Source organism: Lingula anatina, chromosome 1 (assembly GCF_051362555.1).
Source record: "Lingula anatina isolate TDL-2025a chromosome 1, LinAna3.0, whole genome shotgun sequence".
Classification (NCBI taxonomy): domain Eukaryota; kingdom Metazoa; phylum Brachiopoda; class Lingulata; order Lingulida; family Lingulidae; genus Lingula; species Lingula anatina.
Window position 1 is genome coordinate 8,862,995 of NC_141767.1, and position 207,913 is coordinate 9,070,907.

At 35.1% G+C, this 207,913-nt stretch overlaps 15 protein-coding genes, 1 long non-coding RNA gene and 1 other non-coding gene across 62 annotated transcripts; 7 read left to right on the top strand and 10 right to left on the bottom strand.

Annotated features, from left to right (window-relative positions):
* Positions 1-2,898: 2,898 nt before the first annotated feature.
* LOC106179785 (glucose-6-phosphate exchanger SLC37A4) lies at positions 2,899-13,514 on the top strand. 5 transcript variants are annotated; one of them, XM_086998813.1, is made up of 11 exons: positions 2,899-3,061; positions 5,326-5,505; positions 5,839-5,976; positions 6,272-6,366; positions 7,088-7,223; positions 7,458-7,589; positions 7,874-8,035; positions 8,798-8,883; positions 10,294-10,407; positions 10,793-10,931; positions 11,868-13,514. In XM_086998813.1, the coding sequence occupies exons 2-11, from the start codon at positions 5,355-5,357 to the stop codon at positions 12,035-12,037; spliced, it is 1,323 nt and encodes a 440-aa protein (XP_086854939.1). In that variant the 5' UTR covers positions 2,899-3,061; positions 5,326-5,354; the 3' UTR covers positions 12,038-13,514. The 5 variants fall into 5 exon arrangements, with proteins under 5 accessions (XP_086854939.1, XP_086854938.1, XP_086854937.1 ...); XM_086998812.1 differs by lacking the exon at positions 2,899-3,061 and adding an exon at positions 3,915-4,054; XM_086998811.1 differs by lacking the exon at positions 2,899-3,061 and adding an exon at positions 3,960-4,075.
* Positions 13,515-22,677: 9,163 nt separating this feature from the next.
* On the bottom strand, positions 22,678-27,765 carry LOC106179779 (ETS homologous factor). 3 transcript variants are annotated; one of them, XM_013563536.3, is made up of 10 exons: positions 27,577-27,765; positions 27,141-27,188; positions 26,801-26,993; positions 26,104-26,349; positions 25,811-25,915; positions 25,426-25,545; positions 24,938-25,066; positions 24,594-24,789; positions 24,030-24,167; positions 22,678-23,498 (listed from the first exon to the last, which is right to left on the bottom strand). In XM_013563536.3, the coding sequence occupies exons 2-9, from the start codon at positions 27,165-27,167 to the stop codon at positions 24,059-24,061; spliced, it is 1,125 nt and encodes a 374-aa protein (XP_013418990.1). In that variant the 5' UTR covers positions 27,168-27,188; positions 27,577-27,765; the 3' UTR covers positions 22,678-23,498; positions 24,030-24,058. The 3 variants fall into 3 exon arrangements, with proteins under 3 accessions (XP_013418990.1, XP_013418987.1, XP_013418988.1); XM_013563533.3 differs by having other exon boundaries at positions 24,938-25,168; positions 27,577-27,764; XM_013563534.3 differs by lacking the exon at positions 24,030-24,167 and having other exon boundaries at positions 24,938-25,168; positions 27,577-27,764.
* A 5,946-nt stretch (positions 27,766-33,711) lies between these two features.
* On the top strand, positions 33,712-40,572 carry LOC106179783 (DNA methyltransferase 1-associated protein 1). 3 transcript variants are annotated; one of them, XM_013563545.2, is made up of 13 exons: positions 33,712-33,897; positions 34,392-34,513; positions 34,754-34,839; positions 35,033-35,153; positions 35,485-35,559; positions 36,009-36,227; positions 36,470-36,577; positions 37,838-38,026; positions 38,289-38,360; positions 38,723-38,795; positions 39,011-39,165; positions 39,509-39,682; positions 39,926-40,572. In XM_013563545.2, exons 2-13 carry the CDS (start codon positions 34,409-34,411, stop codon positions 39,992-39,994), a joined length of 1,446 nt encoding a protein of 481 aa, XP_013418999.2. In that variant the 5' UTR covers positions 33,712-33,897; positions 34,392-34,408; the 3' UTR covers positions 39,995-40,572. The 3 variants fall into 3 exon arrangements, with proteins under 3 accessions (XP_013418999.2, XP_013419000.2, XP_013418998.2); XM_013563546.2 differs by having other exon boundaries at positions 33,815-34,032; XM_013563544.3 differs by lacking the exon at positions 33,712-33,897 and adding an exon at positions 34,180-34,292.
* A 2,612-nt stretch (positions 40,573-43,184) lies between these two features.
* Positions 43,185-56,335, top strand: LOC106158006 (uncharacterized). Of its 2 annotated transcripts, none has more exons than XM_013533839.3 (10): positions 43,185-44,097; positions 47,654-47,811; positions 48,178-48,287; positions 51,579-51,668; positions 52,006-52,119; positions 52,322-52,468; positions 52,678-52,868; positions 53,153-53,259; positions 53,868-54,009; positions 54,383-56,335. In XM_013533839.3, the coding sequence occupies exons 1-10, from the start codon at positions 43,973-43,975 to the stop codon at positions 55,755-55,757; spliced, it is 2,559 nt and encodes an 852-aa protein (XP_013389293.3). In that variant the 5' UTR covers positions 43,185-43,972; the 3' UTR covers positions 55,758-56,335. The 2 variants fall into 2 exon arrangements, with proteins under 2 accessions (XP_013389293.3, XP_086852283.1); XM_086996157.1 differs by having other exon boundaries at positions 43,185-44,088.
* Trnac-gca (transfer RNA cysteine (anticodon GCA)) lies at positions 45,468-45,539 on the bottom strand. Its single transcript has one exon. It is a non-coding gene; the product is annotated as a tRNA-Cys (tRNA).
* LOC106158008 (AP-5 complex subunit sigma-1) lies at positions 49,395-50,685 on the bottom strand. Its single transcript, XM_013533841.3, has one exon. The coding sequence runs from the start codon at positions 50,572-50,574 to the stop codon at positions 49,978-49,980; it is 597 nt and encodes a 198-aa protein (XP_013389295.3). The 5' UTR covers positions 50,575-50,685; the 3' UTR covers positions 49,395-49,977.
* A 101-nt stretch (positions 56,336-56,436) lies between the features above and the next one.
* LOC106179777 (tetraspanin-33) lies at positions 56,437-68,634 on the bottom strand. Of its 2 annotated transcripts, XM_013563530.3 has the most exons (8): positions 68,279-68,634; positions 67,356-67,565; positions 61,531-61,704; positions 61,146-61,283; positions 60,392-60,445; positions 60,110-60,226; positions 59,130-59,213; positions 56,437-58,685 (listed from the first exon to the last, which is right to left on the bottom strand). In XM_013563530.3, the coding sequence occupies exons 1-7, from the start codon at positions 68,363-68,365 to the stop codon at positions 59,145-59,147; spliced, it is 849 nt and encodes a 282-aa protein (XP_013418984.1). In that variant the 5' UTR covers positions 68,366-68,634; the 3' UTR covers positions 56,437-58,685; positions 59,130-59,144. The 2 variants fall into 2 exon arrangements, with proteins under 2 accessions (XP_013418984.1, XP_013418985.1); XM_013563531.3 differs by lacking the exon at positions 59,130-59,213.
* A 27-nt stretch (positions 68,635-68,661) lies between these two features.
* On the top strand, positions 68,662-90,686 carry LOC106179775 (exportin-7). Of its 4 annotated transcripts, none has more exons than XM_086996129.1 (30): positions 68,662-68,721; positions 69,509-69,655; positions 70,277-70,370; positions 70,625-70,695; positions 70,942-71,037; positions 71,245-71,322; positions 71,972-71,995; positions 76,320-76,469; positions 76,744-76,870; positions 77,221-77,294; positions 77,548-77,667; positions 78,105-78,251; positions 81,791-81,963; positions 82,187-82,244; positions 82,574-82,706; positions 83,023-83,128; positions 83,544-83,679; positions 83,926-83,999; positions 84,250-84,394; positions 84,721-84,880; positions 85,057-85,127; positions 85,356-85,444; positions 85,745-85,852; positions 86,260-86,342; positions 86,572-86,786; positions 86,971-87,109; positions 87,491-87,651; positions 87,941-88,039; positions 88,427-88,554; positions 88,786-90,686. In XM_086996129.1, exons 1-30 carry the CDS (start codon positions 68,707-68,709, stop codon positions 88,880-88,882), a joined length of 3,318 nt encoding a protein of 1,105 aa, XP_086852255.1. In that variant the 5' UTR covers positions 68,662-68,706; the 3' UTR covers positions 88,883-90,686. The 4 variants fall into 4 exon arrangements, with proteins under 4 accessions (XP_086852255.1, XP_086852261.1, XP_086852267.1 ...); XM_086996135.1 differs by having other exon boundaries at positions 71,245-71,313; XM_086996141.1 differs by lacking the exon at positions 71,972-71,995.
* A 437-nt stretch (positions 90,687-91,123) lies between these two features.
* On the bottom strand, positions 91,124-102,327 carry LOC106179776 (failed axon connections homolog). Of its 3 annotated transcripts, none has more exons than XM_013563524.3 (6): positions 102,147-102,327; positions 100,905-101,034; positions 100,134-100,330; positions 92,784-92,983; positions 92,406-92,525; positions 91,124-92,098 (listed from the first exon to the last, which is right to left on the bottom strand). In XM_013563524.3, the coding sequence occupies exons 1-6, from the start codon at positions 102,251-102,253 to the stop codon at positions 91,971-91,973; spliced, it is 882 nt and encodes a 293-aa protein (XP_013418978.2). In that variant the 5' UTR covers positions 102,254-102,327; the 3' UTR covers positions 91,124-91,970. The 3 variants fall into 3 exon arrangements, with proteins under 3 accessions (XP_013418978.2, XP_013418981.2, XP_013418980.2); XM_013563527.2 differs by lacking the exons at positions 91,124-92,098; positions 92,406-92,525; positions 92,784-92,983 and adding exons at positions 93,891-95,390; positions 96,134-96,250; positions 97,131-97,333 and having other exon boundaries at positions 102,147-102,325; XM_013563526.2 differs by lacking the exons at positions 91,124-92,098; positions 92,406-92,525; positions 92,784-92,983 and adding exons at positions 93,891-95,390; positions 96,134-96,250; positions 98,846-99,054 and having other exon boundaries at positions 102,147-102,325.
* A 2,454-nt stretch (positions 102,328-104,781) lies between these two features.
* LOC106179770 (failed axon connections homolog) lies at positions 104,782-115,197 on the bottom strand. Of its 4 annotated transcripts, none has more exons than XM_086996403.1 (6): positions 115,178-115,197; positions 112,393-112,522; positions 111,672-111,868; positions 109,061-109,269; positions 107,588-107,704; positions 104,782-106,841 (listed from the first exon to the last, which is right to left on the bottom strand). In XM_086996403.1, the coding sequence occupies exons 2-6, from the start codon at positions 112,411-112,413 to the stop codon at positions 106,738-106,740; spliced, it is 648 nt and encodes a 215-aa protein (XP_086852529.1). In that variant the 5' UTR covers positions 112,414-112,522; positions 115,178-115,197; the 3' UTR covers positions 104,782-106,737. The 4 variants fall into 4 exon arrangements, with proteins under 4 accessions (XP_086852529.1, XP_086852510.1, XP_086852515.1 ...); XM_086996384.1 differs by lacking the exon at positions 115,178-115,197 and adding an exon at positions 114,875-115,035; XM_086996389.1 differs by lacking the exons at positions 109,061-109,269; positions 115,178-115,197 and adding exons at positions 110,735-110,940; positions 114,875-115,035.
* Positions 115,198-115,243: 46 nt separating this feature from the next.
* Positions 115,244-164,439, top strand: LOC106151864 (uncharacterized). 25 transcript variants are annotated; one of them, XM_086996272.1, is made up of 18 exons: positions 115,244-115,396; positions 131,270-131,350; positions 136,356-136,402; positions 145,312-145,374; positions 146,049-146,202; positions 147,076-147,138; positions 147,455-147,472; positions 148,186-148,200; positions 149,414-149,431; positions 150,560-150,739; positions 152,085-152,273; positions 156,918-157,184; positions 158,088-158,305; positions 158,649-158,709; positions 158,912-158,949; positions 159,589-159,714; positions 160,967-161,029; positions 161,273-164,439. In XM_086996272.1, the coding sequence occupies exons 1-18, from the start codon at positions 115,393-115,395 to the stop codon at positions 161,384-161,386; spliced, it is 1,719 nt and encodes a 572-aa protein (XP_086852398.1). In that variant the 5' UTR covers positions 115,244-115,392; the 3' UTR covers positions 161,387-164,439. The 25 variants fall into 25 exon arrangements, with proteins under 25 accessions (XP_086852398.1, XP_086852435.1, XP_086852453.1 ...); XM_086996260.1 differs by lacking the exon at positions 115,244-115,396 and adding an exon at positions 121,170-121,338; XM_086996285.1 differs by lacking the exon at positions 115,244-115,396 and adding an exon at positions 121,684-121,705.
* Positions 163,758-176,574, bottom strand: LOC106179780 (uncharacterized). Of its 2 annotated transcripts, none has more exons than XM_013563538.3 (16): positions 176,380-176,574; positions 171,342-172,310; positions 170,351-170,540; positions 169,991-170,085; positions 169,481-169,785; positions 169,157-169,203; positions 168,116-168,860; positions 167,628-167,830; positions 167,345-167,399; positions 167,111-167,171; positions 166,617-166,715; positions 166,262-166,411; positions 165,885-166,003; positions 165,502-165,660; positions 165,191-165,306; positions 163,758-165,029 (listed from the first exon to the last, which is right to left on the bottom strand). In XM_013563538.3, exons 2-16 carry the CDS (start codon positions 172,283-172,285, stop codon positions 164,970-164,972), a joined length of 3,348 nt encoding a protein of 1,115 aa, XP_013418992.3. In that variant the 5' UTR covers positions 172,286-172,310; positions 176,380-176,574; the 3' UTR covers positions 163,758-164,969. The 2 variants fall into 2 exon arrangements, with proteins under 2 accessions (XP_013418992.3, XP_013418991.3); XM_013563537.3 differs by having other exon boundaries at positions 171,342-172,313.
* Positions 176,575-176,582: 8 nt separating this feature from the next.
* LOC106151870 (peroxisomal acyl-coenzyme A oxidase 3) lies at positions 176,583-186,922 on the top strand. 2 transcript variants are annotated; one of them, XM_086996210.1, is made up of 15 exons: positions 176,584-176,931; positions 177,356-177,586; positions 177,932-178,006; positions 178,344-178,433; positions 178,688-178,920; positions 179,117-179,213; positions 179,590-179,775; positions 180,035-180,157; positions 180,574-180,694; positions 181,088-181,213; positions 183,701-183,811; positions 184,165-184,319; positions 184,714-184,849; positions 185,099-185,253; positions 185,590-186,922. In XM_086996210.1, exons 1-15 carry the CDS (start codon positions 176,773-176,775, stop codon positions 185,707-185,709), a joined length of 2,118 nt encoding a protein of 705 aa, XP_086852336.1. In that variant the 5' UTR covers positions 176,584-176,772; the 3' UTR covers positions 185,710-186,922. The 2 variants fall into 2 exon arrangements, with proteins under 2 accessions (XP_086852342.1, XP_086852336.1); XM_086996216.1 differs by lacking the exon at positions 177,932-178,006 and having other exon boundaries at positions 176,583-176,931.
* Positions 186,923-187,469: 547 nt separating this feature from the next.
* Positions 187,470-192,046, bottom strand: LOC106151862 (acetylcholine receptor subunit alpha-type acr-16). Of its 2 annotated transcripts, none has more exons than XM_013525286.2 (6): positions 191,790-192,046; positions 190,972-191,137; positions 189,406-189,515; positions 188,957-189,043; positions 188,460-188,707; positions 187,470-188,092 (listed from the first exon to the last, which is right to left on the bottom strand). In XM_013525286.2, the coding sequence occupies exons 1-6, from the start codon at positions 191,912-191,914 to the stop codon at positions 188,013-188,015; spliced, it is 816 nt and encodes a 271-aa protein (XP_013380740.2). In that variant the 5' UTR covers positions 191,915-192,046; the 3' UTR covers positions 187,470-188,012. The 2 variants fall into 2 exon arrangements, with proteins under 2 accessions (XP_013380740.2, XP_013380741.1); XM_013525287.2 differs by having other exon boundaries at positions 188,448-188,707; positions 191,790-192,045.
* A 3,498-nt stretch (positions 192,047-195,544) lies between these two features.
* Positions 195,545-202,633, bottom strand: LOC106151861 (neuronal acetylcholine receptor subunit alpha-7). Its single transcript, XM_013525285.2, has 6 exons — positions 202,472-202,633; positions 201,837-202,008; positions 201,313-201,422; positions 200,960-201,049; positions 197,445-197,674; positions 195,545-196,117 (listed from the first exon to the last, which is right to left on the bottom strand). Exons 1-6 carry the CDS (start codon positions 202,558-202,560, stop codon positions 196,029-196,031), a joined length of 780 nt encoding a protein of 259 aa, XP_013380739.2. The 5' UTR covers positions 202,561-202,633; the 3' UTR covers positions 195,545-196,028.
* Positions 198,092-199,650, top strand: LOC147763957 (uncharacterized). Its single transcript, XR_015332216.1, has 2 exons — positions 198,092-198,175; positions 199,090-199,650. It is a non-coding gene; the product is annotated as an uncharacterized LOC147763957 (long non-coding RNA).
* A 927-nt stretch (positions 202,634-203,560) lies between the features above and the next one.
* LOC106151867 (acetylcholine receptor subunit alpha-like 1) lies at positions 203,561-206,353 on the bottom strand. The gene is made up of 5 exons (XM_013525293.2): positions 206,188-206,353; positions 205,594-205,756; positions 205,178-205,287; positions 204,476-204,562; positions 203,561-204,205 (listed from the first exon to the last, which is right to left on the bottom strand). The coding sequence occupies exons 1-5, from the start codon at positions 206,253-206,255 to the stop codon at positions 203,929-203,931; spliced, it is 705 nt and encodes a 234-aa protein (XP_013380747.2). The 5' UTR covers positions 206,256-206,353; the 3' UTR covers positions 203,561-203,928.
* Between the last annotated feature and the right edge of the window lie 1,560 nt (positions 206,354-207,913).

Below are 207,913 nucleotides of genomic sequence, written 5' to 3' on the forward strand. Positions count from 1 at the left end.
TACAAACAGATATGGTAGGAGCTACCTGGTAGATTTTGTTAGCTGGGTAAGTGAATACTCCTCATGGCTTCATTCTGGATTGTCCCACAAAGACAATAATGCCGGAAATCTCATGAATTTTTACCTTTCAAAGTCCATATTGCACTAATTTCTTGGTGTAATCCTCAGAATACACTATTTTTTGAAGTTTTGTATGTATTAACTGTCTGGAGGATTTTAATTCTTTTATTTTCATGTTCAGTTTTTTGAAAGTATAAGTTTGTAACTAAACAAGTTGCCAAATGATCAAATGAAAACCAAAGTTTGGCGCCTATCAGTGCTTCTTTTTTAGTGCACAAAGTGTGAAGCCTCCAATGCAACTCTAGGATACAGCACGTATCAACACCTGCCCTCTGTTTGGGGTACAGGTATTTCTTTGCTCATAAATTTTCACTAAATTCTCGGTAGCCATTACTGCGAATGCACTAAAGCCAATTTTTTTAAAATAAGAAGCTTTTCTAATTTACTTTTGAAGCACAAGATAACATCATAACATTATCGAGTGCAAATGTGCCTTGCTTTTAGTACTTTACCAATGAAAAACACCAAATTGTGAGACCTGTATGTTTGATTAGCTGTCATTTTTGTTATATTTATGAGCATTTGATGAAGCGCCATGCACTGATCTAGCTGAAGAATCATAACCAACAGACAAAATTGGTACAGCCCAAGTTTTTTATATTTGCCTCTTTAAGGCTTAGTTATTCTGGTGTTTCTTTCACATTTTATGGATTTTGCACGATACTTTTTTTCTTAGAAAGGGGGAGTCACTCATGAGTGCCATATAAGAAGATTGCTAACTGGGAATTGATCTAAATGAGAATCCAGAGCAAAAAGTCAAAGTACTTATGTTGGTTTATCAAAAGAAGGACTGTTTTCAGTACATAATAAATGTATCATGCTTGATGGTTTTTTAAAAACTCTGTAGAATTGCTCCTGCACAGGTAGGAATATGCTGATTATACAGGTAGTTTGCAAAGCCCACATGCCTATTCACGAGTTATTACAATTCAATAGTTGTGGTCTGCTGACTTTTGGAGGCCATTTTGGAATTTTAAAACCTTAAGTGGCAAATACTGATACTTCATATATACAATGGTATTTTCTTACCGTTAAATGATATTTTTATGAAAGACTATACAAATAACTTTCACCTTGAAAGGGTATTTTGGGGGCAATATTGAAATTGGCTGCCATATTGGAATTTTCAGACATGCCCCTATATCCAACGTTGCTTAGAATCATGTTCTACATAACTGTGCCAATTGTTATGCTTGTAATTGTAAGTGCTTGATGATTTTACAAAACTGCTGCATATTTTGCGTAAGTAAACTGCTTATTTTACTTTTGGAGGCCATTTTGGAATTGTATACACCTGTAGAAGCGGATATTGATAATTCATTCATAGCATGATATTTTCCAGCTATAAAATGATATTTTAAACCATTTTGGGACTATATATTAAATTTTTTTATTTAAAAGAGTATTTGTGGCGGCCATATTGGATTTGGCGGCCATACTGGAATTTTCAGACATGCCCATATATCCAAAAAAGCTTAGAATTCCATTATCTACAACTGTGGCAAATTTCATGCTTGTAGGTAAAAAACGCACAATTCACCATTTTTTCTGCACCAATTTCTTGGACTATAGTATGCCAGTATTTTGATCCACTCTCCTCTAAATACCGTGATCATCACTTGCTTTTATGCTACATGTAAGTTGCGATGTTAGCACAGTTTATGTAACGACGCGTGTTTTAGGTGAACGTTATATAAACAGGGTAATTGGTCTTTAATATGGCCCATGTGCCTATTTCTCCATGGTGAAATGTCCTCACTGGAGACAAATTAATCGATTAAAGGAGTACATTGAGCTTTTGAAACCTATTGGGTATGTGTATAAACATACTGGTATGTCGTAACTATTAGTGATAATAAAGGGGCGAAAGGTGTGGTGCTCTAGGTACACTGGTGCTTTCTTCAAACCAAGCATCATGGTCGTTACTTGATATGGCAATGGGTCTGTGCGCTTTTTTTTCATCTTTTAAATGTTTTAAAATACATTTTGACATTTTGGAGGTTTTGTTGCCTATCTTTCACAGCAGTACTTATCATATCCCAAGCATGTTCTATCACACTGAGGTTTAACGAATATGAAAACTACACCATTGGTCGAAAAGGTTGACCTCCCACCATTTCCATGTGCTTTCATTTACAAATGATCACCACACAGGTGTGACTTGTTACAAACAGTGTTTTTTTATTCCAGATACCACATCAAACATTATTAATGGTACAGAAAATACAAAATATAGGTTAAGATATTATCCATATTTTATACCATTTGACGAGAGAGGCCTTGACGCCATTTTGCTACCACCCTGGATACTGTAATCAGGAACATGAAAGTGAAGAAAGTGAAGGAAGTGAAGAAATATAATAAAATTACAAAGAGGGGCATCTTGTTGGTCTTACATCCTGTTTCTTTGGGATAGAAATAAAGTCCCAATATCAATGCGTGCCGTCTCCTTCAGTTCCAACCCTCCACATATGCACGTGTGATTATCGGACATTTTGATATTAAAAGGTTGATCCTCATTGGGTCTGAAACTCCGGCCAACTAAAAAACGATCGTGTTTGAATTGAAAAAAGAAAAAAAAGGCATTTTGCGAGGCTGAATTGAGGATTTGGCGCTAGGCAAGTGGCCTCTCCTTAGCCTGGCTTAGTCTTTTCTGTACAAAGATATAAACATGTAGTTCTCACGCTCAGGGGTGTTATCAGATGCGGCAAATTATCATAATTGTTGTTTAGTTCCAGTAATCTTCGCCAGATTGTTTCGCCAGAAGAGTCTTAGATACCGGTAGCTCTTGTTATCAGTTCCCTGAATCTTGTCTTGTAGATCGGTTTTACCAGTAATGACAAACGTGAGCAATTCTTCGTCTAACCAATCTCTATGTAGATGACTTGTCTAACTAAGTGACAGATCATTCAAGTCATCGTACCGGACGTATAAGCACAAGGTAAGCTAATGTGCATTATTCAGGGCATTGTTTTTGTTTGAAGCTTCGTTTATAATGATTAAAAAAACATTGGGTTGTCAGTAGTGCTTTTTGAGGTGCGTCATTTCTTATTTGGGTAATAATGAAATCGTTTCTAGTTCCGTGATTAAACTAACAGAGTCAATAGATTTATGCACTTTACAGGGAAGATTATTTTCCTATTTTATTTGCTTGTCAAAATGCTTTTGCAACATTTTTTATGCGTAAGAAACACGGTATGACTAGGACATTTTGTTCAGAAAGTCGTGCTCAGGCTGTTCTAGGAGAGGTCTGACAGATTGTTGGATACATTGAAAAGTTCCTGGAATACATTGTCCTATGTTCGTGAAAGTAAATGAAAGTTATTCGTTTCCAAATGTCGAGTTGTTTAAATCGTATAAATAGTTCAGAAAATGTAACTTAGAATCATTGAAGATAACGCATAAAATAGCCGACAACCTGGGCCTCATGCCATATGTGGACTGAAGATTTCAGGGGCAGATCCAGGATTATTTGAAGGGGGGTCCGCGGATGCAGAGCGCCCCCCCCCCCCCACACACACACACACACACATCCCACCCTTGGTGGAGGGCCCGGTGAAGTGCCCCGAATTTTTTTTTGGTATTTTATAGACGAAGAGTGCCATTTGGTAGGCTACTGTTTAGAAGTATGATTCAGCTAGTCAAAATTCTAATTTCAAGAGGGGACCATTGGTGTGATTTTTTTCAGAAATCGATAGGGGGCATGACCCCCCTGACCCCCCCCCCCCCCCCCCCCCCCCCCCCTCTAAATACGCCACTGGATTTGATTGAACATGCAACCCTGTAAAGTACAACACATCTTCAACACTCTACCTACACAGACATACAAGTGGCGCCCCTGGTGTCGAATTTGGGTGAAGTGTTGGCATTAGAATGAATGGGTACCGTGATTTATGCAAGCTGTCCAACAGAAATACCGACTGATCTTGGCCCGGTAAGATGGTTTTATCAAGGGGTAAGGGAAGGATGGATAGCTAGCCCGTTGATGGTTTGTTTGGATGGTGGTTTGATTTCTTGGATGTGGCCTAAATAGGATATCATCATTATCAGGTTCAAGTGCTGTTACTAGTTATCGTGCAGGGTCTGCTACATGTAGGTCCGTACGTACACAGTACAGCAAGCAGATAATATTTTTATTGCTGTAATATTAGTAAGTACAGTCTAAAGATATACGGCCCAGTGCCACAAATAATTAAATTGCTTACATTGTAGTTGTGGTTTGCACAGCAAAACTTTCGTAGGGCCTATATAAGATAATAAATGTAAAAGTAAGGGGAGGGGATTAATTATGAAGGGGGCTGAGGAAGGACAATTTAGATGATTGATAAGATAGTGTTAATTATTACATCCCACTTGAAACTTCATTCTTAATTTAGGTGAAGTAAATACTGGCAGTCTCAGGTAAAAGATATACATACCATATATAATGCCATAGAATATGAGCAAGCTTGGACCTATTTAGGTCCAAGGAGCAAGTAAGAGATATACATACCATACATGATACCATAGAATATGATAAAAGATCAAACGGGCTTGTGAAAATGAACATTATAACATTCATTATCTTTTGGAGAGTATAAGTGCCCCCCCCCCCCTCCTCACACGCACCATATTTGACATGGCAGTTTATTAATTAGGCCACATGCCCCCCTCCCCCAACTTCACATGTATACCCTTTTCCCTCCTAGTGTAACACAGAGATGATATTTTTCCGAATAATGGTGGATTTCTGAATTTTTGGGAGTCTAAAATATTGGCCCACTAGCACTAATAGGTGGCCCCTAAGACCCCACAGCATACATGTATATTTTGACTTTTTCACTATATAAATGGCCGTCCTCATCCCTGGTATCCATAATAAATAGTAGAAGGAGTAAAATCCTTGATGGGCCACTGTTACATTTGTGATTGATGACATTTAGTCATATGGCTCATATCCTTTACATAGTTGCCATTGTTATCTGTGCCAATCCTTCTTCTACCACTTTGTGTTCTCTTCCTGGAATATACAGAATCCTGATCCTGGTAAGATGGGGGTGAATGCATGGGATGAATCTGTCCACATATTATGATTCTTATGTAGAAATGTGTATATAAAATATATCTTTGTATGTAACAGTGTGTTATGTCACAGTGGTTTAGTTGGACCTCTGTCTATTTGTTTGAATTGTCATCATTTGTGTAACTATATTTTTTATACATCAGCATATGCAGTGGATTCATCAACATTCAAGATGGCAACAGAAAGGTCCCTGTTAGGCTACCAGATCTCCAACTTTGTAAGCATGTACATAGGCTACGCCTTTTACATGATGAACAGAAAAGCTTTCAGTTTTGCACTGCCAGTAATGATAAAGCAAGAGGGACTATCCAAAAGTGATTTAGGTAATAATTAAATACTGCAGAATGATATAAGTTATTGAAGTAAGGAAGTAGAGGCTGCCTATTCAATCATATATTTAATACATATTATGATATTTTATTATTAATTATTATTAATTTTGATTAAAATGTTTATTAAAATGTATACCAGCATGTTGTTGATATTTACTTTATTTTATAATTTTGTTCTAGATCAGTTTGTCCCCAGACAGCACGTTATATTTTCTACTTTGAGTTACTTTCTATGATAACAAAATTTGTGTATACTAGTTACTACTTCTTTTAAATAGAAACTTATACTGATAATTTTTTATCTCTTTTTGTGCATAAATCCAGGTATGGTTCTAAGCAGTAATTATGTAGCCTACACAATTAGTAAGTTTCTGGCAGGTGTGCTGTCTGACAAAATTCCACCCAATATTCTGTTCTCTGTGGGTTTGTTCTTCTCAGGTGTGGCTGTCACCATATTTTCAGGTAAGACTTCAATTCTCTTCATGGTGTTATCTTTAATCATTGAATTATATGTTAGTTGTTTGTATTTTTATAATTTTAGTGAAGTACAAACCCTTTTGGGTTTCGTTATTTTGTATTGATCATTTTATTTGATAGAACATTTTCAGATAATGCAACTTTTGTTGCACAAATATCCACATATCCGATGTCCTTAAAAGTAGCATCTGTTATGAGATATTATTGCTTTTTTATGAGCCTTCTTTTGTGTAAAGCTATAGTAAAGAGATGCAAATTAATATTTTTTATTTATTTTCAGAGACATCACAAGTATGGCTGTTTGTTGTATTTTGGTTTATGAATGGCCTGTCTCAGGGCGCAGGATGGCCCTCTTGTGTAAAAGTACTTAAACATGTGAGTCTTTTATTAATTGTGTGGAATCCAATTTATTTAAAACACAGGTGGATTCTGGGGTACAGTCCAAGCAAAACTATTAATGCTGCTTTTGTTGCTGTGATTTGGACCAACAACAGATATTTTCTAATTATTGTCAGTTGTTCAGATAATAAAACCAAACCAACACTGCTTTGATGCTTTTAATATTTTAATGATTTAAAAAAAAACAGCTAAAGCTGTATCACATACTTCACCAAGCAAAATGTAATTGAAATTCAAATTGCTAATATTTCAAAGGAATTAAATTTGCAGTAAGTAAATTTATGTTTTTTCTGAACAATGTTTTGTAATGATCCATAGAATTGTAAATTAGAGATTTCTGAAAATAATTGACCTCATGTCCGAAAATGCAATTTTGTGATTATTATAACTAAATATGAAAAATCTTGAAATAATTCAAACGTAAGAAAGAGTGAAGTGTTTGAAAATTGAAACTAATTACAAGTAATAACTCAGTGTTATGTCGTGACTGTGATTGTGTCAGCGGTTTCAGTAACCCATGTTGTCACTGTACATGTTTAAATGGTTTCATTAACCCCTAGTGTCACTGTACATATTTCAGTGGTTTCATTAACCCATGTTGTCACTGTACATGTTTAAATGGTTTCATTAAACCCTAGTGTCACTGTACATGTTTCAGTGCTTCCATTAACCCATGTTGTCACTGTAAATGTTCCAGTGGTTCAGCCCAGCAACATTTGGCACATGGTGGGGAGTGCTGTCAACCTCCATGAATGCAGCTAACAGCTTAGGGCCTTTTATAGCCATGTTTATCATGCTCCATTATGACTGGAGGTTTTATATGAAACTACAAGGTACAGTGTACAGCACTTGATAAACATATATGTAATATGGCAACTGTTTAAATTGCTGTTTCTTTATGCACAATGATTATTTTGAATGATTATAATTTAAAATTTTAAAAATACTTTTGAAATAAATAATATATTGTGCCATTTTCATTTTACATAGCCAGATATTGGCATATCTGTTCAAATACCAGTATTTCCATCTTACAAGGCTATAATCATGTTTTTATTGAACTGCAGGTGTAACAACATGTATATTTGCCATGATTGTTTTCTTTGCCATCAAGAACTCCCCTAAATCAGTTGGGATAGACTATGATATACAGGGTGCTGCCTCAGAGAAGAAAGATGATGACAAAAAATCTAAAGGAGGTACAAAACATTAACTAAAAAAGCTTCAATAATTGTAAAAGACTTAGGTTTAGTTGTTAGCAACTACAAACACATTGCATAAAGGTTACAGAGCAGTTATCTATAAGATAAAATTATGAACATTTCTTTTAAAAATAGCAGATTCAGTTTACTATCAATGTATGTGTTGCTGTATCATTATACTGAACAAAATTTTTGAAATGTGAAAATTTGAATAATTTTAATAAGCACCACCTGAACTTTAAATACATATTGAAAGGCACATTTTGAATTCCATATTTCAGATTTTTTAGAAAATAGCACAGCCACATGGAGAGATCTCATAGCCAGTCCATTTCTCTGGGTTATCTCACTTCTAATATTGTTAATATTGGGGACCACTACAGCTGTGATAGACTGGGGTCAGTTATATCTCATACAAGACAGGGAACAGAGCAACTATGTAGGTGAGTGGAGAATGGCCTTTTCTACATGCCAATATGAAGAAAAGTGAGAGCTACTCATGTTATAGGCTGTACTAGTACACCTTCAACTTGTATTTCTGTATTACCCAGAATGTTTAAGCAAAATGGTCAAAATCAGCTCCCCCCCCCCCCCAAAAAAAAAAAATAAATAAATAAATAAATAAAAATAATGATAATGCTTTAAGTAGATTTATACTCGATGATCTCAGCTCAACTAAATGATGATCCTGTAAGGTTTGTTTTTGGTACCAGTGAACTCCTTAAGGTTTAGAGCCATGTTCAAAGATGGTCTAACTTAGAACTAGATCTAGACTAGCATGTGTCAAAAGACAACCAGTTAGCTCATACAACTACAACTAATTAGTGCATGTTAAAGTGACAACATTAGTACCACATGCCAGTCTGATCAGGGCTTTGGGTAGCGGCTAATGGCTCTCAGAAAAGCATTATCAAGTTGCAGAAGTGAGCATAAGTTTTGAAACATGACTAGTGTTAAGCCCCAAGTTGTATTCTTTAGCTGTGGAATACTGGGTACTTGTCACAACATTGTCCACCTCTGCTACACATTGAGGCCTTTCAGAATTCAGTAATAAATGGCCATATGCTTGTATTTTTAACTTATGAAAATCGTGGTGGTGAAATCTGAACTTATGTGGTCTGTTGTTAATGTCTTATAATTGTGGTGGAGTATCAGAATGTAATATTATAATAACTGAAAAATGTTATTTTTTTGCTTGTCTTTAGGCAGCACATTCATGAGTCTCTATGGAATAGGTGGTACAATTGGAAGTATTATACCAAGTTACATTGCTGATAGACTAGTGGCCAAGGTAAGACCCACCACCATTTTCCTTCAAATCCTTAAAAATCAATTGTTGTCAAGATATGCAGGGTTTTTGTTAATTTATTGAATAACTCAAGTAGGGTTTTATGTGGTAGTACTGATGATGTGATTCTTCAAAGAAAAATTATATGGGACACCTTTACAGCTTTGGTCATCAGTAAAATCTCTGTTTGATATGTCAGGGTGCACAACATACATTATCATGTCTTTCCATGACTCAAATATTATGGTAGGCCTTAACTCATGCTAAAACATATGGAGGGCAAACTTAGCCAAGTGGGATGTATGGGCGGCGGTTTATACAAAAATGCAAAACACGATTAGTCGTCGTCGTTATCAGATCAGAAGGCAAAATACGACTAGTAGTCGTCAAAACGCAACTAGTCATCAAAACGCAACTAGTCATCAAAACGCAACTAGTCATCATCAAAACGCAACTTGTCATCATCAAAACGCAACTAGTCATCATCAAAACGCAACTTGTCATCAAAACGCGATTTGACGCCAGATGGCGCCCATTGTACGAAAATCTAGGCCAAGTCACATGATCCACAGTGATCAAAATGGCGGACGTTATTGAAGCAGCATTATCATATTCCTCGCTCGAACTCGAGAATTATCTCGAGTTCGAGATATTATTATATATATAATATCATTATTAGATTGTACGCGTAGAGATAATTCTCGAAATAATGAATAATTAAATAATTTATTAAATAATTTGGACATGTTATAAATTAAAAAAAAAACAAAAACACACACTTGTGAAGCACTGCTTTATTGTTGTACTCATTTCACAAGTTCCAGATATTATTATATATATAATATCATTATTAGATTGTACGCGTAGAGATAATTCTCGAGTTCGAGCGAGGAATATGATAATGCTGCTTCAATAACGTCCGCCATTTTGATCACTGTGGATCATGTGACTTGGCCTAGATTTTCGTACAATGGGCGCCATCTGGCGTCAAATCGCGTTTTGATGACAAGTTGCGTTTTGATGATGACTAGTTGCGTTTTGATGATGACAAGTTGCGTTTTGATGATGACTAGTTGCGTTTTGATGACTAGTTGCGTTTTGACGACTACTAGTCGTATTTTGCCTTCTGATCTGATAACGACGACGACTAATCGTGTTTTCATTTCGACTGATCTGATAACGATGACGACTAATCGTGTTTTGCATTTTTGTATAAACCGCCGCCCATAGGGATGGCTCCAGCACTTGCCAAAGCAGAATTTGCACCAACACTGGCAAGTTGTTCAAAATTTCAGAATTTGTTTTGCACTTTGTAGTCTGCATTAAATTGTATGATCATTATACGTCAAAATTCATGATTTTATATAAATAAATGTATAGCCTGCAATTTTAGTGTACGAGTTATATTTTCAGCAAAGTCCTGGTTCTACCTTTAACCCTAGATTGACTGTGGTGCTGGCGCTGAGTGCTCTCACTGTTAATTTCTTACACCTGTTTACCTACTGTGTCACTCCAGAGAGTTCACAGGTAAGAATTAGTTCACCTTTGTTTGTATTTAATCTTAGAAATCAATGTTGTAAAAAATCTAAATCTTGCATAATTAAACAAATTTTGTAAATCTTACAAGTTTGCAAGTTTAGAAATTAAGTTATAGTACTTTAATCAGAGTGTCAGTGTACAATCTTATGTAGCAATAAATCTCTTTTCTTAAATGCAAGTTGCTGCTGAAAGATTATTAAAGAAAACAATAAGCCTTTGTACCTGTAAGTACCTGTATTGCATATTCTAACATCTGCTAAGAGGCACAAGACATAATATAAATTTATTATTAGGCAAAAGAAATAGTTTTTAGAATATTTCAAATAATATGATTTTTTATCAGGCTAAGATCTTTTTTTTTTAATCTTACCAGCTGTGGATCAGCGTGCTGGCCTTTGGCCTAGGGTTTGGACTGTACGGCAGTGTGGCCCTCCTGGGGGTGGTAGCTGTGGAGTGTGCCCCGCCCCACCTCAGCGGGACATCACATGCACTGTATGGGATTGGATCTAATGGTCAGTAGGCTTGATATGAACTCTTAACATGTATTGTATATAACAAACTCTTTAAAATGTTTTATTAAAAACTAAACCATTTGTTAAAACCAGAACCACTATCGGGCTTAAAAGTTTATTAAAACTACATAAAAGTTTACATAAAATTACATAACTACAGTAAACGTTAACTACTTCAACAAAGTACATCAACCCGTATGTTAATGATTTGCAACCCTTAGATACAGGTAGCAATATTACTAATTGCAGCTGTTCAAAATTCCCATTTACTAAGCGCAAATGTTCAAAAAAAACTAAGTTAACATTATGTACGCAAAATGTGTAATGCCAATGTAAGAGACGCCTTCCGCCCATATGAGGGACGGGAGGGTGGGAAAATCTTCGACGCTTATGCTTAAGCCGATTTTAATTGAAGCAAAATGGGCTCGAGCGCCCTTACACGCTGTCCAGCTTTAACGGCTGCCAGGCTCTAACTGCCAATTATTTTGAATGCGCCACGTGAGCTAGCTGACCAATCCCGAGCCCGCAGCCTAGGCGTCCCTCTAGTGGTGGTTTTAAATACCATTCCCAAAGGGAAAGGGTACTTAAAACCAGAACCACTATCGGGCTTAAAAGTTTATTAAAACTACATAAAAGTTTACATAAAATTACATAACTACAGTAAACGTTAACTACTTCAACAAAGTACATCAACCCGTATGTTAATGATTTGCAACCCTTAGATACAGGTAGCAATATTACTAATAAAATAGTGATGTTGAACAAATAGTGTTTTAACAATTTATGTATAACCTGTGTTAACTTTCTTTAGATTTATCTATTCGTTGATTCTGAAAACCCGATTTATAAAAAAAATATTTTGGAACCTCTCTGCTTGCTGTTCAACTTTCTCACATTCAATCATTGTGTTATAAGAGCTCTATATATCTTTTCCAGTTGGCTCTGTGCTTGCTGGCTTACCTCTTAGCTACGTGGCCAAGTATTACAACTGGTCAGGAGTATTTGTTGTGCTGGAGGCAGTTGGGATACTCACAGTGGCCATATTGGTGGCTTGTAGGTGGATGAGCCATGTCATAGCAGTAGACAAGAAAAAGAAGACGGACTGAGGGTGGTGGGTTGGTCTGAACTTGACAGGTATTTCTTTAAGTATTTTCCACATTTCTTCAGTGATGATGTTGATTTACCCCTTGTATTATGAAGCATTTAACCTTGATTTGCAAAGTCAAACCTTGTATATTTTAAGTCATTTTGAAACTGCAGGGAGTGTACTTTATTTTTTTATTTTTGAAATTAAAATAACATTTTTTGTTATAGTTTGAATGTCTGTCTTATTCATTTGCCAGCTAAGATAGGTCAGTTGATACTGAATTTGCTCTTGCAACCCCTTAAGTAAGAAAGGAAGGATTTCATTGCTTATCTGTGTCTAATAAAGATCAGATCTTTTAAACTATGATGACGGCTGTTAAATACCCTGTAAAATGGTGCTTATGTGTTTTTTAATTGCATTTGCTTATAACTTTGTTGAAATACATTTATATTTATTGACTTATGACTTTTGTTCATAATGTCCCATTTTGATGAAAAAAAACATAACAGTGACAAAAAAATTTGTATATTGTTTGAACACTGTTTTATATTAATTGGCTTATTTTTGAGATTTTTTATATTGTATGGTACTTTCATCCACATATTTGCTGTATGTATGGTTAATCATCAATTATGATCATTGCATTGTACATACATGTGAATGACCATATATTTGAGGCTTCCTTTCACTGTAACCTTGTATGTCAGGTCTGCCATTTTAGTTTAAAATATGCAGACAGTGATAAAATCACACTTTTTATATTTATGCAGGGTGATAGGCTCTTTCTACATCAAGCAGTACACTTAAGCAATACAATCTGTATCAGTACACCGTGAAAGGTCCTTACATGTAAATTATGCTGCTGTCAGGGGATTTCACTCCCTCTCACAAGTTCTCCACAAATGTGCTATCAGCTTTATAGTAAAGATAAATCATTGACCATGTCAAACTCAGAAGCTCAATTTCATGTGTTGTGTCATAATTTCCTAGGGTGTCAAGGTGTACCAGTACAGACTTCATTGATAAAGTGTACTGCTGGATGTGAAAAGGGCTTTACTGAGCATGTACGGTTATTGGTTACAAGAAATGAATGTATTATTATTATTATTATTATTTTAAGATTTTTAATTTTTGTGATTTGGATCACAGTTTTTTGTTCAAATGGAATGTAAGCACCAATTTTAAAGTCTTTAAGTCAGGTGAAGAAGATGAACTTATATTGCCAAGACATGAGCTTCCTTTCTTAGGACTGAGTATTTACAGGTTTTTGTTGGTTGAAACAACTTACTATAAGTTGAATCTCCATTATTTATTGAATGAGTTCTCTTCATTCTTATATGTAAATGTATTGCTACTTAGGTTTTTTCAGTGCAATTAACCGAAGATCTTCAATGTGCTAGGTGAGACATGAACACATTCTTCACTTCACTGTGTTATTTTCACATTGAAATCACAATGTCATATTGAATAGAGATAAAGAAATTTAAAAAAAATGATTACTCAAGTTTGTTTATGGCTTTCATTTTTAGATAAAATGAAATCATCAGTGGAGTACAATTACAGTGTTTAGGTAATTTACCATGCTGTCCTGTTCTTTATAAAACTTACCTGTCACACAAGGAAGAGATTCTTTTAAACCATTATTTGTAGTCATTTTATTTTACAAGCAGTCCTTGTTCATAAATCAAAACAATCACTTTAAGTAGTGAGCAAAAGAGGAAAGTGTTTAAATTTAAACTACCATGAAAATAATGGATGCTAATTTAAGGGTTCTGTATGGGGAAATGAGCTTAAAAACACATTTCTGGGCTTTAACTGACTAATTGATATTTAAATATTTTTCTTTTCTTGAATAAGCAGACATTTTTACATTTTAATCAGAAAATGCACCTTTTGTGAGATTTTTCTTATTCAACCATCACTACTGGTTACCGAGGCTCTTTTGTATAGGTGGTTGTAAAGATTGACAACAGTGGCAAACCTTCTTCTTAGTCACAATTGTCAGCTTATCCTTAGCTGTTGGGTGTGATATGAATAAAAGTTACAAAAAAGACCAAAACTTAAAAGTGCCATAAAAAATTTAATGTCATCCCAATGTTGGAAAAATGTATAAAATTACAGCACAAAAAAAGTGAATTATGTTTCAAAGGCCCCAAAAATGTTAAAAAACTAAAGAGTTGATTATATAGTAAAATAATATAATATGTAGATGACTATCTGTTATCTGAAGCTTCATTCAGATAAATGTTTACACAAAGTGATTAGGCAACACTTATGCTATAGCAATTAATTATTGATGATTCTGCTCCTCATCCATCATACTTACCACATTAACAGAGAACAAAAAAGAATTGTAAAACTAAATCTTGGTATGTGGGCTGGAACTTTTTGATAATGTTTTGAAATGCAACTCAGATAAGTTGCTAAAACGAGATTTGTTTCATACTTATCTCTTCTGTAGAATTCTTTTGTTTTGTTTTATATCAGCTTTGATTGTATGTGTTCTACTTTGAGATTTTTTTTTTTTGCTATTGATTAAACAGGTGTTACCTGGTTAAATAAATTATCTTTATCAATTTCTAAATTCAATTAATTTCTGTGGTCTGTGATTTAGTTCTCTTATTTCCATTCCATTGTGAAGAAAATGAAATAAGATCTAACAAACCAGCATTGATGTTGTTACCTCATCCTGGTACGATATGTTTACAGCTGATGGATCCTTTATTATAATCTGCAGTATTAACCCTCGATGCCATGCCAACAAATGTATCCTGTTCATTGTGATGTTAATCAAAAGGAAGTGGAGACTTATAAGATAGGAGCAGAAAATAGCATTTCCATGAAAAAAAAAAACACAAAGAATTCTGGCTATTTGCTTAAAGTTTTATTTATTTATTTTTCTTAGAAATATGAATGGCCATTACACAAATGTTCTTAGTTTTGAAATACATGTACCCCTAGTGCATAAATTGGTTGCTTTTCATTAAGTTAGATTAGAACAGATGGACAGGAGGGTTGTGCAGATAAAGTTTCAAGAACTTCAAAATATTTCAATGTACAAAGTTGCAATTTCTGTAGTTGTGTGCTTATTGCAGTTAGGTCAACCCTTCTTTGTCCAGCCTGACTTTGCAAGTACCAGTAGTCTGATATTATTCTTAGTAAGGTCAGTTTTGGCAGCAAAGCATTACATACCTCAAAATTGGGGGTAGGGGGGGGGAGGAAAAAATTGACTACACTTGCTCTCTGTGGTCTTTTTTTGCTTACACACACCCTTTACAAAGAATAATGGTTGACCTATTTCCAGGGCAAACGTGATGTGATGTTGATTCTAAACCAGGCATGTGTATGTGCACGTGTAAACCTGATTTTTGTTATAAAATGTCATTTCATCAATTGTGTTATTTCACATTAAAGATCATAGAAATTGTCAAGGAGGATAAAAATGATATATGATTTTAAGTGGTTTCCGTACTATTAAGTGGTGTGAATGTTTTGCTGAATGGATGTTTTGTTAATGCACTACAAAAACACTGCTCTATTTTCTGTTTCTATTTCTATTTTGATCTAAATCTGTCTTTGCAAACTGTTGGCTCTTGTATGCAGGAGGGTTGATATACCTTTTTTAGCCTCTTGTTAAAACTTTTGATTTCATTTTCATTTTTATGAAAGTGGTATATTACATTTTTTCCAGGCTTAATCAGGGGCTGACAGAAGCCATCTTCTGGTTCTTCCAGAGGATGGTCAGCATTTTTTAAGTTTGTATTGATGGGCATCAAATTTTTTCTTTTGGAAAATGGTCTGAAACGGAAGATGGATAAACAGAGATAATTTGGAAGACTGTCGGAAAATATCTCTGGATCCGTCCTCCCTTAATTGTTTCTTTTTAGATCATACTACGATTTGCCAATACCAAAATATCAGTAAATAATTCAGCAAATTACATAGCTTTATTCAGCCTGAAAAACATACATATTTTATGTATCCTCCATCTCAGATTATTGCAAATATTAATAGTCCCATTCATATTAAGAAAGCAGACAACAAAGAGCATTGATAATTCCAGATATGTCAGAACAAGGCCACCATATATGTATAACCCTACGTCATAATTACTTTAACAATGTAACAAGTTATTGCCTATATTATGGACTTAGAATGTCATGTATTAAGCACATGCAAGTCTTCTTTGGTAAAATACAATATACTACAGAATTGCAGACATGAACAAATAGGTTAGGGGATTACATTTCTAATATGTACTTTAAGTGACACATTAAATTTGCTCTTTGATAAAGAGAAACAGCCTCGAAACAAGGGGTTGTATCGAGACTCCTTGCTTGATATAAGTTAACACGCCATGCATTCAAGTTTTTTTTCCCTTGGGGCAAGTTTTGCATCTTTTATACTTTTCCTTTCTTGAAATTTGCACTTACATTGGTGCTTTATCCCCCCCCCCCCCCCCCCCCCACACACACACACACACAGACAGATATATTTGATAACCTTATTTTTATTGTCGATGTAATGTACTTTTGGTCTAAATGTTTTTTATGAGGGAGTTTTTTAAAGATGGTTACTGTGGTGCAAGTAGGGAATGCTAGATGAGTGTTTAAAAAAATTAAAGTATATATTGCAAACAGATTCATTTTGTTAAAAAAGTGGATAATATATTATTTGTTACTTGAAAGTTAAAACTTGGTGGAATTTCCTTTTACAGGGGGGTGGTTGGACATTTTCAGGATTATATATAGAATTAATAAGGAAGTTTTGTTGCTGGGGGTTTGTATTTCTCTCTTTTAGATTTGACCCCATAGTTATGTAAGCATCAGCACTTCCTGCATGTACATTCCACCAGTGATTCATAGCTGCATGATCTGAACACCATTATCGATGGGAATTCCCCACAACACTTTTACTTCACGTGGGTCCCTTTAAATAATATTATCTTTCTATTCTCCTGTCATCACTGGACATTGAATGGTTATTTGGACACATTATTGCTGGGGCAATTTCCTCCATGTTCAAAAATTCCACAACACTTATGATACTTGTTATCTTACAAAATGTCTGTAGCAAAATGTTCATTTATCATTTATAGTAGTAATAGTAGTAGTAGTAGTAGTGGTAGTAGAGGTAGTAGTAGTAGTAGTAGTAGTAGTAAAAGTAGTACATGTAGTAATAGTAGTAGTAAAACTTTTAAAAGTAAAAGCATGATAAAGATAACATTTGTCTTCCTCATGGCCCTCAACAAGAAAAAAATACTTGAAAATTAAAAGCAATGACAATTTTTTTCATAACCTTAGTCTTTACTTTTTGAGGAAATCTAAGTAGGCTTATATACATCTTCATTAATATGTCTTTTATGATCACCCCCAGAGTCTCATAAAGCTGTACTGCCCAGGGAGAAACCCACTGAGGTCCACTTGGGGACAAGTCTTACTCTGTATCTGAATTCATGAATGGCTATTGACTTTGGATATTTACACGCAACCCTTGTTAAAGAGAACAGAACCTCTGTTTGTGTTGTTTGTAAAAAGTAAGGTGAAACCAGGAAGATATATAATTTATAAACATTAATGTGTTCATGTACCTATGTAATAGCTTTGAACAAAAAAAGATTAATGTGAAGGGTTAAGGCGATTATCTTTTGAACTGCAGGTTTCAGTCTAAAATGTACACAGTGGTAGTGCTGAAGTTATAGTGTAAAAATATACCTATATTAGCAGAGTAAGTAACCTGATTAGATATGTTTGAGTATTGCAGGAAAAGAATTTTGGGGCTTTGTTTGTTCTGTTCTGTTTTCTCCTTTTTCTCTCTGTTTTCATGGTTAAAGTGGAATGTAGCACATTAATCCCCCCCCCCAAAAAAAAAAAAAAAAAAAGATGAGTGGGTTCAGAGAGAGAGTCAGAGTGAAGGTCAAGGTACCAGCCTCCACCCTTATATAAAAAATAATTATTATAATAATAATAAATAATGATAAATAAATTATAAGATATAGAATTGAAAAAATGGCCAAAAAGGTCGCTTATCCCCTAAGGTATCACCATCCCCTTTTTTTTCCTGCAAAATAATCCAACTCTTTGTTATATTTAGAGTTGAAGTATTTCTGATTTGCCATTTGAACTCTTTGGTGTGCAACTGTCTCTACCATTATGAAAAGCATATTTAACATGTTTCTAAAAATTATTTGTATGTTTTCCTAAAATATTACCAAATAGTCTTACGATACAAATTTTTACATGGTGTCTATTGTGGCATATTAGATAGTGCTCCTGAGTTAGATAGTTTGTGGTAGCTCAAAGCATACCAATATCTAAAAAAGCTTGCATGTTTTAATCTGGTGGTTACAGTTATTCCCAACAACCACAGAATAAAATAGGGGTACAATGAACATGAAAAGTCATATGTGACTAAGGGCAATTCATCGGATTGACACTTATTGTGTCTTCCATTTTACATTACCTGTCCTGCTAAATATCTGCCATTTTGGGTTTCATGGTTACTGTAGAATCAGATCATGTAACAAGAATATTAGTGGTTGAAAAGATTGTGCTGAACTTAAAAACCCCATAATATTGCAGATGTATAAGTATGGGTTCAGACAAGGTAAATTACAACCAGACTGAAATAGTTCTACTGTCTTCTTTTTCAAGTGTCAGGCCTGCTGTAGGCATTGATGATCATGGTCCTCCAGTTTACTCTATTTTCATTCACTTGGATGAGTATGGTGTTGATATGTTACAAAGGCATTAAGGCTGTCAATATACTAGTATGATTTTTTGTCTTCTTCTACTTTTTCTTCTTTCTATTTTCCCACAGAATATAAGGTTTTCAGTTGTTTCTTTTTTGATGGTATGACCCAGAGATTTTGTTTGTTTTATCCTGATTTTCATCAGTTAGCATTATAATTGTATTCCTGTAAGTTGTAATACTTCTCCGTTTGTTTTCTGTCTGTCCAGGATATTCTCAACTATCTTCCTAAGTACCACATTTCCGTAGCTTTCAGTTTCTTCTTAGTGTTACTGGAGATATTTCGGCATTCACTGCCAGTTCTACTGAAGTATAGATTAAACCTTTGTTCAAGGAATCAATTACATATAATATATTTTGAACATCCCACTAATTCCAATACTTCATTAATTTTTATTTTCAAGCTATACATGTACATCCAACACTTTGTTATATGGTGGGAGGGGGAAGGGCACGAAACTAAAACTAAAAAAAAAAGAAAAAAAATTGCTGTGCGACACAAGACAAGTTATAAAACAGTGATGTGGACATTTCATTTTGATGTATAGGGCACAGGGATGGAATAAAATGCTGGGTTTTGTCTTGCTTGTTTTTCCTTTTTTTTGTGGACTGAAGAGAAACTTGTCTGTGTTTGAATGATTATAATGATTATATAAACCATGCCTTTCACATATCATTATTTAAATTCACAAGATATTCAAACAATGTGCAACAACAAGTATGTATAAATTCATTAAATGCAGTACGTATTTGATTGATACAGTGGATATGGCTGGAGCTACCTTTTAAAATAATACGGACTATTTATTCGTTATATGAAGCAGAAAATTACACAATTGTATTACTAGGGGTACATGTGGGTCTGATAAAAAAACAGGACTTGGTTGCCTACTGTCCCAGCAATAGGCCCAGATTGGATTCTGCTTGCTAAAGGTTAAAGTCTACCCAGTGAAAAACCTGACAATTTCATACTATTTGAAGCTGAGCACCAACAAAAATATTTGCATGACCTGTGAACATGCGTGTCAGTTTTTTTAGACAGAATAAACATCTTGCTGCAAGTTTTTAATCCCAGCATAGGCACAGAACGAGTAGAACTGATGTGGCAGGGGTTGATGTCAGAAGGTGCCTTTAGGGGGTTTCAGTTAGTAAAGAAATGTGTGTGTGTGGGGGGGGGGGGGGGGGGGTATCACATTTGCCGTATGGTGGATTTATTGTTTTGTAACCAGACAGATATGATATCCAGATTACACTTTTAAAAGAATAAAACCCTGTTTTATAAACTGAGAAGCATTTTCAAATATCTTCATCATAATAAGGCTTAAAGTTATTTTGAATATCTTCTTCTAAATTTTTTAAAATTTTCATCAGAGAGCAAGGTTATAGTGTTGCTTTTACCTAAATGTGAAGAATTTTGGCTAAAAGCCGTTCTTTGTTTTCAAGTATTTTTTGCTTTTGTTTCTCTTCTCCCATTTTATTAGAAAACTGCAGTTTAAAAATATGCAACACAATTCTGAAAGGGTTTTTATTTTATTTTTGTCACAGACTACAAACTTGTGACAGTGTAATATGCAAATGTCATACATGTACCAGTAGATATATTTCATGGAAATGCATTTGTGAATTTTTAAATTGTTCTTTTGTTTGCCATTAGCTTTGCAAACGGGTAAACTACATATGTCACTGTCTGGCAGTTAAGTACCCAGTAAAGGAAGTCAGAAGTATACCAGGTAAATAGGCAAAATGTCAGTCTGTTTGCAATTTCATTGAAGTAATAAATGGCAGAAGGATAAGATAAAAACATGCAATTGTTCCTTGTATACTCCAAATTCCTAATATGTCACATATCATCTTTGCTACTATAATGAAAATACTTTAGGATAGCTTTGAAAACATTTTGATAAGATTGATCGACTTCACACAATCTGAAATGCCATGCTGCTCATCCGTTGACCTGCCCCCCTGGAGTTTATTTGAAGTTTGCTGAATGATACAATAGCAGTGTCATGGTCTGGTAAACCACACATTTTACTACAACTGATTAAACATATGTCTTTTTTTAGCTTTGTCATGTTGTGCCTTTCATCTCAGGTTATTCTTGTCAAATAAATATATAACCCTAAACCCAAACCTGTAACACTTAAGAATATTGTAAAATTGAGTTAATGAGAAAAATATTTCAATGAACATATATTTGAAGTAGCTCAAAGCCAACAGCTTTTTATGATAAAATAGTTGCCAGCCAAAATTAGATAAGATGTATCTATTGACACCCATTATCTAAAACATGAATACCTAATCTACATATTGTCAACAAAAGCATTGCAAGTATGGGGCTGGGTAAATTCAGGTGTCTTGTCTTCACATTCCTATCACTGAAGTGCCCTGTTCTATCTCTGTAACCAGTATAAAAATACATGACCTGCAATTGTTGTCTGAAGCATTCAACTTACTCCAGATGCCAAAAAAATGTGTCTATTTACGTAGTGTTAGTAGATCAAAAATAAAATGTTTAATAGGTATATACAGTACATGCATGCATGCACTTACACGTGTGACAAGCATTACGCGTTGTAAAATATATATATAGCATGCTGTGTTTGCATTAGTACAAAGAATTTAGACTTGTTTGTGATGTTGTATTGAACCAGCATTTTTTCATTCTTACTGAAGTCAAAAACACTATTGACTGCATGAGGAAGTTATTTCTGATTGGCTGATACTTATTCATTATTCTACACATGAAAGATGGATTGCCTTTTGGGGATTTTTGCACCATTTCCCATAATTCCATCAGGATAGGCATATAAATATATTTTTCTTTAGGCCTGATAAAGCTGTATGCTGAATGTTAATGTTCTTTTAGTGAATAAGCTGATGTGCCAAAAGCTTGGTATTAGTAATTTAGCTAGTCATGCTTACTTATTTGAACATTTGAGATATGAACATAATCTGCTGAGAAAGATGTATAAAATGTGCTGTAATAGTAAAGCATTATTAGAATTGGATAATGCAGTTGATTTCTTAATTTGCATGCATGAATAGGTGGTGATAAAATGTGTTTTTGGTGGTGACAATATTTGCTCTTATAGGTGTTAGATTGGTCGAGATCAAATTGTACAAAATCACCAATGTAGTACAAATTATGCATGTCAGCATGACATTTTCTTTAACTTTACAGATTAATACATCAGGTGAACATTTCTTTTATTAGCATGTTTTCTTGCATTCTTTAAAGAATTCATACAAAAACATGGCACATTGCCTGGGACATACTGACGGTAGAATAAAGGTCAATGAATCAATCAATCCAGGGCAGACCGTCATTCCATGATGGAGGAACCCCTCCCTGAGCCGTCTCTACAATAAAGGTCACTAGTAATGTTTAAAGGTGCAAAAAAGTCACAAGTGCGTAAGAAAAGTATGCATGCTCTCAACACAGACAAAGCACACTGCATCGAATATTTGTAGTTGTACATGTAATATTGTATGCTTATTAGCATAGGCTGGACCAATGTCAGCATTTTAATGGTCTTCGAGAAGTCTTGTGGTCTTGTGCAAACAATTGGGATAAGCCTGTAAAAATGCATAAAAGTGATAAAGAATCTTAAAGATTGTGCGAGACATAAAGATCAATGCACCAGGTCAGGTGTCAGGACAGAGTTGATAAAGATAAGAAGCAGTTATTCAAATTTAGAATGTAAATTGCAAAATAGTTGGGTTTATTTTGTGTTCAAACAAAGGTTTGATTGAGGTGAAACCTAATTTAAAATAAGGGATTTAACTGAAATGCTTTTTACAGCAAAGTTTAGTTTTTAGTTTTAAGAGAGTTGAGATCGACCTCCATCTTACTATGTGTACTTCAGTGGCTTAAGTTCAATATTTCATCTCCATAACAAACTAGAACAATTATTGTCAATGAAAACTTTTTTATTAAAATTCAAAATACTTATAAAAATATCTACAATTGTCTTTACAGTGAACACAAAAATGGACTGAAAACATTCAATTAATTATGTACAAGACAGTAACTTTGACGTGACAAGATGATAACTGAAATGGTAATGGAATAATGATAATAATTATCACAGCCATACCCACCACCTTGTTAATTTACAATACAATTATAGCTCACTGGGATTTCTTAAGGACAACATTAATGGTCAACAAAAAACATTAAAATTGACCATATGACGGCCATACAAACTGTAACCACCATGTTGTCATGGTGATTGTAACAGACTTGCAAACATGTGCAAAGTCCAACATCTGCTCCTTGTACAGGAGGGTGTTTGGTAGTACAAGTACACACTTATACAAAAATAAAAAAGACATTCCCATATATACATAAACTTTGTGCTCTATATGAAATTTTCAATTTCAGTCATAAAGGCAAAACAAAATGGAATGAGCCTTTGAATCTAATGTCTAAATGTGGTAACATTTCAAATGACCACATCATATCTTTAAAAAATATTTGATCACAAGCATTTGATCATAATACAGCCAAATAACAAATAACTTATGTACACTTGTATTAGGCTCCTTGCAGTCCAGCTGCTATATCTCATCCAGGAATATTTCACAAAGTAGTCTGTCTTTTAAGTCTTTCAATCTGCTCATTTGTCTCCTGTCTTTATGCTACCTGCCAGCCATGTGCATTTTTACCAAATTTGTAGACAAGACGACGACCATCAACTCGTTCCAAAATTCCACGCTTGTAGTAATACCTAGAAGAAATAGAAGAAAATATGGACATGAATGTAAGGCACAGATGATAAAGTATGATTAATATCACAGAGCACAGTCCACAGTAAGCAAAGCCAGGTTGGATTAGATGAGAGAGGAGGGGCAGCGGATATACTAAATAATATCAAGCTAAAAATAGTATAACTAAATAAAAAAATAAAATTATTATAACTTCCAAATCAATCTGTTTTTAAATGACTTAAAAAGGAACACCTCAACCTCTTTCTTCTATTATTATATTAAATATAAAAAAGGAATAATAATAATAATAATATTTTAATGCCAATCAGGCCACACCATGGAATAACTGTTATAAGGAGTTAGTAACTGACCATAGCTGCAATGAAGGGAAGGTTAAATATCTAATTTTGTGAAATAAACTATATCATGCTCACATGCAGCTAAGAATTAGTCAATACTAGTCACACGCCCTGTATTCAAGCCATGTTAGGGAGCAGTTAGTAGTAGACACTGTCATCAAGCCATATCTTGAAAATAAATTTGATATTAACCTAAGATTAAGCGCTGACCCCTGCCATCTCTAATCCTCCATCCAGCCAAAGGCCTTTGGCCCAAATTTGAAGCATAATTTCTTGGGGTACTTTCCATCTTTAGGAACCTCAGCAAAATACCCAGCTGATCGGGAAAACCTGCCAGGTTAGAAAAAAAATAACACCACCATCATATTTTGGCCATAACCAACTAGCAGAGCCCTCTGCCAGCCAAGGGACCACCTAGCTGAATTTTCTCCCTTAATGGTTGCATCTATGCCAAGAGAGAGACAACATTTACTGGGGAAAAATGCAGGTCATATTAACCAATTACCATACATGCCACATTACAACAACAAAAACAGTACTCCAATTACAACAAGCATCCCACTGCTACACCGATATATGTATAGTATATTCCATTACCCTGTTAACCACATTTACCATAACCATCTGTAACATTTCTCTACAAGTTGCTCCGAGCTTCGAAATTATAGGCACCACTTGCAGAGACTTTACAGTTTTTTCTCCCAAATAACCCATGCTCCATAAACCAAATTTCCAACACCTTTTATCAAAACTCACCTCATAGCTCTGCTCAACTTCTCATAAGTCATTCCTGGATTGTTTTTCTTGCGACCCCACATAGCAGCTACAGCTTCTGACTGAACAAAGCGGAAGACGCCATCTTTGCGGTCCTCCCACTTAATGAGTCTTGGGCAGTACATTGAGTTCTTAAGGATATCACGTATGAACTCCCAGAGATGATTTCCCTTTGCACCTGGAGTTAGAGAATTAAAATATAATAAATTCCATTATCAATACTTTTAAAAAAAGGAACATTTTTCAAAAAACTTTTTAATCTTCCAAAATTTTTGTTTAAGTTTGAATTTTTGGTATCTGTTCAGCATAGTGAAAAATCCACTTACTCTGGCCTGGTCTACGCCCCCTGTTCTGTGTTGGTGAGTACTCCCCATCTGATCCATCTTCGCTGGAAACACTTTGGCGAGGTTTCTTTGGTGGCCTTCCAGGGGGCCTGCGTGTGACTTTTCCACTGCCTGGTTGGGTGGGAGGCAAAATAGAAGTTATAGGTGGATACTGTTCAAAAACCTCTGGGTAACTTGTCTCCCCCCTTTGCAGAGACTCTGAGTCAGAGTAGTCTAAAAATAAATGAGACCAAAATGATTAACTATTTTGTTTTGATGTGAGATCTGGCTTGCCTACATCTAACCACAAGTTGAGGAAATAATGTGTACAACACTTCATTGATGCTGCTAAACAGGTCCTGTAAATCACCTAATTCATGTTCAAGTGAAATATTAGCATAATCCTCACCTTTTTTATTCATACATATTTGGCACATAAACAAATCATTATATTAACATACTCAACTTAAATGTCCACAAACTACACCTACCTGTGGTTGTGTTGTATCCTTCATCTTGGACCTCTGGGAACATATTAGGGTCAAAGTCATACTCCCTATCTCCAATAGTGTAAGTTCTCATTTGCTGCTCAAAGCTTGATAACATTGTACCTGTAAGACAATAAAAAAGATAAAGACCTGTGATATCAGAGTCTTAAGCCATACAACGTGCATGATAAGGCCTGACATAGCTAATGCACTAACTGTGACTCGGCACTCTGCCATTAACTGTCTGAGTCATTGATCATTATCCACTGATATATTCAGGTCTGACTGACTTGTCTTTTACTGTCTGTAATCTACTGCATGCTATAAGCTGTGCAATCAAGATCATCTTTTCTGTCCTCTGTTATTACAGTGACTGAATCAGACTTACCATCAAACTTTGGCTCATATTTTGTCTCATTTGTCTCCATCTGTTGCATTGGGAGTCCTGACAGCATGGGAGCTTCGTTGAAAAAATCTGGCTTGCTGAAGTTGGCTAAAAAAAATAAATAAATAAATATAGCATATTAATACATGTCCTTCTACTGAGGTATTTTTAAAATCTACTGTAACTTTGCAATAAATCCCAAATATTTAATAATTTAATCTTTTGTAATCTTTTGTAAACTCTAATAATCCTGAACAAAAATAAATACATAAAACAGAATAAAAAATGTTACCCACCTCCTCTTAGGAGTTCATGGAAAAGGTCAAAGAGCTTCATTCCATATTCTGGGACAAGTCTCTCAAAATCTACACTGCTGAGTTGGCACAACTTGGCCCCAGTCATATTCTGGAAAGCTTCTCCCCTGAACCTGCAGAAGTCAACCTCCAGCTTGCCAGCAACATAGTAGACCCAGTCCAGGACTTCAGACGATGTCCAGTTCTTTGGATGTTTTGTTATCCAACTTAGAAGATTGCTCTGCATCTCTGTTTTAGTAAAAAGAAAAAGGTTAATATAGGTTGAATAGTGTCAATGTTACAAATACTCAGATTTGATTTTTCTTTTACAATGACACATGTCATTAAAAAAAGTGTAAGTTTAGTCACTTATGCAATTTTTTTACCTCTGGTATATGCATACTTAAGATTCCTACCACCACCTTTGATTACTGTGTTGCAGTGAGCCATTACAATGATCAAGTGATTGATATAGGGACATGTAAGTCATTTCAATGGATTGAACTGAAAGTGAAAACGTGACTAATCTACACACTTCAGACACTTTCACTTACTGTCTTCAGTAAAACAATTAACATCACTGGTCAGTGAAAAATTATCATGTGGGCAGATTTGGAAAGTAAAAGTACAATAAAAAAACAGACCATTGTTCACTGAAATGCAAACAAAAACTGATTCAGTGGAGTGTACAATGTCTTACCTGTGCTGGGCAGGGACTTCTTTTGTGGTAAAATTTGATCGTTGTTCATGGGCTGCAAGCACTCGTAGCTCATTGATTCATCATCAAGGGACTCGAACTTCATTGGCTGAAGGGCTGGCTTGCTGCTTTGGTAGTCCATGTCATAAAATCCAAGATCTATGTTGTCACAAAAGATTGAACTGTCGTCGCACAACTAAAAAGGAAAACAAAAAGACATGAAATGAAAGTGAGTGTTGAAAATGAATAAATAAATTAAATTAAACTTAAGTTGCCTTGTATATATTGAAATTGCTTAAGTATAATATAAAGTAGGAGCAAAAAAGAGAAGACAGTCACTTACCGAATGTACAGGGCTTGTGTGAACCATATTGAATATCTTAGTCTTTGTCTGCAAAAATATACATAATTATGTTAATGACATGTTATTTGCAGAAATTATCTATGCATTCTCTTAAGATCTCACTTGTAGATCTTGGTATAGAATTCCAGACAAGATTATTAATTATAGGATTTTATTGTATATCTTATCTATCTTATCTAGATGTAAGTACCAACTTAAATTACAGTAGTTATGATTTGACAGAGGGAGTAGCCCACGTACAGTATCTTATAAATACATATCTACACCTGCAACCACGCGCGCAATATGATAATATGTTATTTGTGATGTTTCAATTGTACTTTGATACATAATGAAATATAATTGCAGCAATTTTCTTTTTCGCCGTATTTAAAGGCAATTGAATAGAATTAAAAATAAAAAGTCCATTATTTACCTTAAAGTAAGCAACTCGTAAATCTTGAATCGTTTGCTCGTACAATCCTTGGTGCCACTATTAACCCTTAAATCATTAAAAAGTTTTGGTAAGTTCTTAACACCACGTCTTACTCGTTCGCTTTTGAGTCATGAATGTAACTCTTCAGACCAGAAACCGATTATAAATTCCACGAAAACGAAACGTCATAAGAAATTGGAAGGGGATTCCCCTTTTCCTGCTTTTCTACCCTCTGATTGGCCAGAGCTCCACCAATCAGCGTGCTGTATATGCTGGATAATTGACAAAACATGCTCGTCGCCCACTGCGGCAAAGCCAAGTACTAAAAATAAATCGATTCTGCGTAAACAGCTCCATAGGTCATTCCTTATATGGCACATAGTGCTTAGTAGTACCTTCACTTTCACTGCACCGCTCTCAACAATAAGTGCTATACATTTGAGCGCATAAGGCCAAAAGAAAATGAAGAAGATAGTGTATGAAGATTTTGCGTGTTAAACTTACTTCACGTTTGTTATATGTTTGAAAATTAATTAAGTTTTCAAGAGTACAAATGGTGCTCGTACATTCAAAACGTTTTTTTATCCGTTATCAAATGCAAATGACAGTTTGTGAGTGCTGCATATTCATCTCTACTGGTCTCTAATGGGCCGTTTCCTGGTTAAAATTGAAAATTATTTCATGATCTTTCATTATAGTCCGTCTCTCACTGCCCCCCCCCCCCCTCTGCCCACATATCCCCCGTCTTTCGGTTTTTCCAAGTCTTCGCATACCTCTACAAACTGTACGCTGCTGTGGGGCACCCTCCCCATTCCGTTCCTCTATGGTCAGTGGTCACTGGTTTGAAAAGAAAATGACTAATTGTGATATCAAACCTGGATATACAGGGGCGGATCCGATATTATTTGAAGGGGGGGGGGGTCCGCAGATGCGAAGCCGACCCTCCCTCCCGGTCGCCCCACCCCCCACCCCCACCCCCGCCTCCCCCACATTGGCGTGGGGTTCGGGGCATCCAAAATTTTTGGTATTTTAGAGGGCGAACGGTGCCATTTGGTACGGTTTAGAATTAGCTCTATGATTCAGCTAGTCAAAATTCTCATTTCAAGAGGGGACCAGAAATCGAAAGGGGGGGGGGGGGTTAGGAACCCTCCGATCCCCCCTCTCAATCCGCCACTGATATATGTGTTACGTTTCACCTGAAAATGATAAGCAATAATATATGATTTTAAAGATAAATATAATGCATTGCCCGCCTTGATTGTTCATGTCACGCCCTGTTGGGATAAATTCGCCTTTGTGAATTATTTTATTGTTTTTAAAAGACGACAGAGAATGCAGCGCCGAACATTATGAACCACACATTATCTTCATCGTCAATGCTGCAGGATACTGTAAAGACGTAACGATCAATAATATCTCTGGAAAAAAGAGCACATGGAAATTACGGGCGATCATCTCTAGGGCATTAGGCCTACTGTATCTGAAAGTATGAAAAGGGGTAAAACAGGATTTTTGATTAAAGGCATAAAATATTGTCTATTCACAGGCGTACATGTAGAGGGAAGAAGGGGCGGTGTATGTGTGTGGTTGGGAGGGGGGTGTCATCCCCTTGTTTCTCCTTTCAACCACGTCAAGTCACGCACTTTGTAAAGCCAAATATTTCCTTAAAATATAAAATATAAACCCCAACACTTAAAGGGATAATAACTCGTATGAGGTCTATATTTCACAATAAAAACTCACAGAAATATAATATATTCTGTTTTACGACAAAAACAGCAGTTATAGCTATTATTCTGATATCTGAGCATGTCTTCAGACCACGTGACCTCCATTGATGGCTATACTCTGTTATAATCTCTTAAGAGATTTTAACAAAAAACAAACTTTTTAGAAAAAAACAGGGACTAACTTTGAATGTAAAAATGGATTCATTAACCATTGGTAAGTATAGGAAAATTGTTGTTTACTCCAGGAAAATTCATTTTTTGGCCAAAACGAAGAGTTATTATCCCTTTAAATTTCAGTTTCTGTGTCCTTATTTTTTGTATTTTTAACCCCAAAGTCCTGTATATCTGTTTCTTTTTAAAAAATACTATGAAGAAAACCACCGAAAACAATGGATTACGAGGTTGGTTTTTAAAAGGGAGACAGCTGATCAGGGGCAGTCCGTTTTAGGATGAGTGTCTAGATGGCAGCTTCACTAAACCTGACGATTTCAAAACATGTAGTTAACCCATAACCTAAGGTTGCGCAGGCCCTGCACGCAAATCTGTGATTAGCTTGCTCCCGGCGGAGTAATTGGGTGATGATCTTTTTAGATGACAAGTGACGTCATGTCATGATATAATGGTCGCCCAGCGGTCAATTTAAGTGTTGCTATAAGAGAATGGGGATGAAAAGGCCATGCCTGTCGTATTAATTTTTCTGACATAGGAAAATAAATGTTTAAGTATACGCCTATGGATTTTTGTAATTCTCTGTAAATCTTTTGGTCAATTATATAAGCGATCAATTTGGGAAATGAACATAATGGAGATTATGACAATTTCCTTCATGAGCTGGATGGTATCATGTTAATGGTCCAAACATGTCCAAGTAATTTAACGCCACAGTCCTTTTTCGGTTTTTCTTGTGATATATATGCCAATACGACTTGAATGTGAACTGAGTATAAATATATACTAGACGAATAAAATGATTCGTCCAAGAATACATGTACCAGACAATCGATTCGCATAAATGGGTATTTAACTAGTAAAATCGGCGTTAAGCGTTAGACATAATTATAAGTATTTGATGATTTCTTCTAAAAATATTTTTGGCTTATCTCTTATCAAAATATACTTATAAATGTTATCTTGGAGAGCTATTTATGGCGATATAAGGCAAATGGTGGTCACTGTCGATGAAGATAACCGTTTACCACCAGTGACTTTGTATTGCTAAACTTTGTACCCGATGTATTTGGGATTCTACTGTTAGTTTGTCTCCACTTCAACTACTACAACGCAAAAAAAACTTTTAAGGAGATTTGGTGGTTCAAAAGACGCTCTTTACTGATAGACCTAAGGGATGCTCATAAGGAGATTCTTGATGTTGTCATAGTCATAGCTCTTTTCAGTCTGTTTCTGCTATTTTGTCCGTTGTATGAAATAGCCATTCGGTGCATGTGTTCACAACTATTATTTATCCACAAGCTGGGTTTCCTCTCCTCGTCCGCCTGCCATTGGGTGACACAGGGACAGACGCGGCTCTCCCCGGTAATGTCGATTGAACGCCATTGTTTTTTTTCCTTTCAATTTACCATTCTCTCGTAATTTATACGTACATAACGTAACGAAATTTCCCCTCCTTTCTTGCTATCATAGATCTTACGTTGTCATGGTATGTTATTAGCATTTTATAAAATATCCTCTTTCGTTTTAAAATCATGTTTACATCCGTTCCCGCTTTCTGATTGTGAAAACATAACTGAAAGTTGTGCCAGAACAATGATGAATGGTCAACGTGTTTGCAAACTTGGCCCATTCCGGCCCACATAGGGTTCTAGATTCAAATAAGTATATTTTGTGCCTTTACAACTGACTTTATTGCTAATATCCTTTTAATTAATACCATGTTTCCCAGCTACCGAGAACACCACCTTTCCTTCAGATATGTAGTTGGTCAGCTTTTAGGGACCTTTCTCCAGACCTTTTCACCCTGATATCTTGGGTAAAACCCTTTGCGTATACGTTTATCTTTTGAGACACCGGCCTTGGTGAAATAAAACAGTATAGCGTGTAAATGATATACTGCGATTTTATTTAATTCCTGTCGTTATTTGTTTATTTATTATCTGCATTATGGTTGACTAGTGGGGTTTTAGGCTGTTTTATAAGATTCATTTAGCGATCAAGGTGACAGCCTAGCGTGGTTTCTGTTGTGACAGTGCAGAATCGAATAAATTCTGGTGGCTTGAGTCATTGCTTCCATTTCCTTCATGTTATGTAACAGCCAATGGTGTCACGCCTGTTGTGCGTCATTGTAGGAGTTTTCTGCCTGATGGCAATCAGCTTGTACCAAAACCTATACTTATTACTTATATAATGTTGGATGAATGACAGACATTTTTCTTTTGGTGTGTTTTAAGTGGTTGTGAGGCATATCCGCTGTGGGCATGATTGATCGGTAGCTTACTATATGTTTTTAAAAAAATTCTCTGAATTAGACGAGATCTACGTTGGTCACGTTTAACTTGATCTCAAAAAGTATAGGAAAAGAGTTTCTTTTGATAGTTGCTATCACATTTATGTAGCAGATGTAGACCTCCACACTGTATCATAATCGAGAGAATTACGTTGCAGTAACCGATTACCCAGTAACCTTATTGCGTTATTGTGCTATTTGCGTCATTGTGCTACCTCCGCTGTTGCTCCGTGACTCTATAGTGACTACCATTCAACCGACTGTGAGTGTTTCTAAATTAGCCAAGAAACTTTCCCGTATTGCGTTTCAATCTCGCCCGGTTATTCCAATATTGAATTTATCTGAAATACCTTAATTGATGTCAGGTTTCAGACAAAATAAAACTGGATATAAGTTTGATATTTTTACCATGCTGCCTTTCCTTTTCCAGGTTATTTCTTGCTATTTTATCACAATACCAAATTCATCCATGCAAATACCATTATTATCATTATTAACAATTCTATTTTATTTTAGTCATATCGACCATTTTTAGGGGCTGAGCTTTTATCTAATCTCTTAAAATTATTTTTAACAGCTAAAGTGCTTTGAGAGATTGGTCTCAGTGCGTTTCACGAACGGTTAGATTGCTAAATACTATATTAGATTTCATTAGATATGCACATCATCACTTCTGTCTAATGCTTCTTGAAAATCTACAAAATAGCCTTATTAATTATTTAGCATTCTTTTTGCGCTAACTGATTTTAATCACGATCAGTGTTGTTATGGCTGTTATTTTAAAACGACACTGTTTAAGACATACTGTACATATTGTTTGACGTTCTACATATATACTGCTGTCTTAACATACTATCTCTTCTTTAATTTGTTTCATTAGATTTTTAATATCCCTATGTTGTTTGACTATTCTGATTCATCTTTTGTGGATTTTTTAAAACTCTTACCCCTAAACCAATTGCTTATTTTATCTTTTCCAAATACGGTCAAATTATGATTTGGTTTTTCGATTACTTTTTTTTTTTTTTTTTTTTTTTTGCTTATGACTGTCTTTTTCTTCCTTATTGCAGATTCCATTCCTATTAAGTAAAGAGAAAAAAATACCTGGTCTGAATTGCCGTGCGGCTCTCACGCGTAATTAGTACCAGATGTGTAGACATTGTTAAATAAATAAGTGCAAGCGAACTAACGAGTATTAAATCTGTACAACTTCTCTCTCTCTCTCTCTCTCTCTCTCTCTCTCTCTCTCACACACACACACACACACACACACACACAAACACACGTCATTTTGGGGACCTCAAATTGTTCCTCTGGAAAAAAAAGTTGAAAAGAGTTCTGGATTTCTAAAATTTAGCAATACGCTATTAGTTTTAAATCAAAGGACCGTTTACATTTGAGATGCCCAAAAAAGTATAGACATTTAGTGAAAATTACACAAAAGGGAAAGCCTTGGGTAATGAACGGGAGTTTGTATTTTAGTAAAGGGAAAGTGTTTTCTTGAACTGTGAAGCCGTTCTGTTCCCAAGCATAGACCCAATCAATGTGAAGGCAGATGAAAAGGCAATGCTGCAGTGGATGCAGGTAGGCCTATATAGGCTATATCTAAATTGTGACATTTCCGTTCTCATATAAACAACTCATTTTATTTCATTCCATATTACTGTACTGCATTTGATATAGCATTTTGCTGGTGATTTTGTGGCTGTTTAACAGCAGTGATTGTTGAAGATTGTTGTTGAACGCGACATCGCTGCGCCATCTAAGCTATAAGCAACAGTGGGAACTACTGATATAGTTGTAGATCAAAATAATCTTTAAAGGTCTACTTTTGTTTAAACTAAAACTTATTAAAATTTAAGATAACAAGTCAGTTTGAAAACGACAAATATTTCGGCAAATAGGTGTATTAGGCCTACCCAAGAAATTCTTGGCCTACCGCATTCGACTAAAGTCGCAATCACGGAGTCGCATCTGGCACAATTCACAATTCTCTCCGCAGCAAATATTTGTCACAAATCAAATGGCCAATATTCCAGGCACCAAAATGGCGCTAGTAAAAATAGCGTGAATTAGTGGATTGGAATTTACATATACATTGTTATAATCGTACGTTCGGTTGTGCTTAAGGTAAGAGTAAGAGACATTTTACTGATGCAACGCATCACGATACTCCACAAGATATATCGGCTCTCTTTCATATGGCACTGGCACTGCCACTGAAGCACTACATGCATTTCTCCCACCAGTTCGACTGAATAACTGGTAATGCGAGTCTTTGCTGTTTGGTATCCGTATTTCGATATAGGCTAGCGTGACTACAAAATATATACGGTTATTACATGCAGTACTATACTGGTTTGAAACTTGAAAGATATAGTGTTCTAATTAAAAAAGTAAAGTTATAGATATGGTGGTCAGCCAGCAGCATACACTGTAGATGGGGCTCCGAAGTGTTTTGCTTACACCTCCCCTACTTAAGTCGCACATTGACGAAAAGCCCACCAGTTTTCATGAGATGAGTGGTAAGCAAGCCTATTCTAACTATTATTATTATTATGTTGTAGAACTTCACATTAAGTAAAGCAAACTAACAAAGACTTGGAACATTTTTTTAATAACAGGTTTGCATTGGCTAGTAATGGATGCCTCCAGCAATGATGTCCGTGAAATCATGGACCTGGATGGGTCGGAAAAGAATGAGGCCAGCATGGTGAAAGAGGCTTTAATGGGAGCAGACAAAAGGGTAAAACAGCCCCTTAGTCTCTCTGTCAGCAGCAGCTATAATGGATCATGAGCTTAGATATATCAAAGTTGAAATTACCATTACAGTAAACAAGTTCTTTGCAAAAAATAATATTAATAAATGATAATAACCTTTTAGGTGGATTGGGATAATTTGTGAATACCAGGAGGAATATTGCCACCAGACATAATCTTATGATAAATTTTAGTTTTTTGTTGTCTTACTTTTGTTTTTAAATAGAAGAAAATTAAGAAACCAGAATCTAGTTTCAAGAAGCCTGATGGGATGCATAGAGAATTGTGGGGTTTATTATGGACAGACAACAAGTAGGTTTATTACCCAATTATCAAATAAGGAAATAAATATGATATTATTTTCTGCATTGTTTTTGATGGGATCTGTGTTATAAAATGGTTAAATAATTGTCAGTTTTATGCAAGTTAAAAAGGCAGAAGCAATTTCTTTTCTTTTCTGTTTGAAATTTTGATTTTGTATTTTAAGCACTGATTATATTTTCAGGGATGCCCCTCCAATAATTCCTACAGATACAAACCAGGGCTACAAACAAATGAAAGCCAAGATAGGAAGAAGCAAAGTGAGGCCTTGGAAGTTCATGCCATTCACAAACCCTGCAAGAAAGGTAAAATCCATCAAATGACTTTTTTGATTATAAAAAATAAGAAGTGTACATTGAATTAAACTGTAACAATTTGATTAGTATTTATATATTTATAAACATTTTTTATCTAAAAGGATTAAAGTTTTACTCTAACGATGGTATGAAATTGAATGTATTTGTTTAGAACAAAGAAAACCATGAATGTCTTTGTGGACATACCTATCTGCCATGTTTATTTTGACCTTATTTATATTGATATATGCTATTATCCCATTGTGAACACAACGTATATTTTTTTCATTTTTGCCATCTTGAATTTTTTTGTTGTTCAGCAATCTGGTTTTTTTTGTAGGATGGAGCCATCTTCAACCACTGGAGAAGAGTTGCAGATGAGGGGAAAGACTATCCCTTTGCCAGGTTTAACAAGGTAATTTGCTGGCTTCTCACCACCTTAATATTTTAATCGGCAAATAAATGTCAAACTAAGATATTTTTTGTATATTTGTTTTTATTTTTCATTTATTTCTTTTCTACTTTAAAAGAAGGTTTAGTCAGACACGAGGTTTTTCTATGGTAACGCAAAATTCTGCATTTTTTAATTCAATTCTGATGGTTCCTGAGATTTGTCAAGATCTGCAATAAAATAGGTGTTGGGTCCCATGATGAATGTTCAGTTTTTATTTTTATTTTTTTTTTAACCTAGGCTCATGTCTTTACTAATTCTATATTCAATATTGAAGTAAATCTCACATTATATGATATTGTAATTTATTGTTGAAGCTCATTATAAATAGATCATATTAAAAATTTCTTACTTCTTACTTGTCTGACATTTCCCTGATAAAGAGTGTAGTGTTTGTATATCACAATCTTCAGACAGTGGACGTTCCAGTGTACACTGATATAGAATATCAGCAACATCTGCACGATGAGAACTGGTCCAGGCAGGAGACTGACCATTTGTTTGACCTGTGTAAGAGGTTCTCCCTCAGGTTTATTGTCGTCCATGACAGGTGGGACAGGGTGAAGTTTCCCAACAGGAGTGTGGAGGATCTGAAGGAGAGGTTCTATGGAATATGGAATACATTGACAAAGGTAGGTGACAGAATGATTGTTAACAAAATTTGATTTATAAAAAGAATAGATTTGTGTAGGGGTTAGCCTAATGACCCTTTACACTATAACAGTTCTAAACTGAATTTTATTTTAAAAAAATAAACTGGATTACAGTTTTAACTTGGAAACCCCTTGGTGGGTAGCAAATAGTCTGGAATAGTTTAACTTGGTGATAATTACCTTGTGAATTAACTGGCCATGAATTACACTTGATAATTCAGGTGAGGGCAGCACATGGCACAGAACCAAGAATCCGTATATTTGATGCTGATCATGAAAGGAAGAGAAAAGAGCAACTAATTAAGCTGTTCAACAGGGATCCTGAACAGGTAGGTGTGTGAGCCAGATATGTTGTTACATACTGTTTTTTATTCAGTGCTTGTGTGTAAGATTACATTATGTAATCTCAATCTCAAGTGGATGTAAAAAATCTCAAAGCTAAAAATAAACTTTTAAAAATTCTAATATTAAAGTGCTTTGATTGTTTTGTATTCCTTCAGTTAAAGTTTTTGTTAATTTTTGTAAAGTTGTCATAATTCAACTAGCTTTGCTTTTAAGAAATGTAATAACCCTACATTAGTTTCTCGTGTTGCACTCATAAATAGAGTCTTTTCCACGGTCACGTGACTTCCGCTAAATTATCCGTGGGAACGCGAGATTTTGCGGGATTTGAAGTTTCAGGGGGAAAGTGTGGAGTGTACACGACGGACGCCATATCGAGGAATGCTCATTTCAATCTGAATTTTCAAAGTTTCGTAACATGTTTACACCTGATTTTTTTCGAAAACATATTCATGGGAGCAGTTGGAATAGAAATTTAGCAGAAGTACTTGATGACTTTTCAATGAAAGAACTAAAAACGTACCTCATCGACAGCAAAGATAGGACATTCGGTACTTTTGTAGTATACCCCCCCACCCTGTAACTTCCTGAAACTTTCATTTTTCAAACATTTTTTTTACAGTGTCTTTTGCACCTATGTCAAAGCTGTTGAAATAAAATGTTTTTGTAATTACCTGTGGTCTTTTTTATTAGTTTTAATCACGTTTAATCCACCCCATTGAAATACAATGTGAAAATTTACAATGTAACCGCAGCTTGCTGCGTTTTCGTTGGCTAACTCTACCTTATTTTATGTGACCATAGGATTGATACATTGTATACTTGGATTTCCTCTGTGAAATTATTATGAGCTACTTGTTCACATAAAATTACCTTAGGGTTAGCCAACGAAAATGCGGCAAGTTATTGACTGCGAGTGTAAATTGAAGATTCTAACTTTGTATTTCAATGGGCTGGATTAAACGTGATTAACACTAATAAAAAGTCCACAGGTAATTACAAAAGCATTTTATTTCAACAGCTTTGACATGGATAAACAATAAAATGTAAAAAACTGTTTGAAAAGTGAAAGTTACAGAAAGTTACAGGGTGAGGGGGGGTATACTACAAAAGTACCGAAGGCCCCTTCTACTCTTTCCCCCTGAGAAACAGTCCCGCACAAAATGGCGCGAACTGCGCATGCTTACGACTTCGTGGAAAAGACTCTATTTTCATTAATAGCTAATTTGTTATTGTCAACCTTGTAGGTAAAAGAAGAGGAACAGTTACTTCAAGAATTAAAGAAGATAGAATTGAGAAAGAAGGAAAGAGAAAAGAAAACACAAGACCTACAGAAATTAATCACGGCTGCAGATAGCAATATGGAGAGCAGGAGAATGGAAAGAAAGACAACTAAGAAGAAAGTTCCTCCATCACAGAAGTCTAGAGATATAGGGGTGGGTAGAGGATACCTATGTATTGGTCATATTTTGATTTAAAAAGTCCCAATTGATGACTAAACATGTGCAATAGCTGAATGTGTCAAAATTTTGTCTATAGAAGTAATCCTTTTTTTATCTTGCAGATTATTTCTGTTTGATCACACAACTCACTAATATTTTGACCACTAGAACTAAAACTGTTGCAGCTGAATGGAAGCTGCCATAAATATGAACAAGTTCAGTGCACAGGTTGAAATGAAATATTAACTTACTTTAGGCTACCCCAGAAAGCACAGGCATCAAGTTCCCTGACAGCAAACAATCTGGAGTGTCTCTAAGAAGCCAGAGGGTAAGTTCACAGACTCTCCTCTGTAATTTAAATGGTTAAACAGACATGATTTTGTTTAGATTTAAATGGGAAATTTGACTTTTTAAAAAGTTTGTCTAGTTTCTGTGGCCACCTGATTGTATGGCCAAGCCATTTCTTCCTACTTTTTTCTTTCGGCCCAAAACTATGTCTGGTTAAGTCATCCCGTCTTTATTAGTGGCCTTGTTAAACGACCCAAAAGTGTTTCAGATTTTTCTGGCTATATTAGAGAGGCAAGTGGTTCCACAAAATTAATTAAAGGTGCTATGTACCATTTATTCAACTTGCCTACAAATGTAGAGCAAAGACATATACTTATTTATTGATTTATTGTGTAATTTCAGATGAAACTTCCAGCCACTGTTGGACAGAAGAAAACCAAAGCTATTGAACAGGTGTTGGATGAACTTGCAATTGGTAAGTGTCTAAGTGGGTTTTAAAAGCAGTGATAAATTACATGCTCAAGAAAATTGATTATTGTATGTATGTATGTATGTATGTATGAAGAAGTGCATGTTTGCATACTGAATATGTGGTTATAGTATAACATTTAGTGCTTGATAGACTATTTAGTGGATTAAGGATGTGGTTGACAACAGAAATAAAATAAGCTTGTGTGTTTATATTTTCAGACCTTAATCCCATTCCAACAGAAGAGATTGTACAGCATTTTAATGAACTGCGTCAGGACATTGTATTGTTATATGAGCTAAAACTTGCCCTGGCAAACTGTGAATATGAGCTTCAAACTCTAAGACATCGCTATGAGACTTTGGCTCCCGGGAAGGTAAGAGTAATATTAGATTATTTCTCTATTTGATGGGTTTGACAAGTGATTCAGCTATATATACTGTGTACTTGACATTAGCCCAGACATTCTTGATTCAAGACCGGTGTGTCATAAACATGTCTAAGATTCTCTTTCCCTTTATTTCCAGCTGGGGAATTTGTTAATTGAAACTTTTTATCTTCATCTGCTACTTGTTCCTCTATCCTCAAAACCCAGCAATCCTAGCAAGGCTCCTCTTTTACCAGATTACAGATGTGTTAGTTGAAACTTTTACACAAATGTGTTAGTTGAGGCTGTCATTCAAGTGTGTTAGTTGAGACTGATTCCATTGCTTCTCTAGGTACTTGATGTGGGGCCCTCTCCTGCCAGCACTCTGAGCACATCAATGGCAGATATAGCCACGGCTGAATCTAAACCAGACTCCCCTTCTAAAGCCAGGAAAATCTCAGAAACTATAGATGTTGTGGGACCTTCTGGTGCTGTGGGTGGGAGTTTAACTGAGGAATCATTTCATGTAAGTGTTAACTGTTGCCTCCTGCCTCACCTTTTTAGATCTTATCTTTGTAGGTAAAGAGGCACTTGAAGGTGTATGAAGTGTATCAAGTGCATAAAATTGATGTGATTTATGTGCTCTGGATGGAATGTTTCGCTTTAAGTCAGCCCAAGATACGGGGGCAGCTTTCAAAACATGCAATTAAATTTGAAAATTAATACTTTGCCATTGTTTTGCACTAATCTATCCTTACTACTCTTTCAGAGAAAAAGAAGACTGGCAGCTATTGAACAAAGCAACATACTGAAGAAAATTACCAAGCAGAAAGTGTGAACAAATCGTAAATGTTTTCCAGAAGTGTTCTTGACAAGTGCGTGAGGCGATTGTGATGGCAGAGTTGTAGCGACCCTGGTCTCTGTGTCTGTCTACTGGGTCATACTATCAAACTGTGTTGGTATAGCTTTAAATGACAAGGAGAATAGTTGGGTATCCAGTGAACGCCAGTTCGTACCAACTATTACATTGACCAATTATTGCAGTTATCGGAAGGTTGATAACAAAGTAAAATCAGGGAAGTGAATAATGACTGAGACACTCCATTAAAAAAAGGGTATGGCTTTACTGAAGTCGACATCTAAACTCGTATTCCATTTTTGAATGGCAAATCAAAGTGGTTGAATATACTTCAGATTGAGCTTGGTCTTAGTGACTGTAGGTGTGCCATTATCAGGTACCAGACAAGTACATGGGAAATAGTTCTTGGCAATGGACAAATGATACTGAAATTCCTAAAATTAGTCTTTAAGGGCAATTAATTAGCTTTGCAGATAATAATTTCAAGATCTTTTATTCAATCTTGTGCCCAAAGGGTGAGCATTAGACAGTTTCAATAAATATCAAACATAATAATTCAGGATTTTGTTTCATCTTTTAGTAGAGCATTTGGCATCATTATTATGCTCAATTTCCCTTTTCTGTATCATATGCCATTTTATTAAAAGTATACTAATACATATATGTCCATATACATTTTACCCAAATAAGTGAATTTTATTTGTAACCTGGGTAATGTTTGTTTTCGTGTCAAGTCAATATGAAAGTCAACAAAACTCAAAACGCCTGCTACCGTTATCTTTCTGTGGACCCCTTGTGAATCTTCCTTGATACACATTTGGACCCGTATGTGTGTTGGGCATTGGGTCAGATTAAATTTACTTGTTAACAAAAATCATGTGGCCTTGAAATGGAGTTGGAGATCTTTTTAGCGTTCATTTACAGCTGATAGGAATTGACTTTTTACACCATTTATGTTTTAAAACATTTCAAGTGAAAAGACGGGTTTTGTTAAATTTGCAACAATATATTACACGGGCATCATTACTGATTTTGGTCAAATTAATGCAAAGGGAAGACATCAAATTAAAAGTAATTGACTAATGTTTGCCCCAGAACGCAATCCATACTCATAGAAATAATTATTTAAAAGTTCGAACACTTAATGGACAGGGTAATTTAAAAATAGTTACAATTGTGCTAATTTTGTCTTCGACACTATTTTCATATCCAAACGTTTAAAAATATCTTGAACGAAAATAGATATCTTATCGTTCAAACGGTCCCTTTTGATCTCAGGGATTGATAGAAACTTTTTTGCTAACACCGAGATCTTCGCTATTTTTAGAGGCACTGCTTGTTAACTGCATGAAGCCATTGCACATACAAAAAGTTTTTCTGCAAAAATTACTGACCAAAATATAACATTCATGTATTAATCAATTTATTTCTATTGCCCAATATGGTGCTTTGAAGGGGAAGAAAAATACATTGGCGAATATAGAGTTAAGATTGGTATTACTTGGAACAATAGCATTGAAAAAAAGAGCAAAAATGAGAGTGATTGGTCAACTGATGGCGACCATGAAAGCCACGAAAGCTTTACCTTTCAATGGAGGTGGTAGCTAAATTTCAGTTTCAACGTGAATTTTGTAACACAACTTTTGACTGACGGCCTAAGAGTCAGATTTCTTTTCATGTCACCGTGAGCAGCTTGTACGCGTGTCACCATATGCCATGTATCTAGCATCTGGCCTATATCAACTGATTATGAAATTATATCCAAGCAAATTCTCATAAACCATGACATCAGTTTGAAAAACACAATGACTGCATGGAGTTCATTATTATATTACTTCTGGCACGATCCCGGTACCTTTTTTATATTTTTTGTTAGTCACCAAAATATTTTTAAAACATATTTTTACTTTTTTTAACGGTACCTTATATCTCTTACCTTGATTTTTTAAATTTGCATTTTGTATGTGGCTAAATATGCCGTTCACCGATTAGCAGAATTTGGGAGATTTTTTTTAAATGGCTTTTTTATTACATAACTTAGGAATATTTTACTCTCAATGCTACAATACGAATATTTTCATTTGCCAAGCTTCGTTACAATTGAAATAACCGAATGCTATTTTCAAACTTAAAATTGCCTTAGCTCAACTTCTTTCTGACTTAGTAGGTCGTTCCCTCGGTCTCAAAGTACCAAAAACGATCCTTTTAATTGTGCATATATTATGTTACACTCTTAATCTTACAGATGAATTTAAAGTATATAAATGGGTACGGTATATTATTTAAAGAATATGAGGGACTGATTGAAACCGTCTTCTGGGTCTTCCAGAAAACGGTCAGATTTTAAAGTTTACATTGACGGGTATCTATTTTTTTCTGTTGAAAATGGAGGATGGATCAACAAAGATAATTTGGATAACTGGCAGAAAATATCTCTGGATCCGCTCCTGAATATGACATATTTTGAGTCACCAAAAGGCCGGAGACCAACAGTAGCATGATGGTCAATTAAATGGCTACTGTTTCATTTGCTCTCAAAATATAAATTTTTCATGTACTCATTTTGATCGAACCTCCATCCTGTCTTGGTCTGTGCAAAAAGGGCATGGTTTTTCTTTACATATTTTGTCCAGTATATATATATATATATATATATATATATATATATATATATATATATATATATATGTTTAAAAATCTTATTTTTATACATTAAAATGTCTCTTGTATTCAACTTTCATCCAATTAAATATTAAAATAGACCCAAACTGACATAATACAGATTGCCGGAAAGCAGTCACATAAAAGGTTTAACATAAAGATAACGCAAAAGACAATACACCAAATTTATTTCTGACCAAAAAAACGTTTCATATTAAAAAGACAACATACATTCAAAACTGAAATGAAGTTAACCTCCAAATTCTCTCTCTCTCTCTCTCTCTCTTCCACTTCAGTCAAGATGTCTTTGTCATCTCCACATTGTCAGCATAACTTCTTTGACAGATGTTCTTATCTCTGCCTGTGAACAGTCTAGTGTGTATTCGCGATGTTTGCGCCTTCTATTTTGTTCCCGAGATTTAAGAGGCGGAGAATATTGACTGTTTGGCCAGTGATTATGACGGATGATCCGGCCCGATGTTCTCCAAATTTAGGTCACCAAATAAGGTACTGCAACATAAAAACAAACGAAAAAATATATAGTAACGCATCACATATTAGAAAAGAGACAATTTCTACGGCTAAAACAGTGGGTTAGTTTTTCAGGCTAATTTTAACAGGACGCTTACATGGTGCAACAAAAGTTTCCGCTTTTTAAAAACCGCGCATATTATGAAACATACGGTATTCTTTCATAGTCGGGCAGTACGGTGTGGTTCAATATTTGAATGGAGGACAATGACAGCTGAAGATACCCAATAAAGACGTTTACTGATATTCCAACTGGACGCAAAGGAAGGCGGAAACGAGGAGGAACTGCTGTGGTTCGAATCCGACAGCAAATGTTTAGAAGTTTCTTTTAAATGTCCAAGAAGCCATATTAAAATCTGAGAGAAATCAAACAAGAAAAGAGAGTTATTTTTGTGGACGGCTACAGTTAGACACAGTATTCGTCAAACATCTCAAATTATCGCGCAGACGTCAATTCTAAACAAAGTGGCCAACTTTAATCTGGTTGTGATCCGCCAGTTTACTCCAAAGGTACACACGGTCTACGCCAAATTGAATGTTTAGCCGTCAACACCTGTGGGTTCCTGTTTAGGACACATGAGCATATACGCATATTAGTTTATGAATGTTTGATACAAATTAGAAATCATTTCAAAGATTCTATTTTACGATCATATTCAACGCATTGTGTTATTTTAATGGTTTTGAAAAATGCGGCTTGGATTTCACGTAGACGACACGAAGACCTACTAAATTTATTTACTGCGCGAAAAAGAAACGAAAATAATGGCCAACCATCTCGCATCGAATGGTAGCCCTAGCAAAAAGAGCCCCGTACCTAAGCAAGAGGACGACACCGCAGCCGAAGATGACAGCAACTCTATCCCTAAGATTGACCCGAGGTATGTGTGGTAGGTAATGATATTTTACTATTTTGTTACTATTTTATCTCTCTGTTTTTTATTTTGTTTTACATAGGCCATAACTTACTTCAAAAAATTCAGTATAGCCTATTGTATGAGCAAATTATCATTTCCATTATTTCATATCTGAATAACAGCAGCCAAGAATTTCGAATGGATTTGGGTCTGCTTTTTAAGAACAAGCAAATGATACGTTTTCTGTTACTATATGAGGTTACTTTTTCTGTATCTGACTGTATTGATTCAAAACTTTTTAACCAAAAAGAATAGAGACATGTTTGGGTTTATTTTTTAGTTTGACCGCAGTTTGGGCATAGTTCATCAAAATATTTAAGTGAACCATTAAACAAACACGTATTTTGAGCCTCACCTGTTATTATAACAAAACAGCAAGAATAATATGTTAAAATACGTTGAGTGTAAACGATATAGACTAAGAATAGACAGCAACACAAAAATTTTACTCTATTCACAGACGATATTCAACAAAGCTTTAGAAAATACAGAAACTATCTTGAAAATAGGTATAAATGATCATGATAATTACTTTTTTTAAGGGGGAATAAAAAAATATGTTTTGACAATAAAGTACGATACTCTATCAGTTCCATCCCATGGACATAGAAATCGATTAAAAAATTAACCTAAAAGATTTAAAACCTAGATTGAAAAAATTTTAGATTGAAAAGAAACATATTATAGGAATGTAAACGCACTCGTAACACTTTGGAGGTCATTAAAAATAAACATGTTTACCGCAATTATTTGGAGTATTTCAGGCAAAAAAGTCCAAAATCATATTTCATTATATACATATACCTTACATCCCTTACTGTCTTGTTCACCACACGTTTCTTTTTCTTTTCTTTTTTTTCTTTCAAACAACAAATCAACTGAAATATTAATATAAAGACAAAATATATGTAGTTGATCAAAAACTAACACTATCGGCATTAAGAAATAGACACATTTTTTCTTTTTCTTTTCTTTTTCCAAAGTAAGTTGCCTTCTATAACTTTATAAGAACTTAAACTTTTATGTTGTCCTTTACTTGTTCAAAGTTATAATTTGATGACAACACAACACAACATATTCTCATACGACAGTTGCCAAAATGTATCTTATATACGTTTTTGACCTCTTTAGAGGCTTTGATGATTTTGGTGACTTCTAAAAATGGGAAATTGGGATTAAGTTGAAGCATGATGTGGTTAATTAATCGAAATACTTGCAGGTTAAATTGATTGGCTACTGCTACTTGTCTTACAAATTTTCGGCTAATGTGGAGTACACCTCACACCTCACCTGTTTGGTTTATCTAAAAAACTCGTCTTTGATTTCAATCGAAAAATAGTTTCAGGGGGCACCCGGATTTGAACCGGGGACCTCTCGATCTGCAGTCGAATGCTCTACCACTGAGCTATACCCCCACATGTTTCAATATATTTGTCAGTGTTACTATTATTGCTGTGCTTGAACATAGTTTGCATAGTAATTTATGTATCTGAATATAAATCACTATAGCTATAAACTGACTATAAATCACACGCGACTATAACACGGTTATGTGAAACCACTGCAACAAGAATAATTAGACTGCTGACGGCAATGTATTCGTCTGCCTACTGGTATTTTACAAATGAATATATATATAGAGAAAACTATATTATCTTCAATTTTTTAAAACTTGATTCAGTTTCATATAGATGTTGTTTGAGACGTGTTGATGTTTTTCTCTTTTGATATTATGGTATATTGGCATTTTGCGATGCTTTTTTAAAATTTCACGCTATTTTTATTCATTAACCCAGTGAGAGGCTCGAGGTGATGCTATAAACGGCAGGAGGTTTACAGTGAGATATTAAACGGAGCATGTTATTTTTAGTATGTTTTGACGAACTGTAAAAAGCAATTTTCTTACAACTAAGGTTTAATTGTCTTGTTTCTAAAAGATCTGTTAAAAATAAAATGCGTCGACTAATATGTTATGATATGCATCATGTCTAAATAGTGAAAGAAATATTTAGTTTTACATAAGTTTTAACTTTTTTATAAAAAAAATATTTAGCATGACAGGACTGTGCAAACGCATGGTTTCGGGCGCCACCGCTTCTCATGACGCTTGTGAATTCATCATTATTATCATCGTTTCTTTTTGCAAAACTTTTCTCGTTGTCTACGTTTGGGTTTTTAATTAATCATGCTTTCATATTTCTCTATCTCAAATTTTTCATTTCTTCGCTGTCTGATATTACCAGGAAAACAAAAAACCAGTTAAGTCCGACTAAAAGGTAACCATTTGCCTTAAAACATATTATGGACAGAACGTTCAAATTAAGTATGCATGTAAAGTGAAATTGATGATTCTACAATTGCTTTAAATGCAATAGGTAAGACAAAACTCTATATTATTTGTAATAATAGTTTTTTGTTACCTTATAAGGATATTCCTTTCCTGTCATATGAACGGCTGCACCTTCACCAATAAAGTATGTAAACTTTATTGTGTCCAAACAATGCTGGTTATGTTTAAATCCACTTATTTTCTTCTGGTGTCCGATCAGAAAGGTGCACGGAAATCCATGACGAAGATTTCGTCCACAAATTCCCAACTTCTTCAATCGTTTGACTCTCACGAACTGGCTACAATTGTATGTTTCAGATGACCATATAACTCCAAGAAGATCAAAACAACTTAATCTGCACGAAGTGTAAAGTTCCTCGTGGTATTATCTGTGTAGCGTGTTCGTGTATAGCTTATAAAGAGCGATTGTCCAACTTAAGCTTGGTACAAATCGCACGAGCCCGCACTTAGGGTGTGAATTGTTCAATTGTTTTAATACACGAACGAATCATTTCAAGCTCATAATCGTATTGTTAGATTTAGTCGCCATAAACTTCAGGTGGAAAAAAGTGCCGTGCGTGTAAATTGAATTGACTAACACATCCGTGAAGACAACACATGCTACACGATGAGGTTGAAGCGTGCAGGGTATTTAATGTGAATGACATAAACTGCTTAATTAAAAATAAATCATCCGCACGTATCGTTTTGGTTTGTTAAAAGAATTACACAAATACTAAATGTTTTTCAAACTTTACACGTTACAAAATGGCAATGAAAATAGACACTTTATTTCATATCACTATTTGTTATGTATACTGAAAATACTAAAGATGACAGTGTTTTGAATGCATTGATACCAGTTTGATTGGCAGTTTCCGTTCACATTACCATGGATATACGGATTTCATTCAACAACATCCCAAACAGAGCAGTTAATTTTGGTATTTCATTGTCAACTTTGGTATTTTATAAACATTTTCTTTCCGTTATCTCTCGATAAAAAATTACATGCGACAAATCATGCGAACATCAGATCATTTACTTTTATGTAAAATAAAATGAAAGAAGTAGAGTTTATACCTATGTAAATATATATTTTTCTAAAATGTGCACGTAATACACGTAGTTTTGTAACAAAAATCTGTAAGTATTTCGATTAATTAACCACATCAATTATTTGTCGTAATTTGTTTGTAGCTTTAAAAGTAAGCGATATCGTGATAAACTACGGACGGAAATCAAAGCACTGGAGTCACAGCTGCCGCTGGACAAGACTTCCCTGCACAGAAAGCTGGACAGCCAAACTGTCTTCCGTCTGGTCATCTCATGTTTCCGAATGAAAGCATTCTTCAAAGGTATGAAGGGTATTTTTTTCTGCGACAACGCACTACCTGCAAATTTGTCCACTGTTCAAAGTGCTTTTCCTGAATTATGGTCGTCTAACTTGAAAATCATAAGAAGGGAGCTATTCTTAAATCAAACACATGTTCATATTTCTTGGAGATTCTGATATAGAATATGTTGTACAAAACGGGTTATTTGTTAATTTCTAGTTTCAAAATTGATTTTGCAAACATTGATCAAACGATTACTTTTATTTAGATTTAAATAAATCTGTAAGTATGAAAGTTGTATTAAAAATGGTTATAACACTAAACATATTTTGTAACAGAAAGAAAGAAAAGCATGTAATGTTAAGCCAAGTCCTGTGCGTTTTTCAGCTGCAAGATTTGTAGACCGTGACCCAAATCCAACTGATAATTTGGAATCAAAGCCACCAGAAGAAGACACCATTATGCGTGATATCTTTGACGCGCAGTTCCTCAACCAGGTAGGTTTGGCGATATGAATTCTTGACCTCTTCGTCTAATCGAAATTTAATAACTTGCCAACAAACTTGTGACTGATAATAGGGTGTGATATGACGAAGGATTAGAGGATTGGTCCAAGGGCGAGGTGGCTGGAGGAAAGATTAACCAGTACAAATAAAAGAAGACCCATTCGACTGGAAAACAATAAAATGAGAAATCCTTTTGAATTTTTCTGCTTTAAGAGTGGTTGAAGAGGACGAGCATTCTAGATACTGATAATTCAGCAAACGTGAGAAGAGCTCTGACGAGTCATTTATATCAACTACACCAGACAAAAAAGTGACATTTATCTACAACCGATCTCTGATAAGATTCCAGAGGTTTTTAAAAGCACTTGAAGTAGCAGAGAACCCTTTCTCTCTCCATGGTCCCCCAAAAGCAAATTGATGTTCCAGATATCCTAGTAAGCGATGGAAATTGTTGAAGGTGTAAACCTCCAATCCTACAGATTAGATAATATTGTCCATTTAAACATCCGATCTACACAATCATACTTTTCTTCCATTAATAATCATTGTTATGACACTCCATTAAGCCGGGAGTTGATAAGAAGTAAAGATTTTAGCAAACAATAGACCAAACATTGTAGCCATGAAGTTGGGTAGCCTGGTAATGACATAGCTTTGGCCGATCCGCGGGAGAAAACTTAGTATGTCTATAGCAAGAAGTGGGCAGATTACTGCCTTCAGTTTTTGTTGTAAAATATGATACTTTTAAGCTACTGGATAAAGTTTTTGTAAATTTTTTAAATGCCATAAACAGGGATCAATTCTGAAGTGATTATTCAAAGTCGGTAAAGACAGATTGTCAATAAATGGGAAGGTTAAATTCTATTTTTTTAATACAAGATTCAATCAATCTGGATTATTCCAAATTACATGACTTCAGTAAACAATCATATACTTGCAAAGCAGACTACCTGACGTATTGATAAATTTGATCTACTCGTTTCCTTTTTTTCTTGATCAATTTCCTGTGCCCTAGCAACAGGAATTTATTTTTGTGGAATCACTATATTTGTTAACATCTGGCACTATAGGGCACATTTAGAAAAAGGTAAATATATCTTATAAAGTTGAGCCATTTTATTTGATAATCTTACCTACAACTGATGCATAAAGGAATGATATTTAGCTATTTTGGTATTTCAATAAGCCTCCTCTTTAGATAAGATCCACATTTCACATGCTGATTAATACCAATCAATATCAACCCTGGCATCAGAAAGCAAAGACAGTTATCTTAATGGAGTCCAAAGTATACAGAATATGTCTAGTTGTGATATTAATTCTATCTTGAAGTGATTTATAAATATTGATAAATGTAGTCATCTTAGCAGCTTATGGCAGATACAGATAAGGCTGGTTTATGGTGTCACAGATCAACTGAAAAAGTCTGCCTTTTTGCAATAATATGTAATATAGCACTCAACTTTATCAACACACTTCTACAACTGACAGTTGTACACCTTGTAAGTGGTGACACAACAGTTGGGAAAGTCATGCACCACTTAAAAAGAATATACTTATCAAATAGGTTATAATCTTAGCATAATGAAAATCAAACAGCGGCTTTGGAATGAACATTCATTTAAAAGATAAGATGAATGTAATTTCTGACAGAAATTGCACAATTAACACAAACAAGTTGTTAGCCCTTTGAAATTAATTCTAGGTCTTTCTCAAATTGTCTAACAAGTCTTCGGTTCATAAACAACAATTGTCCACTTGGTAAAAATATGTCTAAAACCACTGCAATTTTGTCTACTTTAGTCATTGCTTCAGTCGGCTGATTAAGTATCCTCAAGTGTTCCTGAAGGTATCTTATCAACAGCTTCAAGACATTTTCTGCCAGAGACCGATTTTCATTTTTCTCACAAATCATTGTGAAACCACAGTTTACAGCTGCCATCCAAACAACAATCTTTTCATTTTGAAACGGCTCGTCTACAGGAAGTCTGATGTATCCAAGTTCAAATTCAGGCAATGTTCCTTCATTATTCAGCTTAAGTAAGTCATCATCTAGTGTTTTCCCTGTGACAGCCCTTCGAAAGGCAAATTCAGACTGAACTAGTTGAGCAACCCTGTGCAAGTTTTGTTTACGTTCGGTCCGAAGATCACTTCCGTGTTTTACAGGATCGTTTTCTCTTTGGGTGTCAATTCTCTGTATTTCTTGTCCAAACGTGGAGGAATACATGATTCTGCAGGTTCCTGGTGATACAGTGTGTATGATAAATGCATAAACCATTCTTATATCACATTCAAAGTAAAGTTATTTTGAATAAAATTATTAACCCGGCGTACCCATGAAGGAAGAAACTAAATAGGTCAAAATGCCGGAAACGCTGTCTGAGCAAGCGCATTGTGTTTTGATAGGTTCCACCAATGACCTAGTTTTATATCAGCATGTGGGACACGTGGAAACAAAACGTGCTTCATCCTCTGTTTTGGTGAAAGAGCTACCACAGGAATGCTCTTAAATGACCACAACGAGTTGTCAACACAGTTTTTAAAACAAGCATTCCTCTCTACCAACAGTTTTTCATGACATATCTTGCATGGGGACAGATTTGCGAATTTACACCGTTGTTTACCTTTTTCTGATACAGGGTTGCCTTCATTCTTGACATGATGTTATTTTCAGCATCAGTGCCATCAGTTTGTCGTAACACGAAGACAGTACTACAGTGTATGTGATACATTTTAAGTCATCCTGTTTTTTTTTTTTTTTTTTTTTTTTTCTGGTGTAATACAATAGTACAGATTTTGAATCGTATTAATTTTGGTATATCAGAAAAAAAATTCAAACTGATCAGAAAAATATATTATTTATATCTTCTGCATGAAAGGTAATTGATTGCAATTCTTCAAAGTTTTAAAATATTCCTACAAGCAACAAAGATATGGAAGTTTTTAACTGCTATATTACACCCAAAGTGTCCTCACTTTTCAGTCAAAAACCGGTGATCACTGACCACTAACCAATGCATCAAATTAACTATACTTCCCATTGTTCAATTTTCATGTTTTTTTTTTCTTTGCAATAGATTACAAATTTCCTGAATTTTTAAATGGTATAAATTACACTTGCAGTGCTCAAAAGAGAGATTTGAAAGGGATGTCATACGTGACCTGTAATCATACTGGTCACAGTTTTGCCAGCACTGCGGCTGGACAGTGGCTATCGGGTGGCCCATGTGCATTGTGATATACCTACATTAATTTGTAATTTTTGATGTACCTTCATTTTAGCTTCTGGATGGGTTCCTACTTGTGGCAACCTCAGATGGCACCATTTTATATGTATCCCAAAATATTCTACAGAATTTAGGATTCAACCAGGTATTAAATCTCAAGTAAATGCTAACATATGATAAATAAGCTGTTTTGAATAATTGTTGCATAGTAGATTAAGAGCTAATACCAATGTGTAATTATTCAGGAAAAAATTAATAAAAGGAGAATACTATAATACATACAGTTTCTCAAAACATTTAATTTGGGAGTCGTTACTACTTCAATATTTCAGTTTGTAACAAGATGCCTTCATCAGGTTTAGCTGTTCATTAAAAAAGTTACGGTAACTTTGAGTGCATAACACAGCTGATGAATTTCTTTGCTGGTATGAGCAGTTTACAGTATGTTTGGCAATGTTTTCTTTTAAATTGTCCTCTTTTAGGTTGATCTGATGCATAGGTGTCTCTATGGAATTGTGCATCCAGATGATCACCATGAAGTCAAGATGGTTCTCGAACAAACTATAATTGACCCGAGATGCCAGCCACAAGAAAAGGTTATTCAATCAAATAGAAATGAAATTTATGTATTTTACCTGGCATATATATGATGATATTTGCATCCTAGTTAATTGTGGACATTTTTCTGTAGGCACTTTCTAGAAGTCAAAAGTCAGTATTATAAGATTGAATTAGGTTATTCTGAATATGTATTATTTGGAACACGGTTTTCTGTTGAAAGAATAAATGATTTTTCAGTCTAGCAACTACATCCAGCAAATGCAACATGAAGGAATAGAAAATATAAATAGAGTGCAGTACGACCATTCCCCACATATAACACCTAAAGCAGTTTCTTTTTTGTGCAGAATGAAATGCTTTAATGGAACTGCTACTGGATATTTGGTGAGTAGCTGTAAGGACTCTTTTAAAAAAAAAACATTAAGGATTTTGGTGTCACTTTGTTTAAATAGAAAAGAGAAATGGGGTAAGTTTAAATTATTGTGTTCATTTGGTTTAAATTTATATTTTGCATATTGTTTCTTATAAATGATTGACCATCTGCTGTCAGAAAATACTACCACTAAAAAACAATGTCATATCATTTTCTCCAGAAAATGCACTGTAGCGGCCATATGCATTCCTTGCCCAATGCCTTGAAGTCTACTCGTACCTCTTGTCAAGTGGTATTTGCATACTGTCGTCCATTTATGCTGTCCAGCAATGACCCAGAGAGTGATCTCAAGCAGAATGTGTTCTGGAGTAAACATGAAATGGATCTCACTTTTAAACAGCTTGATAAAAAGTAAGCTAGCAAGTATCTCTTGAATTTTTACATATATTTTGGGGTATAACAAATGCTATTATTGTAAAATTAAGGTCAATTTTTTCTAGGTGATTTCTGAAACAATATTGTGTGATTTTCTGAAACAGTATTATGTGAGATTTATTATTGCAAAAGCAAGTGGATTTTAACTTGACGGCCTTGTTTGTGGTCTTGTTCTCTAATTGAAAGGTCTAGGTGGCATTTTTGTGTCATTTGTGAAATGTCTATTTTTAGATTAATAATCATTTATCATTGGTTTTTAGATCTGTGGATGTGATAGGTTTTAGCACAGAGGAGATAGATGGGAAGTCATTTTACTCTTTTGTGCATCCAGAGGATCTGGCCACTTGTATTGCTTGCCACAAAGCATGTAAGTAAATGCATGACTTTTTGAATTACTTGATATATACAATGCTATATATCAGCATATATTTATAACATATTTTCATGACAAAAATGCCATGTTGAATTATGATCAGTACATTTTATCTATGATATCTGACATTAAAGAAATCTTGTACTAGAAAAAAATTATAGAAATTTCATTTATAAAACAGTCATCCTTGCATATACCTTGCGTAATTTAATTAGTTAATTTATTAGTTTATTTTTTAAGAGAAAATTGAAAATATCAAAAGTTAATTTTGTTTCTTTCTGCCAACAACAAATTGCATTTCAAGGTGACAAAATGATATTACTCATTCTGTTGATGATAGACTGACCATAAATGTCAATTCATCTCCATTTTTGGCTACAATCAGACCTAGAAATAGTCTGCTCATTAACTGTTTCAACCTGCTTAGGTATTTTTATGAACTTTCAAAATTCCATTTCTACCTGGATGTTGGCTTGGATTTTTTCTAATAATATTCTAGCCCCTTAAGTGGCCATCAAAAAAAGTTCTCAGCAAACAGTTTATAAAAAAGAGTGTCATAAAAAAGGGAAAAAATGACAGTAAATTTTTAATTTATTTTTTAGTTACAGAGAGTCAAGAAATCCAAACCATGTATTTTCGATTCATGTGCAAGAGTGGTAATTGGATCTGGCTCCATACTAGAGGAAAGGTTGTCTTTAAGAATGCAAAGAAGTATTCTGTTGTTTTCTCACATTGTCCTGTCAGGTAAGATAAAAAATGGACACAAAAACCAGTTATCAAAATGGTATAAAATTGATTGCCCTCAATTTTTTTCTTTTCTCTAAGAAATCATTATTTCTCAAAAATATATGTAGTATTTGGTTGAAGTATGTAGTTCAAATAAATGATATAATTAGTGTTCAACCTATCTAGGGTATGAACCCAAGGTGATTTTTTTAAGTAGAATGCTGTGATGTCTGTTCCTAGAACCTAGCTGTCTGTTCCTAGTTCTTGACAATATTGAACTGATTAAACATTTAGTTTTGTGATGAGTATATAGTTAAGACATAAGGAATAAAATGACTTTTCTTAGTTTCATTTTCTTAATTTGGAAAAATATGTCAAATCACCATTTCAGAGAGGAGGACAGTACATACATTCAGCAAGAAGTGATGTTGAGGACCAGATATGCCATCCAGGACCTGATGTACAGCACCAGTCTCCAGCAGTGGGGGGACAGGACTGATGTCTACCAGGAGCTCAACCAGAGCCACAACACCATTAGAGCAGTGACCAGGTATCATCCATATGGAGGCTTGAGGGAGGAGGATGCCAACAGTCTACACAGTCCACATGGCACATGTCCTTCCAGCTGGCACTCCAACTCTGAGCGCCATTCTCCTGTGTTTCCATCCACACACATGCCACACAAGTACTTCCAGAGGGAAAGGCAGTACCATATGGAGGAGATCAAAAGGAAAGCCACGGAGAAGGAGATGCAAGGGATGGTCAGTCAGTCCTCAGATCAAAGGATGCTTCTGCATCAGCAGAATGGCCCAGTGGGTCCAGTCTCAGGCCAGCTTCAAAGTCCAGTGAATAATGGCATGCACCTGTACCCTCCCCCTCCTCAAGGGAATTTAGCAGAATTCCAGGTGTTTGAAAACCAAGGGTACCATGCCAGACATTTTCAGGTTGCGCCACATTTAAATGGGCATGCTGGATCAGCAGCAGTTGGATTTCCAGCCATCTTTGGTGGGCACCCTCATGAACCACATGATGCCACCCCTCAGGTGGCCCAGGGGTATCATGCTTCTCCTCCTCATCAACATCATCCACCTCATCCTCAATTTGGGGTTGAATTTTGGCCCCATCATCCTCACACTCTTGCACAGGTGCCACCACATTTGCCTCTTTCTCCACCACCATCTCCCTCTCCACATTACCACTGGAAAACCATGGAGCCTTCTTCAGTGTCCTATGTAACAGTTGGGGAGTATAGGCATTATAACACTGATCCCCAGCAAGAAGGAGGAGGAAGAGGAGGAGGACATGCAACAACTAACAGACATTGGCCAGTATACAATTCTCATTTCCTTCATCATATGCCTACATCAGAGGAGTCCCCCCATCATGTGAATATGTCATCAGTGAGGCATGATCCCAGATATGTTACTGAAGAAGATGGTTACAATCACCAGTATCAAGTTCCTTACAGACTATCACACAATCCCACCCAGCCACCAATGTCACATGCGGACCATCCATCACTGCTAAATCACAGGCATTCAAACAATACTTTTCCAGACCACGGCACCTTCTATATGAACAATTCTGCACAACAAACACAGTCCACAGAGCACTCCAGACTTGCTCCAAGTGATATAGACATGTCAACCCACATGAAGATTGTAGAGGAAGGATCTGGTAGCCATGCCAGTGGCAGCGCAACTGGGCACCCTGTGAATTCACTGCCATCTGTTGGCAGTTTTCTGGAGTACTTGAATGATGTTTAAGGCTTGAATTCCTATTGACTGTAGATCAGATGTACCTGTCATCAAAATACTTAAATGAGCAATACCACTATACCAACTGTGTCTCTTGATGTTTTATACTTAACAAAAGGTCTAATATATACATGTATGCACTATACAAGTACCTGTATAAGTTGTAGTTATTGCATACGTCGTACGCATCTATATACTTGCAACTAATTCAGTTATTGTAGATGTACATTTGCAGTCAGTCTTACCTCATTATACTGCAGCTGAATTTCCAAGATTATCATTTGAGCCATATTGAACACCCGTTGTATCTTTTTATAGAACATTTATGGTGCAGTCTTTTCTTTAATTGCTTTAACAAGATCTCATGCAAATGTAAGGTGCAGATTTTTTGCATCATAAGATCTAGGTTCTTATGAGTATATATGAGTGTGTGTGTGTGTGTGTGTGTGTGTGTGCAAATTAACATGTAATGCAATTTTAAACAAGTTGGGTTTTAATTGTATGATTAATAATAAATTGGTTAATCTATAAAATTAATGTTGCATTTTGAAATAAAATATAGTATTGTTAAACAATGCTACGATTTAAAGAATTTACCGTCACACAGTATTGTTGTCTTTTTTCTTAAATATGCAGTATTGTTATAAAAATGTAAAATGCAGAGAAAAAAAAAACAAATAAAAATTAATTACTTGAAAAATATTTTATTACCTCAAATTCGTGAGAAGAAACATCACAAAAATGTGCTCAGCATATGGAAGCATATAACCAAAAGTTTCAAAAAAGTAATTTAATTCACTGGTTTACTTGCGAGTAGTGGTTTCATGATGCCCTGTACATTTTATAATAATTGTGAGTATTTATAAAAGCCATTCAAAACAAAAAGCTTAACCTTCCATTGTCCACTGACATTTAGTTAAGGGCTTATAATCCTGAAATTGAAAAATAATTACATTTTAAGTGCATTTCAGAAATACACCACTATATTGTATAGTACTGAGGATTTTAATTAATTATTGTACACAAAATAAACATCCAGTCTTCATTAATATCCTGCAACTACCAGTAGATGGGACATAGCAGAGCTGCTTGTATAATATTTCATCATCCAGACCTTCATCTTGTAGACAACTAATATTGTACATGATAATATACCAGTAACAAGTGATCATAATACAGGTACATGTCTCCTGACTCAAGTTTGCAACATACTTGAAAGACAGGTTATATGTGCTGTTTCACTAACCTTGGCCAATAAACATATGGTAAATGATAACTAAACTATCTTTAGTATTTGTAAACATGTAAAGAATTAAGTTGCTGCTACTAAGGTACATATCATTTACTGTACCAGTAACGTGTTACACATAAAAATTTTGAAACAGCAAATGAAAAAATGAACTTCTTGACACTATCAAGATTGCTTTTTATCCAAACTGATGAAGGAGTAAATGATCCTCATTATTTTACATTATTACTATTGCTTATCATATTCACAGCTGTACTCTGGTGATAATCATATGTATCCCCTTTGATATGGATGTGACTGAACATACAGTGCTCAAAGTAATAAGGGCTATTGTCAAAGAATATACACAATAGAAATATTCTCTAGTTGTAGAAATACCCTCATTAAGAATGTAAAGTAAATTATGACAAAAATTAATATTGTCTTCACTTTAAATACATGTATTTATCTCTTTGTAGATAGTATCTGAATATGAGTATTAAATAAAATGTAGAGTTACAACTGTATATTACTATATCTTACAAAAAAAGTATAAAACACTGAATTAAATTTTAAATCTTAATCTATTTGCTAGTGCAGTCAAAATTACATTTAATGACACAAAAAACGCAACTAATGTTCATGTTTTGAAAAGAAATTCTCTACCTGCCATTCTTGATTCAGTTTTACCAAATATTTAAACAACTCAATTCCTTAAAATCTTTCAAGGAAAAAGTATCAGACAATGTAAAACAAAACATTTTTCCTTACCCAATTTTCTATCCAAAATAAAGTCATACACTTTACATTATGAATTTTCTGTAATGCACACCTCTGACTAACCAAACCCTTCATGAAAAACAGTTGCTATAAAACATAAATGTCTTATTTTAAAACTGTACAGTAAAAAGATACGCATTTTGTACATGGGAAGCAGATTATCATACTCGTTACTGATAGATATAACACAATTTAACAATTTGTTAAGAAAAAAGAATTTAAAGAAACAAAATTTGTCAGTCTTTTAACAGCATATACTCATTTTCAGCAGTCCTCCACTTGCAAATAGAAATTCACTGCCATTTGGGATTTTCTCAAGGAAAAAATGTTATCCCAATGTAAATTTGAAGCAGTTCCTGTTATTTACACATTCCTTTTTCAGACAAATGAATGATTATGACATATCACATGTGATAATTATTTTACAAAAATAATCTCCAAATTAATGCAAAATTTGTGAAACTTAGTTTGTATCTTTACTAGCATTTGAGAGGACTAAGAAAGTCACTGCCAACACTCTCAGGCCCACTAATACGGTCTTCTTAAAAAGGAAATATCTTTTATCCATACCAGTACAGTATACTGCTTTCTAATTGAAATGCTTAAAGAAATTAGGAAACCCATTAGGGCCTGGGCTCTATATAACTCTTCTGATGTATTACATACATTGATTACACTGTATTTGAACATTTCAATATAATAAAACATTGGCAAAGTCTTTTGGTCCCTTGTAAGTTGACTAAATAGAACTAAATTCCCCTCTGTTTTGCCTGATAGTAATGGTGCTACTATTTGTTACGCAGCTGCATTACATCATGCATTGACCACAACCTTGATATCACTGACTAGACTGCTCATATCCATTATATAATATTTCTTGTATCCTCGATTTGGCCTGACAAGATTCTGGCCAAAAACACAGCCAGGAGCTGAAATATAATTCAAGAAGCATTATGTACATTTTCTACTATTTAGATGCTGATTAGCCCAAAACATACTGACATTTCAATAAGGCTGTGCTGCAGTTTTTAAATACTTAAGACTCGTAAATATGAAGTGTCAATTTAAATAAATATGAAGTTAATTCTGCTTAAGTTAAGTGAATTAAGTTTTTTTTAAATTTTTTTCCTAAAAAAATAATAAACAAATAATTATAAAAAAGCAGACAGTATTTTTTATTACATGTAAATCGGCCAATATTCACATGAAAGTTAGCAAAATGAACAAACATAACATGCTTCAGGTACCCATCACCTTTTGACTTCCCATTATTGAACAAGGAACTTAGTACAACACTGTACCAAACGGGGACACCACATGTGCTGCATGAATACAATATCATTCATGTGACATCCAGCTCAATATTCATGTACCTTAACCACAGCTCATTATCTCCATCTAGACAGCTGATCTTGAACCTGTCCTGCCAAAATTCTGGCGAAGAAAATGGCCAGGATCTAAAAAGTTAGCAACAAATAAAAGTAAAATAGGATGACAAAACCAACGTAACCTGTGAGTGAGAAATCCATGCTTGGTTTAATAACAAAAGAATGTACATTTTAACATTGACAAAAACGACACATAGAAAGTAAATTCCAAGCAAGCAAATGAAAACGATTACGTGTTGTTAAGCAAAGCATATATAAGGCATTATTAGCATGACATGCAACATGTAAGCATAAAGCTGCAAGCAAATATGGGTAAATCAACCTTAAGGGTGATTTAATTATTAGCATGTGCTGTGTATCAATAGAAATAATGTAAATAATAGAAATTATGCTTAGAATTAAAGAAAGTGGGTAATATACTTCTCAGTAAAGAAAATGATGGCACAGTATTGCTGAAGGATGCAATTTCATGTCTTGTGTTGGACATGGGGCTGGTGCAACATCAGTATACTACAACAATGTTATCAATGGAGACAACAATATACAGGGAGACTTAAAACCACTCACTGATTTGCATCCATTGCTGTTATAAATTATAACACTTTGCGATTTCATTATTGAGTTAATTTTTTACATCTCTGCAAAGTTTTGAATTAGATGCACGACTTAAATTATCCTCCTACTTGCACACAAGTTTTACACAAATAGTCATATATTTCACAAAAAAATGTGAATCTTATCCTTCTGGGGATTTCTTCATTTTTGTGCATGCATGAAAGAGCATTTGTCGGATTGCTTATGAATTTTCCAAAAAGTTTCACCTATTCATTCCTTTTCAGGGGAAGAGGGGGCAAGATGAGAGAAATAACCCACCTGCGTTACCCTTTTTTGCATTTAGTGTCACATGCAAATATAATGAGTGATCATCAGCCTCATCCTATACCAGCCTCAGAGCCTGTACCTACCTGTACCACTGCTATCCCCACCACCACCCCTCCTATGATGTACAGGTTGTCTTCTGCTATGGCCAAAAATGCATCTATGCAACCAATTTCAAAGATTTTTCCGGATACACCACTGGTCTGAAAATAGATTTCATTTTTTTTTAACAGTAGAAAAAACATCTTTTCATGACTTCAGTCTATTAATAATAATTATTATTATTAATTTATCTATACTTTATTATACATGTAAGTCTAAAATCGCTTCTCTAATTTTAATTTTATTCTTTTCTATGAAGTACTTACTCCGCCATCTGGTTTCATCACACCATATCCACACATTGTGTTGATCAAGTCTTTCTACAAGAAGATAATTACATAACAAAATACTGGAGTATATACTATATACATGTATGTAATAACATACTGGCTATATATAACTGATGCTTCATGCATTCCTACATGATACATTTTTGTTTGACCAGGTGCAGCTGCACCTTTTATCTTTGGATCATTATGAAGCATTTTTGGATCCTTCAAACATCTTTTTACCATCTGTAAAATTATTTTATCTCTTAATAACTAATGCAGAAGAGATTATCATCACTGGCTCTAACAAGTTAAGTGCTCTCCTGAGCTGACATAATGTACACAGAGAGAAGTAACGGTGAAGGGGAATGGGGGTGGGGGCAGAGATAATTTGGAGAAGAAAAATAATGTGGATTGGACCCTACCTTAACATGTCTAAGCTACAAATCATACTTTTTATCAAAATTTAGAGATTTTCCCCTCTTTCCAAAATGAATATGGAAAGTCTTCTACACAGGAAAAAAATCTTTTTCTCCCAATATACAACATTCCCATGCATTTAAAACATAACACTTTATGCCGGTTTGTTGTAAAAAATACAGGTCTGTAGCACATGGCCTGTACTATCTGGCAGTTTAGTCCCAAAGCTGCACAATATGTTATATAGAACTCAACGTTTCCTTGGTTGAATATTAATAGCATAAAATCATGATTTGAGTCTCACATAATGGCATGTGAACATTCTACTCACATCAATATCTGTGGGTTTGACACAACATGAATAAGGGACCCCGCAGGCCTCTGGACTTGGGTTGGAGTCTGTGCAGTTGAAATATGGATTTAGATTCCATACTTTATAACTCTCTGCACCAACCCCACAGCACTGAAACTGAAAGTAAAATGACAAAATTAATGTTTTGTAACTTACCTTTAAAAAATCAGTCTATTAATTTCATGTAACATTTCATAGTCTTTTTGAGAAAGAAAATAATCAGTCTGCCCAGCTTCTAATTCCGTATATAAAACTTGCTTAGCCATGTTTGTTAAAAGAATGTGCTGTTGAATTTTCAAAATTATTTATCAATTATTTACCAATCCCAACATTAGACAAGAAAAATTTCTATGATAAAACCTACATTCTTTTGAATCCAGTCAATAATATTCTGCAGGTCAAGGTCGTCTCTGTACCGAATTACAGCCTCATCTTTTAATACTGATGTAAGCTTAGACTTGACGTCCCTTGAGAATACAAATGCCAGGACAGCACCAGTCACTTCCAACACAAACAGGATGATAAGAAGGATGAAGAACTGAAAATATAAAATGACAAGATGTAAACCAGTGAAATACCAGTACTGCTACACAGGTTTCCCAAAATCTCTTATGTAAGGATGATAGAAAAGAGAACTTCCTGAAGAGAATATAAACATATTTTGGCCAGTAAGGCACGGCGGGGCCTGACAAGTCTGTCATGCGATCAAAGCCCTTCGAATAGTTAAAAACATGCCATCTGTACAGTCTATTCATAAATAATTCTTTTGATCTTGTAAATACAGATAACAGATAGCCTTTGATTCACATATAAATACATAAATTAAAATAAAAAATGTAGAAAGTCAAATATCAAATGCCACTGCTTTGGGTGAGGTTACTCCCCCCCCCCCCCCCCCCCCCCCCCCCCCCCCCCCCCCCCCCCCGCCCATACATATACATGCACACGCCCATGCACACAATACATGGTCTATGAAAACTGTAGCAGTTTGGTTTCCTCTCAAGTGCTAAAAATCTCTTAAATATGTTTATCAATAGGTTCATGTAAGTATCTTTATATAAAGGTCAGAAAAATATCAAGACTATATTATTGAGAATAAGTACCTTCTTACACTAGTTACATGTGACTGTTTTGTATCTGAGAGTTAACACAAGCACCAGGCATTAGCTATTAGGTGAAGGACAACTTGACAAGGGTAGGAAAAAATGCTGCATAAACTACTGATAATTATGAACATGCATGAACAATGTTCCTGGAGGTGCAGTGCCCCATGCTATAAAGCTAAAAACAAATCAATTCATTTCCTTGACAACACCTGCTTGGCAATTTGTAACTGTACCAGTCTACACAAGTAGTACAACATGTACTTTTTCAGTGACTGAGAATAATCTTAATTTCTATTCATGAATTTGTCAAAACACGTCAAAACAGATGAAATATTATATCAATTCAAATGAAGTTTTGCATGCAGATGTAAGCCCATGCCTGCACATAATATAGTACAAGTTGTCGACTCCACTGCACACAGCCAGCACACAGCCAGTAAAATATAGTCTGCATGCTACCCTTGCCCTGTGCTATAAATGGGAGGCATAAACAATTGTAAATCATAATCATGGCTTTCTTTTGCCTTGGGCCAAATAATCCCCTTTTTTCCTCAGAGCAAAAACAAAAGCACAATGAACAGATTTGAATTAAAACTTTTTTCCGAGTCATAAAATAAAATACCAAACAAAAGTGAAATGTGCATACTTACTAGTCACCAAAGAATTTTATGTGCAATTTGTGTCAAACATATTAAATAGAAAAAAATCCTTAAGAAAAAAATACTTTGGAAAAATTCCCAACGAAAGTTAGTTTAGTGTTTCTTTACTTAAATCATGTGTTTGTTTACTTATATCACATGTACTTTTCTAAACACAATTCAAACCAATTATGCCCTGCACACTATCTAGAACTTGGCAGAACTTGACAAGGAAATAATCAGTTGTGCAGCTATACCTCCGGGTGTTTGAGCCTGGTCCAAACTAGAATTTTGCATGTGGATAAATTACAAATCAATACTAAACAACCCAGCTTAAGGGTTGATTGCACATGAACACTAAAATAAGGAAATGAACCTTTCGAAGTAACTTATATTAATTACCTTGAAAAATGTGAAAAAAAACATTTGCCTGCTATAATATATTCTGTGCATAGACGTACTGTACATAAAAATCTCAAGGGAAAGTGGGAGTGGAATGCAGTCAAGGTTTTCATATGTACTTATATTATTCTGGTCATGATACCTGGCTGAATATCATCAGATATTTATCACAGGTAGATAAATAAATCCCCACAAATACAAGAGGTAAAACCATTTCATACCCATGCTGACAATGTTACACCTGATGTTACAGGTTTCTACTGTGAAGACAGGCATGAAAGGCCCATGCAAAAAATGTAAAAAAAGTAGATTGATGAGACCTACAAAACACACCCTTTAAAAACAGTACTGGGTCCCCTGCAGGTATGCATACACTTGATGATGCCTATTAAATTATAATAGGTATGATATTTCATATGTGTGCCTGTGGATAAATCTGACTGCTTGGTTTTGGTATGTTTTTATATTTTTGTTAGGGGTGTAGAGTTTGGTATTAATAGTCATCCTGTACATCAACCAAAAGTAATAAGGGTCATGGCTAAGACACTAAGTCACTGTGGTCAGAAGCTGAAGTCATTTTTCATGAAAGTGGAGTTCATTTTTCACAAACGTGTAGATGATTTTTCATGAAAGTGGAGATTATTGTTATGAAAGAAGGGATCAATTTTTATGAAAGTGTCTCCAGGATCCCAAAATGTCACCCAAACAGCTACCCGAAAAGTGTATCACTTCATGATTCATAAACCCATCTCTTTGATCATATTACTGGTCAGTTTGATGGTCACTTTCTGTGCCTAAGGGTCATCCATTATGGAACTGTTTCCACCATATATATATATGAACCATTGCTTGTTGCAAGTGTGTTTAATCACAGAACACATCATGATCGTAACAATACTGGCATGGTTGTTTTTAATAATAATCATAAATGGCTTCTGTCAGGAAAAGAAAAATGTATTTTGTCTTCCAAATTAGTTTTTATTATATGAAACTAGGATAAATTGGTCATTATGGACTATAAATGTAAGCAGCAATGGCTGTTTACCAGATGTGCCAAAAAAAAAAAAAAAAAAAAAAAAAAAAAATCACATAAATTTTACGACTGACTGACTTTTTACATAATCATTCATTTTCAGCCAGGTGAATAGCTTCAATTTCAACCTTGTAACTTTTAAACTAAAAACCTTTATTAATATAAGATTAAGAAAGTTTTATTTTATTAGGGCAATGTCAACTAATAATTGTGTGGAACAGTTCTCTGTTTAAAACTGTGGCTACTGTAAACACAAAATACACTCATCTTAATTTCATGGTTTTCACCTCACCACATACTAGCATTTTCGTCAGTTCAGGGATATTTGTGGTCCACCATTTAATTCTTCCATTCCTTTCAAGTTTGGGTTTTTGTTAATACACATTTCGCATAAATCACAGTGTCCAAAAAGAAGACAGAGTGTAGTTGGACAATGGACATTACCTTATTTTAGTATTGAGATCAACTTGTTTTCCTGTATTAAAAATGTATTACTTCAGCACATTTATCAAGATGTTTGTTTTATTTATATATGCCAGGCACCTATCTGACAAACCACACATTTCTGAAAAAGTTGCCTTATGATATCAAAATGCTAAAAGTGTATAATGTTCAAAAATCATGCACTCTTCTAAAAGTGAAAATATCAGTTATATTTTTGCCTAATCAAAAATGCACTATCTCTGATTACTTTTAAAATAGCTAGAGCTGGAAAATTCTTTCTCGGAGTGCGTAAACACACTACAAACATTGCTGTAAGAGGGGAGATGGGTTGGCCCTCAAACTTAACTAATCAACGTACGGAAGTCTTAAGGTACTGGAATAAACTAAAGACATCAGATGAAACCAGGCTAATAACAAAAATCCACAAATGGTCGCTTTATAAACCGCGCACCTGGGAAAGTAGAGTGTTGTCGCTCCTGTCTCAGATGGAACTATATACGGAGGGAGACCTTGTCAACATTTCTTTGGCAAAAATAGTCTTAAAAACTGCGGATGAAAATTTATGGAAAATTAAGATGTGGGATGACAAAAAGTGCACAAATGGCAATAAACTACGAACATATAGAACATTTAAAGGTGAACTTGTGACAGAATCTTATTTGCATAATAACTATCTGACTAGAGCACAACGACGGACCTTTGCTTCACTACGCTGTGGAAGCGCACCCCTCAGAGTGGAAACCGGGCGTTATTCTAATACACCACTAAATGAGCGCATATGCGTTTATTGTTCTTGTAATGAAATAGAGAGTGAGAAACATTTTTTAATTAACTGTGAGCTCTATAAAGACATCAGAGAAGAGCTTTTTAACCTTGCAAATCAAATAGACGGAAATTTTAATGTTTTTAATAACTATGAAAAGTTTATATTTCTTATGCAAAACGAACAAATACAATTTTATACAGCAAAAAAAGCACATGCAATGATGTGGAAAAGAAGCAAAGTTAACAACAAAGAGAGGGTTTAAAGTTTTATTTATAATATCCTTTTTTACGTATTTTATTGATAAGTAACAATTTTAATGAACTTCTTTGAATTTTAAATGCAGTAGCACGGGTTTTAGTCTCTCATAACCCTTAGCAGGGTGGGTTTTATTTATTTAAAACGTGAGACGTTAATAAAATTATTATTATTATTATTATTACTTTTAAAATAGCAAGGGTGAATTTTTTTTTTCTATCTGACACCAATGTTGATTCAAGAAAAACAGCAGATGTAACCAACCTTAAATTCATGAATCATCAAATGAAACAAAAATCAAAGATAACTTTTAAATGCCCTATTTTAGATTTACAATGCATGTAAATGCATGAACATTCATAAAACTAAACATGATGAGTAATATACAAAATGAGTAAAACTTCCCTTTCCCGTGCTTCTATTTTCCCTAGTCATAAAATATAGTAGAAAATAATACTTCTTTCCCAACGCATATCATACTGTAATAAAAGCTGGATGGGCCTCACAAACATTGTACAATTAGCCTGCTATAAATTTACTGTACCAGGGATTTATTTCACTTTTATGAATAACGTGTGCCAAATAACTGCAATGTGGAATTTAATCTCATTCCCAAATATGATAAGCAGATCAGCAAATTATAATCCCGATCAACTGAGGACTATGCAAGATCAGTATGACCAGGTGTACTTGGCACTTAATCAGATTTATCACAACATTTTGTCAGGGTGTTTCTGAAAATTGGTACGAAAGCTGCTCTAGGCTAATTGTTTCTACTGATTCATTTATCTACCACCCATTTCAATCTTCCTCATGTACAGGTCAGACGAGTACAGAGTGATCAAAGATGGCTGTGACAGCCTAATTAACAAATCAAAGGTGTGAAAAAGTGTACAACTACTCTGTTACATGTGCACTTGTGGACTACCAAATACTTTCAAGAATGTAACAGTACAACTCAAAGAGATTTTGTCTTTACAGACAGGTTTCACTTTTGAAGTAAATTTATTGACTCATCATAACCCACTCAATGGATTTATATTCACTTCACTGTAAAAGGGGAGAAAAAAGTTTGAGTCCATGTGCTAACATGATTTTATAGACAGCACTATTGCTATTTGTCTATCATTACTTTGCAAAACAAGGCCTATAAATACAGGTATGTTATGGTTGTGACTAAGTTTAACTGATGATGAAAAGTTTTTGTGAAAACTACTAAATACTTCACAGTAAATGAATAATAACAATTTTGTGCATACGATTTTTTGTAGTTGTAAGGGGTTAACAGAAATTATAATAATATAGATAAGAGTCATAAGACTGTTATTCTTTGTAACTTGTGATTTTAAAAAAAAAAGTGCAACAGCCCTAAAATAAATTATCAATAAGGTAAAACTACAGTCATGTACACATAGAAAGCAACTCTATGATTCATATACTGATATGTAATCTTGTTGCTAACATTCTTGGCCATGTTGGTCACCTCACATGATTTAAGTGGGGTGTAACTGACATGGAAACAAATAAAACCATAAATATACTCACTATCTTCAGAAGTGTAACATTTTCCCTGAGAGATCCTAAGCAGCCCAAGAATGCCAGAATGAAGATGATAATTCCCAGTATAATTACAATGATTGTCACATCAAAAATTAAGTCATATATGCTCTCTATTTCTGCAGATCCACTCTGACCAAGGCGTTCCTTCTCAATGTATGCCCACACTCCAATGCCAATCAAACCTCCACCAACGAGCTGAAATTAATTGAAAATTGACAATATTAAAAAAATTACATTTTCCAATATTTCAATGCACAACAAACAATCTGACTTAACTAAGTTAACAAAGCTGGCCACTTATAAAAAATAACAATTATTCACTCTAAAGAAAAATTAAGGGGGGAAATAGATGTACAATGAAAGGTACAGGGATTTAATTATTAGCTGGAAAAACTTGATATAATATACTTTATGGTTTCAATACTTTCCCCTTAATGCTCAATGCAATCTTTCAAACATTCAAAAGGATATTTTCAAAACACTGACCATATCTATTTTGCTTGACAATTTTATTACTATACCATCACAGTGTGCCTCCACGTGGAATGGTGAATTTTATTTTCAATTTTTTTGTCTAATGAAATTAACATGGTTTAAAGGCCGCATAACTAAGTCCTGTGAATCATTCTTTAAAAACTCACTTTATTTTGATGTTATAATTTTTATAACTTTTACAAAAAAAATGTTAGTTTAACGTAATGCCATCACTGCCAATATATCAAATAATGTGCCAAAAATGCTCATTTCTTGTTCAAAATGAAAATGTGATAAATTTCAGACAAAGCACGACAAATGAATGAATCACTGCATATAAATCATAACATTTCACTCTCGTTGATTCGATACACTGATAACATTACTGCATGCCTCTATACACACTATTAGTGACTTATATTTATCAAACTTACCCAGAAAAAGAAGTTGAAAAAGAACATCAAATACTTCACAATCGGGCTGACGAATGTATCGTCATCTTCTGGGCCACAGCAGCCCATCGTAGACTTATTCCAAGGGGAAATAATCGCCAAAAACAAACACACTAACAGCAGTCCCTCTCTTGCGACATCGGACCCTGATTCCTGAATGCCTTCACTGCTTGCTTCGCGGTAAGGTCGGAGACGAGCTTTTGCAATGACAACCGTAAATATTGCTCAGAAGTCCACCAGTAAGTTAACTTAAAGTGTCATAAACACTTAATAGTGTTGTCACTAAAAATAACCCTTCTTATTGCTGCATTTCCAAAGGGTGTACTGCCACACCCCAACCCCAGGTACTTGCGTGTTGGGACTATCTTGACCACGCAGGCGCATTACATTTCCATGAGGAGAAAACAAAAATGGCGGAAGAGCAGGTGAGTTTAGAAATTTCAAATAGCTGGACGTTTTTGTAACGAATGCAACCACAAAATATATAACTGATGTACACGAAATGTGTGTTTTATTATAATGTTTTAACCGTATGATTGTAGAGTAAAGTCATCCTTTATGCGTGCAGAAAACCACCTGTTGTTTCAATGCATGATTCTCAACGCAATAACAAATGAATGTTGTGCGTGATTAATCCTGCCTACACTGTCCAGAATATTTCTTTTCTCGGATCAAAATAAGACTGTGTATTTGCAAATGCTACTGCATATTGTAGCTCTAAATATGGATGTTAATTAAACTTGCTCTACAAGAGTTAATCTTGACTTGATTAGCACAATGACATTAACATGTACCCTGGACGTTCCTAAGGTTTAAAACAAGGTAAAGGTGAAAAATGTTTTGTTGCTCCTAATAGACAAATGCAAGTATAAAATAGTGTTGGCCCTTATGTCAAAAAGAGTAAATGATCTAGTGAGTGGTCAATTCAATGATAGATTGAAACTGAGTGTCTGCACAAAGGCAGATTTTTGCATAAAGGCATTACTAAATGTCTTTTCACAGCTTACAATGATTTTTATGCAGATGGTCCAAGAAAATTTCCTTATAATTAAGGATGTGTTGATGTTATACAGGTTTTAAATATTTAAAAGGAATAACATAAGTCACAATTTTGAAAAGCAAGAATTAATTAAAAATGTATACTGCAAGGTTTTCAATGGTTTCCTATGCATAGTACTGTAATCCATTCTAAATTTCATCCTTGTGTTTCAGGAGCTGGCCCAGCTAGAGGCACTCTGTAAGCAGCTCTACGAGACCACAGATGCATCACTTAGAGCTGAAGCAGAGAAAGCACTAGTCAACTTTGCTGTCTCTCCAAGTTGTCTTAGCAAGTGCCAGTTGCTGCTTGAACGAGGAGATGTAAGAAAATATTTTCTTGTCAAATATTAAGATTTAACAATAATGTAGGATTGAAAAGTGGAAAATGCATGCAGTTACCCAGTTAGTAGCGTTTGAAATTTAAAACTAAGTCTTTGGGACCACCACTTTTTTTCAGATGTGAAGAAAATTAGACCTATCTGCAAGGGAAATCACCATTTCTCAGTCAAATAAGTGTGAACTATTTTAGGTGAAAGAGATATAGGCTGATTTATTTTGCAAACCAGATAATATCCCACTGAATTTTTTCTTTCAGCCAATAAATTTAGATGTAAAACCTTACAAGGGTTGTAATAGGCTTTAAATTAATATTTTTACCCCGTTTTGTTTTAGGAACAAATGATTCAGGCAAATATAGTACTATTGTTTTGTAAGAAATGCCCAAAATTAGTCTGTGTTAAAGCTTTTATTATTATTATTATTATTATTATTATTATTATTATTATTATTATTATATGTTATTCTTTATTATTTTTATGTCCGAGGGTTGTAGATTTGAAGCCAAATTAGTAAATCATGAGATGTACAGATCCAGATGGCAAGGCAGTATAAAAGTAAACGTGTTTGTAACACTGTTATATTTTGCTTTATAATTCATTTCAGTCTCCATATGCGCAGTTGCTTGCTGCAAGTACATTAACAAAGCTTGTGTCAAGACCAAATCAGATACTTCCTCTGGAGCAAAGGGTTGACATAAGTAAGTGACATGGCTGTCTGAGAGAGATGAATTTTCCAAGTGACATCAGTAGTTAAACTCCAGTTATTTTGATATTAACCTGCATATTACACCACAGAGAACAGATTTCTGTTGTATAAAGTAGCTGTAGTTGTGACAAAATTGCTGTACTTGTCACATAATTTCACCCATTTTTTCCCTAGTGTTTATGATTTTGAATGTATTATGATGTAAAACTGTTAAATCTGTTTTATTTTTCAACTGCTTGTCAACAGGAAACTATGTTCTCAATTACCTTGCAACAAGACCCAAGCTGCTCAATTTTGTCACTGTTGCTTTGGTTCAGGTATGTACTTTATACCCATTTCTGAGGTTTGAGTTGCTTTTCCTAATTCATTATATATACATATACTGTGCCTTAGCTTTACTACTCCCTGGAATACATATTACAAATAACATTTCCACATGCGAGAAGATGAAAATATCTAAGTTTTATACATTCAGTGCACATATAAAATGCTATTTGCATATTATTTATTTGTATATACTGCATGCTTGTTTGTTTGAACTGATATTATTTCCTTATTTTCAGTTATTTGCAAGGATAACAAAACTTGGTTGGTTTGATGTAAGCAAAGATGAGTATGTTTTCAGAAATGTTATAGATGATGTGGGCAAGTTTATACAAGTAAGTTATTTATTTATTTGCAATAATATAGTTGCATTGCACTTAATAAAAAAGGCTACAGATTGATGAAGTTTACATAATGTATGTATTCTTTTCACAGGATGAAATACTGTTGTAACAGACTGAAATAATTTACTTGCTACTGTTTAATTTCTTAAATATGAAAGGATGTGAAATAACCCTGAGCTGGATGTTTTCTGTTTCCAGAGTGGCAGCAGCCAACATGTTATGATTGGTGTTCAGTTATTGGCACAGTTGGTGTCAGAAATGAACCAGGTTAGTGAGGTACAGATAAGTTTCACTTTCTCTTTTCTTCTTTTACCCTTCACATATATGCACCTGTTCACACAGTAGATTTCCCTGATGCAGTAGTCATAGATCTGCATTGGTGAATTGTGTCATGATACTGGTTATCTTAATATTATCTTTTTTTTTTTTTACTTTTTTTAAAAATGTGTAATAGTTCATCTTTTTGGAGTCAAAAGAAATTATGTTTTAAAGACATTCTAAACTGCAAAACACATTTAGTAATCTGTCATCATTTCTTAGTTCAGATTTTTTTAGTCAAACTCTTTTTCATTTTTGCTCCCTTGCGGGAAATGTGCTGTGTAACTGTAAGGTACCTTATATTGGGTGTATAGATTTATGTCTCCATAAACAGTATTAAATATTTCATATGAATTAAATAAATTGTGTCTGTTCAAATGTACCTCATCCAATGTAAATGGTGTCTTGAATTAGCCAGATTAAAATTTTGACATGAAATTGACACATTATGTTTAGTAACATTATGTTTAAGTTCCACTAGAGTCACTGCTGCCAAAATGTAAAACTTTTTAGCATTATTTCTAAAAGTAAATTCATATTGATATTAATATAAGAAATGAAAAAATTCACTGAGATAAAGCTGAAAATTTGTTTCCCATGGTTGTAGCACTGGCAGACCGAGAATGACCTGGTAAATATCTGTAGTTCATATCATTGGAATCCCATATTTACGGCTGCTGAAATACTGCTTTGAACACCAAAGTTATGTTGTAACTTGATAGAGTTTTGAGAGAGGGCTAAGGAGTCAAGATACGCATTTAATGTGGGCAGTTCAGGGGGGAAGTATCAATAAGAGTACTTGGTTGGATTGACAAAACTGTTTTCTTATGACTGATAACAGTATATACTTTTCAAATTGAAAACAAATTTTATGTTCATGATGGCTATAAACATGAAACATTGATTTTTTTGTATAGGAAAGGAAAATTTTGATAGAAATAAAAAAGAAGGATTTTAACAATGATTTTAAGGTGTTTGAACAATGCTTTATGATTAAAATCATTTCTCTGAAAACATTGCTATTCAAAACATTTCAACTCAAAGTGGACTAACAACTGATGACTTCTTAATCCTCTTCACCCTATTTATATCTGTTATCATATAGCTGAATATTTTGGTTGGATACTCCAATATAAAACCATGACCATGGGACCCAATATTTTATGGCTGTCTACAGTGCTTAAATTTGAATCAGATTTATGTAATTCTGGACATGCTAATGAAATATTGCTGTGATTTTAAGCATAAATTTTGATGATTTTTTTGTGTGAGAATCGGTTACAGTTGAATATAACTGTTGTGAAAGAGTGTGTTTGATGCAGACCAGATTTAAGAAGACCAAGCATGATATTGCATCTTGCTATTTGCTATAAACTAAAAGTAATGGCCTATTGTAAAGGTGTTCTTGTTGTGATGTGTACAAGACTGGTATTGCCTTTGGTGTTTTATAATGAATTCCTGAATAATAATTTTTTAACAAAACTGCTGTGTGTGAACAATTCCCAGTTGTGCCAGAAAGAAATTTGTTGTTCATTTCCAAGTAGTTATTCTGTCTCATGGTCAACCTTGAACTAATAACTCAAGTGTTTGTCTCATTTTTTTATGTACAGACACAGATGTGTCTGTACATATTGCCATCACCTGCGTCTGTCGTCGCCGTCGCCGATCATGTCGCCGTCGCCGTCGCCGTCGCCGTGCACTTTCAGCGTTAACACCATAAGTGGAAGACAGTTTTACTTTTTGGCTTTATATTTACAGAGCTGACTAATATTCATAAAACGCAGGTCAAGTTCGAAAATCAGCATGATCGGGCCATTATTGTAGAATTTATGCTGTTTTTTCACTTTTTAGCATATATGCAACACTGTTAACACATTTCAAGGAAAACCGATAGGCCTGTTGTCATGAAACTCACAGGAGTAATCAGTCTTACTAAAACGCAGATCAAGTTCGAAAATCGGCATGATCGGGCCACTATTTTAGTAGTTATGCTGTTTTTTCACTTTTCAGCATATATGCAACACTGTTAACACATTTCAAGGAAAACCGATAGACCTGTTGTCATGAAACTCACAGGAGTAATCAATCTTACTAAAACGCAGGTCAAGTTCGAAAATCGGCATGATCGGGCCACCATTGTACTAGTTATGCTGTTTTTTACACTTTTCAGCATATATGCAACACTGTAAACACAATATAAGAAAAACAGACGGGCCAATTGTCATGAAAGTCACAGGAGTGTTCAATTTTACTAAAATGCAGGTTGAGTTGGTAAATCAGCATAATCGTGCCATTATTTTAGAAGGTATGCTGTTTTTTCACATTTCCTCAGATTCAATTTTTAGGCATGTTAACAGTCTCATTTTTAAACTAATAAGATACGTGAAAGTGTTTGTTTGACATTTCCTGCATCTTTACAACATTGTTAGTTGATTTTGTAAAAATGATGGTAAACATGTTATTGTGTATTGTGTAATAAAGTTTCAAAAATGGAAATAAACTCATATCATTGCAATTTGTCAGATTCAATCATTCACTATGTTCATAATCTCAGAATGGAAGAAATTGGACATTTAACACTGCTCTATTGATACTTTTCCCATCTCATCAATTTTCTTAGTTGATCATATAAAAATGGCAGTAAACTGTTAATTTTGTTTTATGTTAAAAATTGTTAGAAATGGGGAAAAAACATTTCAGAACAGTGCTGTCTTGTTTACATTTTGGCATTTTCAAGTTGTGACTTTGAAGTTCCATGGGCCTGAAGACCTTTGCTAGTCACATTTTCTGAATATCCATGATACTAATATTTTATTATTAAAAATTGATGGTCATTATGCTGTTAAACATTATTTAATGTTGTATCAAAATTTGATGAAACCCCTATTTTGGGCACTGCTCCCATGATTACCTTTTAAGAAAAACCATGTCACTTACTGTTCTCAAACTTACAGGAAAGAAACATGGGACTAAAATACAGCTTCAGTAGGCAATGCAATCTGCCAGATAAACAGTTTTTTGTGAAAATTTAATTTTTCACATATTGGCATTTTCAAGGTGTGACTTTGAAGTTCCACAGGCTTGAAGACCCAGGCTAGTCACATTTTCTGAAAATCCATGATACATATATTTTGTTATTAAAAATTGATTGTCATTATGCTGTTAACCATTATGTAATATTGCATCAGAATAGAAGAAAACACAATTTTGGGTGCTGCTGCCATGATGACCATTATGGGAAAACCATGTTACTTATGATTGCCAAACTTTCAAAAAAGAAATACAGGACTAAAATGCAGCCTAAGTTGGAAAAGCAGTCTAATTGACTTCTTTTTCTGGAAGTTTTACATTTTCAAAGTGTGAACTTGAACTCCCATGGGCCTGAAGCCTTATGCTTGTTTCACATTTTACTTAAATTGGTATTACCTGTTGAGCATAATTAAAATTTGATGTTGAATTTGCAGTTTAACATAATGTACTTTTGCATCAGAATTGACAATAGCCTATTTTGTTATTTCCTGCTTTTTGTCTGTACATTTGACAGCTTTGCTGCCTTGTTACAAAGTTGAAATTAAATGATTGAGAAAGGTGCTTGCATGTGTTATAATCCTCAGTGAAATAATATCTAGTACATTGCTGCTTCATATAAGCACTGTCTTGTATGATAATATATGTAGAATTTTATATTCACACTAATTCTGTTGTAACAAATAGTAATACTATTTGTATTGTATAAATTTGTCATTTGATTTAAAGAAAATTTAGGTATGGCAAATCCTGAATAACATCTTAGCTGCCTTTTTCTGTTGTAACTTGTGGTAACTATATAATTTAACAAGTAATTCTGCTTGTGAAAATATTAGATATAAGGTCAATTGGAATATGCATTAAGAATACCCAGTGTCAGGGGATGTCTTTGGTAGTCTCAAAAATAGAAGATGAAATTGATTTGAAATCTGCCTTTAATATAAGTAAGAATCATTAATATGTTTAAAAGATTGAGGAAAATATACAATTTGCAAAAATAAAAAAAAAAAAAATAAATAAATAAAAAGGATAATAAAATGAACTTAAATAAAGAGAAATAAAAAATAGGTTCTGTATCAGGTGCTGTTTCAGGTGCATATTGTTCTCCGTGTCTTGTCTTAGTTGTGCTCCTTTTAGAAGTTCTTGATCAGACAAAATTAGAAGCTTTTGTAGTTCTATGTGTGCAGTATGCTTGGTCTGGTTTCAATACACTAATATGGATTCTCTTTGAATCTCTGTGGCTATTTTCAGACTTTGATTAATCAGGTTATAGAAATGCATATTGTTCAAAGTTGACTGGTTTAATCTTTGAGTTCAGTCTTTTATAGCACTTTCTATTAACATTTTTGTCAGATGAAAAGAATTGAAGTGACAATTTGAGTTAATAAACAGTGAGTATTTCTTGATCTCAATACCAGCCAAGCATATTGTACTGTACCTTGTTATGTCTCTCTGTAACTTTGAACTTTTCCTGATCTAACCTAATACTAGTACGTGGGTAAGTATACTGCACATGTCAAATGAATAATTGCAATAAATTTGTCATCTTTGTAAGTCCCTTTTATTTTTAAATCACTGTTTGTGCATACAGTAATTCACACGCTTATGCCTTAGATATTCAAATAATTCTCTTTTATTAACTTAAAGTTAGACTTGATTTAAAACTAGTAAAAGTTGTGTGTAGATATGAGAGGAGAACACATGTGAGTGAATACTTACGGAATGTCATATGTTGTCTCCAGAAATTTAATAATTGCAGGGTGTTTGAGAAGGTAATTGAAAGAATAATTTATTGCAGGTGCTTCTCAAATTCTGTGCAGCCAGGTAATGATGAGGAAGCACTGTAAACAGAGCAACACCATGATTGCTTTTTTCAGTTGATTTAATACGTTCTGCATTGAATTATAAAGTTATATTTTTCTCTCAAGTCTGAAGCCAGTCGCAGCCTCACAAAGCACAGGAAGACTGTCTCTTCCTTTCGTGACACCCAGCTTTTCCAGATCTTCCAGTTGGCTTGTAGTTTGCTCAGGACAGCAGCAGGAAATATTAAAAATCTGGACTTTGGGGATGATAGTCAGGTAAACTTGATAGCTTGAAAATTTTGAATATTCCTTAGAAATTATTACACAAATTAGGATTCCATATTCATCAGAATCATGACAGATGAAATTGTTGATGTTTTTATGCACAATTCAGTTTATCTTTAGACTTTGCCATGCTGTCCCTAAATTGTAGTCGTTCAAAAGCAATACATTCTCAGGTGAATGCAACCTTTCAATTTCTTTAAGTAATGTCATTACTCTAATAATATTGTATTATCTGATAAGACAAGAATTTCATTCCTCTTTTCAGACTGGTTTATTGAGTCACACCTTAAAGCTTACCTTAAACTGTCTGACATTTGATTTCCTGGGCACCTCTACAGATGAGTCCTCAGACGATCTTTGTACTGTGCAAATACCCACAAGCTGGAGGTCAGGTAAGTGCTAGCTATAGATTAAAGATTTCAGGTCATGTTTTTTTTTTGTTTTCTGTAAATTTGACAAAATGGATTGAACATGGTCTCTTGTGTGATGATAAAAAAGTAAATTGTTTGTAGAGAGACACATTTTCTACTTATGCAGCATCACATTTCTCACATTCACCAGTCTGTAACTTTGATCAAGGGTCAAAACATTATGCCTTGTAGATAGATGAACCCTGTAAATTGTTTTGCATGAAAACCAATATTAAAGAAAATGTTTTTATTTCATTTATAATTTTTTATTTGTACTAAAAATCATTTGGACCTTGTGTAGTCAGATTTTAAACTTATTTTCTGTCTTGCAGCTTTCCTGGACTTCAGTACTTTGCAGCTGTTTTTTGACTTGTATGCAAATCTTCCACCTAGTTTAGCATCTATGGTAAGTAAGTGAAAAGTAAAATTTGAATAAAGGGCTACTACTTAGGGGAAACGGGCACATTTGTCACTTTACTTATTGTGCTCTTTAGCAAGTTGAGTTGTAGAAAGACCTTTTTTACTTTGGTGGAATCTGAGAAAGAGATTATATCAAGTAGTTACAAAGGAGGGTGGGGAATGGAAGAAAGATGCATAAAATGTTTTTTCCTATAGATGTCCATTGCAGTATTCTGACTTTTTTTAAATTTAAATTTCAGGCCTTAGCATGTTTAGTCAACATTGCCTCAGTGAGGAGGTCATTATTTGATAATGTAGAGAGAGGCAAGTTTCTGAATGAACTGGTATCAGGGGTGAAAGCTGTGCTGGACAACCCACAGGTAAGCTGGGGTTATAACATTGCCTAGGCAAAATCCCAAGTGTCATATTGCTTTGGTCTCAGATTGCCTAGATTGGCAATTCAGTTGTGACCGAGATATATCTCTTTGGATAGGTTTGGATGAATTCATGCAGAATGCAGACAGAAAGAAAAAGTGTTTCCACCTTCACTCTAAAGAATGCTCACTAGAAGTTTATTGCTCAGAAATTTGTTTGTATAGAAGCAGATCAGTAACTGTTATGTTTCCATTTTATTTTCAAAAAAGGTTATACAAAGTAGGCTTTTATTGTTACATAATTGCACCAAATTAAGCAGTATCATGGTTTTTACAAACATTTTGAGCATCCCTGACCATAAGATATAGTATATTATGCTATTGCAATGGTAAGATGAAGTTCAATATATACACATATAATGGAAATTGTTATTTGTTTCCAGGGACTGTCAGAACCTGGGTCCTACCATGAATTTTGTAGATTACTAGCTAGACTAAAATCAAATTATCAACTTGGGGAGTTGGTGAAAGTTGACAATTACCCTGAGATCATCAAAAAGGTTGCAGAGTTCACAGTAACTAGTTTACAGGTAAGTTGGTGGCTTCTTAAGAACCTTAAGTTACACAAGCAGCCATTGTTATTGTACCACCAGCGTTAGCGCTGGCGGTACACATGGTTTCGGTCTCGTCCGGATCGTTCCGCCGGCTCCGCCGGACGGCTACCGTTACCGCTTCTCCTCCTAGACGGTAAGGCCCCCCATACCCATCTCATGGATTTAGGTCACCTATAATCTCAACTCGTTCCACGTAAAATTTGGGCTTTGTCGGTATTGGGGTCTGGGTGTGGCACTCATTGCAATGCACCCTTGTCCAAAAATGGCAAAATTAAATGCTAATTATCTACCCTACGGAAGGAGTTACGGGAAAAATTTCTACAGACGGCTTTCCAAAAGTCATATGTGTAGATTTCAAATATACCCTCAGATTTGACCTTTGACCTTTACTTCAAGGTCAAATGGGCCAAAATTTTCAAAAAAATGAAATTTTTTACGAAAAAAAAATTTTTTGCCCTGTTATTCAGACACCACACAGACTTAACCAATAATATTATTGGAAAGTGTTACCCTTCAGGTCATCTTTCATCTCCGTGAATTTGGGGTCAATCGGTGCATTTTCACAGGAGTAGCGGCCATAAGATACCGAAACTGAAAACTGTCTCTAATTCGGGAACCGTTAATGCTAGAGACCAATTCTTTTTTGCATTTTGTAGAGCATGTAAAGCCCAACACTGGAGGTGGTCTCGGTTTTTTTGTATTCCATACGGTTTTCGAGTTACGCTGTATCAAAAAGTACATATTGGTGGTGAAAGGAAAATGTACGGAAGCCCACTGGTGCCATATGTAGAAAAAAAAATTATCTCGAAATTTCGAGATACTATTTTGAAATTTGAACAAAAAAATTTACCACCAGAGTTAGCGCTGTCGGTACACATGGTTTCGGTCCCGTCCGGTCCGTTCCGCCGGCTCCGCCGCCATGTTACCGTTACCGCTTCTCCTCCTAGACGGTAAGGGCCCCCGTACCCATCTCATGGATTTAGGTCACCTATAATCTCAACTCGTTCCACGTAAAATTTGGGCTTTGTCGGTATTGGGGTCTGGGTGTGGCACTCATTGCAATGCACCCTTGTCTAAAAATGGCAAAATTAAATGCTAATTATCTACCCTACAGAAGGAGTTACGGGAAAAATTTCTATAGACGGCTTTCCAAAAGTCATATGTGTAGATTTCAAATATACCCTCGGATTTGACCTTTGACCTTTACTTCAAGGTCAAATGGGTCAAAATTTTCAAAAAAATGAAATTTTTTACGAAAAAAAATTTTTTTGCCCTGTTATTCAGACGCCACACAGACTTAACCAATAATATTATTGGAAAGTGTTACCCTTCAGGTCATCTTTCATCTCCGTGAATTTGGGGTCAATCGGTGCATTTTCACAGGAGTAGCGGCCATAAGATACCGAAACTGAAAACTGTCTCTAATTCGGGAACCGTTAATGCTAGAGACCCATTCTTTTTTGCATTTTGTAGAGCATGTAAAGCCCAACACTGGAGGTGGTCTCGGTTTTTTTGTATTCCATACGGTTTTCGAGTTACGCTGTATCAGAAAGTACATATTGGTGGTGAAAGGAAAATGTACGGAAGCCGACTGGTGCCATATGTAGAAAAAAAAATTATCTCGAAATTTCGAGATACTATTTTGAAATTTGAACAAAAAAAATTTTTATCTCGAAATTTCGAGATAGCATTTTGAAATTTGAACAAAAAAAAAATTATCTCGAAATTTCGAGATAGCATTTTGATATTTGAGCAAAAAAATTTATCTCGAAATTTCGAGATAGTATTTTGAAATTTGAACAAAAAAAATGCTATCTCGAAATTTCGAGATAATTTTTTTTTTCAACATATGGCACCAGTCGGCTTCCGTAAAAATGTGCAGTACGGTAATGGATAATAAATTTTGAACTCCGGAAAAATAAAACATAATGCTTGGCAAAGCAGACAACTTGTGGTCAAAAATGACATTATTTTATCAAATTTAAACTTCTGCAACTTCAGAGAACCTCCCATTTCAAGAACTTTGACCAAAATGACCTTTTCTTTATTTTAATTAAAATTTTTCTGTAGGAAATTTATGGCACATTATGGTAACTCCAAAATTATAACATTTAGTCCCTTATATCTCCAAAACTGGCAGAGATAGGTCCATAGTTACTATTGAAGTTGAATAGGAAGTCATATACTGGCAATCTTACTGTGACCTTGACATTGACCTTTGACCTACTTTTCACCATGAACTGAACTTTGCAAATTTTGCTTCCCTTTTATCTCCAAAACTGGCAGAGATAGGTCCATAGTTACTATTGAAGTTGAATAGGAAGTCATATACTGGCAATCTTACTGTGACCTTGAAATTGACCTTTGACCTACTTATCACCATGAACTGAACTTTGCAAATTTTGCTTCCCTTTTATCTCCAAAACTGGCAGAGATAGGTCCATAGTTACTATTGAACTTGAATAGGAAGTCATATACTGGCAATTTTACTGTGACCTTGAAATTGACCTTTGACCTACTTTTCACCTTGAACTGAACTTTGCAAAATTTGCTTCCCTTTTATCTCCAAAACTGGCAGAGATAGGTCCATAGTTACTATTGAACTTGCATAGGAAGTCATATACTGGCAATTTTAATGTGACCTTGAAATTGACCTTTGACCTTCTTTTCACCATGAACTGAACTTTGCAAATTTTGCTTCCCTTTTATCTCCAAAACTGGCAGAGATAGGTCCATAGTTACTATTGAAGTTGAATAGGAAGTCATATACTGGCAATCTAAATGTGACCTTGAAATTGACCTTTGACCTACTTTTCACCATGAACTGAACTTTGCAAATTTTGCTTCCCTTTTATCTCCAAAACTGGCAGAGATAGGTCCATAGTTACTATTGAAGTTGAATAGGAAGTCATATACTGGCAATCTTACTGTGACCTTGAAATTGACCTTTGACCTACTTTTCACCATGAACTGAACTTTGCAAATTTTGCTTCCCTTTTATCTCCAAAACTGGCAGAGATAGGTCCATAGTTACTATTGAAGTTGGATAGGAAGTCATATACTGGCAATTTACTGTGACCTTGAAATTGACCTTTGACCTACCTTACAATGAACTTAACTTTGATTGCACCATTTTTAGTTATATATATTTTTTGCATATTTTGAAAATTCTTGTTGATTGCATTTTTACAGCTTGTCAAGCACAAGACTGGTGGCTGCACCCCTTATTTTGTGTATGTGGGGGTCTATACGAATGCGCTTGCTCCAGCTGGTGGTACAATATTCGGAGGCGGTATCGCCTCTCTGATCCTCTAGTATTATTACTGGAATTGATCTATCATCTATTTTTAAATAAATCTTGTTTATGTCAAAAGGAAAAATAGGGAAATAAGACTATTAAGATAAACATTGAAAAGATCAAGATGATATAATTAAGCATAACTCTTTTTTTCCATTTTTTATCTGACCAATTTTATTTCCATCATAAACCTTGGTGTGAATATTTTGCTTTCTAGATGTGGCAGTTTGCCCCCAACAGTATTCACTATCTGCTCAGTCTGTGGCAGAGGATGGTGGCCTCGGTGCCCTATGTTAAGGCTACAGAACCCCACCTGCTGGAGACGTATACACCAGAGGTGACCAAGGCATACATCACATCTAGGCTGGAGTCAGTGGCTGTTGTATTAAGGTGAGTTATCCATGTTGGATTGGTCTTTTGGCTTAATAAATGGTGGGCTCAGTTTTTATTCTCCTTAAATCAGATAATAACAATTGATATTTCAGGAAAAAAAATTATCTATTTTTTAAGATGAACTTAAAGATACAGCCAAAAATATTTATGGAATAGCAAATACAGTTAAACTAATTTTCTCCAAAACTGAATATAGTAACTAGTTTGACATGTATTTTAGAGAAGGAATAGAAGATCCACTTGATGACCAGGGACTAGTTTCCCAACAATTAGACCAGGTGAGTTGAATATAACTTTTTTTCTCATTAAAAATTCTCTGTGCTTGCTTATAAGTCATATATTATCACTGATAATAACTGAGTTATGCTATCCTGTAAAGTATTAGGGCTTTTTGACATGAGTTGATGAGTGATTGATGGTGTAGGGATGTGCCTCTCTGTGAACTTGCATACACTTGTTATGTGTATGTTTACTTGTGTGTAAGAATGTGCAACATTGGTATAAGTATGTGTAGTAGATTATATTGGTTCACTTATTGTCAGTTGTAACTTCTATTTTTTTAGTTTAATGGATAGTGTTATGTTGAAGTCTTTTTGTTTTGTTTCAGTTATCAACAATTGGTCGGTGTGAATATGAGAAGACATGTACATTGCTTGTTACATTGTTTGATGAGGCTGCCAATAAATATCAGGAGTTTGTGACAGCTGGGCAGAGAGGGTTCGATATTGCTGTTCAAGAAGGTACTGCAGCTTATTCTTAAATAATGTTTTCACTATGGCAGTTTATCAGATACTGTTAAAACTTTCATTTTTGCTTCTGGATGTTTTTGTAATGATTTTTTATACTAGTATCAGCAACTTTTTATGTTTTCTGTTTTTGTGATAATGCTGCTCAAAGTTCCCAAACTGTTACTAACCATTGGCCTTTAATAGTGTTATTTCATTTCTTTATTTATATTATTAATCAATATTATAATAAGTATTCTTAGAAATTTTTTCATGATTCAGTTTGTCAGTTCGGCAACAGTTAATCTGTGAAATGTATTCTCTATTTCAGGCCGCCTAACGTGGCTTGTATATATAATTGGTGCTGTGATAGGAGGGCGTGTTTCATTTGCTAGCACAGATGATCATGATGCTATGGATGGGGAGCTGGTTTGCAGGTCAGAGCTTTGCATCGCCTAAATTTTTTTTACAATTTTTATTTTTCTTATGGCAATGCAGCTAATTTAAATTCATCAAAACTTTAAAATAACCATGTATGGAAGCAGGTTTTTAATGTTGTTATTATGATATTTATTATCAATTATCTAGACCCATGCAGTAGCATAGATGTGGGGTAGGGTCTCTGGGGCCATTGGTGATTTTATATTCTTTTACTTGTAATTAATTATATTCTAACATGCAACAATAATTGCCACATAAATTTTTTCTACAAAGATAATCCTTGTGCTGTCTTCAATTGATTTCATATTTTACATATGTAGTCTAGTATCATATTACAATATCAAAAGGCATTAAAGATATGAAAAAAATAATATGTGAAAGCTATTGAAACAGAATATGTATTTCATACAGGGTCCTTCAGCTAATGAATTTAACAGATTCCCGTCTTGCGGAAAGAGGGTGTGAAAAATTAGACTTGGCTATGCTTAGCTTCTTTGAGCAGTTCAGGAAGATTTATGTTGGAGATCAAGTACAGAAAACTTCCAAGGTAGTGTTTTTATTCCACTCTGATGCATTGTGCTTAAGAGAAAAGTAAAAGTTGCAATATTTTTAAGTTCATTGTCTTGCATATAAGTTGTTGTTTTTTGTTGTTTTTTCAGGATATTTCTTGATGTCTTTTTTGTCATGATGCTTTATAAATTTCTATAGTTTTTCTCATTTAGTGCATATATTTATTTACTGTATCAAAAAGTTTCTCAGCACTATGTCAGGTGTCCTTTGTTCTGTGATCTAGGTATATAGAAGGCTGTCAGAGGTGCTTGGGCTTGGGGATGAATCTATGGTGCTAAGTGTGTTTGTTGGGAAAATGTAAGTTTATAATTACAGTTTAGTCATTTCTGTTTTATAATCATTTGCTGATTTATAAATTATAATTGATTATTATTTCAAAGAAGGTATAAAGAACAAGACAATATTACTTCATTTCATGAAAATTTTTGTGTATTATGTATATGATATTGAACCATGTAAATTCTGGCTTGATTAGAATGTGATATTAAATCATATAAGTAGGGCTCTAATATATTATGTCAGCATTTTATTCCTTTGATGATTTCAGAATCACAAATTTAAAGTACTGGGGTGGAAGTGAGCTGATAATCAACAAGACTTTACAGCTGCTCAGCGACCTGTCTGTGGGCTACAGCAGTGTGCGCAAACTAGTCAAACTAGAGGCTGTGCAATTTGTTCTCAATAGCCATACAGTAAGTACAAAGGAGTTGTGATTTAGTTATATCTATATGAATTATAGCTGCAGTTTTAATGGAATTGATCATCTAAGGGTTTTATAAACACCATGAGGAAAGTTAAATTTGGGGATAAATGTGAAATATAAAGCCATAAATATGAGAATTTGACATTGGATATTGGAAAATTGAGTGAGACATTGTTAGCTTCAGTAATAGTACAAACAATTTTTTATCACTAATGAAAAGAAAATGAAAATAAGCTGAATTTTTGATGAAAATTTGCTTAAAGGCTTGAAAGTAACTATTATGATATTATTAATAGATCAAAATTTCTATTTCAGAGTGAGCATTTCCCATTCTTGGGCACTGCCAATACAGGCACCAATAGGATCAAAGACATGCGGTGCCGCACCATCTTCTATACAGCTCTGGGCCGCCTCCTCATGGTGGACCTGGGAGAGGATGAGGAGAGGTTTGAACTTTTCATGATGCCACTTACAGGTAGGATATTGGATGATAGCTGGGTTATGCCATTAAAGTGATATTTTAAGTTATCATTATTAGCAGGAAGAGGTGGAGTAAGAAAATTACTTATATTCAAGGTGTTTATAGCCTAGTAGAAATATGTTATTACTGGTCAGTAAGACTGGTTTGTTAAATTGTATCTTAATCTTCAGGTGCATTTGATGCAGTTGGCAACATGTTGGCAGCAGCAGAAACCCCAAATTTCAGGGAAGCAGAGGTCAAGGTAGGTCAAGATCAAGAGTTGAGGTTAAGCAAGTTCAGTAGGTGTCTTAAACACTCTTGCAGCATTTTATATTTGGTATATTATTTACTGAAAGATATTTTGTTATGTTTGTTTAGTGGATTGTTTGAAGTGTGTGTCATTGCATTTACATTTACATGCAGTTATGTTCATGCATTGATGAGCATAGTGAACTTTGTTTGTGATTCATACATAAAATGTCTTTTTCAGAGAGCTTTGATAGGCCTTGCCCGGGATCTCAGAGGAGTTGCATTTGCATTTAACACAAAAACCAGTTATATGATGCTCTTTGATTGGGTGTATCCTTGAGTTTAGTCTGGAATAATAATAATTTTACTTCAATTACCCCCTTTTCCTCATGATTGTAATGCTGAAGGTCATTAAAACTTGAAGAAAAGGATTTTTAGGTCTCAGTAATTATTGTTTACATAACTGTTTGCCATTATGTTGTATAAAAATATTGAATTTTTAATTGAAAAAAAAATTTAATTGAAAAAAAAAATTTTTTTTTAATTGAAAAGTAGAATTATTTTGCAGATGTCATTGTGAATTTGTCAGTTATTTTAATATCCCGTTCACTTTCCTTGACATGTATACAGTTACCCTACATATACTCCCATATTGTTACGGGCAGTTGAACTGTGGTACCATGACCCAGCCGTGACCACACCAATACTCAAACTCATGGCAGAGCTAGCTCAGAACAGGTCTGTATGGGTACATCTCTTAAGACAATGATCACAGTAGGCTTTTTGAAACATGATGCCACACCCCACTGAAGGTGACAGGCAGTGAGAGCATTATCTTGAAATTAAGTTGTGAATTGGCTATAACTTTTACTATATAATCTCATTGTTATTATGTCTTATCTGGAGAACACTTAAATATGTGCAGAAAAGGCTGTGAATTATTAAAAAAAGTTTTTTCTTAGCATGGCGAGTTTCATGTTGATTATCGGATACTTGCTACCTTTTTTGTACTGATCTTGTCAAAATTTTGGTTCAGTTCATTTTAATTTTTTTTCACTAATGGTTTTCCATTTTGAAAATTGATAGGGCATTGTAAGATGCTTTCTGTTTATTTGACATAATCTTTTATTTTGTGTAATCTTCAGATCTCAAAGATTACAGTTTGATGTCTCTTCGCCAAATGGGATTTTGTTGTTCAGAGAAATCAGCAAAATTATGGTGGCCTATGGTAGGTGCATGTTGATTGAGTTTGTTGTGGTCCATTTAATAGTAATTTTTTTGTTATGGATTATTTAAAAGAAAGTTTCTTAAACTTGCATGAAAAGTAAATTGGAGTAGAATTTCTTGTAATATTTCATGTTTGAATATAGCACAGGAAAAGAAGCTTAGTATGTTTTCAGAAAGTAATTATTATAATTTAATGTAATATTTTTAATTTGGAATTTTATGTTTTCCAGGTTCACGTATACTTAGTCTTGGAGACATCCCCAAAGATCAAATGTATCCAATGAAACTGAAGGGCATTTCTATTTGCTTTAATATGTTAAAGGCAGCATTGTGTGGCGGCTATGTGAATTATGGCGTCTTCAGGCTCTATGGGGATGATGCTCTGGAGAACGCTTTGCAAATGTTTGTGAAGCTTCTGTTGTCAATACCCCAAGGAGACCTTTTGGTAAGTCCTCTGCTATGGAGGAGCACTGTGAACAAAATTGAAATGAAACATGATGGGCAGATTGCTTTCATACAGCAGCTAATCTTTTAAGACTGAAAATTGCTATAGACACGAGTGTTTATATTATTTAAGATATTGATTTTGTGTGTAATTTTTTTATAATTTTCTCTATTTTTTTAAACAGGATTACCCAAAACTCAGCCAAACTTACTATGGCCTTTTAGAATGCATAGCACAAGACCACATGACATTCATTAGTAATTTAGAGCCTCAAGTCTTTCTGTATATCTTGTCCACAATATCTGATGGGCTCACAGCATTAGGTGAGTTTTATATAACATACTAGATAAAGATTTTTTTTTATTTCTATTGTACTAGATAAAGAATTTTTTTTATTTCTATTGAATAAGTACAAATATATCCATTCAAAATTTTCTTTATAAATCCACTGGCAGTGTTAAAGATTATAGTTGGTAATAGTGGAGAAATGTGTTTTTATGTTATAATCTGTAGCCTAATTGAAATTCTGTTAATTATTTAATTGCCTTATCAGTTTCAATTACAAACACAGGACTGTTTCTTAACTGCATTGTCACACCCACTGTCACATCTAACACACTTGCAATGATAATGTTTAGTGCACTGACAAGATGTACTTTTCTCTTTTTTCCCCTACAAAAACGCTGTTTTATATCATTTTTCAGATACAATGGTTTGTACAGGTTGCTGTGCAGTCCTGGACAACATTGTTACTCATCTGTTTAAACGCCTCACCAAAAAGCACAAGAAACCCCACCCACATCAGGTTGGAGACAGTGAAACCTTCCTTAGAGTTCTGGAGTTACATCCAGATATATTACAACAGGTGAGTCTGTGTATTAACACCAGGCAAATTTGGCATCTTTTGTTTAAACAAGGTGCCACTTCTGTCACATAATATGTTATATAATAGGAACACCATCTAGTGAATTTTTTGTTGAAAGTAATAGAATGTTAAATGCAGTATATTAAATATGGTGAAATTGTATGTAAAAGACAAATTTAGGCCCTATAGAAACAACCTTTTGCTAGTATACTAAATTTCTCTTTAAGATCCCAGTTTTGTTAAACCAGACTGTCACAATAACTTAAAGGCTGTTACTTTTTTCTCTCAGATGCTTTCTACAGTTTTGAATATCATCATGTTTGAGGACTGCAGGAACCAGTGGTCTATGTCCAGGCCTCTTTTAGGTCTCATACTGCTCAATGAAGAAGTGAGTATTAGGCATGCTAGGTCTTATACTACTCCGTATAACTCGATATGCCTTATTACTAAGTTAAGAAGTGAGTGTTACATGCCAGGTCTTATTCTGCACAATGGAAAATTTTTTATTCATGTAAGATCTTATGGGCCTCAAGGAAAGCATGGATATTTAGTAAAGATTGAGAGTAGAATTATTTCTGTGTCTTGGTTCCATTACAGCTGTCTTGGTGCACAGTGGGTAAGATGAGATGTCAGAGAAGAATGTTAAAAACAATGAATTTAATTTTATTTATTATTATTTTTTTTTTTCATTTTATTTTATTTTTTATTTAAATAATCCTAAGTTTCTTTTTGGGTTAAATTTTTATTATCAAATAATGATTTTTTTTTATTTCAGTATTTCAACAAACTGCGAGACAATATTATTTCCAGCCAGCCAGCAGACAAGCAGCAAGCAATGGCACAGTGCTTTGAAAGCCTAATGGATGGCATTGAAAGGTCTTTGCTGACCAAAAATAGAGATAGGTAAGGGATACTTTTACCCTTGTGATATTCTGGTAGCTCCTTGTTAGATAGCATCGAATATTATATTTAATTTCTCAAAGCTTAAAAATCCTCTTTTTGATCCAGCAGATGAGAAGTTCTTACTTCTTTAATCTTTGGCAAAAATTAAAACCACAAAAGTTAAAATTACAAAATTTGTAAATATTTTTTGATATTTTGATAGGAATGTTATTCAAACTTTTTTCTTACCAGGTTTACGCAGAATTTATCAGTTTTCCGTCGCGATGTCAATGACTCACTGAAAGCACCTACATCAAATGTTACTTCCTTGAATGACATGATGAGTTAACACTTGGCAATGTGGAAAAATTCCATCTGATACAGTGGTTAAGGTGATCTTGAAGACAGGGCTCTGGAATAACGTCAAGAATACCGAGAGCATTCTGTTTGATGCCAAAATCATGGAAAGAAGAGAATCATCCGCAGAGGGGTTATAAAGCAGTGCTTTAAATAAGCACCACATCCCAAGAATTAACACATGGTTGCTGGTGTTTTTCTTTTTGATGCCAAAGTCAATGAAAGAATAGATTTGTCATCACGACAGTCGTTTAACAGATGCCCAAGATAGGAAATAAAAACACTTCCACAAAGAAAGCAGTTCAATGTAGCAGTTTTAATAATAGGAGTGTTGTTCCTTGATCCAAAATCATGGAAATGCTTTGAAAAAATTAATAAGGTTTTGAAGAATGAATGCTTTGCTACAATGTTTATGAAATACAGAAAATCAATGTCTTATTTGATTCTTCTTGTGTAAGGAGGCATTAATTCTTATTGGGGGAAAACCCATTGATCTAGAAGACGTATAATACAGGAAATGCCAAATTTTCATGGTTCCTTAAGAGCCCTGGTGCACTTTGTATTCATGCTTATGGTAAAATGGAAGAAGATATAAGATTGAACTTGAAGGCTGTATTTGTTCCATGTAGTGCTTACCAGTGCTTGAGACAGAGACCCAAATAGCCTTTCCAATCCAATAGAAATGTGGGATATTGTTATGGAATGCTAACTCTGACTCATCTGAAATCTTTTAAAGACTTGCTTATCAAGAGGGAAACAATTTCTGAGTGCATGAAAAAGAGTTGCATTATAAATGTTGATTCAAAATGTCTCGTGGAGTGATTGGGCCAACATGTAATAGTTGAGGTTATCTGCAGTTGGTGGCACTGTCATAAGCTTGTGGATGTATTATACATTCAGAATTGTATGTGAATGCATGTAAATGAAGGATGCAAACACAATGCTAAACATTCCGAGATTTTGTTGTCCTACTAAAAGAAGCCTAGTTTGAAAGAGTAATGAATACTTCTAAAAAAGTATAGAGTATTTGCATGCCTTTCAGCATTTCAGTAACTGCCTGTTTATATCTCGAGTAGTTTGAATTTAAGAAAAGGTATGGTCATACAAGATATAGTCAACAACTCGTGTTCATTTCAGTCTTAGTGGATTGCTGATATGAAATTCAATCACTGACATCTCATTTTAATAGTGCTAGTAGTAATTGCATTAGCTATTCCTTTCAAATGACATCATTTCATCAGCTATCACTACATTTTCATAATTGGAACTTGATGAATTGGAGAAAACTTATCTAATGATGATGTTTTACACTGCCATATTGAATTATAGTTTCTGTTGATGAATTAGTGGGCATTGCTTTATAACAGTAGGCTTGGGATGAAAAGCGTAGAAGGATGTGAAATTTGATTTCAGGGGAAATGTCAGTTAAGATAACAATCTTGACTTATAGATTTCATCTCTGGAAAAAATTGTCTATTTTTTGCAAAGCTTTATAGTCTACCCTCTGTACAGAATTACCAGTGGTTGGTTGGTGGACACTTTAAAGGTCACAATTCTCTATCAAGACATCAATGTGGTTCAAATAGAATAGGTATTGGGTCCCTCACTAAGAATTATGCCAGATGATGCTCCTGGGTTGTTTTGTTGGAAGCAATTAATACTGTTGACGGTTGTATTGAGAGTAATGTGGTAACAAAAAGTCTGTATTCTGCGGATGGAACAGTTTTGCAAAGGGTCAAGCTTCTGAACTTTGTTTATATAATAAAGTGATGAAAAAATTCATTGAATCAACAAAATTATTTGTTGTTATGTTATTTGTTGAAGATTCATCCTTGAGCTGTTTTTGTTAAAGTTATAATAACTCTTCGTTTTGGCCAAAAATACGATTTCCTGGAAAAAAACGGCAATTTTCCCGTACTTGCCAATGGTCAACGACCCCATTCCTGTATTCAAAGTTAATCCAGGGTTTTTTTCCTAAACGTACGGTTTTTTGTTAAAATCTCTTAAGAGATTTTAACTGACGGAGCCCTCTCGTATCGAGCGATAGTTTCTGGTGACCTACTTAAAACCGTGGGAAAAGCAGACAACAACAACACTATATAACAATATTATAAGATTCATAAGATATATCCGTCTTTTTGCTCAAAATGCATTTATATCTACAATGTGTGCAATTCTGGGCTTTTCGTTATCCGACGCACTGTACAAAAACTCTCAACTTGCGTCTGAGGGTTTCCCGCCATGTTATTTTGGTCTCGAATGAACGCGAGAATCCGCGTGACACCTAAACGTCATTGGCAACGGATGCACTTGTCGACCGCGAAGAAAGGCACGAAAGCCCAAGTGACAAGCACAGATTTTAGTTTTACTACAATGACAGTCGTTTTAGTGGGAAAATGCAACAGAATATATTTCCAGGCGTTGTTTACAATGTATTTCTTGCGGAATTTTGAATCTCAAAGGAAGAGTTATTATTGCTTTAAGGGCATATGGTTGCTTATTTTCAATATGCTAGCTGCATAAGGCAGATTCTGAAGAGCCGACACTGGGAAGCAAAAAGTGAACAAAAATAATTGCCTGACAAAGAATTTCAGGAAAACTTTACAGGACTTCTTGTCAAACATGCATCTACCCTTACAATTTGAGCATTTCAATCACACACACATAAAACCCTCCAAATATGCAATCCAACTCACTGCATGCATGCCAGGAAGTATACAATTATGATGTTAAAATAGCCCAGCTAAGTTGGTCAACAGTCCAGCAAACATAGCCACTGTCTCATGAATGAGAGGCAATTGGTAGTTTGCATTTTCAAAGTATTTCTTTCATTTATTCAAAAACTACTAAACTAAAAACAACTGCTGAATTTCAAGAAATCTGCAAATTGATATACAAAATATAGTGAGCTGTATTATAAACAAATTTCTAAAATATTTTTAAAACTTATGTAAAAGATTATGTTAAAGCAGATGCATCATGCAATACCTGACCTAAAATTACAAGAATCTCTTGTGCATAAAAGATTGGATACAGAATGATAACTGCATTATCTTTTACATCATTTTAAAGCAATTTCCTCAAATCCTGTGTTTCAATTCCTCATAGAAGTTGATGGCACGTTTGGATTTCAGCAGACAATCTTCCCAATCTGGCCAGAACTTTGCCTTCATTCGCTCCAAATACTGGCAAACGTTTATGCATTCCACTGAAAATAATTGTTTTGGCAAGTGAGGAAATTTTCCAAAAATAGTAAATATAATAATAATAATAATAGTAATAATGAAATTGGTAAAGAGATATAAAACCATTAGATACAAAGCTTCATTCTGATGGAATAAGGTAATAATTCAACCCATTCAACCCATGCAAAAGAAATTTTTATGAAATACTGCATTGAATTATTAGTTTTATAAAACCAGTTTGCTAAAACAGGAGAGAAATATTTTTGAAGCTATTTTATTTGTGTTACCCCTATTATGCAAAAACTGTAAAAGTCTTTTAGTATTATTTACCCATCATTACAGTTTTCAGAGGGAGTCCATCTGGCATATGCCACAATATCTGTGACAGCATCCCCAGCAGAACACAGTCAATCTCACAAGGCTGATCCCCCATGAAAAAGGCCTTGTCCCCTGAAACCAGTTTCATATAACTCATCAGTCTGTCTGAAATGGAACTTAACTGTTCTTTCATGCAAAAGTCTCCCATGGAGATTTATTACTGCAATGTCACCCTGTTTGGACCCCTTCTTAGATTCTCTTATGCTAAGATACACACCCAGAAATATTTACAGTATTTGGCCTGTCTTTACCACATATCTGAAAAAATAATTATTATTGCAACAGCCTTCTCCAGCAAAGAGGATGGTGTTTAATTGGCTAAACCCATACCTAGAAAGGCAGAGATTGCTCTCAGATCATCAGCTCCTATCTGCTCCACTTGTTCTTTGGAGTGGCGACCTATCCCATGTGACCAACTACTTTTTCTGAAGTAGCGTAATATTATTTTTCTTGCAATCCAGGAGAGAGGCCATCTGACGTATAGCCCAATGAAACTGACATCTATATACGAATATGTCAGCAGAATGCACCTAAGAATAAATGGAAATAATTAGAAACTGAATTCAATCCTTACCGGCAATACAGATATTTGTATTTTAATTGCTTTGCACACCTTGTCTCTACTGTTTCTGGTTCACTTGCAAAGACAAAGCCACGGGTAAAATGGAAGAAGACGAAAAGACACCACTCATTAAGCACACACATTCTGATAATGTTAAGCCTAGGTCCCAACTACGTTTTGGACGCATGTTTTTTAGGTTCCTTGTGTCCGACTAGGACGCAGCTAGATGGCACATAGCAGCTGTTGATCATGTCAAAAAGTTTCTAAGTGCTGTTTGCGTCCTCCAAAAGCTGCACGATGGACGTGCTCCTCACGCACGAACTCCCATGTTTTCCCCCCTTTTTTTTGGCCATAGACCACACGTAGCAGCCCATACTTTCAGTTGGGACCTGGGCTTTATGTATTTTCAGAAGGTTGGGTATATTGATCCAAGTTGATCCCTGGTAATTGGAAATCTCAATAGTTCATATATGATGATGTTTAAGGAAAAAGTACCAGATTGAGTTACAGAGCAAATAGACCATCCAATAAAATGAGAGGCAACTTGACCGATTTGATAAAATATGAACATAATTTGACTGAAATTTTCAAGATGGGCATATTGGTTGACGAAAATATTATGGTTTAAGGCAATAAAAATGGAATATACCCAATGCTAATTTACCTCTCAAATACTAGTACCTTCATCTTGGTGGCCAATAAAAATTACAATAACCTCTCGACTCAAATCTTTTCCAAAATATTACTCCTCATTTCAGACTAGTTTATTTATGTAAATTCCAAAGATATAAATCTCCTACTTCCAGTTTCACAAAGAACATCACTTCCATCACTGAGGTACAGTTAAAAATAAAGTTTAAGAAAAAAGTCATTGCTCTGCATTTAACTGAAGTTTATTGCCACCGACTGTTCCTACTCTATTACAATTATTTCATTATGAAAAAATTTCTCTGTGCATATATGACAATAACTATGGCCTGTTTATTTCGTATATCCAAAAAAGGAACAAAAGCAATCAACATTCACATTTTGTAATTGAAGGGTTCATTAAAATATACATAAAGAAACACAAATTAAGACAACCATACAATAAGTATAATTCAATAAACTCTTCAATAAACTCTTGAAATCACCAAAAAATGTAACATATAATAGTAAAGCATAATAAGCTCTAGAAACACTTTTAATTCCTTGGAAAAAATAGGTGACTATATAAAATGCTTTACAAATTATCTGATTTACACTGCAACCTGAACTGTTAGCTATAACAATAACCATAACCTGAAATATTCAAGAAAAAAGCGATTTGTATCGAAAATATCAAGCACATTATGTGCAATCATATATACATGCTAACATACAAAGTGTATCAGCATTGTAGCATTAATGAAGGGAGGTATAACATACATTTTTGAAAAAAAACAAACAAAAAAACAATACAAATGTTGTTAGTTTCCAAAATGTGTACTTTCAAACAGGTGAATTATAAAAACTCTGCTTATTTCACAAGTGCACAACCATTACATTCATAAAATCAAGTGTTAACTGTATATCAAAATATCTTGCATATTAACTATGTGCTTTCAAAGTCAGCATTGTAGCAATTGTATACAGAGGTATACAAATGAACATACCAGTATTGTTGCTAAAACAGTAAAAATGTTGTTACTTTCCCTTAACACTAATACCAGAAAAGGAACCACAAAAAACTTGTGTCAAAAAATATATATATTAACATCGAAAATAAATTGTATACTATGTTGGACTATCAAAACTATTTCATCAATGACTGTTATGATCCCCATTCTGCATCAGTAAAACTATGGACCTGTTCACTGAGCCAAAATCTACCTTTGCTGGGTCCTTATGTGTATATCTGAACATCAGTAGCACCAAGAATTAAGAGATTGGGTAGGCAGAAATCATTCAGTAGTAAATGGTTGATACATCACACAAAACTGTATCCATAGTTAAGCAATAGTCTTATGGTTTATGTATACATGCAGAAAAAGAAATCAAACTTCACATGTTCAAATCATTTGGGTAGTCAATGTTTATCACCTGTACTTATGAAATTACTTCTGACATATGTAATATATCCACAGGGTCAAGGTACTGTTGGTGCGAATTTCTATCAAAGCACTTCCCTTCAATTGGCATCTCCACATTTAATAATTCTTCATATTTCTCAGTAAGTAAAATTATTTGCTCCTCAGTTTTTATTCCATTGATTTATGTAATCTTCATCTTATATTCTAACACTGTATAATCTTATTCCATCTTCTTTCTTTCAGGTTCAGTGATATTTTCATCCCAGTCTGGCCAAAAGCGCTCTTTCATTCTGTAGCAATATTCAATGAGGTTTGGAAACTCTTCTGCAACGAATGTCATAGTATAATCATATATTAGATAGTATAATCACAAAGGCTTCGTTCACATGCAATGTCTATTTTCTATTTTCGGTATGTCTTATGATCACGGTCTGTGCACTGAATATCCCGCCGCGTAATTACTGGCAGCGCGAGCCAGTTACTTATAGTAACTTATAGTAACGTAATTACTGGCAGCGCGAGCCAGTTACTTATAGTAACTTATAGTAACTGGCTCGCGCTGCCAGTAATTACGCCGCGGGATATTCAGTGCACAGACCGTGATCATAAGACATACCGAAAATAGAAAATAGAAAATAGACATTGCATGTGAACAAAGCCAAAGAACCCTTAAAGCCACAATGAATACAAGACCTTTATACATACATACATATATCATATATACATATATCATTGCAATTTTAACAAGGTATATCCCATTCAAAACCATATTAGCAAATTAAGATCTAAAGCCCATTTTCAAGTTCCAAAATTCTAATTTTTATCATTTTGAATGAAAATCAGCAGTCTCAATATCCATTATGAGAGTGGCTCAAAAATGAGAAACTTGGTATTCAAGCAAACCATCCTTCCTAAAATATAATACAATTCAGCAATGCTTGACAGACTTTGGCTTGTATTCAATAAAGGCAACTGACTCTCAGAAGATTTAGATTGAATTACATTTAGATACAATTGAAGATAATATCTACCAACTTCACTAATCAGGCACTGGCCAGTGAACCTACTTTTGATCCATATTTCATGTGGAGAATTTGGCATTTGCCAGACTACTTGGGCCAGCATACCAAAGACGGCACAGTCCGCCTCACAGGGCTCATCCCCCATCAGGAATGGCTTCTGACCTGAAATTATCAACAGGTTATCTTCATATATTAGGTACCAGGTATTCTTTCCATGGCATGTTTAAATGGGATGCTGCACCAAGCAATTTCATAAATTTATAGAAAACCATACTCATATCAATTACTGTAGTTTAAGACTTGCATCTACCTTAAACTTTTCTTGAACATTTAGAGGTCAAAAAGGATAAAAACATAGTAAACATACAATTATAATGATGATTGATACTTTGTAGTACCAGTAGTTTATGACAGTTGGCATTATATCCCTTACTAAATACCAAGTCTAGTATAGAGGCATTAACACATATATACATATGTTACCATATTTGTTTAAATAAAATATAACACCTGAAAGTTAATCAGGCTAATAAAAGGTAAAGGTGCATGTAAATATAATGCTAAACTTTGGTTTATGAAAATAGCATCACAGTAAGTAAAGAAACAACTGAAATATCTGTTAGATGCCTCTAGTACAACTGATGAGTTAGTGCAATTGTTGTCTGGCTGAAGCAAAATTAAAAACAAATTACACGCAGCTACACCACTAATAGCATGAGGTACACTATTTCCTGCAAAATAAAGCAGTTTGTTCAAGATTATACTGAAAGTTAAACCGGTGAATACATTGTCATAGCATACACTATTCAATTCCTACACAATTTGAAAGTTATTATACCTCTGAATGCTTTTGTCCAACACGTAGGACTTTTTCAGTCAATCTGAGACAGTTCCTGGTGAACATCATTCACTATAACAATGCCCCAGATGACTTTCTGATGTACAGTGTATTTTATCTGTCTGAATCTACTAATGAAACAGCAAACCATCTCCATATATCTATCCTCACCTTAAAAACTTAATGTTCTAATTTAGTTCTTACTCAGATAATCAGACAAAGCTTTCAGGTCATCCTTCCCAATTTTTAACACTTCCTCTTTGCTGTGACGTCCTATTCCATGTCCGTGCACTTCAGAATTGACTGTTCTCCTTATCAAGAACAAGGGCACAGACAAGCGGAGATTTTGAAACAAATATTGCAGATCCTTCTTTGTCCCATACAACCAACGCTGCATGACTAACGTCCTGGAAATGCAGAGTGCACTTTACCAGTATATTAGGGCAAACAATGAGTGTTAGACCTTTAAAAAACTTAAATCACCAAGAAATTTACTCAATACAGGGGCGGATTTAGGCCATCTTCTGGGTCTTCCGGAAGACGGTCAGATTTTCAAGTTTACATTGACGGGTATCTAATGTTTTCTGTCGGAAGACGGTCAAAATAGAGGATGGTTCAACAAAGATCATTTAGAAGACTGTCAGAAAATATCCCTGGTTCCGCCCCTGCAATACCATATAAAATTTAGTAGTCTCATTTATAATTATATAAAAATTTTACAAGTGAAGTAAGCCAGTCTCCATCTCCAGTCTGGTTCAAAAATTAGAAATTTAACACTCAAAACTTAATTTACTGGTTGTAATTTTGTAAATATCTTGTTGATTTAGGAAAATTAATAATGATCTAATTCCCAGGAAAAAAGTTTTGTTATATTATTTTTAACAGTACTGTTATGTTAAAGCTCAACATTCATCGTGTCTTGTAACTTTATGAGAAGTGATTTTAAAATCCTTTAAAGTTCTAATCTCCCTTTTAAATAGCCAGATCTTATAGCTAAAGGGGATGTTGCATCCTTTATAAGAAAACATGTTATGAAATATCATTCATTATCACAGTGAAATGAAAAACAAAAAATAAATGTAATTCTGACCATAGACAAATATAATCTGCCCAGGTTCTGACTTGACTTAATCCAAGTTTGAATATGTAACCAAAAGGAGCACTAAAAAAATATTAAAATTAAGTTTTTGAAGAGTGTATGATGAAAGGTGTTTTTCTAATAAACACAGGTGTCAAGCCTCTGGAGACAGTCATACCCTGACCTTGGTAAGAACATGAGATCTTTGCATAGACAGCATATGCCGTGGTGTATTAAGGGATGTCCTGACCTCCCCCTCCCCTTCGATTTCTGAAAAAAATCACACCAATGGCCCTCTCTTGTAATTAAAATTTTTACCTCCCCCCCCCCCCCCTTCGATTTCTGAAAAAAATCACACCAGTGGTCCCCTTTTAAAATACAAGAATTTTGACTAGCTGAATCATAGTTTTGAACTGTACCGAATGGCTCCATTTGCCCTCTAAATACCAAAAGGGACAATCAGATATTTTACAATGGTTTTCCTTGCCATTTGAAAGCCAGTCTTCTGAAAATGTTTAAGAAATCAACTCATTTTAGTTACATACACTGGAAAAGCAAGGAAACAAATTCTCTAACATGGAGCTGTGTTATACAAATGAAAATCTTGGTGTTTGTGAGTTTTAAAATATGCCAGTTATTGAGGGAATTAAAAGCAAAGCATCATCTACAGTTCAATTTCAGTCTATTACTAATCAATCCACCATTAAATCAACATTAGTAGTAGTATTACATGAGGGAAATTGCTTTGTTACAAAAATAATGTAAGGGGAGGAAAGTTTAGAAATCACAGAAGAATCAGACTGTGAGTTTTAAAAATGGAAATAATCTAAAACAAAATTACCTAAGAAGGTGCCAAGAGCTTGGATATCTTGCTGAAATATTGACATGACTTCTTTGCTGGTGTGCCTTCCCATACCTTGGGCTTTAGCATATCCAACAGCTTTTCCTTTTAATTTGTAGTAGAAGAAAAGGGCAACAGGTCTTGGGTAAGGAAATAGTTTACAAACTTCCTTTTTGGAGTCATGAATCCAGTTCCACGAAAATAAAACCCTGAGATGTAAATGTCTGTATACAGTTATCATCTTCTGAGCATTCAATTTTTTATTTCCCTTCTTTTCCTTTATACTTTTTCAAAGCAGCTTATATTGAATAATATGATCCTTTTGCTGTAAACTGATTCAATTAAGTGATGACTCATTGTAGTAATTTTGTATGAAAAGGTTGAACACAATAAACACTGAATAACAGTTGCAACACTTTGAAGAGGCATGTATAGAACCTGATTTGGGACTTATTGTGCTTTTGTTTATTTGATGGAGGGTAATGTGTAACTGTTGCTTGCAGTTACAAATATCACCATACACAACTTTATATTATTCAATTAGTTATATTGACCTTAACATTTAAGAACATTTCAGCATTTCAACATTTCTCTAGCAAATTGTGTTGTGTAGTTGTTTATATATCATATGGTATATTTTGCTTACGTATAATATAATGTGTACATGTGCAGTTGTTATAATAACTTTACACATTGATTTTTTTCTATTGCATATTTTCAATGAATAAAGTATTTTTGAAACATATCGATATAAATGACATAAATGACATGGAGACATTAAAAAAGGCCTGAGTCTGAAAGAAATACAATGTAATAACCCAAATGTTACAAAATGTCATCAAACTGAGTCCAGTGCAGTAAAGCCACCAATCAATCTAACACCCCATTTCCATAGATTAGATCGACCTACTTTAGATCGACCTAACTCCCTGGGGGTTCACGCTAAATAGCTGTCAGCCGGGCGGACACGAAAGTTAATTACCCCCTTAAAGCTTGTAGTAGGCGGGATGGACATTTAAGTCGGATTATCTGAAAGTAATCTAGTGAGACTCCCCGCGGGGATAGATCGATCTAAAATCTATGGGAATAGAGCCTAAAAGATCACAGTTTAAATTCCACTTCACAGAATGTAGCACAGTTTGTATTCACTAACCATTTCCAGCAGTACTGAAAATTACACTTGCCATTTAATTTGATCTTTCTTTTTTTTATTCAGAACTAACCAAACATCAGGTACTTCACAAATGGCGCATGAAAAATTCACAATAACTCAACAACCATATCTCACCAGTAGAGATTTTCCTCTGTCATCTTCTGGAAAGCTCTGGCAATGGCCTTCTGTTCAGCAGTGAGGTGGGCATTAAGATCTATACCACGTTCCTTGTTCAGGTACTCAATACAGAACTGAGAATCTGCCACTGCCACACCATTGTATTCCATCCATGGCGTCTTCCCCTTGGATGAGAATTTGCCTGTATGGTCATTCTGAAATTGGAGTTTGTACTACATTAGTGAACAATAAACAGCATGCTATGAACAATAAACAGCATGCTAAACTTTTTAAACTTCCAGGAACAGATCTTAATCTGTATATATATTCCTTATGACCTAGAACAACCAGTCTATTAATGTCACAGAGCTTGACAAGGTCTACAGATGTCACAGAGACTGTAAAGAAGGCTCTTCATGACAGTAGAAGTCTTGTACATGTATATCACTAAGTTTATATCCTTGACTTGAGATGAGGTTTTATGTACTGCAGTAAATGTAAGCTTAAAAAGTTGAAAAAGTCTTAGTAAAAATGTGTCATATTTTCAGGACAATTAACTTAGAACTGCAAAAGCTTATGTGAAAACTTATACAACTTAAAACAGTTTATTTGGGCTTAGAAAATGTAAAACATCATTTTTGACAAAATGGGTAAAATGAATGACATAATTCACTGACCCAAATTATCAAATTTTAAAAGTCTCAAATATTACAGCATTAATTCTTATTTCATCAAAGTCTAACCAAGCATCAAACTGCTAATTTACAAGGCTTTTCAACTGGGAAATACCTCATAAGGAATTTTAGCCATCCTTAGATATGTTTCCAGCTTCAATGGAAAAGGTGAAATACTTGGTGCTTTGGGACCACGTCCAAATTGATACAGGATCACTGTGTCTTTGGGGGCAATTTTCTTCTCCCTCAAATGTAAAAATATGTCAGTATAAATAAAATAAGCACAGGTAAATTACTATTTTCATGATGACTATTTTCATTTGAAAATGAAAATAGTCATCATTAAAATATCAATATGGTTGTTCACAAGTTCCTCAAAATTTGAAATTCAGGGAAATATTTTTAAAAAATTACCCCCCTGCCTTGTTTCCCATTATAACTCTTCTGTGTGTGCTTTGGAAGATACTCTACTGCATATATGTATCAATTTGTACTTCCTATATTGCACGCAAAGTGACCAAAAATCTTTAATTTGATTATACATACACCTTCTTCACATGCTTAATTACTACTCTGCTTTGGAAGTCCTGGTGTTAAATTTTACACTGTATGTTGATGCCTAGCTCCTTTACTCAGTTAATTGTTAAGTGACAAATTTCAAGTCTCTTTTACGGGGGCATCTCGATAGTCCGAAGGTTCATTGGTCCGATGGTTCATTGGTCCGAAAAGTGGTAACATTTTCATCGATTTTGTAATCAAGGGTTCATTGGTCCGAAGGTTCTATAGCGAACATTCGGACCAATGAACCTTCGGACTATTGAACCTTCGGACTATTGCTACGGCCCCCTCTTTTACATTATAAAGTGGGTGAAAATCAAGTGGGGCAACTTTTGAGTCATTTTTGAAAGTGGCATCTAAAAAAAAAATAACAATTTAAACATGGTGTCACTAAAACTTAAACATTTTTTTTATCCAAACGAGATGGCACAAAAATTTTAACAGCTTATTCGTACTCAGACACATAGTTATCTGGGTATTTTAATACATTTTTTGAAATTTAAAAATTTTAAGTCTCTAGCCCACATGAGCTTAATTAGAAGAAGGTGTGGACCCAAGTTTAACCCTAGCCTGAGGGCATGCAGTTCATGGGCCTGCGGGCCCTTTACTTCAGCCTTAACTTCAATGCATAGAAATACATGTACATATGCAAATTTCTATGCTTCAATCAGTGTAAGGCTTTACTCTGACCTTGAATACATACATGTAGCACTGCAGCCATGAGGCCCTATCTGCAGCAAATTCGGAGCAAAATTACATGTAGGGTACATACTATAAGGGGCCTGCCAACTTTATTCACCTTCGAGTAAACCGCTTCACAATGACGTATCCAAAAACAACAACACCAGCTACTGCACAGCTGAGTTTAAACCACTTGGAACCAAGTATTTCATGTAGATTCTCCATTGCGCCACTTGCTATGTTCACACCTGTACTGTATCCACTATTATACTAGACTGTCACCGTGTGACCTACTTTTCAGGCTTTTTAACCTTGGACTACTTCAAAATGGGGGTTGATTTACATGTAAAATCGCGACCAATTTTCGTAAGGCAGATAACTTCCATTTCTATGAAATGCGGTTCATTCTAAAACGCCTCTGAAACACGCAGAAAAAATTCAGCTGGAGAATTGCATACAGAATGTGATCTTCAACTATTTATACATCTTTGGACGAAGTTTCTCTAACGCACTCCTATTACAGAGGCGGATCAAGGATTATTTGAAGGGGGTCCCCCCAACCCCAGTTGGCGATGGGTTCGGGTTCGAAAAAATTAGGTATTTTAGAGGGCGAACGGTGCCATTTGGTACGGTTTAGAACTATGATTCAGCTAGTCAAAATTCTAATTTCAAGAGAGGACCAGAAATCGAAGGGGCGGGGGGGGGGGGGGGCAGGACCAGCCTGACCCCCCTACCCTCTTAATCCGCCGCTGCTATAACGCTCTCTGGTAACTCGGATGAATAAAACTACTTTTCTCGCCAGCAAAACCACAGGTGGAATATGACGACTCCTGTTTACGCCATACCAAGTCACATGTCATCAAACCTAGCAAATTATTCTTTAGTCACTAGGCCTACGTGCAGATTATAAAAAAAATTCGCCCAAGCTCGTAAATCATGGTAAATACGGGTGCTAACGCAAAAAACTTCGCGCTAGGTACATCCCAGTTGAACACCTGTAGTTAGAGACCACGCCTGGCTCAAAACCTTCCTTTTGGATATGGAAAACGTTATTTTTAAAACATGTCCGTTCATCTAAAGAACGACCTAAACGGTGACGATAATTACTCACAGTTAACTCTTACGCATAAATAAAATTCGTTTCATTTTAACAAACACGGATATGCTATACGAGTATGAAAATGACCCAATGGCATATTTTATGTCCAAATATATTTCAAAGTTACTTTATTGTCTTTCAAACTTTAAGTACGATTACCCTTCAAATGTCCCAGTATATTGGCCAGCAATTTCAAAAGGGGGGGTTCTTTTTCTTAAAAATTGGACCTTTTTCCATAAAAACGTCTTGTACATAGATCAAATTTTACCCAGAGTGGACCTTTTCCCAGCAAAAGGGGCGGCTCTCTCGAACCCCCCGAACCCCCCCTGGCTACGGGCCTGTTGGCAGTAAGAAGGTCTGACTGATATCCATATTTCTTTTCGAAATACGTGGAAGACAACCCGATCTGATGGAATCATGATTCACTTAGAAATAAGTTATTTTTTAAAAATCGTATAAACCGTCTTATCCAAGTGCAGGAACGGTACGGGTCGAGCAGTGAATCGTGAGAAAAAGAAATTGCTTTTATTTCTCGAGAAAAAAAATAGATTTGGCACGAAAATATCGAATATTAAGCATAAAATGTCCTGTTATATTACGATAACTTAAGTCGGAATAACGAATACCTTCGGATTTTTAAACCTCTTCATTATAATTTAATTATTTCTTATTTTTTAATTCAATTTATCAGCCCCAAATTTTCATTCAGGTCACAATTTTACTTTGGTTTCGCGACCTCTGTTCAAAACGCGCGGCGAAAAAAAGTCATTTCGGCCCGAATTATGAAGATGCAGTTTTCTACTTACATACAAGGAGGTACGTCTTATCATTGTAAATTCAGCATTTTAGATCGTCAGTCGTTGAATACAATGTCATTTTACTTTAAAAGTATTCAGAGAAGTCTGTCGACCATCAAGGGTACATGTATTACATTATTGGGGACGAATAATTGACGCAAAATAACTTCATGCAATGGAAAGGATTCAGGGCCCTAAATATCGGTTCGGAGGGGGGGGGGGGGGCAGTTGGTCCTTTAAGATAAAAAAAAATTGTGGGGATCTTTATTATGAAACATAAGCCATTTCTTTTCACCCAAGTCTATCGAACTCTCTTGAATTTACCTTCAGTTAGCGTCTACAGGGGTGGATCAGGATTATTTGAAGGGGGTCCGCGGGGGAGTCAAGGGGAGCCGACCCTCCCCTTGGCGTGGTGTTCGGGGCCGATGAAGGTGCCATTTGGTACGGCTTAGAACTATGAATCAACCAGTCAATATTCTAATTTCAAGGGGGAACATTGGTGTGATTTTTTTCAGAAATCGAAGGGGGGGGGGGGTCGGTTACAGATCGCACATTTAATTTCCAACTTATTCAAAACGTCGTTAAGTTTTTTACAAACATAATAACGAAGGAAAATGCTTTTCTACACTTCATTTTTTTTTAATCAAATAGCCCAATAAGAAGACAAAACATTAAAGATAATTGACAATTCTTCTCTGAGGTTTTGCGACAAATTTTGCCTTCGATACTTTAACAGTGCCGCTTTTGATAACAGTATTGAGTATACCAGAAAAATACAATTAATTGAAACTAACATTTAACATACCCTCTCCCACGGACAAAAAGTAAAATAAGAAAAGAGAGAACGCTTAATTACATCGTTTTTCTATGGGTTTTTAATGATGCAACACATTATTTGAATAATACTTTTATCTTAACTATATGAAAAGCAGTTGTTTACCATCAAAATTCAAGGAGAGCAGGTAGTCTGGATGATTGGTGCTATATATTGGCCAAACTGCTCAGAATGTGGAAAAAGCATGAAACTTGCCACAAATGTTCTTTGGACTATGCTGATCATTTTCAAGGGTAGTGCCCAAAATGGTTCTTTTTGATGGATTCACCTATGCCCCCACCTCTCCCCCGATAAATCCAGTCCTCAAATGGTGACAACAAACGTAAAACACTGAAAAAAGCATAGAGTGTTATTGGTATGGAATGATCTATCTATTAAAGTTGCTTTTGGTTCCGTTCCATTAACATTTCATCCAATATCAATATTTTAAACTCATTCAGAATTCTGCATGAAAGACACCCTCCCAGGATGGTTTCAGATTGCCTTTGATCTATAGCCACCTTTCGCCATAAACACTTTCCTTGTCTTCTCGAATGATTGTTCATAAAACCATCATTCATATAGCTTTAATGCTAAAAACGTTGCAAACATCATGGGGAACAATCTCAAAACAAAATTTTTCTGTATCCAAGTCATAACCACAAACCCTTTCTGTACTAGTAGCTACTTAGTAACCACTATTGACAAATTGAAAACAGCTTTAAAGTTGTTTTATCAGATCAACCTGCTCTTTATTCTCTTCCAGAGTATCAGTTACTATTAGTATCAGTTATGTATCTTATTTTCCATAGAACTTAGAGCAAACTCATGTATTACTGTAATTGTCATATTCCCCATTGCTTCATTTGTTTGATAAAGGGGAATTAAGAGTAAAAACAAAATAAGTAAAATACTCAAGAAACTTTGGGAAGCAATAAGGAATTTATTGTCACTCTTCATCACAAAGCAATTTCCTATGTAATAATGTATTAATATGTATCTTTAGTCCTTTGATAATTATATATTGAAAATCTGAGTGCTCCAGTTTTCAAGTTAAGAAATTATTTCTCCTGTAAAAGAAAAAGATAACTCTGAGCTTCAGCCCTAGAAAAATGGGATGTCATAGATTATTTTCTTTTCAAAACTGAATCTTAAAAACAATCCAATTAACGTGAATATTTTACATGGGAACATATTTTATCTTACCACTTTGTGTTAAAATATAAAATAAAATGATACATGACAGAGTAATACATGTAGAAAACAATTAACTGTAGATCTTCCAGGATGGACACAAAAATATATTAATCTAGATCTAAATTAAATGCAAAAAGAAAAGTAATGATTTTTTTTTAAGTGCTGGAAAAATTTGAACATAAAATACCAGGTGGTTCCCTTGTAAAAATTAAAAATTTATATAATTTTTAGTTACAAAACTAGGTGAAAAAATATAATTCTGATTAACTCTATGTCAACTCAATATAAAATATATATATATCAAGATAAGGAATGTTTCCACGTAAATATGAACTGATTACAGTATAACCTAATAACACCTTCAATTATTATTTCGAAAGATTAAAATATGGAAGACAAATCAAGATGCTGATAAGTTTATGCATTTTCAAGCTGCTTCACTGGTGATTCTGGGAACAGAACTAGAAAGCACAAAAACAAATTGTCCACCTAAGCATTACAAAGTTTTTTCTTTAGAAATTTACTCCATTGTGTAGCACATTCACAGGCATCATGGCACTATTTCCACTTTTGATTTTGGTTCAAGAGATAATCCTGCACATATCCCATGTCAACAATACATGGTTGTTTTTTCTTCATTCAATGAATACATCACTCCTCTTTCCACGTGGATTTATATTTTAGGTGTGCAATAGTACTTTCCCATCAGTACAGTTTTGGGTTTAGTGATAGGCACCTCTCAGTCTATTCCTATTCCGTCATTTGGATTCAGGTTAACTATTTGCACATTGTACAACTGTTATTATTCCATCTTCTTTCTTTCAGGTTCAGTGATATTTTCATCCCAATCTGGCCAAAAGCGTTCTTTCATTCTGTAGCAATATTCAGTGAGGTTTGGAAATTCCTCTGAAAGTTGAAAAGAAAATTACTTCTGGTTAATTGGTAACAGAAAACTGGTTTGGTATATCTGGTTTCATGAATCAGTGAAATAAATGTGAAATGCAGTTACTTTGTTTCATTTATTTCACTCATTTAAAGAGATAAAATGCAATGAATACTGTAATTCCATCCAGGAGAGTTTGGAACTGTCAACAACCATCATCTCCTCCCCCTTGCTTGTCTAAAAACTTTACAGAAGGGACATCACATAAGACTGCAACAGTCTTGAACAGATATTGCCACACAGTAGTCAAACTTGACATCCAAATCACGCAGATGTGGATTGGAGTGATATCAACAGATCAGATCCAAATGTGGATTGTTTGATATTAACAGATTCCAAAAAAGAATGGTGTCTAACAAACCATTTGTTGTAGACAAACATGTGAGATGCACTTTGACTATATTAGATATGGTCCCTCATAAACTGCATTCCCACAGATTTAGATCAATCCATCTGGATCGACCTAACTCCCTGGGGGTTCACGCTTAAAGCTGTCAGCTCAAGAGGCTTAAATGTCTGTCACGCCTACCAAATCAGCTAGGGTAAAGATAATTACCCCCTAACAGCTTTACTAGGCTAACAGACATTTAAGCCAGCCAAGTTGACAGAATTTTAGTGAGACTCCCCATGGGGATAGATCAATCTAAATATCTGTGGGAATGGTCTCATAGTGTTATGTGACCACTGCCACACTGACCAATGAACCTACCTTTGATCCACTTCTCATGTGGAGAATTTGGCATATGCCAGACAACTTGGGCCAGCATACCAAAGATGGCGCAGTCCGTCTCACAGGGCTCATCCCCCATCAGGAATGGCTTCTGACCTGAAATTATCAGTGGGTCATCCTCATACATTAAGTTATGGGCATTGCCTAAATTTTATTAGTAATTAGGTTGATGTGAACAAAACAGCATTTATAACTAGTAAAAGGATAAAAAATCAAATAGAAGAATTTTAATAGGGTGCAAAAAGTCTAGCCATAGGCTTGCTACTTCCTTGAGTAGTTGTTAAAACAAAGTGTAAAGAGATGTTAAACATCAGATCCAATAAATTTAGTATTGACTTGTTATTAAAACCATCCATGTGATAATGACAAAATGTATCAGTAACTAAAAAAAAAAAAAAAAAAAAGCTAAAACCATAACATGCATTATTCTCAATAAGTATCAATGATAATAAAACAATACATCTCTACAATTAAATCTACACCTACAAACAAAATATCTAAAACATCTCTAAAAATTGCACAAAAACAGCAATTAAAATGACAATATATTTTTTGTGCTTAAGTTACATGAAAATTAAATCCGACTTTAAAGATTTTTCATTTGTAAGTCATCTTACAAATGGTTGAGTAAAAATTCTTTAAAAAATCATTTGACTATATAAAAAGTAAAAAATCAAATAAAATTAATACATTTCTCTCTTCTGATCATGAATTGGCAAATCCTAAAATTAAGCAGGGTCATCTAGCACTGCAGTACATAGGGAAGGAATGAAGAAAGTTAGTCTATATAGCATCCCCAGTACCTGAACCACAAGATGCAAGATGTAAGCCTAATTGATGTAACTATAAGCCTGATTTGGTATAATTTGGTTGGAAGTATATGCAGAAGAACCATCTGAAGTTTCTCCGACATTATACACCTTTAACAGATTTTTCTCCCAAAAGGATTTTCCCTGCATAACACTTAAGAACACTGCATAAAAGGAAACAGCTGAAAATATTAAATAAATAAATTAACAAATAAATAAATTTGGATAAAAGATGTTTTTTTAAACAGTGATCATTATGCTATCAAACTTGCTTCTGAATTAAAATACTCCAAAAACAAACATTTTAAAGACAAATTTCTACATCAGCTTGTATCTTGTTGGAAGAACTAAGCTGGCTCTCAAAGAAGCGAGGTGTGTTATACCATAAGCAGAACCAAATGTTAGACTGTCTTGTATTGATGCTGTTGACCTGTGCAAATTTTAATTAAAAATTTGAAAGACTAGATTACGTAAGTTGATATAAGTGAATATTTGAATGTTAAAAAACTTGTATTCTGTCCCTTTCATTGAGGTATGATGAATAGATTTCAAACAAATATTTTTACAATTCACAGTCTATCAAAAGCACCAATTACCTCACTAACTAAGCACACGGGACCTGGTAAACTAATTTAGTCCTTACTCAGATATTTAGACAAAGCTTCAAAATCTTGTTTTCCAATCTTATAAATATCTTCTCTACTGTGACGCCCTATTCCATGTCCTTTCATTGCAGACAGTATTCTGCGCCTGACCAGTGGAAGGATAAGACGAAGAAATAACCCTCCTTGAGGAATCAAATACATCAGAACCTCAGTCTCCCCATATAACCAACGATGACAAACAAGGGCCCTGAAAATGCACAATATCAATACTGCTACTAATCATATTTATTTTAGTAAGTTCATAAGATACCTCCAACAGCAAGTTCTCTTTCCCAGCTTTAAGTCTGTAATATGAAGCATGACATGGATTGGAAGGAGTTTTCAAGACCTCTGAATTGCACATGATATTGGGGAAACACATTTGAATACATTTTTTTACATTGAAGTTAATGAAATGGTTTCCAAAGTATGACTATCTGTTTTCATGCAACAGCAGTTCACATACCTTTTGTAAAGACTTGCCTATGTTATACAGACATCAAAACACATATATGAGGGCAAACCATATCATAGCTTTAAATCCTTTTTTTACCTAGAGCATGTATCAATTTTTTAAAGATCTCAACTTTCATCCTTCAATATTTTGGGCTCCAAATTGAAAACCAAATCTCGGATATTCTTATGAATGCTACAAATAAAGACACTTCTTTATCAATTATCTGACATTGCCTGCAGTTCATATAGCACAACACTTTTTCTCTGCCATGGAGTCCCATTTCATAATCACAAGATTGGTTCTGCAGTAGGCATCTGTAACACAATTATCTTAGACCTGTGAAGCAGTGGTCTAAAAAAGCTGCCATATTTCCAACGTTGGACAATTATGGTTTGAAATGTCATCATGAATCAGTAGATATAACATGAATAAGCAGAGTCCAGAGCTGATGACTGTCACATCTATTGACATCTATATAACCATGCAATGACTGAAAATATTATTTGTTTTGAGGAGTTATTTTAAAATGACACAGCTACAAAAACGAGGTATCTTGATACATTAATAATAGGGGCAATAGAAAGAAGGATCCAAGTACCTACTGATCTGCCGACTAAATATGGTAGACCACAGTTCAAAAGCAATGCCGCTGATACCTGATGGTCTCCCCGACTCCACATGCGCCTTTAAACAGATAAAATCTCTGCTCCAAAGTTTAATTGCTAGGCCCCTGCAGCAAAGGCGTGTGTGGAGGAGGGGAGACCACCAGGAATCACTTTTGAACTGTGGTCGACCATATTTAGTCGGCAGATGAGTAAGTACTGGGATCATCCATTCTGAATGGGGCCATAGATTAATGATCAATTTAATTTGCTTTTTGTGATAAAGAGCAGTGTATTTCTATGCTTGTGAGCTATATTCTACTATTTAATTTGCTTTTGTGATACAGAGCAGTGTATTTCTATGCCTGTGAGCAATATTCTACTATAAGTCTATATAGGCAGTGTGTGTGTGTATAAATATATACAAAAACATCTTATATTACTATTTAAAAAATTAAATGAAAATCAATACTTATAACATGCAGATTGGAAGTTAGTATTAGGGCAAAGTAAGTGCTTTTAGTAACAGATATCAAATGGATAAATGCATTATAGGATCAAGGATGGCATGCTCCACACTGTAAAAAAAAAAAAAAAAACACCAAACCTAATACCTAAAAAATCAGACAGAGAGTTTAAGTCATTAAAGCCAATGTGAAGTATGTCATCCTTAGCGTGCCTCCCAATGCCATGACCCCACATTTCTTGTTGAATATTCCTTCGTATCAATCTGGACAGTAACCACCGAACTAGACCTTTGTATGGTATCACTCTGTATAAAGCTGTAAGATCATCTCCAAATGTGACATAGCACATAGTCCTGTAAAACCAAACCAATGACAAAAACTTTTATCATTGGACTGTTCGGTTAAAAGATTACCAAGAAGGAAAATAAAAAGATAGGCTAAAAACAATATTTGAAACAATGGAACAGAATATAAAAACGTTTACATTATTGCTACACAAACCTGTATTGTGAATCTTTGTCTAATCACACTCATTAAAATATGCAAAAAATGACTAAGACTCCATTGTGGTATAAAAAAAAATATCTGGCTATGGGCAATGCAGAAGCAATAACTTTCAATCATCAAATGTGTAAGTGAGCAGTCTACAAAGATGTTTCAGTGATAAGTATAAATATCAACAGCAAAAATATCCAGTTATTTAAATAACCATAACCTATCAATAAGTCATAGTTATGAAAAAAATAACATGGAATGAGGAACAACAGACTTAACTGTAACTTGACATCAGTGCTACTTACTGCTAACTTGGACAACCCCACTTTAATTCCAATGGGCTTTAAATCATGATTATAGTTATCAACATTATAGTAAAAGCTTCTTTATTAAAAGAAAGAAATATTGGATAGTTGTCAGATCATTACTTTCAATGAATATATATATATATATATATATACTAAAATATCAATAACTTGCTTACTGGCCTGTAGAAAATTTAAAGAATCACTAACATTTTTTTCTTTTGGAGATTTTAATCCAACTTAAACATTATCACTAAAACTTTGTTTTTCTTTAAATTTCTCACCAATAGAGATTCTCCTCTGTCATCTTCTGGAAGGCTCTGGCAATGGCCTTCTGTTCAGCAGTGAGGTGGGCATTAAGATCTATACCACGTTCCTTGTTCAGGTACTCAATACAGAACTGAGAATCTGCCACTACCACACCATTGTATTCCATCCATGGCGTCTTCCCCTTGGATGAGAATTTGCCTGTATGGTCATTCTGAAATTAAAGTTGGTACTACAGTAGTAATCAATAAACAACATGCTGAATTTTTTAAAATGGCTTTTGCTAATGCCCCTATTTCACACAGACCACGAATCCCACGAATCGCCAGGAATTGACAAATTTCAGGATTCGTGATTGAATCGTAATCAGTCGACTAATCAGTTCGTGAAGTTCTTAACAGATTCGTATATATACGTAGTCAGTTCTTGCAATTCTTGATCAATCACGAACTGAATACGATTCAACAACGAATCCTGAAATTTGTCATTTCCTGGCAATTCGTGGGATTCGTGGTCTTTGTGAAACAGGGGCATAAAAGAGAGTACCTTTTACTAAGAACTTGATCCTTTCCAAGCTAATAGAAAAATGTCTCCAGATGTCTTGCAGTCATGCACAATGTAAGTTTATCAAAAAACAGATTGTCAATTGTCATCTTAAACTTGATCTCACTATGACTACGCTATCTATACTTAAAATTTCAATGTCAAAAATCTTATATCAGATCATTTATTGCATACCTCATAAGGAATTTTAGCCATCCTTAGATATGTTTCCAGTTTCAATGGAAAAGGTGAAATACTTGGTGCTTTGGGACCCCGCCCTATCTGATACAGGATCACTGTGTCTTTTGGGGCAATTTTCTTCTCTCTGAAATATCAAAATTTTACATTCAACCAAGTTGTTCAATGTATGTGCTGAAGAAGGGTTTTTCACCAAAAACAGCTTATCATCACAGTTTTACATCAGGGTTTATATGCTGGACTGAAATCCATGAGTAAAAGGGTAAGCACAGTGCATTTCAGCATAGTGTGCAGGTGTGAAGGATGCAGAGAGACTCCTTAATTAGAACTAAAATACTGACACAATCAAAGTGTATGTGCCAATGTCAGCATAAACAAACTTAAGTGACAATAAATGAGAGTTTATAATCTGACGGGTAAAATGACATTGATGGAAAATGGTGACTTATAACTTAAAATCAGATACATCCAGTGTCTGTATATTAAAATTTTTGAAGTGTACACGACAAAAATATGAAAAAAATCAGAGCCTTTATTATATATGCAGTAACATCTGTGAGCCTAGTTCAATAACTCAGTGACAATATTCAGTACTTATCAACCAATCAGATCAAACAAAGTTACTCAGTGATATAATGGCATTTCTCTTATGTATGAAGTTCAAGATGGTCATCCTGGTCACACAATAAAATAGCAGATCTAGCTACTATCATGTTTCTAGCACTCTCAAAAGGACCATCAAAACAAAATGTGGGCCTATTCCCTCTCCCCCCCTTTCTTAGTTAAAAAAAGAAACAGTTTCCTAGATCTGCCAAAGAGCAAAAGTAAATGGCTGCATGTGCAGAATTCAGAAGTAGTCATTTCATGCCATGTCAAACAGTATGTAACTTACCTTTGAAAGTATGCCAAAGCTTCTTAAAAAGATGAAAAATAAAAGGAAGTTAAAATCTTATGGGCCATTTGGGCATTTTTTAAATCAGGTGAGATGCAGTTTCTAGTAGCAATACCATAAACTACCCTTTTCTTCAATGATTTTCTGCCAACTGGGGGTCATGACTTCAGCACAGAAGATTTATGATAAATCTAGGATACTATAATACATATTTTATATGCAATAACAACAACGACAATCTGATTCTACCTACAACAGCTGAGCAGTTCTGATCAAGGCAACCTGTACAGAGCTATCTAGCTGTTTACTCTGAAGACAGCCAACATTTATGGGTTATGTAATCTTAGACAGGGTTCCCATACTTAGACGGTCCCCAAAACTCCCTGAAAGTATCAAGGTATATACCAAGATTATTTGATGAATCAAAAAAAAAAAAAAAATGTTTTTCCAAGCCTGCACTCTCTAAATAAGCCTCAACAGAGTTTAATCAACAGTGATTCACCTCCATATAACCGAGTGCTGTTATGTACCTTGATGAAACCGGTTCTATAGTTTCTATGATGTGCTTACTCAAAGTCACCTGCAGCTCAGATATCCAGTTAATGGTAACTTTATAAGACTAGTCCATTGGTGATCCACTAAATTGTGTAAGCACAACCAATCTCAATAGAAAACTTTATCGAACATAGTGTATTTGGCCTTGAATATATTAATAGTCAACAGAATATGATGTATGCAAATTCATGGAGTTGGTCCGTTTTCTTACGTTAAACTAGTGTTGCTTTATTTGTAATGTGTACACCTGTAATTTTGTATTTTCATCTCATATCATATATCTTTCTCTATAACAATAAGTGTTAAAGACAAATAATACTTGATATTAATTAAGAGGCATACCCAGCCAATATTGTTCAACTGAATTTGATAAATCATGTAAAGAAAATGACAAAGAAAACAAATTGCAATATGATTAAAGTGTTAATTGCCTAACAATGAGAAAAGAAAAGAAATTTATCTTAGATAGAAATAAAAAGGTTAATAATTTGTAGTAAGGAAACTGAAATAGTGGTTTTAATCCACATCCACCCACCCCCTATCACAATATTTTTGATATCCAAAGAATGTAATACATTTACCATTTCATGTCACAATATACCAAAAATATAAATGACAAAATTGGCATGTAAAATAAGATAAATGTTGAAGCAAGTTTCTCTTAAACAAACCTGCTTAGAAAACATATAAGCTTCTATGTGTAAAGGAATTTCAGTGTCAAGTTCTACGCATCTACAATTTCATCTATTCAGTGTATGACGCCCCACATTGCGACTATAAGTCATGATTAGTACACTAGGAACTTTTAAACCTGAGCTCGGTCCTAACAGTAAAATAGGAGAGACTGACTTTTGCCATTCAACCACACAGCATGAATTTTGCCGCATCTTGCACAACCACAAGCGTGACTCTGCATTGCAGCTGCAAGTTCTGTCGCAGTTGTGAAATCAGGCGTACATGTAGATCTACATTATCTGATGTATTTTTTAAAGCCATATTTTTGCCAGGCCCAGCCCACTATTTTCTATATACCTTCTTGTGAGCCTCTTCACAATAACGTATCCTAAAACAACGCTTGCCACGGAGCAGCCAACTTTAAACCACAAGGTTCCCATTACATCTCTGAGCCCCTCCATTGCGACTTTTCAGATGTCGCTGTCCTGGGACATAGGACTGCGCCACAAGGGGTATTTGGTTTTCTATCATAAATGCTCTGGGCCTACTGTTTGGAACTAAGTCAAACTAAATTTTCAGTTTGATAATGGAGTTACATTAACATCACATAGTGAAAATATTTAAGTTCTGTACCTATGGAAATCATAGTTTGTTTTCTACCTAACTTCCTAATGCCTCCCGCACAGAGACGAGTCTACGATCAAGCCGTCATGTTGACCTCTAGTTGACCTCATTCTGACTGAAAATGGCTGCCAGGTGTTTGGTTTCGTGATGCCGCCCAAATCCATTTACAGTTTTCTCTGCTAGACAAACATAACTTTACTGCAACAATAAGAGAGTGACAAGATCAACCCAAGAAGAAAACGCACAGTAGTATGGGTAAGCAAATTAACCATTAACAGAAGTATTTTCTTTGGTGTTTTCATATGCTTCTGAAGTTCTGCGCAAATTGGAGTCCCAAGCAACTGCAGTTATTTGACGGTATTGCCTGTACTACGCTTTGACGTTCTGTGTAAATGACGTCTGTTTTCCGTCAGTAATGGCATTTGCAGCTTGCAAGTAAGCGAGCGAGTTGAAGAAGTATTTCTGGAATTTATACGCCCTTTCATAGTGAGACTTTTTAGTAAAAAATTATCGGAGAACTCGGTGATCAATAATATTGATAAGCCGTTTTAACATTGACAGGATGGTACTACTTATATAATGGTTAAATGGTAATTTGAACAATGAAATATTTTCACCCTCTCAGCGGAGTTGCAAAAGTAGACATGATAAATATAGCATGTAAATCCAGAGTTGTTGTAACTATTAATTGATTTGATTTTATTTGGAAAAAAATTAATAAATCCCTGCCATGTTTACGTATTTATGTGTTAATCCCATACTTCAAAGTAGCTGACTATTTTTCATGTTTGTCACTATTAACGTATTCTGAGACCATTTTTCCATATTTTTGTAAGTAAGGATTAAGATTTTTTTCTTCTGAATTACGTGTGCCAAACAAAAATACCCCTCTTCCTTCACTTAGTAGTAATACACTGTAGGTCATATTTGCAAACATAATTCAATAAGTTTGTTATTATAACCTTGAAATGAACTTAAGGAACATTATTTACTTTAAATATCATTTGGTCAAAAGAAGTTTTAGAATTATCCCAATCCTTATTTTGAAAATTTTTATAAGTATTATAACCCAGCAAGACAGTGAAGAAAGCATGTTCACGACACTGTATTTTTACAATGTGATTATTTTGAAATTAACATATGGAAGCTTTAGAAATGGTGTTTCTGAGATGAGATTGTAACTTTTCAAATTGGTAACATTGTTTTTAAAGTCATTACTTTTTTTTCAAACTCCAATCCTTATTTGCTTTTGACATGAGCATTAAATAGAATTTTGCAGATAAAATTCTTATTTTAAAGATTTTTTGTACTTTATAATGGTTTGTTTTTGTTAACAAGCTGTTAACACCATTTCTTTCTTTCTTTTCCATTTAAATGTTGTTATATAGAAGCTGTTTGTCTTTGAAAACAAAAATGTGGGAAAACAAAAAGAAATAGATCATGATGAATTAAAAGCATCTTGTTGGGATAAATTTATTTGGCCCTTTTTGAGTTGCACAAGGTCTTTAAAAGAACTTAAAGAAATATACATTTGGTACAGTGCTCCCTTTGTTATCAGAATCAATTCATTGACGAAATCTGTCAGTTTTTGTTGATGTCAGTGGTATCAGGTAGGTGGCATTTCAGTTTAAGCCCAGATTCTAATACGTAAAAAAATGAACTTTGTTGTTATGTTAAAATTATAGGTTTTGTATTACAGTTACTGACTCCCAAACACTTAAAACGTACATTTGATCTTACTGGAATTGATCGATGTATGTGTCAGGTAGCTCCTTTATAACAGTCCAGGCTGTTGTAAGGTCACTTGGTTATCAGATAGAATATGTGACCTTGGTATAGAAGTTTTATGAAGTAGAAGTGATAGTGTTTAGAATTGGAAACATCATTTCTAGTGCAGTTATTTATTCTGTGAAATCAATGAAAATCTGTGAAATCAGTTAACTAGTCATTTTCTAAACATTTAGACTTCATTGTAGATCCCATTATACTGTTGAGTAATAAATGTACAGGCTATTAGTGTGTACCACATTGCCAACCACATAGGAGGCTGAAAACCTCCATCCTCCACCTTTATATTGTGATCCTGTTTATTTACAAGTTATCCAGTCTTAGACTCAGTTGTTTGCTGAGAAATTTGATCCTTTTACAACTAACTGTGTGTTTAATGAGGCAATCTAATATTCAGTAAAAAAAGCTGCAGTGAGTTATGATGCAAGGCAGTCTTTTGAATGGCGGGTGTGTGAAGGTTATTCAAGTATGCAGACATCTCAAATCGCACCCAAATAGTGCCCAGATTTTTGTAAAGGTATACCTGAGAATTGCAGTAGAGGAAACAAATTGAGAACGCTCACATATTGAAAGTATTTAATCGCAAACAGGTTTAATTTTGTCATTTGTTTACCAGACTATTTTTTAGATTGTCACAACTGTATAGAGAGCACATAGAAAATATAGACAGGGCTCAGCAATATATTCACTTAAGCATTACCTGGGGGAACAATCAGAAACCAGTAAATATTCAATTAGTAGAACATATGGTCATAAAATCTTACTACCTGTTAAGCAGAGGGCTTTCAGATAAGTCACATAAACATGGATACAGTTGTGAGCTCGGTTACTTGAGTCTTACAGATTATTTGATCTTTTATTGAGATATAGCATGATGTGTATTCTGGATCAATAAATCTGAAATGAATGGAACAGATCAGCAACATACACAATACCAACGCACATGTGCTATATGGCATTACTGAGGTTTAATAGTCCCATAATGCACAACAATATGGACATTATGATATATGCTTTACACAGATTATATGGGTGAATGCAATCTTATGTTACTCATTTAGCCTCTAACATTATACTGGCATTAGCAAGCACAGTGTGTAAATATGACAAATAATATCCAGTTTGTTGGATGGAGGAAGGAAGACACTGCTAAATATATTATTTATATACTGGTAAAGTGCACGGATATTTCAGACAGGTGTGTAAAGGTTAAAGCAAATGATATCAGCCTTGACTGAGATAACTATAGAAAAGTATCGGAATAATAGTATTAGTGGTTTCCAATCAAAATTTGACATGTAACAAGTGTTAGGGTATTGTGTTACAAGGTGCTGTGTTATGCAATTAATCCCTGACTGGATTGATCTGATAGGAGTCCTAAATGTTCTCTTGTTTGTGTAGTGGATGAATGTGCACCTGAAATGGGAATATGATTAAGGTTCTTATATATATATATATATATATATATATATATATATATATATATATATATAGAGAGAGAGAGAGAGAGAGAGAGAGAGAGAGAGAGCATTTTAATTAGATTTGATTCAAGTGTTAAAATTTAAGTTTAAAGTCATAAATAAATAATGAAACTGACAGATTAGTTGACAAACTTGAGCCAGAGCACATGCAGTGTGGTTATGGGGTGTAACTCAGAGAAAACTCTTCAGCTGCCCAAGAGGCTTTACTGTGTGCACTGCAGTGCTTCCCATAGACATTGATTTTACTAGCTACACATCATTGCAAACCACCAGTGTATAGACCCAAATTGATATTTTATTGTAGCTTACATCTTTCATGAATAATGAAAACTTATGCTGTTAATGAGTTGTTGTACCACTGTAGTGTATGGAAGTCGCCTTATCAGGTATTCCAGTGTGCTCTGAATATGTAATTCTTTCAGTAACATATATTTGATGGAATAAATGAAGTGAACATATGCCAAGCAGTTATGGAAAGCAAGAACTATTTAGTCAAATATTTATGAGAAGAACACAGCAGTTATGCTACAAGGCTGGTACAGTATGTTTTCTCATAACACAAACTATGACTGCTGAATATATCATGGTTATAGAAAGAGAACAATTTGTAGCTAATTTTGTCTCTGTGCTGCAGTTGTGCTGCAGTTTGCACCTGTTTTACCAGATAGCTCAGAAGAGTAGTGACACTTAGCTCTAATAAATGTTATGGGGAGGTACTCTTGCCGTCAGTCAGGATAATTGTGAAACATGATGATTAAAGAAGTAAACGTGCTGTGGTTTTGAATGTTTTGTAGAATACATTCCCAGGTAACTCCACCACCATAACCACTACCACCAACAAATGCACGCAGCCTATCCGTGATTATTCTGTTGTCACAGTTAAAAGCTGTTATGAAAATGATTCATATTTTGATCAAGGACACATCTGGAACTCAAGGAAAATAGTGTATATATAGGGAAATTATACAGAGTCTAGGAGGATACAGTGTCTAGGAAATACAGAGTGGAGGGGGATATATTGTCTAGGTGGATACATAGCTCCTGTCCACTTTTAAAAAGTGATGACACAACTAAAGCTAGTTGCAAAAATTAACAAAAAAAAAAAATACTAGTAACAAGTTTTCTTTCTAAGATGTATGTATAATAAGGAAGAGAACCCCTCCCCCTCAATTGACTTTTGCATTTAAGGGAATTTTTTAAAGATGACACAGATCTTTTTAAGCTCCAAGGTAAGTGATGCTGCCATATGTGACACAGAAAGGACATGCTTCACTGATGTGCAATTTGACCCTCAAGAAAAGACATTGAGAATTTAATGCAGTGCCACTCCACTATATGTAGACATGTTCACAGTAATCTGTTTTTGTGCAAACTTGCTCTGTACCAGATGTGGTCACAAGCTGAGGGGAAAAGTAGCTTGTATCACATGGTGAAGATGTCAGATGACTTTGATACATGTTTTTCTGACTTCGTCAACTGTTGATCGTGTTCATTTTAAGTCATCACATGTGCTAACACACACTGTCACACACACACAAATACACACACTCACACATACTGGAGCAGGTTCATTCTGAATGTTTTTTCTTGTGTGAATGCAGCGTAACACAGTGTGTCACCACAGCAATAAAGATATAAATGTCATTAACGTGTAGACCTAAATGTCTAGGTATCTTTTGGGTGTTATCTTACCTGTGGTGAGTAGCCATGATAGGAATGTAAACAATGGCACCATAAGGACAGGTGATATTGTCATATATTTTATATATTAGCATGTAAGATGTCACTATGGTTTAATGCAAGTACATGCAGAAGTATGTATTAGAATTGAGAAAGGATGTAGTTGTGGCTTTCAATCGGAGTAGTAGAGATTTTTAATAGCTAGCAAGTCAGGCTAATATCCAGTTAGCACTATATGCCATTTGTTTTTCAAACAACTTATGTTGGCATTGCTACTAAATCTTTGCCTTTGGAGCTAGAAACAAATTTTCAACCACTGGATTTTACTGTCACTGTTTATACTGGTATACTAGTAAGAATTGCCATATACTTGGATAGTGTGACTCACAGGTATGTTTGAATTTTTTGTACAGTAATTTTTTCAGGGAAGATATAAGGTATCACCCCTAGGCAACAGAGTAATATTATTTATTTGTAACTGTATTTTAACCTGTGTGAGTGGACTAACAAGCTTTGTATTACTCAGCGGTTGTGCCAGTGATAGCTGAATAAGTGTTCAGTTGAGATCTAATGAGAAAGACAGGTATGTGTATTAAAATAAGAAGAGGAAAAATATTTCAGATTGCAAGAAGTTCTGAAGAATATCTCTGTTGATATTTTTCCACCTTTTGACAGGTTTACCTTTTTTGTTTAGAAAAGAAAATAGAGAAATTTTGCTAGATGTTTTTACAAATTGTCCAAATTGGGGAGAATTCCATTGAAGGTGATGGGAGGGTATTGTTTTTCCTTCTGTAGGACCATTCCACCCTTCCCACGCTGTGAGCATTTATTTTTTCCAATGTGGTAGCAGAAAACCCCACTACTGTTGATTTAATGCCTCAACTGTTGTTAATACCTTATTTAAAGTCTCTATGTCACCTGAATGATTCACCTGTTTAATAGTAAAGGCACAACAGGTCTAACAGTATTTACAGTCAGTAATGTAAGCCTTCTAGATTAGCCTTTAGTCAGTCGGGTGTCTGTGTCTTTTACATGATAATGGGGCGTGCATCTTGGGATTGAGTGGAGAGGGGGGAGGGGAGAGGGAGCACATCATTGAAATTCTAATTTTCATTGCTCTACCTGTATAAAAAAGATAGGTCACACTGTCACGCCTTCTTCTTTAACAAACAAGATATAGAAAACCTGTACAGCCAGCTTCAACCTCTAAGGTAGAGATGAAGGAACAGCTTTTGCTGCCATCAACAGGTAAATTGAATTATTAATGAAATTTTTATACCCTTTGCGGTAGGCTACTGCATGAGTATAATCTGCATGCTACAAATGTTGTTTTATCTTTAGTCAACTGTCTAAATATTGTGATTAAATGTTACAGGTAGATAACAGTTCAGGAGGTATCAGCCATTATCCTATGTATTGACGCCCTCCTTCCATTGAAAATACATAATGTAGTTAAAATCAGCTTGTAGATCCCCTTTAGGCACACTATTAATTCCCCTGACACACAATGCATGTGTGGGTTTGAAAAGATTGGAGCCTTTAGCTTTATCAGCTGTGGTGTGTTTTATGACCACTTAGTTTGCAAAGTCACCTTCATAGAGACCAGCAGAGAGGAGTAGGTTACACATTTATTGTATTTTTTTCAGTGAATTATGTTTATGCCTGTTTTGGCCATTTCATTACCATTCTTGAACCTGAATATGCATTAGGAATATTGGGCACATTAATTGGACACAAATGCAGTTCTACTTTAATAGCTTGTAGATTATCAGGGTTATCAGAAATACATAAAAGTACTACACACCAGCAGCTATAAAGATTGTGAACCTTACATGAACGTATGCTAAGAATGGATATGTTTACTCTTCAAGATTTGTTTTGTTGACAGATACAATTAGTTCTATATTTGTTATTAGGGATTACATCTTGCACTGGACTAAACATGTTAGGTTTTTATTGACAAGTTGGCAAACAGTTGTAACACAAGATTCACAATTTTAGTAATTAGTTATATGTATATATGCATTTCTGACAAAAGTACTGTTGGCAGTCATTGTAAATGTAGGTTAACATGTTTGCATAAGTTGACAAGAACTCATCAACATTGAAATGAATATTTTATAATTGTGTGTTGGTAAAGTTATCAGCTCTGGACTTGGTACTAGATACTGTTGTCATATCTTGATATGATCAACACTCTAACAAAAAAAAAAAAAAAAAAAAACTTCAAAGTAAACAAATATTGTTTGAAATTCAGTGCCTCACGAGTATATCTCCATCTGCCAATCAAGTAACACGCTAACCAGCAGTAAGACGTGTTTTTAGTCAAGTAAGGTTGGCCTATCTTGATATGAACAATTTCAGCAAACTTATCTTATTAAAAGAATGAAGTCGCTGCAGGCAGTTGATTGTGTGTTACCAAATTGGCTTTCTATGTTGAGCTAATCACAATCAGCAGCGCTGGCTTGTTGAGATAAGTTTTACCAAGCAAGTCAGATGGGCCTTACTTGACTGAAAACTCAACTTACTTTTGATAAGCGTGTTAATTCATAAGTGGACAAATTCTCATTTGGCATTAACTTTAAGATAAGATTTTTTTCTTTGAAGTTTGTTGTTGGAGTTATGGGTTGTGATTTAGCAGGTGCTTGTTACATGCTGGTAGTATGGGTGTCTGGTGACAGGTGAGTGTGGTCACTCCAGTCATCATGGTCATAAAGTGTAACTTGATAGATTATGATAGACTATAAGTAGACAGAAGTGACCCAGACTCACCTCTGACAGACAGGTCAGTTCCCTTTTACAGGTGAATAATGGTATCCCTACAAGGGAAAGAGGGTTTATTTTGCTGCAACGCCTTTTGAAAAATTCTTTTATGCTTTTTTTAAAGACCAATGCAGTTTTTTCTCTTTTTGGTGTTGAGCATTTGTCAGAAATGGTGTAGAAAATTGAAAGGAAACACATAAAAAGACTATCATAGGACTAAATTTGCCCTGTTTCTCCTTTTAGAAAGGGAAATGTTTACGTAAGAAAGACTTCCATCCTTTTGATATTCTTTTATTTTGTTAAACCTGTAATGTCAGGAAAATGATCGATCAGGATCACTTTGTGACATTCACTTTCATTTTTCATCAGTCAGTGGTCATGAATATTATTGCACTTCCTTTATTTCACACAGGGGTGGCCTTGCAAAGAATCATAAATAATTTTACTGACCAGTGGTTTGTTATTCAGTAATTTTGTAGTCATCTATGAGCCTGTTACCAAATACAATCAAGTTATTTATAAACTAGATCCAGGTTAAGTCACATCCAGTGTCAAAAGTATCATGATAGTGAGACAATTTGACAGTCACACCTTAAAGACAGTGTTGCTTTGAGTGCTGGAGAAGTAAAGGACGACACAGAAATTTGAAGTAAGTAAAGAGGTTTTGCTCGCTAAGAATGAAAAACTTAGTTTGGCTTAAGTCTTGTGTTTTACTTTTACCCAGACAAAAACATTTAATGTTTTACTTTTTATCCAAGTACCAAATTAAAAAAAAAAAAAACACAAGGTAAGAAAAAAAAAGACACCTGATTTGCCTGTTGTCAAAAAATTGGAAACAAATTACCTACAAAACTAATACTTTCTAAGAGATTTGATTAATGTATAATTAATCAATATTTATGGAAAAAATGGTCCGCCATCTGTCATGGTTGGCTGTAATCTGAGTGGCTGATAGGTAGTGTGCAGAGTGGCAGCTGGGATGGGATAAAGATAGCTTCTAATACAGGTGAATCTTTTTGCTGGGTGGATGCCTCAAACACCTTTGTGGACTGCACCATATACCATAGGCAGAGAACTCTGCACTGGAGCTCTGCTGTTAAATACGCGTGGTTTAACAGAGACGTAAGGAAGGATCTCGACGCAAGTCAATGTGCGTGCATGCAAAGTGAAATTTGTCAGTTAATTGTGCTGTCAGGTAAGTTGAAGTATCTATCCTACAGGTTGTACGTGTAGAGTTGTCATTTATGTTTGTTCAGTGTTGTAGAGCTATTTTGCTTGAGGTAGGAGCTTAAATATCCATGTAAACTCTGACCAGGGATATTAATATAAGTGTTTTTTTGACTTTCTATAGATGTGGTATTTTCCAGGGAATGGGAAACATTGAGAATTTGAGATACAATCATTGGAATGAAAATGTAATGAAGTTTTCTGACTATAGGAGTGGAAAACTGTAAGAAATGAACAATGAAATGGCCTTGTGCCTTACCATAGCTTCTCATTGCCTAAACATTATGGAGAAAACACCTTAACTTCATAACATTGATGACTTTCTTTTTTATAACTTTAACTGGAAAAGGAGTACGCATTCTACTTTATCAGTTTCATGCCAGATTGTTCATAGAGGGACCCCTTAGTGGGAGCAAAATGGAAAAAAAAATGAATCAAGAGACTGATGCAAAAATGGCCTACCTGGGTTATATATCTTCTGCACATTATTCTTGAAGGAAAAAATGTGGGTTTCTTCCTCACACAGCACTATATCAATTTATATTTTCATTAGGATAGAATTATAGAATCATGAATAATGAAAATATCTCTGAGGGAATAAATGCCACCACAGAGTTGTATCCAAATGGATTTTTGATTAATGTTCCCGAATTAATAGAGTTTCTCAGGCATGCTTCTTGTAGTTATCATTATATGGTCATTTTTGCAATTGGTGATGTTTTTTTTCTATGGCAATTAATACCTGATGTTTAAAAGAAGTTTTCATACAAAATACAGTTTTCAAATTGAATTTCTTTTTCTTCAAGTGAGGAAGAAAGATGAATAGTTGTGTTACAAATAAGAGCAGACAGGTAGAGTGCCAAGATGGAAGTCACAGGTGTTTAAATACATGTAGGCATGCAAGAAGAGACAGACTAGACAGATCTACCTTTGAAATAGACTACGCCTACACAAGCACTTGGAGCATTTATGTAGTTTTCAGTCCCCTGCTTCCTGGAAGATTTTTTTTCTTGATCATAACACCCATGCAGTACTTTCTGGCTCTGTAATTTCAGTGCAATCTATTTTCCTTTAGATGTTGAATCCTGCTTTGTAGAGAGATAAATCTGTTGTAGGTAGATCTTTGTGAGGATCATGGATGGATAAAGTCAAGGTTAAAGAAGTCAGGTAGATTTATATGGTTCAGTGAATAACGGTCAGTGGTCAGTGTGTCCAGTAGTCAGTCACCAAATGGAAACAGAAACCCATTATAACACATAAATAATAAATACGATCTGCTTCTCTACACTCTTGTGAAGATATATGTAAAATTAGGCAGTAACAAATGCTGACGCAGTCTGCCTGGATTCAGTTGCTTGACAGCTTGCTGAAGACTCCATATGTTGCAACGGTTGTTGTCAACAGAGACAGTAATTTCGAATGAATCTTAGTACTAAAAAGCATTTTTATTTTCTTGTATCATGCATGATCTTATTATAGCTTCGAAAAGGACAAGAAAATGCTGTTATCTGTGTCTAGATTTACTCACCTTTCCAGTGAACTGTCAATGTTTACATACCAATTGCTCCTGCAGAGATTCCATGATAAAGCGTACACCAGTACCTGTGACCTTCAGAGGGCAAGTTTAAAATGGTAGTTCATTCACACAACACACAAACTATGATTCAAGATTAAAACTGCAAGGCAGAGCTCAACTGACTTTAAATGTCTTCCATATTGAATTTGGCTTTGTAAATTGAAAGGTGATTGCAGAGGGCTTGTTCGTCCTGTTAGCTTGCAAATTACTAATGCATTCCTGCAATGTTTTTCCGTCCAAGTGAGAGTGGTTCACCCGTAACTAGGTTAGCCTCCACTTAAAACTTTATTGAATAAAAATACCACATGTTAGTTATTTGGTTGGAGAGCTGCTAGCACCATGATGGTAAGGGCCAGTCATCACAGATTGATTTGTTTGATGGTATAATCTTCTTCTGGAGAAAACATCTAAAGCGTTACTGAATGTTGTCTTTATTAAGTGGCTTTCGTGATAAGATACGGAAGATCTTTATTTGTAAATTAGTCAGACGTGTGCAGTCTTTAGGGGAAGATTGGCCATCCAGTGCTGTGGACTGAGTGTGTTTGGAGTTTGTGGAAGGGAAACATGGTTTACCAACTTACTGGATCTGGAGGGGAATTTGCACCACATGCACAGTGTAAGCAGGCAGAATGATTGTTTGTGTGGTTAAGCAAGTGATGTTCTTGATGATGAGTGAAAATGAGAAGTCTAAAAGAAGAATCAATTATCAACTGCAACAGTAAAGTAAATTGACTCTCAAGACATGCTTTTTATTTTTGTGTACCTTTTTTACATTAGATGTGAATTTCTGCTTGAAGGGATATTCACAGTATGGCGTTGAGCAAAACAAACTCAAATTCCTCAGAAAATGTTAAGTGCGATGATGTGTGAAGCTGTAGGATTTCTCAGAAACTATGACCTTTCTAAGAATGCTTTCAACTTGGCAGGTAAATGTTACTCAATCCAAAAACTGTAGGAAAGTTATTACCATTTTTAAAAGTAGTTTGAAAAGGTTACATTTAGAAGCCAATTTGTAACACTGGAAATGCATGTAGAATGGGTATAAGTTCATAAAGCTCCCCTTGCTAGGCTGGATAATCTGTTCAAAATGGTAGAAATCCATCATATGAATAGTGAACCTAGATGTAGGACCAGGCAGTTTTGGAACCTGGCATTAGAGTTCATAGTCTCTACAAGTTAAAAAGGAACTCTTCTAAACTTGCAGTTTTCATTATCTAGTTATCTGATAACATTAGTCCCACTTAACTCAGGTCTAAAATTGATGTTAGATATAACAGGTATGGCAGAGTTGGAGATGAAATACACACTGGCCCTCTCAGAAGTAAGCACATATTTGTTAAAATCTCAAATTGATATTTATGAGTAGTTGGAATGCTTGCAGTTGAATGCCACAATTATTTCATTTTCCATCATGTAGGTAGCTGTGGGATCACTCCCTGTGGTATATCACCCTCTTTCCTACCTTTCAGGAAAGCTTTCTCTGTAGCGTACCTCTTCCTAGTGACATGGGTGGTAACCTCTTGGATGTTTACATTTATAAATCCTGGTTTAAAACTGAAGTGTATGGCATAAATTCTCCAAGTGCTAACGTGTAAGGTGACCATAAAGGTGTGAAGATTTATTATTTCCTTATGATTGCTGCTAAACTATTTATATGATGTGTTTTAGGTTCAAATTTTTCTCTTTGGACCACACATCATCAGACACATCAGCTTGCAAGAAAAAATTTAATTAATGAACAAGGAACAATAAAAAAAGACTTCAGACTTTTTTTTCAAAAACCTTAATAACAGTGAATATTTCAGTGGTATAATGCATGAAATCATTATTTTTTAAACTTCCATCCTAGGAAAGTTGGAATACAGACACATATCTCAACTGCTTATTAATATATACCCCAGAGAACCAGATCTATTGCACAAACTTATGTCCTGGAGCTAAAGTAATTATTGATGATGGATTAATAAATGTCTAGCTCCGTGGTGAAATGTTGGTTATACTGTAACAGCAGTTGTGAAATCCATCATGTTTCAGAAAGCCAACATGTGGCACTTGTGGTGCGAGAAAATTCACTCCAAAATTGTGACTGGTTGAGACAGCATTGTGTTGACTTGTCTTCTCAAACACAATCTAATTCACGCTTCAGATCAGTCTGTACTTTAATGGTCATTATATCCACAAGTGCCAAATCACCAGTGGTCAGACAGTCCTTGGCTCCTTTTGAATCTCTTGGGAAACATCAGGGAAAATTGTAGGTGCTGGTTGCCATAGAAACTTCTCTGGAGATGTTTTACTGTCGATTCGCAACTAGTTTGTTTTACATGTTCAAGTGATCTACCTTAGGGATGGCTTAAAGATAAAGGAATTTATTTGATAGAAAATAGTTCATAAACCTGAAAGATTTGAAATAATATAAATGTTTTTGTGTGATTACTCACATGCAATAATTATAGTCCCTTGAATATCATTACTGGGAAAATGTCTAGGTCGTCCATGTGCAATGAATCATCGCAGAAATGCGACAAGATCACTATCTGGGATCTAGGCTCTTATGTAATTTTCAGAGAAAATGACCTGTAGAGTAGTCACTTGGTGATGCTAGATATATGCTCTGTAAAATACAATGCCGTTTGATTCCTAGCAATTGATCTTGCAACGTAACGAGTCTGGCCAACAGTCATAATAGGCAGAGCTCATTGATAAATTCACCATTAACATATTGATTTTTGTAGGCTTCCTTGTGTGGAACAGAACACTTAATGACATTATGCAGGTTTGAGACATCTGTGGGTGATTGCGTTGTTGGGGGCTTGAAAATACAGAATAATTCTTACGCTGTATATTTATTTTATCAATAATAACCAACCTCTTGACTGAAAGACTGACCCATATTTCTTGACTCCCATCTGTCAATTTGTCTCCTGGTTCTCAACAGGAATTCAATACAAGGTAGTCTGCGAGGATGATATTGTACAAAATCCATACATTTCTGAGGGACGGCATATTATTCAAACTCCTCATCCATCACCAGATGGCTTTCAAGCAGATTATATGTGAACAGTTGCATGAGAGTTTAGAGTGTATTGTAGCACTTCTGAGACTGGCTGGCTCAATGGCTGTGGTGGAAGCAGCAGTCTGACCCAGTGTAGACTATAATCTATTTGGTGTCTAGGGTCATTTGCTAGCTGTAACATACAGATGGTGTTCTAGCCTATGGGACAGGATGGTATAGACTGGGAGCAGCGCATTTAGTGATCTCCTACTGATAATTACAAGAATTTTAGCAGTCTTGGAGAACTCCTTTCAGAAAGAAATTCTAGGAAAAACGAGGATTGAGGCATAATGTCAGGGTCCAGTAGTTCTTGGTGTAGCAGTTGGACTGCCTATCTGTGCAAGAGACAAAATACAGGTGATATAAGTATTTAAGTATGCTAGTGATAGGAAAATATGTTATTTGTATGTAATTATATAGAGGTGGGGTTGGGATGTGATTTCTGCCTGCTGAAGGCTTTCACATGTTTTAATGTGTAAATAGAAGGTGTGGAGATAAATCAATAAATATTTCAGGTGAATATTTTGTAAAGGTATACATATCAAAATATTTTTAAAAACAGATGGTGTATACAATCATACATTTTCTGCATTTTCAGTTCAAATGATATAAATGAGCTCTCGGCAATGAAATGTATTTTAGCCATATAATGTCAATGTATGAGGTTTAGGTGTGACAATCAATCAATAATTGCACTGAAAGCCTGTATAACTAAAACCTGTAGGCAAACTAATTATAACAGTCCTTTCCATCATAAAACTAGATTGGCATGTCTGCATCCTTTTAGGAATGATTAAGGTTTGGCTAATATTTTCAGTAAAAAAATCACCAGAGAATTTACTTTCTTTAGGAGATGTCAAAGCCAGATTAGAAGACGGTCGATATGTAACTTTCGTAATGTATAGTCCTCGTTTTTAGTCCTGACCTGGATATAAATTATATCTCATTATCTTCAACAAATGAATCTTAGTCATGCAGCCATGCTTAACTGGGTCAAAAATAAACCAAAACTCGTCCCAGGTTGGATGATAATTTGTCATGTTATGTTCTATTAATATAATATAATATCAAGTTGGGTGGAGAACATCATTCTGACAGAAATACCCATTGCCTGGATTCCATCATAATACAGATCACGAAAATAGTCGGCATTTCACTGATCTCGATGGGTACAACCAAGGATCACCTGTTAAGGATAAGAAATTTGAGATTAATTGTCAAAAAATGCCATTAGAATGCTTGCATAAATAGTGGCTGAATCCTCTGTAGTGTAACATGAGATATCTTCCTTATGTTTTGGCTCCGGTGAGGGGGACATCAAGGTGAGCGAGGGGATGGTTAGATTGGCATTTAACCACGGCCAGGTATTTTAAACATCACCTAATGAGAAGAGATCATAAGGAGTATGTATTGATGACTTGTGAAATACATGCATCATGTAGGTAGTACAAGGTTTAGGAGAGGGCAGAAAGGCAGAATATTGATGATCCTTGAGAGTAGTAGCGCCACTTAACTGAAAAGGGGAACCCCTTAAGTAGTTAATGCTGTTTGTTGGTAACTTAGACACATTTAATAGTCTAATGATTTAGAACATGGCCTCATTGGCGGGTCACAGGCAGAGCATATAAGAATTCCTAGCATGACTGATCAGTTGTCCTTTATATTGTAATAAAACCACGTAGATGAAAATGGTATAAGGATATATATGTTGACGACATGCTTACATTTTTGTCTAGCCTATATCACCAGTAGGCTTCTTTGTCTAATGAGGATGTATATATGTTGGAAGGATCCAAGTGGAGCCAAATTGGTAGAGTTAAAAGATATTTAAATATTGCTGAAAGGATAACTAGATGGCAAATGCTTTAAAGATCAATGACTTGCATATGATGCTGGAAATAACTGTTGGCACAAGTAGCAAAATAAACCTTGTGCCACTAATTTATCTTACACATGGGACCATGATATATTGATGCCTCTTTTTCAACTATTTTGATCCTGCATAAGTATTCTTAAGAGCAGGGTCTGGAGCTTACAGGAAGACTGCTTTTTCAGCAGAGTTGTTTCACAACATCGTGAATCAGATAACCAAATACCACTGCCACATTCCTCCCAGGAAGAAACTACCATCTGGCCATGATTTGTTGGTTTGTGTGCGGAACAGATCGGAACCGATTTAGTGCCAACATTTATTTTGTTCCCCTGAATTTTTTTTTTACGGTTTGTGGTTTTATTTAGTTCCCATCCATATATTCCATAAGGCAAAGCAAGCCAGCGTTTTGTGAACTCAGAACAAGGTCAAATCTGTAAATTGGATTATTATAGAGAAAGCGTGGGGCAACACAGCAGTTAGTACCAGCAGTCTAGTCAACTGTCTATATATACACAAACGCACACACACACTTCATGGGCTGGTGCTTTGGATGATAACTTGCCAATTTCTTGCGCAGGTATGCATATTGATAATATATACCTGGTTTTGTATTTAGTATGTGTGCATGTAGGTGGCATAGGAGTGATGCAACTCTAATCTAAACCTGTGTTCTCTGGTTCTATTCCAGCCACTGACACCATGCAGCCAGTAGCAAACGGCCCTTCTAATCCAGATGTGAAAGTCAATGGAGATCCTTCCAGCTCAGTTAGTAAGTATTTAAACCAATTTGTGCCTGGTCAGGGAAGGCACCAGATTTCTTCTTAGTGAAGGGTATGAAACCCATTTAAAGTTTATTTGTGAGATTTCTTTGAGCAGTTTGATGAGTGCAAACTTACAGAACGATTATGATTACCTGCACACCATATTATATTGCTAATATTGCTTGCTACTGCTTAGCTGGTGCATTTAATTTATTGTCATGAGGGAATATTGGAAAAGGTATTATTATCATTAGTAGTATGGGGGTGAAGTGTATTCTAGGTTTGAAAAAATATCGTGTAATTAGTAGGAGAGAAAAGAATGTATATATGGCATAATTGGCTTATATGATACTACAAGAGCTACTTTTGTGGTTTAATTGTAAGGAACAGGCTGTCTGCTGCAATATGGCACAACTATACATGTAAACAGATTTGAACCCACATTTATATAATATATTTTGTTATTAATACAATCATTTGTCACAAAGATTGGAAAATGAACACCATTTGGCACACATTGATGCTCATGGATTGGGAGTTGGGTAACCTCCTTAAAATTCACCTTTGCGGCAGATGATCGAAGATATTCAGTGCCAAGAACACTTCACAAATTTATTTCTGTTTTGTTAGTGCTCCATTTTCTAGGTATTCTGCCAATGTCAATAAGGAGAGAGTAGCCTGAAGTTAAAAAGACCTATTGCTATAATGCCTTTATGTTAAACCATAGACTGGGGAAATCTTAACAGTGCTATATGCATTGCCTACAGACAACATTTCACTGGAGGAAGACGCTGGCCAATCTTGTTATTTACATACTGCCATATTGGTTCTGTCAGCGATAAATATTGAATAGTAAAATGTGGTGTCACACTGTACCCTGGTAACATCCTTTTTAATATGTATATAACATTTTGTTGAAAGATAACTATTGGAACAAAAAAATTGCTGGTGGTGAACCACATTCCACCAAAAATCTTTGCATGACTATTCATCATCTCGTTTCTTTTTTCTTTTTTTTTTGCCCTCAATGTCATTTCCTCATGTTGTTATCTTTAAAAAAATTATTATAAGACTTAACGTCTTATCACAGAGTAATATGCAAATCACTTGATTTGACTTATGTTGAGCACAGTAAAACAAGTCCAAATGAACATGAATATCATGTAAAGTAAACATCACCCTTATGTCTATTAAATGTGTACTGGAGTTCATATTTGTCCACTACAGCCTTCATGCTTTTTCTCACATAACATTGATGGTATTTTCCTTTAATTGTGAAAATAAGCATCTTGTTACGTCAGGTCAAAGAGGATATTGTGGTCGTGTCAGTCACTTAATGCAGCAGTCTCTGGGTATTTTCTATCATTTTAATTTCCTATTCGACAAATGTGTGTTGATTAGCCACATAATGGCTGTAAAAAAGGTATTTTGAAGTATCATTATGCAGGGCAGATGATTCTATGGTCTGTTAAGGGTTTAGTGTGTGGTTGTGTTTATATTACAGTGTTGGTAAAGGAGGCCATATTATTGTGACAGGTGTTAACTTTACCCACTCTGACAGAGTGTGAGAGAGCTTTACAATGTTCACAACATGTTCATGTTTTAACAAAGTTTTAAAAAACAGCTCTCTGAGTCTCTGTTCTACTTGGTCAAAGTTACTGTCAAATTATTTTTACCTTTATCTGCTCAGGGATGAAAAAATTGAAGTCTAAACACATTTTAATAGGTATCCGCCTCATTTTAGTATGGGATCAGTAGGTTTATTTATTTGGCCTTGGCCTTTATAGAAATCATGAAGGATGAAAGTTCTACTGATATTGTATTTCACTGCATTTGTGTTGTGGGATATATCCGGGGTGCAAAGTTAGTTTTCCTCTCTTAAAAAATGAAGAAGAGAGAGAGAGAGAAATTCCAAACTTCATTTTGTATTTTTTCTTTTATTTATTTATTTATTTATTTATTTATTTATTTATTTATTTATTTGGTTTTGCAGTCATGTCTAATGAGCAAGGAATTTTGTTTTTTTTTTTTTTGTTTTTTTTATTTTCACAATCCTAGTTTCCATCCTTCAGTGAATTCTTTCTTCAGTCAATGTGTGTAGATTACGTAGATGAAGTCTCAAACACATTTTAGTTTCATCTGCCTCTGTTTGATCAATGTGGCCATTGAGATTACATTATCATTATCAAAATATTGATATGAATCTTCCACTCTGATGGCGGGATCTGACTGCCTGGCAGTGACTGACATCTCCCAGCTCTCTATAAAGTTATGATATCCATTGGAGCCAAATCCTTCAAAACATTCCAGTGCTCAGGTTCATTATAATGGTAGTTTGAGGGTGTGACTGGATTCATTTTAATTGACCCGTCCCTCCCTTTGTGTCTGAAAAGTTCACAAGTGTTTACCAGGTTGCCAAGAAATGTGTCGAAATCCTAATGTACAAGAACACTTTGACCAAAGTTCACTTTCTGTTGAATGGAGGGAAATGTATGGAGTGCCAAAGTGAATTGACGTTAGAGGCTGTATGGTGGAGGTGTGGTGAAATGCAATTGCTATGCTAGCCATTCAGAAACAGATGTTGCTACAGAAACTTGCCACCAGGTCAAATATTAGTAAGGAAAAAAGAAATGAGATCGCGGACATCAGGGTGGAGGCAAAGGAGGTAAAGGAGGCGCCCCGCAGATCAGACATAGTGTTGGAGTGGTTACATGTGAGTAGATACAGATGTTGATGCCATGGTCCATTTGAAAACCTCTGGCCTAGTTTTAGTTATTTATTACTGTGGACCCGGTTCAGGGTACTATGACAGCGATCAGGGGCAGCTAGCCAAACAACTTACTGTCTTCTCGTCATGGTTATAATAACTAGCATCATCGTTGAGTCATTTTTGGTCAGGCATTTTTAAACATTCAAGATTTTAGATTGGCCTATTTAAAATTGGAGTGAGTCAGTTAGTTTTGAACTGCATTACGTTATGCTATATTGTACATTAAGATGTGTGATTTACATTTGTATGATATAGCACACGGAAATGTGTTGTTTGCAAGACACTTTGAATTCATAAAAGGAGCAGTGGATCTCAGGTAGGTGCGTAATCAGTATCTTTCTTTGATCAGGGTCAGCATTATTTTTAACCCAAAGAAACCACTTTGTTTTCTGGTTCCCTTTGAAGTGGTCCTAACACCACACATGCAGCTGTAGTAGCCAGCAAATAGAAGTAAGCAGATACGTATTTACACATGCTGATGTTATTTGTGCTTTAAGGGTCAGTATGGTATGGTTGAAACAACACTGATATAGTGGTCAGCATATGCTTTTGTTCGTTGTATATTTAGTAGTGTTTTGTAGGAATGGACACTTTGATAAAATGGGTGCTGTCTGTGGTTTTAAGTTTTGGCATTAAGGTGATATAATAGTACAAGGAGACAGAAAGAAATAAGACATAGACAACTGTTATGATTATTTTCATTCTGAATGTCAGAAGCTCATTCTATCATTAATATTTTCAAAAAAGAATATTTCAGCAGCATTATGACAAGCAACTTTGCATTGATTAGGTTAATAAAAATGCCATCACCAAGACTTGAATATAAAAACTGACATAGAAATTCAAAATATTGCCTTTCACACCCACCAGGCCTCATTAAGGGGGATATACATTAGATTACAGACACGAAGGTATGCTGTATTTTTGTTGAAGCACTCCAGAGAAATGTAGACATGAGATCTGAAGCTTGATAATGAAGGTGGTAACTTCAAGATATACTGGATATGTTCTATAGATTTTGCCTGCCAGGAGGTAAACACCACACTTACTGCATGCAAAAAAGAGCAACTGTTTTAGCAGGGAAACTCCTTAGGGGTTGGTACTGTACAGTGATCACGATGTGTTCATTTGATAAGACTATCAGCATGGTTTTACCTTGATTTATAAGCCACCTTTGCCTTAGGTATGTAGATTTTATGCCCTCTTCTTGCTGACTCAGTTCTTCAGAAACTGGAACGCCAAATAAGTCTCTGAACTCCTAGAGGCGCAAGTGGTAGTCATTCTTAGTATATGTCTAGCATAACAGTAGAAATGTAGCCTTAACTTCTCTGACCACTGACAAGTTTTTTTCTAGCTACGCCAATGAGTTTGGATATATTAGCTTTTTGGTTAGTTAAAAAGGATTAAATAAGAACTCATCTAGCCAGTATGAAGCTGACTGATGGTAAGTTGTGAAATGCATAACTTTTTTTATGTATTGTTTGTGATAAGTAAAGTCATGTAGCAGTATTTTATCTAGTGGCACACAACATGGATTGTTGTGTTAACCAGCACATATGTTATCACCGAATACAAACAGATGTTAGTAGATCTATAAAAACAATATTGAATATGCCTCTCTTTTCACCCATGACCATGCCAGAAGAAAAAAAAAAACAGCAGTTAATTGATTGTTAACCTAGTTGTTTTCAGAACAATAGTTTTCACACCTGGATGGAGTAGGTTATTATGACATGCATGTAGGTGTATTCACCCACCACAGAGCGATGTCTGTATTACGCAAGCCAGTCTGGCATTGATTGATGCTCAGATGTCACTATGTACCTTGAAAAAGAGGGAGAACAATTACTGGGAAAGTACCTCATACACAGTTAATTGTGGTTAGAATAATGGTTCAGTATCCAGTGGTGTACATGTGCTTTTGCCTGCAAGGGTCTTTGGGATTGATTCCTTTTCCAGAGAATTGCCAGTATTTTACGTAGTTGGCAATGTTTAGTTTATTTACTGATTTTTAGAAGGGTAGCATATTAAAATATATCTACACTTAGGTTTTATGAAATGCTAATATTTAAAAACACTACAATTGTTACATCTATTGTCAGAAAATTGAAACTAGCAGTGTAAATGTGGTAATAACACAAAACATTTGCAATCAATTAAGAGACAATCAAGAGACAGTTGCTGCCCAGCAATTTGTTGATGAATTATCTATGAATCTCCACAATGGCACTTTCTAATTCTAGGTTCTCCCATGAGTATGGATGGCCAGTTATCACCAAGTGACCAGGTGGTGAGTAAAAGTTTATGGGAACTAATAACAGAAGCACAAAAGTGGAATGTATTGTATATAGATGAGTCATGGCCACTATCTTCTTTATCTTCATAACTATGGCATCATCCCTTTGTCTTCATCAGCGCCATCAACTTTGTGCATGTGGTTCCTTATAGTGGAGTATACTATATGGGGTAGCGCTAGCAATTTTTGTCGCTTAGCCAAATCGCCACTTTTTTGTCAATTTTTTATCAAAATGGTTATAATTTGACTAAAACAAGCCAAATCAAGTCCTTTTACTTTAGCCAATTTAAGTAAGTTTTAGCATTTGGCTAAATTGGCGGGTGTAACTTAGCGCTACCCCAGAGTATGTACTGGTACTGTACTAGTAACCTCTTTCATCCCTCTCCTCTTTATTTCGTATCCCACCCTAGTTTCTGCCACTGCTTTATGTCTCTTCTAGATCTGTGCTTTTTTTACTCCTTTGATACTGATTTAATTCGTTCTATAACCCAATTATCTCAATTTAAGCAGACTGCAGTATGTGAGGAATATAAGAATTACAGATTATTTCTTAAAACATACTATTATATGTAGACAAATAGGTAACAGAAGACGAATAGGTGCTTAAGAGGATAAATGTGGCAAAATACTGGCTCCCCTCCAAAACAATTTTCTAACCAGTTCCACAGAAGTCACAACTCCCCCCTCACTGTTTACACAGACATTGTGTTTGTTTTGGAAAAGAGTGTTGCTCGTTATTACTTAGTAGTTTTTTTCCTAGATGTTTATTGCATCACAGTTCTGTGGTATTTAGTTAGTACATAGAGTTCATTGACGGCTTTCTCTACATGGAGATTTTGTGACAGATTTCTCTGATACCCTGTTCACACTACGCTCAGTTATCCGGATAAGTTGCAAATTAGGTCACAATTCGAATAAATGCAGTAGTGTGAACACAAGAGGATTTTGAAAATGCGCATTTTCAAAATCCTGCAAGTGAGGTGGATTTCTAAGCGCGATCCGGATAACTTACCGGAATCGACACCTGTACAGATCTTACTGCGCATGTGTGCAGATAAGTGCGGGTATCTATGAACGCTGGTTTATTACTTTAGCGATTGCACCAAACGTATTTGGAGGTCACCACTCACTACAACATGAGGAAACAAACTTATTTTGCCACCTTATACTTCTCAAGAATGCTGGAATGTCTTTTGAGTTGCATTTGTCGTCACAAATTTTTGTTGATATTTTAAGATTTCCTGTGCGGCGCATGCGCGAGTGTTCAAAACAGGAAGTTAAACCTGAAATTTTCAACGTGGGATTCGGATTCGCTTAGCGAGTGTGAACGCAATACCAAATCGGATTCCTTACGAAAAATCCAAATTATAGAAATGCGCATTTTGGCAACTGTAGTGTGAACGGGGTATGAATGTCTTGTGTGTGTTTGTGTGTGTGTGTGTGTGTATAGAGAGAGAGATGGGAGGCTACACTGAGTCTGTGTCTAATATATGTAATAATCAATATTTGAGCACAGAGTCTATCTACACATTCCCCCCCCAATAATATCTCAGCTTTGCCATATAACTATCGTCCTTTATGATGTTGAAAGATGGGAGTCAATTAACACCTGATTACACCTCTAGGTTGGAAACAGTTATTATCAGCTAACTGCTGACTCTCATTTTCTGGAGGATGAATTCTGGAATTGGAAGAAATAATCATTTTGTCTAAGTGAGATCTCATTGATGTTCAGTAGGACCTGACCAAATTGCCCAAGATTTAAGTGGCTGTCTCATGGGAAGTGCACCCCCCCTGCACCCCCCTGCACCCCTCCCACAGCCCTCCCCCTTTCAAACTCTCCATCCCCTCATCTACCCAGCAGGGGATACATTGCCTTATCCCAGTTTACTAAGTGACTGATCATGGATAGTGATACTTTTATAGATCATAATGTGTTTAATGATGATCAAAATGAGTTGATTGGCTTCAGGCTAATCTAATAAAGAAAATTGTATGGAAATTACAAACCTTAATGACTGAATTGAAACTGTATATAATTGTGATCTTTTAGAACTAAGTATCCTATGGTATCAACTTGATATGGTTGATATTGGTTTAGGCTACAATGAGATTTGCCTTATATTGTCATATAATGCTAATGGATATATTTTTAAAAACACCTTATTGGATGGAATTTTATATGAATGGCATGTGCCAGTAAGAGATGGCAACCTTAATTGTAGAAATATTAAGTGTTATTTTTTTCATTGTTGTATAAGAAGAAAGTAACAAATCAGAAATTTTTGGCCAAAGAAAAAAAAAATGAAAGCATTTCGCATCCTATGTATATCTTCTGCAAGGAAATATTCTATGAATTTACAGTATGATTTCGACATCTTCTATAAATGATATGAGTTACGATGCTGAATCGATGGGCACTTTGTTCTGTGCAAATATCTTTTAGACCCAAGGGTCATCTAGTATCACCAAACGATGGCATACAATATCCCATATGTCCTTCTTTTAAGTTACATGTACCTTTATAGATGAATATAAAAACATTTTAAGTGAAATATGAGGAACTCCCCCCACAACCTCCTCATGGGAAGGGATGTAATGTGGGCACATATAGACACAGACACAAGTCTTCTTTATTAATCAATATCTGAATACTCTGGAACAGCCAATTTTGGATTGACAAACAAAACGTCCCGTGAATGCTATCATGTGAATAGAATGGTGTGCTGATATTCACTCCTTGCCCATGGAAAATATGTCATATTGGGAAATTATTTAAGAGGAAATATAGAAGAAGCCATTGATTTTCTCATTGGAATTGCAGTTCTTGCCCCGATAACAGCATCTAATCAGGACAAGTAGCGGTCTTGGTTCTGTTCTTGGTTTCTGATGAGTTTTTTAGACATATTATGACAGGAAATAGAAGGAAAATAATGGTAAGAATAGGCCCTTCCAAATTGTTATTCTGCTTCCTTAGAGATGTAATCACGGTTATCTAAATTGCCTTTTGAGATTTGTGTTATATGGAAACAGAATTAACAGATAATAGATAGCAAGTGCCTGATGGAGCTGGCTATGCTTGTCTAGAGTCTAATGTGCAGTTAGACTGAGCAGAGAGCTTAAGGATATATAGAAAACCCATTTATCTCTCTGAGGCTTGCCGTTTTCCAGTTGGTTTGGTTTCTACACAGTTTGGGCATACATGATGCATTCAGAGACTACTGAAGTGGAGTTTTTTATTCCGTTTCTGCTGGAGCCATATGTTACAGTGTCCATTGTGCATCAGACTGACAAATGTGCCCATGAAATGTGAAGAAGAAATGAAAGTGGCAGAGGCATGTCTTTCATCCTTTCATGTGGAGTGTATGTCTATGGATTAGGCAACCAGTAGCATTAGATCAAACATGCAATGGTATGATTAATGTATTTGTAATTTGATTTGCCACATTTTGCCAAGTATAAAGTGAATCAGATAGACTTCTGTGCATTGCATTCAGTTATCATCTCACTGATTTGATTTGATTTATTTTGTATCATTTAAACAGTTCTAGCTATAGCTGATGATATTTTTGTCATAGATATTACTTCAGTCACACTATTGTCCAAGTATTCTGATCAATGAATTCACAGTCCCTATAGCAGTCGGTCCTTGCATCCCAGCTCTGTCTTGTTTCAAATAATTTTACATTGGGAAAATCATCATCTTCCATCATCTCTTTTTTATGCTTAATAAGAGATATAATGGATACACCCTTTATTTTAGTGTTCCTTTTATTTGATGGCTGCATGTTGTAACCTTCATCCCCTAAGGACCCTTTTTCCACATCTTTTCCTGCATTATCTCAGTCCCAATTAGAAAACCATTCATTTGACCTGAAACTGAATGAATGCACTTAAACCTAGGACATGCAAAGATGAACAAACTAGTACCATTATATGGTGAGACAAAATTAGATTTTTCTTTTGATGAAAGTGAGAGTGGAAAACACCAACCAAATGTTAAATAATTAGCTATATGGGATAGGATTTTATTGATTATTGAATCCAGGTTGTTCCAAATTACACAAAAATATATCCATGTCTCCCAAGGGCAATGGCTCTACACCTCTCTCTAATAGCTTTCTTTTATCTCTGTGATGTTTGAAGCATATTTCTATTGATCAGTTGTCTCTGATGACCAGTGCAACTGATATCTGTGGAACTGGTCTATATTATCTATGTATATGGACAGGGTTTGCAGGAATTGCTTGATTTAAAGATGTGTCATCTGGAGTACTTCGGTATTTATAATCTATAATCCTAGAACATTTGCCTGCATTGGTCTGAAAAACCAAGTTCCTTAAGCTCCACTCTTATCTTCCTTTCCGTGAGGATCTGAGGTTGGACCATCATTTTTCTCAAGGAAATTTCTATACGAAGATCATCCAGTATGGCTGCCATTGTCAGTTTTCCTGGTGTATGGCAGCCATCTTGGAAATGGATCTGGAATGATAGGCTGTGTGATAGAGGTGAAGTGGATGACTGCATTTTTATGTACAGACACAGATGTGTCTGTACATATTGCCATCACCTGCGTCTGTCGTCGCCGTCGCCGTCGCCGTCGCCGATCATGTCGCCGTGCACTTTCAGCGTTAACACCATAAGTGGAAGACAGTTTTATTTTTTGGCTTTATATTTACAGAGCTGACTAATATTCATAAAACGCAGGTCAAGTTCGAAAATCGGCATGATCTGGCCATTATTGTAGAATTTATGCTGTTTTTTTTTCTTTTTAGCATATATGCAACACTGTTAACACATTTCAAGGAAAACCGATAGGCCTGTTGTCATGAAACTCACAGGAGTAATCAATCTTACTAAAACGCAGATCAAGTTCGAAAATCGGCATGATCGGGCCACTATTTTAGTAGTTATGCTGTTTTTTCACTTTTCAGCATATATGCAACACTGTTAACACATTTCAAGGAAAACCGATAGACCTGTTGTCATGAAACTCACAGGAGTAATCAATCTTACTAAAACGCAGGTCAAGTTCGAAAATCAGCATAATCGGGCCATTATTTTATAAGTTATGCCGTTTTTTCACATTTCCTCAGATTTAATTCTTAGGCATGTTAACAGTCTCATTATTTAGTTAAGAAGATACGTAAAAGTGTTTGTTTGACATTTCCTGCATCTTTACAACATTGTTAGTTGATTTTGTAAAAATGATGGTATACTTGTTATTGTGTATTGTGTAATAAAGTTTCAAAAATGGAAATAAACTCATATCATTGAGGTTTGTCAGATTCAATCATTCACTATGTTCAGAATCTCAGAATGGAAGAAATTGGACATTTAACACTGTTTTATTGATATTTTTCCCATCTCATCAATTTTTTTAGTTGATCATATAAATATGGCAGTAAACTCTTAATTTTGTTTTATGTTAAAAAATTGTTAAAAATGGGAAAAAAACATTTCAGAACAGTGCCGTCTTGTTTACATTTTGGCATTTTTATGTACAGACACAGATGTGTCTGTACATATTGCCATCACCTGCGTCTGTCGTCGCCGTCGCCGTTCATGTCGCCGTTCATGTCGCCGTCGCCGTCGCCGTCGCCGTGCACTTTCAGCGTTAACACCATAAGTGGAAGACAGTTTTACTTTTTGGCTTTATATTTACAGAGCTGATGAATATTCATAAAACGCAGGTCAAGTTCGAAAATCAGCATGATCGGGCCATTATTGTAGAATTTATGCTGTTTTTTCACTTTTCAGCATATATGCAACACTGTTAACACATTTCAAAGAAAACCGATAGGCCTGTTGTCATGAAACTCACAGGAGTAATCAATCTTACTAAAACGCAGGTCAAGTTCGAAAATCGGCATGATCGGGCCACCATTTTAGTAGTTATGCTGTTTTTTCACTTTTCAGCATATATGCAACACTGTTAACACATTTCAAAGAAAACTGATAAGCCTGTTGTCATGAAACTCACAGGAGTAATCAATCTTACTAAAACGCAGGTCAAGTTCGAAAATCGGCATGATCGGGCCACCATTTTAGTAGTTATGCTGTTTTTTCACTTTTCAGCATATATGCAACACTGTTAACACATTTCAAAGAAAACTGATAGGCCTGTTGTCATGAAACTCACAGGAGTAATCAATCTTACTAAAACGCAGGTCAAGTTCGAAAATCAGCATAATCGGGCCATTATTTTATAAGTTATGCTGTTTTTTCACATTTCTTCTTGATTCAATTCTTAGGCATGTTAACAGTCTCATTATTTAATTAATAAGATACGTTAAAGTGTTTGCTTGACATTTCCTGCATCTTTACAACATTGTTAGTTGATTATGTAAAAATGATGGTAAACTTGTTATCATGTATTGTGTAATAAAGTGTCAAAAATGGAAATAAACTCATATTATTGCAGTTTGTAAGATTCAATCATTCATTATGTTCAGAAACTCAGAATGGAGGAAATTGGACATTTGACACTGTTCTATTAATATTTTTCACATCTCATCAACTTTCTTAGTTGAACATATAAAAATGGCAGTAAACTGTTAATTTTGTTTTATGTTAAAAAAGTGTTAAAAATGGAAATAAACGCATTTCATAACAGTACTGTCTTGTTTCACATTTCCTCAGATTCAATTCTTAGGCATGTTAACAGTCTCATCATTTAACTAATAAGATACGTAAAAGTCTTTGTTTAACATTTCCTGCATCTTTACAACATTGTTAGTTGATTATGTAAAAATGATGGTAAGCTTGTTATCATGTATTGTATAATAGAGTTTCAAAAATGGAAATAAACTCTTATCATTGCAGTTTGTCAGATTCATTCATTCATTCACTATGTTCAGAAACTCAGAATGGAGGAAATTGGACATTAAACACTGTTCTATTGATATTTTTCCCATCTCATCAATTTTCTTAGTTGATCATATAAAAATGGCAGTAAAGTGTTAATTTTGTTATATGTTAAAAAATTGTTAAAAATGGAAAAAAATGCATTTCAGGACAGTACTGTCTTGTCTACATTTTGGCATTTTCAAGTTGTGACTTTGAAGTTCCATGGGCCTGAAGACCTTTGCTAGTCACATTTTCTGAATATCCATGATACTAATATTTTATTATTAAAAATTGATGGTTATTATCCTGTTAAACATTATGTAATATTGCATCAAAATTTGAAGAAACCCCTATTTTGGACACTGCTCCCTTAATGACCATTTAAAGAAAACTATGTCACTTACTGTTCTCAAACTTACAGGAAAGAAACATGGGACTAAAATACAGTTTCATTAGGCAGTGCAGTCTATTTGGTAAATTTTTCTGGCAGTTAATCAGTTTTTTGTGAAAATTTAATTTTTCACATATTGGCAATTTCAAGGTGTGACTTAGAACCACCTTGGGCTTGAAGACCCATGCTAGTCACATTTTCTGAACATCCACGATACGTATATTTTATTATTAAAAACTGATGTTCTTTATGCTGTTAAGCATTATGAAATATTGCATCAAAATAGAAGAAAACACAATATTGGGTATTGCTGCCATGATGACCATCATGGGAAAACCATATTACTTATGATTGTCAAACTTTTAAAAAAGAAACACAGGACTAAAATGCAGCTCGAGTTGGAAAAGCAGTCTAATTGACTTTTTTTTTTGGAAGTTTTACATTTTCAAAGTGTGAACTTGAACTCCCATGGGCCTGAAGCCTTATGCTTGTTACACATTTTACTTACATTGGTATTACCTGTTGAGCATAATTAAAATTTGATGTTGAATTTTCAGTTTAACATAATGTACTTTTACATCAGAATTGACAGTAGCCTATTTTGTTATTTTTAAGTTGTGACTTTGAAGTTCCATGGGCCTGAAGACCTTTGCTAGTCACATTTTCTGAATATCCATGATACTAATATTTTATTATTAAAAATTGATGGTCATTATGCTGTTAAACATTATGTAATATTGCATCAAAATTTGAAAAAAACCTATTTTGGGCACTGCTCCCATGATGACCATTTAAGAAAAACCATGTCACTTACTGTTCTCAAACAGTACAGTAAATATATATAGATGTGTCTGTACATATTGCCATCACCTGCATCTGTCGTCGCCGTCGCCAGCGCCGTGCACTTTCATTGTAAACAAGATAAATGGAAGGCAGTTTTACTTTTTGGCTTTATATTTACAGAGCTGATGAATATTCATAAAACGCAGGTCAAGTTCGAAAATCAGCATGATCAAACCATTATTTTAGAAGTTATGCTGTTTTTTCACATTTCCTCAGATTTAATTCTTAGGCATGTTAACAGTTTCATTATTTAATTAATAAGATACATAAAAGTGTTTGTTTGACATTTCCTGCATCTTTACAACATTGTTAGTTGATTTTGTAAAAATGATGGTAAACTTGTCATCGTGTATTGTGTAATAAAGTTTCAAAAATGGAAATAAACTCATATCATTGCAGTTTGTCAGATTCAATCATTCACATAATGTACTTTTGCATCACAAATGACAGTAGCCTATTTTGTGCATAGTTATTTCCTGTTTTTTGTCTGTACATTTGACAGCTTTGCTGCCTTGTTCTGTCTTTCAGTTCCTTTCACATGAATTTTAAGATGTTATCATTGACATTGATGTTAACTATTTGTGTGAACAACATTTATTATTATTAATTAGCATTTTGTTTTTATTGTTATGATATTCCAATGTTTTGATGACAGTATTTTCCTTATGTGCATGAGTTCATTGTTGTTGCATATTAGGTTATATTTTTGTATTGTTGTTGTAATCATAATTTTATGATTTAACCTAGTTGTTTTGTTGTGATCTGATTTATTTTTGCTTTTTGTTGTTTTGACTGTTTTTATTTCCTCCCCTGTGAGCAGTTTCGCAGTCCCAGTCCCTACTCTACCAGTAGTCAGAGTTCATCAGAAGGGTTCAGAAAAAGGGTAAGGTTTGCCAGTGAAATAACGAAGACACGTTTATGTTTAAGGTACTTCTTAATTACTGATGGCATGTTATTTTTTGCTTTGGTTAGTACTGCCAATGATTCTGTTTCTGTGCAGATTTTAAAATATTTTATTTTGAATTTATTAGTTTGATTTAGCCCCAAAACAGTATTTTTAAGATTAAGTTAGGTGATGTTACAATTCTGCATGTCATATTTATATGCTGGCATTTAAGATGGAAGATAAAAGATAATGCATATTGATTCAGTCTGAGTGTCATTGTCAAGTATTGTCAGCATAGTGAAGTGAACTCACAAATCAACTTTCCAGCTAAAGTACATGGGCTATTGATTCATATACAATATTCCCAATAGAATATACATTGTGATCATAGCACATCCATGTCTGTATATATATATTGGTTGATGTTCTGCGGAGAATGTCCACAGTAAGGATCAAATGTTTATATTCATTATAGTAAGTCCAAAGAAAAGATGAAAGGTTTATATCCATTTGTAATAAGTACATGATATGGTAAGGATTAAAGGTTTCCCTTGGAAGATACATAGCCAATGTACTATGCTATATTCAGTGATTTGCATATTGGTATAGTGAAAATTTTCACAAAATATGACGGCATTGGTATGGAGCATTTATTATTATTATTATTTCAGGGAGACTCCTTGGGCTCGAGTGGCAGATCCTTCGAGTTTGGGAAATTCTACAACACAAGTTACTTGAAGGATGGAGACCCAAATTACCTGAAAAGAGCTTCCTCTGGAAGGATAGTACCTGGAAAACCTTTGTCACCAAACTTTCACAGACCAGGTTTGTGACATGGTCCCGTTTCAACATCATTTTGGCTCCATACCAATGTACTATGGTTGGTTAAGTCACAGGGCATGGGTAGGATTGATTGCACTACTTCATGCAGAAATTTGGTTTGGTACCCGTTAAGTGCCATGTAATCTATCCCCCCCTTGGTGTGTGATATTTATTTCCATGAGTGTGAGACTTTCATGACATTGAAACATTGCCAGTTATGGCCAATTTTTCACTTCCAGTTAAAGGGATAATAACTCTTCGTTTCGGCCAAAAAATGAATTTTCCTGGAGTAAACAACAATTTTCCCATACTTACCAATGGTTAATGAATCCATTTTTACATTCAAAGTTAGTCCCTGGTTTTTTTTCTAAAAAGTTTGGTTTTTTGTTAAAATCACTTAAGAGATTTTAACAGAGTATAGCCATCAATGGAGGTCACGTGGTCTAAAGACAAGCTCAGATATCAGAATAATAGCTATAATTGCCATTTTTGTGGTAAAACAGAATATATTATATTTCTATGAGTTATTCACAATGTTTTTATTGTGAAATAAAGATCTCATACAAAGAGTTATTATCCCTTTAAGCTGTGAACATTAAGAAATGAGAGGTGTTCTATTTGATAAGGGTCGTTAATCCTGATGGATTGACTTAAAACAGGATAGATTAAGGGATTTTGTTTTGTCTGAAGTTTAATAAGTCAATCAATTTCAACATTTTAAGTTTAGAAGAAAAGATTATACTTTATTTTATATACAGCCACTTGGTATGTTTTGTAGTAATAAGCCCTACGTTAATGTCAAACATTATCATGTTGATTGCCGTTTAATTGCCCTTGGCCTTTTGTTTTGAAAATTTAATCCCTTTTCTTTTTCAGAAAACTTTTCATACTCAACAAAATCAGCCACACTGAGTAATTTGGTGAAACCAACCAAAAGAGGTATGATACAATGTGTTCATTTTTATCCTTGAAGATTGATTGATCTTTTATTGAAATTATTATGAAGATTGAAATTTGTACACACGAGTACTTGTATTTAAACCTTTTTCGATATTAAAAATGTTCATATTGATATAGAAACAATTTTGTTAAATGCATTTTGTCAGCTTCATCAGTGTTGACGACTGAATATTTTTATCGTAAAATTTTTGATAATTATTTCTGGTGCATAGAGGGAATGACAGTGGTTCCTTTTTTAGTTCTTTTTTATCCATTTTATTGCTATTTTAAGTTGCTACATTATCATGCATTTTAGCAAGAAGTTATTCAGCAGGTTTGTCCTTTATTTTTCATTTTTTGCTGAATTAAGGAATGTTCCTTTTATAATAACCCACTTCCTGGGTGAAATACACAAACCTGGGGGACTATTGCAAGCTTAACTCCATTAACCGATATACTTTGATCCATTATTTGAATAGAATTGGGGATATTTCTGTTTCTTTTTCTGTCTTTTTATTGCCTAGACATAATAGTGAACTCTCTCAAATACCCTTGCATTGCCCATGTATTAAAGCTGCAGAACGCCAGCTCATTTTCACTTCAGCAGTGGCGCCAAGAGAACAGAGCAATGAGAGACACATTAAATTACTCTCTGCTCTTTAGTCTTCTTCATTTGTAGGGTGCCATTTACAAGTTTCATGAGCAGTTTAAACAGAGGCTGATATTTGAGTAATGTGGGAAGAAAAAAATCCAGAGAAAACTTTTATTTTGACAAATTTAGCAGAACAGATATTCTTATAAGTACCTGTTCTTAAGACATTCTTTTCCATTTGCAGAAATATAAGCAATGTGTATTGTTCTCCTGTTTTTTTTTCTCCTTCAATTTTTTTCCTCCTAAATCACAGTAACTGTTTATGTGGGTTATGAGAGATAGACCACTATTGATTGCACCCAGTTCATTGCCTGGTGATGGTTGCTATGCTTTTAACAGTATGCTTTTTATCTTTTTTATTTATTCCTGATTCTGTTGCCATGGTTATCCAACAGAGCCTGTAACATCAAGTAGGTTACCATCCAAAGAATGTTCAATTTAGCAGCTAACTTTTTTTTCATATATGGGACAGCATCAACATAAAAGAAAAATATGGGGGCAGGGGTTGTTTTCTTGACCTGTATGCATGACAAAATACTTATGTTTTGGAAAGTATGTACTGAAATTCCTTCAGCTGCCTCAAAATACTAGACTTATACCACTATAACTTCTATTAAAAAATCTCTTGCATATTCCTGCCATCAACGTTAAGGTGCGTTTTTAGTCCAGGTATGACAGCTTTACCTAGTACCAAACTGCCACTTATAATGAGATATAATTCTCTGTCCAATTTTCCAATAGGCTTAGCAGGTGACTTGATTCATATAAGGGGGGGGCATAGGGATGCAAGTCTACTTATGCAGTGTAGTACTAAGTTGAACCGTCCCAGCTGGACTGTGAATGCTCCCAATATTTTTTATCTTCTGAGAAAAATGAGATCTGACAAAGAGCATGCCTGACGAATGCCTTGTGATTGATTTTTTGTGCAAATATCTATGCTGAAATGGATTGAGATGAAATTTTGATGGAATTTTTTTCTCTGTCCAATTTTGAAAAAAAATTGTTTGCTGCTAGATGGATATATTCCCTCATAAGGTGATAGCTCTACATTTTTGTGGGAGATTTAGATTAGTACAGCAGAGATGAGTGCAGTTGTATTGAAAAGCCACTACTTTCTGACATTAATGTGAGAACCTTATACATTTGTGGAATAAGAAAATTAAATAGTCAAGAAAAGTATATCAATTTCCATGTAAGAGTAATTTATTTGACACATGCCACATTTCTGGATGAATATCTATTTCATGACAGTCGGTTTAATGGGGCTTCTCAGACTACAACTGAACTTTAAATCTTGAACTAAAAAGACAGATTTTAGTAACATTATTGAACTCAAAATAATGATATTTTTAGATGAATAATCATGATACTTACATAAATTGTTTTTGTTCAAAAAGAATTTATATATTTACCTTTAATGTTTGTGTTAGCATTCTGTTTATCAAGTTCCTGGGAGCTTCATTGGTGGTTTTAGCACTGCATTGTTCAGCATCATTTGGCTACCAAAATGAGTTTTGCAAGATACCTTTGCTAACCATTATATTTATACATATATTGTTAGTATTGATATTGTTGTCAAAGTTAATAATCATTAATGTATTTATCTTATCTCTCCAAAACCAGGCGCAATGGGGGTTCTAGGTGAGTGGAAACATCTCTGTACAAGGAGATGGATATCTAGTAATACTCTGTTCTAGTAGTAGTAGAAGTAGTAGAAGTAGTGGTAGTAGTGGTAATAGTAGTCGTCATCATTGTCTCAAGATATTTAAAAGTAGGTAGAGGTTACAAGTAACTAATATGTTTAAGAACAACGATATCTTATGCTGGCCAATAACTTGTTCCATTGTTTGTCCAGAAAATGTCCATGGCACAACAAATTGTTCAGTGTAGATTATTGGACATTTTTTACCATAAAATTATAGAAATTCTGAATTTCTTTACTAGTATACAATTGCAGGTGACCTGAGTTGAATGTTGCATTTTAAGATTCAATTTAGTTGTATATTTAATCTATAAAGGAAGCTGAACTTTTTGGTTTTGGTATTTTTTTGAGTCACTCCCATTATTCAAGTGTTTCTAGTGGAGAGATAAAATAGGGCCAGGAAATTATTGAAAAATGGTACTTCAGATTAAGCTGTTTGGGCGGAAACATCATTTAAACGAATTGTACAGGAGATATTTTTGCCAAATGACTGCCGCGCAGAGGACTGGCTATTGATTTTAAAAAGTTAAACCCTGGAAATCAATAGCCTGTTTGTTAAACCCAAACAACCATACATGCTAGTTATCTTTATGAAAAAGCTGTTAATGATCTCTCAAGTATAATTTTTCATTTTGCAAAAGGTTTTTAGAAATGTTCAATAATCTTACATATGATAAAATATTGCATAAACTGTAGTGGGGGGCAGTAGCCTTTGATCAGTAGGTTTTCAGATTGAAGCCATTTTGTATTTTTTTTTTTTTTGTTTATTTATTTATTTTTTTTACTAAAGTTAGAATAGTTTGTATCTATAGAATCTAGTTTGTATCTATTTAACATGCATTGTAGAAGAAAGTAGATTTAAATTGTTTATGTCTAATCCAGAAGCTAGTTGTGTATCTGTTTGATTTGCATTAGAGAAGTAAAAGTAGATATACATTGATTATGTGTTATCCAGAAATCAGATCACTGCAGTATTAAAACAAAGCAACTCTTCCTTTTATATCTCTCAGATTTTATCAGATTTCTTAATGTATGATTTTATTAGACTTTCTTATTCTTTTATGCAGTCAATTCTATTCAACGGCGCCAGATCAGAAGCAAATCCCCAGTAGCACTCAATAATGAAGAACCTATAAAGCTCAGCCATTTTCCTGGCGGACATAGACCTGCCCCCAAAGAGCCTGCGCCAATCGAGAGAGATGACTGGCCGGGACCTCCCTGTGCAGCCGCTGTCTTTCCTGAAATGAGTAGGTTTATTTTACTTTATAACAGGCTCACGCTAGCAAATAGAAAAAGTTAATAAAAAACCTTTTGGCAGTGGCTTAAAGTATTTAATTTGGCTGAGAAAATGAAAGTTGGAAAATTATTTTATTGAATGCTAGCCCATTGATATGGCCTCAAATTAAATTTTGAACAAAAAATTAGTCTCATGGTTTTAATAATGCTAGAGTGAGCCAAGTTGTTTTGTTTATGTTATAAGTATAAATTGACGGATGCATTGCACATTTGAGTTTTACATCAGTCTACAATAGCTTCAGCTTTGTTGAATATGTAGAATAAGATTGAATTGGCATAAGCATTTTTGCTATGGGTTCCTGTACCTGCAGCTTGTGTGTGGTAAGTATGTTCAGTTTATTTCCCCTCATATTCTATTTTATGTTATTTCTGTTCAGTTATTATCTGACCTTTGCACACTTTTTATCTTTCCGAAAAACATGTAGTGCGTTTCCTGCTACATGTGCAGAGCACATGGTTTGAGTTAGTGACATTGGCTAGCTCGGCTTGGTTTCCTTTCCTTAGCAACTATACTTTCTTCCCTTATTTTTCTCTTCTGAATGTTTTCATTTTCAGGCCTGTTTTCACTTATCATTTCTTATGAGTTATGTTCTTTTTCTTCTTTTATTTTTGTTCATTGTTCATCATCTTATGTCCATCATTTTATGTTTCAAAGTGCACAATGCTTCATCTTGATATAATGTCTGTGCCACATTTTAAGCTGCATTTTGTTCCCCAGTTGCTCCTGAGTGCTACTGTATCTATAATTATGCCTGGTCTCTTGTAAATTATGGTCTTGCTTTTGAATTCAGTGCCGTTTCCTGACCTTTCATTTTCCATTTTTTCTGTTGCAGCACTCGATCACAGTTGCATGCTTTGTGACTGAGATGGTGTGTATGTAATTCCTGCCTTATGTTTGCCTTCACCTGACTAGGGACAGTACTGTTGGGAATTAATTTAGTTTATTGCCCTCTCCATTGGTATTGATATTCCTTTGGGTAAAGTTATAGAAACAGACTTTAACCAAAATGATATTTACTGTGGTTGTTGGAGATGAAATGTCTTACGATATTTTGGTGTGTGTGTGTGTGTGTGTGTGTGTGTGTGTGTGTGTGTGTGTGTGTGTGTGTGTGTGTGTGTTCAGTTTTCTCTCTGTTAGCTTGTTTGTTGGAAGAGTGCACGTAGAGGGCTGTGCAGACTTCAATAATTCAGAAATTCAAAAAACTCTAAGCAGTACTGGCTCTTTTCATTTCTTTCACTACTTTGATCTATTGGTTTATTTTCTTTCTCTATCTATCTGCTAACCTTTGCAATCAGAGAAGCTCAGACAAAAGTCCAAACAAAATGTGCCTCCTTCGGAAGAATCCGAACAATTGGATGAAGAGGACCCTGTTAAGTTAGCCGCATTCCCATCTGCCAAAGTGCCTGAGCCAAATCGTCCGCGGAAGATCGAGCGAGATGATTGGCCAGGGCCTCCGTCCTTGGCAGTTATTCTTCCAGAATTACGTGAGTACAGTCGGTATAGTACATAGCAGGTTATCCCAGGACTCGCCCTCCACCTTCTCCATGTAGATATGTGTGGCAGGCCAACCATAAAATACTCAGTTAATGAGAGGTGTAAGTACATAGCAGGTTATCCCAGGACTCGCCCTCCACCTTCTCCATGTAGATATGTGTGGCAGGCCAACCATAAAATACTCAGTTAATGAGAGGTGTAAGTATGAATTTAGACATATGAGGCAGGCTGATATTGTATTGGCACATTCCTGTCTCAACATAGGGCTTATTTTTTTCTTTCTTAAACACTGTAAATGTCTGGTGAAAAAATCTAACAGATTTGCTTATTATTGTACCACCAGCGTTAGCGCTGGCGGTACACATGGTTTCGGTCTCGTCCGGATCGTTCCGCCGGCTCCGCCGGCTCCGCCGGCTCCGCCGGACGGCTACCGTTACCGCTTCTCCTCCTAGACGGTAAGGCCCCCCATACCCATCTCATGGATTTAGGTCACCTATAATCTCAACTCGTTCCACGTAAAATTTGGGCTTTGTCGGTATTGGGGTCTGGGTGTGGCACTCATTGCAATGCACCCTTGTCCAAAAATGGCAAAATTAAATGCTAATTATCTACCCTACGGAAGGAGTTACGGGAAAATTTTCTACAGACGGCTTTCCAAAAGTCATATGTGTAGATTTCAAATATACCCTCGGATTTGACCTTTGACCTTTACTTCAAGGTCAAATGGGCCAAAATTTTCAAAAAAATGAAATTTTTTACGAAAAAAAAATTTTTTGCCCTGTTATTCAGACACCACACAGACTTAACCAATAATATTATTGGAAAGTGTTACCCTTCAGGTCATCTTTCATCTCCGTGAATTTGGGGTCAATCGGTGCATTTTCACAGGAGTAGCGGCCATAAGATACCGAAACTGAAAACTGTCTCTAATTCGGGAACCGTTAATGCTAGAGACCCATTCTTTTTTGCATTTTGTAGAGCATGTAAAGCCCAACACTGGAGGTGGTCTCGGTTTTTTTGTATTCCATACGGTTTTCGAGTTACGCTGTATCAAAAAGTACATATTGGTGGTGAAAGGAAAATGTACGGAAGCCCACTGGTGCCATATGTAGAAAAAAAAATTATCTCGAAATTTCGAGATACTATTTTGAAATTTGAACAAAAAAATTTACCACCAGCGTTAGCGCTGGCGGTACACATGGTTTCGGTCCCATCCGTTCCGTTCCGCCGGCTCCGCCGCCATGTTACCGTTACCGCTTCTCCTCCTAGACGGTAAGGGCCCCCGTACCCATCTCATGGATTTAGGTCACCTATAATCTCAACTCGTTCCACGTAAAATTTGGGCTTTGTCGGTATTGGGGTCTGGGTGTGGCACTCATTGCAATGCACCCTTGTCTAAAAATGGCAAAATTAAATGCTAATTATCTACCCTACAGAAGGAGTTACGGGAAAAATTTCTACAGACGGCTTTCCAAAAGTCATATGTGTAGATTTCAAATATACCCTCGGATTTGACCTTTGACCTTTACTTCAAGGTCAAATGGGTCAAAATTTTCAAAAAAATGAAATTTTTTACAAAAAAAAATTTTTTTGCCCTGTTATTCAGACGCCACACAGACTTAACCAATAATATTATTGGAAAGTGTTACCCTTCAGGTCATCTTTCATCTCCGTGAATTTGGGGTCAATCGGTGCATTTTCACAGGAGTAGCGGCCATAAGATACCGAAACTGAAAACTGTCTCTAATTCGGGAACCGTTAATGCTAGAGACCCATTCTTTTTTGCATTTTGTAGAGCATGTAAAGCCCAACACTGGAGGTGGTCTCGGTTTTTTTGTATTCCATACGGTTTTCGAGTTACGCTGTATCAGAAAGTACATATTGGTGGTGAAAGGAAAATGTACGGAAGCCGACTGGTGCCATATGTAGAAAAAAAAATTATCTCGAAATTTCGAGATACTATTTTGAAATTTGAACAAAAAAAATTTTTATCTCGAAATTTCGAGATAGCATTTTGAAATTTGAACAAAAAAAAAATTATCTCGAAATTTCGAGATAGCATTTTGATATTTGAGCAAAAAAATTTATCTCGAAATTTCGAGATAGTATTTTGAAATTTGAACAAAAAAAATGCTATCTCGAAATTTCGAGATAATTTTTTTTTTCAACATATGGCACCAGTCGGCTTCCGTAAAAATGTGCAGTACGGTAATGGATAATAAATTTTGAACTCCGGAAAAATAAAACATAATGCTTGGCAAAGCAGACAACTTGTGGTCAAAAATGACATTATTTTATCAAATTTAAACTTCTGCAACTTCAGAGAACCTCCCATTTCAAGAACTTTGACCAAAATCACCTTTTCTTTATTTTAATTAATTTTTTCTGTAGGAAATTTATGGCACATTATGGTAACTCCAAAATTATAACATTTAGTCCCTTATATCTCCAAAACTGGCAGAGATAGGTCCATAGTTACTATTGAAGTTGAATAGGAAGTCATATACTGGCAATCTTACTGTGACCTTGACATTGACCTTTGACCTACTTTTCACCATGAACTGAACTTTGCAAATTTTGCTTCCCTTTTATCTCCAAAACTGGCAGAGATAGGTCCATAGTTACTATTGAAGTTGAATAGGAAGTCATATACTGGCAATCTTACTGTGACCTTGAAATTGACCTTTGACCTACTTATCACCATGAACTGAACTTTGCAAATTTTGCTTCCCTTTTATCTCCAAAACTGGCAGAGATAGGTCCATAGTTACTATTGAACTTGAATAGGAAGTCATATACTGGCAATTTTACTGTGACCTTGAAATTGACCTTTGACCTACTTTTCACCTTGAACTGAACTTTGCAAAATTTGCTTCCCTTTTATCTCCAAAACTGGCAGAGATAGGTCCATAGTTACTATTGAACTTGCATAGGAAGTCATATACTGGCAATTTTACTGTGACCTTGAAATTGACCTTTGACCTTCTTTTCACCATGAACTGAACTTTGCAAATTTTGCTTCCCTTTTATCTCCAAAACTGGCAGAGATAGGTCCATAGTTACTATTGAAGTTGAATAGGAAGTCATATACTGGCAATCTAAATGTGACCTTGAAATTGACCTTTGACCTACTTTTCACCATGAACTGAACTTTGCAAATTTTGCTTCCCTTTTATCTCCAAAACTGGCAGAGATAGGTCCATAGTTACTATTGAAGTTGAATAGGAAGTCATATACTGGCAATCTTACTGTGACCTTGAAATTGACCTTTGACCTACTTATCACCATGAACTGAACTTTGCAAATTTTGCTTCCCTTTTATCTCCAAAACTGGCAGAGATAGGTCCATAGTTACTATTGAACTTGAATAGGAAGTCATATACTGGCAATTTTACTGTGACCTTGAAATTGACCTTTGACCTACTTTTCACCTTGAACTGAACTTTGCAAAATTTGCTTCCCTTTTATCTCCAAAACTGGCAGAGATAGGTCCATAGTTACTATTGAACTTGCATAGGAAGTCATATACTGGCAATTTTACTGTGACCTTGAAATTGACCTTTGACCTTCTTTTCACCATGAACTGAACTTTGCAAATTTTGCTTCCCTTTTATCTCCAAAACTGGCAGAGATAGGTCCATAGTTACTATTGAAGTTGAATAGGAAGTCATATACTGGCAATCTAAATGTGACCTTGAAATTGACCTTTGACCTACTTTTCACCATGAACTGAACTTTGCAAATTTTGCTTCCCTTTTATCTCCAAAACTGGCAGAGATAGGTCCATAGTTACTATTGAAGTTGAATAGGAAGTCATATACTGGCAATCTTACTGTGACCTTGAAATTGACCTTTGACCTACTTTTCACCATGAACTGAACTTTGCAAATTTTGCTTCCCTTTTATCTCCAAAACTGGCAGAGATAGGTCCATAGTTACTATTGAAGTTGGATAGGAAGTCATATACTGGCAATTTACTGTGACCTTGAAATTGACCTTTGACCTACCTTACAATGAACTTAACTTTGATTGCACCATTTTTAGTTATATATATTTTTTGCATATTTTGAAAATTCTTGTTGATTGCATTTTTACAGCTTGTCAAGCACAAGACTGGTGGCTGCACCCCTTATTTTGTGTATGTGGGGGTCTATACGAATGCGCTTGCTCCAGCTGGTGGTACAATATTCGGAGGCGGTATCGCCTCTCTGATCCTCTAGTTTTTTTTTCTTTTAGTGTAGCTGTTTAATTACCTCTCAGTAACATCTCTTAGTCTATATGTATACCATCCATCCATCCTTCTTTCCATCTTCCTTTGCTTTGTAGTAGTACCAGTAAATCCCTATCTTCTCTTATATATGTTGTGTGCTGTTGTTCTCTATGGCAGCAACTACAATGAACTCCAGTATTATGCTTGTTTGCATTAGAACTGGTGAAGAGAAGAGAGCTGGAGCATCGAGAAAAAAATAAATTTTTTCAGGGAGGTTTTGTGCTGGTTGGCATAAATTATCTGCTGCTTTTGGTTTTGTACTGGTGCTTTGTACATGTGAAAGCTGCTGTTGTAATCTGTATGTGTTAATTCTGTTACAGGATGGTCTTTGTTGTAGTTTTAAGTTTTATCCATTCTTTTTTAGTGAGAGAAAGGCGAAAAAGCAGAGGGGAAAAAGATGAAGACGAGGAGGAAGAAGAGCCTCCTATTGATGAGAAAGTGCAAAAAGAACTTGTTGAACTGGAAAAAGCTTCCAAAGAGTCTCCCATGAGTCAGTCCATACTTAAAGATCTGCAGCATAAGGTGGAGATGAAGAAACATAAAGTCATCGATCCAGTCAGCGCCTCACGGACCCCTGCTGCTGATCACGAGCCAAAGTATCGAACGCGCTTTGAATCACACCATTATGCATGTAAGTAAAAGTTTTGAATAGATTGTCAAAGTATAACCAATATTTTTTTCTCATTAACAATGTCACAATTTTAAATTTACCTTTTATGATGGATTAAGATTAAATTTGTTTGGTTAGCTGCATTGCGATAAGTCATTTGTTGATGATTGAGCGTGATAATTGGCCAGGACCACTGTCCACAAATAACATCACTTTTATGTCTGTGATAACTGGGATCCCACTGTTGGGACCCCGCCCATATTAAAAAAAAATTATATTTTAAATAAGTTTTGTTTGATGATTTGACATACATGTAGGTTATGCTCAGTCATAAAGGATTTTCTTCATTGTTAAATTAATGTACAGCTTGATGAGATTGCCTTTATAGAATGTCTGCCTCTAGTGCAGTAGGCTGTGGGTTTATCTCCTCACATCCAGGTCATAATATAAACCATAATTAAAATGGCACCTGCTGTCTCCTCTCTAAGAACTTGATATTAATGGCACCAAGAAATATCAGTTGCAATTACCAGCTCACCAGGGGCCTGCTTCACAAAACAACTGTAGCAAAAAAAAAAAATGGTCTAATTTTTTTAGACCAAATTTCTAATCTACTTTGTCCCAAGATAAGAGCAATCTAATGAAATGAAACGCTGTGTCTGTTTTATAACAAGAAGGATATGACTGATGTTTCTATACTTGTTTGAGTGGATTACAAATTTATCTTGAACTAAGTAGGCTAAAAGCTTGGCCTTTAAGTTCAGACTAAGTTTTTTGTTAAACAAGTTCCTTGTCATGGTAAGCTGGTAATCAAGACTGATATTTCCCAGTGTCATACATGCAAAATTTACAGGATTAAATTAACCCATACAAAACACTATATATTGTAAAACCAGTTGAATACCTGTGTACCTGTTTTTGTAGCTCCATCAAGGTATGCAGACCATCTGCGTAGGCATTCTGAAGATTTGCTACAAGGTTCTCCCAATGTTTACCCGCGTCGTGACGTGCGCTCTACGTCCACACTGCCAGGACACATGTCCCCGCCCAAGCCAGGGTACACGGGCGGCTGTCTGGCTGGGACACGCTCCAAGTCGGCCACGATGCCAATCAGTGGAGGGCCACCCCTATCTCATTTCTCAGTGAGTGTCTGTCAAACCATGGTCTTCTTCAACAATGATGGTGCTCCAGAGCTTGTGTTCCCCCACCCCCCTCAAAAAAAAAAAAAAAGAAAAAGAAGAAGAAAGAAAGGAAGGAAGGAACAAAGTAGAAAACATTTGCTTAAATTCAAGATTTTGTTTTTTATGCTGATTTGAGTCAAAACTAAGCAAGTGAATATGTTGAGGGATTTTGAATAAGTGTTTGTTACATTTTTGTTTTAATTTATATTCGTATAATGTTCAAGCAATAGGGTTTTGCTGATCCTAATTTATAATTCAATTATAGACAAGACACTTAAATATGAATTATATCTTTTCATTGCAGTTCGACATAGATCACAGTCATAGTGGAGATGAATTAGAGAAACTAGAAAGGAGATCTGCATGTGAGTCTGCTTTATTTGATGCCATATTTTGTTGGTTGAAAATATGTATAGAAAAACTTAATTTGTTCTTCTTAAAAGTGTTAATTCTATTGGCAATGTAAAATGTAAATACTTCAGGTCAGTATTTTTTGCAATGTACTCTTTTAAAGATCTCGTATACATAAATTTATTATGGGAGAAATTTGATTTTTTTCTTCTCCAGTTACATCCACATCCTCTATGTCCAATGATGGTGTAAAGGTATGTTAAGATTGGGAGTAAAGGTTTTTGGAATTTTGTCAGGGTTTTGGGATTTTTTGGTAGACTGAAGCATTATCTGCTCTACATGATCATCAAGACAATTTTATATTGTATCTGCCACTTGTTTACTTTTAATTTGCCCTAAAGAAATTTTGAGCAGATAATGTTTTTTTGTGGCTCTAGATGTGAGGTGTTAAAGGTTTTTTATAATTGTTTGTCAAATCCAGCTTATCATTTTAGGGTTCTTAAATTTTGAAAAAGTCACTGTGCATTTGCTTATATTTGTTGAGTCACAGGCTCAAAATATGTTGGGTGATGCTTGTTTGATAGTTTGGAATTGAAAAATTCTGTACAAAAAAAAAAACAAACAAACAAACAAAAAAAAAGGTGAAAAGTGTATATCTTTGTGAGAAATATGACATAAGCTTTAGAAGTGCTTTCATTTAAAAATGCTGTTAAAAGTTCACAGCTTTACCAAGGATGCTAAGGCAGCTTCAAATGTTGCTTTCTTCTGTGAATGGAAAAGTTGAACAAATTTTAATTCAACTGATCAGCACATAATCTGTGATGACCAATCCATAGACAACAGTCATTGTCAAAGCATGTGACCTGCCATGTTGCCTTTTCTCAATGTTATAGAGACTATCTCAACAACGAACAACATCAATAGCTGATGGACCACCTTTTGTAAACTCAGCATTATTGTCAAACAGTCGAAAGAATTTGTTCATGGCTCGGGAAGAGCAGAACAAAGAACCAGATCAGGTATAGACTCCCTGCATGATGGGGCATGGTTGCACACCCGTGTTTTTTCCCAACCTGGTGGTGGTTTTTGGTTGGTGGTATTCACACTATGACAGAGTGATGGTTTCATAACTGTTTGTTGGCATTTTTTCAGGAGATTGTGCATGGTTGTACAGTCTTATGATTTTAGTGCTTGAAGTGGTGTGGGTGAATTTAGTTTGGTGCTTGATTTTCTAGCTTTCTTTCAGATTCTTTTTGGTTGCTGTGTGAAATAGTACAACAACTTTTAGTGAAAAGAGATGGATATCTATAGTAGTATTTTAGTATTATCTTTCTGTGACAGCCCAAACTTAATTTTAATGTAAGCGTATGATACAAGAAAAATGCATTTGTAGTCTGTTACAGTAACAGTAATATTGTTATCTAGATATTTGTAATTTAATGACTGAAACTCTGTTAAAACAAGGGCCATTTCATTTGAAAAGAAGGGGACAAGCAAAATGCGATAATCCTTTATAAAAAGTAAAAAGATTTTCTCTTTTACTAGTTTTTAAATGAGTAGGGTCCTTATTAAAATGGCAAACTAGATTTCTTTTGTTCCCAAATGTGAACATAAAAAAAAATGAAATTGTCCTTTTGTTTTCTAAAGATTCCTGTGTGAGCACTAATGAGTGATTTAATATCGATTTACTTTGTCCTCAGACAATCTGATTATCATGATTCTGGAATTAATGACATCATCAAGTAATGTGAATGGTAATATTACTAACATTTGAAGATTTTCTAACACAATTTAATGTCCAGAATTAAGGTGATCAGACACATTGTTTTATTTGTATTAGTTGTTGTTGGTGAGGGTTTTCCTTTAGTGTGATGAAATTTTTATTCCCGTTGTTTGCACTGCATTAGTTTTGTTTTGCAATCGATGCAACAACAAATAATAATAATAATAATAACAATTATTTAAATACACTTATTTTACTTTTCAACTTATTTTGCCGCATGGGTCGGCAACAATTAGTTTGAATGCCCCATAAAATATTCCCTCTCCCCTTGTCATTTTTGGTTACAATATCTGTTTAAATGTTTGCTTGTACATTGTGATTAAAGAATACTTACTATATCTCCATTATGTTTTACACAAGCTCAAACTTATGTTTCACTACTTCACATTTTAAGTATATCACATCGTAATGTTTCAAATAATTTTTCACAAGGGTATCAGTTATTGATACACTCATATTTTATAACTAAATAATCTTTTGTGCTCCAGCCGATACCATATGAAGAACTAATATCTAATCCCCCAAGAGGACTGGATAGAAATAAGCTAGAAGTGAGTAGATGAGTGTTGTGCCATGATAGTTTGTACCCCCATCATGTCACTTGTTTAGTCTAGATAAGACCATGAAAGTGATTTTAAGTGAAATATGTCATTTTTTATCTCCATGTAGGTAAAGATTACTCCAACAGCTTGCAAATATAAAGAATGTTTACACATAGTAAAATATATTATTTTCATAATTATTAACAATTTAAAAGGCATTTTTGACATATGATTTATCTTTGTTTGTGCCAGGCGTACTTAACCAATGCAGAATTTGAGAGGGTGTTCATGATGACGAGGGAGGCTTTCTACAGATTACCAGGCTTCAAACAGAGTGACCTGAAGAAAAAAACACACCTGTTGTAATAAACAACAACAACAACTACATTTTGCCAAATTGAAACCAGAAATGATGGATCATGTGGACCCCAGCCATGTGCCACAGGTTTCAGTGAGTTGGCAAAGGTGTCATTGAAAAAAGCACTACCCTTGGCCCATTGTTCTCTGCATCTACAGGCATGTCTGTCCACACGCAAAGCTTGGTCATGACTATTACATGTACTGTGAGAAGGATGTGTCAAAGCTTCCAGCTTCAGTTCAAGGGGGTGTTTTACTGAAACATACAGTGCTAAATTGTACTTTGCTTCTTAAACAGATAAAGATGATAAACTGAAAGTCTTTTTGCAATGGCTGGTGCAATTGCAGTTTCAAGAACAGTCCTTTGGGTGGTTAATGAAAGCACAGAGCTTGGTTGGCCTTTTGATTCAAGGGCAATCCTTCAAGCCTTACACGAAGCGAAGTGGCCAAATTGGATTGTAGCTTCAAGAGCAGTCCAGAAAAAAAATCTGGAAAATCTCTGCAGTAGCCATATTGGATTGTATCCCAAAATGCATTGGGGTATGCACCTGTATATCCCATCAGCAGCTTTTTCAACTTGGAACTTTTCGTGGGATGTGTGATGCCTATTGGGTGCAACCCAGCGCAGTCACTTTTATATTAATACGTATATATGGCATGGAATTATATGGTACCTTTTGACATTTCTAAGGTGGCCAGTTACATGTATATTGTTGATCAATATAGACATATGAATGTGAATGGACATCATTATATAACCACCTACATGGGACAAGGTGCCATACGTTTGTGACTGGGCCAGGAAACATTATTATAAAGGAATAGAAATAACAAAGAATTCCTGCTTGTAACCACCCATATATATCTGCTTACTTCAACCTTGGTTGTCCATGAACTTTGTCTACATAGAAGTTTAGGTTGTGCATGAAATGTACATTAATGTGTTCCGTGCATCTGGGATCTAAGGGCACCGTAAGTGAAGTTCAAGTCCCTGGTAGTTCATACTTTGTAACACATGATTTGGGCGGCAGCACTTATATAAAAGTTAATTTAGAAGGGCCTTTTTTATTTCGAATCCCCACACCTTATCATATAAATTACCAAGTAACTATGTTCTTTTAAAATCTGTAAAGATATTTTTATGATAAAGGTGAGGGTGCTTTCTTGTAACCATTGGCAACATGATTTTGCCATGGACATTATCATGACATCATGTGTGTATATTATTCTCCTATTTAGATCAGTCTTTTCCCTGGGTCTTTCTCTGTTATTAGAATACTGTTGTACTTTTTTTTTTTTTTTTGATTGTGTTCATGCAGGGACTCATTGCCCGGTGTCAGTGTTCTTTCTAATTGTGCCATATTACACCTCTTAGTGTCAGAAGCTTCTGACTGAAGACAAGATGGGATACACAAAACTAAAAATGTGTAACAAAAAGCACAGCTTGTGTAAAAATTACAATATTGTAAAATGATGACCCACTTTTACTCACTGTAAGTTGTGAAATGTAACTTGCTATTTCTCATGTTCTTAAGGTTGAAGCCTCAACAGATTTATGTGAAGCCTGAAAAGAACTAAGTACATATTGATGTCTATGTGAATTCATATTGGTAACAAACATAGCTGCTACATTCAGGTTGTAGGCATCCATCTTTGTTTTGTATCTAATAAAACCTTATTTTGGTGTCTCATACAAGCTAAAAGTTTGTACAGAATTAGCTCAAGCTGCTGGTGTCAGATCAGCAGAATTACGTAGTATCTGATCACGCATGGTAGCTAGTTGAACATGACATGGAATTCAGAATGAAATCAAAATGGTTTGTGCAATATATGAGTTTGAGTTCCGAGATTGCCAGAACAGTGCCAGATACCTCAGGTTAAGTTGCAATCCACACAGCATAGGATATTTTTTGTCTTACAAGTTTCAGAAAAATTGTCATAATAACAGAAGAAACTTACTCAACATTGGAAAGATATTAGATATAGAAATACCTCTGCGTTCCTCTTTTGATTTGCTTTTTACATCATGTTTGAAGATTTTAGTATGAGGTCCTTTGAGAATGAAATTATGCAAAGTTAATGCAGAAAAGGGGTAATTTACTTCTTAGTTAAATATATAAAAAAGACATTAAGAGATTAGTGTACACGTAGTGGTTTTCAATTTAATCAAGAAAATTGATTTTACAGAGAAATAGAAATTGAGTGAAGTAGAGTCTATTGAACTGAGGGTAACGAATCACATTTAATGATTTAATACCAGACTGTGTTAATGGTGTCGATGAATTGATAGGAAAGTTTTGAAGTTTATGCATGTAGCCATGTACATGACAAATTTTGTACAGAGCATTATGTTGCTTTCTTTATTATACCAACATAGAACTAGTTTTGGAGCTATTTATTGTGCCTTTTGTAAAGCCTAGCTTTACATTGCATTTTGTAAGTTGTACAGGTATAAATTCACCCTCATGTTACCTAGAATTTTAGTTCATCCCAGCTAAAAAAGCAGGCCTCGATAGTGTGTGTAACTTAATTAGTGGTGCAGTGCCAATTGTATAGAGGAAAACATTTGAATTATTTTGCCCCTTCCTTTGTTGCTGCTGTAAACTTCACACAATCATATTATCTCAACACTACGTTTATGTTGTGCATGCCATCAGCAGTGCCAGATATATTGTTTGTGCCACAGCATATATCTTTCCCTCACATGTAGAAGGCATACCAGAATAAATTCATGTTAACAGGTGATGGTTCCAGCCTGGGATGTCTTTGCTGCTGGACAGAGTACAGTCCTGTATTTTTTGCTGTAATTGGCTTGTTCTAAGGAGCTTCACTTGTTCAGCTTTTCGTGTATGAAATGTAGTATATTTGACACTTCTTAGCAATACACATTTGTCACTATCTGGTATCCTTCATATGATCAGGGGGTGGGGATAAAAATTGAGTTCAAGGCTACAGTAATTGTATTTTATGATCATCAGTATAATTCATCTTTATTGTATAAACGGCTTCTGATTGTGTGAAACATTTGTGTCAAGAATTAAAAATGAAATTGCTTTTTTTGATTGATCGAGTTGTGTTAATATACTTTCCAATAATTTATTTTAAAAAAACTTAAAATAACTTCTTAAGTTACTTTTGTTTCACGAAAACAAATATGGAAAAACAGTAAGTACAAACAAAAAACTACATTTTAAAATATTGCAAATTAAGTGATTTACCATCTTAAATCTCTTCTCTATCAAATGACTGGACGGAACATTGTAAATATATTTATACATATATAGACATTACGCAATTGTTTGATTCACCAAACTGAGCATTAATATGGTAAAAGGCACCCTGTTATAATTTTGTAACTTTCAGCTGCTCCTCATACAAAATCTGTTGACAAATAGCATATTAGCTGTTTGCAAAAAAAGTAAAGTATTATAAAAAGGTAACTTTCAAGCATATACTCCTTGCAATAAATACATAATCTAATGTAAATGTGTATCTTAATAATACTTATACCTTGCTTTTAAGAACAAAACAAAAATAAATGAGGCAAGTTAATCATGTCAACCAGCTAGTTTTCTTGGAAACAAAGTTCAAATTATCCATAGTCTGATTTTATGTGAAGAACGCCCTCAAAGCCAGGTCTCCGTTTGAGCTCCTGAAAATAAAATGACATGTATTTTTTTATGAAAATGCATTGATTTTGTACCTTGTTAAGTAAATAATGAAATTATATAACTCTTGTAATGCCACAAGTTCAGTCAGTAATGTGTATTGCAAACAAACAAAAACCCATTCTACAGATTTCTATCATTTTACCTTCAGTTTGCCAATGATCTGTCTGTATTCATCCATGCTGTTCTTATTTTTTGGATCATCATAATAATCTGATATTCCCACATGAACAGATATCTTCTTGAGATGATGACAAGCACCTGAAAGAGAGTCCAGAGCCCTTTAAAATATAATACTTAAAAATCAAAACTTTGCTTAAATAAAAAATAAGTTAATTGGTCAATATATCATACAACACAACTGTCCACTGTAAATTATGAATAACGATGTTTTCTTTAAAACCTTATCCTACAATAAATGAATGAAGTAATATTCCAAGACTCTCATTAACTTACTGTTAAAATGCACCAAAGCTTTAGGTGTGACAGGTGTAAAAGTGAACTCCAGTATCTGCAGTCCCTTCAGTCCAGCCTTACACATGGCCAGTGCCGTGTTCTCCATCACCTGACACATGTGGTCCAACTCCAACACCTGGAGACGCAGGCAACACCCAGCTGGAATTGACCATGATTTAGATGAGGGAGGTTAGAAGTGAATTAGAAGTGAGTGCTTTATTGAGAAAAATATTAATAATGATCCAACATTTAATCTCAAGAATTTTTGCAATGTGCCTTGCTCAATTATGCTGAAAAACAATGGCAACTTTCAAAAAATGCAACTACCAACAGTCAAAAGTATTATTACCATATGAAGACCTCTATCTCTCAGTCTCACTTACCTATGGCTGTCAGGCCCTCCACGTTGACATCTATGCCCCCAATACACAGCACGCGCAGGTGTGGCCAGCACTTTCCTATCATCTTTACGCTGCTGTTGTTAAATGTGTGCGGCAAAGAGCTGAAAAAAAAAAGGATTTTTTTTATCTGACATCATGAATAGATATATGAAAAATAAGAATAAAATTATCTGTGATAATTATTTAATACAAGCTAAAAAATTTGGCCATAAAATACAAGTTTCTAACTATTGGACATAGTGCAAAGTATTGATCATTAAATTTTATAGAAGCTTATGCTTCGTCCTCATGGTCAAAATCACCTCTGGTCAAGCTGAGCACTACAGCCTAGACTACTACACACCTAACTAGTACCTTACCTTGGATATACTGGAGGCATTAGCAGAGTGTTGATCCTCTTACAGCCAGCTCCCAGTGCCCAGATCACCTCTGAACTTGCTGGAGCACTGGAGCTCAAGTATGCCAGCTTCTCCACCTTCTTACAGTGACAGCTGATTAACCACAGACTCCTATATGAATCCAAAACCATTTTAACATGGTGGTTTATTTTTGTTGCCTTGATTTTATCAATATTGTGCTTCTAAACACGCTAAAATATTTTCCTGAAACCAAGTGCAATATTGAAACCCAGTGCAAATGCTGAGCAACACATGGACACTACTGGACACAAAAGGGCCAACTTTATGTTCAACTGAAGTTAGTTTTGTCTCTTACCTGTCAGTAAGAATGTTCCCACATCCACTTATCCTCAGTGAAATTATGGTGGATCCTGATGCCTTGAGAAGGTGCTCTAAACCAGCTTCTAGCGCTCCTCTAGAAACAAATAAATACCTCAGAAATGTAATATCAGTCTTGTAATGTGTATCTGAACAACATAAGAGCAAAACATGAAAGGAGACTCGCTTGTTTCAATGCATCATGCCTCTAAACTATTCAATTTGCTGTTTTACAATAATTTTTTTCTGATTTTCTGATCAACCTGTCATCAAAACAACTTTAAACTCTATTGATCAGAGGTGTTTCATAAGCTTTATTATGTGCATAAGTTCATGGAAACAAATAGAGAAAAGTGTATAGTTCTGTCACATTGCATCCTGGTCTTTATCTTTACTATATCGAACTGAATACATTGAACAAGATATCCAGAGGTTAACCAAGCTTAAACTTTTGAATGAGTGATTCTGGAATATTTCAAAAACTTTACGCACCTTACACTATCCAAATAATCCTTCTTGTGTTCTGTCTTCTTTCTTGCTCTAGATCTCAAACCTGTAAAGAATATGTATTCATTTTTTATTTTTTCTAAATTCATGTATTTTTTCTGGTTTTTGTGGTTTTTCTGTAGGGTTAAAACCCAAATATTCAATCTGCTGCTCAGTGAACCCTTGATTGTTATTTTTTATGATGCATTTTAACACTAAAGCAGAAAATTCTCAACTCACCTTCAAATGTAAGGGAATGTATCTGTTTGCACCATTTTGAAATGGTTTGAAGGAACTAAAATATAAAAAGAAGAAGCACAATGAGAACACTTTTTTCCATGATCACTTTTTCACAAACTTTTCTATACTGATTCATTAACAGCTTATGTTCACATAAAAACATTATTATTCAACATGTTCCTAATCCCTGTACTCAAAACAGATTCAAATGAGAAGAATATTTAAATACTAAAAAAATTATTTCTTTATCAACAACTCACTAAATTCACAAAAATATAATTACCCTGGAAGAAATTCTGTAATTCTCAAACTTGAGATTCTTCCAGAGTGCTGGGTGTCTGCCAACTTGTCTCCATTCCCTGCTCACAGCAGACACCTGGCTCAGGGACTTGGTGTCCAGGTACAGGAACACACAGAACAAAGCGTCACGCCTCCTCCTGGTGGAGTCTAACCTGGACACCTCAGGTGTGCTATTTTGTACTGGAGCTGGACAAAAATAAAAAAAATGTCTCAAACAAATACAAATCTTTGTATCTATATTCAAGGAAACTGAATCAATACATGTAGAAAAAAGTACAAATTGTGTCAAAGAAAGATCAAATGTCCATACTTATATTTAAGAATTCTGAGTGGAGGCGTGTAGTAACTTTCAAATGCAGATTGAGATGGCAGATACATGTAACTTTAGAAACTTAATTGAAACAATTGAGTGAACATAACAAAAGTCACAAATTTCAAATGGGAAGGAAAAAACACAAATCACCAACTTACTGTTATTCAGGACTTCGTGTTTTCTGGAGGCTCCAGACATCTGATTGAGTTGACCTTGTCCGTTCACCTTTCTGTGCCCAGAGTGTGGCCTCCCAACATCTGCTGAATCGTTTTGTTTTCTTTCCTGGGTTAATCTCTCTGGTGAGTCTAATGGTAAAAATGCCTCTATATTATCAATGTATTGGTCTAAATCTGAATCATTTTCTAATTCTGAATCCACCTCACTCACTGTAACTTGTACATCATCATTGTCATCACCTCCATCTTCATAATCCTCACCATTACTGTAAGAAGGCACAGATTCAAAGGTTCTATTCAAATGAATTGGTGACTTAGAATTATTCAACTGATCTCTTATCTGTTTCAGCTGTTTTCCCTGTTGTTTTATGAGTTTCATATGTTGCTTCATCTGCAACTCTTGTGTTTTCAGTGATCTAAACAAAGCATCGCGGTCGTCAGTGAAGAACGTATCAGCAGGACTATTATTATGTGACCAGGTTTGATTTGGAGACCTTCTACTTTGATGAGATGAAAATTCAGGCTCTGACTCTGGCTCACCACCAGATGAAGATGCATACTGTGAGCCAAAACTTTGTGACAATTCTGGTGGTACATGACTCTCATAATTATGTTGTAAGTTTGGGTGTTGGTACATCTGATGTCCTCCAGGTGGCAGCATGTGAGCAACCCCATCTGGTGGTGATGTTGGGTAGAGACCATTCCACATGATACCATCACGGTCCATCTGAAAAGTAGAATAGGTACTAAATAAGTCACCCATTACAACTGATATTATGCATCTATGCATTATTTATTTCTAAGAAATCTAGATTCTGTTCACTATTACAAAAAAAAAAAAAAAGGTTCCATTTGATAAAAAAAGAAAATGACCAAACGCAAAATTTTTTCAAATCATATTTCCATCATAAAAACATCAAAAAAAATAAATATTAAAAAAGTTAATCTTTTAATTCTAATACGTGACTTTAAACCAACAACAGTAATATAACACACAACACATCAGTATCAATATATCCATACCAGCATGTCTTCATCTGGAGCTTCCCTTTGCCCTGATTCAGTGGACCCTGAAAAAGAAAGTTGATAAAGTCTCCTTTTCTTCCATTTTTTCTAATTCCTCCTTAAACTTAAGCTTTAATTTTTCAAAGTCATAACATCACTTTTTAACTAGGATAAATGAAATGAATCATTTAACTAAAAAAAAAGGGATGGCTGTATATCATGTAATAGCACAGGCTAATTGACATAAAACTTATCCTGTGTCCAAGCTGAAGGTATTTTTCTTATCCTAACAAAACATGGCATCAAGGTTGCTTTAAATTAGCATCCAGCCCTGAAACTCACCATACACCCCGTGGTTTGGTCCTTCCCCTATCCCAGAATCTGTGGAACCATGTGTGGGTGGGGACACGTGGTACTTGTCAGATACAGGGATCAATGGGACATGGTCTCTGCACATATACTCTGCTGAGTGGTTTATCACTGGACTGCTATTGTTTAGTTGTGATATATGGATGGAAGGTCCACTGTGTGTAGGAGGTGCGTGGTGGTCCTTTTTGTAGGCTTTTTTATGCTTTGGACCCATCAGGCCATTTTGTTGGTGATGCAGAAGTTCTGGATTAGGCAAATTTGATATGGCACTTGGATACCTGTATTGAAAATTTAAAAGCCAGAATTAATAAAAAAAATACATCCAAACAGTCACATTTCAATTATTCATATCTTGCATTTATAGTAAAACAACACTGCTATCAAAATTTTATTCTTAATATATTTTGTTTATAACACATAAGTCTGTAAATCCCTACATAATTATTCAACTTGCACTGTTCAATGGTGAAATGAAGAGCATACCTGTTAAAAGCAGTCCTGTCAGGCTGGAAACTAACATGGTGGTCTGGTCTGGACTGCAGGGCACTGGTGGACCTCCTCACAGGAGAGGAGAGGGGCTGAAAATGACAAAACTTAATGAGGACATGAGAAAAAAAAACATGTGGTTTCCTCATTTCTATCATATTAGCAGACTTCTACAATGGACTAACTCCATCTTTAACTTCAAATCTCTACAGGAGAGTACCTGATGTTATGCTTTATACTGTACCTGGTCTGGTCTCCTCATCTCCATCATACTAGCTGATCTATACACTGGACTAACTCCATCTTTATCCTCATATCTCTACAGGAGAGTATGTGATGTTATACCATATACTGTACCTGGTCAGGTCTCCTCATCTCCATCATGCTAGCTGATCTATACACTGGACTGCCTTTAATGGTCCTCAGCTCCTCCTCAGCACTTTCTGCTCTGTCTATGATGGTGTCTATCATCTCTTCTAGTTTCTGTCTTGCTCCTGATTCCTGCTCAGCAGCTTTCTCTAAGTAATTTTTCAGTTTCTTGATCTCACTGTAAATTGTTAGAAAAGAAAAAATTATTTGTTTTGCAATTTTAGAGTTTTAAACTTGGAAATAAAAATAATTGTCATTTCTTGCAAAACTATGCCTTTTCTATTTTTTCATGCTACAAATTTTTCATTTCTTCTTTTTTATATTAAAATACCTTTCTCTAAATAGCTATAATCCAAGAAGGTGTAATAAGCCACCCCACCAACCCCTCCCCACACTAATAAACATACACATACATAAAATGCCACACACCACTGGAATGTTTAAACATTTGTTTCATACCATGTAAATATTTAAAATTATTAAGACATACAAAAATACTTACAAAATATTTGCAAAGAACTTTAAACCAACACAATGTAACCATATGTAAACAATAAAGGCAATACTAGATTAATTTCCCTTCTATCAAAAGTTTTTCTTGCTCTTAAACTTTTTTATTTTTACACACCAAAAAAACTGAGAAGTAACAAAAGCAATTGGAAATTTCTTGGGTATAACAGAAATTCCAAAAACCTTTTCTGGGGGCTGAAACATACAAGGGAGTGAGACACCTATATATATTTTATATTACAATTTATGGAATGACACATAAACATTATGACCTGACCTAGCTGTTACAGATCAATAACTGAAATAACAAAACAATAAAATCAATAATACTTAAAATACTCTACATACAAGCATGCAGTAATTTCTTTAAAATCCATCACCCAATTTCACTAACAAAGGCTATACTACCAATATTAAATCTGCCAACTTGTACCTCAATACACCCTGAAAAAAATTCACAGTAACTTACGCTTCTTTTCTTTCAATTTCTTGGTCTTTGTCTTCCAGCTGTTCATGCAAGGCTTCTACACTTTGGGTCATGGCGTCATTCTCTCTGGACCACTCCAAAGTCTCCTGCTGCAACTTTTGCCTTTCCTTTGATAATTTTTCCAATTCTTCATTGGCAATTTCTAATTTAGCATCCTTAAATTTGAGTTTCTCTTTCAATTGTTTTACAAGAAGTTCTTGTTCCTTCCTAAGTTTATCAGTGTATATTTGTGACAAATCTAAAGAGTCTGAGAGATTTTGTGATTCTGCTTTAGCTTGCAAGAGTTTCAGTTCTTTGATTTCCAGCTCTCTTTGAAGGCTGTTATATGTTATGTTATCTACTGGGCCTCTTGTCTGCCCATCTTGATCCTGAGGGCTATTCACACTGCCATATATTTTGTTTGGGGGTAAAAAAGAGGGGTGTGACCTGGACTTGGACGGAGAATATGTATCACCCAAATAGCTAAGGCTCACTGGTCTTCCATCTGAAGTTTGATAATAGTCAGAAGTTGGAGGGAATATGGAGGAAGAACCAGTAAATGGAGCTTGTCTTGTGAATGGGACCTCTACTTTTGGGGCAACATCTTGAAGCTCAAATGATTCCACTTCTCTCACAGGACGTATATCCAACGAGGCAATTTTTGCTGGTTTGAATTTGGATGCAGCAATTTTGTTCTGTCTTTCTATTTCCTTTGCTCTTTTGAGTTGTTCTTCCAACTTTTTTGCTTCTTTACTGAACATTTCCCTAAATGGTGTCCCATGTTTGGGCTCAGGATCTATGGAGAAATGGAGACCAGGCTTTTTCCTGTTTGAATCTTCAAAACTGTGGTCCAAGTGCATGTGACTCCTGAACTCTGAGAATGTGGAAAAGGTTTTCAGGTCTCCACATTTGGGGCACCTGTAGGGTATCTCCTCCACCTCCGCCATTATATTACCATGGTTCCATCAACAGCTGCTGAAAATAATTCAAATGACACATATTTAATATTTACAAGCTCATGGGCTTTATTCTCTAAATAACTTAAGCTCAAAAATTGGCTCATTTCAGACCAATACTTTAGTCTATTTGACCATGACAAATCTGTAATAGTACACTTTAATGAAATATTGCATGTGTCTGCATAATATCAATAAAAATCATCTCTAGTGTTTTTTTCTCCTTTTTTTAAAAAAACTGACCTTTTAGAAAATAAACTACTGTGGGTTTATTCTTAAACTGAAACAGACCAAAATTTTGGTCTAAAAATTCTGACCAATTTTAGGCCTCAGATCTTTTGCAAAATTGGTTCCAGATTTCCATGTATAACATGATGAAAAATAATGTGTATACTATCTAGAGAATAATGAGCATACTGTAGTTTTCATTCAAAGGTAATTGCTTACCAAGAGTACTTAGTCAGATGTTAGATGTAGCCAAAGGCTATGTTGCATCAGTACTTACCTGGAGAACATGTCATTCTCTGTGTAGGCCTATATAGTGAATCATTCAGACACTGGACTTCACCCTGATAGGAGGTGTGCAGGACTTTTTATACCTGAGCCTTCATAGATAAGATGGACACTATTTGATTTCCAATCTTTATTAACTGGAAACAATGAAGGCTGAAATGCATACAAACAAACTATTAGTAAACTCAGTAATATAATAAATGGAAAAATATGAAATACTCAATAAAGAACTAGATTATGAAATACTGATATATGTAAATAAATGTAAGTCACCTCAGGTATAAAAAGTCCTGCACACCTCCTATCAGGGTGAAGTCCAGTGTCTGAATGATTCACTATATAGGCCTACACAGAGAATGACATGTTCTCCAGGTAAGTACTGATGCAACATAGCCTTTGGCTACATCTAACATCTGACTAAGTACTCTTGGTAAGCAATTACCTTTGAATGAAAACTACAGTATGCTCATTATTCTCTATTCTCTATCCATCTTATCTACTATCCACTGGACAATACACGTTCTAAAATGCTGTGAATTCATATAAGCCAGGTGAGTGAATGACACTGCAGTTCCTGAGGCCTAGGATATATAGAAAGATTATATTATACCTCTTTAGTCAATATTAGATGTCAAAAAGCTTTACAGTAATTATGACCTTTTCAATAAATGAGCCTTTCCTATTTCATCAACCAGTCTCTCCAATGTGATACATACTTAATATACTTGCCTACCTATCATCACTGCTCCCTGAGTGGTGTACTACCTGCTTAAGATGTGGTGTATGATCACACTTATTGATTCCTATTCACAAATTGCCATATGGCCCATTTAATGGAGGTTTAATGGAGGTTATTATGATAGTAGTTGACAGTTTTTCAATATGCAATCAATATAATACAGGTATGACAAATTACTAGCACCTGTCCAATACATTCATGGAAGCCTGCCAGGTCAACTAATTAGTGTTGGTTTTATTATTACAAAGGATAGGATAACAAAAAGGAATATGTTGATTCTGTACAGTGACCAAACTTGGTGAAAATAGGTGTACTCTATGTACTAGTTGCAAGTATAAACCTCCTCTTACATTTATTTTAATATGTTAAAATATCTATATGCACTCTAAATTATATTCCTTAAGGTAAACCTTGGTACAAAATCTTATAGTCATATCATAGTTGTATTGGTATTAATAATTTTAAGTAAAAACTTCAACAACCCAATGTTAGCCTAGCCTTTTACCGTCGTATTTGAAATTGAATCTTAACTTATGAATAAAACAATATTTCTTGATAAAATATAATATCCGACTCAAACTTTTGAAAACAAAAAATCTTGAAAAGTACTTGCAAGTTCTATGAAACCAGTATCTGAAGCACATAAAATCTCATCTTTCTTTAAAATCTATTGCTTTAGGCGCATGGTCATTCACTCCCGCAGTAACTCCAATAACTTCCAAGTTACTTCACAAAATAATACCTCGCCAGTTCATTTATGAGACCATCTGTTGATATACCGTACTAGGCACTCTACCTGGTCTGGATCATATACCTTCAACTTACTTTATATAACAAAACTCTCATTCAAATCTTGCAATCAGAAGATCCCCTGTATTTACCTCTGAGACTTCGAATTCCAAGGTAGCTAAAATGCCCTCCCTTATCAATTTGAGTGCATACCTGGGTTTAACTGTTGCAGTTGGAACCACCTCTGCTAAAAATATCTAAGTTCATCTGTAATAAATCAATATAACTTGCTGCAACTTTCTTCAAGTTCTTTGTAGTTTTGCTTCGGGCTGTTTTTCAAATCAACAGCAGAAGGGTGAAAGTTGGATCTGAATTTGTTGAATGTTTTCTTAATAATTGAATCATCTAAAAAGGGCGTGTTTTTTTTAAACAACCATCTTTAGATTATTCTGTTTACAAGAAAGCAAACATCTCCCATGATCGGCAATTAGAATAACAGGCAAATTTTTAAGATAATTAAGAAAAAAAGCATTCAGTAATGTATATCATTTTTTATGTAAGTAAAATCTTATGAGACAATGGCACTGAATCTAACACAGGGCACTGACTCATACTGCAGATGTAGGGGAAACTCTAGAGATACCCAAGGTCCAGACAACCTGCACTACAATGATCTGAAGGTCCTCCAAATTTTGTGCTGGTCAAAACTAAGTATTTTATTTCCATTAGTCTATATTTACATGTCATGTATAATAATTATGTATTGTATTTTCACTTAAACCTTGCCAGTCCAGAGGACCTATGAAATCAAAAATCTTGCAGGTCCTCTGGCATTCGAAGCAGTCCTGACCTGTCAGACAGGCAGTTTTCCCATGTCTGATACTGACTTTATCAATACCTATGTGGCAAAACTATTCAAACTAAGATTCTCCCTCTGAAAACCCAACTAACAGCTTTGCTGCATTTGGTAAATATAAAGAATGGATGAAATGCACAGAGAAACCTAGGTAACAGGGGAAGGGTGTGGAATTAGCTTTCCCTGTAAACATGCCCTACAGAACCTTAATCTTCCATACTGAAGGGTTCCCAGGCATCTGAATGATAACTTTATATGAGGATTACTGACTGAAATTTTAATTAGAAGAATGCAACACTTTAAAGTGGAAATGATTTTCATTTCACAAACCCAAAAAGTGGGTTCACGAAGTCCACATAGTATTATAACCCCCTCCCAACACACACATATTTTTAATTCAACACATTTTCAATAACTTCATAGATAGAGGTTCATTGTAAAAAAAAATCATGTGAACACTCAGGTTATTTACAAAAATTATACATTGATATCAATCATGTAGGAAACTATCTTGATATTGACAGATTCCCTTTCACATAATATAGCCATGTGTGACATTAAATCACTAAAGTACTCATTAAGTTGATAAACAGAACAGTCCAACTTATGTATGTGCGAAGTGACAGTTATAATTGTTCAATAATGTGTTCACTTGTTGAACATGCTACTGTAGCTGAATGTCAACCATTTCCCATTAAAAAGACCTGATGATTGAGTGTTGTGCTTTTAAAAGGTAAATTCTAATTTTCCTGAAAATATCAACACATTTGCCTTAATGCTGTAACACTGAAAATATTGAGCTAGGCACCTTGAACGTTAATTACGAGTTTTTCAGTAATTGAGAACGCAAATACAGTCTAGCTTAATTGTCACATCACTTTTGATGGTGGTATAATTATACTTGTAATCGAGAACTCGAACTGTAGAATTCACAATGGTTCTGGGTAGTACAGTATATACCATAATAATGGCATTTATTTAACTCACAATTAGCTGACAGTGTTCAGTAAAGTTTATTTATTTATTTATTTATTTATTTATTTATTTATTTATTTATTTTTCATGTGGCTAACATATACAGCTGTTGTTTCTAGACAATAGTTAAATTTTACTATAGAATAACAGATCACCTTTGCATCCAGAACTATGTGTAATGTAAGCTTCAGAGCAATGTATATAACGTCTTTTAAAGCTTTAAGAATGAAAGCCCTTATCTTATGTGCCTGTATTATCACACTCTTTGCTTACCTCACGCACTCACAACGACTTCTTCAAAATTCTGCTTTCTGTGCAGCATCTCAGACATATCTCGGCATTCACTGAGCAAGGCACCCCTCTCATAAAACCCAAAATGTCTAGATTCTACAGTTTTAACTGGCGATTCACTCTCGCTCAACATTAGACATTATGTACTGTCTTGTATCAAACTGCCCTCTATAGGTCTCAGGGAAACTAGGTCAATAGTATTGGAGTTCGCTTAGTTCTGGCACAGGCAACCTTTGACCGTAATCCTTACCTGAGCATTGGTTATGTATTTGTGAGGGAGCACGTATCCCTTTTTGTATTGTCAAACATTATCTACCAGCAACCAAGGATCACGTGCGTGCTGAAAATAGTGGAATACCTCAAACCATCTTAATAATGTCGGAGGCAATGCCTGTCGTTCAATCTTCGTCGTCTTTGGACGAGATATTGCCCGATTTTCCTCAAGGTCCGTTGGATGATTACCGAAAGAAAGCATCCTTTAACTGGAAGCGTATGAAGCTATTGGTAGAAGGAGAAGAGGAGTTGAAATTCAAGGTGAGCGTCTTTCAACGATTGTTTGCATGATATTCAACCCCGCGATCATCATCTTTTCCTTTACTATTTGTCTTTAAGATTTTATCACTGATTATACATGTATCATATGACTGTTTCCATGTTCGAAATGTATTTTTTCTTCCTATTTTGATTTGTCATGTACTTGTACTTGATATGTTTTACAATGCAACTTAGCATTTATTATTTATTTATTTATTTTGCAAGAGGGGGGGGTTAATGTAAAGTTTTATGTAACTGATCATATGTTGTAACAAAGTTAATTATGTTGATATATATAAACAAAGTATTTAACATTTGATTTGATAGTAAAAATCCTATAAATACATATTCTGTTTGGTTCCATTACATTGATTTGTCAATTGTTATTTCATAAACATGCATTTGGTATTGCTTTCTTTCTCAGTACCATGTGTGGAGAACGCTGGAAGCTGATCCACTGTTCTCTCGAAGTTATGAGCAATTATCTATAGACCAGGTGAGAGAGGTGACATTCCTGAGAACCAAGAAGCTGTTTGAGTACAACTTCCTGCCAGTGGATAGCATGTATGAGAACCCAGTGCTGGGAATGACCCTGACAGATGCCTTGACCAGTTACGACCCTGCTCTGTCTGCTAAATATTCCTTGAATATGCAGGTGATCAAAGTTATTAATTATGTCAATAGGGATCTTATGTAAAATGTATAATGATATATTCATTTAGATTGTATTTGAATGACCTACATCTCTGGTCATCACAGAATCAAAATAATTTAGTGATGATAAATTTAGTTTAATGTACTCTTTGAAATGATTTGTGAAATAACTTGGATTTTAACTGCCTTGTATTGGCAATTGCAGCTACAAAATATTTTCACATTATATAAAAATTGTTAAAGAAACAACACTTCCGCATGACATGTTTGTTTCACTTGTTGAATAATTATAGCAATGGACAAAAGATAAGTAAAAATATACAAATATCACTCGATTATCTTATAGATGTTTGCTGGTGCTGCTCAAAGATCAGGGTCCAAAAGACACCAAGAGTTTATAGATAAATGCCACAATTTTGAGGTGCGGTTGGTCGTATTGTAGTGCACATACACTTTGTTCAGTATATAATCACAATACACAACAGCATATGTACTAGTAGGTCATAGATTGTACTCTGCAAGATGATAAATTTTAGGATCAACACCAATGCTGTTAATAATTACAAAGCCAGATCTATCATAAAAAAAGATATCGCTGTTTTAACAATTGCTCTGCCATCAGCAAATTTCAAAATACATACTCTAAAAATTATCATTTGTACTGTATCAAAGATACAATTTCGTGTGAAAATAGAAAAACACCACTTAAGAATCTAGGATTTATTTCTGATAGATCTTTTTCTTCACTTTTGTTCCAGTATTTTGGTTGTTTTGCCCTGACAGAGTTAAGTCATGGAAGTAATACAAAGGCCATGAGGACCACTGCTCACTATGATCCCAAGACAAAGGTATTTGTTGATTGAATTTGGGCAACAAATGTCTGTTAAACAGTTTATTAGCAAATTTTTATAGTATTATTATTGTTATTGTTATGTGTTCATTTATGTTTTATTTAAACGAAAATTGAACCAAGTTGTATCTGACAGACCACAAATTATACAGTCACAATGTATAAATAACATGTAAAAGTTTTATGTCATGTAAACCTTCACATCTTGGATGAAAATTACATTGACTTTTAACCAGCATTTATATATTTTAGGAATATGTTTTCAACACCCCAGACTTTGAAGCCACAAAGATCTGGGTGGGCAACATGGGGAAGACTGCTACCCATGCCATAGTGTTTGCCCAGCTGTACACTCCAGATGGCAAGTGCCATGGTCTGCACTCATTTATAGTCCAGATCCGTGACTCTAAGACATTGCTGGCGATGCCTGGAATCATGGTGGGAGATATGGGGGAGAAACTGGGACTTAATGGTATTGATAATGGGTAAGGCACATAAGGGACATGTACCTGTACATGCATGTCATGCATGCTTTTTCTTTTTACAATCAATACAATGATTTTTTCTCAAGGGAATTGAATTTGTGTTTTTAACATTTCATTTACCTTTTGTCTTTTTCACTCCAATTCTATTTTATTTACTGCTTAGGTTAGATTTAACTGATAAGTTATTTTATTTCAGTTTTCTTGCCTTTAACAATGTGAGAGTACCTCGTGAGAATTTACTAAACAGAACTGGAGATGTCACCCCTGCTGGAGAATATGTGACCCCCTTTAAAGTAAGCCATATTTATCTATGAAGATAGTAGGAGTACTTTATATGGTTCATGTTCATAAATTGTTTGATATTTGGCTGGATTTAATTGTTGGCATAAAAACTATCATATGTTTCTATGGTTTTCCCACAAATTACTGAGTTTTTATATTTATTCATAAATGGGAATATATTGAATGCATTCTTAAAAATTTTGACAATTGAATCCTTATAATGCTCAAACTTATGCTCAATAATCATTAACTTCAATTCCATGGAATTTCACTTGATACCACCACCACCAGGCTTTGACTTTTGGACATAAAGGGGTTGTATCAAAACTGTCATATTCCAGAGTCAATACCATTTAACATTTTCTGACAATGGCTTCTTATATTCAGGACCCAAACAAGCGTTTTGGTGCAGCCCTTGGTGCCTTGTCAAGTGGCCGTGTGGGAATCGTGGGACTTTGCAATGCTAACCTCAAACGCTGCATACCAATAGCTATACGTTATTCAGCTGTCAGGAGACAGTTTGGTCCACCAAACAGTAGTGAAGAAATTCCAGTTTTAGAATACCAGTTACAGGTGATTGTTCTTCTGGGATGTACTTTGGGTTTATAATTTCATGTTTAAAATACACCAAGCCCGAAAACTGTTTTGGTATTATATAAGAATTTATGTTTGGGGAAAGATTTATCAATTTGCCGATTTAAGGAATAAGATTAAGATTTAAAGTTATTTTAAAATGGAATGTTCAAAAAATGCTTTTATGTTTAAATTTTGATTCAGTTGGTTATAATATGAACAAATTAGAACAAACAAGTATCCAATGTCTTATATTTAGCAATGGCGACTTATTCCTTTCCTGGCAGCAGCATATGCCATAGAAAACTTCAGCAAGACATTCTTTATGGACTTTGTTGCTCTAACAATGGGGATGTTGATGGGAGATACAAGTGAAAGACAGGTGAGTATAAGAGCAAACCTGTTGGAGCTTCATATTTCTAATTTAGTTTAAGCACACAATTGCTGTTCACTGACACTATAATTAGTATAATATGATAACATATAAAATTTGAATGAAGATATATTGTATAAAATATAGTTTTACATTACATTAAGTTTTCAATAAACATCTTCTACAGCAGGTCATTAGGCAAAATTAAACCTATCCTTTGTTGATAATTAACATATCAACCCTCTTGCATAAGTTTTTGAAGATATTTGTATGATAAATCCATGTTTTTGGTCTCTTTTGATCACAGAATATTTTCTCAAGGATGAACTAAACGAACATTAATCCTGCATTATAATTTATTTTGCCACTGAATCTCTGTTGTCCCCTTCTATATAAGTTCTCAGTTCTTGTCATTTTACCTCCAGGATGAATTGGGCAGAGAGATCCATGCCATGTCATGTGCAGGCAAGCCTCTGGCAGGGTGGACGGCACAGGGGGCAGCACAGGAGTGCAGGGAGGCATGTGGAGGACATGGATATTTCAAAGGTACTGCTTATTTTGTGTTACCAGGGGATTGCAGGACTTAAAATATGTTGGGATGGCAGTGGAGAAATATTATGGCTGCACCTGCCATGATACTGGTTATTTTGCATGTTGAGAAGTAGAAGGAAAATAAGATTAAAAACTATTATTTGGACCAAAATATTTTACCAAATTAGATTAAAAACTATTATTTGGACCAAAATATTTTACCAATCAAATCTCTTGTTCATATCAGTCTCTGTCCTATAAACTCAATGAACACGTTCTTTCTTAACATTTATCTTATAATTGCTATGTTTACAGTTGATTCAATTGAGTGGAACAGGGAATCTTTCAAATATTTGCTTTGTGCCAAGGATTTCTGCCACGAGATAAAGTTGTTTAATCTTTTCACAGTGAATAGGCTGGGAGAGATCAGAGATGATAATGATCCCAACTGTACTTATGAAGGAGACAACAACGTCCTTCTACAGCAGACCAGCAACTACATTCTTGGCAAACTACAAGCCAAGCAACAGAAAGGTAAAGTTCAGGCTAAAAGACCACTTTGCAGCGGCTCAGCTATCGAAGAAACACTTGTTATCATGCAGCGGCGGATCCAGAGATATTTTCTGACAGTCTTCCAAATTATCTTTGTTAATCCATCCTCTATTTTTGACTATTGATCTTCCGACAGAAAATATTAGATACCTGTCAATGTAAACTTGAAAATCTGACCGTCTTCCGGAAGACCCAGAAGACGCCCTAAATCCGCCCCTGTCATGAATCCATGGCAGTGTTTTAGGAAGATAATTATTTTTAAGATGCATGGCAGGCTATTAAGCTTTTAAGCTTTATTTAATGTAGTATCATATGTTGTTAAAGGAGTCCACCTTGGGTTGAAATCAGTTTTGAATTAGGATTCTCGCACTGCATCATTGTGAAAAACTGTCAGTTTGTCCTTGTTATAAAAACATCTCATTGTACCACCAGCGTTAGCGCTGGCGGTACACATGGTTTTAGTCCCGTCCGGATCGTTCCGCCGGCTCCTGCGGCTCCGCCGGATGGCTACCGTTACCGCTTCTCCTCCTAGACGGTAAGGGCCCCCGTACCCATCTCTTGGATTTAGGTCACCCTATAATCTCAACTCGTTCCACGTAAAATTTGGGCTTTGTCGGTATTGGGGTCTAGGTGTGGCACTCATTGCAATGCACCCTTGTCTAAAAATGGCAAAATTAAATGCTAATTATCTACCCTACGGAAGGAATTATGGGAAAAATTTCTACAGACGGCTTTCCAAAAGTCATATGTGTAGATTTCAAATATGCCATTGGATTTGACCTTTGACCTTTATTTCAAGGTCAAACGGGCCAAAATTTTCAAAAAAATGAATTTTTTTACGAAAAAAAAATTATTTGCCCTGTTATTCAGATACCACACAGACTTAACCAATAATATTATTGGAAAGTGTTACCCTTCAGGTCATCTTTCATCTCCGTGAATTTGGGGTCAATTGGTGCATTTTCACGGGAGTAGCGGCCATAAGATACCAAAACTGAAAACTGTCTCTAATTCGGGAACCGTTAATGCTAGAGACCCATTCTTTTTTGCATTTTGTAGAGCATGTAAAGCCCAACACTGGAAGTGGTCTCCGTTTTTTTGTATTCCATACGGTTTTCGAGTTATGCTGTATCAAAAAGTACATATTGGTGGTGAAAGCAAAATGTGCAGTACGGTAATGGATAATAAATTTTGAACTCCGGAAAAATAAAACATGAGGCTTGGCAAAGCAGACAACTTGTGGTCAAAAATGACATTATTTCATCAAATTTGAACTTCTGGAACTTCAGAGCACCTCCCATTTCAAGAATTTTGACCAAAATGACCTTTTCTTTATTTTAATTAATTTTTTCTGTAGGAAATTTATGGCACATTATGGTAACTCCAAAATTATAACATTTAGTCCCTTATATCTCCAAAACTGGCAGAGATAGGTCCATAGTTACTATTGAAGTTGAATAGGAAGTCATATACTGGCAATCTAAATGTGACCTTGAAATTGACCTTTGACCTACTTTTCACCATGAGTTGAACTTTGCAAATTTTGGTTCCCTTTTATCTCCAAAACTGGCAGAGATAGGTCCATAGTTTCTATTGAACTTCAATAGGAAGTCATATACTGGCAATCTAAATGTGACCTTAAAATTGACCTTTGACCTACTTTTCACCATGAGTTGAACTTTGCAAATTTTGGTTCCCTTTTATCTCCAAAACTGGCAGAGATAGGTCCATAGTTTCTATTGAACTTCAATAGGAAGTCATATGCTGGCAATCTAAATGTGACCTTAAAATTGACCTTTGACCTACTTTTCACCATGAACTGAACTTTGCAAATTTTGCTTCCCTTTTATCTCCAAAACTGGCAGAGATAGGTCCATAGTTACTATTGAACTTGAGTAGGAAGTCATATACTGGCAAGCTAAATGTGACCTTGAAATTGACCTTTGACCTACTTTTTATCATGAATTGAACTTTGCAAATTTTGGTTCCCTTTTATCTCCAAAACTGGCAGAGATAGGTCCATAGTTACTATTGAACTTAAATAGGGAGTCATATACTGGCAATCTAAGTGTGACCTTGAAATTGACCTTTGACCTACTTATTATCATGAACTGAACTCTGCTAATTTCTTTCTCTTTGAACTCCAAACCTGGCAAAGATAGGTCCATAGTTACTATTGAACTTGAATAGGAAGTCATATACTGGCAATTTACTGTGACCTTGAAATTGACCTTTGACCTACCTTACGATTAACTTAAATTTCATTGTACCATTTTTAGTTATATATATTTTTTGCATATTTTGAAAATTCTTGTTGCATTTTTACAGCTTGTCAGGCACAAGACTGGTGGCTGTGTCCCTTATTTTGTGTATGTGGGGGTCTATACGAATGTGCTTGCTCCAGCTGGTGGTACAATATTCGGAGGCGGTATCGCCTCTCTGATCCTCTAGTTTTATAATGTTTTTCAGGTACTCCCATCTCCTCGCCACTAGAAAGTGTTAATTTTATAAATGATATGGAGAAAGTGTTAAAGAGCAAGTTTACTGCTACCAGCATGAGAGAAGTTCTAAATCCAACAGGTAGGTATTTGTGGTCTCACTTGTTAAATAAAAACCCCAAAGTATTACAAACCACATGACTGTTTAGTAACTGTTACGTGGTATTAGTTATACTTTTTTTCAGAGATTCAGCATTTTACTCCATTTTTAAACTGTATGGTACTATTTTTTTTCTAATTTTGTTTTGAAAAAAAGATAAATAGATTATAGAAGGTGTCAAAACATTTTTAGAATACTTTTGTTTAATGTGAATGGTGGATGTTTCATTGTAGTAGTAGTTGTAGTAGTAGTAATCCTGCAGAGCAAACTTTGATAAATAGTTATATTAAATAACAAGTTCACATGTATTCTAAACCTTGTTCGCATCTCTCCAGTTTCCCTGGCAGCCTATGAGTGGCTGGTGTGTTACCTGCTCCAGCAGAGTGCAGAGAAACTCCAGCATGAGTTACAGAGTGGTAAGGACAGTTTTCAGGCCAGGAATGACAGCCAGGTTTACTACTGCAGGACACTGGCCATTGCTTATATTCAGGTAGGTTGGGGAAGGAAAGATCTAAAAGTTAGTGTTCTAATTGTGAGACCCATAAGTTGAAGTTACAACTCCATGTTATAACTCTAATTATAATTTTTCTCAAACAGATCTGGTAGAAAATACTCTCTCTTAGGTATCAGCTTAGACTTCCTAATGTTTTTAAATCACACAAACTTTTCCAGTCTGAAAGTAGCTCAGATATATAGGATCTATTGTATTAATCTAAAAAGACCTTTATGCAACCTATTTACTTTATGCCCTGTCATCATTTCCAAGTGGATGGATGACTTCCAGCATGCAGTTTACATGGACAGATAAGTTTGTTTTTCTGATTAAATATAGAGCTGTCATGTTAAGACTGTCTATTATTGACCATCCTATGTTTTCATTCCAGCACATAGTATTGCAGAGGTTTTATAAACAAGCCACAGATGATGAAACCCCCAAAGACCTGCAGCCTGTCCTGGGAAAATTGGTTAGCTTGTATGGCTTGTGGAGTTTAGAGAAACATCTGGCTTCTTTATATGAAGGTATGAGAACATCTCTCTCTCTCTCTCTCTCTCTCTGCTTTATGTTTTACCTTGTTTGATCGATATATTTTTATTCTGAATATGAGCAGAAGCATGTGCAACAAAGATAACATTTTTTCACAATGTCAGCAAGTCAAACAGTTCCAAAGACCTTTCAACTTCTAAGAGTTACAGATTTTCTTGGTTTCAACACTGTTCTTTTACGCCCTTTCACTTTTTATTGAACCAATATTGCCATTCCCATTTCAGGTGGTTACATCACAGGTGGTGAACCAACCAGACTGATCCGTGAGGCCATTCTTCACCTGGTCACTGTCCTCAAGGATGAGGCTGTGGCCCTGGCAGATGTCATAGCCCCCACTGACTTTGTGCTCAACTCCCCCATAGGATTGTCTGATGGACAGGTGGGATTATCTTGTTTGGTTGTCAAATTTTAAACTTGTTTCAAAATGCAACTAGTATGCTATCAAGTTGGAGTCAACTTATTTTAAAAATATGAGCAATATTTGCTGTAATTACCAGATTAAAACTACAAATCCCCAAAATGGCAAACCTATTTTAGTCTTCATCCTCTGTTGTTTTTGTTAAAAGAATACATATGAGACTGAATTGTGATAGAGAAGACTTGGAAGAGCAGTGAACTAATGGCCACATTGACCAGTCACCACAAATGTATGCTGTGTTTAATATTTTCCATCATAGCACAGATTTTCATATATTTGCCTTGTTGAATATTTCAGATTTACAAAAACCTCTATGGTGCCATGCTTCAGACCCCAAATGTTTTGGAGAGACCAAGTTGGTGGGCAGAGTTCTGCAGTAACAAGCCTGTCCTTGGCTCAGGGAAGGCAAAGTTGTGATTTTGTGTCTGCACATGAACAACTGAAGTCCAATCATAGAATGACTGCGGAATAGGATTTTTAAAAATAAAAATTATAATTGGAGATGCTTGCATCAGTTAAAAATGAACAGGCTGTAATGTTTGAAAATGCGTGTAATGATTAGAAATATTGCATTGGTGAATGAAAAATTAATATCTTTGTGGGATTCCACATATTTGAGATTCCAGATATTTGCTATAATACCAGTGTAAATGTTTTAAAAAATGGAAATGATGAATAGCATAATAACATTAGTGTCTCTGAACATGTCTAGACTAAAGGCAGTCAGTCGTGATATTTTCTTCTCCAGTGCATGTATTGATTGAAAAAGAAAATTGCATTTGTTATGACATGCAAAAAAAATATCACTGGGAGAATGAAGGGGTACAGGCATAGTGCACTGTAGGATATATTGCCAGGAACTCTGTGGATTTGAAAGAAATTGCTAAATGATGACTGTTGTAATTGAGGTTTGGTGGTGGTCCATTTTGTCATTGTATATGGCAACTTTTTCTTGAAATTTCACCAATAAACTATTGTTCTGGATTTAATTTATCTATTTCATCTTTAAAGCAAAGGTTATATAGAGGCACTAGTAAGACTTGATTTAATTGAAAATGCCTAGACAGCCAGACTTTCTCGAGTCATGATGTTCTTTGGATAAAAAAACGGGAGTTTCGGTATAACTGGGTCAAGGTCTACCTGGATATTACAGTAGTGCATTCCACACGCTATAAGATAAGCTTTCTAAATAGTTTGTGTCAGAAAAAAAGTTATTTATGAGCCTAGAATTCTGGGTGTTGCTGCAACGTAATAGAGGAAAGGAATTATATTGATGTAGGTAGAGAAAACTTTCACCCTGGGTGAAAGCAGCCACAAAGCTAGCAGTATATATATATCATGGAGAATTGAAAGTTCCGATTTGATTTTATCCAAACTTCTTTTGAACTGAAGATTGATATCATTCCCACTTACTTAATTTGAAATGTATTGTCATTAGATGGAAGAGAAGTCTTCTTTGGCATTTATAGAAGTTGGAAAAGTAGATAAATCTTTATTTAGAATGTTCAATAATAGTGGACGATTGATCATATTTTAGGTGATTAATTTGACCAGTGGAATAAGTTATAAACATTATGAACACTGTAAGTCCCATCAACCGAGATAATCTAATAAAACGAAATAAAAATGACTTGTTTAGCTTTTGAATTAAAAGATCGATGCAAATTATGTTTATTGCGAACGGCAAGTTCTGGATCTGGTTACAAGCCCTCATTTCCAAGATTACAGTTGTTCCAACATTATATCGTGCAGAATTTATGTCGGAAGCAAAGTGAACTGCTGTAAACATGAGAACCTTTGCTTGCTTCTTAAAACGAGCTGTTAAAAGTTCAACAATTAAAGCTAAATTCAAATTTATGAAATCCATGGCGAAAGATCACTGCTTTCACTACTTGTCAAAATAAATTCAATTTTCATATTTTTCATGTCTGAGAAACGCCCTTCCAAGTCTTACACCGCTGAAAGTAGCATGGTGTTTCACACGGCATGTTGAGGTGCTTTTTTCAGACAACGAATGCCTCACGAATTCAATGACTGTATATTAGTCTCTCCAGACGTTTTGAAATATATCCAGCAGCTGCGCTGAAACTTTTATTCCGAGATGGGCTTTTTCTTTAAATTTCTTAAAGATTTTATTACACACTTATACCCATATCACTATCGAGAACAAAAAAGTGTACGATTTTGCGGCGTCTTTATGACATTTATTTACTCATACCAAGTATGATGTTTGGTTTTATGTCTAACACAAAGATCAGTTTAAGCCGCACAAGTTCGATTAAGTCCGATACAAATCATGTGCGACATTGAACACAAAAACAGTTAAAGTAAAAGGTACTTTCAACTCCTTTTTTCAACCTTATTTGGCGTCATAGGTTAAAAAGGCTAAAATACAAAATTACAAACGTGAAAAAGGTTAAACCTAAAGACAAGAATGCAAGTCTACATGTATTTATATATAAATGACATTCTCGTTAAAGTTTAATATGCATGGGGAAAAGTAGATAAAGTTTCTTTCTTGATATCAACCTTTAATGAGTATTGGTGTCATGTGTGAGAAGAAACCTACTTTTCCCCCTAGAGATATTAAGAGATATTAAGTATGTGTTTGAGAAGCAAATTCCTATTAGGTCAGCACACTTTTTTCAAGCATCATACTAAGAAAATCAAGTGACAAAGCACCCTTCAGAGAAAATCTAGTGAAAATCTGACATCTCGGCTTAGATCTTAAAACGAAGGACTAATAGTAGGGTTAAGAATTTCCAGTCAAGACGCGGCATCCATGCTGAACTCGTGGAACCTGAAAAAAGCGCAACAAAAAGCATCAGTTCGCGTCTCTGAAAAAAAAAATCAGCGTGGATGTTAAATTTGAAGTAGAAAACAAATTTTCCCAAAATTTACTTACTTAACAGATGGATTATTTGTTTAGTTCTGAATCTTTTTTCCAACCTGAAAGATATTTTAGCAAAAATACTGAGTTACCATTTTTATGATTAAAAGTTTGGAGGGGAACTTTTTAACAGGTCTATGCCGCTAAGTCCGTCCCTACCCATGGCCCTACCGCCCCTTCAGCCCTAAATCCATGACTACGACACATACACAGGCTCTTTTACGGTCTCTCTTAGAATCCACGCAACAAGAGTGATTCTGTTTACCATGTTACTTGCCGTTTTTTCTGCTAAGCTCCAGCGTGTAGCGGACCTCTTTGTACGGCTGTGGGCAACAGTCAAACATTTTGATCAACTCTTCCACCGAGACTCCCTTCAGCTCCCACACGTGGCTAGGGGTGTACTCCCGCAATGTTGGGGCATATGCCTTGTGTTGGAGATCCAGCTTAAGGGCACTGTGAACCCAGGAGCCAAATACCAAAGTACAGCGATGGACTTCATCGGTAAGATTAGTAGGGCAACTTGCTCTGTAAGAAATGCAGGTAGTCTCTTTCACCTTGATGAATTTGCTTTGCTGATTTCACCTTGCCAAAAATATACTTCTTTTATTTGAAAAAAAAAGATTGCAATTTCATTCTTTCAATCAAACCACGATTTTAGAAGTTTTCATCTCTAGGAATCTGACTTAAATATTATAGTCCACAATACAATCCAAGTGTTATGGTTATACGAGCCTTTCATTTATGAACTAAAAGATATTTCCTTGGCTAACTTACACGAATGTACTGGCTGGTACATATATTACGGTCCCATTACTCTGAAGCAAAACCCTAAAATCCGTGAGGGCCTCTGTTGGTCCAATTCTATTAAAAACAAATAATTTAATGACATGAAGAAGGCTAATTTTCTACGCTTAATAACTACTTAGAAAACTATCAGTTTATAAAGATAACGAAGAACAACACTAAATGCCACAGTCTTCTGTTGATTAATAAGTGGTGGAAGTAAAAGGGTTTAAAATGGCAATTTAAAAATTCTTATTCAAGGAGGGCATACGTGCAAACTATTGGGGGGGGGGGGGGGGCAGGGCCAGATTATTTTTTTATGATAGTTAAGTAACAAATACGGAAATAGTTTCAGTGGTAAAATAAACGGGTTTAAACTAAAAACATTTACTTAGGATCACACTGAATGATGACATATTTTATTTGCCATATCAACTCACGTGTTATAGAGCTCTACATCAGGTATCCACACATCTTCACCACGAACTTCTAGTTCACTTAGTCCGCCAAAGTTTCTTGGAAACCACACTAACCTCTTATCTTCCCAGGTCTAAAGGGAAAGCAGTGCATGGACATTAACATTTAATACTTGTTTCAACTTTTAATATTTATACAGATTGAAATAATAAAAACAGACCCACCAACATGTAAAAAGGGTCGATTAAAGTTCATACGATACTTTGAAACAAAAATGGTCAACCCAAACAAAAACGCCCATCAAGTGCGCGCCTATACGAGCACACGGACACGAATCACACACTACGCCACCTGACAACTTTACTCAGGAAAAACTAGTTCTGCACAGTGAATTCGGTAAAGTTCCTTGGTTTAAATTCAACAACAGTCCAGTGTATTACTAAGGGAAAAGAGAAAACGCTTTCTCACTAATCTTACTAATCAATGCACTAAAAGCGAGCAGAAAAACCCACAAAGATCTCATCAGGAGCAGTGGCGGATTCAAGGGGAAGAGACAGGGGGAATACGTCCCTCGTTTAACCAAGAACACAATGCAACAATTGGAACGACACAAAACCAAGTATTTCATCCAATCCTGTCCCGTACGTATTACGTTAAAATTCCTCGTCGACTCTTTTGTATATTTGTCACCGCCCCCTCTTTCCCTAACGCCAAAGCCTGGTTCCGCCAGTGAAGAGGTCCTTCTGAACTTCACACGATTAACCGTTATATCCAATATTGAGCTTGGATATCATGAACCTGACGGTGCCACTTCATCGATGTCAAGAATACACGCAGAAAACAAGAAAACAAGCAGTTCTGAAACCTATATAACTGAGCCAAAAAATGTATTTTAAAAGCAATTACTGCTAAACCGTGGGAATGGACGAAAATATACAATTTCGGTGTGTTTTGCTTGAACTGGGTGCTTATAGGGTCAGGGGGAAATATTCAAGAATGCAGATCCTGAGCTTATTTTTAACTGGCCTTTTTTCTGGTCGCCAAATAAGTGGTTCGTTCACAAGAAAGGGAGACAAAATTATGAATATGTTTAGACATTTTACTCTCTGTGAAATATCACACTTTTGCCTAATAAGAAGATGGAATCTGAATCAGGTAAGTTTTCATCGTTTTGCCCACTGCTTAAGAAAACCATTAATTCATCTCTCCGATATAAGCCAAATATATGACATTGAATACACCCCATCCCCACGTCCAATACCTCTGATATGTCATGGAACATTAAGCCCGTTCCAGCTGTTGCATGTCTAATGCTTACCTCCAAGGTAAAGGTAATACATAGAGGTGAAGCGTCTGGTACTAGCAGGTTGGCAATGAGAAGAATTTCCCGGGGATGCAAGCTAACTAACTCATATTGTTAGCGTTATGGAAGAAGGCAGTGAGAGGGCTATTTGGGCTATTGGGCGGTATTATCATTTAACTTGCACAGAACAATTCAATGTTGATTTGACGCCCATACACACAATACGTATAGGTTCTTATTCAGGGTGATCCATGAAGGTTTGTGTAAATGCAACACTAAATCTTACCATCTGCAGCCATGCAGCAAAGGAAATGGATTGATCTTCCGGATCGAACTCTAGGATCTTCCTCAATATCAGATTGAAAGTCACTGGCACTGGCGACGATATATTCACTGCAGGGCGAACATTTTTGTCATAGTCTTTAAACAACCGCTCGTAAATGGTATTTTCACTGTGAAAAAGAGCAAACACCATATTTCAGAAAAATACCGATTTCCAACGGGTAACTGTTTTATCAAGATATAAGAAAAACAATTAAGTGGTTCAAGAAGGCGAAAATATGATAAGATGACATCTATCAAGTTACCCTATGAAAAACAGAACACGAAGCGTACATATTTTGTATGGGTGCTGTACATAAAGGTTTACCACTTTGTTCGCTAATATGTGTATATTAATGAACATATAAAAATTAATTTCAGACACAAAACGACAATAAATGTGTTATTAAAATTTGCCTCAATTGTTTTTCAAATTTAAACAAATAATGTAAAGCTACACGTTTGTTAGAGTGGAAGCATTTAAAGCAAACTGTTTATCTTCTAAAGCTTGTTACTCTCCGTAACATAGAATGTACGCCTTTCGATCTTCCTAGCTATTCAAAACTCTTTATTATTATCATTTAAAAAACGCCTATTTTTCAATAGTCAATGTAATTGTTTTCACTTGTTCACACCAAATCAGAAAACACCAAAGAAGTCACGATTGAATGTAAAATATGAACCCAGACACTGTTTCTAGTTACATTGGTGTAACACAAGAATGGCAAAATGTGTTACCAAATCGCATGAGAACCGTCGTGCATTAATTCAAATAAAACTTACTCTTGGGCTTGGGCTCCAATGGTAAGATAGGCAAGTATGCTACAGAAAAGCAAAGTGTTGCACAGCGCGTTGTTGCCTGCACGCCCCATCTCTCTCGGTGTTCCTGCAGAAGAACCAAGGTTCATGGCAAAAAGCTCCGCACAGCGTGACGTAGCGACGTATTAAGTTTCAGCTGCAGATCGTGATTACTTACTTAGATGTGTTGGTTATCTTTGATCCCTATATTGACACGATTCCCGTGGCAGACTTTTTTTAATAAAGGTAACGGCATATAGTCAAAAGCCCTATGACCCCGACACCATCCTACTACATATGAACGAAAACTTGACATATGCTAATATGCAGTCAATAATTTCAGCTGGTCTGAAACACTAACCGCCTCGTGTCCGGCTCCCCACGCTACAGCCTGTGTAAAAAAACTTTCTTAAATTGTACACCACAGGCAAGCAGGAAGTTGTCGAATATTATTTTATCAAGAATAAAATTGGATACTTATATCTCTAGAAAGGTAATTTCTTCCAACTAGGTTCCACTTGTTACTTTGATGGGTGCTAAGCGTGACGTTAGGTAAGAGACAAAATATATGTTTTGCAACAAACAGTGCCATGCAAAATTAATAAATAAATAGATAAAAATCATTTTAGTTAAGTTATATTTACAGAAAATGCATTCTGCTCAACTGGCTCAAAGCATTGCTAAGAACACATGAGATAGACTGACTGCTTTTAAAAACTAATGTGGCAAAACTATTTCAAAATGCAGTTGCCAAGATAATTACAAAAAAATATTTACAAGAAACTCAACTGTAATAAGGCATTGCAAATTACTAGTAGGCCAAATCGATTTAAAATCAAAAGACCACGAATAAAGAATTTCTTTTAAAACAATATTGTATTTCAGCAATTTCTCCATCATTTTGACCACGTAGCAATTTTTCAAAATGATTGAGAGGCTACTTGAACCTTTTGCCCTAAAGTGACCGCTGAACTATTTCTAAAACCTGTAAATGCCGTTTCAGTGTAGGGAAACCGTTGCTAACATATGTGAGTCATTACCATTCCAAACATAATACACAGAAACAGAAGTTCCAACTTTGAATTAGGTTTGAGTTATTTCAAGATTTTCACATCACCAACATTAAAATTGTCTTACAGAAATAAACTATATAACTAACATAGTTTTGATTAGAGTTTTATTTTTTCATCAAATGTACAAAGTCTCTAAGTGTAACAACATATATACCGTTCATTTTCTGTTCCGTGTAAGTTACACGTTCCAAAAGATGAGATGGCAAAGGTAAATACGTTTTATGCGATTTCTTTCAGGTGTGTAATTTCTTAGACTAACGATGTTTATTCTTAGGGAAGTATAATATTGTTCTTCAGCGTTTTCAGGGGTACCCCGCGGTTCAAGGGCAAGACCGAAAATCGGTTTGGTCCTTTAGGTCAATTTTTCCATGAGTCTATCCACATATAAATCAGAGTTGTAGTTTGAACATTTCATTGTCATCTTAGATTTTTACTTTATATAAAGGACTTCTGCGAATAATCTTGCTATCCAGTTATTATTGACAGTGGACCATAATAGTCCAAGAACAATCACAAAATTATGTAGACAAGTAATAACTCGAGGAAGGATTAAAATTTCCACAAATAAAACATCTACAGAACAGCTATGAAAACAAAACTTCTGAATCACATGTAGGCTCAGAAAAGGTCCAGCGACATGCTGTCCCTGCACACCGCTTCAGACCAACAACAACAATTTCTGCCAGTGGGTAACTTGTCAACTTGTCAGGTCAGATTACATTTATTTCGTGTCTGCAGAATTAGTGAAAATGAGAAACTGAATAAATTGCTGGAATTGCCCTTCCAAAAACGAGTCGAATCTTGAACCGAACATTCAACTTTTGAGAATTGAGAACAGTATTTCTGAGTCTCGCCTGGCAGACAAATCTTCATTAACCACGGAATTGACTACCTCGACATCTGCTAAAAAACGATAACATAGATTTTTGCCTGGGAGTTTCATTCTAGCCCGGAAATAAGCTAAATATTTGGTATTAGGTTTAGTTCACAACTGTGAGCATAACATATCGAGTTCCTTTCCCCCCAGTTTCATTGATTTTAAATAAAGTATATCATACAAGAAGCAAGACAGATGTAGGCTAACAGCAAAGTCGGTTGCACTAAAAAGACCACAATCAGAGCAGCCCTAGGAAAAAAGTTTCTCTTGTTTGGCAACAGAAAGAAAGGTCTCACGGGCCAACAGACATTTCAGCGAATTTTTTCCGGCATTATGACTTTTTTGTGGCCTTTCTGCCTTTACCTAGATGCCAAATCTCTATAAATAACTTTCGGTAGGTTATAGCACCTTCTAGAAACGAAGATAAACAAGTAGATTTTGATGGTCTCTACATGTTGTGATTACACCGTAAAGATTTGAAGCAAAACTGATCTCGGTAGAGGTCAGCATCAAATTTACTCTCCTTTAAAGACTTCGTGTCTGGACATAGTATTGAAGGGAGCAAAAAATGACAACTTGGGCAATAGTAAAAGCTACATTTTGTTTTTTGATAGGATAATAAATCCAACTTCGCTATTTGAATGTGATTGAAGCTACCTGACCCCGGAGGGGATTGTTCTAATAAAGGGTATTAGAATGCACAATCGATTCTGTTTTCTTCATAATATTTTTTTAATTTCCGCAAAAGTTAAAGAGGAAGCGTTATCGAATGTTTCTGATTTGCATATTGGGTTTATTTTTGTACCCCTGGGCACAACGTTTACAAGAGCTGTGCACCCACCGAGTAGGTTAAGTTTAAACTAGATGGCAGGGAAATCCCTATTTTTGCTACACGTGTGAAACAAAATCCTCTGTTAATCTTGAGAGAGAGAGAGAGAGAGAGAGAGAGAGAGAGAGAGAGAGTCTTCCCGAGCCCCACAAGCCAATTTTCCCAGGGAAGTCTGAAGGCCCACTGTGTGCTCCTGAAATAGATACCACTTTGGACCAGGGTGCTTTATCTGTTTGCATAAATTTCTCTCCAACTAAAATCAAATTCTGTACATCGAGACATTAAACTCTTTCTGGTATGTTAATTAATCAATGCAACTAATGAAGAACTAATTAACTGACCTTTGCTGAAAAACCCAATTGCTGTTGCTGTTCCATTTGCAGCTGTGTGAACATCCCGCCGCAATCGCTTCATCTCAGCCACCGCATCTTCCCAGCAAACCACTGGTCTTGTAACAGAGGCGTCCTTGACATCTTCTGGTATTTAAAACGTGCGTATAACACCTCTAAGGCACTTAAGTAAAATATCAGCCTTTTAAACCGTTTTCAACACGTCTTGATGTAAAGACCACGCAAGGCAGACGTTCTTCAAACGTTCTCAAACATTTGTATCATATCTGGAAAACTTGGTGTGACAACAACCGAGGCCAATTGAACTTTTGATTACCAACCGATCATAGATAAAATCTGCTCATGTTTCTGGGAAAATTGATCAGGTCTTTTTGTTCTGGACATCTTATTAAAAACGCAGTTGCAACTCAAAAAAAAAAAAAAAAAAAAAAAAAAAAAAAAAAAAAAACATGGTAACCCGTCGACCTCAAAATGTATTTTAATCTTTCACATGTTGTAGGTTTGGGAATAATGGGATACACATCGGGCCTATCTTGAACCCTAAGATAATGGAAAAGCGCCAGTTTAATACACCACATTACAATAATACTGTTCCACCAATCAATAACACATTTCTCCAAAATATGACATTTTTTATTCCACCATATATATACTCAAAATTTGAAAACTCATTTCCTACTAGTAATCGTTTGCGGATCCAGGATTCTGATAGGGGGTAGGGGGTCACAAAGCAAATATACCATAATATGTAGGGCACGTGAATGGAAAATTGATTGGTTTTGGAAGAGATGAATCATAGCTGAACAGATGGCTAGTAGCATCAACTTACAACATAAAAAAAACGTGAAGGGTTAGTATGACTGTTTAGGGGGTAACAAAATGAAGCCAATGAGAGATCGGACTTCAGCATAAAATACAGATCTAACATATTTCTCTTGTCTAATATTAATATCATATTAAAAAATTAATGCTATCTCAACTGCCCTTGCATGGCGGCGATGCAAGTTATTGACGCATCTCCATTTTGGCACCACTTGAGATCGGTTTACATATAAGAAACAGGCACTTCGAATGAATTCCTTAATATAATGGTTGCTATTGCTGAGAAGCTAAAGCTAGTGCTACTAGAATCCATAGCTGCCACGTGATGATGTGAGACGCTCCTAAGCTTACGGGTCCAGCGTCTGAAATTGAGAGAAAATATTATGCATTATGACTGTTGTGTATATGTCCTATAGCTATCGATATCAAGTTCTTGAAATAGCAAGCGGTCGGTATACTTAGGAAGAAAAATATACAGAGAGAAAGGTCACAATGTATTTTGTAATAGGTCCAACTCGCAGCCCACTAAATAACGCTTTTAAAATAAGCATGACACCCAAAAACCAATTTTTCGTATCTCATGCAAATGTTTATGTTCAGAATTTATAATTAATCAAAAACTTTCTCGTGTTTTTGTCTTGTATTGCAAACAATATATTTCGTAAATTGCCTTTTGTATCTGCACAAAGTAAAGAAGACAATGTTTTGTTGTAACATATCAGTAATAAACACGGTAATGTATCCTTTTAAAATAATTTTTCTATTATAAAATATTTCATTTCACACCCAAACCTAATACACAGGTGCATTTCACATGCTGAAAAATCCAAAGAGTAAAATTGAATGAATACAGTTGTATTCAATTTTAAAGCATATGTGTGTATAGAATAAAAATCCACGACTGATAATTGTCTTTATTCCGGGTCATTTGATTAAAAATTTTATATCGCGTTCCGATATATGTTGTATAGTCATTCAGTTAAGGTAAGTTATAGTTATACATAACGTAAGGAAGTTTTATAAATATTTAAACTGTAACTCGAGGGGCTTTGCGTCATGTTTAATACTATGTAACGTATGTTCCCCAGAAAAATTGTCAGAAAGTTTCATCTTACCCAAGTACTTGGTGCAATAGGAAACGGGGATTTTTGTTGCTGACTGAAAATTTATATTGATTCCATGATAGTTTGGTATTTCTGATACAATATTTGGACCACGAATGGAAAATAGTTTATTTAATGCTTATTTTACTGTCGGTAGGGTGTATTTTCATCGTTTTTTTAACATTCAGTGACAAGCAAACTCAAGTCGCTTAAAAACAATTAACAAAAACAACTGCTCTATACAGAAGATTATCATAATTTTTACAATGTTATACTTGTAGGAGAACAAAACCAATGATGACTGAATTTTCAAAGTGAGTAAATCGTTCACAGCTGCATTTGAGACAGTAACGTATGTTCCTTTTGTGGGGCTAGACGATGAATTGTTTTTTATTATTCATGGTACCAGGAGAGTGAAACTCTGATACAAGTTGTGGGACCTTAAATAATCAAGCACAGTTTGGAATCTATGCACTAAATATTTTAAAGAGCATGCCTATGACCTCATTTGCACCTCTATATTGGGTTTGGGTGTTCAGAGAAAAGCCTATCTTAACAAATGTCTTTAATTCGTATCTCGACTTACCTGCTGAACGATCCCTGCTTAGCTTGAGTGTGTAGGTTATGTCAGGGATAGTTTTATTAGCGTTACGCACCGTCGTGGCGTTCAGCAATTTCCACTCCATATCAGCGCTATATTCGGTCAGGTCGAGGTCGTCCCCTACCAAGTCCAGCTGGTCGCCGGGATAAACCCAGGACGCGAACTTCAGCTTACACTCGTGAACCTCGTCATTAAGATCTGTGGCGCAGCTAGCTCTGAAATTTGCATCGTCATCATCATCATCATAATAATAATAAAAATAGATAAATAGATATAAAAACAGATAAAGAATAAACAAAAAATCGAAAGAAATAATGATTTTAATTAAAATTAATAAATAAATAAGAGAAAAGGTGCCACGATATGCAGTGATAAGCTGCACTTAGACGAGACACTATAATAATAAACGATACAGCCGGGGAGCCACTGGCCCATATGACCGTTATTTTCCCGGGGCCGTAGCGATAGTCCGAAGGTTCAATAGTCCGAAGGTTCATTGGTCCGAAGGTTCACTATAGAACCTTCGGACCAATGAACCCTTGATTAAAAAATCGATGAAAATGTTACCACTTTTCGGACCAATGAACCTTCGGACCAATGAACCTTCGGACTATCGAGACGCCCCCATTTTCCCAATTATTAGATAGTAGCCTCGTTTTTAAATAGGCCCGCTTCGCCTTGAGAAAATATGGCGGGAATCAGAGGCATAGAATAGGGTAAGATTAAAAGGTGATTATAGAATGACTGTAGAGGTGTATTTAAAAAGACTTGGCAGAACGATATATTATATGCTTAAGTTATATTGTATACACCAAAAGAATGTTGACATATGTATTTTACAGAGTTTTCACTGATTTTAGATGCCAGCACCAAAATGGCGTCAGACAAAACTCCGACGTAAACACGCTTTTTTGAATAGAGACAAATGCAGCTGAACAAGTATTTTCTTTTTCTGTTCACATTTTTAGATAGCTAAATTATCATTTTTGCACATATGAAAATTTTGGAATCCGGAGAAACCTCTGTCTTATAGATTTTGAGCATTTCCAACAAGGTGTATATTGAGCGTAAAGATCATTGGGTCAATGGTAGCTAGCAGCTTCGTTGGTTTCGTCATTATTGAATGAATGTCATTGTAAGATATTTATGCCGTTTTTGTTAGACATGGGCTTAAAAAAGCAGAAAAAGGTGATTTTGAGTTGGCAGTGTGCAGATACTTGCTGTCACACGCTGACTGACGCGCGAGCGCACACGCGCGTCGCCATCTCATTCTTTCTCTGCCATACACAAGTACGCATATACTTGCACAAACATATGATTTTTAAGTTTGTGAACTATGAAAGAACAATCAATAAATGTTTCAATACTGATTGAATTTGAGTCTAGATTACCCTCAGTAATACTATTCAACTATAATTGCTACCTGTTTTGCTATTACAAAGGTTGTTTATATATTTTAATATATTATTATATATAATATATATAATAAATATATTTAAACATCTATTTTAGTTTATGTGAGTGTGTGTGATAAGAAAACCACTAGAAAACAACTTTTTTATGTACCTTTTAAATACTAGTAAATGGGATAAATGGATTTATTCACATTTCTATATGTATATTTCATTAGGCTTGAACAACATGTCTGGGGCCAGGATGAATCCTTTTGCCATACCTTGATCTGCAATCCTCATGAGTCATGACAGATAGAAGTTGTCCCAGACACCCATCATTTCTGATGCTGTGTGACATAGAGCACCACCTCAACTTATGGCATACTTTAAAGGGATTACATATTTTTCTTGACTGTAGCTGTTGCTAATATTATCTGTATACTAGTAGATAATCAGTAAAATCAAGAATATGCATTCATGGTGTAATGTACATGTAGTTTGTCATTGGCAATTGGACAAAACTTAACTTAGAAATAAAACAATTGAGTAAAATCAAATGCAAAGATGGATTGGAATATGACTTGGTAGCAAAAAAAAAAGCTAACCTTGTGAAAATTAATAAAATTATATCATATGTTAAAATTTAAGAATTGCCCTTTCAAAAGGAATCTGTCTGTTCATTGGCTTAACAATTATGAATTGCAATGTAAATTTGCACTGATTCATTATGAGTAGTGAAAATTATAATCATTACAATGCATGTAGTAAATTTAAAAACAATAAAAATTGATATTTTCTGTGATTGTATTGCAGATGATATACAAGTAGCTTGAATGTTAAAATAATAAAAGCAAAAATAATTAATGAAATATAATACTGGTTCTTCATTTGTTGTTAAATTTTATGTATTGATGAAAAAATTGATATGGTGCATGCAAGTTGGTAATATAGTATTCTCTAATACAAAAAAAACTAATAGCATTGAAAAAAGAACAACCAGTAAAATCTGAGTGATAGTCGGGCCATTCCAGCATATTCTGTTTTTTTTTTTTGTTTTTTTTTTTTGTTTTTTTGCCTCTTCTTCCCAGCACCAGACTATAATATATTCGATAATCAAATCTGCACATTTTCAATACGTACGTGTTTGTGTGTGCAATAAAGGAAAAGGCCAAAACGAGACTGGGTTACTAAAGAATATAAGAACTCGAAACGAGGCTGATGTACGGATATTGCGAGAGCAATTTTTTGACGGCACTCGAGTGTGGTTTGAATCGAGACACTTTCAGCTGAACAAATGCCCCTTGACATGCTTACTATAGCAAAAAGCTGAATAAATTCCTCACATTTTTTCGTAAATTCTAAAATCCAGAGAGACCTCTATAAGTACAAACATCGGCGTTAAAGTTGGACTTGCGTAATTGCTTTCACAAATTTTTAATTTCAAACTCACTTTTTTACACAAAAGCGACTTTGGATCAACTCAAGGCGCATCTCAGCTTATTTGAAATTTATTTTTAAAAATGTGAATATAAATAATGATGCATTTGGTATCTTAATAGCTGAGATATTTCACCCTTTTTGATACCCTCTAAATACTCGAAATTTTGGTCAATTCAAAATAAACTTCCGGTTTCTCTAAAGTCCCCCTAGCGGCAGCTCAGTGGCTCCCGGGCTGATAATCTGTCTGGATCGGTCTTAACCGGCTTAATTGTCTGTCACGCCTACCGAATCTGCTAGGGTAAAGATAATTACCACCCTTAACAGCTTTACTTAGCTTGACGGAAATTTTAGTAAGACTCCCCAGGGAGATAGGTCGATCCAAATATCTGTGGGAATGGTCCCTGAGACTCGAGTTTGGAAACGCCAAATCCGTTTATAAGGTCTGTATAAAAATCCCGCATACTCTTCTGACACTGGCTTGCAACAGTGGTCACTCGGATCAGTAACTAAGTTATCGATCGTCCCAGCAGTAGGGTAGTAAGCACTGATATGGTACTCTTTACCGGACGACCTTCTAGCTGTTCTAACAGTTACAAAATCTGTTTTCTAACAGCTGGAGGGGCCTCTGTTAAAGTGTACTGATACCGAAAGAAAAAAATCACTTACGTGTATTTCTTAGACGGAACATATATAACCTCGCCATTGTTGGCCAGTCGAACATTTGTATTGGTCGTGATATCTTCCGTAGGTGCAGCTCTGAGGTTTAAAAGAAATAAAGAAAACAAATTTGGGACGTCATTTTAAGTATAAAGATGAAATATGTGTATCATTACATCACGATAATCTTGACAGGTGGGGAAAAGACATCAAACAACGCCGCCATGCTGTTACAGAGTATACTCATCAGCGGCAAACACTAGGAAACATCTACAGCAACGGAATGTTCTCTTGATTAAATGGCGAAAAGCTAACATACGTCTTGCTTATGGAGAAACGGTGCCAAGTTAAGTATCACTCACGCGTTCATCAGCTGAATATCCGGCACCCATATTTGAGAGGCCGCCACGGCAATCCTGCTTACGTCATTGAAAGAGGCTGGAGTCCATTGAAGATTGTCAGCTTTCCACATCTGAAATGAAAAAAGATACTTCGGCTCAATTAGCAATTTGATAAATTAGATTTTAGCTAGAGGTATGTGAGTATCCTGACTGAGATGACATAATGAATTGTGTTGATGCTAAAATTGCACTGTTCAATTCTTGATATAACCAAGCAGTTGATACAAAGCCTTGACATAACTAGTTTTTTTTTTTTTTTTTTTTTTTGCATCAATTAGTAAAATGGCGGATTTTATAAACCACACCTGAAATGAGGCCTGCGATAGCTGAAAATGACCCAAATTGTACCATATTTTCATTTTTCGCATGGTGAGAAGTGGAGAAATTCTCTTTATGTACATGCAATTAGTGTTTGCAGTTTATAGAGTTCTCCAATATATTATGAACACATCAATTTATACAAAAAAAGGGAAAAAATCAACTACCATTGTTTGCCATGCTACAAAGGAAATGTACTGTCTTTTCACGTCGAAATCCAGGATCTTTATCAGTTTTAAACTCAGTGTAACTTGAAGTGGAGCCTCCGGGTTTTCCGATGGGATGACACCCTTAGAATAACCTCGGGACAGGAACAGCGAGACTTTGAGTCTTGCCTCACTGAAACATAGAACAATGGAGCTATGAAATATAGTAGGTCCTATACTTTATTCCCCATGGTGGTCAACGGTTCGTGTGGTTTTTCCATCGACTTCTCAGCATTAAATGCCAACAGAAAGAGCAAAACAATAATACGTTGATTTATAGGTGGTGACCAGCCTTGGAATTTTTTCTTAAGCCGTGCATTACGATACATATATATTTAGTAGATCTAAAAACATTGCGAGAAAGCAATATATCTGATACTACTTGTGTGTATATAACTGATTACTGACTGATATTACCCAATGATAGCACACTAGCTCGAAAAGGTTATTGCACATCATCTCCCGAGATCGATTAGATTAAGGCGTACGGTATCGTCTACTTTCTGGACAAAATATGCTCTTGTTTCATCAAAACCTTGCTGTTTAAGAATGTTCAAAAAGTGTTGCAGCTCCTGTGTGAAAGAATAAATACTCACTCTGCTCCTTGAGCAAGGACGAGCGCCCATACTGTCATGCAATGGATAAAGAGCAGATTTAGCAGCATAGTGGTTCCCCAGGTCGCCATCTTGCGAGATCAATTCTACGCTAATGAGAAAGGGGCGGTATACGCATGGCATGCAATTTATGGGTTGAGTTCGGAATATATATATATTGGTTGTGGAATTTGGAAACACATTTGGAAAGGATGCTAAGCTACAAGTTGAATATCAGGACATTCTTTTCAATGCAGTGAGGTTTTGTAATATGCGTTAAACTAGGTTTATTTACACTGGCCGAGTATTTGTGAAATGCGCCGTTTCCGTTCTTTCTTTCTTTTTTTTTTTTTTTTTTAGACATTGATTTACACTCTTCCAGCTGTTTTTTATTATAAACAGAAGATAATAAGGTTTTGCTGTTGCCTCTTGTAGAAGCTGTTTAGGCATCTTAGAAGGTCTATATCATGCTTACACCTATATTCAAAATAAACAATACCTTTACCCTTCACTTGCTTGTTAGGGTAGACTATTTTATATATTGGGCAGAAAAGATGTTATTTTTATCAACTTAGAAACTTTGGTCTCGACTACGCAAGCTGTAAAATGTTCTCTGTACTTTGCCAACACAACTCGAAATGAAAATGAGAATGAGACCAATCAGCGCTCATTATCGTTTCTCTTCTCTCTTTCTCTCTCTCTCTATGTATGTATGTATGTATGTATGTATGTATGTATGTATAATAAGAAAATGGACCTTAGGTTTACATTTAACATGACATACACCGTGTTTTTGCATGGTCAAATAAAATGTACTACGTGTTTGGTCTCTGCAAACTGCTGATGCAATTTGGTTAGTCTAGTTGTTATTTAACCAAACATTATTAAATAAGTTCATTTTATCAGGGAAAATACAGACCTCGACCAACAATTTCAGAGGGTTTAGCAGGCCTTGGTTGAGCATTACATTTGCAATATTCCTTTTATTAAATCAGTCCCTCTACAGCGTCAAACTATTACTCTCGATATATGAAGTATAATGAAAAAAAATCATATAAACTGTCGCTTATTGACCTAACGTTGATAACTGAATGCACTACGCAGAACTTTTTATTGCGTAAGATGTACGACGATTATCATTACTAGGCTTTCCTTTATATTCCAACTGCTAGGGTATAAACCTTGTCGTCAACCATTTTACCCACGCGTCTATTATCGTCAAGTAATGACTTTCATAAAAAACCACTGCAGTATTTAATGTATTTCTAGAAGAGATTTATAGCAGTGTTGAATACACGCCTATAAACGAGCGAGACCCACCTTTCAATACAAAGCTTTGCTAACCACATTAGAGCAGTGATTTTCATTATGTTACTGTCAATATTTTCCTCGAGTATTTAAGAAATAGACTCTTTAGTTTTTTCAGTCAAGTAATCTTTTTGGCTGTGGCAAAAAAGTTATTATTTTTCGTCTTTGACACGAAGATTGAGAGTATACTGGACATCGACATAAGGTTCCGGGCAACAGGCATAGTACTTTACTACCCGCGTTGCGTTGGCGCTGATCAGGTCCAGGAAGTGACTTTCCACGTAGTCAGTAGTGTCCACGTAAGGGAAGGTTTGGTTTTTGTCCATGTCGTCCAGCACAAGGTCAAGCTCATCGCCACTGTATATCCAGGACCCGAATTTTAGATTGCATTGGTGGACAGTGGAGGAAGATGCAGCATCACAAATAGCACTTAAATTGGAAGAAGAAATGTTTGGCTTAATATCTGCCCGAGCTTATCAAACTAATAAAATAGCCATAGACTTGAAGTGTAAAACACAATAAAGCACCAATTATTATGACTGTACATTATCATGAGAAACTAACTTCATGAAATTCTGTCAAAATGAATTTTGAGATTTATACTGTAGGGCCTATACATATATTAGTAGAATCAATCTATACTACAAAATGTTCCATTAAATTCCACTTGCTACAGTTCTGAACTACTATTCTCAATACCTGTATATTTTGCTGGACTTGTAAACCACGTGTCCATCATGTGAAACCGTGGCAAGAGCATTCACTACATCTCTTGTTGGAGCCATTCTAAAAAAGAAATCGGGGATCACAGATTCGATGGCAGATTTATTTTGCAAGTAAAAATAAAAAACAAAATAAACAGAACTTGCCATGATTCAAACGTCAGAAGATAGAAAATGTGATTTTCAAGCTATGAATTCCGAGGCACGGAATAAAAAACCTAGCTATTTGGAAGTTTTTGTGGGCCATGAAAAGAGAGGATATAAAAAGTGATAGCATCATGTCAGATGAAGTATAAGCTGATATACATCTTCATTTGTCTGAATTATTGTTAACATTTCAAATAAAAGAATGCTCGCGAAACAATAATAAATGAAAATAAAAAGAGATGTGCTTTCGTGCTACTACAGTATGACATAAATTGTACTATAACTGTCTTTCACAAAGCCTACAAATGTCAAACACATCTTAAAATATAATCTTTTACCATTCAAAGGGCAAAACGAATCCTCCAAGATACCTCCTGTCGTTCTTTATACTCCTATAAACTTACAGAGAAAATCATTGGGAGGAAAATGAATTACTGTAGCAAGCACTCTGTGCAAGATCTATGTGTCTCACATAGATCAGGGAATTATATCGGATATAATTCCCTGCATAGATGCAGCATCAAACACTCACGCGTTGTACAGTACGATGTCTGGTAACCATAACTTGTCTGCGTTCACATAAATTGTATCGGCATTTTTGTAAGATGGTGGATACCACTGTAATCTGTAGTCAATCCAGGTCTGAATAAATAAATAAATTGATTAATAAATAAATGCAGTCAATAAGAATAACAGCAGCATTTTGAATTCCATGCACTGTATAATCTAAGGACATAGGCGACTGCATACTTGTGAGCCTCATGAAATAATGAAGAAAAACTTTAGCCCGAAGACTCATCAAACTTTGGTGTGAGCTATATGAGCCCTATCTGTTTGAAAAGCCAGCAATACACTAGATTCAACTGGTTCTATATATAAATTTATTGATTGCTTGGATTGGTCTTGGGAAATAATTAAAAGGATTGCTTTAGTTTAAAAGAAACATACCAATTTTAACACCGCGTTTATTTTAAGTGCCCCCTTCTTAGGATCAAAATCGATGCTGCGGAGACCCAGACTCAGTGTAACCTCAGCCGGCTCTGTTGCAGTCTTTGAGGGACGGACATCCTTGAAGTAGTCTTGAAGTAAATCTGCATAAAGGGAAGTTATACTGAAAAGAAAGGAAAAATTATAAAACCTGTATATGCCCGTGAAAGTGTGATTTTCCGAGCAGTAAACGAGTCAAACAAATAAAATAGTTACTGTCATATGAGAAATCTTAGGTGGTGGAAGAGAAAGATGCCGTTACAAGTCTGCTGTTGGAAAAGAGATTTCATTCCTAGCCTGTCAAAAAATGAAGAAATTATCAAAAAGGCAATTGGCATTTCCCTAACACATTACACGTACTCGGTACCTCATAGTAACGTTCAAGTATTTGAACTTCGCATTGTATATACACTGCAGTATGTAGCTTGGTTTGTGAATAAGTGAAGGATTTTGAAGCCAACTCCAGACTTGCATTGCACGGACATTGCGTTCCATGCGTTTATATCGAGCCACATAAAACAAACTACTAGTGAACTATAGAGTAAAACTACTTACTCTCCACCTTGCACTACTACTGCCGCAACTGCACTCCAGGAGACGAAACACCACAGCCATGCCGCCATTTTGAAGCAATATCCATATACTGTATTCAGGGATCAGATGGTTGTTTATTTTACAGTTTGACTAACGAAATTATTAATCAAATTAAAACAAAAGACAGACGAATTTTCAGTTCTTGCAGTGGACGTTATTTTAATTAACACTGCATACTTATTAATTACCTATTCATAACGCAATATGAATTTGCCATTTTGATACGGCCCCTACTGGAAACGAAAACACCTGTTTATTTTTCGTCTGCAGACCTACTAACCGGCTATTAACAACACCCCGATCCGACGCTACCTCTGAAACCGCCTTGCGCTCATTAGATCTTGAACCTTTAGGGAGTTAAGAATAATGATATGATATTTTGAAAGCAGACTGAAACTGTTTTTGCCAGCTCTTTAGACACGCCTTTTATTAGCATTATAAGCTCAATCTTAATTGGCGACATGGTAGGAAGCCTAAACCATACATTTTGCTTCGACTGGTTTTCTTGGTGTGTTCAGTGAATATATATAGATAGATAGATAAAATTAAAACTGGCAGATTCGGCTTTGTATTAAAGAGGGGAAGAACTCATGTGTAGGCGTGAGCATAACACGGAAATTAAAATAAATGGTGTTATAACAACTAAACGACGTTTGCTCTTCAGAATATCCTAAATATCCCATGCAAAATGTTTTGTACTGCTGTACGCTACCTGCTAGAGAATACGATAAAGGAACTCCACAGTAAAGTTAACAATGGGTTTATTCTACAACATGAACTAAGGTTCAGTTCAGTTCAATCCCACTCGGACTTGCAGGCTATTAACTGTACTTGTTGAACGAAAAGCGCTTTCTCTGAGAAATCTAAAAGTGCATCCATCCATGAACCCAATACTACCAGTATTTTCGTTAAACCAAAACGATACAACTTGGCTTACTTTCTTTCCTTGAGAACTACCTTTCAAGAGAACTCCTGTTGACAGATCCCAAGGCAGCAACACGTTTTTCGCACTCAGTAATTGAAGTTTCGGCCTTTTTTTTTATACAGACACCTTTATTTGTATCCTCGACCCGAGTCAATCATCAACTATAGACAGGTAAAAAGAGGAAAAAGAGGGAAAACCTTAACAACTGACACGACCTAGGATAGAAGTGATGCCGTCTACTTGTTTTTATATCCAGAATACCGGATATAAGGCCTATAATTGTGTTTTGCAGGGCTTTAACCAAGGCATGAGCCGAAAGCTCTCGCACATTGTTATTTTTGTGCCTTCTGATACCACAGGGATCTCTAGAAAAGTTTACAAAATTGAAGAATGCTAGCTAGCGGACCCCGTGTTCAGGAAGTATTATTTCTGTTTAACGGAAAATAGTCATAAGGAAAGCTTGGGGTTATTACATGAGCATAAAACACCAGACCTACCAATATCTTTTATTGTATGATTGGTCACTCAGTGTTTGAATAAAAGCTTTACATTCGTAGGTTGTGCTAGAGAAGCACATTCTGATGTTCACGAAGGATAATTGGTAATGGTGGATGTGGTAGCTGTGACAAGGATCACCTAACACATTAGCGCAGGCGGCTGCAACCTACTCGGTATCAATTTATTGTCTGAAAGATATGAAATAAGGAGTAGCACACAATGCTTTAGTTTACCTAGTATCCCCAAGCATTTGGATCGAGTATC

Bases quoted from the DNA above. Each gene is read 5' to 3' on its own strand.
- LOC106179785 (XM_086998811.1), top strand. The intron at 7,590-7,873 runs GTACAAAACATT...TCCATATTTCAG, and splicing joins TGACAAAAAATCTAAAGGAG to ATTTTTTAGAAAATAGCACA. The intron at 10,408-10,792 runs GTAAGAATTAGT...TAATCTTACCAG, and splicing joins TCACTCCAGAGAGTTCACAG to CTGTGGATCAGCGTGCTGGC.
- LOC106179779 (XM_013563533.3), bottom strand. From the start codon at position 27,167: ATGGTTCACACAAGCCCTGTACATTCG. The intron at 26,994-27,140 runs GTAAGTGACTGT...TTTCCTTTTTAG, and splicing joins ACACAAGCCCTGTACATTCG to TTGTGCGACGACAGTTCAAT. The intron at 25,916-26,103 runs GTGGGTAACATT...TATTTTTTTTAG, and splicing joins CCATGAACTCCTAAGAGGAG to CCAACTTCAGCAAGCCAGAT.
- LOC106179783 (XM_013563544.3), top strand. From the start codon at position 34,208: ATGGGGCTCCGAAGTGTTTTGCTTACACCTCCCCTACTTAAGTCGCAC. The intron at 36,228-36,469 runs GTAGGTGACAGA...TTGATAATTCAG, and splicing joins TATGGAATACATTGACAAAG to GTGAGGGCAGCACATGGCAC. The intron at 38,361-38,722 runs GTAAGTTCACAG...GTGTAATTTCAG, and splicing joins TGTCTCTAAGAAGCCAGAGG to ATGAAACTTCCAGCCACTGT.
- LOC106158006 (XM_013533839.3), top strand. From the start codon at position 43,973: ATGGCCAACCATCTCGCATCGAATGGTAGCCCTAGCAAAAAGAGCCCC. The intron at 44,098-47,653 runs GTAGGTAATGAT...ATTTGTTTGTAG, and splicing joins ATTGACCCGAGGTATGTGTG to CTTTAAAAGTAAGCGATATC. The intron at 48,288-51,578 runs GTAGGTTTGGCG...CCTTCATTTTAG, and splicing joins ACGCGCAGTTCCTCAACCAG to CTTCTGGATGGGTTCCTACT.
- LOC106158008 (XM_013533841.3), bottom strand. From the start codon at position 50,574: ATGGTTTATGCATTTATCATACACACTGTATCACCAGGAACCTGCAGA.
- LOC106179777 (XM_013563530.3), bottom strand. From the start codon at position 68,365: ATGGGCTGCTGTGGCCCAGAAGATGACGATACATTCGTCAGCCCGATT. The intron at 61,284-61,530 runs GTAGGTTTTATC...TTTTACTTTCAG, and splicing joins TTGACTGGATTCAAAAGAAT to TTTCAGTGCTGTGGGGTTGG. The intron at 59,214-60,109 runs GTAGGTACAGGC...CTAACTTTTTAG, and splicing joins TGGGGATAGCAGTGGTACAG to ATCCTGGCCATTTTCTTCGC.
- LOC106179775 (XM_086996129.1), top strand. The intron at 85,128-85,355 runs GTAGGTCAAGAT...TGTCTTTTTCAG, and splicing joins TCAGGGAAGCAGAGGTCAAG to AGAGCTTTGATAGGCCTTGC. The intron at 87,110-87,490 runs GTGAGTTTTATA...ATCATTTTTCAG, and splicing joins TGATGGGCTCACAGCATTAG to ATACAATGGTTTGTACAGGT.
- LOC106179776 (XM_013563524.3), bottom strand. From the start codon at position 102,253: ATGGAGAATCTACATGAAATACTTGGTTCCAAGTGGTTTAAACTCAGC. The intron at 100,331-100,904 runs GTATTTCCCAGT...CTCCAATTTCAG, and splicing joins TGGCTAAAATTCCTTATGAG to AATGACCATACAGGCAAATT. The intron at 92,984-100,133 runs GTGAGATATGGT...ATTTATTCTTAG, and splicing joins ACAGAGGAAAATCTCTACTG to GTGCATTCTGCTGACATATT.
- LOC106179770 (XM_086996384.1), bottom strand. From the start codon at position 114,978: ATGGAGGGGCTCAGAGATGTAATGGGAACCTTGTGGTTTAAAGTTGGC. The intron at 112,523-114,874 runs GTATATAGAAAA...TTGATATTTCAG, and splicing joins GTGAAGAGGCTCACAAGAAG to AGAGAAGAAAATTGCCCCAA. The intron at 107,705-109,060 runs GTAAGGACTAAA...TGATAATTTCAG, and splicing joins AGCTTTGTCTAAATATCTGA to GTCAGAAGCCATTCCTGATG.
- LOC106151864 (XM_086996223.1), top strand. From the start codon at position 128,999: ATGTCAGGGTCCAGTAGTTCTTGGTGTAGCAGTTGGACTGCCTATCTG. The intron at 131,351-136,355 runs GTAAGTATTTAA...TTCTAATTCTAG, and splicing joins AGATCCTTCCAGCTCAGTTA to GTTCTCCCATGAGTATGGAT. The intron at 159,715-160,966 runs GTATAGACTCCC...TTTGTGCTCCAG, and splicing joins AGAACAAAGAACCAGATCAG to CCGATACCATATGAAGAACT.
- LOC106179780 (XM_013563538.3), bottom strand. From the start codon at position 172,285: ATGGCGGAGGTGGAGGAGATACCCTACAGGTGCCCCAAATGTGGAGAC. The intron at 170,086-170,350 runs GTACAGTATATG...TGTCATTTTCAG, and splicing joins AGATGAGGAGACCTGACCAG to CCCCTCTCCTCTCCTGTGAG. The intron at 165,030-165,190 runs GTAAAATGATAG...TTTTATTTTCAG, and splicing joins AGATCATTGGCAAACTGAAG to GAGCTCAAACGGAGACCTGG.
- LOC106151870 (XM_086996210.1), top strand. From the start codon at position 176,773: ATGTCGGAGGCAATGCCTGTCGTTCAATCTTCGTCGTCTTTGGACGAG. The intron at 184,320-184,713 runs GTAGGTTGGGGA...TTTTCATTCCAG, and splicing joins TGGCCATTGCTTATATTCAG to CACATAGTATTGCAGAGGTT. The intron at 185,254-185,589 runs GTGGGATTATCT...TGAATATTTCAG, and splicing joins TAGGATTGTCTGATGGACAG to ATTTACAAAAACCTCTATGG.
- LOC106151862 (XM_013525286.2), bottom strand. From the start codon at position 191,914: ATGAACCTTGGTTCTTCTGCAGGAACACCGAGAGAGATGGGGCGTGCA. The intron at 189,044-189,405 runs GTGAGTTGATAT...TGTTTTTAATAG, and splicing joins GATGTAGAGCTCTATAACAC to AATTGGACCAACAGAGGCCC. The intron at 188,093-188,459 runs GCAAGTAACATG...CGCTTTTTTCAG, and splicing joins GGAGCTTAGCAGAAAAAACG to GTTCCACGAGTTCAGCATGG.
- LOC106151861 (XM_013525285.2), bottom strand. From the start codon at position 202,560: ATGGCGACCTGGGGAACCACTATGCTGCTAAATCTGCTCTTTATCCAT. The intron at 201,423-201,836 runs GTAGTTGATTTT...TTTTCATTTCAG, and splicing joins TTGTAGCATGGCAAACAATG to ATGTGGAAAGCTGACAATCT. The intron at 196,118-197,444 runs GTAAGTCGAGAT...TCTCAATTTCAG, and splicing joins AAGCAGGGATCGTTCAGCAG to ACGCTGGACCCGTAAGCTTA.
- LOC106151867 (XM_013525293.2), bottom strand. From the start codon at position 206,255: ATGGCGGCATGGCTGTGGTGTTTCGTCTCCTGGAGTGCAGTTGCGGCA. The intron at 204,563-205,177 runs GTGAGTGTTTGA...TTTCTTTTTTAG, and splicing joins GACATCGTACTGTACAACGC to AATGGCTCCAACAAGAGATG. The intron at 204,206-204,475 runs GTATTGAGAATA...TTCCAATTTAAG, and splicing joins AAGTCCAGCAAAATATACAG to TGCTATTTGTGATGCTGCAT.